Source organism: Colias croceus, chromosome 3, assembly GCF_905220415.1.
Source record: "Colias croceus chromosome 3, ilColCroc2.1".
Taxonomy (NCBI): Eukaryota; Metazoa; Arthropoda; class Insecta; order Lepidoptera; family Pieridae; genus Colias; species Colias croceus.
In genome coordinates this window covers 6,281,001-6,569,358 of record NC_059539.1, presented here as the reverse complement: position 1 = coordinate 6,569,358, position 288,358 = coordinate 6,281,001, and the positions used below count along the sequence as shown (strand labels likewise).

General features: G+C 33.5%; 25 protein-coding genes and 1 long non-coding RNA gene across 42 annotated transcripts; 14 read left to right on the top strand and 12 right to left on the bottom strand.

The window, feature by feature from the left end:
* Window positions 1-19,679: 19,679 nt before the first annotated feature.
* LOC123706247 (trissin receptor-like) lies at window positions 19,680-36,442 on the bottom strand. The gene is made up of 6 exons (XM_045655428.1): window positions 36,202-36,442; window positions 32,281-32,425; window positions 31,139-31,298; window positions 30,465-30,662; window positions 21,529-21,690; window positions 19,680-20,418 (listed from the first exon to the last, which is right to left on the bottom strand). The coding sequence occupies exons 1-6, from the start codon at window positions 36,431-36,433 to the stop codon at window positions 19,939-19,941; spliced, it is 1,377 nt and encodes a 458-aa protein (XP_045511384.1). The 5' UTR covers window positions 36,434-36,442; the 3' UTR covers window positions 19,680-19,938.
* Window positions 36,443-75,190: 38,748 nt separating this feature from the next.
* Window positions 75,191-76,242, top strand: LOC123705892. 2 transcript variants are annotated; one of them, XM_045654975.1, is made up of 4 exons: window positions 75,191-75,426; window positions 75,588-75,691; window positions 75,768-75,950; window positions 76,129-76,242. In XM_045654975.1, the coding sequence occupies exons 1-4, from the start codon at window positions 75,345-75,347 to the stop codon at window positions 76,150-76,152; spliced, it is 393 nt and encodes a 130-aa protein (XP_045510931.1). In that variant the 5' UTR covers window positions 75,191-75,344; the 3' UTR covers window positions 76,153-76,242. The 2 variants fall into 2 exon arrangements, with proteins under 2 accessions (XP_045510931.1, XP_045510932.1); XM_045654976.1 differs by lacking the exon at window positions 76,129-76,242 and having other exon boundaries at window positions 75,768-75,956.
* On the top strand, window positions 75,999-76,307 carry LOC123705893. The gene has a single exon (XM_045654979.1). It carries the CDS (start codon window positions 75,999-76,001, stop codon window positions 76,305-76,307), a length of 309 nt encoding a protein of 102 aa, XP_045510935.1.
* Window positions 76,308-76,356: 49 nt separating this feature from the next.
* LOC123705891 (ankyrin repeat domain-containing protein 39) lies at window positions 76,357-79,811 on the top strand. The gene is made up of 4 exons (XM_045654974.1): window positions 76,357-76,497; window positions 76,590-76,811; window positions 77,496-77,700; window positions 78,046-79,811. The coding sequence occupies exons 1-3, from the start codon at window positions 76,389-76,391 to the stop codon at window positions 77,678-77,680; spliced, it is 516 nt and encodes a 171-aa protein (XP_045510930.1). The 5' UTR covers window positions 76,357-76,388; the 3' UTR covers window positions 77,681-77,700; window positions 78,046-79,811.
* LOC123705890 (ankyrin repeat domain-containing protein 50-like) lies at window positions 78,791-83,473 on the bottom strand. Its single transcript, XM_045654973.1, has 9 exons — window positions 83,211-83,473; window positions 82,640-83,132; window positions 82,329-82,486; window positions 81,922-82,097; window positions 81,592-81,742; window positions 81,137-81,261; window positions 80,667-80,796; window positions 80,328-80,511; window positions 78,791-80,258 (listed from the first exon to the last, which is right to left on the bottom strand). The coding sequence occupies exons 1-9, from the start codon at window positions 83,290-83,292 to the stop codon at window positions 79,874-79,876; spliced, it is 1,884 nt and encodes a 627-aa protein (XP_045510929.1). The 5' UTR covers window positions 83,293-83,473; the 3' UTR covers window positions 78,791-79,873.
* Window positions 83,474-85,962: 2,489 nt separating this feature from the next.
* Window positions 85,963-102,134, top strand: LOC123705834 (rho guanine nucleotide exchange factor 6). 4 transcript variants are annotated; one of them, XM_045654872.1, is made up of 11 exons: window positions 85,963-86,057; window positions 86,427-86,637; window positions 86,807-86,969; window positions 88,686-88,904; window positions 89,105-89,303; window positions 89,461-89,682; window positions 90,067-90,279; window positions 92,946-93,210; window positions 94,513-94,713; window positions 95,863-96,571; window positions 101,827-101,942. In XM_045654872.1, the coding sequence occupies exons 2-10, from the start codon at window positions 86,454-86,456 to the stop codon at window positions 96,324-96,326; spliced, it is 2,130 nt and encodes a 709-aa protein (XP_045510828.1). In that variant the 5' UTR covers window positions 85,963-86,057; window positions 86,427-86,453; the 3' UTR covers window positions 96,327-96,571; window positions 101,827-101,942. The 4 variants fall into 4 exon arrangements, with proteins under 4 accessions (XP_045510828.1, XP_045510830.1, XP_045510831.1 ...); XM_045654873.1 differs by having other exon boundaries at window positions 86,043-86,156; XM_045654874.1 differs by lacking the exon at window positions 95,863-96,571 and having other exon boundaries at window positions 101,827-102,134.
* Window positions 102,135-104,314: 2,180 nt separating this feature from the next.
* LOC123706329 (homocysteine S-methyltransferase-like) lies at window positions 104,315-119,858 on the bottom strand. Its single transcript, XM_045655535.1, has 7 exons — window positions 119,595-119,858; window positions 112,194-112,392; window positions 109,716-109,886; window positions 109,281-109,381; window positions 105,714-105,875; window positions 104,924-105,138; window positions 104,315-104,675 (listed from the first exon to the last, which is right to left on the bottom strand). The coding sequence occupies exons 2-7, from the start codon at window positions 112,372-112,374 to the stop codon at window positions 104,471-104,473; spliced, it is 1,035 nt and encodes a 344-aa protein (XP_045511491.1). The 5' UTR covers window positions 112,375-112,392; window positions 119,595-119,858; the 3' UTR covers window positions 104,315-104,470.
* Window positions 119,859-125,560: 5,702 nt separating this feature from the next.
* On the top strand, window positions 125,561-127,853 carry LOC123706342. The gene is made up of 3 exons (XM_045655554.1): window positions 125,561-125,785; window positions 125,936-126,107; window positions 127,122-127,853. The coding sequence occupies exons 1-3, from the start codon at window positions 125,561-125,563 to the stop codon at window positions 127,352-127,354; spliced, it is 630 nt and encodes a 209-aa protein (XP_045511510.1). The 3' UTR covers window positions 127,355-127,853.
* A 5,947-nt stretch (window positions 127,854-133,800) lies between these two features.
* On the top strand, window positions 133,801-146,648 carry LOC123706140. Its single transcript, XM_045655304.1, has 10 exons — window positions 133,801-134,022; window positions 136,138-137,432; window positions 137,893-138,040; window positions 139,209-139,437; window positions 139,802-139,898; window positions 141,378-141,510; window positions 142,484-142,701; window positions 145,340-145,601; window positions 145,683-145,758; window positions 146,193-146,648. Exons 2-10 carry the CDS (start codon window positions 136,173-136,175, stop codon window positions 146,422-146,424), a joined length of 2,655 nt encoding a protein of 884 aa, XP_045511260.1. The 5' UTR covers window positions 133,801-134,022; window positions 136,138-136,172; the 3' UTR covers window positions 146,425-146,648.
* A 5,337-nt stretch (window positions 146,649-151,985) lies between these two features.
* On the top strand, window positions 151,986-167,315 carry LOC123705786 (transcription initiation factor TFIID subunit 5). Its single transcript, XM_045654800.1, has 13 exons — window positions 151,986-152,013; window positions 152,101-152,194; window positions 152,268-152,453; window positions 152,580-152,782; window positions 152,947-153,146; window positions 153,259-153,460; window positions 153,634-153,823; window positions 153,940-154,015; window positions 154,158-154,295; window positions 155,709-155,902; window positions 156,053-156,166; window positions 164,416-164,596; window positions 167,090-167,315. The coding sequence occupies exons 2-13, from the start codon at window positions 152,132-152,134 to the stop codon at window positions 167,296-167,298; spliced, it is 1,956 nt and encodes a 651-aa protein (XP_045510756.1). The 5' UTR covers window positions 151,986-152,013; window positions 152,101-152,131; the 3' UTR covers window positions 167,299-167,315.
* Window positions 167,316-167,387: 72 nt separating this feature from the next.
* On the bottom strand, window positions 167,388-169,253 carry LOC123705785 (integrator complex subunit 10). The gene has a single exon (XM_045654799.1). The coding sequence runs from the start codon at window positions 169,160-169,162 to the stop codon at window positions 167,417-167,419; it is 1,746 nt and encodes a 581-aa protein (XP_045510755.1). The 5' UTR covers window positions 169,163-169,253; the 3' UTR covers window positions 167,388-167,416.
* A 1,923-nt stretch (window positions 169,254-171,176) lies between these two features.
* Window positions 171,177-173,198, top strand: LOC123706386 (F-box/SPRY domain-containing protein 1). 2 transcript variants are annotated; one of them, XM_045655641.1, is made up of 5 exons: window positions 171,177-171,318; window positions 171,434-171,859; window positions 172,001-172,274; window positions 172,531-172,621; window positions 172,746-173,198. In XM_045655641.1, coding segments are annotated over exons 1-5 (891 nt in total). In that variant the 5' UTR covers window positions 171,177-171,316; the 3' UTR covers window positions 172,844-173,198. The 2 variants fall into 2 exon arrangements, with proteins under 2 accessions (XP_045511597.1, XP_045511598.1); XM_045655642.1 differs by having other exon boundaries at window positions 171,177-171,859.
* Window positions 173,199-174,595: 1,397 nt separating this feature from the next.
* Window positions 174,596-176,979, bottom strand: LOC123706194 (transmembrane protein 164). The gene is made up of 6 exons (XM_045655361.1): window positions 176,701-176,979; window positions 176,371-176,553; window positions 175,770-175,886; window positions 175,503-175,581; window positions 175,199-175,299; window positions 174,596-175,049 (listed from the first exon to the last, which is right to left on the bottom strand). Exons 1-6 carry the CDS (start codon window positions 176,833-176,835, stop codon window positions 174,813-174,815), a joined length of 852 nt encoding a protein of 283 aa, XP_045511317.1. The 5' UTR covers window positions 176,836-176,979; the 3' UTR covers window positions 174,596-174,812.
* A 7,664-nt stretch (window positions 176,980-184,643) lies between these two features.
* LOC123706273 (collagen alpha-1(IV) chain) lies at window positions 184,644-196,039 on the bottom strand. The gene is made up of 12 exons (XM_045655458.1): window positions 195,936-196,039; window positions 195,735-195,774; window positions 192,858-193,160; window positions 192,427-192,669; window positions 192,110-192,331; window positions 191,635-191,940; window positions 191,077-191,544; window positions 190,224-190,607; window positions 189,386-189,842; window positions 187,197-188,714; window positions 185,390-186,621; window positions 184,644-185,309 (listed from the first exon to the last, which is right to left on the bottom strand). Exons 1-12 carry the CDS (start codon window positions 195,953-195,955, stop codon window positions 185,031-185,033), a joined length of 5,472 nt encoding a protein of 1,823 aa, XP_045511414.1. The 5' UTR covers window positions 195,956-196,039; the 3' UTR covers window positions 184,644-185,030.
* Window positions 196,040-196,122: 83 nt separating this feature from the next.
* LOC123706272 (collagen alpha-1(IV) chain) lies at window positions 196,123-229,278 on the top strand. The gene is made up of 15 exons (XM_045655457.1): window positions 196,123-196,223; window positions 216,307-216,492; window positions 216,593-216,637; window positions 219,144-219,428; window positions 220,524-220,775; window positions 220,874-221,657; window positions 221,887-222,147; window positions 222,275-222,497; window positions 223,488-223,603; window positions 223,948-224,348; window positions 225,249-227,319; window positions 227,400-227,577; window positions 227,805-227,919; window positions 228,200-228,420; window positions 228,910-229,278. Exons 1-15 carry the CDS (start codon window positions 196,131-196,133, stop codon window positions 229,070-229,072), a joined length of 5,394 nt encoding a protein of 1,797 aa, XP_045511413.1. The 5' UTR covers window positions 196,123-196,130; the 3' UTR covers window positions 229,073-229,278.
* Window positions 229,279-230,991: 1,713 nt separating this feature from the next.
* Window positions 230,992-234,672, bottom strand: LOC123705803 (PITH domain-containing protein GA19395). Its single transcript, XM_045654828.1, has 5 exons — window positions 234,558-234,672; window positions 234,242-234,442; window positions 233,887-234,008; window positions 233,520-233,624; window positions 230,992-231,276 (listed from the first exon to the last, which is right to left on the bottom strand). Exons 2-5 carry the CDS (start codon window positions 234,422-234,424, stop codon window positions 231,066-231,068), a joined length of 621 nt encoding a protein of 206 aa, XP_045510784.1. The 5' UTR covers window positions 234,425-234,442; window positions 234,558-234,672; the 3' UTR covers window positions 230,992-231,065.
* Window positions 234,673-235,729: 1,057 nt separating this feature from the next.
* Window positions 235,730-237,386, top strand: LOC123705804 (thioredoxin reductase-like selenoprotein T homolog CG3887). 2 transcript variants are annotated; one of them, XM_045654829.1, is made up of 3 exons: window positions 235,730-236,048; window positions 236,245-236,374; window positions 236,472-237,386. In XM_045654829.1, exons 1-3 carry the CDS (start codon window positions 235,888-235,890, stop codon window positions 236,790-236,792), a joined length of 612 nt encoding a protein of 203 aa, XP_045510785.1. In that variant the 5' UTR covers window positions 235,730-235,887; the 3' UTR covers window positions 236,793-237,386. The 2 variants fall into 2 exon arrangements, with proteins under 2 accessions (XP_045510785.1, XP_045510786.1); XM_045654830.1 differs by having other exon boundaries at window positions 236,003-236,142.
* Window positions 237,378-261,754, bottom strand: LOC123705802 (WD repeat-containing protein 35). 4 transcript variants are annotated; one of them, XM_045654823.1, is made up of 22 exons: window positions 261,685-261,754; window positions 245,875-245,986; window positions 245,542-245,681; window positions 245,281-245,383; window positions 244,774-244,934; window positions 244,327-244,474; window positions 243,960-244,090; window positions 243,447-243,650; window positions 243,142-243,256; window positions 242,912-243,025; window positions 242,388-242,610; window positions 241,826-242,051; window positions 241,181-241,350; window positions 240,744-240,959; window positions 240,531-240,674; window positions 240,340-240,463; window positions 239,990-240,124; window positions 239,806-239,899; window positions 238,889-239,064; window positions 238,016-238,102; window positions 237,823-237,932; window positions 237,378-237,572 (listed from the first exon to the last, which is right to left on the bottom strand). In XM_045654823.1, exons 1-22 carry the CDS (start codon window positions 261,742-261,744, stop codon window positions 237,401-237,403), a joined length of 3,165 nt encoding a protein of 1,054 aa, XP_045510779.1. In that variant the 5' UTR covers window positions 261,745-261,754; the 3' UTR covers window positions 237,378-237,400. The 4 variants fall into 4 exon arrangements, with proteins under 4 accessions (XP_045510779.1, XP_045510780.1, XP_045510781.1 ...); XM_045654824.1 differs by having other exon boundaries at window positions 239,990-240,121; XM_045654825.1 differs by lacking the exon at window positions 261,685-261,754 and adding an exon at window positions 246,102-246,233.
* LOC123705800 (sodium leak channel non-selective protein) lies at window positions 246,599-263,138 on the top strand. The gene is made up of 36 exons (XM_045654822.1): window positions 246,599-246,941; window positions 247,316-247,501; window positions 247,621-247,844; window positions 247,926-248,054; window positions 248,645-248,790; window positions 248,869-248,977; window positions 249,271-249,470; window positions 249,624-249,784; window positions 250,251-250,418; window positions 250,509-250,700; window positions 250,790-250,927; window positions 251,004-251,210; window positions 251,286-251,536; window positions 251,787-251,912; window positions 252,194-252,382; window positions 252,726-252,905; window positions 253,091-253,211; window positions 253,296-253,427; window positions 255,049-255,216; window positions 255,615-255,682; window positions 255,775-255,915; window positions 256,010-256,130; window positions 256,440-256,573; window positions 256,721-256,886; window positions 257,566-257,760; window positions 258,096-258,313; window positions 258,575-258,798; window positions 259,072-259,208; window positions 259,282-259,418; window positions 259,983-260,142; window positions 260,316-260,420; window positions 260,549-260,612; window positions 260,728-260,818; window positions 260,907-260,983; window positions 261,705-262,241; window positions 262,818-263,138. Exons 1-35 carry the CDS (start codon window positions 246,840-246,842, stop codon window positions 261,881-261,883), a joined length of 5,346 nt encoding a protein of 1,781 aa, XP_045510778.1. The 5' UTR covers window positions 246,599-246,839; the 3' UTR covers window positions 261,884-262,241; window positions 262,818-263,138.
* A 1,795-nt stretch (window positions 263,139-264,933) lies between these two features.
* On the bottom strand, window positions 264,934-268,190 carry LOC123705792. 4 transcript variants are annotated; one of them, XM_045654811.1, is made up of 9 exons: window positions 267,939-268,190; window positions 267,657-267,805; window positions 267,347-267,421; window positions 266,840-267,003; window positions 266,286-266,484; window positions 266,008-266,183; window positions 265,748-265,928; window positions 265,436-265,651; window positions 264,934-265,227 (listed from the first exon to the last, which is right to left on the bottom strand). In XM_045654811.1, the coding sequence occupies exons 1-9, from the start codon at window positions 267,967-267,969 to the stop codon at window positions 264,985-264,987; spliced, it is 1,434 nt and encodes a 477-aa protein (XP_045510767.1). In that variant the 5' UTR covers window positions 267,970-268,190; the 3' UTR covers window positions 264,934-264,984. The 4 variants fall into 4 exon arrangements, with proteins under 4 accessions (XP_045510767.1, XP_045510768.1, XP_045510769.1 ...); XM_045654812.1 differs by having other exon boundaries at window positions 267,657-267,766; window positions 267,939-268,175; XM_045654813.1 differs by having other exon boundaries at window positions 267,657-267,757; window positions 267,939-268,170.
* Window positions 268,015-278,084, top strand: LOC123705794. Its single transcript, XR_006753341.1, has 3 exons — window positions 268,015-268,112; window positions 276,964-277,155; window positions 277,684-278,084. It is a non-coding gene; the product is annotated as an uncharacterized LOC123705794 (long non-coding RNA).
* On the bottom strand, window positions 269,073-273,065 carry LOC123705790 (nucleolar protein 10). Of its 2 annotated transcripts, none has more exons than XM_045654809.1 (10): window positions 272,859-273,065; window positions 272,486-272,746; window positions 271,893-272,033; window positions 271,450-271,658; window positions 271,075-271,303; window positions 270,809-270,935; window positions 270,476-270,644; window positions 270,064-270,301; window positions 269,694-269,819; window positions 269,073-269,525 (listed from the first exon to the last, which is right to left on the bottom strand). In XM_045654809.1, the coding sequence occupies exons 1-10, from the start codon at window positions 272,922-272,924 to the stop codon at window positions 269,100-269,102; spliced, it is 1,992 nt and encodes a 663-aa protein (XP_045510765.1). In that variant the 5' UTR covers window positions 272,925-273,065; the 3' UTR covers window positions 269,073-269,099. The 2 variants fall into 2 exon arrangements, with proteins under 2 accessions (XP_045510765.1, XP_045510766.1); XM_045654810.1 differs by having other exon boundaries at window positions 272,923-273,065.
* On the top strand, window positions 274,045-275,517 carry LOC123705793 (M-phase phosphoprotein 6). Its single transcript, XM_045654816.1, has one exon. The coding sequence runs from the start codon at window positions 274,209-274,211 to the stop codon at window positions 274,608-274,610; it is 402 nt and encodes a 133-aa protein (XP_045510772.1). The 5' UTR covers window positions 274,045-274,208; the 3' UTR covers window positions 274,611-275,517.
* LOC123705789 (katanin p80 WD40 repeat-containing subunit B1) lies at window positions 274,757-281,903 on the bottom strand. 3 transcript variants are annotated; one of them, XM_045654806.1, is made up of 16 exons: window positions 281,642-281,903; window positions 281,420-281,550; window positions 280,912-281,245; window positions 280,600-280,798; window positions 280,349-280,499; window positions 279,880-280,054; window positions 279,561-279,695; window positions 279,400-279,456; window positions 278,686-278,865; window positions 278,136-278,279; window positions 277,951-278,053; window positions 277,682-277,823; window positions 276,976-277,113; window positions 276,595-276,707; window positions 276,438-276,512; window positions 274,757-276,360 (listed from the first exon to the last, which is right to left on the bottom strand). In XM_045654806.1, the coding sequence occupies exons 1-16, from the start codon at window positions 281,670-281,672 to the stop codon at window positions 276,105-276,107; spliced, it is 2,364 nt and encodes a 787-aa protein (XP_045510762.1). In that variant the 5' UTR covers window positions 281,673-281,903; the 3' UTR covers window positions 274,757-276,104. The 3 variants fall into 3 exon arrangements, with proteins under 3 accessions (XP_045510762.1, XP_045510763.1, XP_045510764.1); XM_045654807.1 differs by having other exon boundaries at window positions 279,618-279,695; XM_045654808.1 differs by lacking the exon at window positions 278,136-278,279.
* A 1,803-nt stretch (window positions 281,904-283,706) lies between these two features.
* Window positions 283,707-284,716, top strand: LOC123706268 (UPF0598 protein CG30010). Its single transcript, XM_045655450.1, has 2 exons — window positions 283,707-283,985; window positions 284,058-284,716. The coding sequence occupies exons 1-2, from the start codon at window positions 283,812-283,814 to the stop codon at window positions 284,574-284,576; spliced, it is 693 nt and encodes a 230-aa protein (XP_045511406.1). The 5' UTR covers window positions 283,707-283,811; the 3' UTR covers window positions 284,577-284,716.
* On the bottom strand, window positions 284,570-286,551 carry LOC123706269 (protein crossbronx homolog). Of its 2 annotated transcripts, none has more exons than XM_045655451.1 (5): window positions 286,337-286,551; window positions 286,015-286,079; window positions 285,677-285,777; window positions 285,341-285,528; window positions 284,570-285,259 (listed from the first exon to the last, which is right to left on the bottom strand). In XM_045655451.1, exons 1-5 carry the CDS (start codon window positions 286,411-286,413, stop codon window positions 285,010-285,012), a joined length of 681 nt encoding a protein of 226 aa, XP_045511407.1. In that variant the 5' UTR covers window positions 286,414-286,551; the 3' UTR covers window positions 284,570-285,009. The 2 variants fall into 2 exon arrangements, with proteins under 2 accessions (XP_045511407.1, XP_045511408.1); XM_045655452.1 differs by lacking the exon at window positions 286,337-286,551 and adding an exon at window positions 286,193-286,318.
* Between the last annotated feature and the right edge of the window lie 1,807 nt (window positions 286,552-288,358).

Here is a 288,358-nt window from a genome sequence, read left to right as displayed (position 1 = left end):
CGCAAACTAAAGTAAATTTATTATTTAATGTATGTAGGTACATCTAGACACGCGGCAGCGTGTCAAGCCGAGTTCAAGCGAAGATATAATAATATCTTGTTCATACTCCATGCATGTATCATGATATAAAATGATCATGATAATATCATGATAGATTGATAGACATCACTAATAAAAGTCTATGGTACGAGTACGACATTTATTGAATACTAGCGGTCCGCCCCGGCTTCGCCCGTGTTACATATTTCGCAATAAAAAGTAGTCTATGTTCTTTCTCAGGGTCTAAAGATTGTCTGTGCCAATTTCATCAAAATCGGTCCAGTAGTTTATGAGCCTATTCGTAACAATCATACAAACAAACAAAGTTTTCCTCTTTATAATATTAGTGTAGAGGAATCAATCATGTATAAATCAATGAAACGAAACGAATATCAAAATCAGTCAAGTGTGAGTCAGATTCGTGACACTCAGGGTTCCGTACATCCGTTCTGCAAAAAAAAAACATCCTACCAATTATTGATGACTGCAGTGCCAAGTGACATCTAGTTAACTTAAGTATTTAATCACAGTTCATACAGTCAGAAGTCTGATGACAAACGGACAGACCGTCACTCGTCAACAAAGTCTAAGTCACAGGGTCCCATTTCACTTTTGGGTATGTAACCCATAATAACCACAAAAATGAGAATATCACATCTTCAGTGTTAGTAGTAAATCATTATTATTGTCAACGGTACCGTATTATATTAAGTTGATAACTACTTCAGAGGGTTCTAGTTCCTGGGATTCATATAAATTTAATGAATGATGTTTCATGCTTATAATATTATATGCCTATAAATATTATCTAATTCCCATACTCCAAGCTTTGTTTAGATTTTCATTGTTCGACACGAAGGTGGCATTGTCGGAAATGGTTGTGATAATAAAATTATTCATGTAAATTATTCCTGTTTATATTTTCGTATTCATTATTTACTTTAACTTGGACGAGCCGCTTAGCTTATTACACATTATAAGCCTTATTTATAGTCATGTTAAAAATTGGCTTACCGCTTATGTTCGTTATTTTTTAAGCTATTATGTTGTAGTGTGCGAGCTAAGCTTTGAAATATTAATTTATGAGATTTATGAGCATACTAACCATAATTTTTATCCAACACTGCCCTGTTTTAAAATTTGTAATATTTGCAAATTTTTCTGTATAAGGAAAAATCCCGTCCACTTGAAGTTTGTATCGAAAGCGAAAATCACGATATTTCTGCAAATCTTATGGAATATTATATGTTTATTAAAACCGATATAAATTTTCATTTTTGAAACTATGCTTTGTGAATTTATCTAAGGATTTTTGTGGTCCCATTTGTTTAGACGGTGTCTCTTTGACGAAATGAAACACGTTCGAAAGGGTTGCGGGCGTCCGGCTCCAGTTGGGTACAAAGCCTAGCATCTTGAAATATTTATAGCTGTTCAAAATTTATACATTTTTATTTATTAGGTACTTACGAATCTTGTCACATAGAACTAAGAGAAAACTGAAGAATGTTGATTATTCAATGAATACTCGAGTTCATACGATCATGAGAATTAAAAAAAGATTAAAATGCTACAAGGAGCTTGTCTCCGTACTTGACCGCATTTATCAGTATTTGCTTATGAGCTTCGACTTGGAATGCTTGAGAGCATTTAGTTTGATATCTATAGTAATGAATTAAATCTTTTCCTTGATACGCAATTATGAAATAATGTATGTCTGTTTGTTCCTCTTTCTTGGCATAATTACGGAAAGCATTTTATAATACTTTGCTGTGATGTAGCTATAATATACTAGAATAACATATAATATGCTATAGAATAGCTTGCATTTGCCCGCGGGTTCTTCCGGGGGTAAAACTGCGCGGTACAGCTGGTAAAATGTAGGTATTTACTTATTCTAAAAAATGAAACAAGATTTCAAGATTGAATTAGGTAAGTAATGAAAAAGTATATTCGTGACATTTCTTAATTAATACAAGCACTATCTGGATATTTATTAATACTCTGTCCTTTATTATTTTAAAGTGCTTACATTTAACACAAATTAGGTGCTGAAGAGTCGACGAGATGACGAGGTATGCCTAGTAGGTACCTAACTGCTAGAGCTGCGAAGTCGAGCGAGATTATATATTTTAGGGTCTAATAAAACTTTATTAAATCTTCAGTACTTACTGAATTAACATAAATTTATAAAAAAATATTGAACTCAATGCTTATGCCACTAATGCTTTCGTTATCATTCAGTTCCAAACGATAGTCGTTTAATTCATCTGTTATTTATTTGTTTTTCACCTTTGTCCTTAGAAACTTTTTTTTATTCTATGATACACAATTGAAATCTAATCTAAATATCCTTTTGATAAATTAAGGACCTAAAACAATTATTTATTCTGCGCTTAAGCCTTACAAATTGTTCACGCTGTCAACCATTTGTATATTGATAGTCATTAGTGACATGGACGCCTATATTATATTTGAAAATAATAAGTTTATTTTAAGGTAACTTAATAAAATTTAATAATGTTACAAGCTTGTTACAAGCAATAAAAATTCTGTAATTGCGAAGAAAACCAAACAGTAGACAAACACTAATAAAATACTTTTTATTACAAGAAAATAAAAGAGAGCTCAAATATATACCTAATACAAGAAGTTTAAATGAAACAAGATTTGTTTTCCAATATAAGTGAGTACTTACAGGGTGTAAGAGGCAAAAAGAAGACATTAACTATGATATGAATGAATATGATATTCTTAAATCAAAAATCTTCTCGTTTTGGCGGTATGATACACACTAAATATTCTCTCTTCCAAATCCTTTAAGAATTCCATTGTTCACTTTGCTGTGATCTTGTCATCACTCGTATGTATATGTAGGTCCGTTTTAGGTACCTATTCTAAACACAACAGTATCTAAGAGGTTTATCATGTTTCCGGGGAAACTATATGCACTTTACTTACTATTATTTATAGAGCCTCTACGGGCTACGACAGCAGACAAATCGATGATCTGATTAATAGATCTGAGACATTTCGGATAGTAGTCTTTAAAATTATGGCTCATATAGAATATCAATTAGCCATAGTATAAATAATTTTATTAGTGGGCGTACCCTGTAGTTAGCTTCGCACATCGTCTACAGATTCAGAAGATAAAATGAAGATAATCTTCAGAATGGATTAATGGTTATAAAATTATTGTTTTATTGTAAAAAGAAGACAAGGAAACATTACTAAATTTGGGTTAAGACTTAAGATTAAGCATCTTACTTCTTACTTAAAGAATTTCTGAAATTATTTATTGCGATATTGTAGGTAATATCGCATTTATGGCTGTTCATAACATTATTAGCGTCATACCTAGATTTTGTTTTACGTTATTTTTTCTTTTTGTCTTATTAAAACACTTTTTATTACACGTTTATTATGTGTAGACGTCAGTGACAACTTTAAATACCTAACTACTATTTCTTTTAGGAACTACTAATATGTAATTATTTTCAAGGACAAGGACATGTTCAAATCCTACTAATATTATAAATGCGAAAGTTTGTATGGATGTATGGATGTTTGTTACTCTTTCACGTAAAAACTACTGAACCGATTACAATGAAATTTAGCACACATATAGAGGGTAACTTGGATTAAGACATAGGATAGTTTTTATCCCGGAAATCCCACGGGAACGGGAACTATGCGGGTTTTCCTTTGCAAACGCGGGCGAAGCTGCGGGCGGAAATTTAGTTATGTTTATAATTTACATATATGAACAAAAACGTCTGGAGCCCGAAGGCCTCAATTAAAAGTTTATTTACATATCGTATGAACATTATATACAGACTCGTTAAGTATAATTCATTAAAATCTACCGAAGTAGATTTCAGATTATATTTTATAGCCGTCGTAATAATTGCTTATGAAGCTCTTTATATTATGCCTAATTGTATGACAAAGAAGCCGATAGATTTAGAAAAGTAGTGTAGTAAGACATAGTAGTGCAATAACTTTCACTTAAAAAACAGTAATTGTAAATGCAAAGCTTGGAGCATGTACTATAGATACTAAGGCTGGACGTGAACTAGGTATACAAATGACATGCATGCTTGCCTTACCGTACTACTTAAGTATAACATTTCTAAGAGCGGTTAATTCATCAAACATTTGTCTTCAAACAGTGACCAAGAGTGAAAAAGATTAAGAGAAGTGAGAACAGTGCATGCATATGTGTTAAAACTAGTAACACAAGTTAAATCTTAAAAGGCTCTATATGATATGTACCGTATAATAAATATAGCTTTTTTTTTGTGTGGTGTCTCTCAATGTTAGCCAGAAGCGCTTCTACATTTTAACGCGGACGTGGGGGTGAACTGAAGGTTCACCCTGGTAGCGACATGCGCAAGGGCGTACCCCTTGACGGGGATCTCGAACCTCGGCTTGGGCTGTCGCTTGAGTGGAGGAGGCCGGAAGGGCCCCAGTCGGACGGGTATAAATATAGCACGCAGATAATAAAATACTGCACTAGTAGTAGCAAGTAGCAACTAAGTCTGCACCCGAAAGCTTTATAAATAAACAGCTTTCAAAAATCTGTTTTGGAGACTAATATCTAGACTAATATTCACATATAAAATACATTTATTTTTAATCTTTACATCGTTCGCCATTAATACTTCAAAGATTGTCTCGAATGGCAAATGACATTATGGCCTTTGGGCTGTTATTTTGCGAGTCTCTGATTTATGTTCATAAAATAACAGATTATGGCAAAAAGTTTAATAATAGGTACCTTAATAATTAGATTATTGTGCCACTTTACGTAACTTGGCATGTATATGGCTTGAGAATTAATAATAATTGAAGAATTTTATCTCAGTGGCCTTAATTGAATGGAAAGTTAATAAGCTTTTGCAAACTTGAGAGTGAAATTCCCAAGTGTGATTTAGCTTCTCATGAGTTTCAACAAGGCTGCCACGGATAATCATATTATTATTGTAATGAAATTAATGTATCGGTATCGGGCAAATGCTTTAAATATGTAATGTACATAACGAATCTGCTTAACATAAAACTGATGAATCGATGATGGAGCTATAAGTTTTAATATAAAGGAGAAAGACCACAGAGAAAGACAGTACAACGTAGTAATAGAAAAAATAGTGGGTAATAGCGATAACAGTATGCACCTATGTGGTAACAATGTATCACTTAACTTGATTTATTTTCTTTATATATAAATATAAAATTTTATTATCTTTATATATAAAAATTAAAAATGAATCGCAAAATGTGTTGGTAAGCGCATAACTCGAGAACGGCTGAACCGATTTCGATAATTCTTTTTTTATTATATTTCTTGAAGTACGAGGATGGATCTTATGTAGAGAAAACGTAAACATGTACCACGGGCGAAGCCGGGGCGGACCGCTAGTCCCAAATATAATTCTTGATAAATCATGTTTTTCCTGTTGTCATAGATTTTGTTCAGTGAATAAGCCACAGCTTCTTGGTTTCTAAACAATAGCAATTTTACAAGATGAACATATTGGTACATTGTCTTATAAAGAAGTAAGAAAGATAATATTCGGATTATACAACGGATAAATCTCACTTATTAGAAAATGAATAATTTTATAGCAATTTTTCAAGTTTCAAAATGTCACAGATGAAATTAAGCGCCTGTGAAAAGGGATTAGCTGAAGCAATTATGACAGATTTTCTTAAAAACAAGTTTAATAACGAAGAAATTTATAAAAGATACTGTGTAGTCTGTGGAAGTATCATAATCTCGAACTATCTTGCTACTAAATTTCATATATAATGGGTTCAGTGGCTTAAGGTTGAAGAAGATACAGTCAGAGTAACTGTCGCCTTATAAAATAAAATTTAAAAGTAGACATTTTTTAAAAAGCACACGTGTCAGAAGTGAAACATCTTTGGCAAGATTCAAAGATACCAAAATGGCCTCTTTACTCCATGACGTGACGGTATTGCCATGGCACGATCTTGAAAGTTTACTCTCAACGCGCCTAAAGAAGTTTAACTTAAAAAAATACTACTTACGTATATCTACGTAAGGGAACACTTTAAATTAGAAATTATCTTTATATTTTTATGAATGAAGAATGAATGCCGAATGGGATATCCAAACACTATAGTGATAGATATATATTTTAAATGACACATACTTTGGACTTATATGTTACTACAGGTCCGCCCCGGCTTCGCCTGTGTACATATTATTTCGTAATAAAAGGTAGCCTATGTCCTTTCTCGGGTATCAAAATATCTCCATACCAAATTTCATGCAAATTGGTTCAGTAGTTTCGGCGTGATTGAGTAACAGACATACAGACAGAGTTAGTTTCGCATTTATAATATTAGTATGGATGAGTTTACCTTTCTTTACAGGTAAGCTGAATTACATCGAATAAAATCCAATTGATAATACAACAATAATTGTATGATTGATTCATAAAGTTAATTATACAAAGAAAGAAACTGAATCAGATCCCAATACATGAAATGTCTACCTATTTAGAACATGTAAAGCCGACAGACACATTTTTAACAGTTTTTAATTATTATTATTCATTCCGATGCGTCTGAATACTAAAGCGAACGTCGTCACGGGGAGATTGCTTTAAAAGTATTTGAATTCTTCATCTTTTTGATGAAATTTTATTCTTGTTAGCTCTAGTTCCATATAGATTCAACTGAGTCCTGAGACAAATTGTGTCGTATAACCTAGGTCTCCCTAATCTTATCTTAATCTATTCTCCGGTTGAAATTACCCAATTTAGGACCTCTTTGACCTTAAGGGACCTGGTCGGTGTAGCAGTTATTTCCTCTGCCTATTACGGGATAATTTCTATTACTGAGAAAAATGGCCTCTGCTGAATGTCGATGAAATGACCAGAATGCCAATTTATAAGGTATACATAATACATATATACGTATAGACTGTCCTTTTTGCAATCTTTCATAGGTCTAAACATTTTTCATATTTTTCATAGGTGTACCTACACCTATCAGAAAAAAATAATATTGGGTATTTGATTTTTTTTATTAATTGTATATTATTAACTAGATTTCCGCCCGCGGCTTTGCCCGCGTTTGCAAAGGAAAACCCGCATAGTTCCCGTTCCCGTGGAATTTCCGGGATAAAAACTATCCTATGTGTCAATCCAAGTTACCCTCTTATATGTGTGCTAAATTTCATTGTAATCGGTTCAGTAGTTTTTACGTGAAAGAGTAACAAACGTCCATACATCCATACTTACAAACTTTCGCCTTTATTAGGGTTCCGTAGCCAAAATGGCAAAAACGGAACCCTTATAGTTTCGTCATGTCCGTCTGTCCGTCTGTCCGTCTGTCCGTCTGTCACAGCCGATTTACTCGGAAACTATAAGTACTACAGTGATGAAATTTGATGGGAATATGTGTTGTATGAACCGCTACAAAAATATGACACTAAATAGTAAAAAAAAGAATTGGGGGTGGGGCCCCCCATACATGTAACTGAGGGATGAAATTTTTTTTTTCGATGTACATACCCGTGTGGGGTATCAATGGAAAGGTCTTTTAAAATGATATAAAGTTTTCTAAAAAACATTTTTCTTAAAGTGAACGGTTTTTGAGATATCAGCTCTCAAAGTCGTAAAAAGTATGTCCCCCCCCCTCTAATTTTATAACTACGGGGTATAAAATTCTAAAAAAAATAGAGGTGATGCATGCTAATTAACTCTTTCAACGATTTTTGGTTTGATCAAAGTATCTCTTATAGTTTTTGAGATAGGTTGATTTAACTGTAATTTATTATATTTGCTGCTACGGAACCCTTTGTGCGCGAGCCCGACTCGCACTTGGCCGGTTTTTTTAATATACTAGATTTCCGCCCGCGGCTTCGCCCGCGTTTGCAAAGGAAAACCCGCATAGTTCCCGTTCCCGTGGGATTTCCGGGATAAAAACTATCCTTTGTGTTAATCCAAGTTACCCTCTATATGTGTGCTAAATTTCATTGTAATTGGTTCAGTAGTTTTTACGTGAAAGAGTAACAAATTTTTATTTTATTTTATTTTATGTCTCACACATTATCAAAGGAAAGATGATCTTAATGATTATTTTGTTTATAATTTATACTAGTGCTGCGTGCCAATTTGGGTGTATAGTAATAAAGGGTCGCTTGTAGCTAACGTTGTCTTGTCTCAGTACTAATTCTACAAATATAATAATGAAAGTAACAGAAATGTCCGCCCAAAATAAGTCTGTTTTTCGTAATAAATTCTTATTCGTTTTGTTTAATTTTATAATTCTGTCTCCAGAAGAAAATATATTCGTAGCATACAGCTACGAATATTTTCGATTTTTAGAATTAAGTATTATTTTTTTACATAAAATAATAATTAATCAGATAGTATCGAACTTGGAACTATGTAAATATTTGAGGCAGGAAGAGGAAAGGAGAATCAAACAGCTAATAAACTCAATTTATTTATTCAATTAGACTTCTTCTAGAAGCACTTTCGAATCGTCAATACAGTTTTTAACAATTACCACGGGTAATAACGTAACTAAATAATATTAGTTGGTACCTCTTACTACTCAGGCCAAATGAATGAGGAAATATTATTTATTTATTTATTTATAATCTTTATTGCATACAAAACAAATACAAATTTCACACACACAGACAGGACATTTGATGCAAAGGGCGGCTTTATTGCTCCAAGCAATTTCTTCCAAGCAACCCGAGCAACCAATGTTTATAGATTACTAGCTGCTCCGCGCGGCTTCACCCCCGTGGCTCCACTCCTGTTGGTCGTAGCGTGATGGTATAATATAGCCTATAGCCTTCCTCGATAAATGAGCTATCTAACACCGAAAGAATTTTTCAAATCGGACCGGTATTTCCAGAGATTAGCGCGTTCAAACAAACAAACAAACTCTTCAGCTTTATAATATTTGTATAGATATAAAATACCACAAATACCTTTCATAGATCTCTTTTATGCTTCATTCGTTTTTATGGCACTGGAAGGCAATATATATTATGGCATACATAGAAACCAAATAATAAAAAAATATAAGCAGGGACGGCTTTTGGTGAGTGAGATATTAGAATCGCTTTGGGCGCCGGCAGCCGAACGGCTCCAAAATATAAAACGTACAATAGAATATGAATAATTGTATCACAAAACAGCAAGATACAGCATAAAACAATGTACCTAATTACTAACTGCAATGTAAGAAACATTACACACACGCACACAAAAAAATGTTATCATAAAACAGAATTTTGACCGCGGACTAGCGCTTGTTCAGTACTTAAAAAAACTAGATACCAATCACTTACTAGATTTTTATTTTATTTTATTTATTATTTAGATGTTATTACATGAATTTGTATTTGGTAGTGTATGTAGATGGAAGAATAAAACATTAAAATTTAAAATACCATGATTATTTAATAACAAATATCTAGCTCATTTCTATGATGTGGGTTTATATTTACATACACCAATACAAAATATCTATCTGTCTAACTGGAGGCTTGTTTCTTAACTACTATGTTAGTTTGCAATTATTTTAAAAGACGACTGGTACTTTCGTCTTGCTATAGTACTTTGTTCTCACAACTTTATTTTAGGCACCCTTTCTTCCATTAAAGAGATTTACAGGCAGTTGAAGAACTATACTTTTGGTATTCACACATTTGTGAGCGCTGTAGTCTGTAAGATAATATATTTAAACTTTTACCACCTTGGAAACTTTACGCCACATAACCTGTAATAAACGTAATAATTCATACATATTATTATGAAAATGGTTTAAAATTATAATATAATATATCATAATAATCATAAAATAAACTACATATATTTGTCAAATATAAAACCAATAATACCATTAAATCGAACTTTCAATAATTATTGGAAATACCTATAATTAAAGAACTGACTTAGTACTTACAAGTTTACATTTAAAAGACAAGTTATGCAAAGATATTGAAAAGACGTTGAAAGCTCTCGAGTGCTCGCTCTATGAATTAAGAAATAAATAACTATAAAGCAACTTGTTACTCAAATTCTTATCTTTTTCGATTATAATAAAGGAAACAGGATGGTAGGAGCTTGTTTTGCTTTTGTTTAATGCGAGTACATATTTAACTTAGACGTTTAATGGGTTTCAGGCGCTGTATTTCAATATTATTATAAATTTTGACGTTGTCTGGACGTAACTAAACTTCAGAACGTTCAGAACATAGATCGATTAAAATATTATTATATCGTTTTTTTCCGAGTACCTGCTGAAAGTTTGAAACTATTAATATTTGTGCGTTTTATAATTTTAAAAATAACTTTCCTTACCTTTTTCCAGTTTGAAATAGCTTTATAAGCTCTTCGTTTTCACTCTAACCATTAATATAAAAGCTCTTCAAGGAGACCTTTATGAAAGTAGGTACGTAAATAACTTTCTTCACAGGAGGACAATTTCATAATTAAGAATTACACTAATTGTTACGAGAAATTTATTTTCAGAATCAATTACATAATTTTTAACTCAAAAATAGTCGTCTGAACTACGAACCTATCCTTTTTTATAGTTTTAAGCTTAGATTATGGATTGGTCTCCGCGCGACCAATCCTTAATGTATCTCGAGCGATAATAGGATGCCGTAACGAAAAGGTAAAAACGGGACCTTACTGATACTTCGCTGAACTGACAGACAGACATGTCTGTCAGTTTATCCTTCCGTCTGTCAACAGAACATAAACAGTTGAGATAGAAAATTGTAAATAATCAAAGATAATGTATTTCTGTTGCTCGTATAACAACAAATAATGAAGAAGCAACGGTTGGTACGGTCATAAATAGGATGGGTGACCAAAGTTTTTATATTGCGGTTTCAGAGACTACTAAAACTTACTACATCCGCAACTTCATTGCAGAACCTATACAATAGTATGGAAACAGATTTCAAATATATAATATATGGGGACGGTATTAAGTATATAAAAATAAAATACCTCTTATAAAATAGGAAAATAAATATTATTAAACTCGGTGATGGTTGTACGTTTATTGACATTATAGACGTAGTTCTTTTAACACAAATAATTATAAATGTAGGTGAACTATTAAATTTATAAAATTAATGAAAGTAGAAATTTATCTTAATGATATTTCTAATATCTTCTAATATTTTTTAAATAGTTATTTGCTGCCTACTTAATAAACTCCTTTTGTTAAAACGCTGTCTGCTATTCATTTTCTTATATATATTAAAATCCTAAGATTATAGTCGAATTAATTATTTTGAATTACATCATATAATATTATGAAGCAAATTACCTGATGCTTCTTCACATTATTCTACTTATTTGTTATTCGTTACGTTGAACGTTGTTGGAACCTTTTTACGTAGTCAATGATTATTAAAACCTATTTAGACCTTAATAAATTTTATTTTATTGGCTATTGCCTAATATAAAAATATATTACACTAGGGTTCCTTTTCACAATATTTGAGATATATAATTTTATGGATTAAGTACCTGCTTATTATTTATTACTAGCAGCTATGCTCCGCGGTTTCACCCGCATTGCTCCGCTCATGGGCGTAGCTAGCCATGGGCTCAAGGTGGGTCAACAATAAAAAATAATATGTAACTAGCAACTGTATGTACCAGTATGTACCCAAAGTTATATCCAGGTCTTCAAATGCCGGCGGCTGTACCGCCGGCATTTCCGAAGGCACTCGCGAAGGCATTCGCGAAGGCATTTGCGATGGCATTCGCGAAGGCATTTGCGATGACATTCGCGAAGGCATTTGCGATGGCATTCGCGAAGGCATTCGCGAAGGCATTCGCGAAGGCATTCGCGAAGGCATTCGCGAAGGCATTTGCGATGGAGAATAAGTGTAAAGTAAAAAGTATCAGTGAGTTGTAGAACGTGTAAAACAACAAAAGTGAAATTGGATAAGTTAGTGGGATAACTAATTGGGGTACTATACTCATTTTTCTTACAGTTCATGTAACATAGAAACCTCAGCTATTTTCTTTTTTCGTGTGTAATTCGTTATTCGAATTATTCTTATTCAAAACATCTAATAAGTTGTTTTGAATAATTTTTGAACAATAGTTCACCTACCACACCACGAAATAGATCCAAAAATCTTCAGCCGTTTGGTCGCTGGGCGTATGACACTTGGTTATGACACTTGTAAGAGTTAGTAGGTACTTACTTCAATTTTTGGATTTGGTTGGTATCTACCTACCTTCCAGGTTAAAGCTAGAGTTGGGCAAGTGCCCCACCCTGCCCCACCGTGGCTACGCCCATGGCTCCGCTCCTGTTGGTCTTAGCGTGATGATAATAATATATTATAGCCTCGATAAATGGGCTATCGAAAGAATTTAATCTGAATTTTACGTCAAATCGGACCAGTAGTTCCTGAGATTAGCGCGTTCAAACAAACACACTCTTCAGCTTTATAATTATAAAATATAATATTAGTATAGGTTATAAAAAATATGCTTAGAGGTAACGTTAAGTATTTATCCTTTTTAGTATTGCAACTAGAGTTAAAGTAGAAAATATTATTATTATGTCAATAATTATAGGCGGGTCCCCACATATTCGGCCCAGTTCGGCCCGGTCAGTGTGGACAATGAGGAAATCGCGTACCTATGCCGGCATTTTCCACAGCGGAAAATACTTTGCAAGGAAAAGATTTGTGTGGAACCGCCTAACGAAGAGAATGATCGACGACGACGATTGTGAATGATTGATTAATTAGAATGTTACCATCATTTGAATAACTACTATTTATAATTTATTTATCAAGAATTTAAAATATGTAATACTATACGTATTTGTAATATAGTAAATAATACGTAATCATCACAAATAGATACCTACCGTCAACCATTTTAGGTTAATAATGTCGCTCTTAATCTGTAATCTTGGTTCTAAATATTTCTGATTTCAATAGCCGTGGATACCGACTGTAAATAACTTCCATTTCATTTCCCTCCAAAATTAAATTCCTTACAACTTTGAAATTGTATACTATCTTATTTTAATTTGAGTGCCTATGTAATTTCGCTTTGTGTTTTGTTCTAACGACCTGTATAGGAAGAAAAGACATACCAAATATCTGTGGCATTCACGTGCGCCTCAAAGAATAAACAAATATTTCCCATAGACGTTGTTTGAAAGCTGGAAAAATTGATCAAAACAAATTATACCAAGATTCTAGTCTGAGAGAAAATGTTAACAATGTTACTTACAAAAAGGGAGAACGTAATGTACATATTTGATTATTTCGTAGCTCGTAGAGATTAGAACAAAAAACTATACACAAAATATGATTCAAACAATATTTTAATAACTCCATACAACCAATGCACGTGGACACCTTGTTTGTTAGACCACTTTATATAAGTTCTCTACTATAATATCTACATAATATTATCTACACTCTACAGTGTAGAGTTAGATTCTTACATTTTGCTTGGACACATATTATTTTCTTATGTAGGTAAACTAGGTATTAATAGATGCGAGCGGAGATCCTGGATAAATGAATAATTTATACAATTCTCATACACATGAGTTCGCTTCAAAATAAATTTAATAACACTGTATAGGAATCCGAACCATTTCCTATTTCTTTTTTTTTCATAAATATCTTAATCAAATTTCACTAATTACATAGAGTTCAGATTACAGGCAACTCAAGCACACACTTCATCAGGAACGTTTCGACCGTCGGGCATATTTAGATTACAAAGTTAGTTGTTTAATTACAGACTACGAAATACAGACGGTAACCTTATTTAACTTAACTCGCAAAGATTTCGTAGAATTATTGTACCTATTACTTCAAATTTAATGTGTATTCATCATTTATGTAATATAAAAATATGTATTTTAGATTTTACTGCAGAAACAATACGAACACAAATGTTTCTCTTCTTAGAATGAAAATATTGTATTGTACTAGCGTTCTGCTCCGACTTCACACTCTTCATGGTTTGGGTAATTTCTTGTTTTAGTTTACTATAATTACAAAATAGCTATAACTATCATATAAAAATGCTTAAGATTAATGATATAAGTACTTATAAAGATGATTGAGATTTTATTTAATTATGTCATACTCGATACCGAAATACACACGATTAATAAATTAATATTAAAGTATACCTACCTACCTTTCTTCATTGCTTTCCAATTACCATATTCTGTAGTAACGTTTTATGTGAACATTTATACTAATATTATAAATGCGAAAGTAACTCTGTTTGTCTGTCTGTTACTCAATCACGCCTAAACTAGAACCAATTTTCATGAAAGACATAGGCTAATTTTTATCCCGGGAAAATGACGCAATCCTGGAAATTCCACGGGAACGGGAAATATGCGGGTTTTTCTAATTTCTTTGACTGCGCGGGCGAAGCCGCGGGCGGTAACCTAGTGCTCTATATTTCATTCGATCCTTAGACCTTAAAGTATTTTCCTAAATGGCACCTCGTTGGTTGTAAATATAGATATTTTATGGACGAAGTCCTTTACCTTAATCATGATTAAACTTTACTTACGGGTACGGTTCGTTAAATCATTTGCATTAATTGTTAAAGGTAGTTTGAACGTTGTGTCGAATATGATCCACGTACCCTTTAATAAAAACTTTTTCGGTCACTGATAATAATTAAAGGTATTAAAATAATTAAAAGATAACATTTATTTCGCTAATGAGTTCTTTTATTACCTACAAAGCAGTCGTTATGCAAATATTCGTAATATAAATTTTATGGTTGAAAAGTTAGGTTGCTATACTAATATTACGTATATCATACTTCACAAACTTAATAATTGTAAATCAACATTTACCTGGCTATCTAACAAACCACAACAAGCCAGTTTGCGTAATAAGCTTAATCGAAGTTGAAGTAATAGACTAGATGCCAACTTTGAACCCAAAAGTTTCGCAACAGACGCTGTCTACTTCTCTATAAGATTCCATTAGATTTAACACAAGCGTGGATTGCTGGAAGTTTCAGAAATGGCTATTTACAATTTATACGTTTGAATTGCGAGTTTCGACTACAAGAACGGTCAGAACAATCTTGGCAGAAAAGCTGATTGCTGCTCTTTCAAAATTTTTGGAATGTCCAATGTTACAAAGAGCAATTTTTGTTTTTGTGGAAGTTTATTTGTTAGTTGTTGTGTAATGGATTCCGTTAAAAGTAATACGCCGGTTTCCGAAAAAACAATCAATTTTTATTTTTATGTTTATTTTCAATCAATTTCAAGTAGCCTTTTAATTATTATGCTGGTATTTTTACATGTAACCACTTACAACCTGATAAAATATATAAAAAAAATTCCATTATAGGTACGAACATTATAATTGAATATATTTTTACACATCACTTCAACGTGACAATGGTTTATTTACACTCAATTTACACTACATAGTAAGAAGATATAGGTAGTAGAATAAAGATTTTTCTCTTGAAATGAATTCCGAATATCTTTGATCATAATGAATGCTCTTTTTGTAGTCGTAACAAATGAGCGACCCGATTGTTCGAATTGCCTTTTTCAGTCCTATAATGGAAAAAGTGTAAAGGCGAATATTTGTTTTAAAAAAGAAAACCTGCACGTTTCACTTTTTACTTTCGTTTAAAATTTTCGTTTTTAAATGGTAAAAATAAAATAAACACGAGTTGGGATACTTGTAATTCAATCCTATATAATACTTATTATAATAATTCCATAATTATTATTATTATAGGTATACTTTATATACTGATAGGCAATTCAACCAAGAATATCTATATGACCCATCGATTTGTGAGACAGATGTCTTCTCATCTGCTTTGTAACGAAAACCCGTGATTTCTATTAGGTACATTTGCTTATACTTCAGTGAAGGTTAATTTACATGCTCATTAATTTCCATCTGTTTATTTTTTATGAGCAGAGTAAGCTTTAAATAATTTTAAAAATATTAAAGAAAATTCTTTTGAAAATCTAAACAAGTTACAGCGAAATAAAACAAATCAGTCCTGAAACGGGAGTCCTGCCTTGCTTTTTTATGACAGAGTATGCTGTATGTATAGTGTTGATATATTGTAAAGTCTTCTCTGCTGTAGGCTGCCCATTGCTTGGAGCTCCAGAAATGGAGCAGGTGGCTTGCTGGCCTTTTAGGACCTATGTGCCTTATTTTTGAAAGCCTCAATTGATTCGGGAATATCGCAGTTAGTAATTCGCTACAAAACTTAAGTTTTTCTAATCCAGCTACGTATATTTGATCCATTATTATCTACAGACCAACGCAGCAAGTTAATTAAAAAGCTTATGAAAAAACCATTCTAAAATTTAATCGCTCGGACTACAATGAGACTATATTGATACAATGGAATTAATTAAGTCAGCTCACATAGTCTTGATAAGATCGTTATTAAATTAATTAAACAGTATTTGTAATTATGCAGTGATTAAATCCATTAAAATTAAATTTCTTTATTAAAAGTTAAAGCTTAATTGTTTAACCTGACATTTATATTGCATAACATCAAGTCCATTAAGTGAGACAGACGTGTTACGTTCTTCTCGCAAGACGACGATAAGGAACGTAGAGCTATCATTTTACTAAATCATAAATGTTTATTAAAATGATTATTTATATTTAATAAATACGTTCAGAGTATAATAATTAAGATAATAATTGATATCCTATCTTATGAAGCACACTTCATACATAAATCTATTTATATTAGATCAGATAGAAATTATATAATTTTATGGCGTTGACCCTTTGAAAAGTGATTGAACATGCCTACGCAATTAAAAAGTTCTTTGTTTTAATAACATCATTTATAAACTTAGTTATTAATTTCAATTACGTTATTCTGTTTTTCAGACAAAATGAATTGGTATTCAGCAGGTATATTGTAGTCACTGTTTCTCAGATTGTAAATGTATTGACATCAATGTTGGCTGTTGTGTTTTAAAGTTATCAATAAATTATTTACTCGAATAAACTTACCTAAATTAACATTTGACATATTATTATAAATGGGTGTAAAGTATTATACAAACAAAAATTCTCACAAAGTGTACCTAGTTTGGAAAGTCATTTTAACTTTAACTGGGTCTGTAACTTTTTGACTACAATAGTATGTTGTAGATTTTGGCCACAATAGCAAACTTTATAAATAATTTAAAGTTTTGGACCGTCGTTGCCGGGCCATTGAAAAATAGTGCTTATTAATTGTTTGAAGCTTGTGATGTAAGCCGATTAAGTCTGTGTACACTACTCCGTTTTAATGAAAGTCGGTTCATCAACTCGCTCATAAAATCCTGTTGTGTCGCTTACCGTAAATCCGTAGCCAAGAGCAGGATTAAAGACTCAAGTGTACATAGATAACGCCAATGTTTCACGAAGACATGTCTGTTTTTATGATTTGTTGTAATGAAAGCAAAGCCTACTTACGCTTTTTATTGTGCTATGTTGTTGGGGAAATTTGTAAGGCATGACCATTTTCATAAATTGCGTGTTTTGTGTCTTTAACTTAATAAGAACAAAATAGAACTTATGAATAACAAATTTAAATAAACGTGTGCAAAGCCCGATCATTGTAAGCAAAAGTTAGGGCTAAAAATAAAGTGTGAAGAAAATAGGGGCATTCAACTAGAATTATGTACATCTTAAATAGTAATAACAATAAAGCCTGTAGGAAGCGAGTACAATACCGCTACGACCGCATTTACATTCTTCTCGTGTAGGCATCTACTCATTTTGTATTCTTGCTGTTATTATAGACCACTGTTTGTTATAAATGGATAGTTGTGGAATATTTGCAAAGATCCATATTTCAGCGGCTATCTGCGCTTAAGGAATTCTCCCAGTAATTGAATGCTATTTGGCCCAGTTTCAAAAAGTATTCACGGCTTTGGAATGGCAGCTAAGTGACTGTTAAACTGGATTACCCACAAACAGTTTCTATATACTGAAAACAATGAACGGTTAAATTGAGTGTGGAAAACCATGTAGGTATCTATCAATGAGCTTAACAAACTCAATGAGTTTATTTATTCATGTGAATTGTCTTAGAAGGGCTTATAATTCGGTAGAATACACACATGAATATAAACCACTAAAAATAAAGCGCAATTATTTGCTGTTCTTTTTTAATATTTTATTTATTAAAAACATCATCACCTACATTTAGCCACAATAATAGAAAACAGTTTTTACATTTCTAGGAATAAAAATATTCACATGATGTACTTACTTACCTACATTTTGTACATTTAATAAGTTAGGTTCGTTGTTATTTACATTTAAGATCAATAAAGATTGTAGCTATGTAAGTTACAAAATACGTAATCTATATAATAATTAATATATATATATAAATCTCGTGTCACAATGTTTGTCCTCAATGGACGCCTAAACCACTTAACCGATTATAATAAAATTCGCACACCATGTGCAGTTCGATCCAACTTGAGAGATAGGATAGTTTTTATGAAAAACGTAAACATGTAGGTACCACGGGCGAAGCCGGGGCGGACCGCTAGTCAATTATATAAATCTACCTAATATTTACATGCTACGAACAGTCAAATGAACTTTCAAACGTTTACGTACCTTAGATATTAGGTACGTGTTTTGTCAATTTCAATTTCACGAATTTTATAAAAATATATTTCAAAGTAAAACTAGCAAATTAATTCGCGATAGTATCACAGGAATCAAATTGAATCGTCCACGGAGTCAGAACGTAGAAATGTAATTTTCTTCGAGTGTAAACGGGTTTCTCTAGTGTAATATTGAAAAGGTAAAACCTAGTTTATAGATACATTTAAATAAATTTTCGATACTTTCTACGTTCCCGATCCCCAAACCGTGTTTATAGAAAAGGTTTTATTTGACTATAAAAATATACTTGAAATAAATAATAATGTTAATTTAGGTAACATTATAATTAATTTCACATCCGGAAGCCATTGCCGTGCAATGCGGAAGGCAGTTCATATTTTACTGATATTTATTGTTATGTGCCTTATATTATGTCCGCAATAGGCTTTAATTTTATGTTATTTCAGTTAGATCTCAACTATCGCAATGACGGAATTAATTTAAATTCCTAATTCAGAGTGCTAATTAAACAAATTTTGTTACAGTAACTCAGCCTATAATAATTATAATGATAATGATATTTATATCATAGAGCTCAAATGTTTCGCTCGCTAATTAATATTTCTACGATAATATCTACTACTATAATTATTATATTAAATTTTAATAATTAAAATAATTAAGTATAATGTACGTATATGAAATATGTAATTTAAGTAAGTACTTAATAGTTAATACATCTAGGTACATAGAATTTATAATGAAAAAATATAACATTCAATAAGTTTCATAAATTATATTTACATTATTTTATTTTCTTCATTTTTCTCTAAAATACTTTACTTCTTAAGTTCTTATATATAATGATATATACATGCAGGCAAACGTTGATGACTAGTTATTTACTTTAGGTACCTATATTTTTCTATTCATGCTACATCCTTCGATATGCTGTCTATAAGTATATTAAACTTACAAACTTCTGCAACATATTTAATCTAAACGATTTCAATCACATTATTCACTTTATTTGGTAAGCTCTTGAGATCACTAAGTTCAGAGAGTCAATAAAATGTAAAGCAGCGAAACTACGCAAATATTCACAACACTCAATCATACAGGTCTTTTTTCGATATAGTGGATATCGTGTACAGTCCGCTGCTATCGGTCACCTCATCGGTGCTCGACGTTAATCAGGAAACATCTGCATTCTCCATCCGATACAGAAACCTCCTGCGATACAACCCTCATGATTCCCCGTTGGGCGCTATGGTGACCGTGCTGCAGTTGGCGCGGGTGGAGCGCGTCGAGCTCCGTCGCAAGCCGGTGCCGCCGACACGGTTTAATAAAATTAAATTTTCATTCTTCCTCTTTCCGTGAAAATTACAGAAAAGTAATTCCCTCATGCCCTTTCTGAAATTCTTAGACAGGAATGCGTATAGCAAAGGGTTGATTCCGGAATTAAAGTATGTTATGAGAAATGTTAGAGGCGTTAAGAGCGCACTGAAATCACTCGTCCCTTCGTATCCGGTAGACCAATATTGCCACATTTTACGTGCATGGAAGGGCAAGTTGCAGATCGCGAAAGTGAGCACCACGACAATCAGCATCCGCACTACGCCGCGTCGCGCGCGTAGCACGTTGCGTGACAAATGGCTGAGGTGATGACAGCTGCGACCCTCGTGGGTGGATTTCTTCTTTTTCACCGCTTTCGGGCTTGAGATACCCTGTTAAAATAAGAGTAAATATGTACATATTTATTTATTATTAACTAGCCGACATTTTCCATCACAAATCAAACAGACAAATCAGGAAATTTATGCGACCTTTTATGAAACTCTACCTTCTGAGGCTCTATATGATACGTTTTCAACAAAATATTGCAGACGTATGTTATTACTTCACGCACCGGATGCTTTTTACAATTACATAAAATGGAAATATGAAATAAAAGCTCCGCTCTTAAATTATTTCAATTGAAACGCAGTGCCATGTTTTGAAGATAACGCAGGCTGCGCTTTTGCATTTACAATTGGCCCGACACAAATGGAATTGTAAATTCTAAAACAATTCGTGGAGTTTTTATGAATACAATTTTTGGATATCGATTTTAAAATGAACATTTATTAATACCAAAAATACAAAGTCGGTAGAAAAGATACCTATGTTTTATTTACTAAAAAAACTATATTAATTTAATTATTTATTTTATTAGCTACATTTTCAATGTAAAATATTAAAAATCTCTTCCGGTACTATCACACGGATGAAGCGAAAAAAGATTAGGTACCTGTTTCTGTGAGATTCGAAAATGTTTTTATACATATTGTTCGCTGCTTTATATAATAATCCCTGTCATGGTACCATATACCTTCAAGGACAGCCGCCTACACCTTCGTTCTTACACAAAACCTGACATATAGAATTATGTTTGTTATTTCTCTCAATGTTTCGTCGTACAAATGAAATGAAAGCTTATTACGTCTCACCAATGCTGTATTAAACGTCGAATATCATCGAAACGAAAGGAATTACGCCGCGGCGGGGATTTCATGCGTTACAACAGAATATTTTGAAACAAAAGGATTTTTAACGTGTTTTCTGTTTATATCAATAAAGTAACGTAAATGTTAAGTAGAATTTACACGATGTCAAAATTTACAAAGGCTTTTACGGATACTTTAACAATATCTCTTTAGTATATGAATATATGAATCGCGTTGTTTTATAACTTTGCACGGAAGATTACAAAATACACCCGTGGGAACTAGTGTATTTTTTCTCGTGTTGTTTGTATGTATGTATTTAACGTTTACATATTACATCGTCATTCTTACCTTTGTTTCAGTGGTTCCTACAAAAGTACGTTGAGGTTCATAACCCCCTGAAGTCGGCTTCTCTATTCTGGGGCACTGTGTGGCACAACATTGTGCGTGTCCCATGTGCCTCAGACCGTTTGAACTTTGCCATAGACCTACCGCAATCCTCGTGTATAGAACCTAAAACAAACAATGCCAATGGTTATAATGAATGCGAAAGCACGTCTTCTCTCATGTTGATATTTATAATCCCGTTTGAAAGTCTATTTAGAGCTCCTCTACACAAGCGCAGCGTCATTTAACAATTTCTTTGTGCAATTATGCTAATTTGTAATTATATTAAAATGGTATAAAGAAATCATATATTATAGTAGGTTTATTCTTAAGTAAAGGATTAATTTAAAAAAAAATTGTCGTTTGTATTAATGCAAAAATGAGGAAACACGACATAAAAATTATTTATAAAATAAATATGAAACTCGATATAATTGAGTAGTATCGCTTTCAACACCATATTTTACATTAAAATGGCATGGATAAGTAGGTACTTAAATTCCGATAATTAAATTCAGAACACAGAGCAAAGACCGTACACCTTCATTTAAATTTTAAACATTTATTTATTTGAGTAAGCAGATTAATTATAGTACAATTATATTTATTTGGTTATATTAATTGAATAATTGTTGAGGAAAAGTGGGAACGTTGTATGGTTGATTGGTTGTTTTTTCAGGGTTTAATTTATTTAAGCTTTTAATTAATAATAAATTACAAATGACGTTCATTGTAATTTTATATTACTAACTAGAAGAGTAAGTATACTTTTTAACTGGTTTCAGAGTTAGATTAATCGCATTAAAATCAATATTTTGCGCAGGAGATCGATAACATATCTCAGGTTCTTAACACGGATCGATACGCAAACGCAAGCAAATATACTGTGATTTCTCTCTGAGACTGACGTATAATTGGTCTCAGCGGTTGTAGCTTCAGCAGAATTAAGTTTTTAATATCCATGCAACAATTTCAACCTACTTATAATGCCACATAGAAAACGTTCATTAACGATTTAAAAAGTGATAGATAAAAGAATATTTCGCAAAGAAAAGTAAAATGGTAAAATGTCTTGTAATATGATTTTTATTTTAAGCATAAACATATTTTATTTGTTAATTTATTAATATAACTTATCTTAATTATATCCATAATAATAGAAAACTAATAGATAAAGAGAAAAATATAGATATTATGTATGCCTAGTGAAAAGCTTGATTTCGTATACTACTCAATAAAGTCAAAAAGTAATTATAAACACTTAGAAACTTTAAAAAATGCAAACTCACTTAATACAAATTACCAGCTGCTGAAAACATGTACCTTTCTACAGAAATGATTTTCTGACTGAAGAGTTTTCAAATAAAATGGTAGATTTATGCCTCTAACAAACATTTATTTGAATATCATCCCGCATATACTAGTTGAATTTAAAAGATATCTGTTTTATTTGATTGGCATTTTGTATCTACTTGCTCGGTAATTTAAACATGTGTAAAATTATAAAATTAATACCTATTTCATAAAATAATTACAATAAGTGTGTGTAATTATTTCATTTTTGGTACGAGTTTGAAAGACTGTTTTTTTGTAAAACCGCAGATGTTAAGCCAACAAGACCTATATAGTTAACCGACATTAAGATTGTCTGAGGCCCTCATTAGCAAAATAAGCCAAGTGATAAATAGAGTTGCGCTTCAATTAGCCACTGCTCCATTTTAACACGCGATGAAAACTTAATCATCTTGCTCAAGACCTATCTGTTTTCAACATGTTTACGTTCCTATCGCTACTGAACACTTATTAATAAGAGCGAGTTCAACCGTGGAGTTATATGATCACAAACCTACAACGTGTTTCAAATATGTATCACAATGTTCTTTATCATTTAATTATTTTCTTGGACATTCTCGTTCAAAGGCGTTGACGTCTTTAAAATGCCAAGAAATTAATAGTTAGTGAAAGACCTTATAAACTTTGTTTTACCTCAAAATAACATGAACACAACTTTTAAATGCTGTTGTTTATAGATTCCTTATTTACAGTATATTTAGCAACTTTTTCACACGAAAACTACCGATCTATTTGTTAATGATATAGAATATTGTCTGATCTGATCTTTCGAGACCATTTTCGTACCTATCGATTAAAGTCCGGAGTACCATATTAAGTATATGCAACTTATATTCCGGGTACCTAAGAAGAGATAAGCCGTGGGCTCAAGCTGGTAGGTATCTGATATTATGATCTCTATAATCTAGATCTCAATAAAGTGAAATAATGCAAAAATTTTAAGATCATGATCTATTCATGAGCGATTTTTACAGTCCTTACTTCGACATAGATATATTATAGGGTTAAAGATAAATTCCATTGCAAATAAAGTATCTGTTTAATTACATTTTATCAGTAAATTAAAATTGAAATGAAAGCAATTTTCAGAACCATCCGTCAGCGAGCAGTATAATAAATTGTTTCTGTACAAAAACAATTGCAAAAAAAGTTTAAGACTTTCAAAATTAACGCTTTATAAAACCTTCTGCAGAGAATTTAACGTGGAGATTATTCATTGAATTCATTAATTAGTAGCAGTCATTAGAAGATATAATACCATTAAAAAAAAAAACAAAAAATACATATAGAAAATAATTTTATTTATTACTTCATCATCCCCTTTGTGTTGTGTACAGAGGTTAGAGTTCTTGGATTGGTTTTTTGTAGTCAGCACCCATAAATTATGTTACGGACGTCTATCATGGGCGACCCACTTTACTATCGGGCATTGCTTTTGCTCGTTTGCCTACCAATAATATAAAAAAATCCAGTCGATATCCATACTTCTGCCATTCGAGACTAAACTTCACTTTATTACAGAATATACACTGATTACTATTAACCATGAGTCGTGGCTCCCTCAGTCTATTTGTCAATAGTCCATTCGATGCATAATTATTGGCTTACCGCCAACCTTACCTCTATTTATTTATTACTAGATTTCCGCCCGCGGTTTCGCCTGCCTTCTCCTGTGTTTTCTGGGATAAAAAGTAGCCTATGTCTTATTCTGGGTTTTCAGCTACCTGTATACTAAATTTCATTGTTATCGGTTCAGTATTATTTGCGTGAAAGAGTAACATCAATCCATCCATCCATCCTCACAAACTTTGGCATTTATAATCACACTGCTACTATAATATTATCACCTGCTTATTTTTTTGAAAAAGGATATCCTTCAAATTTTTTTTTAATTAACCCTGGCAAAACTTATTATGTTTTAAAATGATTAAAATTAGATTATTTTTAATATGTAAATTACGCGTTGGGTGCGAAGTATGAAAATATATTCAAAAGTGTCACTATGAATTTTAGAGCAAAAATTGATCCTCTAAATTCTAAAAGAAAATACTTCAAATTTGAGACATATCAAAAAGAAATATTATATGACGTCCTTACATCATATTATATTAATATTGATAAACCTAATATTATGTACCTTTCTATCCTTAACTAGTAGATATAAGTAGTCAAATAACATTCTCTAATAATACTTCTAAAATACAGACCAATGGTTATGTTATATTTTATATAGTAAATTTCTCCGTGTATTTAATAAGGAAAACTTTCAACACATTTAGAAGGAAAATGTTTCTACAGATAATCGTTGAACTGAAAAATTAAGCAAATCCGAAGGAGTTTGACGGCCCACGAACCTAAAACTTTATATTAATGTATTTTCATTTCCAATTACCATTCCTTCTAACTTGTAACTTAACGTATGTTCAGTACCTATATAAACAACTCTTATTAAAAAACTTTATTTAATGAACGCAATGATATTTTTTATGGTGATTTATTAACTATGATTAATTAAATTTGTGTTTGAGTGCTTGTGTGTTTATCTGTAGGTATAGCTATATTAATATCGTTGATATGGTGAGGTACATGTAATAGAATTTTGAGATTTTAGCCGGTTCTTTCCCATAGATACTGCTTTCCGAATCGGTGGTACATAAATTGTAAAACTGTTATGATGATTCAAAAGAGTGCTTCTACAAGAAGTCTTATTGAATAAATAAATGTTTGAGTTTGAGTCGTCCGCGTCGGCCAGAAAAAAGAAGTAGTTTTACACTGGTAGTTGGTATTTATATAATTTTAGTTAAATTTAAATACAATCGTATTGTAAAATATTTGCAGATGCAAATGAGTAATTAATAATCTCACAATATAACCTGTGGTTTACGTGACAAACGAGCAAACGCCTCATCTGACGGTAAGCGGATACACTATGCACCAACTATGCACACAATAATTACATTATATTGTATTATCATAATCGATAACGACTGAGAGTGATGAATAGGATTATTCTAAAGATGAAAAATATGGATACAAATTCAAACCCACCATTTCCATTACCATTTATTATAATTTATTCTGTGATTTATATCTATTTCTAATCAAACTCAAAGCTCAGGGTAACCTTATGCTTTGTGTCACCCTTAAGTAATGGAAAATTTATACCCTGGTATTTCAATCATTATTATGTCCCCACGAAAAATGTTATTACAAGTTTCCTCATCATTATGCTTTATTGAAATTTCTTTTTCATTTAAATAATATAAAAAGACTTGATGACGAATGATTATTATTTGAAGAAATATGGACAATAATAAATTTGGGTCCGATTTTACTTGATATGCTAGTGATATGTATGAACCATAGTATGAACTCTTCATCATCGTTTTAGTTTTGAAAATCAAGAGCTACCAGGAAACTACTAAATTTATTAGTAGCATGTGCTGCATTTTATCCTTGGTCATCTGGGTTGGCTAGGTTGGAATGTTCCTAGATTTGAATTAAATTATATAAAAGATAGACGAAGTGGTGTAAATATAATCCTCCCATTTCATGTCATGGGCGGTATTCGCGTACATTTTGCCTAATATACATAATGCACTCAAGTGAAATAAGAACTCTTTCTGATATTCAGTTGAGCGTTAGATAAGTATGCTAACATTTCTGGATACGTGTACACTGTACGTCCATTTTATAATACGATTTTGCTTGTTTAGAGATATCCAGTTTAGTATCAGTTTACAGATTTCGTGTGATTCATTGAGGTGATTTATCTTATTCTGGTAGTCGTTATGCGAGTGTTACAAATCAGTTCTAATTTATATTAATATAATATCAAGAATTTATGTTATAACTATCTGTCCTGGCCTTAGGTCCTGGCAGATATTGTTTTGCCCCATTGCCCATATTTTGTCGTGTTTAATCTCCATAAGAACCTTAATCCTTGTACCTCAAAAACGTTATAATACTGAATTATTTATATCGTTCAAAATTTGTCATGGGTAAATTTTGACGAAGTTAATAGTTTTTACATATTTTGTAATAACTTACACTAGCTACCGCTCCAGCTCCGTACGTATGCAATTTTGATACTAAACATACTGCAATTATGGATGATAATTATTGTAAACGTTTGCCTTTATCTAAATCCGTATCCAAATCTGTTGAATAACTAAAGATCTAAGCATACCTACAATCTACATAGGGACAGACAGCGGGCTTTGCTCATAAATGAACTTGAACTAATATATGTAGTGATGACTGATGATACAGATTAGGCTAGCCAATCTAATCTGAAGAGATTGAGGGATTATCTTAATCATGTTCAAGTAAATTGTAAGGCTTAAAAGGTTTACATACAACGCGATAACAGAATATATTATATATCTTGCAATTTGCAAAGTATCTGGCAAATAACTTGTAGAGTCTAACCTAAATAGCATATAACGAAGAATAATATCTTATATCATTTTAATTAAGTAACATTCATTTGTGGAAAGTTTTGGAAAGATATAAACAAAGACAAAGAAGAAAGTCAATATATGTAAATATGAAGTAAGTAAATATCTACTTAATATTTTCTTGAAAAACATCTTCGTTATTTTCTTTGCTTGTAATTTTCAAGCGGGAGAAGATGAAATATATTTTATATTCTGTTCTGTAATAATACATACTTATGTTATATATGTACGTACCTACTATGTATAGAAGTATATATACAATAGAAGTTTATTCATTTAATTGCTATTTCAATTTACTATTCGTGAATTATGAGATTTTAATTTTCTAGTAGTTGGATAATAATTTACTATGACGTAAACTAAAGCTCTGTAATTGAATTATATTTTAACGTACTTAACTAGAGAAATAATTCAATGTTTTGTTATTAATTACAGTTTTGGCAAACAGAACATAATAATGAACCAATTAATAACTGGACAATTGAAATATATAATGATCACAGTTTAAATAAATTTCCGTTCCGTTCAATTAATTAGGTAAAGTTAAAACAACAGTAATAATTTACCCATTTCTGGCTTATTACTTCTGGTCTATAGAAATAAAAAAATTAAGCAAAAACTTCAACAAAAGCTTTCTTTTCGTCTGTGAATAATGTAGAGCGATATTTTATACGCTAAGTTTTCATCCAACTAATATTATAAATGCGCAAGTTTTTGAGGATGGATATATGTGTATGTATGTTTTTTACTCTTTCGCGCAAATACTACTGAACCGACTACTATGAAATTTAGCACACATCCCGGAAATCCCACGGGAACGGGAACTACGCGGGTTTTTCTTCGAAAACGCGGGCGAAGCCGCTGGCGGAAAGACGGATGACTTTCCTTCTTCAATATGATTTATTAGGGTTAATTGGCGGTAGCTGTTTATAAAATTTATAGGGATATACATAAATATAATAATATTATTGTTTATAGAAGGCGCAGTCGAGGCATGCTTGAAGAAGGTATAACATCACACACGTATGTAATATTATCGAAATAAATCTATAAAGCTTATCTTCTTTAAGGAATTGGAGACATAAAGTAGCGCGTTGTCATGGAAAACTCGACTTTTACACTTTTCTTTTACTTTGCTGGAATGGAATAAATTTCAAATACATAGAACCATAAAACTGTATGGGATTTTTATAAATACGTTCACAGTTGTATATTAATAATATGTATGTTATATGTAACATATTACTAGTATGCAACTGAAAATTATAGATCCGAGAATATTTATTATATAAGATTACGGAAAAATATCTATAATCGAATTAGCGAGTGCCTCTTCGATTTTACTCACTCTACGGGGCCCCGGCGCCGGCGTTGAAAGATTCAATTCAACTCTTATTAATAGGTATTCATAAGAGTACCTAATGTAGGATTTTATGTTCAAGTGAACAAAAATACATAATGTAGCATTTTATGTTCAAGTGAACAAAAATTAAATGACACTGGTATCGTTTAAAATACTTACTTCGTGTTTACTCGTACAGTGTCATTCTCAAAACAAATAATGGTTTTAGATAAGTGTGAAATTTAAAAGGCACGCTTCGGGTATGTAACTTCCTAATTAAATTTGCATAAATTTATTAATGAATGTGCAGAAAAGATGCAATTTAGATTGTTGGAATTATAATCAAACAGTTAAAAAATAGAGAAGGTTAAGCTTTTGTTCCGTCAATATTCCTTTTTTTTAGATATCAATTTTAAATGATATTAAAGTTTCGACCTAGGTACTGGTCTGGTTTACTTATTTATGGTCGACGATGAAAATTTACTTTTTATAAAGGCTTAAGTATATGAATGAACACATATACAAATAATAATCAAATATTATTATTTGTATGAAGTAAAAAAAATCGACGGAGGTATGTAAGTTCAAAAAAAAATTGAACACTATCGATGGAATTCCGTTTCAGCATTAGGTATATTAACAAAATATATGTATATGAAACATTATTCAAAAACATTTCTATATATTTACTGCTATTTATTGAAGCTTGGATAATTTTGTACGTGTACATTTCATTTCTGTATTACGTACATTGTAAGTAGTAGCTATATTAGTTATTGTTGCAACATATTTTGAACTAAAATGTTGACTGGTTTCTTGAGTGGCAAGCCGTTGCATCGTATACAATAAGGCTTCAGCTAAGTTTCGAAAACTTTACCTTTAACGTTAGTTGTCTTATATCTTTTGAAGACTTTTCAAATAGCTTTTACTAAGACTATATAAAAGCTTATACTAAAGTATTGTTTGTATGTTAATATTTGCCCTCATCCCACGAGGATAAAATACTTGAATGAATTACAGTAGTTAAAAACTATAGGTAGTGCTTCTATCCTCCGATATAGGATAGGTATTACGCATACCGCATTAATCGATCATAGCAGGCAGAACACGGCAGTGGAATTTTGTCTACAAACTTAATTAAACTACTAATAAAATTTAACAAAGTTATTTGCAGCGCAGCTCTATTCGGTCACATAATTTACGATACAAGTACTGCACAATTGCTACTGCATTCTGCCGAAAGTTACCTAAAAAACCACGATTTTTTTGTTTGCTGAAAACATAAATTCAGATTTCATGGTATATTTTACACTTACCACTCAATTTCATCATAAAATATTAACGGCATAATGTTCAGTTAGATACAAGTAAATTTCATTTTGCCATGAAGGTTGTTAAATTCGTTTGCATAACTTTGAGGAAATATGTGAATAAGTAAAATGAAGCCTATGTATCAAAACTCAGAAGTTTGCCAAACTCACTCTACGCTGTTGTATTCAAATTAATTGAATGATTAACTAAGATCGTTAATTATTATTACGATGCTATGAGCCTATGAACGTTCCCAAAACATACTTGGGCTTTTTAATGTGAGGTTTAATCTGTTAACCATTATTGTGGATTTTTATGACAACAACGTGTGTAGTTTTGAATTATAATAAGGTTTGAACATACTGATTTTGTCGTAAAAATCGAACACATAATAAAGAAAATAAACTATTATTTCATGACCTATAAGTACTTACCGTCATAACGCAAAGAGGTGTAACATATAAAAGACCGAAGTTGACCATGTCAAATATTTCCGAGTTATATTTCATACGATGCTGGATGCATATAGTTTCCAAGTGGCCGTCTCCAAGATCATTTGTAATCGTTTCTACCCAAATAAATTTCGGAGCACTATACGCAGCGCTTGTTATCCAAACACCAAGAATCACCAACTAAAAATAAAACAAAGTTTTCGTTTAAATTTGTAATATGTAGGCAAATATAGCCTCAGTTTTAATTTATACAACAAGGATTTATAATATGTTATCATAGCTGTAGCTTTCACATACTATATGAAGCGGAAAGATAATAATATTCATGTATTAGGTATCTCCAATAAAATCAAGTCTTCGTCCTAAGTACAGAAGCGGTTATTCATACAAACAAACAGACAAATATATTATTACCGTTTTGTGACTCCATACGATCAATATTAGTATTGCGAATCGCTGCCGTCAAAATTGAATACGTGAGTAGAAGTCATTTCATAGTTCATACCTACTACTTGGTGTTGACCGAGGGTCTCATTGTTATGAAATGTGTAGGCATCAGAAAAGCACTTGATATTTTTTTTAGATTTATTTATATCCCATAAATATGTTCAAGTAAATTTGTCTTTCAAATAACCAATAAATCGAGTAAAACTTACCCTAAGTCTTGTCGATGTTAGTATCTGCTTACACGTGATTGGATGAATAATAGCGAAGTATCTTTCCGTGCATATTACCACGAGGATAAATATTGAAGCCGTGTAACTCAGTGAATGCACAAACTGATACATTTTGCACAAGAAGTCGCCAAAAACCCAACTGAAAATAGAGACATGTTTCAACTTCGTGTATTATTAAAGTGACAAGCTACATCACATAAAAGCTTTTGGACTATGGTTAGTATGAATACGACGATTTTCCCAGTTAGCAGATATGTATAATGTAATCTCTATTATACTAACAAAGATTTCAGATTAAGTATTATATTTTTATATGATTCGGTAACAAACATTAATATCTCAATTGAAACTTTATTAATTATAATACGAGTTGTATGTTAAGAAACATTTCTATATTCATAATTATCTCGTCTTCGATCGTCCTCTACGTTCACGTTTCAACTTTATCGAAAGTTCAATATTGATGCCGCAATAGTATCTAATTAGTTTAGTATTTGCTAAGTGCTTGAATTGAATTTCAAAGTTCTAAACACATTACTGTATTCATCCATTTATTAAGGTATACTATAAAATAGTCATAAAACTTTGAAAAACCCCAATTCGTGTTCTAAATGATTTTGTACTGGAAGCGTAAATCACTTTATTGCAGTCGGCTCGTTTCACCGGCTATATAGTATATAATGTTTACGTTTCAGGAAATCGTTCAAAAACATATACAAATTTTATCTACGTTATTATTGCCACTTTCATCAATGATAAATCGTTTGCTTTAACATAGCCCCTTTGTTTAAGGGATTTGTTTAGCTTCACTGATTTAAATAAACACTATAATGCGCACTTCATTTAGACCTTATCTAAAGTCGAGCTAGCCAGCAACAAAACTGAGAATTTTATACATTTCCCACTTTCAACCGTTGCAAAGAATTTACATAAAAGAGTCGTAATAATAACTCTATGCCAAGTGCTGCACTACGAGAGGAAACAAATATGTCTACGTGTTACATTACAATCTCTAAGCGCTCAATGAAGACAATTTAATTTCATGATTTCTGGCATAAAAACACAAAGTAGGAATTAACAATAGAGAAGTGCATCATGTATATTGCTAAATAAAGACTTACCTGGGTATCAGATATATGGTTAAATTTTGGAAGACGCAAAAAACACCCACACATAAGTCCGCGACTGCTAAATTTGCTAAGAAGAAGTTAGTTATAGACCTCAAGCGCCTTGAAAGTGTCACCACGAGAATAACAAGAAGATTACCTGCAATCAAATAAATAAAATATATTTGTATTCTTAATTAAATAAAAAAGAAAAAATTAATGATTGAAGTAGCAAGATATACAGGGTGCCCAAGAAGTAGTGATATACTGAAGCTGGGAGGTAGAGGAACTAGAGGGCTATGTGAATCATATATGTTATGCGATGTTTTTTAGATAGAGCAAGTTATTTTAAAATAAAGTTATATATAAATGGAGGACGTAAACATAAATTAAGCAAAGATTGATCAATTTATGGATTTAAGTTACACCATCCAAATAAAAAAAGTAAAAACAAGGTTAAATTTTTTTAAATATTAAATTATTGAAGTTACATACACAAGTTGTTTTTCGTTTTAATTGAAAACGAAAAATTTATTCGTGTTACATAAAAGTATTATGTTATTGTTTTCATCGAATGATATGGAACGATGGTAAAAACAACGATGGTCACAGCTATTTTCAATTCACTATCCTACTCTAAAGTCTAAACCACTTCTCTTTATCCACATATTATGTAGACTCTATATAGAGTTAGTGAATTCTGAATATTTATACATAATATACTGTATTTCTGTATAATATGATATATAATATACTAGCTTACCGCCCGCGGCTTCGCCCACTTTGTCTAAAACCTAATAAATTATATACTAAAAGTGAACTAAAACCTTCCTCTTGAATCACTCTATCTGTTAAAAAAAACCACATCAAAATCCGTTGCGTAGTTTTAAAGATTTGCATATAAAGGGACATAGGGACAGAGAAAGCGACTTTGTTTTATACTATGTAGGTAGTGATTATGTATAATTAAAACCCATGTTATAATCAACATGTAAATTACAGCTAATAAAAGGTAATGGGGTTAATGTAATTTTATCTATCCCATGTGTTTCTGAACGGATATTGTTTAAAAGACAAAACAAAAGTTCAATTTATACTAAGGGTCAGCGATGTCCTTTGCATTTATTTTTATTACCTTATTTCATTTTGAACACATTTATTTGAATTTAAATATGATTCTGTATTAATTGCATTTTATATCCAATAAAGAAGAATATTATTCGATTCCGAATTTAAAAGTTCTTAGATTCAGTTAAAATAATTACCTGACTTAATTAATAGGGCTAAAAGAATTAGTAGGAGTTTAACTCTTAGCAAAGTTTATATTGAATTTCAAGATAGAATATTGTAACATTTATTTAAACAAAAGTAGCCAATGCTGCCTTATATATTTTGATCCCTGTCATATCCTTTCAGCAGCTTGACATTCTAATGGGATCTTGTCGGATTTGGCCTTTACACCCAACCGTATTTACCATGATCGAAGGATTTAGAATTCCTCGTGTTATGCGAAGCTTCCCCTAATGTAATTCTCATGTAACAATAATAAAAATTCTTCGTCCAAAGTCCAAACATTCTTGCTAAAATGTAAATACCTTGATATTAACTCAGTTTGATTATTGATGAAGTTTATTTGAAAGGACTATATATTAAATAGACTTTGCTTCAGATCAAATCCAGTCACGTGGCAACTTATTAAATATTGTTTAAGTGAAATTGTGTATTGTCTCAATATGGACTAAGAGAGACTTTGATAATTTTATTGTAATAATTTATACATACATAGTTGATGTCTGTCTGTATTGTGTTAATAAATAAATAATAATCTTATTTCGATGATATTTTAATTATTTTGAAATAAAAATTGCGTCTGGCACCTATTTAACAACGAAAAAAACGTCTTGCAATAAAAAATGTATGTCTAATGGATCTATCTAAAGGCAAACGATTAAAAATTACGCGTTAAAAAATGACTTTAAATTAAGGATATTTTCCTGTGCAGATAAGATGCGCACTAATAAACGCAACCACTGGGGCCAGCCAGACAGCCCGGACTGTAACCGAAATAGCAAGAGGAACAGCATATCAAAGAATCAACTATACTAAAATGCTCACTTGTCAACGTTGCTACCTCCTAGAATAACAAATACGGACCATTTTCAGGCTGATCGTGCGGGGTGAGGTAAGTGTTTAATTTTGGCGGGAGGTGGAGAGTGTCCGTTCTGTAGCGTTTAGCTACTATTATGTCCTCTGTGCTATAATAATTAAGAATATATTTATGAAATATACGTTCATAAATATTTTCTTAATTATAGTTTGATAAGATTGACACAATTCTTCTTAAATGTGTCAATGTTAAACTCTCCAGTTACCTGCTTTAATATTTTTCATTAAAAGCGCTCGAACTTTGAAATACAACAATCTCTTTATATTATTTAAAAGAAAATATAAAGATATATAATTTCTGTCGAAAGGCCGTCGTGACTCCACTAAATGAGTTGTATCTAGGCAAACCGATTTTAGACGAAATTTTTACCCAAACGGTTCTACATCTCATAAAAGATGCGTGATCTTTTGGCCTTTAGGGCGGCAACCTTGAGATTTCACGTTGACCCACAGAAAGTAATCGAGTGGTGTAAGATCACACGATCTTGGTTGCCAGATGATGCCTCCACCACGTGAGATAACAAAGCGCTCGAGCATCTCATCCAATAAATTTAATGTTTTCCGTGCAATATTCGTCTTGTCGGAACCACATGTTCTTGGGATCTTTAGCATTGATTATAAGCCAGAAATAATTTAATATCGTCCTCCGATATCCGTCGTCATCGATAGAGAGCGCGGCTCGCACATATTCGAAAACATAAGGGTCATAAGCTACAAGGCCAAAATCCCTACGAATCAGTGCCTACGCATGCAGGACGTACAGGCACTGCTCCATTCAAGATCGGAACATTTTAAGAAATAAAAGAGAAAACTGTTTAGGAAGCTAGTAAAAGTCTGTTTAGTTGGAGTAAATATCAAAAATGTAGGTAGACAGAATGTAAGATGTTGCAGCATTAAACATTGTAGAACAATAATTCGGATCCTACGCGACGACGCGACGGTACCAACTTCATATTATACTCTGTGTGCTTGCTTCTCATTAAGTAGATAAACACTTCTGTATATATATTGGTAGATACCACTCGAAGATTCGAGAATAACAAAATACTTAGGTATATGAACATTTTGATATTACAGAGGAAATATTTATTTTTAACAGATAAAGATATATAAATTTATAACAAATTTTCAGCAAAATTAATTCATTTAATTATTTATGCCGTTACTTAAGACTTTACATCGAGCGTGATCATCGGGGGAACTTACTGAGCATAAAATCAAATATATAAAAAAGGCCTTAATATTATATGAAGTCAATTTATATTCACCTTACCCTTGTTTCAACGACTTGTAGGTAATTTGTATGACTGTAACGGAAGGTAATAGCAATGAGTATTAACCGGAACTTTTCGTTCTTGTATTTGAATATTTTCGGTTCCCAGTACCGTACAGTTACAGTATAACATAAGCATTTAGTAATAACAAACAGACTGCTCTAATGTTCCTTTGACGATATGTCTACAAATATCCAACAAATAAAGAGTAAAATTTTTGTTAAATTAAACTAAAATTTAAATAAATTCTACTAAACTTGTCATTGCAAACGAGCGTCGTTAATGGCAGACCCGTTATCAGGCAACAATTCAATCGATTGTCTAATTGAAAGTCAAAAGCTCGGGTCGATTTTGAACATTACTTTATTGCACAATGAAATTCTTTTTACGATATAATTTAAATTTCTATCTGTAAATAAGACGAATTTTGCAAGTAACCTTATTTTTAACTAGGTATTGCTTATTGCTTAACTTGCTTGAAAATAAATCCACTTACCAAAAAAACAACAACAGAACACAATCGTGTATAATGTGATGAATATTGCTCTCACATCTGTTCTGTCGAATATAAACTCTTCATCTGGTACAAAAAAGTCACTTTCGTTAGCAATACTCGTTGATGAGTTCTCCAGATCCCTGAAGCTTGTTTCTTTCGCTGTTTGATTGACAGCCCCCAACATGCTGAACGACACATCATTCGGTTCGATAAAGCGCTTCATGCTACACATATTCGTAATTCCGTCGAATTTATCGCTTCACTGGACGTATTAACCTGAGCTCGTCCATCTGAAAACAAATGTGGGTATTTGAATAAATGTTTAGTGATTAAATATGTAGTTAATATTCATAAAATAAAAGCTTATTCGCAATTACGCTTCCTTGACAACAATATTGGAGAGACAAGTACAACTCTATACCATGTCTATGAAACCAGTAATTGTACTAAGCAGTTTATCCAGCGAAAAACGTTCAATTGATACTAGATAAACAGAAATACAACCACTTTAAAATATGAAGTGACCCTAGTTTTATCTATATGATACATAAGTGTCAACAAAGCTCTGCATTGCAAAAATTCAATAAAATCTATACTAATTTTATAAAGCTGAAGAGTTTGTTTGTTTGTTTGAACCTGCTAATCTCAGGAACTACTGGTCCGATTTCAAAAATTCAGTGTATGATAGCCCATTTATCGAGGAAGGCTAATTTCATCACGCTAAGTCCAATAGGAGCGGAGCAATGCGGGTGAAACCGCGGAACACATCCAGCCACTTATATTTATACCAAACGACTTATTATACAAAATCTTATGGAATATTTATCCTTTCATGATTTTATCCCTAGGCACAGAAAGAAAAATGTTAAAAGTACTGTTTAAAAGTTAAGTAGACAGTTTTGCAACTTTTACAGCGAGCTTGCAAATATTTCGAGCGCTAAGCCGCAACTTAATTTATTTCTCTTTTTAAATCTATAATCAATAAATGCAATAAGCATTAAATGGGCATGTAATAGGTTAATAAAGAGAAGCTCATCCCAGCTCGTTAATCGTTTTATCTGCCCTAATTGCTTTATCAATAAAGTTCACCAAAATAACGGGCGCGGGGCGACATATCGTTTTTATCGGAGAGAGTATATTTTATTGTTAGTAAAATACAATAACTTATTTCTATCGAACAAATTATTAGCGCCACAATCCACTTAAATATTATTTTTATCAATAGGTATAACTAGTCCAATACAGATTATCAAAACACAGTTATGCATTAAATGAATATTATTAAATTATAAATATATTTTTGTTGGCAGGTAGATTTGAGTAATCTCGTGAACAAAGGTTATTAAAAAGTTTCGTGGGGTAAATTACAATTCTTCTGTATTTCATTTATTTTACTTTGTAAAATATATCCCTTCGTTTTGTCAATACCATAATAACGAAGTCAACGAAACTTCCACAAAGGACGTAAAATTGATAAGGTTAGGCGTTCTCACCAGACCTAACCGTGTAGCCGCATATTTCAATGATTGCTGTGTCAACAGTATGTTAATATCCGGTTACATAATATAAACCCTTTTAAAAATTGATTAAAAAATGTTTAGCACATGATCTTATCGTGTGTTTATTTTTAATTTAATTTTAGGCTTGAGCTTTAATTTGTTTATGCAAATCTCTCGCCATCTCGCGTCGTGATCGAATTTTTTCTATTCTTACAAATTTATATGCAAATATTCTATTTTTTACCAAATTTTTCTTTTGGTAGATATTAAATATCGTTCCTAAAAATAAATTTATAGGTAACTATCTAAAGACTTATAATTACAAACTCTTTCAGGATTTTCGTGTAATCAAGGAATAAGTAAAATATTGCGATACAGATTGGATCTGAAAAGTCATTAACAAGTACAAGAATAAGGGATTTTAAGACGAAAAATAAACGTGCTCAGCTTGCCAAACGTCGTTTGCTAAATTAAATAAGGGTCTACAATATTAGTCATGGAAATGCTGTGCAAATAGAAAATTACTTTCCGGCATCAGTTTGTATTATGATGTTTAATGAAAACCTTCGCTTTACCGTATACAAATCAAAATTTTAGTACGTTTTCACAAGATAGACGTGACAAATGTCGCCTCGATTTGTTTGTCTGATTTCCTTTTTACTGTTATTGATTAAAATTTATTGTTACAATATAAGTAAATACACCAACCTACTAATAATGTTATGGAATTAGTTATTATAGCTATTTTACAAAAATATAAAAGTAGGTTCAACACAATTATTATTGTTACTATCAACTCTAATACACATACATGCTACAAAATCAAAGAAATTTAAGCACATTAATCACTCATTTACCCTTCATACATATCCGTTCAGAGAAGTGAGCCAACTGTTCCAATATGTGAACATTATGTTTTTCCATTCCATCATAGTTCATTGGCCAAGTTTGTGGTCTGGTACCTTTACAAATGAATATGCAGGTCTTTTAAAATGTGACAACCTACTATCCGTTTTTCAAATTCGACTCTTTAAATAATAATATAATTTTATCTGACAAAAAATATAGGAATGTATGTAACAAAATAATAAAAAATGTTAAAATAGCGTATTATAAATCTGAGTTGGAGAAAAACAATGGTAACGCAAAGAAGGTCTGGAACATAATCAAAGAGTCTTGTAACATAAAGCCTTGTAAAGTACCCAATGCTGACCTCTTAAATATTAAACCCAATAAGCATGATGCCTTGGCTGAAATAAATAATTACTTTGTATCTGTAGGAGGTGAACTTGCAAAAACTACCCTAGCATCCCTTAATGAAACAGAAGAGAAATTGGCTTCTAAATCTAAAAATAAGGAGCCACCTCTTGACTCCTTCGTGCTTACTCCAACTAATCACCTCGAAATACAAACCATCCTTGCAAATATTAATACAACGAGTGCTTCCGGTCATGACTTAATACCAACATTTATTTTCAAGAATTTCAGAAATTATTTATCCGCGCCCATATCTCACCTATGCAATAAAAGCTTTTCAACTGGAATCTTTCCGCATATCTTTAAAAAGGCGATAGTCACTCCAATTTATAAATCAGGTAATAAACTCTCACCGACAAATTATAGGCCAATTTCCTTATTATGTACCCTTTCTAAGGTGTTAGAGAAATGCGTTAACAGGAGACTTATGAGCTTTTTGGAAAAGAAAAACCTACTGCATAACCATCAGTTTGGCTTTAGGTGTGGAAAATCCACTGAAGATGCACAACTACGTATATTAGGAGCCTGAGACTCACTACTTTAATTTCTTCATATCTAGATGATGGCTATAAGTGCTTGGGTGTCTTCCTAGACCTAAAGAAGGCGTTTGACACCGTCTCAATCCCGATACTCTTGGCCAGGTTGGAAAATTCGGGAGTAAGAGGTGTTCCTCTTGACTGGTTCGGAGACTATCTATCTAATAGATCTCAAGTTGTTCGTTTGGAAGGCTATTTAAGTACGGAAAAGCATTGCTTGTATGGAGTCCCCCAGGGAAGTACACTAGGACCTACGCTTTTTCTTATCTATGTAAACGAATTATGTAAGCTCAAACTAAACGGCGGCGAAATCACAATGTTTGCCGATGACACAGTCATAATATTTAAGGCCAATACGTGGAAACAACTATTTGAAGGTACTGAATGTGGTCTCGGTGAAGTAACGGCATGGCTTGAAGATAGCCTCTTAAGTCTTAACTGCGCTAAAACTAATTACCTCTGCTTCAGCAAAACTTCCGCTCTAGAACCAGTAAATAAGTCGCTAAAATTACATGTGTTTCCCTGCAATCGTAGTTCTCATAGTTTCCAATCGCAATGCATGTGTCCATCCATAAACAGAGCTACGCAGATTAAGTACCTAGGAATAATTCTCGACGATAAGCTTAATTGGAAGTTCCAAATAGCGCACGTGTCAATGAGAATCCGGCGGTTGCTGTTTGTTTTTAAGACATTGAGGACTTTTGCTAACTTCAACCTAATTTTGCAGATTTATAAGGCCTTAGGTGAATCTCTATTATTCTATTGTTTAACTGCTTGGGGTGGAGCTGCTAAAAGCCATTTCATAGAAATTGAACGAGCTCAGAGGGCTTTGCTGAAAGTAGCCATCAAAGAATCGTTTCGCTACCCAACCGCCCTCTTGTATGAGAGGACTATGGTTCTTAGTGCTAGGAAATTGTTTATTTATAAATGTATTAGACGTTTCCATCGACAATGCTCATTTAACAGCATCAATAAATTCAACAGGAGAATAGTCGTCCCTGTACCGATGGCTAAGAGCAAATTTGGTAACAGACAGTATAAACATTTGGCTCCTAAAATGTACAATGCCCTTAATACTTACCAGAATGTAACTAGGTGTACAAATTACCAAATAAAATCGAAAATTAAAAACTGGCTCTCAACTTTTGATTATGTAAATACTGAACGTTTACTCTCTTAACTAGGACAGTTCTTTTCTCTACTAAAGTCATTCACACACTACACTCTAACACTACACTCTCACACAACACTCTCACACCTACACACCACATCATGTTTTACGTCCACACACTAGGGTTAACCGAGTATATTAACTATTTTTATTTTTTATGTTTATTTTTTATTTTTATTTTATTTTAATGCATGCATAATTATTAAATAGGTAATACAATAATCAATAATAATGTATAATTTGAAATGTAACAAATAATATTATAATAAATTATGACTAATAAGCTGAATAAATTCGTGTATGTATACGCCATTGTAACAGTGATAATAAATTAGTGTGAACACAGGCTCCTGAAAAACAGTTTACAACTATATTCCCTGGCTACTAACTATATAGCCTGGGTCATTAAATTTTTGTAACTCAAAATGGTGCAAATAAATGATTTATTATTATTATTATTAGGTAATAGGTCACCGGTGTATCGTGTATCTAAGCAAAAATTATAAGCCGTTAATACCAAACCAATAAGTCACTAGAATGAGTAGGAATTCGATTATAAAGAGTCTGGGAATTTTTTAGGAATACATAGTACCTACATTTATGGGTGAAGCAGGCGGGTCTTGAATAATAAACTTTTACGAAGGCACAAGTACCTTTTTATTTAACGATTTATTTTTCTTTGCCGTTGTTAAAGATCCGTAAAATGTACAAGAAATATTTGATAGTAAAACATGAAAACAAAAATATATATAAAATTATATAAATAATTAGTCTGATTGTTTCCTGAGAAGTAGGTTAAAGTAAATTCGAAGCGCTCTTATCCCAATCATTTTATGGAAGTGCTTTTCTTAATTGAATACCTACTTCAATCGATGATAGAACAACTGTTGAATGTTTATTTGTAGGTAGGTATATCAACTTTGGGAAATAATTGTTTTTAATAATGTTATGACATCGCAATTATTTAAACGCTTTATTGAAAATTCTTTCAAAGCAATTAAACTCACCAGAGTAATTGATATCAATTAGAAAGTCGATCTATCAGAAATGGATATTAGGTAAAATAAATCTTATTGCTGTTCAGATAAAATTATCGTACACTTTAAAAATATAAAACCTTATTAAATATTTATTTTTACATCGAATAACAATATCATTAATTTAGTATCTATCTATCTATCTACTATCTACTAATGTATAGTCGTAACTTGGTCGTAACATAGCGGAGTGTTAAAAATGTGAAATAAAATATTATTCGGAAACACTCCAAGGCAGGTATAGTAATGGAGGTTAGCGACATATAGATATTATTTTTTCGGAACGGAAATGAAAATGTTTACCTGTTGAGCTCATAATGGCAATTCAGGCACCAGATGTCGGATGTTCAAACCAATTTATAGATTACATTAGTACCCTACCCTTTCCCGAAACTCGTCTGTAAAATACATCAACAAAACTTATGGATTTCTTAATATTCATATCGTTTTCAATTAAATGGGTTTTATTGTAGGCATATTTTAGAATGGATTTCTCAGCACAACGCGAACGGTATTATAAAATACGATAAAAAAAAATTTCCTAACTTTTGTTATTCGGACCGTAATTTTAGATATATTTGTTATTCTTGCTCGTTTGCCTAATATTTCCAAAACAAAACTTTGTAACTAATACCTAATACGTAGGTATGTCATTAAAATATACTTACGTTATAAACGAATTGCCAGTTAATTAAATTTTGTATTATTATAATGGTGGTTACATTGGGTCTGAATTCTGAATTAATTTGTGTTGTCTGTCATTTATTTTCAATGCCTTTCAATATTTTCAGTGTCAGCATAAAACCGATATTGTTTAATTTTCACAATTACTTGCAATTAGGCTCACATTATACAAAAAAAAATAATCTTTACATATGACTATAATTATTAATTTATAACTAATAGAATAGAAAATCTTGTAATTATTAATATACGAATTAAAAATCTTTCATCATAAAGCGCAATTTGCCTTTATCAACCCGATGTATTCACTTAAGCCGACACTCAAATAAAAAGATCGATTCCAGCTAAGCACACCTTTCTAAGTTCAAAATACAAACATGAAGGCTCATTAATTCAGCGAGAAGCTTCACCGAACAAATACGACACACCTCAGTTTTTCTTATATTTACTTTCTTTTGGTACTTGACAGGATTTACCCTCTTCTTTTGGAGTCTAATGGCACAGATAATATAATACTATACTAGTACTATTAGTTATAAACTAAAAAATCTATTCACAATGAATAAAATTAAATATGAATTGTTTTGAAGGTCATAACATAGTAATAATTCTCATGAAAAATGAAAATTCTGGGATGATAATAAGTTTTATTACTTGTTTTCAATGAAGTTACTTTGAAATCGTAGTCTGAGCACTACATTTAGAAAACATCAATATTATATTTTTATTTCTTTTAACTTTTAAACTAAAATAAATAAATAATATCTGTAGACATTTTCAGGCCCTGAATTCATGTACTACCTACAGCTACAATTTCGAAGAGATTATCTAAATAAGCTTACGTTGTATAAGTAATTAATATCTTACAAACTTTATGGTTTATCTAGATTTTAGCTTACAACAATTTTAATTTGTTGAACATTTCTATGTAGGTAATGTTTGATTTATGGCCTGATGAATTATATTTATAGGTAAATAATATATAATTAAACAAACACTCCTTTGTATAGTTCTATACTTTATCTTTAAAGGTTAGCCTGTTAATAAATGATAAAAAACCTATAAAGGTTTTTAATTGCGTCCAAATTTGAAATGTTTATTTTCACATCTTTAACTGTACATTGTCCGTCAACAAGATAATCAGTTATGGTTTAGTTATTTTTATATTAAAACGGATACAACTGCTTCAAAATTAAACAATATATATGTCGCGGTCATCTTGTTAAATCTGCTATTTGATTGAATGACGACATTTTATTGAATCATCATAAAAAATCATCGTAAATATTAGAGTATTGAAGAAGATACCAATATAGAGTAGCTAATGTTCAACTTAACGGTCGATTTTATGTCCTAAGGGATTAACTGTTACTACAAACATTTCAGGCCAGAATTCGAAAGGTTCAATTTAAGTTTCTAGTGAATCATCTATAATTCTCGGCAAATTTTAACAATATTAATTATTATAAAGCTGCGAATAATTCGAAAAGTTGTATTTATAGTATACGAGAAGTTATTTAAATGACTATTTATAGGACGTGCTTTGATTAAATATTACAAGAACAAGGGTTGAAAACGAGAGGTTGTAAAATTTAATGGATACGAACAGTATTTTCGGATCGTTTAATCGAGCTACGACAATGTAAATTAGTATTAACTAATTTATGTTACCCGTACCCTATCGTTGTACGTTATCCAGTATTTGGGAGTATTTCAGCTCTCAAAGGATTTAGGCAAACGCTGCAATCGATCTAACATTACATGTTTAAACAGCGCTATCCGATCCAATCCAATCCAGAACGAATACTGGCCAGTCGTACGGGAACCCACGTTGCTATAAATTGATTCGATTAATAAAATAAATAACTTTTGCCTAGTTGGTTTCAAATAAATAGGAAAAAAATGAAATTAAAAATGTAGAATGAAGAAGCTCTAGAAGCTCTTTATCAGTGGGCTCATATGTAACAATAACCCTTTTATGAAAGTCAGTAGATAGGTAAATTAAGAAACCTGAGGATCCTGTCTAACAATGTTCGGGTAGTACTGGTATCTCATTACCTTCATCTTTGCAAGGGATGGATCTAGGAAATCTGATATTATACAAAGTCAAAAATAAGGAAACTAAGAACATCTTCCGCAGTAAAAGTCTCCTAAAATATTAAATATGTCAAACTATATATTTCTAAAAAGATCAATTAACCTATCACGAATAATTAAAAGTAGTCTTTAGATTAAAAACAACCCAAGTACGTTCCTATTCATACACTTTATCTTAATTTTAGCTACAGCTATAGCCACCTATGTATTTCATCAGACGCAATTAATTAAAAAGTAACAAGATATTTTCTAATATTCACGCACAGAATATTCCAAAATATATAAAGATAGGTACATAATGCGACGGTACTCAATGTTATCGTGCAACATACAATCCAGTCCAGACGGTAAAATTCTTCGAACAAAAGGATAAATTAAGCTTTATATGAGAGTAAGTGGACACCGGCACTCCCTGATACCGTCAATAGGTGGATTTACCGAGCTTTGCCGAGGTCACGAGGACACTTCACCGACATATAAGTAATGTAAAATATAAATCTACTAAATATAGCAACAGCAGGCAGCTTATTCAATAATCGACAAGTTTAACTAATTTTCCTATGATTTTTAACAACATTTACACAAATATAACAACGACAAAACGACTTGGAAGTAAACGAAAGTATGTTATTTCATATTTGTATAGGTAGCATATTTCAGAAGGAACAGCATTTGTATCCATATTCCATACAACCTTCGGGTGTAAATTGCTTATTAATAAAAAAATACCTAAAGAAAAGATGTTCGATTATTGGAAGAACAGAGCTACGATATGAGCCCTTTCTGTATTGCTTGCGACTTATAAATTGCGATACAGCTTCTAAGTGTACGGCTTACATTTTCAGTCCTAATATAACATATCCACCTACACTATCAAGTAAAAATAAGACTATAAACATAGAATCATCAATCATTATAATCAAGATATATAAAATCCATACTAATATTATAAATGCGAAAGTAACTCTGTCTGTCTGTCTGTTACTCAATCACGCCTAAACTACTGAACCAATTTTCATGAAATTTGGTATGGAGATATTTTGATAACCGAGAAAGGACATAGGCTACTTTTTATCCCGGGAAAATGACGCGATCCCGGAAATCCCACGGGAACGGGAACTATGCGGGTTTTTCTTTGACTGCGCGGGCGAAGCCGCGGGCGGAAACCTAGTAATATATATTTCCGAACTTGTCCCGGGTTATCATTATACGAGAAACATCTTTCATTATGACATTTTCAAATAATTGTACACACATCGCATCGTTAGGTAACGGCAAGGAGAATATTAGTTTAATAACCTTAGGAGAAACCACGTAATATTAGGATTACAATAAGAAATCACGTGAAATTGTATGTACCTAGGTAGGTAGTAAATGTTTTCATCGTAGCTAAGATTATTATGTCTATCCAATAAAGATCAATTTTAAATTTCAAAGTTTAAGATTTCAAATATTGCGACACATGTGGGTGAAGTTTTCAGTAAAGTGTAAGTTTCATTAGGAAAATAGTATCTAACCTTTTAAATAATTATTATATTCACATTGTATTGGACACGTTATTATTGAAGACGAAGGTTGTCCTTTACGTGCTTGCATTGACTTTACAAGTATCTGCTATTTACTCATCCTTAAAATGCAAATTCTGTCAGACACGTAAACTACAATAGCCCTCTTCAAGTTGAAAATATACAATACAGTATTATGTCACAAGGCAAATAGTTGTTCATACATTTGAATGAATAAATAGATCATATTATTGTATTATAATTATTATCTATTAATTACATAGTTACCTTAAACCATAAATAGATATATATATAATACGTCAAAGATTAGTTCCTAAAATGTTTTATCCCATGTAGATGATAACATATTATTACATAACGTGGGGAAAGTAAAGAAAAATGTATTCCCTATAATATATTTTCATAACATCAGCTAATCCTTCCAATCCGTTCGTCTTTGATTGATTATTATTTATGTTTATAGTTCTGGATGCGCAATGTGATTAATGGACTATCTGCTTTGACTTATCTTTGTTTATAATTGTTGGCATGTTATTTGGTACAAATGTTATGATACATGTACCTAGGTACATTTTGAAATAAAATTTTGTTATAAAAAAATTAAACTGCTCATTTTGGCAACCATCCTGCTACCAATTCTTATATATTCAATGAGAACTAGGATCTGTATACCTATACTTTTTCCCATAGGAATCCCACGCGATTGATATTTTTAGTAGGTATATCCTATTGATATGCACAATGTACAATGTACATGTACCCAATGTTAATTGTGTTTAAGGTCATATAGATACCTACATCTTTAATTGAAGCAACTATTTATTTGCATACTCAGGAAATAAACCGGTAATTAACTTTCAGTGTAGGGAGGTTCTTACTTCTTACACCACCCTACAATCAACACTGCAGCTGTGCGATAATCTTCACCATTTTGCGTGTCCAACGAAGTAACCCGATAGCAGCTATAGTCATCGTTTCTGTAAATTGCGCCATAAGTTCCGTTGATCTGTGTTTAAAGGGCCTACTTCTTAGATTGTCATTGTTCCATTGCTCCTTTATACCGAGATTGGAGTTGCAACTTCTTCTAAAAGAACCAATGTACTGAGGTATTGAAATCAAATCCACTTGACCCCGTATTCGCTAAATGTACCTTGAAACGGAGATGTATAAATTGCCTCCACAAACACCTAACCTCCCGTTGTGAACTTCAGTTAACCATTTGTGGAGTAAACTTTGTTTTCCCACTACGGATTTAATCGGACCCGAAAACGTAATCTGTGGTTTTAGTATTCAACTCATCAATTTAAATTAAAGGTAGTCAATATAGGGTCATTGCGCCAGTTCGCGTCCACTTAGTGCAGTTGGAAAGTTTGAAGGAGAAAATAAAAATGTTCCAGTACAAATTTCAACGCAAAATTTATGTAACGTGTTCATTACATAGTCTATTTTAAGATTTACTTTCAATTGTGTTGAAAAAATCATGTGGTTTTTATTTATCTAGACAAATAGCAGAATTAGGCGTTTTACCCAGTTCGCGTCCAAAAATTCCAGTTTGCGTCCACCCGTGGACCAGTTCGCGACCACCAGCTTAGAAAAGGAATTAAGAGTGTATTGGGTGATATTTTATCAGATAAATGCAAATAAAAATGAGATTTTAATAAATTATTTATTTGCGAATATAGTTATTTAATAAAAACTGGACAAATGCGAGTGGAACTCGTACACCGAGGGTTCCGTATTAACAGGTTTTTTTTTCATATGTTTTAACTGTAAATGATTCTTTTTTCAATGTTTCCCTTATTTGTGCTATAAGAAGTTGCTTCGTATCGAACTTCAAGTGTCTGTGTTCACGGAAAGTACCCTGTAGGTTTTGATTCCCTTGCGAATGTCGAAATTTGCGAAAATTTGCAGCATAAACGGCTGTATCTTTTGATTGCTTTGGCTTATAAGTTTGATTTTTTTACTGATTCAAGGGACCGTAGACTTGAGTATTCAATATAAATTTCAGCTTTATACCTCCACGCGTTACTGAGAAAAAGGGTCTTGACAGAAAGACAGACCGGCAGACGGACATACATATACGGACGGATATCAAAGTAATCCTACAAGGATTTTTCTTTGAGGTTCGGAACTAAAATCAACATAATTATTATTATAATTCACTGTAAGGAAACTGGAAAAACTTTTTTATAGTTATAGTAGTAATAATTTTAATGAAAATTCAAATTATCAACATGTACTTACTCTTCATCAAAAATTTACTATCAATTTTTAATTACATATTTTAACAAACAATTCATTGCTACGTAATGAAAAACAATGTGGACGCAATATGTTCTATTGTTATGCCCTATAGGTCTAGTTTGCGCCCACCGTGGACGCAAAATGGAAGTTGTACAAATTCGGTGTAGTAATTCGCGTCCACCTTATTTTAGCTATTAATTGTAAAATAAATAAGCTGATTTATAATCCATACTATTCCATGTTTTGTTAGCAAAGTAAAGAAACAGTTACATATTCAAAAATTCACATTTAACAATAAGATACTTACCGTCAAACGCGACGCTGCGCACTATTTTTCTCGCGCGTTTTAGCTCTCTCGTTTTATAGCCAAAATTAAATATTTTATTTAAATAGGATAGGCGGTGCACAGGCATATTTTGAATATGTGTGCATATCTCTTATACATTGAGGTATTATCGGTAATTTTTCTTATTACAATTTAACTTAAAGTATACTTATTTTCGTGAATTTTCTAAAAGATATCCGCAAAATGGACGCGAATAGGCACATGGACGCGAACAGGCACAATGACCCTAGCATACCTATTTCTGTTTTGTATTTAGATAAAAAATAAAAATAGTAGTTAACTACGAATGACAAAATATATCTTATTTAAATTGTATGGTGCGTTTTTCATAAAAAACTGCCGATTTAATATGTGTTTTTAACAAGAATTTAATAAATTTAATGAATTTAATATAGAGCTCAGAAAATTTCCCGAGCTGAAAAACAATGACTAATCCACTTTTATATAAAGCAGGATAATTCACTTTAACCTCTTGGTTGGAGAGCTATGCTAGTATGTCTATTTCATAAAGCTACTTATACAATTTAACACTGATCATAAAAAATATTTTTATAATAATATTTGATAATAATAAATGTGTAGAAAAATGTGGGTTCTGTTAAAGCAACCTTTATATTCGAGTAAATAATTGGAGAAACAAAAATAGACCTTCTTGGAAGAACTAAACTAGGTAGGTACATAAGTGTATCTTTATTACATTTCCACTGACAGAGAAATCAAAAAAGACGACATTATCGTTTCATTGCGGAGTAGAAAATAAATCAAATAGTTTAGGTATTCTTTTCCTCACCCCGGACCTGTTTTAATAAATAAATTTCTTTGATCGATCAAATTCCTACACACGTAAACTAATAGCCTGTCCATTTAGACTGTCGGAAAGTATATAATTCTCAAGGAAGGTGATGAATGATATATTTATAGACATCATGTTACTATTTTTAAAACATGCAAACATCCGGAGCAGTCTGTTATCTGTTTAATGAATTATAACGGCACACCTACGTTTATTTGAATAATTACTGTATTGACAGCATTCATTACGTTCACTCTCGCTCAATATATTTAGCAACTTATGTTTATTTACTTTTCATTATTTGAAATGATTGCTTATTTTATTATCAAAGTATCTATCTGAGTTGTTTTCATAATTCGAGGATATTTAGGTACCGAGGTCAATTAATATTTATATGTACTAGAGATGCACACAGCATAATTAATGTTAAAACTAGAGAACTACAAAAAATTGCCATAACAATAGTTATCTTGATGGCGGGTGGCAAGATGAAAACGTTTAAAGTCTATAACAGAACAACAGAAATGTTACCATTACGGTCCATAAAGACATCAGACATCATCTAAAATCAGCATCACTTCGTGTTGCCATCATAGATTAATAACTGCTACATCGTAAGCATGTTACGGCTATTTAATGTTGTAAATTGGACACCGTGTTCATATCTCATGAATACGAAACCAAATTCAGTATTCATGAAAATGCAATATAGTCTGTTAACTAGTAAGTTGTTAAAGAGTTAATAGGAAGAAGCTACGCAGTACTAGTTTTGTTTTCAGCTTAAAATAGAATTTGATAATGTTAAATAACTTTATGGCCAAATTATTGTGTTCGAAAAACATTCTTGTCGAACGACTCTCTTTGGGCGTTAACAGGCGGAATGAAAACAAGGCGCCACGGCTTCCTCTCTGTTATCTCGTTAAATTAGATAATGTATATGTAAATTTGTAATGGCATTTTAACCTCTTTTTCGTCTAGTAATAAGGTATGTTTTTTACTACAGTATTTTAACAATATTTAGCGATCAATCCATTCGCAACTACCTACATACCTACATTTTGATTCTAGATGTTGATGAATGGACCCATTTTCACCCTAATGTATTTGCAGATTGATATAAAACATTTATATGGGTTCTAGTTAGATCTGCTCCTATTGTATTTTCGATTCAATAAATCACATTAAAGATTTTTCGCAAAAAACAGGAGACCACTTGTATATTTGATGAAATGTAAAACACATAAACAGAATATTGGTTATGTAATCATTCGTTAAAAAAAACGAACGTTTTAATGGGTAACAAAAATAACTCCGGGCCATTAATTTGAAATGTAAACGCACTATTTCATTTGGAAGACAATAGATGATCTCCAGTCGTAGCTTCGTATTTAATGACCAATCTGACGCTTACTCGTAAAAATCAAATTTCAGATAATGGAATTGCTTGGTTCCCTACCACGCATTTAAGTGAATATGAATAAGATAATCATTGCGATAACGCACGCCCTTTAGATTAGAATTAATATTCAGTGACCTTTCAATGTTATTAGTATTTGGATTAATTGTGTTTACTTATGAAATTGCAAACTTTTCCATTTTATTTCTAAAAAAGGTAAAACATCACAACATAGTTATCTACACTGGGCACTTTAAATAGTACTATATTAATATTTTAATCCTATAAATTGTATACGTAGTATATTATTATTATAGATAGGGAGGCGAAGAGGGGAATTTTCTGTAATACTCGAGCGTGGCAGTTTAAGATATGAGAGATACCTTAGACCTAATAGAACAACCTTGTTAACTATTTAGCTCTATATGTAGTGACGCGCGCCTAGGAAAGACGATCAGATTAGTAAAAAAAAACGATAGTCTGAAATATTCGAGCGCGTCAGATTAAGATATTGGGGGTTGATTTTAGTGTTTTAAGACTAAATTTAACTAATCTGACCATAAGTCCTTGACGCCGCCGAGTTATAGGGTCGCGAACTTGTAAAAAAAAAACGTTAATCCGGCATTCTCGAGCGCGATTGTTTTTATTTTTATTTTGAAGAATATAATCTAAAACTTACTAAAAATACAAAATCTGCCGGTTTCCGCATGACCGGAAGTCTGGAGGAGCCATTTCATCTTCCGAAAAACGCGTTGCAGCATATAAGTCGCGAACTTTACTTTTTCCAAAAAAAAAGTTTAAATAAACAAAAAAGGTAATTTTATTTTACAAAAAAAGGTCTCTTTTCATTTTTGTCCAAAGTTAAAACTTTTTTTACTTGAAGCATCGTAAAAAGTTAAACTCCCGGTTTTTTGTGTATATCTCGAAAACTGAGGGAGTTAAGAAAAATTGATATGAAATAACGATGATTAAAAAAAAGAAACCCACAAACCTTTTTCGGTCAGATTAAGAGAACCCACCAACATTTTTGTCAGATTAAGAAAATATGCTTTCAGGATACCGAGATAAACCTCCCCTATGAAAATCTGACGCGCTCGAGTATTTCAAAAGGACTCTTTTTTTCTGCATTTTCATAAATTCATCATAACTTATCGTCATGTCGTAATCGTCAGTTTTTTTAAGGGGAGCTTCCTTGGGGCCTACTTAACACCCCTTCCGAAAATCTGACGCGCTCGAGTAAATTTTTTTTTTTGTGCATTTTTGACGAATTTATATGCCTAGCCCCACCACGCAAACCGGCAGATTAGTATACCGTTGTTATCAGAGGGACTTGGGGCATACGTAGTATGAATATCTGACGCGCTCGAGAATGCCCAAGTAACTGTTTTTTTTTTACATTTTTGAAAATCCGTACACGCCAAACCCACCGCTAAAATGGTTTTTACCATAGAAGCTTTTCTTTTCGAAATTATTTTCTCTTTCGATTTTGATAAGTCTCGACGACGCCGTTGAATTACGTCATTTAGGTGTTTAGCTACCTCGCCTCCCTATCTATTAGTCTGTGCTATAAATTAATTTCTAAAATTAATAAATTATCAATGTTGACGTGTAGTCTCACAAGGGATCGACAAACAACATGATAATAGTGATAATAAAGACGAAACGTGTTACTAGAGATGATGACAGTTTACCTAAATTGATGGAAACTAATTAAATTTCCTTACATTAATTTTCGGTAAGTGGTACCGGACGCAATTAAAAACTAACTAACTATAGACCGTTGGAAATTGGAATTGATTTTACCCAGGGTGAAAACTAATTTCCTCTTGGATTTACGTGATCCTGACTGAATATATGAGATATTCATTTCACATCTGTTTCTCGGGTAAGTTTTATCAAGGGAAGGTTAATGATCTGAACGGAAAACTGAGATTTATTCTATTTCTAAAACATATTCAATTAAACCAATGTAACTTATAGTAATCGTTATTATTTGTTGTTGAAATAGATAGATTTATGTATACTTATTATAAAATTATTATGCGTATTTTCTTTTGTTACGTTTAGTTAAATAGATAGTATAAATACATATAATAAATATCTGACTGATGTTATGTACTTTATAAGAACCGAATACAATAATACAAGTGAAATTATAACAACTATTTTTGGCGTCAATAACAAGGAAAATTAAATGTGTTACTATGTGAAACTAAAATAGAAAGAAAGAAACCTTCCAACATACCTAGGTACAATGTAACATAACATTACAAGAAATAATCTACAGGAAGAAGAAAAAATGTTATAGTGTACGTAGACATAATATGTTAAACAAAAGAAAGTCTTAGTTACTCTAATAATAATTATAACAGCAGCTGAATAGATTGTAATGAATGTATTTAGTCCGATTTTTCTCAAATAAATTTTAAAATATTTCTTTACCATCCTCGAATTTTACTAGATACTAGATAGTTAAACCTAAATGAAAGCAATATTTGAATATTATTACATTTTCAGACCTTCACATACTGAAACATTCAAGCTTTGAATGTAAATACACATAAGACTGCTTGTAGACTAGACTCTCGACGAAGTAAATACCACACTTCAATGAGTCTCTGAATGGTTTATCTTCTATATAATAATTTAATACTATGAACATATAAAATTCACGTCAAATAATAGATATCAAATTTTATCACGTACATTGCTTCTTGGTTCTATTACACCATGGTTCCTTTATGAAGGTATCGCAGCTTCATTTTTATTTTATTACGAAGACGGAAAAGTTTACGAAGAAGAGGAGGATAGAGATAGAATTTTAAAAGTAACAAAAGTTATATAAATACAAACCGACATCATGTTTTTATTTGCTTAAAGTCACTGTAGGTGGTGTTGCGTGTTTATGCTGTACAAATAAATATGCAACTTCAAGTACCTAATTCTAATGAATTATGTTAATTTGATTTAAAATACTAGCTAACTAAATGGCTGCTATAGCTTTGAATAAAAATGATATACCTACCTAGAATCAATCTCAAAATATACTCGCATAATATTATATTCTTTTAAAAGTTATCCAACAACAGTAAAACACAACTACCCAACACTCGTGATAAAAATAAATTAGAATACAAAGTCTTCATCCCAAAGTCAAAAATCTTCGATCATTGAAATTGATCGGACAATCCCATTCCAAGAACAGAGAAATCTGTTTTTATTAAGAAGGTTTTTCATAAAAAAATTCTTGTACAATATTATTATGAACAGCGAGTCAGAGCCAATTGTTATTAAATTTATCTACTGTTTAAAAATAACTACTCTCTTAGGGATTGATTTTCAGTCCTTCTTGGTTAAATCTTATTCGTTGAATAACGTTATAAAATACCATTTCAAAAATGTATCTAATTGCCCGTATTTGGCACTTTACAGGTGACATTCTAATATTATCGTGTATTACTTTATTAGACAGGTTTAACCAAGGATTGAAAAATCAGCCCTAAAATATATTTCATAAAATGCATATTTCTTTCAGAATTAGCATATTTATTTAATAAAAATAATTCTATACGAGAGAGACTCCTAAACTCATATCTTGCAGATGACCTTTTCGTTTACTGGTCGACGCGAACTTTTCCGGTTCACCAGACAGGATATTTTGTCATTTCGTTGGAATCAATCATGTTTTATACCTTCCCTTTACTTTTTTAGTACTTTACTTTTGTAGTAAAACTTGCATGCTTACTCTTAAATCTAAGAAAATTTATATTGTATATCAAATAACTAACACATATACCTACTTGTCAGAAGAAATTTATAAAACTAAAAACTCAAAATGAATAATGATTATAAATTAAGATTGAAATTTTATTAATTAGTTTGCAATTTCTCTCTAGATACACAGCATATCAGATGCTGATGAGATTATGACAACCATATATGGCACATTTGTATTCAAGTGAGTCTTCGGACTAACTTTACCTAGGCTACGTCAATATTCTATGAATCAACATGTAAACCGTTCACTGCGTTGTCTCACAGATCACGGCTAGAATAATGTTTAAACTATAAATATGACAGAGAGAAGTACATAGACATAAGGTATGGTTTGAATTATCATGTAAATCTGGTCTTTATTAAAATCTAGTTTATAATATAATTTATATAAGTTGTGAATTACTTCTGAGATGAAACTACATACTTACATTTAAATAAATCGTAGTAAAAATATATTATGTCTGACTGACTTTATCAATATATCAACGACTTTTGTCAGTCGTTAGATGTTACTATTGTATAAAAAAAGACGGTTTGCACTCCGGGAGTGCCGGCAGAAGTGAAAACTTGATTATTAACGTTCAGCATGTTTGATATTTTGGAATGGTATCAGTCTTAGGCATGGAATATAAGGGCTAAAAAAAATCCGTCTTACGCTTTTTCGATCAGGCCACGTGTCCTGACGCGAGTTTAAGATTTTATACCCAACGCCGCTAAAGAAGTTTTCACTTCAAAAACTGTTTTGGGACAACCATTACTCCTAAGTCCTTACCAAAAGGTTCCAAAATAAGTTCGAGAAATGCAAATTGAATCTTGATTTCATTCGGAAAAATGTTGTACATCAGTATCTTTAAGGCTTGTTCAATGTCAAGCAACTGTAAACAATATTACCACGCATAAATGCCAATATCAATATTTTTGTAACCCGATACTCTTTTTTCACTTGAACTTACATTCTTCATGTTCATTTTGGAAAGTAAAACAAAATGTTAATTTGAAACTAGATTCAATCTCGTAATACAAATCTACATCAGTAGGTAACATGTTGATTAAATAAATAAATACTTATTGTTTACTTATTTTATTTACCAGGCTTTATAACATGAAGCGCCGATTTTTCAAACCTTGGTAAAAAATTATCGGTCCAATAAAGTATTACACGAACATTTTAAAATGTCACCTGTAAACTGTCAAATACGGAAAATTAGATTCGATGAATAATTTTTAACGAACGATTGAAAAATCAGCCCTAAGTAAGTAAATAATAATCTATTTTACGATTTGAAATATGTATAATATTCAAGGGAATGTTTTCCTTTGTTATAAAGAGAAAATAATTCAGTTGGTACAAATATCAATTCACAACATGTATCAGACTGCATGCTTTTTCATTACTCACTCTTTGTTCGTGACAAGTTCAAAAGGCTAGAGGCGTAAGTTGTCGAAGTTCGCACATTCTCTTTGATATTTTATTTAAGAACATTTCTTGAACACATTGTGAAATAAAGTAATAAATAATACTGACCTAAATCAATACAAATTGCTGTTTGAATGAATTAGTTAGGACCTTAGTTAGGACGCTATTAACTAAATATTTACAAATATGATAGGTATCATTGCAACCCTTGCCATTCGTGCGTTATTTGCTAATCGTGCAGCTAATTTGCAGTCATGGTTTTCGACCTTATATGTTTATTTACTCCTTAAGCTTTAATCGTATGTGTTGATAATAAAGAAGAAAAAAATATAAATAGAGTACTTACCAGAGTACCGAATATAAACAATAAATAATTATTATTTTTAGAATAATATAGGATAATAATATGAATATCACGTATTCAAAACAATAACTTATTATAATCTTGTATGTTGTTATGGCATGCTTTAAATATATGTATTGATTAGATAGATTTTTAAAATGAAATTAGAATAAGTACCTACTATTAAATATTACTTTTGAATAGCTTCCAGGAAAAGGACTTATATTGGTTTTAAATTTGTTAAGGAAACTTAATTACCTTTCCTTGAAGTTCGAGAAAATTCCAACTAATTGGATTTGTATTTGCTATTTTAAAGTTTCAACGATGTTTATAATCGAATCGTCAATAACAATCCAAAGTAGTTTAATAGTACAGTATTATACCTTTTATCTGTGGTATAATCTTAGACCTTAAGTAGAACACATGCATGCGATTAAACAACCAACATAACATTACATTAAACTGCAATACTTAAGAGTTATCTTTACGATGACTGCGCTAGTACTAATGACTGGATATTTGGCAAAACGAAGTCTATTTAACATTACTAAATATATTATAATATCAATAATATTCATAATTAAATATAGCTTAGTAGACAAAAAAGTAAAGCTTTTTTTAAATAGTATAGATATCACATTTTACTTATGTCTAGTATAGATTTCTACTTCAAATATATGTATATAAATAAACTTGAAAGATTCCCCTACCGCTCACAAGCTTGGAGAATAAGGAAGTTTTAGAACTCATAATTTTATTGAGTTATATATTGGTTTATAAGGTTTATATTGAAAATAAAATAAGGTTATCTATGGTCGACTACGGCAAACTAAAATGAAAATTTTGATCTTAGGTTGAATATATTTTAAACGCTTATGCCATAAGTATACTATAAATATAAAATGTAAAAAGGTTATTTTATCGACGATCTAATTAATACATAAGTACCTTCCTATCACAGAACATGAAAAATTGGCACTCTATTAAATTATCAAAATGTTAGCGAGATATGGTTCCAAATCGTAAATCACAACCTTTTTTTAAATCTCTCCCCACGTACCGTAATTCTCTCGCAACAATATTACACCTCAAAGTATGAGCTGGGCAATTAAACTTTCTTATACACATATTAATTGTAGAGCATAAATTATTCGTAATTTTCATGCTTCATACCTAGTACGTCTTCGTGCTGTTTCACTTTGTTAAATGACTAGATCTATTAAATTATTAATATATCTTATCTAACTGGTATAATGAAATCTGATAGATTTGCCATAGGTAAAGCACCTTTTGTCTATAAATAGAAACAATAAATATATTGGAATATAGGACTGTCCAAGCCGCTTCAATCTTCTGTAAGTCTATACCAATAGTATAAAAAGTTTCTTGCTTTGTTTAATAAAATAAAGGCGATCACCTACAACGGCTACCCAAAAAGACTAGTCTCCTAAATGTATAATTATATATACGTACTATTAAAAAAGCAACCATAGATAGCTCTACTTTATTTTTTGTAAAAAATTTGGTCATTGTTCTTTTCTCTCCAAATTCCATCATCAATATATACCTACAGGCGTGTAAATGTTACACAAACAAGCAAATAAGTTACTTTTGCACTTGTTATTACGATGAATATACTGTAATAGACCGGACGTTACCAAGAACATCGTGATCTCAATACAACCACGAAACGAAATAAAAGATTGTATTTGCGTGTGTTACGTGCTTAGAACTTCTGTGGCAAATATATTTTCTTAAAATGTCTTGGATTTTGTCACAGAACAAAATTCAATACACTTTTTATATAGGTATATAAAAAATACGGCAGAGCGCGACGCACAATATTAACATTTAAAGTTACCTATAGGTTCTATCTTGGTCCTACATTAGGTATGAAGGTAGAAATTGATATAAAACAATTATATATGTAATCTTATTTACTTAATGTATAATTTACTATAAATATATTATATTTTATTATACAAGCTTCGTGAGAAAATAGCTGTGAATATACATAATAATTTTTAATGATTATAATATTGTTATAGAAAATAGGGTACCCGAATTCAGTGGATACCTTTGTGTTTTATCACCAAATAACAGTTTAGTGACTTGCTCGATGTAAAAAAAATGAAATAAATGAGATTACTTCGACAGAAATGGGGTTTATGGTGTCGTCAAAACTCAATTGCGGTTCGGATCCCTCATTGATATGGGTATCAAGTGACGAACATCAATAACTGAAATTAGATGATTCATATATACCGTTCTAAATCGTTTTCATAACGGGAAAGAAATATAGAAGTATATCGGTTTATTTGAAGTAGGTAGTTAGTATTATTTTAACAAATTTTATCGGCTTACTGCGAGCTCGAGCGTAAACAACGTTACCGATTGTTAAAAAAATCCGATAATCCAGGGAACAACTTTACCCGATTTATATTTTATTCTTCCTGCTTCTTATTCATATTTATAATCTTCGTACGTCTCTACAATTTATATATTAGATGTGCTATCAAGAATCAATGCTTGCTAATGAGTAGGTACTAATTCTTCTAAAACGCATGATGCTAAGGTGTAGGACGTTACATATTTACCAAAGGCCAAAGATAGCGAATCCAAAAAGATTCATATTTGTCTACGAGGTTAAAAGAGAAACAGTAGGTTGCTTATTTCTGATAGACTATCTAGGTAGATATGTACTTAGTTGAAAATCAAAAGAGAACTATTGAACTGTTCGTTATTATTTAGTAATAAGCATTTGAATGCCATAAAAACCAAAAAATATAAATTCATGTAGATGTATTTCAAAATATGTTTATTAAAAAATATCGTAAAAACAAATTGCTGGATAAATTTCCATAAAACTTGAAGAATGAAGAGTGTGAAATACATGTTGGAATGTAACATGGCTATCGCACGATAACAATGTGCACGCAAATGAAATTACTCGCGGAAACATGTTATTAATACTAATTAATAAATTAATATTTTAAGCTCTCGTAATAAGTTCAAACAATATTTTATTTGAAGGTATCAAAACATAATATCATGTGTTAAAGTTAAATATATTATGTATTTTATTCGTGCAATCTATACTTATTAATATTATAAAGCTGAAGAGTTTGTTTGTTTGAACGCGGTAATCTCGGGAACTACTGGCCCGATTTGAAAAATTATTTCGGTGTTAGATAGCCCATTTATCGAGGAAGGCTATAAGCTATATATCATCACGCTAAGACCAACAGGAGTGGAGCAATTCGGGTAAAACCGCGGGGAACAGCTAGTATTAAATATCGCGCCTTCACTCTACCAGTTTTATATTTTCTCTCTACTCTGTGGAACATAGAAGTGACTGTACGGTTTCTAAGCAATCTCATTAAAAGTGTTTAAACTATTAGCAAAGTTTTGTAATAAAAAATTCTTGCTTTTGTAAGTAAGTAGGTACGTAAATAATGTAAGATTATCGTTTGCCATAATGTATGGATATCGGGCGTTCAAGATCAATTCTTAGTCAATAAGGTCTTGTCACTTGATCAATGTTGTCGCAATTTATGTAAATGGCATGCTGCAAGTGTGTAATATTGTACTATGTATTATCAAAATAATAGCTCACAACAGGCAATTTCAATAACAATCGATCTTGGCAGCTCATCATATCTATAACACTGTACACATATGTTTTACTATGTTTTTACAGGTTATTGCTTATATTTATCTATATATATAAAACTCAAAGGTGACTGATATAGTTATCTATCAACGCACAGCCCAAACCACTGGACGTATCGGGCTGAAATTTGGCATGCAGGTAGATGTCATAACGTAGGCGTCCCCTAAGAAAGGATTTCTCGAAATTCTTGCGGGAACGGGGAAAAACGGGGATGCACGTACAAAGTCGTGGGCGGAAGCTAGTAGCTAATATAATTTTATACACATAAACCACGAATAGTTCATAAAATATCCTTAGGCACTACTTCTTTTAAGGTCAAAATATAAAATAGCCAAATAAACCATATCTACGTAATCGGTAGTAACTAGGTATATTGTTGTAAACATAAAAATGAATCCCTATTTCCCTTGGTCATGGCATCACGCATGAACAGCTGGACCGTGTTTGATAATTCTTTTTTGATGTGTTCGTTATTGTTAGAATGATCTTATGATTGAAGTATTTAAGAAATTTGTGTCAATAAATAAAAAAATGAAAAATACTAAACCGCCACATTTAATCATTATTGGCTAATTTATAGACATTATGCCCTGTAGTAAAGGATCGCGCAAAACAGAATGACTGTCGGTAGCAAGCACAGGTCGGTAGTGTGATATTTGGGATATTTGTGTCTAGAAGTCCAGAAACAACCTAACAAAAGTCAAAGAGTGAGTGATTAACGTGAAAAGCTAAAAGCAAAATCCATTACTATAAACTTGTGAGCTATTCGAAAACCATGTGCTAGAAACATATTCCATAATATTTACGAGTCAAGGAGAAAAAGTGTTATCAGGTATTCTGGGTAAAAATGTTTACATTGCAAACTTTACATACATGAAATATATCGTTTTAGTTATACCTATATGCGTAATTGGTATATGTTTTATTTCAAAGTAATTTATAGAACGAGAACGTAGAGAATTTTTTATGGTTTCAGTTCAATTTTATTAGCATGATGAATAACGAAATCATACTTTTAACTGCACTTCTACGGAACTTTTTTTATGAACTATCAACTTAACACTCCGAAAGCTCCGACTCATACCACTCATACTAAACTTCATTTCTAATAGATTTTGAGGTGAACCTTCTTTAGGTTGAGAGTAAAATTTCAAGGTCGCGTCATGGCAATACCGTCACGTCACGGAGAAATGCGACGATTTTGGTATCTTTGAATCTTGCCCTAGAAGTTTCACTTCTGACACGGGTGCTCGGTACATACGCCCTTTTCATCCATTCTAATTATAATAATTAATAATAATTAATAATTATAAGACGCTTACTTTGTTTTGTTTTTAGAAATGCTAAAAACAATTGAGCTTTTATTAACAATGCCCACTTCTAACTACGAATAAAAATATATAAAGCAATATTGAGGTGAAGAGGTTTGTTTTTGAGTTCTAACGATTTTAATATCCCGATTTACAAAACACGGTAGGAACTCAGCTTTTATCAGTGAAAGAGAAAATAATATTAATAACGTTAAGGATCCAAAAATACAGGTGAAATTCATGTAGGAAAAGCACATGTTACAATTTATGTAGCGCAGTTGAAATTGTTTTAAAAGAATATATGAAATGTGTTAGTCTATATTTTTTTGCAAGATAAGAATAATTTATTTTATGTATTATTTAAGTGTATGATAAGATATTTTTAACATTATAAAGCTGAAGAGTTTGTTTGTTTCTTTGAACGCACTTATCTCAGAAACTACTGGTATGATTTTTTTAAGTTACCTTAGCTTATAAATGAAGTACTTAATTGAATTGACTTATTGATTTTAGGTTAAAAAATTAAATTGTACGTTTTCCGTAAATTTCTTTAATGTGGTCATATAAAATATTTAAACTTAGTATGCTGACTGAAAATTATTCCTTGTATTATTTAATAATAAACAAATAATATAATTCAAATACCAATTAGTGACATTACCTTTAATGTATAGGACACTTAAATTGTAATGTTTCCTAGTATATGTTTTTCAGTACTTTTCACTCACTTCGAAAATAACAAAATATTATATTTTATTCACTCATTGTATTTTATAATCAAATAATTAAGGAAGATTTGAAACTTTTAGCTCACAAGCTTTCGTGACGCGAAAACGTTTCACGCGCGACGCCGTAACGACTACCGCTTTGAAGCTAGGCCGCACAAACACTGAAGCTAAACAACAATGAAATTACATCTGTAAAAAAAATGGATTACATGTATTTTCAGAATTTTAACTAGCTACTGAGTGACAGTAAAAATGCAAATGAAATTCAGTTTCCATCGTAATTCACAACTTTTATACCGTCTTTTTACTCATATATGGTAATTTAAGGAGGATTTATTAGAAGGAAATTAAAATCGTTTAGATGACGCTTAAGTGTCTATTTTGGTATACATTATTTCATATTTGTGTGGGTTGTTAATATTCGTTGAGATATCCCTAATATATCCTAATATATTTTAAGCGTATTTGTATATATTAGATAATATTCCTGGATATACTTATTGATCCATATTCTTTGATTATTACTCTGTAAATGTAGTGTAGCCTAAATATTATATTAAAATATAAAGACGTGAATAAATATTGTGATGCTTATGGTGTCTACAGACCGTAACTGTGACAAAATTAGGGTATAGTTTACGTAGATTAGATAATACATTTACGTTGAGATAGCCTAGTAATTAGTGGCTATTTAGTATAACCGTAATCAATACTTTAGTATCAAAACACTCCTTCTTTATTGGATTAAAATATCATTCGCATACTTCTAAACAAATACGGGCGTGTAGGTATCCTTTTACTCAACTTTCTCAGTCTATTTCTTAATTCCTTTTAAAAGGAAGAGCCTCTACAAATGCTGTGCCCCAGTTGTAGAAGCTCTACCTTCGCAAATGTTCATTAATTGTTGGTGGTCGTTTATAATAATCAAGTGAACCTTACGAAATCGATTTACAAATAAAAACTTAAAAACATGACTCCACTGCAGCTACAGGTTGAATTATTATGCTTGCAGCTTTCTTATATGTGTCAAAAAACTACTTTTGTACTAATATAAACTTTATATATTTATGAATACCTATTGATGATTATATGGGATTTGCATGTACATGTCGCAGGCAAATTATAGAATTTCGCCGTCTACAAACTGCTTCTGTCAGCGTGGCGTCCGTCCGTGTCGCTGTGTAGTTAAAAAAAACACTAACCTAACCCCTTTATCGAAACCAAAAAATTCTGAATACGAATTTTCGACATATTACAAAATGTTTGTAAACGGCGAAAAAATACAATTTGCCTGCGACATATATAATATAATATAACAAGCTAGGTAGAGTTTATAAGATTATTCTACCTACAAACACAAACTCCACCGTATCGGTTGCTTAAGCTTTTGGCACAACCAAGTCATACTTGAGAGAGGAATTACTTTTAAACTTTGTAGAGAGTTGCTTGTTGAGTTGTATACATTTTTCTTTAAACTCTTTATACTTACATAGACGATGATGACAATTTTTTTTTTTCATAATAGAGGGTTTTCAGAAACAGCTGCTATTCAATATTACCCACCCATCATATTTTTAGAAAATAAAGACTAACGGATTTTAAAAGAAATCCTTTTAAAATGGTGGGACCGGAGAATAAGATGACAAAATGTCTTGACGGTCATACAAAATTGTAATTCGTGAACTACCTTCACCTATTTCTCCGCAGTTGGTATGTCATATGTGGATTATTTTTCTGGATGTTGGCACTAAACGTGTAAAATCAAATATGTACAAGAAAATACTAGATAGTAATAATCAAAGTACAAAATTACTAAAAAGTAGGTATCATGAATCGGACATTTAATAAGCTTATTAAATGTCTAATTCATAATACCTACTTTTCTACTGCTTCCTATGGTGTTTGTCTCCTATTAGATACTATACAAGTCAATAACTGCGTTAAAAACAACCGACTTCAAACTTTTACAAACTTTTACTTGGACCAATTTGACACCATCCCGCATCGAACAAAAAAAGAATCACGTAAATCGGTTCAGAAACCTCGGAGTAATCGGTGTACAGTACTCCAAAAGTGATAATGCGCATAGAAATCTTCGTCAAAGTTCGGTAACTGTCATATGCTCGGAGCGTCCGAAGACGATATGTATATAGAGTGGTGAAATGCATTTTCTTCTTGCATAATTTAGTAAAATTTGTATAGCTAAATGAAATACATTTTGGAAATACGACAATTACGAAGATTTGCATGCGCATTATTAGTTTTGGAGTACTGAACATACATAAAAAAAAAACATACCGGCCCAATTGATAACCTCCTCCTTTTTTTGAAGTCGGTTAAAAAATAATATTTGAATGTCAATTTGCACATGCCTTAGCTTTGAAAATATTGCATATCAGCGGGAATCGCCGGCGCGGCGTTGCTGCGCCCGTGCAACATGTCGTTTGAGCTAAAATCGCAATATCGGTAAAATGTCGTACACGATAAGTCGACGTTCTGAGTTCAATTTTAGAACATGCAACTATCTCTACCTTCTCTACAAGTTCTCTACTGATAAAATATTAAAGCTTACTAGGAAATTTTATAACGCCTGTAATCTGTATTTCAAACTCATTAACCTCATTGCACCAAAAATAGCTCTAGAAAACAGAAACACCGTTGTTTATACAAAAGCATTTTATTATAGCAGAAAAACGAAACGCATGATTCAACTTTTTATGAAATTATGTTCTGCTAAATTTTCAATGAAATAAGTACTTGAGTGAGGCCTTAAGGTGATTGCTACGATCTGTTCCCAGCCAATGTCCCGCTAGATGGCGCTGAATTCTACATTTCTAGTTTATTTGAGTTTTTGCGTAATTGGAAAAGATTAAGGTCGTAGGAATAGTCATGGCGATTACTGAATATTATATTTTATTTAAATATGTCATATCATTGCCTTAAAATCCACCCAATTCGGTAAAACCATGCGTTTTAACATCTGTCATTGCATACAGGGTCGTTTACACACACAGACGTATACAAAAATGATAAAGATTGAACTCTAGATGGCGTGAATGTAAAACAAGTTTGGCGTGTATGTATTTGAGTAGTTAGTAGCATATTATATTCTGAATTTCTGATCCATGCCTATTCACTCAAAACTACCTAATAACACTAATGATTTGTAACAGTAAATTATTTCAATAGGTAGGTATTTGAACATTTCCCAACAAGACGTAAGAATAATTATTCGTAGGTATACAAGATACAATAACAAATCTAATACACTATTTATTATTTTATTATTTACTAGCGGTCCGCCCCGGCTTCGCCCGTGGTACATGTTTACGTTTTCTCTCCATAAGAAGTAAGAACCATCCTCGTACTTCAAGGAATATAATAAAAAAAGAATTATCGAAATCGGTTCAGCCGTTCTCGAGTTATGCGCTTACCAACACATTTTGCGATTCATTTTTATATTAGACTAGCGGTCCGCCCCGGCTTCGCCCGTGGTACATGTTTACGTTTTCTCTACATAAGAACCATCCTCGTACTTCAAGGAATATAATAAAAAAAGAATTATCGAAATCGATTCAGCCGTTCTCGAGTTATGCGCTTACCAACACATTTTGCGATTCATTTATATATATATAAGATTATGTGAAAATAACCAGGAAGGTGAAAAACATATTTACGAAAACATAGTAACATATGGCTGTCGCTACAATAATTATATTTCAATTTTATCTTTTTATACCTAGTAGACTGTAGAACTGGCCGACGAATAAAAAAAATCGTATTAGAATACAATATATTACGGAACAAAAAAAGGATTGTAACTGAATTAGGTAGGTATGTTTGTTTCTGGGCGCACCGTTTTCGACGACGCGACGCGACGCGCGACGTAAGCGTATAGGTATAGGTACCTACTTTGCTAAAACAAACTAATAAAATTGTGTGTCTGTCTGAAAATTCGGAAAAGCATATTTTGCAAGTTTGTGATTACTTTGATAGTTTACCGATTTATAATAATTGTAATTGTAATTGTATAATATATAATTTGCAATGTGGTGAAATTTCATAAAAATCACGGGCCAATTTTTTGTTTTGAATCCCACCGAAAATATAATTGCGTTATTAGAATAATTAATTACTATACCTACCCACGATCAATTATTACAATATAGTCTCAAATGCATACTAGAGAAATATTGCAATTTGATTCAATTAAAATGCATAGCATACAAAAATAAATTCACAACACAAGAAATTCCGCGCGCAAATCATAGCGCGTGTCAATGAAATCAAGAATGTTTTATATCAAGCCGACGCGGACGAGCGACGACGCGACGCCGAACAAAAGTACCTACGACGGACGACCACGCTTCGAGTTGCCAAACACACAGCCAAACAACAATAATGAGTAATAAATTGTTTACAAAAAAAACAAGTTTTCCATTTTTCTGTATGAGTAGACAGAACTTCAAAACGCCACCTGCTACGGTTTATATTATGAACGATGGTTATAAAAATAAAAGTTATATTTGTTGGTGTAAACTATTTTATTGATCAATAATTTTGGAATTTAAAACTGTCAACATTGATTACAATAAAACGCAGTTTTATTTTATTACACTATTGTTTTTTTATCAAAACATGTATTTGAAGTACCATATAATATTATGCTGATCCAAGCATTTTCACTCAAAACTAATATCACTAATGATTTGTAAAAGTAAATTATTTCAATATACATTTCATAACCAACAAGTAAGAATAATTATTATTATTCCTACCTACAACAACAAACCTAAAACACTATTTACTATGGGAAAATAACCAGGAAGGTGAAAAACATTATATTATTATTTACGATTTCGACGCACTCGACTTTTAGTAAAATATAGTAGGTAAACATAATATTATGGTTTTGATTTTTGCTACTAGTATAAGAAAACTGCGTGTTCAAACTACTTGTTTGTCTGTCTGAAAATTCGGAAGTACTTTGGTAGTTTACCGATTTATAATAATATTGTATATATCGTTGTTTAAAAAATATTCAAACACAATAAAATATGATATACTGATTTATCACTGGTTTCAGTGATGAACTGATGAGTCAATGTTAGCCACTATACTTTCGTCATACGTGTGTATGATTGATGTGATTTGCAACGTGGTGATATTTCAGAAAAATCACGGGTCAAATTGTCCCACCGAAAATATAACTGCGTTATAAGAATAACTATACCTACGATAAATTATACATAATACAATATAGTCTCAAATGCATACTAGTGAAATATTTTATTTAAATCAATAAAATAAAAAAAAAATAATAATAATAATACAAAAATAAATTCTACTTTTTTATTGGTCTGAGTTCACAACACAAGAAAATCCGCGCGCAAATCATAGCGCGTGACAATGAAATCAAGAACTTTCGAGCCGACGCGACGCGACGCGGACGACGAAGGAGCCTAACAAAAGTACCTACAATCATAGGCGGCTCGTGACAAAATTGTATGGCCGTGTTCACTTGAAATAAAACAACGAAAATAGGTACCTACAATAGCGTTAGCAGTACAAAAAAAATGAGCACCACATTATAAATGTCTATTTAATATTAATTATACACTAAAAATTATAGAGTATTTCAAAACGAATTCAATTATTATTTAGCAATAATTAGAAAATCCCCGAATTTGCATTCGTGATCGTATTCATAGTGTTTGTCTACACTAATATTATAAAGAGGAAAACTTTGTTTGTTTGTTTGATTGTAATGAATAGGCTCATAAACTACTGGACATTTTACCAATGTTTGCAAGTTTGTGATTACTTTGATAGTTTACCGATTTATAATAATTGTATACTTATATCATTGTTTAAAAATATTCAAACACAATATGATATAGGTACTGATTTATCACTGGTTTCAGTGATGAACTGATGAGTCAATGTTAGCCACAATACTAATCACTTTCGTCATACATGTGTATGAACTATGATTGATGTGATTTGCAATGTGGTGAAATTTCATAAAAATCACGGGCCAATTTTTTGTTTTGAATCCCACCGAAAATACATATATTACTAATTGCGTTATTAGAATAATTAATTACTATACCCACGATCAATTATTACAATTTACAATATAGTCTCAAATGCATACTAGAGAAACATTGCAATTTGAATCAATTAAAATGCTTAACATACAAAAATAAATTCACAACACAAGAAATTCCGCGCGCAAATCATAGCGCGTGTCAATGAAATCAAGAATGTAATTTATATCAAGCCGACGACGACGCCGAACTAAAGTACCTACAGTACCATTTACCTTCAGTGTACAATACAGTTTACAGACCTACGACGGACGAACAATAATGAGTAATAAATTGTTTACAAAAAAAAACATAGTTTCTAAGGTCATTAGTTTTATTTTATTTTATTGTTATTTTCTTTGAACGATTGGAAATGAAATTACTCAATTTTTACACAGAACTTTGATTTATTAGAATTATGCTCATTATGTATAAGATAACGAACGCGAATGCACGACATCTAGCGCGTCTTATGTCTAAACATCGCCTTTCGTTTAGACATTGACGCGCTAGATCTGTAATAAGTATATAGTCTATGCGCTAGATGTCGTGCTTTATGTCGTGTTTCGCTTGGCAAAAGTCACGCACACTACTGTAGAAGTGTCAAATTTTTCCGGTATTTTACTGTTGTTTTTCTAAGTAAATATTGTGAATTATTGATTAAAAAGGTCGAACGCGCACACATTTCATTATAGAGAAGTGATAAAATGATTAGTTTTAAAGAAATAGTGTCTGTGTTAAGTGTTTAGAGGTAATCAAAAATGTATGGAGGGACGGTCGGAACATCCACCTTAAGGAATAATAATAATTAATTTCTTGGGAAAATATTATATTGTGGGCAGAAATTAATTATTGTTTAAGTTTATTTTAATGAATTCTTAAGTGTTATTCCCTGTTTTAATAAATTTTCTATAGAGGTACTCCAGATTTTCGATAACTATATTGATCGGCATATCGAAATATAAATAGCTGAATGGAGCAAATTGTGACGCTAAAAGTTCTTCAGTTTCTTCTTTTGGAGAATATGCGTGCAGGCAAAGTATATTAGTATTATTATATAAAGATATTTATTTTTTTAACCGACTTCAAAAAAAGGAGGAGGTTATCAATTCGGCCGGTATGATTTTTTTAATTTGACTACGATTACGTGCAAGGTAAATTATTTTTAAAAAGCTTCAATAAGCATAACTACTTACATAGTTGTTATATCAATAGTAAGTATCTACTTAAATAGGTATGTCATGAATAAATAAATATATCTAATTTCATCATATTTTAAATCGTAGGTACCTATTATACCTAAATATATGATTGAATAAAGTGCCGTATCTAGGGTTATAAAAGTTTAACCATATATTTAACGAGTAGGGTTTTATATGAGAAACTTGGTCATGTCTATTAACGCCAAAGAGTGGGACCTCTGAGACTATACTTTGCTAGAGGCTTATGACTTAGTATTCCCAGAAGACAACACTCTGATCTATTATACTGAAAAAAAAAACAAGTCATATTTCTACCTACAACATACTGAAATGAAATTTTTATTTGAGTATTCTAAAACGGAATTTTAAAAGAGTAGAAGAATGTTTTTAGTTTTTACCCAATAAAAACTAGAATCTACTTTGTTGCTCTACCAAAAGATGGTAGAGATCATAGATAATACCAAAAATATATTATATTACCTGTTTCACGCGGTTTCCCCCTCGTGGCTCCACTCCTGTTGGTCGTAGCGTGATGTTATAATATTATAGCCTATAACCTTTCTCGATAAATGGGCTATCTAACGGCGAAATAATTTTTCAAATCGGACCAGTAGTTCCCGAGACTAGCGCGTTCAAACAAACAAACAAACAAACTCTTCAGCTTTATAATATATAGATAAGTGGAAATTGAGTGTGTAACAATATGATCGCATTATAGTACCGAAACGTGGATACATAAATAAACTAGCTTTTCGACCGCGGATTCGCCCGCTTAATTTAATTTAAAATCGATGCATCCAACATGCTTCCATTTTTTAAAACAGGTACCTAGGTAATATAATTTCACAATGATATGTTACACATTAAAGATTTCGAAAAATTGATGCTTTACCGTGTTTGAAAGAAAGCCTTTATTAAATCGGTAAAATTAATTAATTCGTTGCCTGCGAACGAAATATGGAGATATAGAAAAGCATTGCTTTCGTGCAGGAAACTTTGCGGTTGTTGTTACACGAGTAGAAATTCATAAAGAAGTTCATTGTGTGTGGAGGCAGTTTGAAACTTTTTAATCTTCTACCTTCCGCTTTTAGTGAGCATGTAATTAAATGAAATTTAATTAAAGTTGCAGCCGTAGTATTGCCTACAAATGTAATACCTGCCTCATACACGTATGTTTAAAAAAATCCTTCAACTACTTATGTACCTTTTTAAAACGAGAAGACATGTTAAACATCGTAGGCATCTACGAAACCACTGTAAATTATTAAATAGTACCTTTTCTATTTTATTCTTCAATAAACATAATAATATGATTTTTGTGAAGTGGTGATTTTATGGTAAACTAGGTTTCCGCCCGCGGCTTCGCCCACGCTGTCAAAGAAAAACCCGCATAGTTTCCGTTCCCGTGGGATTTCCGGGATTGCGTCATTTTCCCGGGATAAAAAGTAGCCTATGTCCTTTCTCGGGTATCAAAATATGTCCATACCAAATTTCATGAAAATTGGTTCAGTAGTTTAGGCCTGATTGAGTAACAGACAGACAAAAAGAGTTACTTTCGCATTTATAATATTAAAGTATGGTTGAGGACTTTATTTCTCTCATATTATTAGTAGGTATCTAATTAGATTACAAGTGTTTGGTAAACGTTTTGAAAATATAGTAATTCGTGTTCATTTCTAGAATCTATTATATTACTTTGTTATGACGTGGCACAGCTTTTTTAATAAGGTAGGTTACCTTGATGAAGCGAGCGAAGTAAATAAAGTAAGTGGATGATATTCCATTTCAAATAAAAAAATCTATAGAATACCTATGTTATCTTCTAATAAATCCAACGAGCCAGTTGTCTGATATATCAGGTATGTTGCTGCTGTCTGCTGAATGCGTATTACTTCCAAATATTACACACAAACATTCTGTGCAAGTTATATTCAGGTCGACAGCGATGAGCCGGGGCTACCTACACAGTACACACGTCATGTGAGTCTTGATTCTTAAATAATGTTGGAATTCAGTGAAATGAATTTGCATAATGTGTAAGTATATGAGGTGTATGATGTGTGTTCCAACCAATCATATTTCTAAATGTATCTATGGTAGGGACTGACAATATCTACCTTATGTTTCGGAACAAGGCGAGAAGAAGCATCTCTGCGTTTTCTAATATTATGAACTTAACAAATATTATGCCTACAGAAATCGCCTTCTTTAACCACTCTATTCTACTATTGAAAAAAACGCATCAAAATCCGTTGCGTACCTATAGTTTTGTACACCAAACAAACAGGAAGCGACTTTTTATATTATAATACCTACTTATGTAGTGAACTGATTAAGTTTTCCCGGGAAAGTATTTATAGATAAAAAGATACTTAACTACCTATATTTTTAACCAATCTAACATTATTAGTTATAGATAACAATCTTATTTTCGCACGTATTCCACCTTAACATAATGAATTCATAATATCTCTTTTCATACAAAAAAGGAAATAATCGTCTATAAATGTATAATGAGTTTGTGATCATTCGGTTAGCTGTAGGAACTTTCTGTGGAAATTTTTTCGTATCCGGTATAATAATACTGTGATTATTACCTCTCATCTTTACGAGGGAAATTTTAAACATAATGTTATTTTTAATTGATTGTGAACCTAATTGGCAAAGAGCCACTTTGCCATGTACGTTAAATAAGTATTGCTTGTTGATTTTAATGTCACTTATGTACAGACTTATAGGCTTTTTACCGCAGTACATCTTATTCCCCTGGAAATTCCCATATACTACGCGGCCGAATTACGTGCCACGATGTATGGGGATAAACTCTGAAATTACTTTTTACGTTTTTTTAATAATTTTGTAGCTTCATAACTCAAACTCAAACGTTTGTTTATTATTTAGTTATACACTTTCGAAATATTTATTAGTCTAAAATTACCTATAGGTATATTAAAGCCATGGGACCTATAAAAAAGATGGACGGAATCAAAGAGAATACAAATACTATGGACGGAATATCGCCTGAACATTCAGTGAAGCCTAGTAATGGCGGTGACCGGTGACTCATCCATGTGTGATGCTGCAGATGCAGATGCTGTAAAATTACCCCACACTTTAGTATTTTTATTTTTTAATTATTTATTATAAATTTTATGTGTACTATAACTATTAGAACCTATGCATAAAAGTAATTACTATTTAGCTTGGACGAATCAACCACTGGACGCGAAATTAAAGGAAAATGCTACTTTTCCTGGCCGAAAAGAAAATTTCAAAGATGTTTGGTGCCGCTATAACAACAAATAATAAACGTTTGTAGCTTATGTACACATTTGTACGGAACCCTAAGTGTTGCGAGTCCTATAGGTACCTACCTACTCCTATTCATCTATTTTTGTTTTCCTTATAATTTTAACCGTTTTATATCTCATCGTTGGTGTAGAAACTCGTCGTTTTACCAAAATTAGTAAATAAGTTGTCATTAAACGCGAGGACATGGCTACACGCTTAGGCTACCTACAAGTAAACACGTTATTGGCAGATATTAGAATTCATTAATTAGATAATTGAAAATCGATACCATCATGACTCGTGGCCTAGTAAAATAATGTTCTTTTCTTTGCTCAAGAACTGTGAAGGTATAACTAGGTAATTTAACAATAATTTAATCTTATCTATTGCCTTATAATATTACATTATAGATTTCCGCCAAGGCTTCGCCCGCGTTTTCAAAGGAAAACCCGCAGATTTCCCGTTCCCGTGGGATTTCCGGGATAAAAACTATCCTATGTGTTAATCCAAGTTACTCTCTACATTGTAATCAGTTCAGTAGTATTTGCGTAAAAGAGTAACAAACGCACACACACATCCTCACAAACTTTCGCATAACTTATAATATTAGTAGGATAGGATAGGAATTAGTAGGGCATGGCATGGTATGGCAGCACTTTTTTCCCCCTACTAGAAGTATGGCAAATATAATAATAGTCACATTTTATCAAATACTCTCCAGAACTCCAAATGCAATACTGGTACAAAAAGTTTGGCGGAAAAAAAGTGTTTTGCAGATTTTCGGCGGTATGGCGACCATTTGGAATCGTCCGAAAAGTATGGCGACCATTTGGAATCGTCCGAAAAGTATGGCATAGCGATTTTCGTAAATGGCTGCACGACGATGGTTACCTGTGCAAAAGTTAGCCTGGTACTGTGCCTGGTACAAATGGTTGAATTGTTTTTTTTTTTTTTAATCAACGCATTCACGTTGGTATGGCGGGCTTTAAGTCACACCGGAAAAGTATGGCATGTCACTACCGCCTACATTTTTTTATGGGCTATCGGTAAATTCTAAAATTTTGTTTTACAAATCGTTTGACTTCCGCTATAATATCCGACGAGTTCGACTAACGCCCACGCGACTAGTCCGCCGGTACCAGCGTTCTGACCACCATTTTTCTTTTTGTCATTGCGTACTAAGACCCCTGTGGCCCTGTAGAACCGCCATCCTGTTACAAATGAGCCGAAATATTGTGTCAACTGTCAGTATCTCCCGTCCAAACATTCGTCCCCGAATGCTGATGAAAATGAATAGTAGGTATATATTTTTTTAATAGCTGCGCGCTACATTACCATTCAGGACATTTTTCACACACAGCGCGATTTGATACTTTATTATCCTTTTCGCTTAATAATTTTTAGGTAATACTACTTAATTATTGATCTCGCTGGACATATTATAACAATCTGAAGTTCTTTACATTTTTACGATAATATATACCTCCACCATAATAATATGTTAGTTATTTTTACATCAGTTACAGTTCGTCGTGATTGCTCGTATGATGGATCGTGTCGATACTTTACTATTTTATAGGCAAAGGCGTGGTTTGCATTCAGCCACGACGGTAATCGTGTTTTTACAAATAATAAAAAATGAATTTTTAACGTCTATTATGTAAACGAAACGGTAAGTAAAACGAAAGTTTTCCAAAACATAAAAATGCACCTTATCATTTTCTCGTAATTTTTAACCCGTTTAACACAGTGTTTATTATTTTATCATGAAAATGGAATCCTCCATTTAATTTTTCCAAAAAACTTATATATCATATAATTATATTGTAAATGAACGCGAACGGTAATTAATTAATTAATTATGCTGCGATCTTCTGTTCCATTCAATAGTGAATGAAGCATGGAAAAAATGTGAACTCGTTTCCATTATCGAAATTTGTTTATCGATACTTTCGTACTAAGTAGTCGATAAATGCCAACGATGTAAGTTTTGAAAACGAAAGTCAAATTATTGATATAATTTCTCGTAAATGTTAAGAATTGTTATAATTCCAACGGAATATCATTGTAATGGCATAAAGCTACGTAAAAATTAATAAATGCCATTTTTAGACGCCTCCAATACGTTTCTAATTTAATGGTGACGCCATTACAAGTTTGTCTTTTGAGAATAACTGTCAGTGTCATAGGACTCATAGCCCATGCATAGGGATCATCTTACGCTTGTCTTACGCCGCGCCGGGTTACGGGTAAGACCATAATAACTGTGATAATAACATACAGACCTTCTGTGGTAGGTACCTATAATACGTATATCCACGACTTCTACAGATAATTTATTTAATTCTAAGTATACTTATATTACATACTTATACTACTTATATTATACATACATACTTATATTATGTAAGTTACTATTTGCAAGAAACAAGAAAACGATACATAGGTAGTACTCTTTGAAGTAATCACAGAAGTAATGACTAATGGTATGAAGAGCCATCATAATAATTGACAGGGGACACTGACAAGTGACAACGACAAGTTACAAGAGTCAAAACTAAAAATATTGACAATTGACGTGTTTGACTAATTTTCCAAGTGGTAGTAGGTATAAATCTTAATATATTTTTTGATTTTGCCTTTAAATATTTTTAAATCTATAGGAGTGGTAAACAATTTACAGTCGTTCTTAAATATTTTTGAATTAGTTTATTTTATCCGTAATCAATGCCCTACATTTTGATCCGAGGCAATTTGGCTTCGTATGGACATAAAAACCCTTGGCGTGTTTTGGTATCGGGTTTGAAAGGTAGATCTTACAAATAAGAGTTTAGTTTTGTCCATATAAACCAATAAGGACTTAATTCCGACCCACCCTTCAATAAGCAAATATTATGATACAACGTACCTAGCTAAATTCACATAGGTAGGTACACACTTTAATATCTATTAAAATTTTCAATTTTGTAGCTGGAGATATAGAGCAACTAAAACGTTTTGCCTGTGGAGGGTATTGTGACGATTCAACAATTGTTTATCTGCAACATCCATGCGTCATACTTAGTGCTCTTGAGGTATGATAAGGATTTAATTAAATTATTAATATTGTTTGTTTTGCGGAAAAGAGCTATTAAAGTTTTTTCTTTTCAGGTATTAGGTTACAAAGTTGTTGCTTCTAGTTCAACAGCAGTAAAACAAGACTACAATGAGTATATGTGGACTATGAGAAAAGAATTTTCTGAACCAGAACCCTCTATAATTGTAGAGCAAGACAATATTACAAATATTAGCAAAGAGGCTATGCACTATCATCATTCTAACAAAGACGACGAGGTTTAAGTTTATTGTTTTATATCTAATACTTAATAATATTATTATATAATGGAAACAAAAGGCAGTCAAAATGTGTCGGGAACCAACTTAGCAAACATTCCAATGTCTGAAGATGGTGTAGTATATATTGCAGTTAAAGGTTCACTTCATGCCAATGATTGCTCTGTATTTGGTTTAGGTCAAGAGGAAATCAAAGCATTGACCAAGAAATACCCAGGATCTGGAGATGTAGTTAATGGTGTAACTATGAAAACAAATGTCCTTCAACTGATTAATTCATTGAGCCAGTTGGGATATAAGATTGTCGCAAGCACTGGAGAAGCAGAGATTACTTGGACCTTAGGCCGTGATATTTAAATCATATCAATACACTTCCATCAACATAATTTCATTAACATAATAATTACTTCATAATATTTAATTATTTCAACAATTCAAATGGCTGACAGAGATTGTTGTAATCATCATTGCAATGCTACCAGTGCAAATAAATCAGTTTGTCAAACTTTATCTGAAATGGATTGGGAAAGAGGCATATGGAATGCAGGTGAATATCATTAAAAAAAAAGTCCTTTGAATAAAGATATATTATATTTTATTTATAATGTACAATTCTACTTTCATCTTCTACTATTTCAGCATTTTCTGGAGATAAAGATAAAGTTCTTTATTTGATTGATCGAGCTAAAAATGTTTCTGAAGTTGTTAATGCCCAAGACAATGCAGGCTATACGGCTTTGCACTATGCAGCTAGAAATGGTCATGATGACATTTGCAAACTGTTAATAGCAAAGGGTGCACAGATTGATATTCAAACGAAGAGTGGAAAAGCAACACCTTTACACAGAGCTGCTGCAGCAGGTAATTTGCAGAACTCCAAGTATTCCATGTAACATGAACAGTTACTTGGAATAAATGTCAAATAAATGAGCTACAATAAATGTCATTTAAATAAAATTGATATTTAAATACTTAATAAATATTTAAAGGTTTATGGCGCCGTTTCATTAGTCGATAGGGCCCGCATGCGGGGTGCGAGAGATTTCTGGAACGCGTGCCACAGGGCCAGCATTCGGGGAACCGTTTTCATTAGTCGATAGGGCCCGCATGCGGGGTGTAGGGAGAACCTCCATTTTACGTCGCCAGTTATTAACAAGAGTGGCACTGAAACAGACGTTATTGTCATGGATCAACAATTAATGTTATGTGGAGCAATTTTGAGTGCCTGTGTCTTATTGAAGAAGAAACTATTAGCCTCACTGAAGAAAAAGAAAAAAAGGTTTTGGGTGCGAACTTTACTAAAAAATAGAAAGAGGCATGGCGCGTCAGAAACATTGTGTGACTTAAGACCCGCAAGCTGTATATTGACCGATGAATTTCATTGGTCGATATCACGGTCGGTATTAAGCATGCGGGGCACTTGTTTTCATTGGTTGTTATCTCGCCTGCGGGGACTCCCCGTATGCTGTATACCGAACGAGTTAACGACTTATGAAACGGCGCCATAAGATACATCATAAAACTAAAATTTAATTTCTGTTATAGGAAAATTGTCTACAGTGAAACTTCTCATTGAATCTGGAGCTAAAGTGGATTTGCAAGATGATGATGGCAAAAATTCTCTTCATAAAGCTACAGAATATAAACATTTTCATTTGGTAGATATTTTACTTAACACATGTCCAGATTTACAGAATGTTAAGGATAAAAGAGGTTTAAAGCCCTTATAGAAAAAGACAGGACGTTATTTTTACCCGACTGCCAAAGAAGGAGGGTAATGTTTTTCGAGTGTATGTAAGTATGTATGTATGTCTTTTCCTTTGTGACCACCTGTAGCCTAAACGGCTTGATGGATTTTGATGTATGAGGTATCGTTAGATTTGTCTTGATTACGGGAGTGTCATAGGATACATTTTATCCTAAAAGTCCCACGGGATAAAGACATAATAATATTTTTTCTAAATTTCCCTTTAAAAAAATATGTATGCGGTATCATTAGATTCATTTCAATCACGGGAGTAATTAATATAGGATTTTTACTCTTTTTTTAGTGTGCAGTCGGGTATTTTGTTTTTTTAATAATTATCAACACTTGTTATATGATTAAAATTATATTATCACTCTAGTATGTAGCTTATATTATTTTTTATTTGAAAGATTTATTTAAATTATTTATCGACCATAGTGTTATATTATATAGTCAGCAACAGAAGTTGTATTTTGTTATTATCTACTGCTTTTGAAAGAAAATATGCAATTCCTCAGTTAAAATGTCTGAAATAATGGCATTTAAAAGATACTCTTGTTGACTATACCCACACACTACTAAGAACCAATGATAGTGTAATTTAAAAGGTGTAGATAGGTTATTAACATTCCGGAAGTAGCAAATTAAAATTTGTCTAATTGGCCACAATTTACTTGAGTCTTTTTCTCTCACAACTGTTGAATGATACCATCTTAGTTTGACGTCTACATGTGTTTGTCAGTGTGCCAATGCCAATGTTGTGTTGTAACCTATCTATACTTCTACTTTAATATTATATTAGATTTTATAGATTCATACTTTCCTTTCCAAAACTGCAATTGAATTATTTTGTTTCTATAATCACAAAACACATACCATATCTTTAACTGTTAATCTAGGCCTAAACTTTTATAAGCCTTACCTATGTGTTGTATCCTTTTTATAACTAAGAAAGGGGCTTGTTGATGTGAAAGTAATTCAAGGATAAAGCAAGTTTTCGAATGATAAGTCCTTAAATTTTCTTCTTTAGTCTGAATCGAAAAATATTTAGAGTATTTTTTTTTTGTAATAAAATTAATGTATTACACAATCGTCAGCTTGACTAGTTTATTAGATGTTGTATAATTACATATCACAATCATGTTAATTACACTATTTTTCATCAATATATTTAAAATATTAATAATATTACTCTTTAATTACTTATTGTATACATACTAAAATTATCATTAAATTTAAATAAATTACTAATTGATAACATGCTCTTTTGAATAACAACAATATATGCAAGCCTTTTTATATTATATATTGTTGGTATGAATTGGCGTTTGAAGCAATTATCAAACATACCTAAATCATCTTTTAATCAATATGATCACATAATTAGGTAATGCATAACGATCACATAATATTACCAAAAAAAAAAGTAAATGTCACTAGTTTTACATAAGAATATTTATGTATTATATGGAGCATTTATTTATAAATAAATAATTTAATGTCTTTTAATTTATGTCGATAAGAATAAAGTGTTATACCTTACCAATGTAAGTTTATTCACAATTTAGAAGATTTCTGTCAAGAATTATTTAATACCTATAATAGCCATTGAGCCATAAAAAACTCTAAGATCCACTATGCATTATGTAAGTACTAATGTATTACATTGTAAGGTTTCAGAAATATAGTTTTTTGGAGGTTGCTTTAGATTTATTAAAAAGTAGTCCTACATTCATATTACAATATTTATTGTAACAATTATAAACTGTAACTATTGTAACCAATATGATATTATTGAAACAGCGTAAAGAATAAATAAGACAATATACCTGTCTATTAATATTGAATGAAGTAATAAATTCTATTAGATACCTATTAGTTAGCATTTGTTGGAAAGCATGATTCTTCTAATGCATTTTGGAGACAATTATTACAACATCGTTTTTGATTTATTATTTTAGACAGATTAACCTCCATAAATTGGTACTGTATATCTGAAATGTAACACCACATCCAATTTTTTAAAGAAATTGTAAACACGCCAAGAATCCATATTTCTATTTTACTAATTATGTACCCCACTAGTGTTTCAATAAATAATTGTTGTATGTAAATTAGTTTTTTTATTCTTATACTTTAACTCAACTTTTTAATCATAAAGGATTATTTATTTAAACTAGGTACATGAAAATATATTACACTCATCTCTAAACATTAGGAAGGTTTTTAAGCTCTTTGGTAGAGGTAACAAGTTAATATAACGGTGAAGAGGTTTCTTTTTACAAAGTAACCTTATTCTAATCCTACAAAGGTCTAAAAGACTTAAGGGCTCTCTACAAATGCTATGTAGCCAATGTTCAGTTGTATCTTTAGTTTGTAAAGTACTATTCTCGACCCTACATTCAGAAACTGGTATGAAATGACCAGCTTTTAGGAGTAAACTTGCAATGCTATTTGGTACCCTCCTATTAACTATTGCTAAATTGTCCAACCCACAGGACTGTGAATCACATGCATTTACGTCAGCACCATGTTGTATCAATATCATTGCTGCATTGTCCCTAAAAAAGTAAAAAGTCATAAACATTTAAAAATTAATATGATAATCAATTTAAGAAGATAATTAATACCTTTGTAGTAACAGTGCTCGATTTAAAGCTGTATCGCCTGTAAGTGCTGTTGTATTCATATCTATTTTATAGTCCAATAACCAAATTATTAGCTCCTCAAATTCATTTGGACATTTAACACTCTCTACTGCGACGTGAAGAGCATTCGCACCAGTTATGCTGTTACATATATTTGCATTTGCACCTAGAAGAAAAACATAAACTTATTTATCCTTTTTGAAGTTAATTACAACTTTACATACCTTTAAAACATTAACGATTTTACCTTACTTGATATAGGCAAAGCAAGAATTATTTCAAGCACAACAATCATAATATTATGAAATACTTGAATATTACCTTTTTGTAGAAGTATTTTCACCACTGAAATTTGTGACAGACGCACAGCCAATAACAAAGGAGTGTCTCCAGTATCATTATGTAAATTAATGCCTCCTCCATGGCTTACTAGCATTGTTACTATATCTTCCTATCATAACAATAAAACACATGAATTTTTAGGATAAAAACAATGTCCTATTAATAAAAAGTAACAATACTGTACCCCTAGTGTGAGTTTGATCGAGTACGAAACGTTACTATCGCGTCTGCGTCACATTAGTATGGGAAATCGAACAGCGCCCCTAGCGGACGTATGGGGAAGCTTTGATTCCCCATACAAATTTCGCTGTGACGCAGACGCGATAGTAACGTTTCGTACTCGATCAAACTCACACTAAACCTACTGAATGCAAATTATTCCAACTCATTGTTATTATCATTAAATACTATTTTGTCCAGAATGTACATAGAAAAATTTTAATCAGTACCTGTCCTTGTAAAATTGCATTGTGTAAAAGTTTATGGGAGTGTGTAATCCTTGCTCCAGACTTTAAAAGAAGCTCAACTACTTTTGTGTATCTTTGCCAAACTGATTCACATAGAGGCGTGTAGCCTGTAAAATAAAAACAAATAAATATTTTTTTTAATAAACTAATTTAAACATAACATATTATTATAATTTATAATAATATTTTTAACTAGATTTCCGACCACGGCTTCGCTGGGTTTTTAAAAAAACCTTGCATCAAAAGTAGCCTGGCTTATTCTGGGTCTTTAACTATGTACCTACATACCAAATTTCGTTGTAACCGTTACAGTAGTATTTGCATGAAATAATAACAAACATCCATCATCATAAATTATTGTTATTGTGATTTTTTGCTGAAATAATTATTTTTCATTTTTCTTGATTCTAATATTTATATGGACTATAAAAAATTACCATGTATTTCTTCACCATTAATATTGGCACCAGCTGATATTAAATATTTTATAACATCAACATGTCCTCTTCCAGCTGCTAAATATAATGCAGTGCGTTCATTTGTATCTCTTGCCTCTAAATATGCTCCATTGCTGACAAGGATTTTGACCTAAAATGCATAAATATGTAATTTATTTTTATTTCAATTATTAATACAGATTATTTACAACAAAATTAATTATTTTTATTATATTATCATATTACATAATTATAATTAATTTATATGAATGATGATGATCTAGTTCTTACTATATTTTTTCAAACTTCATTTTAAATAGAGTAACTAACCAAATCTAAATATCCTCTGGATGCAGCAAAATGTAGTGCTGTCATTTTCTCATGAGTTTTATAATTAACATGACTTCCTGCTGACAAAAGTTCCTTAACAGTTTCAATATGATTTTTAATCACAGCTATGTGCAGGGATGTCAGGCCATCCCCTGCTGTTATATCCAATTTGCTTCCTAAAAGTAATTATGCACATGATTTATTATTTCCTTTTCTAATTTGCTAAATACAGTGCATACTACAAAGAAATAATAACAAAAGTATCTCACTATTTTTTCAGTTTGTTTACTTCACAATAATTGAAAAAAAAATTCAAAATGATGTGATAATTGAATCAGCAAATAAAATGATAAAAGCAAAACTAAAAACATACAAATTTCAAATAGATTTAGACTCCAATTATGTACCCGCATCCAATAGTAATTTAACAATATCTGTATGACCCTGTTCAGCTGCATAATGTAACGCTGTTCTCATAAATGCATCTTGCTGATTGATGCCATTTGAAACCATTGTCGCTGCTGCTATAGCGGCACCAGATTTCTCAAGTATAGCAGCATACCACCTATTACATTATTGATATGAGTACTATTCATTCTTCTGTATAATTTAGTTTAGACATATTACAATATTATTTCATGTAGAAATCTATAGGAGTCTACATTACAAAAATATGATTGTGAATATGCATTGATCTTATATTACATTTATTACTTACTTATACATAGATGACCAAGTCTCATCCTCGCTTGTTGTTGGGGCAACACTTCCAATATCTTCATCCCATTCTAATTCGGCTAACGGTGTTGTTGCCAAAGAAGGACTCTTAGGGGATATAACATTGCTAAACCTACTTTCATCACTACTAGAGCCATCACTATTTATAAACACAAAATACCCTTGATTCTTGTCAGTTCTTGTACTAGAATTGGATTTAAGAGTATCTTTTTCATTCTGAAAATCAACATTAACTCTGTGTGATCGATTCTTACATTTACTGACGCTGTCATCATGCTGCCCTGTCCCCTTATATTTTCTTTTATGGGATTTAACACAGTGTTTTTTCTTTGCTACACCATAGGATGAGATTTGACTGGTTCCTTCTGATTTACAGGTTTCAAGTAACAATTTAACAATCGTGATATTACCTAAACTTGAAGCTTCTCCTAGACAAGTTTTGCCTTGACTAGTAATTTTGTTAGGATTGGCACCTAAAAGTATAGAAATTATTGTAAGTATAACTTATCATGATGAAGAAGATCATAGTCCAGTCTGTCTATTAAAATTACCTTTTGAAATGTAAGAAAGGATAGCATCTTGATCTTCTGATATAATTTTGTTGATTAAATTATCCTCCAAAGATTTACTCATTTCTGGGACAAAGCTTTGTCGATATATTACAAAACAAATTTGAACGATAATTATTTGGATATAAATCGATCTATGTACATAAATATTATGATAAAATATATAGAACTAAGTATGTAGTTTTGTATTGAAAATGAAAAACTTTGTTCATTAATAACAAAGGTTCAACTGCTTCAGAGTTCAGACTTCAGAGTTCAGACATCAGTCAAAACCAAGAAGCTTATATCTAATACACTGGAGATTGCACTATGACCATTGACTTGTCACAAGAAAATATAACCTTGAATGACGTCAGTGTTGTTTTTTGTCTCTTTCTGTGGGTGACCACACTGGTTTGTATATTCAGGATTTTTCGAAATAGAAAAAACTAAAAATCATGGTCTATAAATAATAAGGACATATATTTTTAACAGTATTAATTATATTATAATATTACTGGCCATACTTTATAGGTACATACAATTTTAATTGGTATAGAATGATAATTTTAAATAACTCTTGGCTACAAAGCCTGGATATGAACCGATATATAGCATTAACATCCTTTGTAAATAGAGGAAAGATGTGTTTTGCATCAGATGCTGTTCACCAAATTGTAAGCTACTCAGATCTTCTTTTTAAACGCGTTGCTTCGACGGGTCAATTTCAAGCCAAAATCGTCAAAGAAAAACTGTTTATAATAAATGCCTTGCACAAATTTCAGCTAACTTTACAAAGTTTATTTTTCAAAAGGTATTTTTTTCTGGGTCGTAATCCTCAGTAATTTTACCCTTGATGGGCACATATTTTACTTTTTATTTTACTTTTTGGAAAGCTGAAATACCTAAAACAAAAAATATGAGGTAAGTTAAAAAAGTATAAATTTCAATGTAAAAACGAACAATCTTATATCTACATGTGAGTGCAATACCGATGTCGAGTGTTGTTTCATTACTAGTAAAAATCTTGAAAATGGTGTTCTAAATTTCATCATAATATTGTTATTACTTATTACAATATATTCTCTTCACTATCCATAAAAACTCGTCATCATGGTTACCTTACTTGTTAATTTTGTTTATTGAAAACTTGTTGAAAAATGATAAAGTATTAGGAAAATAACAAATTTAACATGACTGCTTTCTAAAATGATGCAAAATTTTACAATTTTTGCCATTGAAATGATTCTAAACAGGTAAATGCAGGAGTATTGAGGAATATTATAAATAACGTAAATATACACTTGCCTGTGAAATTCTATGCCAGAATTTGGTGTCCAAACACTTCTGCAATTTTTCACAATGCAATACATTATTTATATTCGGAAAATATTTATTAAATACGCAACAATATTAACTTAAATATTCGAAGCGACGCAATTTTTTTGACACTTATGCCATATTGTCAAAGTGAGAGTTGCTACAATTTTATTATGGTAACTACCCATAATCAGGGAGTATCGCTTTTTAATAATTGGTCCAGATACTTATTTTATTTAGCATAAATAATAATTGTCTCATCCAACAATGCTTCTGAATGACGTTGTTGGCAATTTATCAACAAACTCATGTACAAAAACTAATCTTTTGCACAGAATATTACGGCATACATAGTAGCCTTGGGAAAACTTCGTATTAACAGTGGCAATACCAAGTTAGGTGTGAAAGTGATAAAACACAACAATTTTCTTGTTACACGTCAAATGTTCATACCGAAATCTCCAGTGTATAAGATATAAGCTTCTTGGTCAAAACTCAAAGTCATAAGCATAGAGTAAAGTAGCCTACTCACGATTCAATTTCAGTTTAAGTAGCCTACTCACGATTCAATTTCAGTAACAATCTGCTGACACAATCTGCAGTGAGCTGACAGATTGTGTCGTGAATAGTATAGTTGAGGGCACGTTGGGGGCGTAACCCAACATGTTGCGTATTGGATCGGCGCGGAAGCAACCCGACAAATTGTCTCAGCAGATTGTGTGCGTGTTGAAACGTGAGTATTGTGATTGCTCCAATCTCGGCTCAATCGCGCTGCCGCGTTAATCGCAAAATGGCGGTTTTGAGATAAACGCGGGAAAGACATTTTTACATATTTGAGGAAGATGTTTATATTTTATAGCCGTTTATACTTTATAGCCCTTGAAATCTATCAATAAAATTGGAAAAAATACAAGCTTTACAAAGATAATTACCTATCTTATATTTCATAAATTAGTATATCCATTAATAATGCGTATTATTGCGTTGAGGTTTAGCATCAGGCCAGGCATCAACGTGACGTGCACACGTTGTGGCAAGCAATCGCGGAATGAAATTGTGTCATCAGATTGAGGGTTGGATGAATCGTGAGTAGAGAACGCTCAATCGCGACTGCAACAAATTGTTTCAGCAGATTGTTGGTTGTGTTGAACCGTGAGTAGGGCCTTTAAGGCGACGATTTTGGTATCTTTGAATAAAATAATTCAACATGGGTGTGTGATCTATAGAAAATTTAACTCAAATGAGATCTTCCATTTTTGTATAGAAGAAAGAAATACTACTCTACTTTTCTACTCTTTTGCGGGAATCTAACTCCACAATTTTTTATTCTGTCAGTCAGTAAACTTTACGTTAAAATTTCTTATCTGTCATTCTTAAAGATGAAACTGTCAACAAATTCTAGACGACATTTTTATGCGTCAGAATCTGTATTGTAGATTGTAGAGGTATTGTAGATTATTTTGTCAGTTGTACTGTGATATTTATTTTTAGAAGTCCGTGAGTGAAGCGGATATAATTAAATACCTTAATGTACGCAAAAATAATCGAGTATATTTCTTGTGAAAACCGAAATCTGTTATATTTCTTTAAATTAGTGTGTTTATTTGTGAATACTTGTAACTTATTATGGTACTGCAACTTCCTGTACACTGCGTTTATATTTAAAACCTTCTACAGCTTTCCTAATAGAAGGAATATATATCACGTACAGGCGTACCTTTTTATTTTATTTTTATTTTATATTCGTCCTTCTTTTTAAATGAATTAGTACCTATTCTAAAGTAAAAATAACATTGACAAAGAAAAATGCTATGTTTCAAGAATGTAGGCGTTGTAAAACATCTTAGGTACGCATCGTATTCTCGTTTTCATTGCGTTGAATGTCACATTTATTTTCAGGAAACATGGTATTTCGCCTAAAACAAAATGTCTTCTGAAAATTGCTTAGTTAAAGCAATATATTCATTCAAGGGTAAAAATAATGATGAGTTATGCTTTAAAAAGGGTGACATTATTACTGTCACCCAAAAAGAAGAAGGAGGATGGTGGGAAGGCACGCTAGGGGAAACTACAGGATGGTTTCCTAGCAACTATGTGACGGAACACAAAGGTACATATTTTATTTTCACTTTTAGCATTTTTGTTTGGCCATTTATGTTAATTTATAAAAATTTGCTTAATTAATATTATTGGTCAGATAAGATAGAGTAATGTTGATATATGCTACGATCTAATTTTGTGTCATTGAATGTAGAATTAATCAATAAAATTAAATGTAGATCCATCCGGTTCACTGACTACATCACCCATACGAGCAGCTTCTGAAATTCAAGCTTTTCGAAATGTTGTTCTCAAGGATATAATTGACTCGGAGAAAGCTCATGTTGCTGAAATGCAAGGTCTTGTCAGAAACTTCCTTCAGCCCCTGGAAAAAAGTGATATGTAAGTAGTTGGGACTATAAAACTAATTCATTAGGGTACATCAATAATATATTTGTTTATTTGAATTGTTTGCAATACTTATTGTCTGGGGTATTAGAAAGTTTGTTTTGTATTAAGATAAAGTATCTTTACTACATGGGTCAATCAATTTTTAAAGGTCCCGATCATAATTTTCTCGTATTTTTTTTTTTTACTTAATTTTCAGCATTTTACTATTTCATTTAGAAGATAATTCTTCGTAGATTAAGATTATATAAGCAGCAGTGATGTTGATTAAATACATTTGTGGATTTAACTTCACGAACCGATCTATTCACGGGAAATAATGTCCTTTGGACAACTTACACAATAGTACTTTTTTAAATGTTAAATTCCCTTAAGAATTAAAACAAATTCTTCTAATATTAAATAATAAATAATATTTTGATATTTGTTCTATTTACACCCAAAATACGAAATATTTTTATTAAAATTGAAACGAATGATGTCTTTTGAACAACCAAATAATGTTTCATATATAAAAAAGTTTCAGTAAAGCGGAAATAGTGATATTTTTTACAAAAAAACTATTAAGGCGAGGTTGTTACGTATCGTATTATTGATTTTACTTAATTAAAATGAACTGATTCTCGATAAAACTGAATGAATGAAGTATAATGTGATTTTCATATGGGGACATCTTAGTTGTAGTAGTAGCGTCTTGATTTTTGAAATGTTAAAATTACAATTAAACTAGACATAAAATCGCGTAATAAAAATGTGTTCCCGAAACAGCCGAGTAATAAACAAAACATGAACTATTTAACTGTTAAAGTATAAGTTTTATATAATTATTGTCCTAGGGACAACCAAATTGTCCATGGTACAACCACTTTGGTTGACCAAGTGACTGGTTGTCCGCGGGACATTTTTTAAATTTTGAGCCGCCAAGCAAATACTATTGTTATTTTATATATTAATCTCAGCTCACACTAAAATATAGACGAAAGCGCATCTCGTGTAGTATAATTGATAACAATGCATCAAGTACTTACGTTTTAATCACAGTTGTCTGACGGACTGACAAAAAAGCCACCCCACACTCACCAACAACGCTCGGACGACTGTTGCCGTGATTTTATACAAATCAAAGTGGCGTTTGAGCCCGACAGTTAATTATTGTGTTTAGCTTGTTGTTTAGGAATCTACCGCGCCATATGTGTTTTGGTATCATAACTAAATTACGGTTGTCTGTGAGACCTGTGTCATGTAGGTGATTTATGGGGACAAAAGTAAAATGCCTGAAAATCGTATTATATCCAATAAAAAAAAATGGTTTGTATGTTTGGATGTCAATAATTATGTACTGAAACAAGGAGTGTATTTGGTATTTATGGTCGTGATAGTATGTGTTCGTGATGCGAAGTTTGTTAATGCATTGTGGCATGGGGACAAATGTGATAGTACTGGAAAATTGCATTTAGTCCCTCGACAACCATGAAACAACGCACAAATTAATAAAACAAGTAAAATATTGTTCGCAATAATGCTAGAAAATATTAAAAGGAATATAATTAAAACGAATTTAACTCTTTATGATTTCATGTTTATTAATTATCCTTCAGGGACATGATCCGTACACGTCGGACCAATAAAAGTTGATCGACCCACATGTACAACAATTTCAACAACAAAAAAAATATTACATAACCTTGAACAACTTCCATTATTTTTTAGGTTGACAAAAGATGAGTTTAAGCAACTGACTGGAAACATAACTGAAGTTCTCCAAATACATGAACAGTTCCTCGCACTGTTAGAAGAATGTGCCACCAAAACAGGACCAGATCAAAGAGTTGGAGGGCTGTTTCTACATTGGGCACCTAAAATAAAAGCTGTTCATCAAACATACTGTGCAGGTCATCCAAAGGCTGTGTGTATTCTTGATAAATATAAGTAAGTTCACTTGAAGAGACCATTATAATATTTGTCAGCATTGTGTATTATTTAAATACTATAACAGTTTAGGTATTAGTTAAGACAGTACCTTCATATTAACATTTGAAAGTTTATAAAACACTATAACTATATTTTTTTCAAATGTTTTTCACAACTTTAAGCCAGAGAACAATAAGTTATTCTAAATAAATTTTCAGAGAAGATTTGAATACTTGGATGGAAAATGCTGGAGCAGTGTGTCCTGGTGTGCTTGTATTGACCGCTGGTCTCTCAAAACCTTTTCGACGGCTGGGGAAATACCCAGCGATGTTACAAGAACTTGCAAGGCATGTGCATGAAGCACATCCCGATAGAGGTGACACTCATCGAGCTTCTGTTGTTTATAAGGATATTGCTGTGAGTATCAAAATAATTATGCCGTCTTAAACATATAATAAATTTCAATAGAGAATAAATTGACATATTTATTATCTAATTATATAAACAAACAAGAAATAATACATTATTATATTATTGAGTGACCATTTGATTTATGAGATTTGATTGTTTACAGAGTGGATGTGCAGCTTTAAGAAGACAAAAAGAATTAGAGTTACAAGTAGTGACTGGTGAGGTGCGAGGATGGCCTGGCGGTGAGTTGGCCTCATTGGGAGATGTACTGCATATGGGAAGTGTAGCAGTCGGACCATCACATCAGGATAGATATCTTGTTCTATTTCCTTCTGCTTTACTGTTGCTGTCTGTTAGTAAGAGAGTTTCTGCATTTGTATATGAGGTAAGATTTATTCTGTCTATAATTTCATAGTATGTTATATTACACATTTTTTTTATCCTAATTTAAATAAACATTATTTTATTTTATTTATTTGCTTGTCATAGTCATTTGACTGACCGGTTGGCTTGGTTGGTAGTGGCCCTGTTTTCCAAGCCAGAGGTTGTGGGTTCGATTCCCACCCGGGGCAAATATTTGTGTGATGAACATAGATGTTTGCTCTGTGTCTGGGTGTTAATTATCTATATAAGTATATATTTAAAATTATATATATGTATGTTTATCAGCCATCTGGTTTCCAAGCAACACAAGCGAAAGCTTAGTATGGGATCAGATCGTGCTGTGTGTGAAAATTGTCCTCAAATATTTATTTATTTATATTTATAGGGATGTCTTCCGTTGACTGGTATTACAGTGTGTAAGCTAGATGATACTGATATCAGAAAGAATGCATTTGAAATAAGTGGACCAATGATTGACACAATAGTTGCTGTATGTCAAACAAAAGCTGAGTCTGATAACTGGGTTAGCCTGTTGCAAAAACACTCCAATATAAACAGCCCTACTCATGAACCAAACCAGCCTCAATCCCTACCACATGTAAGTATTTTCAGTATTATTTGTAATTCATAATTTATGATAATTTATAATAATAGTATGGTATTATTCTTGTGTAAACTACAATAAGATCAATTATTTTTATGGTTTTTACGTAGCTGGCCCGCTCTCCTTCAGAGGGGGCATTGTCTAGCATCAACACTAGTCGTCGCAGTCTTTACCACGTGACCTTGCCGCCCCCTAGTTATCCATCTGCGTCACCATATTATTCACTTACAAAATACTTTGCTAGACTTGTAAGAAAAAAAGTAATTACTAGGCAAATGTTGCGAAAACTTTTACATGAGAGAACCTGGGCTAAAGCTTTCGAGTTGTCGGGATTGCCGGTTAAAAGAAGACATAGAAATCATATAAAATTAAAAATTGAAAATGATGGTACAGTCGTGTCTGAGACGGAATGCTCTGATAGTGATAGAAATTCTGATGATAGTGATCATGAGACAGAGGTTACAGAAACCTGTACAAGTTCTAGCAGTACAGATGCTGACGCCAATAGTTCCTCTAAAATATTACGACAAAATGCCATCGACAGTATTGGACCGAGGACGATATCGTCATCCTGCAGTAGTTGGGGTAGTAACTTCGGTTACGTTAAGTATTTTGATGACTCTACTGACATGCAGTTTGACTTACCGCAATTGAGTATAAAAGGAGACTGTACCAAAGAAATTTTCAACTCAAATAGTAGTATAGATAACGACGTTGGTAAACCGAGGTTGCAGAGATCATCTCGAAGTAATAAATTAAATATACAACCCATTGTTCAACATTCCGATAGTGCTGAGAATTCTAGTTTTGAAGCTAGAAACTACATGGCGTGTGAAGACTTGGTGAATATGGATCAAAATATTCAAATCGACACTTTGGGCAGAGACGATTCAGATTTTCTGACGACGCGACGTAGTTTTCCCAATCTTAGTTCTAGAACTGACACCTTACCAAAACTATGGAAATCCACTGAAGAGGATACATACACAGGACAACTTGAATACGATACAATAATGGCTGACCTTTTAAAAGTTTTAGAGCCACCTCCTTCACCTAAATCTAGCCGCGACTTTAATGTCGAGACGGTTATACTTGATCCGCCAGTTATGTTTAGAAATAAAGATGAGGATCTAAAAATTATTAATGTTAGTTTAAACGCTGACGTTCCTTTTCGTAAACATTCACTTAATTCAGACAAGAAAATTAGACGATCAATATCGAGATCAATGGTGGAAGCAGAAAAGAAAAGCAACGAATCCCATTTACAGAGGATGAGTTCGCAGTCTGATAGCCGAAAAAATTTGAAGAAATGTGAATGCTGTAATAGATCCCTTTGTCCTAGTCCACGATCTTCCGACTCTGGAGTTGCAGGAAGTTGCAATTTAGCGTCACCTGAGTTAAACTTGCATGAGTATTCAAGTTCAGGTAATACAGGTAATGATTCAGACTGCCAAGAAAAACATTCTGATCATAAAGACTTTTCGCAAGAAGCTATTGATAATCAAAAATTGTCCATATCTGACATTGAGGCGGCTACGTTTGAAGATCAATGCCGGTGTACTTCACCGTTTGGATCTACTGCCAGAACATCCTGTGTTACAAGTGTTACATCGGAAAATAGTTTGGATGTAAAAGATTTATCTAAAACGGTAGTTGTGTCTACATTTGTCGCAAGCCCACCTCTGTCGTCACCAAACATAAAGCGCACTTCTATTAGACGTAACATAGAAAAATATGTACCAGAAATAAAATTAAAGCCGGAAGTCCCTCCGCGTATATATCGAAAGCCGAGTACTCATTTGGAGGTTCCCAAAAATGTTAGACAACCCTTTCCATGCCAATGGAGTACTCTTAACATAACTGAAAGAACAAAGCCCAGTTTACACTACCACATGCGAATATACAGAGAAAATCCAGGAGAAAATTATGAAAAAAGACCCTCACGAAAAGACCTTATTCGTAATCGTGACAATATATTGAAAGAAAACAGAAATAGTGACAACAGGATGTACAAGGCAAGATCGCGTAGCGAAGACTTATTGAAAAAGAAAGATTTGACTGTAGCAGACACAGGATTTATGGTGTATCGTTCCGATTTGTACGCTCACTGGTGGATGAAAGCCAAATTACCCATTACTGTGGTCACCGACTCAGGCAAGGATCATTTTATTTGTAAAGAACTACTGTTTTGTGTACCATTTGTTTGAACATAATTGTTATGAAGTTTTGTAACCATTAGATTATTTTATTAATAATATCATTTGTTACCCCAGTGCTTTACTCGATCATCCTTGCCTGTGTTTATTCATCTTACTAACTGGAAAACGTCATTGCCAATAGATCATAATATACTAACTAAGAAAAGAGCTATGCATGAATAGGCTTAAAACACGTGTTTTCTGTGATCTTTCAAATAATTGACTAGAGTACGACCGATATGTTAGCGGATTTTTACGTGGTTGAAAATAAACGTCATATTTTCTTTTAGCAGTTCGTAAACAGTAATATAACGCTACTATACGAAAATGTGTTTGAAATAATTATTGTACTCAACTCGTTCTGTTTGTACTGTAATATGCTTAATTTTAGCGTAAGATTAAATCTCTGCTTTCAATATTCGTTTGTTAGTATCCACGTATGTAAGCAATATTTGTTTTCAGATGGCCTTGAGCGACAGCAGTAATGAGTTATCGTCCGGTCTTACGAACCATAAAAGATCACATTCATTTAACAATCATCAAAGCTACACGCAACACACGCAGCAAACGCAGAAGAGTAAACAAAAAAATCAATCGGCGCGCTGGCTTTTAAATTCCTGCGATTCGCTTGATCAGTCACCTGCTAAATCAAATAAAGTGCCCATTGGAAAGAAGTTCTCCTCTGTCGATTTCATCGACACAACTGGCTCAAGTTATAGCAGTAAAGGTAATTGTTGTGATTATAGTTGGGACTAGTTTAACATTTGAGTTTCGCCTATTTATAGTAACTCAGACGACACTTCAAGGTATCCGCCATATGTTTGGTCAGCGGCGTGACCGACGATTTGCTCTCTATACATTATTAGAATGATGGATTCGAATAAACTTCGCGTACGTTTTATTGTGTCTGGGACTTTTTTTATGACTCATTTGTAACTGTTGGTATGCAAAAACAAACACTATTTTGGAACTATTCCTATGTCATCATGGTTGAGTTATTTTAAAATCTAAATATTAACATAGACTTTAAAAATATAATTATAGAATTTTGGGAGATTGACAAGTTTTTTATACACGTTCGTAACCATTCGTTTTATTATTTAGTCACAGAAATAAAAGGGACTATCGTCGACCTCCCATATTTTATAATTTAATTTACAAAGAAAGGTATTCCTATTTAAATATAACATACGACATTAGTCGTTTCATTGTTGCTCTTAAACATTTATACAATCGCCATACTTGGTTTACGAATCATAAATAAGTTGAATACCAATCTACGAAGATTAATTGTACGTCAATGTAGATGTATAAGTCTTTTTAGGGACACTCAAAGACATTAAAAGTTTTATCTATATATTGAACTGTCACAATTTATTTTATATAAACTTGAAATTGAATGTGATGAGTGTACTGTGGGATCATTGATGATTGATAATTGGCAAACATAAATAATAAAAAGAGATAAGAGAACCCTTTCCTTTCATTCCATAGCATTAAAATGCCAACTGTCTCGGACGAAACTTTTTAGCCTTTAATCCCCAAAAATATCTAAGCAAAGTGCTTTTCGAGATGTAGATACTCTTTTCTAACCAAATCCACATAAATTCTTACTATAATCAATTTCTCAGACACAATGCGTACCTAGCTTGATTTTATTTGAATTGTTCCTAATTCGGGTATATAACTTACCCTCTCAATTATATTTTGTATAGGTACTAGGTTCCAGCTTGAACATTTCTCACTTAATATGAAAAATAATGCATTTTTCAACAAAATCGTATCCTTTAATGAGGACTGACACTCATCCTATGTATAGAATCTTATGAATAATTATATATTAATATAAGTGACATGTAGTCAAATATTAGCATCAGTATGGTCGATAACGATCACCCATCTAGTGAGTTGCTCTTTTGCAATAAACTAATGACAAGTTTAACTATAGTATAAGGGTCTTATACTGTGTGTTATTTGCAATACAATTATACGTATTATAGTCAAGTACTAATATGGGATGTTTTTGAAGGATGGAGTGTAACGTGCCTGCGGCCGGCGCCCCCGCTGCGGCCGCAGTCGTTCTCGGTGGGCTCGGACGAGAACATCGGCCCCACGCACCCGTACGCTCCGCACCAGAGGAAGTCCAACTCGTATGAAGAAGACGCGCTTATCCTAAAAGTCATCGAAGCGTATTGCACTTCGGCACGGTGCAGGAACGCTGTCAGTTCCGGTAAGGTATCTTTACTGCAGATCCATTCTCACATTGGTGGCTGAGTTAGGTATAGAACTAATGTTAACGATGAAAAAAAAATGTCTGATTCTGCGTACAGTCAATTTTAGCCTGATAACCTATCTCATGTTTAGAGATAACTTCGATAAGTTTTTCATTTTGAACGGTGAACGATTATCAGTAATCACGCAATATTCAAACTTGTTAACGTTATATCAGTGAAACATATTAAAATTCTCTTTATTATGTTTGCATATAACATTCACGTTTGACCTTTAAAATGCCTTAATAACCTTATAATTTAAGCGTGTAGTCTAGTACTAACATAGCTTTAATTATTATTATGCAGTACCCAATATACCTCTGGAGTTATTCGAGTCAACAAGGAGGCGACACGCAAAATCAAGAAACCGTATAATCAGTTGGTTATTAGAATAAAAGATCCGTTTCTAACTCCTATCTTACCTAGTAACTGGTTCTTGCTTGCAATTTGTACATCGTCCTTAGCATAGTGTATAACTAACGATTCACTTTCGTAACCTTTAATACTCAATACTAATATTTATTGTATGTTGTTATAATGATATCAATATATTTAGCTACTACTAACTTAGAGGTAATGCAGTTGCATGACATGCTTTATATATTCTATTTTTATAAAGTTGGTTCCAAATTAATTGGCGAGTAGATCTGCGTAGATCTGTATATCAACAAAGTCGAAACATGATACTTAAACATGTTTAGTCACTAAGTTTTTGGTACAAAGTAGCTAGTCATCGTAGTTACGTGAGGTGCAGTATTATTTTTAATTTTTACTATCGAGGCTATTTATTTATTTAATTTTATTTCAAAAGGGTATTGAAATTAATGAACAGAGCCTTTTAAAGGCGTAATAAATTATATGAATATATTTTACATCACGATATAATATTCTTTTCATCGTATGTATTTATTTTAGTAATAATAACGCCATGCCAAAACTAACAAGTCACTATTTATTGCTATTTTAACGTTAATTTTACTTATTTGATGGTATCTAATAATACGAAGACAAGATATCTTAACGCTATCTATGGCTTTGATCGTCGTCTCCGTGGTCTCAATCTTTCTATTTTGTTACATGCGGCTGCCTTTATATCGCACCTGCAGTGGACTGCGGCCACTTTTCTCTCGGTAAAGTACAATATCACGCACACGCCACTAACAAACCGCATAACTATACTAAATCGGCCGTCGGCGCGAGGAGCGTAACGCCGGAATACGCCGGCTGCAGTAAACCGTCGAAGGTGAAGCGCAACAAGAGCTCGTCCGCGGCGGACACGTATCTGTACCGGCCGCCGGAGACGCGGCGCCTGCTGGCCGAGCGCAAGTTCCACCTCAACCGCTCCAACCCGAACCTGCGGGACTGCGCGCAGGAGCGCGGGCACAGGCTGCGGGCGGGCGAGCGCCGCAGCGGCTCGCACCCCAGCCTGGCCCCGCTCCGGCACCCCCCCGCGCCCGCGCCCCCCTCCCCGCCCGCGCCCCCCTCCCCGCCCGCGCGCTCCACCCGCTCCTCCACGTGGTGCTGCGGCTCCTTCGTCAAGCAGCTCACCAAGTCGCACCACTTCGACTGACAGTGACCCGCCGTGTGCTCGCTCACGTGATCCCGAGACTCGGCTTTCCGCTCCCGTCGCTAACTTCGCCCTCCCGCGAGCCAAGCGTGCGTGGTTGACCAATCGTGGTGCTCCGCTTTTTATTTCATCTCGTTCACTAACAGCATCTCACTTCATCGCTCATTGTGTATTTCGTTTCATGGGGTGTGTTTGACGTGCATGTTTCTTTCGAGTGCCATTATACGAAATTCCTATGTATATTGAAGGTATGTTATCTATGTGAACATAGATTTTTGTCAAACTAGTGTTGTGTAGTGCATGTGTGCATTATAAATAGTTGTAATTTATTAAGAGGAGAATATGGTGCATTATTATTATATTCTGTTTTCAAATATGCAATGCAAATATATTATATTACGCATAGTTATATGTATGTATAAATATATTTAACGTGTTAATTTGTTCAATCAAATGTACATTGTACATGTATTGTATAATTCCGATATCTGAAGACTTAATGGATGTATTTATATGTATTCAGAAAATTTTATTATTCGATTGCATGTATATTGGAACTAGATATGAAAATATAATATACCTATAGTATCGGCTTATATGTATGATTTATTTTTTATAATAATTACTATTGAAAATATATTTTACACTGAAATTTACGTGGTACAGTCGACAGAAAATTGTTAACCGAAAGGCCACCTCTTCTACCTAGACGTTATAACTTGACAAAGCGATTAATGTATAATAAACAACTTAATGTGCACAACATTCTTAATTTCCAAAAAATATGCCAAAAGATATTTTTTTTTATTTGTTAAATCAAATAAATGCGTTTAGACACGCGTCCCTCTTCGACTATAAGCGATCGCTGATATATCAGTTTTTGTGTCTATAATCTCACAGATATGCATCTATAATATACAGGCGTTGTATTCTGTCCCTATTTTGATTACTGTAAATTTAGTTACAACGTGTCATTAAAGTGCTTTTTAGCCACTTTCAATTTTAACTGTTACATGACATAAGGGTATTTCAAATGCTCTAAGTTAGATAGTACGTAGTCTCAATCGACACAGTATAAATATTGAACAGTGTGCCTAGTGCGAGTTTTCATCGAGTACGAAACGTAAATTCGCGTCTGCGTCACAGCGAAATTTGTATGGGGAATCAAAGCTTCCCCATACGTCCGCTAGGGGCGCTGTTCGATTTCCCATACTAATTCGGCTGTGACGCAAACGCGATAGCAACGTTTCGTACTCGATGAAAACTCGCACTAGGCACACAGTATGGAAACTGGCTACTAACGTTCGTAACGACTCACACAAACGAGCATCTCGATGAGACTCCTAAGCAGACGTCGCAGTACGTACTTTCAGTTGTGAGCCCTGTCGCCGGGGTGACTTATAATATTACACTATCGCAAAATAGTTGTATACATTTTACATTTATTTGTAAACAACACTGTTCAATTCGAATTATTGATCATTGCAGACCCAATAAACTAAAAATATCAAGGAAGTTACAACCCTATTGCTTCAATGCACCGTAGGTAATTAGGCTGCAGTTAGACGACGCGCGCGGTGGCCGCGTACTAACTGTTCAGTTATAGCAAATTTACTTAGCGTTGTCTTATAAATTTAAAGGATACATTTTTAACCATATATGTAGCTTAATAAATTAACTCAAAACATTAGATCCAAAATATAAAACCTAAAAGTTCTTACTTCTTTTCCTTCGCACATTATTCATAACAAAGTAAGGCGCATTCTTAAAAATTGCTGCGGAAATCCGGGCGAAAGCAACCAACCGGTAGTAATAGGGTTGACGGCGCTAATATAGACGGGCGAGTTAAGTGTTCTGTTTTAGATGCACGTTGTATAATCAGTACTCGTCGCGTCGCATGCATTCGTTTAATATTGAACAGTAAGAGAGCGCACTGCAACCACGAAACTCCGCAATTGAGGCTATTGACCTAACCCACAGCCCACATCTGATATTAGTCGAAACAAAACTATAACGTGCAGTTTTTACTAATAATATACTACTTCAATAAAAGCCTTAAAGATGTTTGGTTCCTGCTTACTTTTATATTTAATATAATATTTCATAAACATTATTCTTAACTTAGATAGACATACTTGATACTACGTTATTATATAAACTGTTATTGCACAAAAAAAAAAACTGTTTGATGTTCCTTAATAAATAAAAGTAAACAAGTAAATAAAAGTTATAACAGTTCTTGCCGGCTGTTTTAATTTGTTTGTTGTTTTAGAGCTTTCACAGAAATAGGCCGGCTGTACAAACTAAAATCCGTAGTTTAAAACACGTCGTGGCTCGTCGCACCTAAAATTCGCTTTTCTATTGTACCCATATTTAGCTTGTATTTTCAAGTGCCGAAACAAAACAAAATTTGAAACTTTATAAGTATTTAACGTTGTGAGAATATTGCATTATGTTATTAGTATCGTGAAATATTTTAAAGCCTCACACAAAGGACTATTTTATACTTTCAAATACACACACAAAGTTAATATGATATATTATGTAGAGGCGGTTTTTCATCGCTCTCCCCATATATGTTTTAATGACGTCGTAACTGTATCATAAATCTATACAGGATAACAGCTGCGTCTCTAGCGTCTTTGTGTTCATATTGGGCTTGAAATAGTTATTTATTGATTCTAAATATGATTTGTTGTTGCGAGATGCAAATTTATATAAACATTTTTGCTTTTTATGTATGTAATGGAACCCGGATCGTTATTAATGACTAAAGTTTTCACCGCAACACGGCTCGCTCTAATGACGTGAAAGTAAAAAAATGATTTAAAATTGTAATTCAGTCAATTTAATGTATGTAAACGAATAAGATTTCGCGCTTTAGGTATAAAAAAATACATATAATGACAAGCGTATCGCTTCTAATTTATAGAGACTTGCATTTTTTTTTTTTTTTTTTTTGTATGGTGTTTCTCAATGTTAGCCAGAAGGGCTTTTACATTTTAACGCGGACGCGGGGGTGAACTGAAGGTTCACCCTGGTGGAGACTTGCATTGCGGCATGTTGTTTATAAGGGAATATTTGTCTTATGAGATATAAGTTGTTCAAATTTTACTTAGCGTCCGAACTCCGAATGCACAATATTGTACGGGAAAAAGCGTACTCCACAATTTTGTGTTTCCAACGTTGATCAATGTGTACATTCCACATTGCTGAGAATCATTCATAACTTGCTTCGGTAAACTTTGTTCAAAATGTGGTTGAACCGAACAAAACAAACTGTCTCAAGAAATACAAATAGCGTGATTTGCTGCACTTTATTCTCATACAATATGTCGTAGATATATATTAAACATTTACTAATTATTTTATCCGGGCTACATGAAACATATGCATGTTATTGATGAAACTCGTTTCACGAAAAATGATTTACAGGAAAATGTTATTAGAAGTTTGCTCTCGTCGCTATATAAATGAATAGGTAGGGAGATACGAACACGGCTACATTATCCGGGGGCGCTACGCAGTTTTGTTCGTTTTTCGTTACCGCTTTCGCTCGTCCCGTTTCCATCGATCCAATTTTAATATTATGAAATGTGTGTAATCTTTTAATGTTTATCTCTCGCTCATCGTGTCATAAACAAAAAGACTACACACCATATTAGGCTTTTTGTGCCATGTACCATTTTAAGTGTAAATAACGCAATATAAAATACGCGGTTCGACTAGAAAGTTACTGTTGTCTAGTCAATAAAGTGTCATTTTAATAAATATTCCTATTCACTTAGATTACAAAATAAAAGACAGATGGAGCGTTGCCGAACTAAACCGAAAAAATTATCGTCATTTTCAAAAAAGCTATGTGTGCTGTCATTTCGCCGCTGCACTGTATGTACACGGTGCTTCTGTGTGCGTGTAATGTTGCCAGATATTGAAAAATTTCCCAAATTTTTCCCCGACTACGGAAAAAAGAGGGTTATGTTTTTCGAGTTTACGGATGTATGTATAATATTTCTTTGACACGCCCTGCAGTATAAACCGATTTTGAGTTGTGAGGTTTCATTGCAATGATCTGAATTATTATGTTAGTGGCGGTAGTGACGTAGGCTATATAGGTACATAAATGAGAAGTCAAGTTTTAATTTTTATTTAAATTCTTTTATTACATAAAGTACCTGCCTACTAAAGTTATATATGGACAAAATAATTGTATTCAATTTTTTATTAAATAAATTACATAAAAAAAGTTTCAATATTAACTATAATAATTATATTATTTTTTATTTTTCATATTATATGAATACGAATAGCGGTAGTTTTTAGTCGAGAATACGGGACATTTTATTTTCATCATATTTTATCCATCATGGAGTTCACATAAATTAAATCGCTAGCGAAAACGACTATGACGTTTTTAAGCTTTATAAAAGTAACAAAATAATGTATTATGCTTATTAAAATAATCTAATAATTATCATGAACCTTTAGTGTACTATACAAATAATCACATCCACGATCGAAAAATCCAACAGCATTACTCTGAAGATCTTTTAACCATTTTACCGTTTTACCAATAAAAATGGCAAATTCATTTTCAAAATACTGGCAACATACGTTGAAGTTTTGTATTCCTTCATATCTGTAAAATTATTATTCGTATTAAAGAAATAAATCAGCCAAATAATCTAAAGAAAACCTGTGAAACGATGTTTTACCTTTTTTTTTTGTTTTCGGGAACAAATTTTACAGCGTTTTATTATCACAAGACGGCATTTTTTTACTAAAATTGCAAACCCTTTTTGACGTATTGCATGACACTTTATGCGCTATAGCACTGGTGCAGCGACGTATTTGTTTTTGATTTCGTATTTTCTTTGACAAGGGCGACGGGCGGTTGTCATGCTCCATCTGTACTTTATTTTGTAATCTGAGCCTATTCATAAATGTAATCTAATTTGAAACAGTATTATTTGAAAAGAATATGAAGCAATTAATATCAAAGAATTAGAAACCTATTTAGCGTAGTTAGAATTATTGTTATTAGGTGTTGTGAACAATGTGTTTTGCGTTTAACATTTTATAACATTGTCATTCATTATTGTATCCTAGAGAACTAAATATATATATTATAACTTGTTTTAATAAGTAAACTACCACCTTGATGTAAACCTAGTACATAATGTGATTAATTGTTATTTCGATTCAGAAAAATATAACGATACTGTGTGTTACATAATGTTATTCATATTTATTTTTATAACAAATTATTATTGTAGGTTACCTACTCGTTTAAGTATCAATAAATTTTATTGAAATTGACTAATTTTTTATTCATGCTTTTTACTCGTAATATTTAATTTACTTGTAATATTTTAAGCGCGCTCACAAAAAGGGTTTTAGAGTAACCGCCTTACATACAAAAAGGTGGGTAGTATACGACGTATTATGCTCCAATTACGCTGAATATGCGGCAGTTTATTTTCTTATGCAATTTTGTTTTCAGAATGCGACGACGAGTCCCCAGTGTCGATAGAAGCTTTAGTAAGATCGCCGTCATTGCCCATTCACTCCACATCCAATCACGGCTCCCCGAGTTTGTGGACTATTGTTATGAGATTACAGAATGAAATAAAAACTTTAAGATTGGATGTCAAAAACTTACAATTGCAATTGAATGAAGAAAAACAAGAACGAAATCTTGCCATTGCTGCTATGCAGTCGAGAAATATATTTAAAGACGCTAAAGAGAGCAAATGTTGACTGAATTTTGTGATTATACTATGAAATAAATGTTGTATTATGTACTATGTATTTATGTGTTTCATTTACAATGAGTATATCCATTATCCATACTTAATATTATTATAAATGCGAAAGTAACTCTGTCTGTCTGTCTGTTACTCAATCACGCTTAAACTACTGAATCAATTTGCATGAAATTTGGTATGGAGATATTTTGATACCCGAGAAAGGACATAGGCTACCTTTTATTGCGAAATATGTACCACGGGCGAAGCCGGGGCGGACCGCTAGTAGTATATAACGTTAATATTTTGCAGAATCTGTTATCAACTGTAACACAGAAACCGATGTAAGGTTCATTATTGACACATGATTAATTCAAAATGGAATCAATACCCAGTAGTATATTGAATTGAATGCAAAGCTGCTATTTCCATCTTTGGACAATTTATAAAGTGAGGTAGTAGGTAGCAGGCAATATTTAACTGAAACTATTCTAAACCACGGTGGGTTCTGGCGGCTGGCTCGATTCACTGGCTGCTCATTGAGGCGAATAGCCACTGCACTATAATACATACGTGTACGGCAAAGGGTAACAGTGCAATGTGGGCGAGATAAAAATGCCTGCGATTTCCTTTGGTTCACTGCCTTCCATCAACCGTGCTATTTGTACGATGTACAGCAGCTTTTAAAGGCAAAAATACCATTATTCAATATTCCGTTTAATACCTTATCGGAAGCGTAAGCTCAAGCCTTGGAGGTACATTTTTGAATAATAAATCATGACCACCATTATGTTTGTGAGGATTTATATAAAAGTGAGACGCCGGCTGGCTTTCAGCAATAACTTCTGTACATTACAGTTGGCTATTAACCATTTATCATAAAATTATAATTTAATTATACATACGTTTAATGCGATGATTTAAAAATGTTAAATTAATTATTTGTTATTATTCATTAACCATGATATGGATTATTATATTGGATATGCAAAAATGTGTGCAGTACCTATAAAGTCGCGAAAATAAAACTTGACTTCCTTGCAACTGCTGCTGAAGCTGTAGACGTTATACACCTTATTCGTTTAATGACGGGTTGAGATTGAATCGTTCAATGGGTATAGGAAGCTAGCTATACATAGATAGGAATCCCTGTGATATCCATTCATCCTCCTAACGCATTGTTGTAACTATGCTACTAGGGCGGCAATAATTGTAATCTACACGATAGTTTGTTCTCGATGAAGTATTTACAAGAAATCTTAATCATGTGTCGTATTATAACCACTTAAATATAACAGAGTAATTAACAGTAAGCAGCTATTTATAATCAACCGCATGTACACAAACAACACCGAGGTAGGTTTCACAGGTAATTTAACGTAAAAAAGTCGACCCGAGATAAAGGAATTCAATTACTCGCTTTCATCAATGTTATGCTTGGAAATTGTAGGTACACAGGGATTCGTTCTTTTTATCACGATGGAAATTTTGAAGCGATATAGACGGCCGATACCACGGTGAGATTCGAACGACCGCATTTTGGTATGTAGTTTAAATTCATTTTCAATTTACGGACGACGCGGGTGGCGGCCAGTTTCCCGTCGAACTATTTCTGGCGTCTGGGAAAAAATTGCCTCGAATACATTTCGCCTTTTAAAACTTTTATAAATGTAGCAGAAACCAGCGAAGTGAGATTAATATTTTTAAAACTTTAATAACTTAGATTTTACGAAGTAGTATTACCACATAGTTTAAATGTACCTAGAGACTATTTACATTATGAGTCCAATACTGTTGCTATTCTGGAGACAACATATGACTATATCGGGGATGTTTATTGAATGGCCTAAATTATATTGTAATGTTTGACGAGATTTAATTAATTGAAATCAGCAGTTATAATCCGTGTATACGTATTTAAACCACAAGCGAAAAATATTTGAGAATATTTGAGGAATGTATGAAAGGTGAAAACAGAAACAAGTTCCACATAAGTAGTGAGATTTTCTTCAAAACATTTGAACGGAGTGCGATGAAAGATACGACATCCGTTAACGTCGACCGTCTTCGCATGTCACTAGATTTCCAACGCTACTGTGTTTCAATCTTATCGCAGTGTTTGAATCGCATTTATTTCTTTTTGTAAAAATTATTTGTTACTTCAACATTTTCCTTATACACAGGCACTTATCAGTATGTTTTAAGAATTTATGTGGGTAGTCAGAAGAAAATGAAATGCCATACTTAACTTTAAATTAAACATTTAATGACTTTAAATACACAATATAAAATTCATACCATCGCGTTTTGCTTACAATATTTTACGGAACCACGAACAGAGGTATCTCAACTTAATGTAACAATGCAACTTAATGTATATTTATGACTATAAGAGATCATTTAGTTAGCGCTTTGGTTTTTCCGTACTTCGTCTTGGTATTTATGCTGGAAGCGCCAGCGGTCGCGCCAGCAGTGTACTTGATTACGTATTCTGGAGACATCTGCAGCGTAGGTCCGACAGCAGCCGCCCACGTACCGAACTCCTAGATCCAGCCATTCTTGTATATACACCTCCACTGGCTCACATTTATCTCTATCAATCCAGCTGAAAAAAAAGAAATCATTCAATTTCTGGAACTACATAATTGTCCTGAATCAATGTTATTATTTGTGATGGAACCTGTAAAGAAAATTATTTTACGGACAACAAATGAACCTTTGTCAACAAAGTGCTTTAATATTTAATACAAGAGATAAGTAGGTACTAGAGATAAAAAAGAAAATGTTACTTTTTCTCGTTTCAATATAAATCTATTGTGAGAAAATTCGTGGAATATTAATAATTTACTTTACCCAATTTTAGGATTGTAGGTTTCACCGGAGTTCGGATAAACGATTAATGGTATAGGATCTTGTGCCCGATCGTCGTTAATTCCTTTTAACAAATTAGAAACCAATGAAGGAGCACAACAGTTTACGCCGATCGCTACGAGTTGTTCAGGATTCAGACTCCAACATTTCTTTGCGACTTTCTGAAAACTCTCGCCGTGGGCGATACTTTGATTGTCCTGAAAATTAAAAATGGTTCATTTAAATATCTCGGTGAAGTTCGTATTTAAAGAAGTAATCTTATTGACCTTTGACATAATATTATGTTAGTCATCGATAATACGGGTCAGAGTGTCGAGATATGTCGGTACATAATTTATCAGAACACTGTATTTAGTTACAATATCATTATTCAAAGGAATCAAAGTTCAATTTCTTTTTTATTTATTTAGTATAAAACTCATCATTAAAACGAAACGATTGATATAAAAGTTAATGATGTACCTCACCGTTTATTATGTCGGAAATAAACGCTGTAATAGTTATTTAAATACCTCCGCCGGGACAAGTTTTACGAGCTGAGAATATTTCAATTTGAGACGATCTACGAAGGTTCTCACATTATATTAGTAGATAAAGTTAATCTGTCGATTAAATCGGTTTTGGTAATTTAGATTTATGAATACACGAACCTCATAGGCTAGCTAATAAATAATTTTAAAGAATCTTATATATATCGGGTTTTATATGAGTGTTTGTCAAAAATAGAATACAGGTACCTCTCATATAATATATAAATGATTATGTTACACACCTTACAGCTAAATGCAATCCACGCTTTAATGCCAGGAAATTCCCGCAACAGGTCGCAGAGCATTTCAGCCTCTTCTTGACACGGAATTGTTTCAAGCGCCAATAAATCCACTCCACCTTCAACGAGAGCCTGGATACGCGGCCGGTGCCATTCACGCATAGTCTACAAAATAAACAAAAATATTCACAACCTTGATCATGACTATTAATGAACCCCAAATATTGTTTACATGAACCAACGCTATACAAAGCGAACGATTTTACATAGTCAAAAGGTGTATTCAAGAATCGCTTTTTTGTGTATTCATACTATATTGACACAGATGCGATATTATTGAAAATCACGTTAATAGCTTGCTTCATACTTTTGTTTAACTATTTTAGTCTCTCGATTAATTTGGACAAAAAAATTTGAAACTAGGTAGTTACCAAAAAAACTAAATGTGTATAAAAAATATTTTGTGAAAAATTCATATGACTAAGGCCTTGCCTGTAGGCTGTTTATACTCCAATATACCTTTATACTTATTTGATTTTTGAAGTAAGTACATACATTTTTACGTCCATTTGACCTAAATTGAATGAATTCGTATTGTGAGGTGTACGCTCGATCGATTACATGTGGTCCCTTCCGTTCTGACGCATGAATTTTTTCAACTTTTTACGCAAAATATTGTACAACCTTTGATGGTGTTGAAATCATAATACACAACATCTATAGCCGAAGGTAGTCGTCGTATAGGTACATTATTTATACGTTTATACTTGATATACAACTAAGTTGGTATATCATTTTATAGTAGGTAGGTATATAACGTAACTACGTAAATACTAATGAGTCTGAAATAAACTTTGAATTTGTCAACTTTGTTTAAAAAAATTTAATAGAAATAAACAAATTCCAAATCGTATATGGTTTTATAATACATAACCAATGTGCTAATTGTAAATAAAGGATTACAAGCAAATTCTTAGCAAGCATTTTGCTGCTTCACGTTTGCTCCTGATATTCCATTTGTTCTTGTCTCCATTAATTAACTGTCCACCCCAGTCAAATACCGTTGGTTCCGAAAAAAAAGACGAGAAATGGAAAGAGAGTTTTTCATATTGCCGATGTAAATTTTAATTTGCCGGCAACTTTACGACCCTCTTTACGATTTAGCCAACGCTTTCAACTTTTACTTCGCCGTTAGTATTCATGGAGCGCTGAGTCCGTTCAAATAATATAAATTACCCAACAAACCTTGTGTTATTATGTTCAATGGTATCGAATATTGACCAGCACGCATACGGTGCTAATGTACATATTGTGATATGATTGTTAATGCCCTTGTTTACTCGAACCGGCATAAGAGTTGTGATAGGCTGATAGGTATAGCAAACTTGTGCACATAAAACATTCATTTTAAGATAAATGTACATTAATGAGACAAGTAAACAAATGTTATTAAAATGCAATGGTGATTATAATAATTATAGGACACTTTAGTTATGTACCTATACTGATAATTATGAATTAAATGGCTTTTTAATAATATAAACGAGGCGGAGCTTTATAGGCTTATCTGAACTGTATTAAACCTTCATTTATTTTTTCAATTAGCAAACATTGGGTGGATTCGTTTACAGATTAAGTTGTAGAGTTAGGTACTTAGAGCTCATTTTGAACGGGTATCTTTTTATATTAGATATTCATACTACATTTTACAAACTGAAACTAAGAAATATAATTATTTTGCTTTTCCAGTAACACATGACATAGTTAAGAGTGCAAATCTTTTTAAACCATTGAGCCCCGAGCGGCCCGATCGGTCCACGACACAATAGATTTTCTATTGTGTCTGTGATTCCGTGGCCTGAGTTATTAATTTAATACAATACAACGACCAGGCTGTTCGAACAATATATAGATATTGTTCGAACACATGCGCTAATCCTATAAACGCTTAGATAATTTTAATTCATTCAGTAATTAAAATCACGTTTGATAATAACTATTTCTACGTAGAAATGGATTGCCTGGTATATATACGGCCAATAAAACTCCCATTAGCTATGCCTTCTCATTTAAAAGTAATTACTCGTACCTACCAAAACCTTGGATTAACGAATACAAAAATTACCCCCTTTAGTAGATAGATACCTTATTGATCAATAATACGTTTTTATTTTATATTCTAAATCCAAGGCCTGGGTACGAAATCTATTTCAAAGCTGTACCTAATTAAATTTCAAAATGTAACATAAGAAACTTCATATGAATCTATTTTATCGTCTAAAATGTTTAAAATACCGCGTACATTTAATTTATCTTTTTAACAGCCTTCATCGAGGCTACCGCCACAAGGTAAAGGTTCAAATGTTCCTTGGGGAAAACAGACGTTGCCTTAAAAAGGTCTTGTTTCCTTCATACATTTTCAGAAACTGTTTTTTTAACTGTATCTCTGATTTATTTCTAGAAATATGGAACAGAAATATATTTTACTAGAATACGCTTATTTAAAGAAATCTGCTGTATAGGTACGTTTCCCACGTTTAAAGAAAATGAGATTGTAGGGTAGAATGAGCAAAGGAAAGAATTTAGGCCTCAGCTTGACACACTTGCCGATAAAACAAAATCGAACTTTTTGCTTTACATTGTTCTTATTCAACACTCTTCTCTGCTGACTAGTGCTGAAATTATATACTAACATATTATAGTAATAATTGTCAATGATATATGTAAAATAATTTATGATCTATTTTTTCTGCGCTTCCAGCTTATAGGTATTTTTGTGAATAAATAAGATGAACTTACATAAACTCAATTAAAATTAACATACTACTCTGTATAAAGTAAAGTATTAGATAAAAATTCAATTAGATAAAAATAGATAAACTGTAAGAGATTTAGTTTGGAAATGTAAAACTTGAAATGTAGGTAATAAATAAAAAACAGCTAGCAAAATGTTCCTAACCGCCAACATACCTATAGGTACCTACGCCAAGTACAACCGTACTTAAATATGATTTGAGAACTGTATGCACATACTAGATTAAAATTAAAAGATATGATTCAATGTTTTTACAAACGACCATGTAGGTACTTTTTAAGTAATTCTAGGTCAATCGATCGCGGTGGCTAAAAGCATAAGGCACATTTGAAATAGAAATAGGCAAAGACCTGATTAGCATCGAGGTTATTGGGATGATGCTTTTATTTGTTGCGGGTCTATTTTGGCGACATTTATTCTACAGAGACAGCTCTCATACCTAAATTAATGATTTAAAAATGCAACCTCTTCCTCAGAGCATTATGGCAGATGACTACATTTTAAGTACGTACCTAGTTAATAAGAAATATTATTGTCAATCTAAAATAAGACATGGGAATCGGAAAATATCCCATGGAACGAAAAATCCTTAATTTTAAAATGTGCGGCGGCGCCGGCGTAACTATCTATAAATACTCAATACCTACCTGTCTTATTAATCTGGAACGTAGTCGCAGTCGCACAGCGCATAATATCTAATAGATCACACGTGTTTCTATAATAAGTTTATAAGGATAAGAATAAGCTATTATTACCTGTACGGGTGTCGTGTCCGCATAACTGCCGTCGTATTCAGATCCATCGTGGAGATGAGCACCGTACGGTCCTACGGATCCCACCACTAACGGAGAGTGATCTAAAGAAACATATGGGGTGATAACTCATCATTACATACACATTATAACTTGCAGTAACTTAGAAACCGCAACTACGGTATGACAATATCATAACAAATACTTTGAACCCGCGCAAAGTGTAATTAATGCGTGCTAGCACCCGTCCCTTGTGGGACTACGAACCCGAGCTTTGTTCGTAAAATGTAAACATTCTTGAAATTTTCATGAGAAGATTTATTAATACTTTTTTCGCTCCGCATAAATATATATAACTCATGTTGGGCGGTTCTTACATTTTCATTGTTTCGTAAAAGTATAATTTCATTCAAATTTATAATAAAACACATAAATTACCAGTTTGTATGTAATCTTCATATTCTTCTAGATATAAATCTCTCGCTTTTTTTGCTAATTGTACAGCACGCTTGATTAATTCATATCCCAGCTCAGGCGTGACTCCCAGATGTTCCACAAAGCCGTCGACTGAAGCCTGATATGTATTTGTGATAATCAAATGAGCCCCAGCTGCAATTACAATAATATACTAAAATCAATTAGGATTGCATTTAGCCATAAATTATGGAAGTGATTAAGCTTCTCGGTAATAGTTAATAATATGATGCTCAACAATAGTATTCCAATTTATTCGCAAATGTATGTAACAATTTATGAACCATAAATTGTAGCGTTTCTAGAATTCGACACATTTACTTCGAGGGTAAATATTAAGAAACTAACACCATAAATATTGTTTGTATTTCGGTTCTACGTCGCTTCGGTACTATTATTAACGAAGTACAGGGTGTGGCTAAGAGACTGTAAACAATTAATGTTATTAAAACTTAGTAATGCAATACGATCCCGAGAGCTCAGTAAGAAACTTACTCAACATAAGCAATACTTGTTAGGTTGAAGAAATTAATTATGTAATAAATAGACGCTGCTCGAATGGAAACGTATTAAAGAGACAAGGTGATTAATGGCAATAGCGTCTTGTATCCGGAGCAAAGTGGTAACCATGCTTCACTCCTAGATATAAGATACGTATTATAATATCTTTACATTGAACTGCGGTCAAATGAAAGTTTATTATTGAGTGTTCTATTTTCAGTATAAATGAACAGGCAGGTTTATATCGCATATAAATAATCGTATGATCCAAATTCTACATTTGTCAAGATACTGTGAAAACTAAGGGTTTATAAAAAATGTTTCAACAGCAATATTTAAATGTTGCCTATTTTACATATCAGGAGGGCGGTAAAGCAAGGCAGTAGGTTTTTTGCCTCCTGGGAGTTATTTGCTTGTAGTCACTTTTCAGTTTCTCCCTATGAAAAGAAACGGTCCGTTTTGTGGTGAAGAAAGGCGCTTTCAGAGGACGATGACATGAGACGAGGTCGTACTTGCGCCGACAGATGCAAGGAAATGACATGCTAAAAGCGACCTAAAGTATAATTTGTCAAACACGCGTGTAAACGATGTATTTTAATATCGTAATATAGCCCCAATTCTGCAAATTATCTGTGACGTACATTTGATTGTGTCTAGAAATTAATTCCCCGTGAATCTTTGTTACGAAGAGCGACGCAATTACTTCGCACCTCCCTTCTACGGAGAACTTATTGAATTTAGGAAGGTATATATATGTATAGGTAGGCGTCTAATACCTACGTGAGCTTCGAGATATTAAACCTAGATAGTGACTTTATGTTCCAAACTGGAATTGGGAAAATAATTAAACAAGACGTAGATTACAATTAAATGTGTCGATTAAGACAAAGGTATTAAAAACATTGTTATATACCTCTATAACCTGTTTGTAACAACAATTCTACTAAATATATAAGTAAGTGGAAACAATGATTAATGCATCATTAGGTATAAGGTAGGAAGGTGGGAGGGGGGTTTTGATACTCGTATCGTAACAATTTTCGCAGTCAAACCCTCGATGTGCAAATTTTTCTCAGAAAAATCTAGTACGTTATCATTTAAAACACTTTAAAAGCTAATTATTTATTTAAAACTTCAACATCTGTTCTAGATTTTACTGCCAAGAATTTAATTAAATTCTCCATATTTTGTAGTTTTTATTTTCACTGATGTTATCAAACTTTTGTTACCAGCGTATGAAACTATTTATATTTGGTGTTACAGTAGCATCTTGGTTTATACTTTATAACATCGACAAACTTTATTTATTAATTAAATTCAACACGGCTCTCAAACAAAATAAAAAGCGACATTCTGGAGAGGAAAGCGTTAGTTTGTTTCAGTTTTTTAGAGTTTCCTGATACTTCTAACTATATTTCACGGAAACATCACATAGGGCTTTCAGATAGGTATGTGTAAATAAAACAGCATAAATTCACTGTACGGTGAATTGCATTTTTTTATTCTTTGTATTCAGAGTGGAGATTTATTCGTAAAACAATAATTATCAAATATTTTCATGTTTCATGTTTTTTTTTTTAATTATTTATACGGATTAATTTTAAACAGTTGCCGTTATTGTTCATAGAAAATTAAAAGAATTAGTAAAAACGGGAAACAAAAAGAAACAGCGATGGAAATAATGTTTAGGTAAGTACCTACCTAATACAATTAGTAAAAAACTATTATTAGACAACAATATAATAATTGAAATTAATATTTCATTTTGGCTTCTCTATAAATATGAAGGTATCAATCAAAGACCACACGTCTTGTTGAAAATAAGCCCGCATCTTTCGCTTCACTGCAGCGGTCAGTATTAAGCAAACTTAACAGTAGTTCTTAATATTAAGTTAAAACATGTATGTAATGAATACTATACATATACGTATTTCCACCTACCTCGAAGAAAATCAAGATGAGCGTTAACCACTTCATCAGGGTGTGTGTGCAGGAATCGGGCGCTCCACAGGGGGTCGCCATCTATTACATGGCCCACATGACATGATAACTGAGTAGAAAAACCACCATCTAGTACTACAATACGTGGAGGCTCCGAACCCTCCTCACTAATTGGTGTCATATTTGCAGACCTGAGTATCTGTAAGAAAATATAACTAATGAGCTGCTTGTAAAGCAAAGCTATTTCACCTAAATGCACACAGAGCGCAATCTCGTACCAAAATATACATTATGTTAAGCCCTTCTATCTATATGAAGACATTTTCCCTCGCAAAGATTTTTTGAACTCCCAAAGGAGATCCTTACCCCCTCGCGTTCATGCGTAAAAGTAGTAGATATGATAAAAATTTCAAGTTGTTTTATCTTCCGCCATAATATTATTTCATGTGGCTAAACAGTCTATTTTCATATTTGCATGTTATCTAAATTTGAATTGATCAGTAGGTATGTGTTAATAATTTATTCATCCCTATTTTTAAACTGATTTATTGCATTCATTTTTAATAGAAATCTGCAGTACCTAACGAGCATTTAAAATCTAACCAAGATTTGCCAACCAATTAAATATAGCGTAGGTACATGTGAAAGCACGCAAAATTTATGGTTTTTAATTTAATAATTTACGTCGGCACTTGCATGTTAAACTGACGAACAAGCTGCTTAAACTTACTTTAGTACTTATTAAGAGTCTCACGAGAGTCGTAGAATTTTTCATCATTTTCGCAAGTACGACGTCGAGCAAAAGAATCGCAATTACACGTGTAGCGCAAAATAAATTAAACGTTAAAATATCTTTCTTATTTAGTAGAAAAAATTGTTCTCGTGTTTTCTTGAATGTCGGTACCGTTTTCACGATATTAGCAAAGTGCGAGTTGGAATAGAGGCAGTTTCTCATTTTATATGGATTTTTAAATATTTTTTTTTCATAGTTAACATTATACGGTAGACATTTAGATTTATAAGATCTCTATACATACCCACACTTATGCTTCTTGTAAATTACATTAAAAAAATATATCGTACTTAGGTATTTGTTAAAATTGCATTAGAAATATAGAATAGAAAAGATAGAGATACCTACAAATTGAATAATTTAAAAAAGTGATCTGGATTAAGACCACTACTACTATCGAAGTAAACAAAATGTAAGTACAAAGTAAACTCTTTTTACTATAACGTAGTAGTATTTATTATCATTACATAAAATAACACTTCGAAATTTAAGGTCCGTCAAAATGGATGTTTCATTATTGCTATTGAAATCTGTCAAAAGGGGTCACGCCTGCTGACGTTTGGCTTCTAAAGTGAGGGAAATATTGATACGTAAACAGCTGGGAGCACCTAAGCTATAAATCATAGATTTTTAATTACGAAGTTTTTTATTGGTATACATGCAACGTATGAAATACCTACCGTGAAAGCACAAAATATGAATGTGTAAATGGACTGGCATTTATAATTGGAAAAAATGCGAATTTATCAAAAACTAATTTATGTATTACGAAGGGCTTATGAATGCTTTCAGAAATGAATACTGTGATCGTTATAATGTTTATTAAATGTATCGCCAAGGTAAGCTATATAATTGACATTTGGGATATGTTCCTACCAACTTATTTAATTACTCGTAAAATTACTTGATTGTTTTTGTGTTACAAACTGACAAACTGTAAATGTTATTTAGGGTCCTTCGTCTGTAAATGTTTTATTATTTTTATCGCTTTCCCTAAGAAATTGCAATTGTAAATTTTCAAAAAAAGTTAGAATGTCAAAAACTTATTTCTGAAACTACTAAATTAAGTTTGGGCTAGGTAATGGATATTTTTTTTACTCCAAAAAAAACTATATTCGCCCCTTTAAAATTATTACACCTCAAGTCACCCATTATATTGATTACAATAATTATGCTTAGATGTTTTGCATTTCTTTAACTATTAACTAGGTATAGGTAAGGTAAGAGTTGACCATACTTTGTCCAAGCCATTTAAATTTGAAAAGGGAGTGAGGCAGGGATGCATTCTTTCACCCATTTTATTTAACATTTATGGTGAATACATCATGAGAAGAGTTTGTGAAGATTGGGATGGTGGAGTTAATATCGGCGGCACCAAAATCACCAATCTGCGTTATGCTGATGACACCACGCTTATAGCAAATGATAAAGTCGAAATGGCTTCATTCCTAGACAGATTGGAAAGCATCAGCAATGAATTGGGGCTAACTATCAACAAAGCAAAGACCAAACTAATGGTTGTCGATCGCACAAACAAGATGGATGCGACAAACACGACCAACTTGGATACCGTTGATAGTTTTGTCTACTTAGGCTCCATTATTACTAACAATGGCTCATGTGAACCCGATATCCGAAGAAGAACAGGAATCGCCAAAAATGCAATGTCTCAACTGCACAGAGTGTGGGCAGATAGAAATATTTCTCTTATAACCAAACGGAAACTTGTCAATTCTTTAATCTTCTCCATCTTTCTATATGGCTCCGAAACCTGGACATTGCGCAAGGCAGACTACTCTCGGATAAATGCTTTTGAAATGTGGTGTTGGCGACGCATGCTTCGCATCCCATGGACGGCACGTAGAACGAATAAATCAATTCTCAAGGAGCTTGGCATTACCAAAAGACTGTCCTCCACATGCTTGCGACGAATTTTAGAATTCTTCGGTCATATTGCAAGGAAGAGGGGAGACAACCTGGAGAAAGTCCTTCTAACTGGCAGGGTAGAAGGAAAAAGGCCCCGAGGCCGCAGCCCAATGCGCTGGTCAGACCAAATTAAAACGACCGTAGAAACTAGCGTACCTGAAGCTATCCACATCGCAGAAGATCGAGACAAATGGCGTAAAATAACTAGGAAATCACAATTCCAAAATGATCACGACCCTCAGCAGTGAGGATTTCGACTTAAGGAGGAGGAGGAGGAGGTATAGGTAGGTAGATACTAACTTAAGATTTTCTGTTTGATCATACATCATGCTCATCAGGCGTCAAGATTGAGTTGAAAACAAGTTGAAAAAAATAATGTTATATGGAGTGCTTAGACAAAAGTAATGACGGGTCGAAGTACCTACTTCTGTATATAAAAATGATTTTTATATAGGTACATATTATATTGTGGAAGGTCATTAGCGACGCGTGCGACTGTCACACGTGTATATCCTCGAATCTGCGCAGTTCATATTATGATAAATCATATTATACCACATTATGTTTATCATAGAACAATTGTTACACGAACTTCCATAAATGCTAGTATAATGTCAGGAGATTAAATATTTTACAATTTTCTAAAATAATATTCTGCAATACCAAATCATAGCTATATTATGCATATTTTGTTTCACATACCTACGTACAGTACTCCCAAACTGATAATGCGCATAGAAAAATTCGTCACTGTTCGGCAACTGTCATATTCCCCGAGCCTCCGAAGACGATATGTATATAGAGTGGTTAAATGTATTTTCTTCATGCATAGTTTATTAGAATAATGAGTTTTATTGTGATTTTATGGTAAAAGAGATAAGTAACGAAATTTGTTTCGATAATTCAATGTAAGTTAATTGCGAGGATAAGCCACACGATTCCGAATATATATTTGATGTATTGATTTACTTGGAAAATTCTATAATTAGAACTATTAAAGTGTCTCACTAAAGCTGGCGTAATGATGGATGTATGCAAGGTTAAAATAAGACAAAGTTTATATTTAAAAAAATGATTTTCAAATACTGGTTTACATTTAAATTTTAGAAATCTAATCATTAAAATCTCAGTCCAAGGGATTTACAGAATCAGGGATTATCTCTATTTCTGATATCGTAGAATAAACAGAACGTTCATTATGCTCTTATTAATTTTCACTTTCCCCTTCATGATTTTATCGGAAAATTCAACTTTGAAACAAAACTTAGAAGGGTATAACGTAACAGCAGCTCTATATAATTCCATACAGAGATAATACGTGCGGTCACCACCAATATATAAAGACGACTGACGGATTTTTGAATTTTTTGACTGACAGGCTACCGTCACCTATCGCCCGAATTATTTTCGATTGTGTATGACTCTGAATTGAATCCTATTTCTTTCGGACAAGGTGCAAGATGCAAGTGCATTGTTCAGGGCACTTACAATTCAATGATTCGGGGTGATTCGGGTGTTTCTGGAAATACGATAATTATAGCGAAGATCTGCATGCTCATTATTAATTTTGGAGTACTGTACTTGTACCTACGTATACTGAACTATAAAGTGTCTAGGATTTTATTATTTTATGGAATATAGTGATGAATCCTACCTACCTAAGTAGGATAGATTAATTAAATATTTAAATGCATGAGCTACATCTAAGTATATTGTGAACATTTTTTAACGAACTACGGCCACTCGTATAGTACCTAATAACTTTATAATAAATGCTTTGATCCTTTCTTTCATGCATCAAAATATAAAATTTTAAAGTTCATAACAGTTGAAATATGCAAATAGTACGAAACTTGTAATAGTAAAGAATGTCTATTCTTCCCATTCCGAAACAAATGAGAACAACTTTTCACAGATATTTTACGACCTTACCCGCCACCGCCTGTACCTACATTATAATTAATAACTACGGCCTTTGTCATGCGAAGCGCACCCTCCATCTTCCGTTCCGTTTCTGAACCCTAATGATACTGATCGCATTATTCTGAGCGAAGAAACGCGAATTCATTTCATGTGACTAATTAACGAATGTAACAGCTCCGAACAACCTTTGGCAGCTAGATCAAAACAGCTCCATTTTGTTTTGTTCATTTGATATAGAAACCGTACAAAAGCTTATATTGTTGTATGTACAATATTGAAATATAACGAATACTATTTATAAGTTTTTTTCTATAAATAAGAGTGGGCAACCGAGCCGTAGCTTCACCTCACATGGCAAGCGATCAAACCGCCCATGAAACTTTACAGAGGTAGAGAAACTGAGAATACGATGCCTGCTTTACAAGCAAGTTAAAACTTTTACAAATAAGTTAAAGTAAACATGAAAAAATATTAATTTCCTTTTAGTTCGGCAGAGGACTACAAAAACAAACACAAAAAAGTTTGCAAAATTGTATGTCGCTCGTCGAAAATCGAAATATATTAATATTTATTTGCCGATTCTAATTAAACAAAAAATTTAGTTAACTGCGTCTAAGCAATTTATAACGCAAATAACATTCGCAATACCTACTCGAATTATTTATGTGTACCACGTGCACTGTAACTATAGTCGCTGAGTATAAGGAATAAATAAAAAAGTTACGCTATAGAACTTTATTTAAAATTCAATTGGAAAAAATTTATTCCAATACGCTTTACGCTTACCATTACGTAGTAACGCTATTTCCATGGACAGTAACAAACTATCATATTACATTAATTGATATCAAATAAAACGACAAACTCGTTACTGCGAGTTCATTGTCATCACTATCTGACTTATATTGGTAATTATAGTACAGTAAGAGCGTGTATGGAAATGATCTGGAAAATGATGAAATATACAATGATATTGCTCTATCATCTTCTTTTATACCAATATCGATTTATTTACGAAACAATTTTAATGCATAATCTATACTATATGGCAATTTAATAGTTCTTGGCGAAAGTATATCTACTATACTTTCGCCAAGAACTATTAAATTGCCACCAAGTGTGTCTCATAAATTGTTTTCAAATTATATATTTTCATCGTGAAATTATATTACGAGAGTGACAAAAATGTTAAGAACGCTGTAATTGAACATAAATCAAACAGGCGAAAAACTTGGAAGCTTAATATTGAAATGGTAGAGACTTTTAAGCAGAAGAAATATTGTTTCGCTGACAACAATATTTTAAGCGCTCAGTAACCACCTGAGCCTATGAAGCACAAACTTTTGCAATAGGTAGGTAATCAAAATATTTTAGTATCAAATACACAAACTACAATGATCACTATCACCATCTCAGCAGTATATAGTGGGTTATTTCTATTTGTTATCTTAGAAAAAGGATATAACTAGTGTGATAGAGTCACAGAATAAATAGCTACTTAGGAGTGAAAAAGCATAAGAGTTGTAAACGTTCTTTAAAATTAATTATAATGTAATAAATTGTATACTTTTTAGATTATAGCTGCAGTTCAAATTAAAAAAAATTAATAAAACTAAACTCGAATAATGAGTTATAGGTAACTTCTATACAATTGTGTCTTTAATAAATCAATGAAAATAATGATGAATTCACGCTAGGAGAATTTATACCCCTGCAATGCTCTGACTCTGATCAGTCATTAGGTACTTACATAAAAATATTAAAAATAAATGAACGAGTAAACATGCGTGAGTCAAATATTTATTTAATTGCGTACTAAAAAAAGCTGAAACGTATTTTTATTGCCGCTAATTGACAATGACACTGTGATATTGGAATCGTGCCAAAAAACGAGGTTATGGGTTCAAATACATAACCAAAAAAGTTGGGAACTTTAAAATACGTAATAACTATATGCTTGTAAATGTCCAAAAATAGTTACGACTACCTATAAATTTTTATCCATAAATTGTATCAATAAAAGTACAAGGATCGTAATTGTATAAAAATGTGACTGACCCATTGCATTATAAATTATAGTATAATTTGGTACTTTTCATAAAATGGCTATGATATATTATATTGTAATTTTAAGTTATTATATTGGGCTACGGCTAGATTTTAAGTAGGCTCCTAGGCTATACGAATTTATTAGCTTATGTATGAATTTATTTATTTTCAAATACCTAATTGAAACATCCCACTTAAATTGACATCTAGGTAACAACACAAACATTTACTTTAATATTATGATCATGAATAAAAAATACCTATACGGGACCTTTTATGTATTTTGGAGAACTCACAGCACTAGCAGTAGGTACCTACCTATCTAATGGGTGTAAAGTTACAACACAAACAAAGGCACTTCCTTCCCATATATTTATAAGAAAGTATTTGACAATTATTTATTAAATATATATATTTAGTAGGTAATATAGTATGTGCTTGAATACAATTAATATAAGTCAATAAACTATCTAATTTTATATACCTACTACTATTATTTCGAATTAACTATTAAAAAATATAATTACCTACAATATCCTTAATATGTTACGTCTAGTTTGCAATTTTCCATCATTAAATTTTATTATTATTTTTTGTATTCTATACAATGTTACATGCGTGGGCGGTGAAGGTCATCTATCTCAACAATACACACAAGTTTTAATAAAAAATATGTAATAATACACGGAAATAAAGAACAAATAACTTACATTATAGGATAGGAGACCGATTGGAATTCTTATAAAAAATAATGCTTCTTAAAAGTTTAGTATCATGATAATATGCAACAGGCACAAAAAACACGCGTATCGCACGTTGTCAGTACAACAACACCACACTAACACTGAGATTAAACGTCCACTCTCGGATAAAATAATTGTTATCGTTGTTTTCACATTCCCCCTGTTTACAGTATCATTACTTAATCGTTTATTTGTCTATAATTTGTGAGTCCAGCTCGCTTACACAAGACAAACCGACTGAATATAGCGCGTTGATGTGAAACACGTGCGGCATATTAATGAATTTATTGTCATACTTTGAAATATTTCCAGCAGTGTTAAAAATTTTAAACCTGTTATGGTACACAACTAAACTTGAATCAAGCAATTTCTGGTACAGTCACGGCTTATAAAAATAAAGTGATGATGGATTACTGATTTTTTTTATGATAAATAGTAATTGTATGTAGTATGTAGTTGGATCTCTTTTTATTTAATTTAAATTTTATATTTAACATGTGGGAATGAGTTATGATTGAGTTTATTATTCTTGTATTTTAGTTCAACCGAGCAAGATATAGCTACGGGTAATAATAGATTTATCAGTTTGGAGCAATGTACTCGTGAACATTCACAAAATGCTACCCAGTGTAACAACAGCAATAATGTACACAAGATAACGACTTCAACCGAACTAGGTATTACAATAAAAATAATAATAACATCTTATTATTAGAATGTAAATGTTATCAAGTCCATTATTATCCATTTTTAAATTCATTGTAATTGAAATTTAATAAGCATTATTTTTATGGAACATTCCTATTAAATCGCAATGCCTAAAAATGTTTTATAGATATTTTAATTTCTATGCAATAAAAAATATTTAGCTCGTCGCCGAAGCGTTGAAATAGAATAACCAATGGACAAGAAAACTGAGTAAACAGTGGAATTTTCCTTCAGTTCAGTTCAGGGAGGGAATGGAGTTGTTAAATTAACTTCCTTGGTTGTATTTTTTATACTCTTTTGTTCTGATTTTCAAATATAAACGTCATAATCTAAAAATTTTCTATGATTTATTAATAATTACCTAAGTAGATTCTACTACATACGATTGATATAAATAAATGTCAGTGAGAGTTTAACCTTTTAGCTCTACGAGAGAAGTTTAAATATAGAGGTCTAAATATAAATTGAAAAGCAGGTGCAAATTACGACGTTAATGTTATTTACAAGGAAATGCATTCATATAGGTCATAAAATTATGTCTGTAAAATATAGATACTTATTGCTCGTAGCAGTATTTAGAATGTATAGCAAAACAAAAATAAAAACGCCATCATTATTAGTGATAAAGAAAATCTAGATTTCATTCAAAGTAATGTAATGTGTCGGTAATAATATTAAACGCATTTCTATTTAAGTTGCTATCGGTCATTCACTGGTGCTACTCCAAACGTAATGTTCGTTTCAAAAACCTCGTTTCGAATAGTAGAGTTGTAATAATAACAGCTTGGCACGTTCTCAACAATCACATATTTTGAGCATCCCACGTCCTGCCACCTCGATATGTTCTATTATAGCGTTGCCATTCCTCGACCAATTTTTAATTTTAATACAATAATTTTCATTGATTTTTGTCTTAACTTTTTTACATGACTCAACTCTTGTTGCTGATGTTTTCTACAGACTGTTTTAAGGTGTGCTGTTAGTGCTTTATTTCAACATTTTATGTTTAACGACGACACCTTTGCCTTTGTAGTAATCAAGTGTTTAAAGCTTTAGGTAAATCGTTCTAGATAGGTTCCTGGAAATATTCATTATCATTAACAAAACGCTACACAAAGTAAGTCTAGGCTAACGAGCATAAGTTAATCATTTCAAGTTACATTTTAATGTCAATAACATTAACTAACAAATAGTATACTGTATAGGTACATAATATAAATCCAAGTTATCAGGCATAGTAAATATTCAAAACTATATTATCATAATCTATTGTTACAGCCAAAAATAATTAAACCACATTTGAACTTAATCGTCGTAATGACAGTCATATTATTATTTATCACATTCAACAAAGAGTGTGGAATATGTAGAATGTAGGATAGATTGTATAGTAGTTATATTTCCAGGACAGAAATCACAATAGCTGTCTCATGCAAGTCAATTACGTCTATCTGCCGCCTGGTTAGCTATCTCGCAGAACTTACAGTACAACACTAATTAAGGCTGGTAACTATTTAACATGGTTATGACAATTCATAGGTAAAATTGAGCTGAACCCTGTTCTATATATACCTACGTATTAATAATTATAACAACTCCATATCTCATTGTTCAATTACGAAGAGATAGTTCACCAGACAAAAGCAATCAGTTAGTTTATCTATCGAATTAAATAATGGTCAGATAAGATTTGTAATGACGGCACGGGTTGTATGAACTACGAGATAAAGTATATTAACATACACTTAATAAATGAAAATAGATATTAATGAAGGATGGAAATTTTTACTCATTATATTATGTACTTACATTGTGATAGAAGCATAGAGTAAGTGTAGAAGTACATACAATATTATTACGTAAGGTACTAATATAAATAATAGTAAATTTATTGGTAATTTTTTTAGGTAAGTGTAGAGGTGCGCTGGTGTGATACACATAAATATCAATTATCAACGTTAAGAAAAAATTAAAAGCCGTGTAAATTTCCAATAAAGCACCAACAAACATACGCTATAAATCTTTTAATATATATATAGTGAACGTTCCTAGATTCTTTATAAATGTAATAAAAATGCATAAACGTTATAAAGATTTATATTTATTAACATGTTATTACTTTCTTGGGCAAATAATTTCCAATGCTATAACATTTTCAACCATTTAAACTGGGTATTTTTTACTTATATAGATACGATAGCATATCAGCACTTTTGCAATCCAATTTCTTTTGTTTAAACAGTTAAGTGAAATATTGGAAGCCTCTGTAAAAATCTATTTGGTACACGTGTAATCTAAAGATTTCTCCATTTAGGTTATTGAATAATACATACTTTTTATGGTTATTATTGCAGGTTATGTAACCCCAGTGCGGTGTGGGCTGCACTACGGCATGTTATAATTCTCTCCGTAGGAATACATTTGTATTTTAGATAGAGAATGTTATTTAATACAAAAACTTTATTTATATTTTTCATTTGGTTTACTTGTTTGATTTTAGGCATCAGTGAATAAAACTGAAATGAGGTAGATAGTATGCACTATGCACTTACTTCTTGCATTTTCTACAAATGTACTGGGAAAATTATTTCAGACAAATAAAATATTGTCTAACTCTCTTATGTTTTAATTACGTACAGTAAAGGTTAATAATAGAGTCGTTCAAGTGTATTTATCATAACAATATAGTACACAATTGCGGAAATGTTATCGTGCTTTGTAACGTTTGTTAAATGGGACCTAGAGTTCTTGCCCAGATGTGTTGTTTTTGCAAGTTTAAACACAAATTGGGTCACGCTCACACCGAGTTAGTAACCCCACTCCATAGTCATTGAATCAGTGGCTGGATCAAAGTGAAATCTTGAGTTCCATTATGGGTTTTAACCTACAATAGGACATGTAACGTCTAAAATATGTGTTAACATTATTTGTCACTGTTGTTTTGTGATAATTACAGTACAGATAATAGATGTAGGTATATAATGATCATCGATCGATTGTTCTCTATAAAATTCAAAAGTTACGGAAAGAAAAATTTAACTTCACGATCACCAACTGAAAGATTTGCGGTTACTTTCCGACTCGACAAGATATATAGAGTATATGAAACCATAATATTGCATTGTCATCTGACTGACATATAGAGGCTAAATTTCAGCTCAGTTGAACATCGGGAAGTGGGTCAAATTCAACTTGTAACATTTTGATTAACCACAGATACCGGTTCGGGTGAACCCTACCATCACTCGAAATTATAATAAGGGCGCTATCCTAAATTATTTTCTACATAATTATTTTAGAAAGCCTTTCTTGCAAATATTAGATATTAAATTATATTACTTACCCGTAGCCTGTAGGTATCAAATAATGCATTCTATTTTTCCTTTGACAAGCAGCATTTTATAGTACCTACCTGTGGTTGATAATAATTTATGATGCAAGATACCTAGTAAAACTTACTACCAATTTTGCCATAAAAGTCTCTGATTCAATTAATTAATACATAAAGATATATATGTCTATCAATATATAAATATTCGGTAGGTTTAAAAATGTTCGGCTGGACCGATTTTCATTTAGGAATGAAATTATTTCTCGAATGATAATTAAGTATTATTAATTATTGTAATATTTCAAAATTTTAAATTTAATTATTATATTTAGAATGTTGAATACATAACGAAATATAGATACTAATAGTTAAATTTATTTGCACGTTATGCATACGCGCGGATTCTGTAAAATGTTAATTCGGATTATATTGTAATAACTATTGTTTACGTTCAAACCGCTAAAGTTAATTTGAATTTTAAATGACATTGTACCGTGTACGTAAGGATAATTAATGAGATTTTACAATATTACATTTTTGTGAGTTTTAAGTGTGCGTGCGATAAAATGTGGTCTTAGTTAATATTATGAATAAGGAAACATAATATTCTAAGAGAGGCAGATAGAGTATCCAATATTAGACCTTTGTACCCGATACGCACGAACTTTGTAAATATTTATATTTATTTGTTATTAGGAAAGGAAAACCTTGTTGTATTTTGATCAAATGTAGCTCTATTTGTAGTAATGATAAGAGAATAACATAAGTCTAGATATCTGGCGCGGTGGGTGACATGATATAGAGCTTGCAGTCGGCCAGGAGCCTCCGTTGAGGATTACACTCAATCCATTCTCCCGGTTTGGTTATAAATATAACTCTCAAAGGAATCTTATATTCACTTTCAATTCTCTTTCAGAGTACTCTGCCCACGTACAGTATTATTCTCCATTTGCAACTTCGCTTATTTGATTTATTTGTCATTTTTAAAACCCATATGACCGACACATGGTCGTATTTTTGTGTTTTCAGTTATCAATAATAATTTAAACTTTCACAATGATTGTTGAATATTTTGACCGGAATATATTGTTAGTAAATACGCACGAAATATCATTATGAAATGAATTCTGTGTTCAAAGAGTATAAACTCCCTAATTAGAATTCGATAAATAATTGATTAAGTTTTAACATATATAGGTTTCATTTCCTATAATTATTATTTTTTTACATTCTTATATGGGCACTGTACGTCCACTGTTCAGCTATTATCTCCATTGAATATATAAAGGTAGACCAACTTAGTTAGTTTTAATTACCTTCCTATATTGAGACATTTCTAGAATAAATTTTATTTATTAACCGACTTCAAAAAAAAGGAGGAGGTTATCAATTCGGCCGGTATATTTTTTTTTTTTTTTATGTATGTACACCGATTACTCCGAGGTTTCTGAACCGAACCTTTCTTTTTTTGTTCGATGCGGGATGGTGTCGAATTGGTCCCATAAAAATTTTATTCGGATAGGCCTAGTAGTTTTTATTTTATGAGCATTTTTGTCTGTAGGTATTTGTAAATTTTGCAAGTGCAAGTTTGAAGTCGGTTGTTTTTAACGCAGTTATCACTTGTTTTTATTTAAAAATTAAAAAAAAAATTAAATACTTAGTTACCCCAATTTATAATAAAAGTATTTATGTAAACCAAACTAGAACGAATACAGATTTATCTATATAAATATACATTTATTAAAACACAATAATGTTCAAAACATCTCTTCTAATACTTTAACATATTTAATCATGCCATGTCTGAAATAATCGAATCTTTGAAATGAAACGCGAATATAAACCCACGTAAGTAAACAACGAAATGAAATAACAAAGGGAACAGTAACAAGAAATGTTTTCACGAATCGGTATATTTGTAATAGTCTTGTTCCACGCGTTGTCAGGGTTTGGGGATGTTTTGGCTATAAGCCTATTTAATATCACCACCTGCGAGATATTTGAACGAGGGGCCCGATTCGATCCGTATGCAGTCGTCGATTCTCAATGGAAAATTATATATTTTTGGTCAGACAACACAGAAATAAATCCAATTATATTCTCCTTGTTATCCAAGAAGGTATCTGAACTATCTTACCTTAATATAAAGATAATCACCAAAGTACTTACATGTTTTATATAATTTCTATTGCACGTATAATATAGCTTCAATATACCTAATTGAATTATAATGTAACTTTTGACATTCTCCTTTCACCTTTTTCTGTAGAAGTTGGGTAAATTTAGAGCAGTAGTAGAAGCTATAGACCCCTACATAACTGTTGAGTGGCACAAGGCGACCCTGTTGATGGAACCGCGGCCCGGCGTTCAAGTACTACTCCTTTACGCAGGGACGCCGGGTGCCTTCCGAGGGCTTGTGAAAATGGAACAACGACGGAAAGGTGACTTTTATTTATAGTATTTTATTTTGTCTTTCACGTAGAAATTTTTCAGAAGACTTTTAAAATGTAGTATCTTAGCGTAGTATATCTTTCCTCGTTTAATATTGAATTGTTTCTTTAAATACATGACACATGGTTAAAGCTTACAGCACTATTAATACGTAAGTAAAATCGTCTTTGTGGTGAAATTAGCATTTTAAAGTTTTATCTGCGTTTTCTCTAAATACCTAACACAAAAGATCCCTTAGAACACTTACACTAGTAGCTGTGGCACAAGAGTTTTCCTTCAATCAATTCTTTCAAGCACTCATCAAGATGGAACATCGCAGTAAAGGTACGGCAGTAATATTCGCAGTAAGTACTTACCGCGCGCCATTTCCGCTCCTAACTTCCACGACTTGACTCATAATGATAATAAACCGACGGTTTTTAAACGGTTTTTTTCTCATGATGGTTGCTAATGAACATAACAGGGACGGTCGCTAGTCGTTTGCAGAATATCAAAAATAAACAAGCTACAGAATTTGATAAGAAAACAGACAACAATAAGTTAATTTACTATTCGCAGACAATCACGACGCTAGTAATTACAAAAAGATGTGCAATAATTCGATAACTACCATAACAAATACATATTTTACTTTACAGGTAGTAAATTAAACTTTATAATTATTTTATAAAAAATATTCATTTAAAATTATTGTATTGTACCTACCTATTAGATTATTTTGTTTCATACCATAGTACATATATAACGGCCGAATAATTAAATTATTAATAAGATAACATAATTAACTATTATTATGTAGTTAATCATAAACAAATTAATATTTAATGCAAACGCGTAATCTGCGTTGGGATAAATTATGTGACAATGCGGTGGCTATGTAGTCTTTCCATACATAATGCATAATTATATTCATAACACAAAGCTACTCGAATACAATAAAATCTTTATTCGAAAGAGACCTGGTATAAACTTTCGATTCTGACAATCATTACTTTTTATTTCAGTGCGCCCACACCCAGAGCCCTTAATAAAGTTCGCAGATCTTCGAATAAAAATGGAGGGTCAATATATTGGCATGATGTGTTGTGAAGATATGACAGCATTTGTAATGGCTCGAGTCGATGAGGTGCCCTCTACAGAAAGAGATTGTGTAATCGCTGCAGCAACATTAGGTCTCGAAGGACCCGGTGGAAGATCTTATTTATACCTTCGAAACATCACACGCACTGACCTTTAATAATTATTTTATCGAAGCTGTATAGATGAATTTAACAATGTTGATAAAGCCTAATCGTATTTTCTAGATTTATACAAATAATGACCTCCGTAGCGGTCAAACATAGCAACGCGGTTAGCCTCAAAGTGGTTACGACAAATCCACGTACCACTGAACTAGGTTTTAGTCGGTATTCACCTCATACTGTATGCCTACGAGCCCATATGTGATTAATGCGGTTTACCAGTGAAGTGTGTCTTTGGCTCTTGCGCTTAGAATAATCTATTCTAATCTAACAACGAAGCATAACCAAACAAGTTATCTAAGAGCGTATATTGTACGAAGTAAGTATTAAAATTGTTGTTTGCTTATGTACGTCTAGCGCCGTAATTACCTTTTGTTTCACGTTCCCTCGTTTATTATACTTATCAATTTTCTGTTCAGCTTAGAGTTAAATTTTCTACATCACTAGGTAAGTGGTGATATATTTATGTTTAAGACACAATATTATGAGCTAGAATTTTTGCGAATTTTTGCTTTTGAGCGAGGATTTATCCAACCTTAAAATAAACTGAAACCCTATTAGAGTTATAAAGGATTAATTCATTGCCTGTACATCTGACCGTACGTTCGTCTGTCTATTCATCTATCGAAACCATTTTCTCAGAAACCTTGATAAATTTTTAGTAGATTACTTATACAGAATACCTTTATACCACAATCTACATTATACATTAAAATCGTGAAATCTTTCCCATGAGAAAGGAATTTGAAACGCAAGTCTTGGTATAAATAAGGGTACTGTAAAACGATCATTTAACGACATGAATTTTATCTTTGAAAACAATTCTTTTCGACTAACATCCACAATCAGCCCACATTTAGATAAAAAAAATACGTGTTGCACTCGAGGACTGCCGCGGTAAAGCTATTGCATAGCATCGCTTTGCCGGTTGGAGTGGGGGGTGTTAGGTTTTTTCGTTACGCAATTTTTACATTCGGTCGCCGCGCTCAAGGCCCGCGATAAAAGCTATGCAATAGCTTAAAAAATTGAACCCTCTGTAGATACATATTCTTTGGCATCTTTTTCATTTCTAAGCTTATCTACTTTTGTATTCCAATATACCTATATGTTCAAGATACTTGGTTTCTTCACAATAAATAGATTAAGGTTTTCTCTGAACACTTGTAAATAAGTTCTTCAGTTGTACATTCACGTTATCACAAATAACAAACAACATTTTCAGGCTCGCTTGGTTTCGAACCCTCGACCAACTATAATTACAAAGGTGCTTAAGGCGGCGGCACTTAAAATCACTGTGCGGCCATTGCTCCCTTAATTTATATATATAATTAATTGATCGGCAAAGTGTGGTAACAATAACCGTATTAATCGTTTCGCAGGTAATTTACCGTAATAAATTATGATCAAGAACAGCAAATACAATTTCATGTATTAGAACTCGCTTGCTGTATTTCAATTAGCTTCATATTCATATTTATTCATTCTTGCCGCTGTGCTTGCTATATAACAATTATCTTGCAAATTTTATGCAACAAAGACGATATTTATTGAAACCACCTCCCAAGATTTAATACATAATCTCCATAGAAAGCATTTTTAATTTTCCCAGAACGATGCGACACAAGCGATATTTGATATTATAAGCCTCAAGGCCAATAACGGTCTGACTGCTATCTCGAATTTTCCTATATTCAACAGAATAAATTTATTTCTCTCCGAAGTACACTAGACGTCAACAAATAAGGTTATTTTTCAATAGAAGGATTTTATTCTTTCATTTAGGTAAAGTAAGTAAGAAAAATATTCCTTTATACAGAAAGCAGAAACTCAATTAAATTATAGTTTTTATCTGAAACTGAATAGGTACAGTCTAGATATCTAATTTTAAAATCACGGGGCATATATACTTATTTCTCTCCAAATATCGCTTTTGTAATAGAGATAGAGATAATCCCTGATTCTGGACAGAGATTTTAATGATTAGATTTCACAATTTAAATGTAAATCAGTGTTTGAAAATATTTTTTTTAAATATAAACTTTGTCTTATTTTAACCTTCCATACATCCGTCATTACGCCAGCTTCAGAAAGACACTTTAATAGTTCTAAGTATAGAATTTTCCAAGTAAATCGTATTGATTTACTTGGAAACAAATATATAGTAATATTCGCAATCGTGTGGCTTATCCTCGCTATTAACTTACATTGATTATCGAAACAAATTTAATTAATTATCTCTTTTACCATAAAATCGCAATAAAACTCATAATTCTAATAAACTCTGCATGAAGAAAATACATTTAACCACTATACATTTAACCACTATACGTATACATATCATCTTCGGAGGCTCGCGGAATATGACAGTTGCCGAACAATGACGAATTTTTCTATGCGCATTATTAGTTTGGTAGTACTGTACACAGGTACATTCTGATGTACCCTATTCTCATTTCCTTTGGAAATAATCTGAAACATTCACACTTCGACAGTCCCTCGAATCCTCTGAGTTTTTGTCAACAGTAGTTAACTACTAAACTTTATTTTAGAATTTTTTAAAGATTAAAATGTTAAAAATGTTTTAATTTCAAACTAGGTATCAAGTACCTAATGGGGAAGAAGAAGATGAAAGTGTATTTCTTTTTTTTCAACTTTTTTACGCTTACTGCTTAGAATGGAATAGCTTTTCCAACTAATAACATACACACGTGAATAGCGTAAATAAAACTTTGCAGTAGTCTACAGGGAAACATATAAAAAGTAAATATTTTACTTAAGTTTAGCGAGCTTGCATTTCCTAAAATAAATTATATGGATAAAACTATTTAAGACCTCTACCATTATTCATGAAGTTTTAGGTTAATCTACCTGGTACGGATTAGTATGGAAATATTTCTTTCAGTTGCAAACCTATGCATGTATGTACATTGTACAACAAAGTAAAATTTCGAGCTTTGGTTGGTTCTAGAATATATTTTGTATCAATAACACTTAATAGTTTTAACATACTACCGTTCTCGCCCGATAGTTCTCAGTCGTAGAGACAAAACTGGGTAACTGCTTGGTACCAAAACTGTTAGGTGTATTTCCGTAAATTAGACAAAACACTAGAATTTATTTAGTAGTCATCCCGATAAAAGACCGCCTCCTTGGTGCAGTGGTTAACGCGTGAGCGTAGAACCAAGGGGTCCTGGGTTCGATTCCCGGTGGAGACGAAGAAAAAAAAATGTCTCGGTCTGGCAGGACACAGAAGGCTGATCACCTACTTGTCCTTAAAGAAAATCGATCAGTGAAACAGATGTATAATGCATCTGCCCCTTAGCCCACTAGGGGACATGGGACTTCACATCCCGATAAAAAGCTTATAATATGAAATATATTTCTTACAAATAATATACGTAGTTTGTTGGAAGAGATATAGTCAGCCATGAATTTTAATTAAAGTTACTGAGAAAGCTAACATATCAGATTCATTTTATACATACGAAAATATGTTGTGGCCAAAGAACTGGTATAAGCATTTATAATTAAAACTTACCGGATATTGTACCGCCTTAGTGCATAATAATGCTAACCTCCATCGCTCATTCGCTCAGCGGGAGGCCTCTTTGAAGCTTTGTGTTTATTAAACTTGGTTATAGGCAGTAGACCAATCGATCAATATGAGTTATGTATGAATTTCAGTAAGCTGAATAATTTCAAAATTAAGCAAATTTCGATATTACGTTATAAGGCAATTTGGGCGTACCCGAGTATAGTTGACATTGAAATTGCTGATTTATAATGTATTTAGTTTAAAACCTAACTTATATGGTTTACTGTATACTTATAAGGTATTCAGTATACTAAGTATACAGTATACCATATAAGTTAAGTTTTATACGTATACTTTCTTTCCACTTATTAGTGTAGAAGTGGAATTGTCAAATCCAAATTATTTATGTGTGATGGTAAATCAACGTCGAATAACAAAATAGCTCCTGTTTAATCAAAAACTTATATTTTATGTAACAAATTAAAATATTTTTACAAATTATCAAAACACAAGTTTTAATTTTAAAAATTTATTTGTATGCCAGCACAATAAAGTGTTAATAAATAAATAAATAATACATGGAAATACATAGCATGAACGGAAATACAAGCTAATAAATAATTTCATACGTTGTCACGTCAATTTCTTTGTGTATTATATAAGAAACAAAATTCAATAACAAAACACATAACCCTAAGCCAACTTTGTACCTTTTTCCCTCATATAATCTCGATAACATATCTCCATCAAGTCGGTTTTCACCTAAGTCTGTGCAGTCCAAGTCAATCCCAAACATAATACGGATTCAAACAGTAGTGTCCTCATCACGTCTTCCCATTTACAGTATTTCGAAGGAATTCCTATTAGCACTTGGCTCTCTGAAGGAGCTATAAAAAGTTCTCTACTAAATGAATGTTTTCTGAACCCTCCAAAATACAACGCTTAACTTACAATGTTGAAAAGGACCATAAAGCAAACGTAGCTTTATTGTTATGGCCGTCATTCGACCTCACATTGAAAAATATTAATTAAATTTTTACCGTTGATATACGAACATGCCAAATTATAAACACCTGAGTCTAATATGAAGTCGAAAACATTGTACGTTTCATTTTAAAACATTACCTTCTCTAGAATCATAAATTTAATTGTTCTTTTTTCGAGGAACTCAGTGTATATTTAATATTTTATAGAATATTTATGATTTGTGTCCGCATTTTGAATGTGTCGGAGTCATACATCCCACAATTTTGATAAGGCCTTAAAATTCGTCTTTTGTATATTTCGGTAAACAAGCACGCATTGACAACGCTTGGTTATGCTTGCAGAGGAAGTACTTACCTTGGGAAGTACCATACCCCCCACGGAATATCGGTGAAATAAATTAACACGTGAATGCTAGGTACTGTGTTTTGTATATGATAAATGGGAGAGCCGGAGACCTGTATCCCTTTCCTTAACAATACTTTCTTTAGGGCGATGGTTATCGCCCACCATCAGACCACGCACTCGGTTTCCCACTCTGATATAAAAATATAACTTTACCATTGCCGTAAGGTTTTGGTAGGTATAATGTCATTTTATCCATAAGTTACTTTAAAGAACTCTAGAACAGTATCGCATTTAATTTCCGATAGAGAAGAGCTTATGAAGTGAAATAACAACTTTGTAGTTGATCGCTATCTGTTTTGATACCTGCTGAAGAAACACAATCAATATATTTTATCTACTAATAAACCGTTCATAAAATTTATCAAAATTGAAAAAAAAAACATTGAGAGTTATTTATTAGTTAATTATTTATTCGCAAATATTTGTCTTGAATATATCTTAAATCTCTATAAACTCCATCTAATTATCTTAATAGCTACCTACTCAATATTATGTATTAAGAAACCGTAAATAGTTAATTATATAGAGTAAAATACTTTTATTATGTTCCAAATCTTTAGGAATATGTAATTTGAAGATAGGTACAATTTTACAGAAATACAAATGCTAATAAATCTGTTTTTAGTTTAACATAAGTTGAATTGTAATTTGTATAGCTTATAATTAATACTTTAGCCACCCTCTGCAATAAAGAGTACGAGTCTGAATTTTAAATCTTCATTTTTCTCGTCTATGGACCCACCTACCTAATGCAGCTACTAATAATCCAAGCACGTTTGCTTAATTTATTGTGATAGAAGTTAAAAAGAAAAATCTTATTCTTCACAATTTTTATGTTCTGTTTTTCTTTTATATGCAGCGTCTTAAACATTATTTTATTTATATTGTTAACGTATGATATTAGATTATAATTTCGGCGTCATTCAATTTTTTTATAGCACCCAAAGTAGGTACCAACTTAAGTATGTTAATTTCTTTGTGTTGGCGTGGCGAAAGTTGAAATAAGCAATCAGGAATCTAATTAATTCTTTGCGATTGCTCTTGATCTTCAAGATAGTCCGTTGTCTCTTACACTAGCAGTGATTAATGAATTGAAAAAACTTTGCAGACATCTTTATCTATATTATCCCCCAAAACAGTACAAACAACTAATCCTTTTTTTTAAGAACGTTACGTACTACGATTTACCTTTTTTGTATTCTGTAAAAATATTTACACAATACTAGCGTTTAGCTACTATTATGTATTCTGTGACAATACACTCTTGCTGAAAATCCTAGCATCACCTTTTTGACATTATTTCAAATTGTGTCAACACGCCGCTGCCGCCGGCGGGAACAAGCCGCGGTGACGGCTAACGTAGCGGTTGCGGGAGGCAGCAGTCGGTGCTGGTCGGCCGGCCGCCCTCCTGTCCGGTGACTACAGCCTCCTCGCCTCTCGGGTATGGATTATTCGCAGGGAGCCGGCAGCGGAACCAGTGCGACCTGCGAACTCCCCGCGGCCGCTCGCCTCTCTCGTAGCCTTTCGTAGCTTAAGATTTCGCGTAACTCGTCCGTAGATAGCGGCAAAAGCTACCCTGTAGCTACTCCTTGGGCTCGCTTACACCGATACTTTTAAACTCTTGCTCATTATTATTTCCGATGTGTTTTTATGATGACACTGTTTTAACATGCCAAAAAAATGCACCTGTGGAAACAATGATTTTTGTATAATATTGCAAAGGGATAAATTATTGGAGTAAGTATAATTTTATTAAGATTTGTATATTTATCGTTAACGATTTGTATTTTTTATAGGTTTACGAAATAAGATACTTTTCAAAATAATATTATGTATTTGCTTAAGGCTTTTAGTTAGAATAACTCTCTAATAACAAACAAAATTAGATACAAAAAAAAATAATCATGTTTATTATTGGTACTACGAACCTAATTATTTCTATGAAGAGAAACTCTTTACATCTGAAAAGAGAATTAAATAATAAATATCTTTTTATTAATAAGATTTTATGATTTTAAAGGAATCATTATGTAAAACATGTTACGTTTTCAAACAATAACTTAATTACTACGTACCTACTTTAATAAATTCCATCAAAATAAAAAAAATAAAACATTGTAACCTAAAACAAAAATTAAAGTTATTTGGCTAAGTTCTTTTACAAGTATTGTAGACTTTAGCCTAATGAGCATACTCCTCAGGCATGAATTATCTTTCTTGATTAACTATTATTGTATTGAAATATAACATTTCTCACCCTATTTTAATACAATCTATATATTTTACTCTAATAATACGACGATATTATAAATAGATATGTACTCATAATTTTATGTAGGTATTCGTATACTACCTATATACAATTATGAAGTTGTTATTAAAAATCGGATCGTTGTTTTCAAACAAATGAGATAGATTTATATATTATTATTTTGGTCTCCGAATATATATATTCTTATTCTTATCTATTATTATGTTTCATATATTTTAATTTTACGTCACAACACAATTATTTATTTATTTATCCTATAGCTATCTATAGCCTATAAGCCTGGCCTATAAATGGGTATAGTAAATACATTCTGAATACATATTAGAAGGATATTAAAAATAATATTGATATTAGAAATATTTCCTTACCGTCTTTGATTAAAATATAACCTTCTCAAAGAAAAGAGAATATTTGTTTGGTGGAAATGTTTACACATTTCTTGAGAACACGTTTATTTGAACAAGCACTTAAATTCAGATTCGGCATGATGACAAAGGGAGTGTAATAATCTCTGCTTTATGTAATCTTATACATAATATTATTAGTTATTTTTATTCTAAATAACTATTTATAAAATAAAATAGTAAAAATAAATATATTAACAATACTCCGATATAGTATTTACTATTTTATTTAAATTATTATCTTACAAAATATAGGTAAGCAACAATTAACGAACATTAGAAAAGTGTCTACTGATTTAGAAATCTTGGCAGAACTAAATACGAAACAAAAAGACACGAGAAAATCAAGGATGTATTAGGATTGTTCGTATTTAATTCTAAGAAACCGCAATTAAGTGGGTAATGGCACAAAAAAATTAAGCACCGCACAATCGCCCGCACTATTATTCGTAGAGCTTAGGAAAGCCTCACTTAGTGGGGTTGAAATATTGTGTTCTCTTATTTCTTGTAGGGATATTTTACTAATGATTATTTTATTTCTGGAAAATAAACGTGATTTACAGTTACTATTTTAAAAGATGATCATAAAAGTAATGCAAGCATATTTTAACGATGTAGACTTTACCTATGTGAAATGCTAATAGGTTCTTATTGAAAATTATACTACGTACAAATACCGTTTCATAAAATATGAATAAAAGGAAGTTTTCCAAGAAATAATCTCGGAAAATACGTGATTGGTTGGCTACGCAGAACAATAAAGACTCATTCTTGACCGGCGCGCGTGTAATCTCATGATAATGAACGCTAAAATGAACACTCTAAATAAAAGCTGTATTGTCATTTGAAAGTTGTAAAACAAACATAAACCAAAAATGACTTATTGTCGTCCGGTAACGATGCGCCGGGATGTCTCTCCATCGTGTATACATTTTTATTCAAGTTGTTGTCACAGTTCCCGCTAAGACGATATGTTTCATTCAAAATTTAAACAATAACGTTATGTTTTAAAAGGAATTATGCAATGCTCCCATTTGTACATACTTTAAAACGGTATTGTTTAAGATTTTGTTCACTTTTTAGGTATACAAAAATAATATCTTCTTTATATTATGTACACAGTAATGCTCTTCGATGTTTGTGTTTGGTAAATATTTATTCCAATATTTCTTACAGGTATTTCGATTGGTAATGCAAAATTATAAAAAATCATGATTCAAATAGACGACTTTAAACGACCTTCACCATCACCGTCTCGATGCTCTGTACGCAGCGATAGTCGGGTGTTTAGGCAGCCAAGAGTAATTCATGTGAATCGTGATGTTGCTACAATGATGGACGATGAAACAAATTGTGTTCCTCGAAGTGGAAGTACTAATGAACCGACACTGATATCTGATTTTGAACCTGTACAAACGGCACACGCTTCACATTTTCGCTCGCGTACGTTTAGTGATGGTTTTATCAGAAATACCAGTCTTGAACTTCTGCTAGGCGTAGACTGTGATGCGTGCCTCGCGCTAGCCGCCCAAAGACAATGCTATAACCAGCACTTGTCAGACCATGAATTTGATTTAGTTTGCAACTGTAATGTTCAACAAAACAACTACCTTAATTGCCACCGAGATTCTGTGAAACAACGAGGTCACACGCTTAATATTTATGATATGGACAGAATTAAACGAGAAACGGGGCGTAATAATTTGATTAATGGAACACATCGCAGTCTGGACAGGAAACATATTAAAAGTAAAAATGTTTCAAATTACATTTCTAAACAATTTATATCGTACGACCAAACAAATACTCTCGTCCAAAAAATTAAAAAAAAATTATCAAATTTAAAACGAATTGGAGGAGAAACAATGTCGAAAAAACCACAAAACGCCGTTCAGTTAGCGGAGATAAGTGCGAGCTCAACAAGCTCGCTGCGGAAGCTGTCGATGTTATCACTCGTAGATAAGTCACAGAGGAAAACGAATAGCCAAAGTTGCATCTTTTCTGCTACAAGCTTACAATCTAAAAATGATTTTAAAGAAAATATAAATACTTATGCAAACTTTTCATCAAACGTTGATCAATGTTTCGATCGTATAAGAGATTGCAACGCAGAATTATATAAATCGCAGAAAAAACCTAAAATAAGAACTTTAGATAGAAATGATGACGTTGTTTTACGCAGCTCTTCCTCGATTAAATTTTCCACCTTAGATAACAGAAGTCGATGTAGAGGTATAAGAAGACAGATGTCATACAACGACTTTCCCTCGGAGAGATTTGCGAGCGGGTTATCAGAAACATGGTCACCTGATGATTCGACTAAAACGCGAAATAATGTGTCATCCGAAGACAGCCACCAGTTTGTGGATGCTGAAAGAAGTGCAGGAAGCGATCATAGAGTTCTACATGCACAATGTACATGTAATACGGGCCAAAATCAAAAAATTCCATCTATTTTCTTCGATCCGCATGTAAGTTCTATGTTTCTTTTTGAAAATATTGCTTTCATTTACTCTATATGTTATTTGCTTGAATAAGTTTCACATAGAGTTTAGTATTTTCAAACCAAAACATGATCCAGACGGAAAACTTATAACTTAAGTTAAATCTAATAACGCTTTGAGTTCTAAACTTATCTAAAGTTTCTGAAAGAAAATTCAAATCTTCTGCGATAAAATTTGCAAGTTAAACATTTCTACCTGCGTAATTTTTGGCGTGTGAGGTTTAAGAATTTGTGAAACCGTTATTCAAAAATAAGATTTTGCACGCTGTTAAATAACGGCTAAACATGCTGTAATATTATATTGTAAGTTATAACACCTTAAAATACCATGTTTAAATGCAAATAAAGGATTTATTATAATATTATTATTATTAAGAAAAGGTTAAACTTTTTTTATTTCGGATTATAAGACTTTTTTTATAATTAAGGGAAAGAAACGGTCAGCTCCCGCACCCGATGTGACGGACAGGGCACAAGATAGAATCTCTTGCAGTGCCTGTAAATCCAGCCAGTGGCTTCCAAACACTACTACTTCTACAACTAGCCATAGTTCTACCACAACTGCTGCCTCATCACGTAAGTAATACCATGCCTTGCGAAGATATTTAAAATTCATAATTAAGTAACTAAAAGTGTGTACCTACATAGTTAAATAATAATAAAAATTAAAAACATTAACTCACAGCTAATTATGACATTAATTGTTACAACCTTGTTACAACATTTTTAGTTTCGAACTGTATGATAACGTCAATGCACGTTTATCAGTCGGCTGCATTCATTTATTAGATAACTATTATATATGGAAGCAATCAAGGCTGTAATAATACTCGACTATATACCGACTAACGTGTCTAATATGGGATAATAACAGTTCCAGCCCGCCACTTCGTTCGGGTAGCATTGTTACAAATACACATTTAATTCTCTAAAGATGAGTATTATTTAGTTACAGGGGTATATTGGACAAAAGTATTTTACCTTGTTGTACAGGATTTCGGACGTAAATATAACAGATGGATAGTAAGACTTACCTTTCCCATATCCATTAAGCCTATTCGGTTCGTTGACGTAGGTATACTTAGTGACCTCCAAATTATTATTAAACATAAATAATATATTTCTATCCGTAGATAGCAATGATCCTTTGAAGCGGAATCTAGGGAACAGGTGTCTTTAAAAAACTATTTATTCAAATTTTCATAAAGAAAGCGAATATTTGCCTTTGTTTGGGTTAGGTATTGTAAAAGTTTTACGGTAGGCATCGGAAATAAATTATTTTCAAATTTTGCGCTTTGAGACCAGCCTTTGTGTTAAAAATTCTAGGTCAACTGAAAGTTTGTTTATAAGAGCGTAAGTTTTAAAGAATTGGTCTGAAATTAATTACTTTATTAGTTTTGTACATAATATATTCGTATCGTACTTTTAACAATGGATGGATAGATAATTAGTTAAGTAATATTAGTTAGTACCCATATAATTATGAGGTAGGTATTATTTATTTATTTTATTCAATTCAAAGATTATTTAACTGCTTCTTACTGCCCTTTATATCATGCGTATATTATCCTTTTTTTAAGTGGGGAAATCTTCCAAAGATACCCACGGCCCCCAGGGAAGGAGCCGTGGGTTATGTCGGATTCTTACCAACCAAAACCCCACTGTCTTCCGTCGAGCCGCTTTAATGATGGGGCCGCGGGTATTGGTGGAAATTCTTCCGCAACCCATGCGTTTATTATCCTAGGTTTGTCAGGATGGCAGCGACGTTGGTGCTGCGTGGCAGTGTTGGTGCTAGTGGCTGGTACAGCTTGCGTGGCGGGGCCTCTGGCACTGCGGGCGCCCCCCGGAGCCCCGCTGCATGAGCGGCTTCGCCTTGCAGAACGTTTGCTACACGACACACCACTTATAGATGGCCATAACGACTTACCTTGGAATATACGAAAATTTTTACACAACAAAATAAAGGACTTCCGGTAAGCGAATTACTTACTTACCTGAAAGCTAACAGCAATTTCTAGCGGGTTCATTTATTCAATATATGTAAACAGAAAAAAAGGGTTATCAAATGTTTGCTATTTATTTTTTATTGATAGAAACGGTAAACAACACGAGAAAGAAACAAACAACTCAATACTTATATTATAAATGGCACTAACTCAAATATTATCATGTAGGTACAATTATCAATATGTGGTTGCAGATCAATATTTGGCATCATTTTATGTGTTCCGCTGTGAATGGTTTACGAAATTAATTAATAACTTCGTCCTAATTGCAACCACGAAATATATTGTCTATGTAATATCATTTCCAATACATAAGTGATAAATGAAACAGGTTTAATGAAGATTTGAGAACGATTTCTCCCTGGGCCACTAGCTCTTGGAGTCACACTGATTTGCCTAGACTGAAGCAAGGTCGAGTTGCTGCCCAAGTAAGTCTTTGTTTTATAAATGTAAACATATTCAGAACTTTATTTTATTAGATTTCTGTACAAAAAACTTTTTCTTTAACATAAATCCTAAGCCTGAACAAATTTCGATGGCATGGATAAAATTATTTTACTTGTAGAAAGCACACAGTCCAAGTTAAATTGCAGTCGTGTCCGTACCTAATAGCGTTCTGCACTTTGTAGAGTCTGCAATAGAATAAATCAATAAAAAAATATCATTCCTCTCTGTAAGTATATCACGTTTCTTATTACATGTCACTGCATACGATACTCTGCTATATCACATTCAGTAAGCGTGCATAAGTCGTGCTTGATATCGAGGTAATCAGTTCCATATTCACTTTACAGTTCACATATAAAAGTGCGGTACATTAATGCACACATGACCTAAAATACATTTAGGCGATCATTAGCCACGTATTATTCTGGTTGGTTATAAGAACTTTTAATGCAGGGTGTAATTTATCTTCGTGCTAGTTACTATTTCTTGTCATATTCACCGGACTTTAGCGTATCCATCGTGGGACGACATGGACAATGAAAAATTATGATAAATGTTGCAATGTAGATCCTGCATGTATTTGAACGTTTTTACCTAGGTACCTTTTGATCTAATGGTTATATTTCAGTAAGTGTTTAAAATAACCTAAAAGTTAAAAAAAATACTTATGTTTCCTGTAAAAATAATACCTTTATATGTATATTGTTAAACTAAAAAATTCGCTTATTATTATTTAAGTGTAGGTAACATCACATCATATCACAAGGGATTGCCAAATCCATAAAACTGTTTGATCTTAACAAGTCGAGAGTAGAGCACTACCTGAATTACTCCACGAGGCTGGCTATTACCCAAATGTCTATACATAATACGTAGATAACAACAGTACCAAATAGGTATATACTTATAAGCAAACTAATTATTTTGAAGACTGAATATTGAATGCTTTAAGACTCAATATTGAAACCGGCCACCGCACTGAGATGGACGTTTCAGTCAATATGTAATTGAGTATCGGGGTAGTTGCGACATTTAAATGATAGCAGACTATTGCTGGATGTTACATAGAGAAGAAGAAATATACAAAGACAGCTTTGAATGCAATTTAAAATATTTTTTATCATTTTTATATATACTTTAGGTACTGTATTGTTTCTTTTTATTTATATATTTAGTTTTGTTATCATAAAGTAAGGTTGATAAGGCAATGGAATTGCTGATATTATACACAATATAAAAGTAAGGTTGATAATATAGTACACGATCACTTCATTAAAGTCGTGTTTTATAAGTTGTGTCAACTCTATCTTTTGAAAATCGATTGATTAACACAAATCAAATAAAAACTAAATCGATTGATGAACATTTTTATTTATAAAATATTTCAGATCAAGTTAGTGTTATTTTCAATTTAAATATTTAAATTTTGTGAAAGGCTTAAAAAGGTTTTCCTCATATAGTTTTGGGCAGCATACGTCCCTTGTGACTCTCAACACAAAGATGCGGTACAGCTTACCTTCGAACAAATAGACCTGATACAGCGTTTAACTGACAAGTACCACCCGGAGCTCACGTTCTGCACTTCAGCTGAAGGTTAGTAGTTTAAATTAAGACTTTGCCTATTTTTAAAATATCACAAATATTTTTGTATCTACGGATGTGTGTCATAACACAAAATACGAAGAGATCACCAATTTTCCGCTTTTTATTTATTTTCTATTCACGATTAATTTTATTTGCCTGATTCTGTTGTGTGATATACGGATTGTTCGTAAAGTGAAATAAAAACCACGAAACTTTGGTTAAACTCATTATAATTTATCACCTGCTCTGAACATAGAGCTCCGTAATTACTCTAATGCGCTATAGTAGGTACGTTTCGCTGGCATTTTATCTCGAATTTTCATATGAAAAATAATGGCATTTCGACATCACAAATATCCTTTGTTGTAATATACAAATAACTAAACAAATTAGCTGCCAGAAACCTTCTACTTTACTTAATGGCGCTCGTAATAGATATTCGCTCGTTATTCATTCTGTTTCCCTTTCTAAGAAGATTTAATGACTGAAATATTAATGGCCCTTTCTTTCTACTAATGTGAAAAATCATTTATGCAGAATAACAATGCAATTTATTCATGAATTTTTCAAATATATAATTAATTGATTTCAATGTCTTCGTGGGTATCTATGCAAGATTTCCCCACTAAAAAAAAAAAAAAAAAAAAAAAGGTAATTATACCCTATACACAATCAACTTTTCATAATACCACCATATAAAATTATAAAGTACATAAACATTTCGTTTTTAAGTTAAAATATATCAGTCTTCCCGTCATCACGCTCTCTACAAAGGGTGCGAAACGTCGGGATAAATACATATAATGAACAAATCATTATGACCAAAGCAATTTTTTACAAAGCAGTAGCACGCCTTTTACAAAATATTACTACCTATACCTAAAGATTAAATTTCCTAACACATTTGATGCCAATGTAGGCATGTTGGCATTATACAAGATATGTAGGGTGTATAAGAAGTACATATTTAATTTGTTTTCAGATATTTTAACAGCACACGCTAACCACCGCCTGTGTTCGCTGGTAGGTGTTGAGGGTGGGCACGCTATAGGAGGATCCCTCGGAGTGTTGAGAACGTTATATCAAGTCGGAGTTCGCTACTTAACCTTGACGTCATCGTGTGACACTCCATGGGCAGAGTGCGCTTCCACCGACCGTCCAGAACCAAGTCTACGAGGTGGTCTTACGCCATTTGGAAAGGTAATTTAATGAACACTTCCAGAAAGTTTTTCAATTTATTTAAAAACTAGCTTCCGCCCGAGGCTTCGCCCGCATGGTGTTTTTTCGCAATAAGGTAGCCTATGTTCTTTCTCAGGGTGTAAAGATTGTCTGTGCCAAATTTCATCAAAGTCGGTTGAGAGGTTTAAGCGGGAAAGCGTAACAGACAGACAGACAGACAGACAGAGTTACTTTCGCATTTATAATATTAGTAGTGATAATTTAAAAATAATCCTAATAATGTAAATGTTATACTGTATCGCTGTATATAATATGATTCTTCTTAGCCATTGTTTTTAAAAAATCGAAGAAACTATAATCTAGGCACTAATAAGAAAAGAAAGCGGAACTACAAAAGTAGGTACTGTGTATTTGTATAAACATTAAAAGTTTATCATTTTAACTAAGTAACTTTAAATATTGCATCTTGACTCTTGTATTTCTGGATCATGCACAGTGTCATAAAAAATATTACGAAAACAGAGTTAAAACACTTAGGAATTTTCAATGGTGTGTTTGCCGGAGGCCGGCACCGGCCCGGGGCGGCAAGTTATGAGGGGTTGCACGACCGCTTTCCGTTTTTTCTAAAGTTTGTTGCGAAGCAAAATGTTTTCTTCCGTAATATTCTCCGCGGATAATAGGGTGGCAAATTATGCTAAAGACGTTACATTTTAGAAAACTTCGCTAAGCACAGGCACTGTAGGTATTTTATTTTTATTAAAACCATAACTAGACATTCATTTCTAGCAATTTGCTATTTTATTTTGTTCCAGTTATTTAAGAGCGTACGCTTATCACTCCTCTTTTTCGCTATACACCCATCCATCTTGTGAAAATAACCCGTATATTTATAGAAAGTGCACAGTGCGATCGATGTATTGAAGGAAAAGTAATTTTACTTTTTTTACCATGCAATATGCATGTTTTCTATATTATATGTATACATTTTGCTTAAAAGTGTTTCGACCGCTTTCAAGTTGCGACGCTATTTTCTTTGATTTGTTTTTTGTACCTACAGCGATTCTTTCCGTAATAATCCCTTTTGTTGTAAGCACTCGCTGCGCGTAACGCAGAGCTCAAGCACTAAACATTAAGTACACTATTGTTTTGTAAAATATTACCAAAATGGGGTTACGAAAAACAAGGTTAATTGTTGTGATCCTATTTTCTTTTAGCGATATTTTTTTCTGCAAATAATTTGATAGTGCATATTATGAATTTCAACGTTCAAGACAAAGAAGATTCTTAACTAATGAAAATTGATCCATTTTTCGAAATGTATATTCATTGCTTGAAGTTGTTTCACACCATGCGACACAACTTCTTAGCCGACTATACGTACCTAGTTAGCGTTTTTTTTTTGTTCAACAATTTCTCAACCGATCCTTTTTTGTCTCATAGATAGGTATCTAATTCGTAACCTAATAGTCTCATTCGGAATTGGATTTAAGGGCATCTTCTATTAAATTAGAGAAGGGAGTAGAGTCGAATAAGTTGAAAATTAGTTTATACCTTAAATCCAAGCAACTACTAAATGGATAAGATTTTTTAATAAGTATTTGGTGTTTTTCAAAAATATTGGAGGAAATTCTACTTTTAAACTGTACGTTGAGACTTGAGACATACCCACTTACTATTTGTTACTTAGGCAGGTATAATAGCATCTGCTACTTTATAATTTATATTCTGTCGTAAATACTTTAATCAGCCACCTATAAAAATAATGACATAAAAACGGAGTTTTTAATAGATATAACACATATTCAAGAGCGAGAGGATACTAACAAGTGTAGGTAATAACAATGCATACCTTTGGCCTTTAACCAATGTTATGTTTAAACAGTCCATATATTATGTGACAATTCATAGTGATGACATTCCGTTCACATACCATAAACTTTTATGTTTGGGATATCTCGGCGATATTGCTAAAATCGATTGAAATCTTAATCTTGCGAAATTTAGATCCTATCGTAAGGACGAACGCAATTAGGTAAAAATATACACATTTCTAACGATTTGAGCTACATAAAAATAAAAGCAGAATTACAGTTTTCAGTTCGGCCCAAATTTCATGAAAAAATGCAAAGTGTAAAACTTCTAGGTCTAGAGAAACTTTTCTGAACACTAATTGGACTATAGGACAATAGAATAAAAAAGAATTCTGTAATTTTAGTAAGGTATACTCAATAAAGAAAAGACGAAAATTGATAAACACTTTATGCGTATTTTTATTGATATTTTTAAGATATAAAAAGTAAGTAAGTATAAGCTACATTGCAATAGGTCAATTTTATTCCTATATAGTTAACAACCATATAAGTAGTTAGGCTACCTACTTAAATTTCTAAGGATTAACTACAATGTGTGTAAAATAAAATGTCTAGATTTATCTTGCAAATCTAATAACTTGTATAAGTACTTTATCAAACTCATGAATAGATGTTGATACAACCACGAAGTTTTTCAACTCTCTGGAGAGCTTTCACGTTGTTAAAGCGTTGGACAGAATTTTTAGTATCTGCTTATTACTAGGACTATTCGGCTAGAGCCAATGTTAAATTATTACTACTTACCTACTACGAATTATGTGGCTCGTCATATTTAATGCATTTTACAGGTTGTTATCATGGAAATGAACAGACTTGGAATGCTGGTGGATTTATCACATGTATCAGAGCGCACTATGCGTGATGCGTTGGCAATATCGCGAGCACCTGTTCTCTTCTCCCATTCATCTGCGAGATCATTGTGCAATGTAACACGCAATGTTCCGGATGGAGTTCTTCGTCTTGTTGCAGCTAACAAAGGCCTTGTAATGGTCAACTTCTATACATCTTTTTTAACATGCCGAACAACAGCCACCGTGCAAGATGCTATAGGTATTTATTGTATTATTATTGATGGTTTTATACACTTCAAAATAACCCGACCGTTGTGGTGATATAAAAAACTTTTTGCAGCTCATATAAATCACATACGCGATGTGGCTGGCGTGGACTTCGTCGGTTTAGGCGCTGGATATGATGGAATTAATTAGTACGTATATTATTTATTCATGTTCCAAAATACAAATGTGTTTTAATTGTATAGTTTCAATAGCAAAATATGTCTTAATTAAATAACATTTGCACTCGATCACACGTAATACTTAGTACTTAGATGATTTTTTAAGTTTATATTTTCCTAATAATTATTAATGTATGTAGGTACTAAGATGTAAAGCAATAATATCTCCTCTTTTCATCCATCATCGTTTAGAACAGTGGTGATGAGAACAAATTAATAAAAAATTTAATGTCATAATGACCAAAAATAAATTTTACGAAATTTGATTAAATATTATGGAAGCTTCGCCTTGTATGATTTATACATCATATTTACTTATATTAAAGTTTAAATAGATATCTCGAACACTGTCACGTTATATCTGTAGTGGAACCGTAATAATTCATCGTTTATCATGTCAACAGCACTCCCCAAGGACTGGAGGACGTATCCTCGTACCCTTTACTATTTGCGGAACTGATGGAAGCTGGGTGGACTATGGAAGATTTGAAAAAACTCGCAGGACTAAACTTATTGCGCGTATTGAGTGCTGCTGAACGAGTATCACGCGACCTTGCCTCAGCAAACGTCACACCTTACGAAGATGTAGCTCCACGCACGATAGAATCGTACAACTGTTCTAGCCAAGATGTATAAATTACTCACATATCTCTTTTCATCATAAGCAATAATAGGTACTTATTCGACTGCAATGTGCAGCTAGTGTAGGAAATAAGACTCGTCAGCGATCGCATTTGTGCATGCTCGCAGTACTGAAAAATAATATTTCAAGTATGTTTTTTGACTTTAGGTCTATATTATATTAATAGAATCTTAGATGTATAAATCCCAAGCTTTAATAACATAATGTATCTTAGAAATGATATACCTTTATCCCCGTTCATAAGGGATAAGTTAATACATATTATTCAATATTTATAGTGAATTTTTTTTATTGACAAAAATAATACCTATCCATTAAATAGGTACCTAGTTACTATGTGAATATTGAATATATATTGTTGTTTTTCTGTTTCGCCAGAAAGGTACTTTATGTGTACAATCAAATCAAAACTAGGTACACTACACAATTATTGTTGTATAGACAAGGATACCTACAACCTACTCAGATTAATAGGTAATTGTAAAAATTTTGAATTTTTAACGCTAAGAAAGTAATTTGTTAACTTATAAAAAGCATAATGGGCTATATTGTTTCCCACTTGTTTCCGAATCTTTCTTGTGTATATAAAATGCTATGTAGGTATATTAATTGTCAACTCTCGCTGCACTCGATAATTAACTTTGTTGAAAACAAAAATATAACTAAGTAGGTATTTATTTATCTAGAATATTAAAAAAGAGAGAAATATGAGTATCTATCTAATTATTTAGAAATATTAAATGTAATCCATACACGCATGTGACAAATAAGGTGATAGTTATTTAAATTATCTAATATATAAAAATAAGTCGGGTTTTCCTTCCTGACGCTATAACTCCAGAACGCACCAACCGATTTCCACGGTTTTGCCTTCGTTGGAAAGGTCTCGGGCTCCGTGAGGTTTATAGCAAAGGAAAGGTGTCTCTGGTGGCGAAACGGAGTTCGCCTGGTTTGCTATATTATGTTCTTTATTATGTTATATATAGGTTGTGTCAAAATTAGTCTACTCTAGTCGGAAATTAGCTGAAAGTCGAATAGACGGATATTAATTTATCCTTACATTTAAGTACTTATGTCCATTTTTTGTTTTTGTTTGTCTTAAATTTTAGTCGAAAGATTGTATTGTTATTATCATATTTCATATAATTGCTTTTATTTGGAATATTTTATTTTAACCCTTATTAAAACGCTGGGAGCTATACTTCCCACGTCTCAGATTGAAGTAAATCGTGTTTTATTTTTATATGCTTAAACCTAATGCAGTGTAATATTTATCTACGCAATCTTAACATTTCAGAGAACTTTTTTTCATGGAAACACTTTTCAGAGAATTATTACATGTCATGGTAAACACACGTCAAAGTCAGGTGACGTGATTTTGCCACCGAAAACGACCGTTATTTTTTAGTTTTTTGTGTAGTGCCGAAAAAAAATTAGATAAGTAGATTTGAGTTTTAGCTATGCAAACTAGACTATATTACGGTTGCGTGAAACGTAAAAATATGCCCAGAATCTTTCGTTTATACCTTGGTAGAGTCGATTGAAATTAAGTCTATAAGTGGGAAGATATCGTCCCAGTGTTCTTCACTGCACACGACATTCGTAAATTCTATATATAAAATCCGTGTGTCTCAAAAATCTTTTTAGTTGGTTTAAGCAACTTATTTATTATTATTCATTATTTCCTGATCAGTTAACTCAATACATTAGTATTTACCTTTTGCTTTTATTTTGTTTTAGAAAAATGCCTTGTTTATGTTGAAGTCATTCATTTTTCAATTCCCGAATTCTTCCCTTAGTAAAAGAAACTTGCATTGAGGAGTGCTTTCACCTGCTTTATTAAAAAATATGATCTTTATTATTTTTAACGATAAAATTTAATTCACAAGTGGAGTCAGGGCAACTAGCTAGTGTTTGAAAATATTGGTGTCATACTGGGACACTGGGTGCTATAGTTCCCACCTTTCCAACCTTTTTACAAGAGAGAACAGATGACGGGATCTATACTTCCCACCAAAAAAAAGGTTACTTCCCCCCCACTAACCCCTCTTTTGTGTGTATTTTTGAAATCTACGACCTAAAATTACCTAGGAACGTATCTTACTTTTTTGTTAACTCCTCCACAGGCTCGCGTTTGAATAAGGGTTAAGGATAATAATTGTAGTAGATATCTGGGTTTAGGTACTTTAATCACAAATGTGTAAAATCATCATATTATTTATTTCTAACAAATACCATAGGCGTAAGTAGGCTTGCTTAATAGATCAGACCATTTATACATCCTACTAATGGTTAATCAATTTTTACAGTTATTACAGTTTTTGCATTTTAATATAATAAAGCTTTATAGATAAAACATATAATATTATGACGACCAAATAAATTACTCTGTAGGTAATTTGTAGATAAAACTTACCGTTAATATTTTACTACCCATTCAAAAGACTCCCAAAATTTTTAAAATTTTATAAAGCATAGTACTTAACTAAATATAATATGTTTAATTATAGTAGGCTCTTTGGCCATTGGACTTTGGAATTTTGCGTAATGAGTGATTATTATATGATATATTTTGTATTTGTTACTGAAATCTATTAATATAGATTATAGACGAATATTTCACGTTTCTAGTTGGATTGTTATTCAAATAATGTCTGATTAGCCGCTCCGCGCGGTTTCACCCCCGTGGCTCCTCTCCTGTTGGTCGTAGCGTGATGATATATATAGCCTATATATAGCCTTCCTCGATAAATGAGCTATCTAACACTGGAATTTTTTTTCAAATCGGACCAGTAGTTCTCGAGATTAGCGCGTTCAAACAAACAAACAAACTCTTCAGCTTTATAATATTAGTATAGATTACCACTAAAGTTAAATGCGTTTTTAATCAAACACAATGTTAAATAGAAATTACGATTCTAGTGCTGTCTGATATGACTGGTTATATATATCTAGATAAAGAAAGAAAATGATTTTTCTTCAACTCGTATCATACATTTTTCAGGGAGCTTAGAGTCTTATACTAAAATCTTGGAAATCCTAAACGAAACCTAAAATCCATTGATGTTGTGCCCGCACAGTGCCTTGAGTGCCTTTGATAGTAATCTCATTGGCTTATCTGAGGATATTTTGGATATGTTGAATTTCGAATTTTTGTCGAATCTAGAATCTATACTCCAGTCAGCCAAGACAATGAATTCACAATAATTCCAAAAGTTTTCAAACTTCGGTCAAGTAAATGGTACATTGGGACGACAATAAATCTCATTTTGCAACCTTGTCCGCAGTCCGGAACATTGTTAAAATTGCAATTAAATTATTTTTTGCTGTATGGTCGTGAAAAAATTCCAAAAGTTCTGCAAACTTGGGGAAGTTTTCGATATAATATTTAATATCACGTATTAAATTTGCAACCAATCTCAGTGTACGGAACATCTTTTAATATTGAATATTAATGTTTTTTTTTATTAAACTGAATGAGGTTGCAAATTTGTAAATGCATCAGAACAGATTTCGATTTTCGAAGTTTGCAACCAAGTTCCAAAACTTTTGTAATTATTCCGAGACCACCTTACTCGAAAAAATGACCACGAATTAAAAATAATTATAAATAAACATGTTCCGGTCAACGAAAAATGTTGCAAATTTATACAACCGTTCGGTATATATTTCCGATATCTGTGTCAAGTTTGCAGAACTTTTGGAATTTTTTTCACGACCATACAGCAAAAAATAATTTAATTGCAATTTTAACAATGTTCCGTACACATAAATTGGTTGCAAATTTAATATGTGATAGGAAATATTATATCGAAAACTTCCCCAAGTTTGCAGAACTTCCGGAATTTTTTTCGCGACCATACAGCAAAATAATTATTTAATTGCAATTTTAACAATGTTCCGGACTGCGGACAAGGTTGCAAAATGAGATTTATAGTCGTCCCAATGTACCATTCACTTGACCGAAGTTTGAAAACTTTTGGATTGTTAAATTTTCGATTTCGAATGTCGATTCTGACTGATACTACTTAGAGGATATAAGCTTCTTGGATACTACTAAAATAAAGGAAGGATCCCACAAAAAAAGTGTCATATTGGTCCTATATTATCTATTGTTTATTTCATATGAATTTACCAACTAATTTCTCAACTTTATGAGTTTATCGAACTCATTGTCGATCCAACAGCTCTAGAAAAGGTGTACTACAATAATTTATTCATCACAAAAATGTATGTATGGTCTAATACAAAAATAATTGATATATTGTGTAGAATAAACCACGCCTTATACGTAGATATATTATATATAAAAAAATAACTGTTCATAATGTTGTAGAAAGAGTGAGAACAAATGCACATATCTTAATTAAATAGACAAAATAAAACGATACTTTAAGAGATTGTAATCTCTCTTATAGAATAAAACGCATTATATTATGCTTTTTTTTCTGAATAAAACTACAAAAATAAATTACTGCTTTATGTATTAATGAGTTTCTTTTTCATATTATATTTCCTTTTATTAACTGCTTTTTTGTATAACATAAAATGAACATATTTATTTGCACGGTCTACTTTACATGATATAGTTTAATCCGCGCAACATGGGGGGGCGGGAGTCTGTGATTCGCTTGACTCCCAAACTGAGACGAATCTTGCATATATCATTATTTTTAGAAAAAATAAATCGTCTCATCAAAACTCAGTATAAGGTAAGTACCTAACATTTGATTTGAGTTATTTACCACAAATTATGACTACTTACATGCTTAAGAGTCCAATTGGATGTCCAGATTCACTACTTTTTTCAAAATCCCTACAAGTATTATAAATCTGAGGGATTAAAAGTCAACATACATGAATACTACTAACTACTCTACATATTATTATAGTACTCAAATTATGGTTACGTATCGGCAATCTTAATTAAGACATAATATGTACCCATTATGTACCTAATCTTAAACTACCTAATATGTAAATGCGAAAGTAACTTTGTCTGTCTTGTCTCTTCTTCACATCTCAATACTGATTACTGAACCGATTTGGATAAAATATATTACAGAGATAGCTTGAGACATGAGAAAAGACAAAATTTAGTGTTATCCTGGAAATCTGCGGGTTTTTCTTTGACTACGATTAAGGCTTGGTCACCTTATTAGAAAGAGTGAAGTAGGAATTAGGAAACAAAAACGCTTTCCCTCGAACCGTTTTTTGCGCCTAGATTGCGACGAGAAGTAGACGTTATAACTTATATACTACATACAACTAGACTCTAGTTAAGAGCTAGCGCGCACGAGCAACTTTGTCCCCGCAACTATTTTGTCTCTCCCATCAATTTGTATGGGGAGTTGCGTCGCTACGTGCGCGCACTTTCATAATAGCCCATGCCCCATGGGTGGAGAGACAAAATAGTTGCGGAGACAAAGTTGCTCGTTGCTGCTAGCTCTTAGGCATGTAATTGCCTCTAATCTGTGTGTATTACTATAATCTATGAATTCTTATGACAGCTGACAGCTCCCACTTCACAGCAATGATTTGACATTCGGTGGTGAAAATTGAAATGTTTGTTTGTGTCATGTGTGTGTAGTTTAAATGTGTTTTTCTTGTTCCTAATAATGACGAAAAATTATTATCTTATTTAAAAAAACTGTTTATACATATTTCAGGCAACAGGCAACAACGAATAAGTAATAAAAAATGGGAGACAAATCTACACCACTACTTGCTGTGCTCCACTTATTGAAAAAATACAATCTAAAGGTAATACATATACTATATTATACTCAGATAGCAGTGTAAATATAGAATCAATATTACTTTTATTACTATTCAGGGCACTGAAGAAATTCTAAGAAAGGAAGCCAACTTAGGTGATACTCAATTTGACAATTTAGACTTGCCAGAGGTTGAACTAGCAAGTATCCTCACAGCTCATCATACCGAAAGTGATCCATTTACTTACGAACTTGCATACGATGGTCTCAAGAAATATATTGAAAACTCCTTAGATATTTATAAGGTAAATAATAAATATATATCTTAATCACACTTTAATTAATTAAAGTTAATTATTTCCGATTGTTTAAAAACAATCGGAAATAATTACTAAAATATAATAAACTAAAATTTGCATATTTACTTACAGTATGAATTATCAACACTTCTCTATCCAGTTTTTGTTCACATGTATTTAGTTCTTATATTATATGACCACAATGAACATGCTGAAAAGTTTTTGGAAAGATTTGGTCCGGAACAAGAGGATTATTATCAGGATGATTTGAAACGTCTGTCTATAGTGAAAACAAAAGAACAGATAAAAGGGAATGAAATTGCTGAGATATACAGGTATGAAATTACTTGTAGATTCTGATAATATAATTATTGAAATATTTTCATTGTTATGATTATTAGATCTGCGTTTAACCTGTTTTTAACGAAGTATGGGTTATTCCTTTTTTAAGATATTCCATCCATATACCTGTATTCTATGCTATAATTATTTGTTTTAGTTCAAATAAATTTGAGGTGCAACTATCAAGGGATGCATCTTCCCAATTAAAGCGATTTCTACATGAACAGAAAAGTTCACCAGTTATTATTAATATTATAAATAATCACATACAAATTGATGTACACGATGGACCTGGGAGAACTCAAGCTCAAGTAAGAGCAACTGCTGGAGGAATTCTTGGTGAAGCCACAAGAAATGGTATGTTATACATAATTTCCTTATGAATGCAATAACAGACTAATATAACAGTCTAAACTCAAAATTTATATTATTCTAAATAATACTCTTGATTCATTCATTTTATCTACAGAGAACCGGGCCAAAGTATACTATGGCCTACTCAAAGAACCCTATATAGAAGTTCTTCCAACACCAGTAGAAGATGAAGAGGAAGTAGAAGAAGCAGCTGATAAACCCAAAAAGAAAAAAGCTAAAAAGGATAATATTTTTATGAAAAAGCCAAAATTGGACCCCAATGCTCCTCCGAATGACAGAATTCCTTTACCAGAATTGTAAGTTAGGAAAATCAAGTAAAATGCTATATCATTTCATTGTAATGCACATGTATAAGTTATAAAATTAAAATTAGAATTTTTTTTTCAATTCTTCAACTTAGCCATATGTTTATGTAAACAATAATGTAATATGGTCTCTGATTTTCAACCGTAAATATTTGCAATTGAAGGAAAGAAACTGACAAGATAGAAAAAGGGAAAGCTCTAAGAGAAGCATCCAAGCGTGTTCAACTGGGACCAGAGACAATGCCTTCTATATGTTTCTATACACTGCTCAACAGCGGTAATAATGCATTGTGCGCTGACATTTGTGACGATTCCACATTACTCTCAGTGGGCTTTAACAATTCCACTATTAAGGTTAGTTTAATAAAACAATGATAAAAATTTGTCACGATTACAATGTTATTTTAGTTTGACATACATGGTTATTGCATCAAATAATGTACAGATTTTTTTTTTTTCAATTATTGTAGGTATGGACGCTTACAACTGTAAGACTACGGGGAATGAAATCTGTTGACAAATTGCAAGATATTGATAGAGAAGCAGGTATTATTTCTACTATATATAGAATTCTGTTATTCTAATTAATGACAAAATTAAGATGATTTTCTTAGTTATTTTCATTACAAGTAAAGTAAGTCAATGTAAGGTAGCAGGATTTTGTAATTTCAAGTGTTAATTTTTGCAGGTGATGTCCTTGTGCGAATGATGGAGGAAAAAGATAGAGATACATGTCGTACACTATATGGTCATTCTGGACCTGTCTACAAAGTGGGATTTGATCCATTTAAAACAATGCTCCTGTCTTGTTCGGAAGATTCCACAGGTAATAAATAAATTGAATCATGTCGAAGTAGTACTTTTTTCAATCTTGTGAAACATTTTAATTTCAATAAGTATTTTGAGAATTATAAGGATATTACCATGCGGGTGTCCCAATAAAAAAATTGTTACTAAACGCAGAAAAAAAGTGTTAAGTATATAAATATAGTGGTTCATAAATTCATAATTCATATTATTTTCTAAGGAACAATTACAAGATATTGAATTCAAGTTATTAAATGAAAAACTTAAACATACAGTTTTATTTTTATTAACCGACTTCAAAAAAAGAAGGAGGTTATCAATTCGGTCGGTATGTTTTTTTTTTATGTATGTGTCGTGGTCATATCGTAGATTTGATCATTTCATGATATGAGTGGCCATTTCACGAAATGGTCGCATATCGTGAAATGGCCAACATAGTTTGATCAGATCGTTAAATCGTCAACGTTTCACGATTTGGTCATCCACATTTCCAGCCCAGATCGTATAAAATATAAAGAGTCCATAAAATATTAAAAAATTTCAGAATAACTATATTCTAAAAACTTGTTTAATGTCATTTAAGTTAGTGCCGCGGCAGCGGCCGGCGACTGCCAGAATCGAATCGTTTTTGCAATAGAAAACAATTAGGTTAGGTTAGGTTAGACTTTGATAAACAACGCACGAGCCGAGCGAGCAAAGCGAGCGTGCCGCGGTAGCGGCCGGCGAGTGCCAAAAGCGGATCGCTTTTTAAAAAACAAACAATAATAATAATATAGTAGTAGTTTCTTAAATAATTTTATTTAAGTCGCATTTTTTCTAAAATACATATAAGATATCCACATTTTTCATAGTACCTACTCGTACCTCTTCGTCGTAAATTCTTTGCTATGACTTTCTTCATAATATTGTTATTAAACGAATTATGAAGTTTTTAACTGCGAATAATTTAATTTTCGCCAGCGGCCGCCATCTTATCACATAAACACAGAGCTTGCAGCGCCTCTACCAACGATTAATGTAACTATTTTACGATATGATCAAATAATTTTGGTCATTTCATGAAAAAACCGTGCGTTAATTGGCCATATCGTGAAACGATTTCTTATCATTGATCTGCCCAAACCACATCATGATGTGGCCAAACTAAATTGGCCATTTCACGATATGCGACCATTTCGTGAAATGGCCACTCATATCATGAAATGATCAAATCTACGATATGACCACGACATATGTACACCGATTACTCCGAGGTTTCTGAACCGATTTACGTGATTCTTTTTTGTTCGATGCAGGATGGTGTCGAATTGGTCCCTTAAAAAATTTATTCGGATAGCCAGTAGTTTTTATTTTATGAGCATTTTTGTCTGTATTTGTAAATGTTTGAAGTCGGTTGTTTTTAATGCAGTTATCACTTGTTTTATTTTTTCAGTCAGATTATGGTCATTGCAATGCTGGACATGTCTAGTGGTATATAGAGGTCATGTGTGGCCAGTTTGGGATGTGAAATGGTCTCCACATGGTCACTACTTTGTGTCCAGTGGCCATGACCACACAGTACGTATGTGGGCCACTGACCATCATCAACCGTTGAGGATCTTTGCTGGACATTTGTCTGATGTTGATGTAAGCAGAAATTGATATGATGTTTATAACTAACATATTAATAACTACGAGTACATAAATGTATTTTTTTTAGTAATAAGACAGTAGTTTACTCTCATATTTTTTTTGAAATAGTATTTTCTTTAAAATATATACATTTTTCTCCGCCAGTGCGTTCAATTCCATCCCAACTCGAACTATATTGCAACGGGGTCGAGCGACCGAACTGTGCGTCTTTGGGACTGTCTGACTGGCCAACAAGTTCGCATTATGACTGGTCACAAAGTAAGTGGTACCTATTGTTTTTATTAAAAACTAGCTGCTCCACGCGGTTTCACCCCCGTGGCTCCACTCCTGTTGGTTGTATCGTGATGATATTATAGCATTTAACCTTCCTCGATAAATGGGCTATGTAACACCGAAAGAATTTTTCAAATCGGACCAGTAGTTCTCGAGATAGTAAGAGTAGTTCTCGCGCGTTCAAACAAACAAACAAACTCTTCAGCTTTATAATATTAGTATAGAAATAAATAATTATAATAAATTATTTTACTGACCAGAAATGTTTCATTATAATCTTTAAGATTTCCGAGTTTTAAAACAAGTGTGCACGACGAAACGTAAATGTAAAGTACACAACTCATTTAATTAGTATAGAATAAGATAACGTATAAACTCCTGAAGGCTTACGCCTGAAGGCTTATTTTTAGTATGAATAAATGTATGTCTTATTTGAGTTCTTAAATGTAAAGTTTTATATGTTTGGAAAGTAAAGTATTTAATCTGTCCAGTATTAACGTAGAGTAAGCTCCTGAAGGCTTATGCCTGAAGGATTATTTTATAACTAAGAATAGAATAGCGAATTTATATGTAAAGATGTTTGTTAAATTGTTATTACGTAGTCATAATTAGATAGGAAAATTCATGAAAGATTATGACTGAAGACTTATTTACTTGGAATTTAAAATATTTATGTCTTGTTTAATGATAGTAAATGTTTATGTTTGTTTATTGAATATTGAAAATGTCTTTGTTTATGTGTTGCCTTAAGTATACGATAATGTTTTGTCTTTCTTTGAATTTACTATTGTAGATGTTAATATTTAATGATTATGTAATGATTAGGATATGTAAATTTAATGTTTCTTTTCCCGACAGCATCACGTCCGCGACTGCGCGCACAAACCGTTCCCCGCAGTATATTTATACACCTGAAGCGGGGGACGGGGTAGTATAAAAGTAAATTTCGGGAAAATCGTGCGCGCAGTCTAAACGGGGCGTTGGCGGGATATGTTATGGATGTAGAATTAATTAGTAATATAATAATGAATGTAATGAAAACGTAGAAAATGTAAAATTGTGTAAAAATAAAGAGAATGAAAATAAAGGGTGAGGAAAGGGGCGTGGCCAGCCGGAGTGGAGGGGATAACACGTAGAGTATAAATATCGACGCAAAACCGGTTGCGTCATGGCATTCCAATTGCTCCCGCGCTACAAGAAGAAACTAAGGAAATAACTCCGCTCCGGCTTGGCACCCTGGCCCTCTGCGTATGAAGAAATAATTGTTTGTATTATTTACAAACCCCCCCGCCACTACAGTCCACTTGAGAGGGCCTGCCGCCAACATTGGTCCTTCGAGCCGGATCAGAAGAAAAATGAACACGAGAAGCCGGAGCGGAAGAGGAGCCACGCCATCGGTATCCGAGACGACCGCCACCGCCACAGGAACGTCATCAACGAACACATCGGAAGAAACGAGCGGCACGACGGAGACATCGGAGACCTGCACGACCGCGACGAGAACGACGAGGACAGAAGAAAAGAGCAGCTCGACGCCACCTACGCCGAGCACCATGCCCGCCGACAAGTTGCAGCCAGCGCCGTCACCCGTCGTAGGATACACAAACGCCGCTTTCGCGGCGCCAGCCGACAACGCCGACGACCGCCGCTTTCGCGGCGCCAATAAGCAACGTCAACTTAAATACAAACGCCGCTCTCGCGGCGCCATCGAACGTCGCCGTCGGGTCGCCAGCACGCCGCTCGAAGACGCTCCGCCAGGCATCAGAGGTGCGGTCGCGGCGCTCCGTAGCCTCCCGCAAGAGACTCCTCGCGGAGTTGGAGGCGAAGGAACGCCTAGCCGAACTAAAGCTGGAACAAGCGAAGGCCGCAGCAGAACTAGAAAAGGCGCGGTTAGAAAGAATCCGCGCTGAAGAAGAATCAACAACGGAAGAGGAAGAAGAGGACTACGAACCGGAACGACGGGTCGAGTCGTGGTTGAAACAGCATTCAAGCCAGCCACTGCCACCCGCCGCCAACCCGACTCGCGAGCTCTCACCGCCACGCTACATAGCGAAGAACACCGACAACAAGGAAGACCGAGGATGGGGGGCCCGCCAGGAACAGGACGACGGGCAACGGGAACCGAAGAAAGACCCGCCCACGCGGTCACCAGAAGTTGCGGCAATTGTAACCGCCTTCAACGAAGTCGCAAGAAGCCAAAGGAAAGTAATAAGATACGGCGGTGAACTACCGACGTTCACCGGCTCCAGCAACGAGTGGCTATCGTTCAAGGCATCGTATGAAGAAACTGAAGAGGGATTCACCGACGGGGAAAACGTCGCACGATTGAGGAAGGCGCTGAAAGGAGCAGCCCTAGAAGCCGTCACCGCCCTACTCATATCACACACCGGACCCGAGAAGATCATCGAAGCCCTGCAGAGAAGGTTCGGCCGCCCAGACACGCTCGTTTTGGGTGAAATGGAAAAAATTAAATCGCTACCACGAGTGTCGGACAACCCCCGGGATGTTTGCATATTCGCAAACAAAATAGCGAATATCGTCGCCACCGTCGAAATACTAGGAAAACCAGAATACCTGCACAGCCCGGAAATGCTGCGGCAGGTGCTCGAGAAGCTCACACCGATCATGAAGAATAAGTGGTACGACTTCGCCGCCGACGAACGAGACAAGACACCGCTACTGAAAAAGCTCGCAGAGTTCCTGAATAAAGAAGCAGACAAGTGCTCCAGTTACGCTCCGTTAGACACAGAGACGGAGAGGATAACAAGGAAAAGGACGGAGCGCGCCTACGCAGCAAGCAACGCGAGCGAGCGAGAAACAAGATGCCCGGTGTGCGAGCGAGAACACAAGCTTATCGAGTGCCGACAATTTACGAACAGCGACGTAAATACACGATGGGAAATAGCGAAGAAACATCGAGTGTGCTTCCGCTGTCTGCGAAGCAAACATCAACGAGCAACATGCCGCGCTCGTCCATGCGGCCTCAACGGGTGCACCATGAAGCACCACAAGATGCTCCATCATACAAAGACAGCGGAAAAGAAAAATGAAGAAACGACTCAACCGCAAGCCGAAACGAAGAACGACGAAAAAGTCCTCGTGTCGGCGATAAACATCAACAGCGCTACGTCGGAGCAACCTACGCGCCGCCGCGCGTATCTGAAGATCGCCCCCATCACCATCACGGGGCCGAAAGGAAAATGCGACACGTACGCGCTGCTCGACGAGGGAAGCACGGTGACCATCATAGAAACGGCGCTTGCAGAACAGCTGGGTCTCGACGGGCCACGCGAGTCCATCACAATTCAAGGTGTGAATGGACACGAGAACGAGCACGAGTACAGCAAGAGAGTGAAGGCACGAGTACGAGGACGGCATGAAGAAAAAGATTACGTATTAGACAACGCCCGCACCGTGCACCAACTCCACGCGTTCACGCAGTCCATCCGCGAAAGTGACATCGCCCGCTGCAACCATCTGCACGACCTGCAAGACGACCTGCTGTACGAGAATGCAACACCGAAGCTGCTGATCGGACAAGACAACTGGGAGCTCATTATAACACGTAAACTACGGCACGGCAAGAGGAGTCAGCCCGTCGCATCGAAGACACTGTTAGGATGGGTACTGCACGGCTGCCGTTCATCGAACAAGCACCCAGTTTTGTTCTGTTCTCATCTCTCGGAAGCGGAGAAGTCACCCGACACACTCGAAAATATGATGAAGAAATACTTCGAATTAGAATCCATCGGCATCGAACCTAAGCGACAACGCAGCGACCCGGAGCAGCAGGCACTCAACATACTGGAAAAGAAAAGTCAACGCCTGCCGTCCGGCCGATATGAAACCGGACTCCTATGGAGAGACGAGTCCGCAGATACACCGAACAACTACGGCGACACACTGAAAAGACTGAAGACATTGGAAAAGAAATTGGACAAAGACGGAGAGCTGAAGAGACAATATGAGGAAAGAATCGAAAATCTACTCTCGTCCGGCTATGCAGAGAAGGCGCAGACTCCGCCCACCGGCGGGAGAGTGTGGTACCTCCCACACTTTCCAGTGATCAACCCGGACAAAGCGAAGATTCGTCTGGTGCACGACGCGGCCGCTAAGTCACACGGCCGCTCTCTCAACGACATGCTGCTGCCCGGGCCCGACCTACTGCAATCTCTGCCCGCCGTCATCATGAAGTTCCGTCAACATCCAATCGCCGTGTCCGCCGACATCAAGGAAATGTTCATGCAGATAAAAATTATAGAAGAAGACCGCGACGCGCTGCGCTTCCTCTGGCGTGGCGACCGACGCGACGACGGGCCGCCCGATGAATATCGTATGACATCGCTCATCTTCGGCGCCTCTTCATCACCGTGCACCGCGCTCTACATCAAGAATAGAAACGCGCAAGAACACGCGAACGAGAGTCCGGCAGCCGCACGCGCGATTCAAGAGAACCATTATATGGACGACTATATACATAGCTACGCGACCGAAGATGAAGCAAAGGAGATAACGGCGCACGTCGATCGCATACATCGATACGCCGGCTTCGAGCTACGTGGGTGGGCGTCGAACAAAGAAAACGCGATAAGAAACTTTACGAACACCGGGGCGACCACCGTCGAGATCGGCGGGAGCGAGACAGAGCGAACATTAGGGCTACTTTGGCATGTGAAGCAGGACTACATAGGCTTTCGTGTCAACACGAAACGTGTACCACAAGAAATAATCGAAAATAAGCGAACACCTACGAAGAGAGAAGCCCTCAGTCTCATCATGTCGGTCTTCGACCCACTCGGCCTCATCGCGCCCATCCTCACACCGGCGAAAAGGATAATGCAGGATACGTGGAAGTACAACACCGGCTGGGACGACCCCATTCCCGACGCGCTACAACACCGCTGGGAAAACTGGGTGGCGAATATACAGCATCTCGACGCGCTCCGCATCCCGCGCTGCTATGACTACGAACCCGCTGCTGAGAGAGAGGTACACACGTTTGTGGACGCCAGCGAAGAGGCATACGCAGCAGTCGTGTATATCAGAGCGACGCGCGCCGACGGATCAATACACATCGCGATCGCCGCCGCGAAAAGCAGAGTCACGCCCACGAAACCGGTATCGATTCCACGTCTGGAGCTGCAAGCCGCCCTGCTCGGAGCACGCCTCACACGAACAGTCGAGGAAGGCCACGACTTTGTCTTCAAGAGAAAAGTGTATTGGAGCGACTCGAGAACAGCACTCGCATGGATACGCGGCGAGCCCCGCACATACAAGACGTTTGTAGCGCACAGACTAGCCGAAATAGAAGATCTCACGAAGAAGGATGAATGGCGCTGGGTTCCCACGGCGCACAATACGGCGGACGACGCTACACGCAACACCCCCGCTGACTTCGACCCGCAACACCGTTGGTTCACCGGTCCAGACTTCCTCCGCTATGAAGAATGCGACTGGCCGGTTGAGAAGAAGGAAAACATCACCGACACGGGCGAAGAAAAAGAAAAATGCGGCGCGTTGAACTCGTCGGACCCCGCCCCCGCGTTCATCGACCTCGAACGCTTCTCAACATGGACTCGGCTAGTGCGCACAACGGCCCGCGTACTGCAATTCATCGAACTCTGTCGTCGCCCCAAACAACTCGTCAACGCAACACGTCGAAAACGTACAAGAAAAAACGAAGAAAAGGACGCGACGTGGAAAAGAAATACGAAAAAGAACAAAGAGAAAATCGTCTCGCGTCCGAACAACGAAGAAAGAAAATATATAATACTGAGTGCGCGCCACCTACGCGCCGCGGAAAACGTGCTTGTGAAATTAGCACAACAAGCAACGTACGGAAAAGAGATAGCGATACTACAGCGAGGAGACCCGCTCACTGAAAAATGTCAAGGTCCACTAGCGGGATTAAGTGTCGCATTGAACGAGGAAGGAATACTGAAACTACGAGGAAGGGTGAATGAAGCCAGCGCGATCGAGGCAGAGGCCGCAAACCCGACAGTGCTCGACGGAAAACACAAGTATACGCAGCTCTACATACAGCATGTACACGAAAAGTTACATCACGGCGGCGTCGAAATTGTAGTAAATGAACTAAGGCAAAGACTGTGGATAACAAGAATACGACCCGCGACAAAGGAGGTGCTAAAGAGCTGCCCGCGCTGCCGCCTGCTGCGCGCCAAACCCGCGCGCCCATCCACCGGCGACCTGCCTGCCGCACGCCTCGCGCATCACGCGCGCCCATTTACATTCACCGGACTCGACTACTTCGGCCCGCAAGAAGTAACCGTCGGCCGCCATCGAGAGAAGCGCTACGTGGCCCTCTTCACGTGCTTAACATCGCGCGCAGTACATCTAGAAGTCGTCGCCTCGCTCAGCACCGACTCAGCGATCAACGCGCTGCGCCGCTTCATAGCGCGGCGCGGCTGCCCGGCCGAAATATGGAGTGACAACGCGACGTGCTTCCGCGCGGCCAACCGAGAGCTCACGGACGCGTGGGCCGCACTTGAAGAAGAAGCAGCAGCCCGCCGCATCAGCTGGCGCTTCCTTCCGCCGGCCGCCCCATTCATGGCCGGCGCGTGGGAGCGCATGGTACGCACCGTGAAAGAAGCCCTACGCCACACGCTTCACGAGCAGCACCCCAGTGACGAGACGCTCGTCACACTCCTCGCCGAAGTAGAAGCCACCGTAAACTCACGCCCACTCACTCATGTGGCCGTGACCCCCGACGTGCCGCCCGCCATCACACCGAATATGATCCTGCTGGGCTCCAACTGTTACGTGCCGCCACCCTGCACCATCGAAGAAGACCAAACAACAGCGCGCACACACTGGAAGCGCGCGCAACAGCTCGCCGACACCTTCTGGCGACGCTGGGTGCGAGAGTACCTGCCCGTACTCCAACAGCGGCGGGAGCCCCACGCAAGCGGCGCGGCCCCCAAGATCGGCGACCTGGTCATCGTGTGCGACTCCAATCATCCGAGGAACACGTGGCCCCGAGGACGAGTCATCGCCACGTATCCCGGCAAGGACGGCGAGGTACGAGTGGTCGACGTGGAGACCAGCGGCGGCAGAATCCTCCGGCGGCCCACCAAGAAGATCGCCGTGCTACCAGTTCGAATCGCAGAGTGCGACGGCGGGAGAAATGTGCACGACGAAACGTAAATGTAAAGTACACAACTCATTTAATTAGTATAGAATAAGATAACGTATAAACTCCTGAAGGCTTACGCCTGAAGGCTTATTTTTAGTATGAATAAATGTATGTCTTATTTGAGTTCTTAAATGTAAAGTTTTATATGTTTGGAAAGTAAAGTATTTAATCTGTCCAGTATTAACGTAGAGTAAGCTCCTGAAGGCTTATGCCTGAAGGATTATTTTATAACTAAGAATAGAATAGCGAATTTATATGTAAAGATGTTTGTTAAATTGTTATTACGTAGTCATAATTAGATAGGAAAATTCATGAAAGATTATGACTGAAGACTTATTTACTTGGAATTTAAAATATTTATGTCTTGTTTAATGATAGTAAATGTTTATGTTTGTTTATTGAATATTGAAAATGTCTTTGTTTATGTGTTGCCTTAAGTATACGATAATGTTTTGTCTTTCTTTGAATTTACTATTGTAGATGTTAATATTTAATGATTATGTAATGATTAGGATATGTAAATTTAATGTTTCTTTTCCCGACAGCATCACGTCCGCGACTGCGCGCACAAACCGTTCCCCGCAGTATATTTATACACCTGAAGCGGGGGACGGGGTAGTATAAAAGTAAATTTCGGGAAAATCGTGCGCGCAGTCTAAACGGGGCGTTGGCGGGATATGTTATGGATGTAGAATTAATTAGTAATATAATAATGAATGTAATGAAAACGTAGAAAATGTAAAATTGTGTAAAAATAAAGAGAATGAAAATAAAGGGTGAGGAAAGGGGCGTGGCCAGCCGGAGTGGAGGGGATAACACGTAGAGTATAAATATCGACGCAAAACCGGTTGCGTCATGGCATTCCAATTGCTCCCGCGCTACAAGAAGAAACTAAGGAAATAACTCCGCTCCGGCTTGGCACCCTGGCCCTCTGCGTATGAAGAAATAATTGTTTGTATTATTTACAAACCCCCCCGCCACTACAGTCCACTTGAGAGGGCCTGCCGCCAACAACAAGTAACTACCTTGGTTAACTGTATATATTCTTAATATGATAGTAACACAAACAACCTTTTTTCAGCGCACAATATTTACGCTGTCATTCTCAGTATGCGGGCGCTGGATCGCGTCCGGTGGTGGAGGCGGTGAGATCATCGTTTGGGACATCTCAACCGGCTCCCCTACAGCCGCTCTTCCGCTTTTCCACACTGCGCCCATAACCACGTTAGCTTTCAGCCGTGATGGCGCAATATTATCGTCAGGTTAGTTTTCGCAATTTGTATCTCATATTATAGAGATTAATAACTCAGGCCCCGGAACCACAGACACAATAGAAAATCTATTGTGTCTGGGACCGATCGGGCCGCTTGGGGCTCAATCGGTTAAAAATAACTACAACAAGTTATTATTGCTGCCACAAACGCTACAGAGGACCTAACAGGTTCACCTATACAGTTATACCTAATACCTGCGCTTGTAGACCGTAATTGTACATGTCGGGAATAGAGCCTACCAACAGACCGGTTGATCTGCGCAGGTATACCTCTACGATAGACCGTTGCGTGTATGGCTTACATTAGATAGGACTTGCACTTCAAGATCTAAGGCCCGAATTCCTCGCGTACGAATATACGTTGTGTTCTATGAAGCACCACACTGTAACGCTGACATCAGAGGCGCGCGTCGGTCTCGCTCGTCAGCGCCGCTTTCGTCGGTTGTCTGACGCGCTATAGAACAATATGAGCGTCCTCACTCTGTTCCCGATCGCCGGCACGCGCCCGTACAGTCGTTACATACAGTTCATCAAAAGTTTCTACTTTCATTCTAAAATAATTTAAAAAAACTTTTCATCGTCCTGACGTAGCTTTTCAAATAAAGTAGAAAATTCACCATTCGTCACCCTAGCAGCAACAATTGGGTGAATGTGATTTTTGTTTTTTTTTTCTATATTGACGCCGTCTCCGCTTGCGTATGCTGCAGCACTAAACAATTTATAAACGGGTTTATAATAGTATCCCAAATTCAAACTCCGCTTCACAAATCCACAACAAATCCACTTGTAGACAACTGTACTGTGGATCGGTCAGTATCGCACTACGAATGTTTTCATTGGCGCTGATCACAGAACAGTAAAAACTAATAGAAGTGCTATAATGTCATAATTAGTATGAAAACCAGTGTCGCCAAACCCACACATTTAAATCGATAGTTATACAGTACACTACAAGTAAACTATGCCTTTGATTGGACAGCTTAATTTGAGTCAAAACTGACTTAGGTTATAAATTCAGCATTTCAATATGTAACCTAACGCACCCTGTTACGGTTTATTTTAATATAACATCTCTAGGCATATTAGCTGTTTTGTTTCTCTTTGCTCAGAAATTCCAAATCCGAAAACATTCAGCTACTCCACAACAGAGGGCGTTAGTTTTCGATACATATAACTTTGAACCTCAACACATAAAGATAAGGTTGAAATTTGTATCACTCTACATTAATGACATTAACTTGATGCTATGGTCTAAGGGATGTCAGCCTTGTTATCGATAATTCACAAATAAATATTTTTTTGTGAATTTTTTTGCTTTCTATTATATGAGTATAGTATAATGTGTCACATTTTGGAGTATGTTTATTACTACTAAGTACGTCTTTTCATATTATTATATTTTAATAAAAAACGGAATAGAATAGTATAAATCTATATTTACAAAATACAAACAGAAATTATGCATTATTTTAAATTGGAACTGCCGTAGGTTTGATGTATCGGTGGCCTTTGTTAGACTGCTTAGTGCTGTACGGCATCCAGTTAACTCGTCACGTTGCATTTATCCATTTCTCTTTTAAATTAGCCTCTTTGGAAAATCTATAATAAAATAGGACTAATGAAAGCTAAGGAAAAATAAAATAAAATTTAATATTTTATAGTGATTGTCTTTTCTAAAGTATCGATACTTTAGTGTAGATATCACGTCGGGGTCACCAATTTAGTGTAGCTGTGTGTAGGGAGATGAAATTAAAGATAGCAGCCAATTAAATTTTATATTTCTTCTAAATTACACAAAAATATACTATTTATATTCACTAACTACAAAACGTGGGTCGGTGGCGCGAGCTATGGGACAACTGAGGGGCGACGCTATGTGACTGTGCGACGCGGCCGAAAATCCTGCGTCAGCACAGCACCTACAATACTATCGATATGCGCCACATGCATCACTAATCCGACATTCGTTTGTTTATTGCAATAATATTCCAGAAAGTCTTGTTTGCTGTTCAATCTATATTAGTACTAATTTCTTATGGATTAAGGTTCATTTTGACTTAATATTTTTATAAATTTTTTACAAATTACGACGAGCGAAGTTATAACATAAAATATATTTAAAATAAATTAAAATAAGACTTACCGATGGTATGAAATACCTCCATTGCTGATATTATTGTGTCTGCTATCATTTTTGGTCTCTAATACAAAACAACACGTCCTTATTAATGAATAAATATGGAAAAAAGGTTTGACAGCGGACAACCGACTCGAATATTTTTCTGCGCACAACTGAGAGCAAGTTAGGTGATCTTACCTTACTAGTGACACGTGGGCAACGCCCACATCACACTTCTATTAGTTTTTACTGTTCTGTGGCGCTGATGGTCAGCGCGCTACGCGACTGACGGTACGCGACCGACGTCAGTGACAGATGAATCCGAGCCTTATATCTATTTTTATTCAAACATTTTTGTTACAGGTTCTTTGGATTGTACTATCAAATTGTGGGACTTTGCGGCTATTACAGATGAAAGTACAAATGATGATAACACCGGAAATAACTCAGCACCAAAAGAAGAAAAATTTCTATTGCGCTCCTTTGCAACTAAAAACTCACCACTTAAAAATTTACATTTTACTAGGCGCAATCTTTTATTGGCTGTTGGTTCATATGAAGGAAGTTCTTAATAATCCAATATAATTATCCAATATCATTACGTTTTTCATTAAATATAATGTAAGGGAATTTTTCAATAAAACAATTTAAAGACCTTATAATATGTTTTTATTCAAAAAACTTTTGAGACTAAAGAATTTGAAGTAAATAAGATCGCTCAGAATTAATAAACTGAATCATTAAATTTAACATTGATTCATTACATCTGGCAACCTGAGTTTTCATTGCCTGTTTGAAATCTTCCTTAACACCTTTATCGGCTCCTCTAGTCCCAATTCTTCTCTGTCCTAAATGCTGTTGAGAGTTAGGAAGAATATCTAATACAATACTCTTTCCTTGCTCATTCCAAATATAACTTAATTCTTCTAATATATCTATATGAATAATATATGCTGAAAATAAATGATAATGAAATACACCTGTTTGCCTTATAACATCTAAGATGTGTAGGAATATACTCTCTTCTTGTGGCCATCCTAATTGCATAAGTACTAACATATGTCCATAAGTAAGATCAGCAGTATTTCCAGTATTCAGTAAAATTCTGATAAGCAATGAACAGAAATAGTGCATTATGGCAGCTTTAGTTGGTGGTAGGAAATGGAGATGTCTGTGTTTTCCACCAACAATCAAATCTGATTCTAATGTACCTTCAACAGAAGGCAATTGTGGAAGAGCAGCTAAAATATTTTCTACACACGTTGTATAATTCTTCTGAAAATAGTTGATTGATATTCTTATTATATTTGCAGAGAGGGTTGTCACACTAGTTGGAGGTATAGCCTCATCATATTTGCCTCTGTAAAGTGCTAATTCTTCCGTAAATCCTTCTAACCACGGTTTAGTTTGCAGTTGGGATGTCAATTTCATAAATTCCCTAGAAATAATATCATTACTATGAAGGAGTTCCCAACAATTTGCAGCTGCTTGAAACTGATGAGCAGATACTCCAGTTACTTCTATATCCCCCTTCCTTCTCTTTGATGGTGGTAAATCTGGATCTGATAATGATTCAATTAATAAATGATTGCCTTTGAGTGATTTGTGTTCATACAGAGATCTTAGGAAATAAGCCAAGCCACAGTATAGTAATTGCCGACAATCCTCAACATTTCTCAATGTTAAAAGCTTTTGAAAATATGATTCTTTGTTAAGACTATTAGCATAATTTACTAAGTAAGGATCCCATCCTAGTTGCCTTCCTAACAAATCTAAGACTCCGAAAAGCCTTTGCCATGGATCAGTGATATCATGTTCATTATCATCGTAAACATATGTATTATAAAAATCTATTGCTTTTACTAAGAGTCGTTGAAGCAATCTAGGGGATTCAAGTGAGCTAAGAAGAGGTAATGTTTCCACTACAAGTAATCGTGCATATCTATTATCACAAAAAAATTTTTCAGCATTAATTAAAGTCTTAACAAGACTATCTACTCCAAGTTGTGGAAATTTTTTAAGCAAAAGTACTAATAACCGACAGTGTTCCATTGTATCATCACTGTTTTCAACACTTGTTTTTAAAATAGTTAACTGTATGTCTGGTGATATATTATCGAACATTTGACTTAAGAAACTAGGTTCGTATGATTTTAAAGCATTTGCAATTGCAGATATTTCTGGAAGTAATTCGGGTAAATTTTGTCCAGAAGTCATTAGGGAGCTGAAGCATTCCGCTGCTTCGTGTACATTTCCAGATTGTTTTTCCATTAAATACGCTTCGAATTGTATCTTAAAATTTGTTGGAAATAAAGTTTTTGCTGTCAGCATCCATGCTTTAGCAGAATGGATGTTTTGTTTTTGGGCTTCTTTGGCTCTTGATATTATGTAATCTTCATCGTCTTCATTATAATTATTAACGTCGATTGCGGGCATATTATTATTAGTAATAGGTAGTTAATAAATAAACAAAAATACAATCCTGACTTTATTCGATACCTAGTCGATTGGATAGGTACTTTCCTATTGGCTATTACCTACTCAGGTGACAGGTCTCAGGTGACAGCCGAATGCCTGATTGTGAGTGGCGCTGCTTTCCATACAAAATCAAGTGCATCGGTCGCAGCAAGCAGATGTTGTGCGACAGCGGCGCAACAGCTTACGTAGGTATGTAATACGAAATTTTTTGACGTTTCGCGACCAGTCGCAAACCTGTCGCGTTGCTGTTGCGCGGCGGTTGCTATCTGCTTATTTTTAGCTAATAAGGCTGCCGATAGGTCAACTACTCAGTCTGTCAAACTGTGCTGTCAAACAGCTATTTACTAGTCAAACAGCTACCACCCACCTCAGTATTCGTTATTCAGAGCCACCCACTTATTACCACATTATTACAATATTATTTCCTACATTAAGGAAACGCCTTTGATGTCGCGCGATGCCGCCGCCAGCGTAGGTACTTACTCTGCCACACGAAAATACGCAAGGGTTGCAACAAATGGGAAATAAAACAATTGTGATTATTAATATTAATGCTGATGCATTATCATATATATTTTCAATAAATATATCACTTGATAAGGAACTGATTGATTGATTTAAACTCGGAGTACCTACTCGATAAATAGTCATCATCACTATCATCTGAGTAAGATGATTCAATTAAAAAGTATATACCTAATTCTTTTAGAACTCATTAAAAAAAAATACTTAAAACAAAAAAATGTTAATGAAATAATCGAAATCCAAATTACTTAAAATAACCGTAAATAGTTTTCAACCAATTATTATGTATACCACTATTTATTTTACACATTAATGAGGTCATTGCTCATATGAATATATATTTTTTCAACACTGAACTTAGCGCAACCTGCTGGTGCATTTGAAAACTAATTCACGTTCCAATTAAGCATCAGCTAAGGCATCAGCATAATTCGGCATTGTGCGCCACTGAGTCGCATTATGCTCTGCAATTGGAAAACTACCAATAACTGTGACCATTTTTTTTTGTGTGGTGTCTCTCAATGTTAGCCAGAAGGGCTTCTACATTTTAACGCGGACGCGGGGGCGAACTGAAGGTTCACCCTGGTAGCGACATGCACAAGGGCGTCCCCCCTTGACGGGGATCTCGAACCTCGGCTTGGGCTGTCGCTTGAGTGGAGGAAAGGGCCCTAATCCACAGAACAGTAAGAACCCTAATCGGACGGGTAACTGTGACCAATAAAGTAGCCTACTCACGATGCAATTTCAGTAACAATCTGTTGACACAATCTGCAGTGAGCTGACAGATTGTGTCGTCAATAGTATAGTTGAGGGCACGTTGGGGGCGCAACCCAACATGTTGCGAATTGGATCGGCGCGGAAGCAACCCGACAAATTGTCTCAGCAGATTGTGTGCGTGTTGAAACGTGAGTATTGTGATTGCTCCAATCTCGGCTCAATCGCGCTGCCGCGTTAACTAAGAATGCAGTAATCGCAAAATGGCGGTTTTGAGATAAACGCGGGAAAGACATTTTTACATATTTGAGGAAGATGTTTATATTTTATAGCCGTTTATACTTTATAGCCCTTGAAATCTATCAATAAAATTGGAAAAAATACAAGCTTTACAAAGATAATTATTATCTTATATTTCATAAATTAGTATATCCATTAATAATGCGTATTATTGCGTTGAGGTTTAGCATCAGGCCAGGCATCAACGTGACGTGCACACGTTGTGGCAAGCAATCGCGGAATGAAATTGTGTCATCAGATTGAGGGTTGGATGAATCGTGAGTAGAGAACGCTCAATCGCGACTGCAACAAATTGTTTCAGCAGATTGTTGGTTATGTTGAACCGTGAGTAGGGCCTTTGATATTGGTAATAATCTGTGATAAATAGTGGTAAGTTTTCTGTGTGTTGTCAGTTGTGTTTTCTGTCAGTGTCAAGTAAAAATTTGCCTGTGCATAGAAAATTGAATTTTAAGTACAAATTCAAAATTAATGTTTATATTGTTTAACCAATAAACAAAAAGAAATATAATTTATCACCTTAGTAAATTAATATAAGCAATGCATAATTAATCGTAATAATAAGAGTTTTAACGCATGTAAAGTCACTATTTAAAATATTAAAAATAATGTTACGTGTCTGCGCAAACTGAATTTCTGTATTATTAATCTGGTTGCATGAGTGTGTCTATAAAAATAATGCATTATTAACAGGACCGCTGGCGTTAGCCGATTTGTTTGTTTACAACATAATCTGAATAAAGATACTATGTATATCAAAAGAGCTGTCCGTAATTGTAACATCAATGTGATCAATGGATACCAATCCCACAATCATTATCTTATTGCAGTGCTCGTTAAAGATCATCTTTTAGAACATATTTTTTCGTATCTGAATTTAAGAGATTTAAAAAATTGTATGTTGGTATGTAAAACATGGTTTAGAATACTTAATGACGAAAACAATGATGTGTGGAGATACCATTGCATGAGAAGACTAGCAGAAGAAGTTCTAAGATCTGATTTACTTTCAAGCCTTCCAACCTACAAAACTAAATTAAGAGCATATCTCCATGCATGGAACCCATATGATTGTTCAAGAAACATATACATCAAACCGAATGGATTTACTTTACATCGGTAAGTTAATGCTTTAATTTTATAAGTAATCTTTAATTAATTGTATTTCTTCACTACTTTACCATTTGCATTAAAAAATGTTTCAATAGTCTTGAAAACTGCAAAGACAGTAGCACCATTATGTTTTTAATACCATTTTAGAAATCCTGTTGCACAAAGTACAGATGCTTGTAGAGGCAAAGTGGGATTTAGTAGAGGCAGACATGCATGGGAAGTTGTATGGGAAGGACCCTTAGGAACAGTTGCTGTAATAGGGGTTTCTACAAGAGAGGCACCATTGCAGTGCCAGGGGTATGTGGGTTTACTGGGCTATGATGAGCACAGTTGGGGATGGAATTTGGTTGATAACATTTTACTGCATAATGGAGAAACTCATGGAGAATATCCCCTATTAAACAATAGCCCCAAATATCAAGTAAGTCAACTTTTTGATATACTTTGAATAACATAAATATTTTGAGGGTTCATGGTAAAATGAAAATTCATTTTATACAGAACTAGCTGGTCACCTCAGCTTCCCCTTGGGAGGCTTTATGTTTGGAGGTTATCACTTAATCCAAGCAGAGATAAATCCAATATACCATTACAATCTATTTAGCCATTTTTACAATACAAGTAATTAATGTAATATGACTTTTTTTATATATATTTGGCATGTTTCTTGTTCACAGGTTGGAGAGCGTGTGAGAGTTATATTGGATTGTGACTCTGGAACTCTGTGTTTTGAAAAAAAATATGAATTTTTGGGTGTTGCTTTCAGAAGTAAGTAATTTTGTTACATGATGAACTAAATTTTTTTATTATCAATCGAATCTACTCAAATAATTGATTAAACTTACAGCAAATTTATAATTATTATACATAATATTTGAACATAATTTTACAGATCTGCCATTCAAAACGAAGTTGTATCCAACAGTGTCTGCAGTGTATGGTAATACAGAAGTGTCAATGGTGTATGTTGGTTTACCCCTTGATGGTTGATTGCTACTGTACAAATTATGGGTGCAACTAGTCAATGTGTGTGATAAATATCATATCCTTATGTCTATGCATTAAAAAAGACTAAGGGTACATGAATAAATATTCTAAAGCCACAGCAATAAATAGCATCAATCACAAATTTTTTCAACTTATAGTCAGTCTTAACTCTAAGTAATTATAGTCAAAACAATAAGTCTTTATGATTCTAGTCATAATATAGGCATATTTCCTTAACTTAGTCTAGTTACTAGTCATAATATGATATTTATTTTGATTTTGAGTGATTTGTTATATAAATAGTTCCTAAGAGCTAGCGCGCAAGATCAACTTTTGTATCTGCAACTATTTTGTCACTCCCATCAACTCTATGGGGAGTTGCGTCGCTACGTGCGCGCACTTTCTTAGTAGCCCATAGAGTTGATGGGAGAGACAAAATAGTTGCGGAGACAAAAGGTGCTCTTGCGTGCTAGCTCTAATATGTTGATTATGTGTATCCAGACGAGTTTTTTTTTTTATTTTTTATTATGAGCTTGACTTGACATATTATGTACTTATTGTTTTATTATTTCATACTTTCATAAATTCATTGATTGTGTTTCAATATTTAACACTTTCAAAATTTCGTGAAAATTAATAATCATTGTATTAATTGTGCATTTCTTTATTGACAGTTGTCATGCAAATATAAGAGAGGTCATTGGGCATAATTGATAATTTCAGGGAGATTATATTTCAAATTCAATGTTCTTAACCAGTGGCAGCTACGCCAGGCAGGGGCTGTGCATCAGGGCCCTCGAACTCGGGAGGGCCTTGATACTTGGGAAAATCCTAGATCGAACATAATCGAAAATAAATGCACCAGGTAGGTAGCGACTTACATGGTGTAGCTAGACGCCCCTGCTCTTAACATTGTTTTTTACATTCCCTTGGTCTATAAGAATGAGATTATTACAATTATTTTTGCAAAGATAAGATAAATGTACAAAAAGCCGTGCAATAATAAAATGCCCAATAACCATTATAATTAACCTGTGTTGATTAGTTTAAAATATTTGGGTCTGAAATATTCAACTTTTACTAATGAGTATTTTTTGTAATGTTTTTAATTAGGCAACACTGAATTAAACAGCTATTTTTAAAGTAAATAAATGAAGTTTTACTTTCGTAGCCTGTACAAACGACAGAATAATCCTGGTTATAGATCAATAATGCTATAATATACACAAGTTATTCGATATTTTATTTAGTTTTCTTGTTTTATTTTCATTTATTGGTCTTTTACCATGTTTTAACACGTATATTTTAATATTTTTGTTGGGATTAGGGATGTTTAAGTGTATAGAACATTTTTTTTTTAGTTTGAATGGACTATACTCTAGGACTACTGACCCAATTTAAAAAAAATACTTCACCCTATGATATGTGCGCGATCCCAAAGTGTTAGAGGCTATATTATATGTACAACGGGCGACGCCCGGACAGTCTGGATGTACATAATATGTTATTTTCGACAATGTGAGGGTTCGTTTGTATGAAGTAATCATCATATTCACTAGAAACTTTCCATCTTGAAAAAATGTTAAACTACCTATTTGTTATGAAGTCACTTAAAACCCCTTTATGGTGGATTGATCTTTCTAATTAGCGAGCATTTATTTCACAACGCTGTGAGAAAATTGAAAATTTACTTCATTTTTATGGCTCCTACCGAAAAAAAAGGTAAAGAACTGGGATTACAACAGAAACTACATGTTATAGCTCAACATTTTTATTTGTGAATTATGTACTCAAATAACTCAATGTGCGAAAATTAAAGCGAACTCGAGCGTAATACTTATGGTAACTTTAGCGCATTTTCTACATATTCAATCTACTTGGTGCTTATTTCAGGCTTTGCTGAATAAATCACATGGCTATTTCCGCATGGTGGAAGTAGCGTAAACGATCTTTTAGAATAAGCATTAAAAAGCTACTGAGCATGTTCTCTTTGCTCTAGAATATTGTCTAATAGATTATCTTTCATCTTTGGTTTTACTTTTGTAGGCGGAAACTTAGTAAGGCAAAATTCTGCGACAAGGCAGAAAAGTTTACATAACATAGGACAGAGAATAGCCTGATGTAATACTGCAGCTATACGGTACCATGGACCGTCAAACGGATCCAATATAGCTGGACAGAGCATATGATTTAAGTTGACTTGTGCTGGCTGAAAAAAGAAAACTTTATTAATGAACTGAAAAACTGTAACAAATAATACTATATAAATGACTATTTAAATTATACTTGTTAGCAAACAAAAATTTTTATCTACATACATAAATAAACTAGGTAAAATATTGAGAAGGTTTAACTTACTATGGCAATAATTTGTAAAATAATGAAGTGATATAACAAATTGAGACAGTAACTGAAGATAGCCCAATTAAAGTCCCAAAAAGGTTCAATGTTATAAACACCTAAAAATTAAAATAATTACACATAAGGATAATAGGATTTTATAACTCAATAATTATTAGGGCTTGAGGTGAGCCATATGCAAGGTTTAAAATTAACAAGTCTTGACTCAAGTATAATGATTTTTTACCAATTACAATTTAAACCTTTGGATATGGTTCCACTTAAGTATAAAAATTACAAATTTTGAGTTCATTACACATACCACCAATTCTGAGCAAATAGTATGGTATGACAAACATCATACCATGTTGAATCCAATACAATGCAGCTTCTACTAATATCTAAAAATAAAATAAAAATTTTAGTAGTCTCCTGAACTATCCTTTAATATTTTCAATCAACATCTCAAAGCCTGGCGAGTTGAAAAATGTTACCATAAATTAAAAGTTTTGCAAATTAATTATTTGAATTTATAGTTTTTCAATGGATACCAATCCTTAACAATTTAGTTAAAATATTTAATACTTACAGTTCTAGAAGCTGTCTCTGGAAACAAAAAAGCTAAAAGTGGTCCATTTAGTAGATTTAAATGAATTCTAAAGAGAGCTGTTACTGTTTTGCTAGGAGGTGCAGCCAATAAATAAATCTGAAATATTTATAAAAAAATAATTTAGGATAATAAAAGAGTAGGAATTTTGTGTGTTGCAATTTGCAATTAAGTATGGAAAATGTAGATTGTATGTATGTTACAAATAATTAGTGTTACTTATTAGGATCTTAAATAATTTGAATCCTTAAAGGTAACTTTTATAATATTAATGTTTTTCACATAGGCTCTAATATTCAATATTTGGTATAGCCTTACTTATTTTGCCTCTTATGGTTATTACATGAATACATGAATAATAATTTATGTGACCTAGTTACAAATTATTTTCAAATGAATGATGTCTTCTAAGAAGTAAAAAAAAATTGTTATTAAGGTAACGAAAAAAAACACTTATTTAAAGAAATAACTAAGTACATATAAGTTCATTTATAAATAAAATATTAATGCCTTTATTTTGTAGCAAACAAGGATACCAACGGATTAGTTTTATTTTCTAATATCATAAATTTAAAATACTCACTTGAATTAAAGTTGTCACATGGCATGGATTTAATAAATATATAACAGTGCGAGATGCAAATTTGAAACCAATTTCCATCCCCCATAATAAGGCCAATAGTATCACAAGTAACCTTTTACCTCCTCTGTCACTCTTAACATACAATGCTTCATTTGGAATGTGTAATTTTGGGTATGTTTTTACCTTTCAAATACAAAAAAGATATTAATTAAATTACATCTACAAGACTCACATACATCGTGAACAATGGCATAGATTTTTAATTAAATTATGTCTTTGAGCATGACGTAAAATTAAATATAAGCTAAAACACAAAAAATACATACTTACAATAACATAAATACAAACTGCAACTACTAGAATGGTTTCAATTATTTGTCTTTGAGTGGATAGAAAATATGCACACTCGGGACCCACATTTCTAGGTACAGCTTTATTCGCACCACTGTACGCCCATTCAAACATTATGATATTTTTTTTACAGTTTGGACATTATAAATCAATTTGCATTACAGTCAAAAATTTGTATATTTTCAATAAAAAAATACATTAGGTATGTTCAATTTTCATCCAGTGCCCTGAGACTTTTCCCGCTTAATGACACGACGGTGTAGGGTTGCCAACTCTCGTTAAGTTTAGGTCTCGGTTGACGGTTACGTGAGCTGTGTGGCCGTATCTCGAGCATCGAGTAATATTAAGGGTTTGGTCTAGTAGTGCAAACAAATGCATCCTGTCATCCTATATGTAAATAATACAAATGTACTAAGGGAAAGTTGCTCCACTTAATTTTTAAAAATTAAATCATTCGTATGCATAATTTAATATTCGTAATAAGTACCTAATATGACAATTTGAAACAATTTTCGTGAAAATTACACCGGGTGATTCTTTTTATCAGTACACAAAATTTGGGAATACGTTCTATCAAATTTTGTATATCATAAAAAAAAATGTAATGTTTGTGTAAAAAATTATAAAATAGAAAAATGCGCAAATGAAAACAAAAGATATTTATTTTTGACTAGCTTCCGCCCGCGACTCCGTCCGCGTGGATGTCGGTGTTCGCGTGGATGGTTTATTTCTCCATTTTGAACTGGGAAGACGTTTCTCACTAAATTAATATTAGACGATTATGATTCACTCCAGTCCAAACAGCAAATAAGCAGGCTTCTGCTTCTGCAACGTTTAGTTGTCCCTGAATTTGGAAAAAATAGTCATGTTTCTTATCTATGACAAAAGTGTTATTTTTTTGCATTGTATTTCAAATATTAAATTTTTTATTTTTAACCGCATCTTCCGCATTCATGTATTTGGCCGGAATTAGACATTTAACTTCTACTTACTAGTCCCATTTTCCCTTCTTGATATGGGAATGTATAAAGTAATTTTTTTAGATATTTCTCGTTATACTTTTAAAAAGTTATAATTGTCATTTTGCTCATTAGGTAAAGTAATTTCGATATCAGTTTTAAGTTTTTTGATACCTGCAATAATAACGTCATAATCGCCTGCATATACTTATCGATTACACCCTGTATACAATCCACCATCCACATTCATAATGTTTTCCTGTCCTCCTCTCCTTTACATTTTAAATGAGTAAATCTGCTACCACTGAAGGATGTTTCATTGTGATCAGCAAATTTTCACCACTGTTGTCGATTATTTGTTTTTCATTTTTAATCAGCAATTGGGAATCATCAGTTTTATTTTTTGTAGATTGGTGATGTACCCTAACAATACGTCGAAAAGGGAAAGCATCAACGAATTATCGTTTTCGTCCTCTTTTTTTATTCTTCGCGTCTCTGTTACTTGTGTTTGTTTAGTTCTCAACACCTATTGAATTTTCTATGTTATTGTGATCTTCCATTACATCTGAGTTTTGATGATGTGATGATAATCCATTCGTTTTAATATTGGTACTTAGAGGTCTAAACTAGAAATGGTAGACTAAATTTGTCAGCGCGTCTGTAAGATCAGAATATAAAACCAACATCCTGTATTTAAGTTACAAAATTAATAATCAAATAACATGCCGCTACGTTCAAAATGACTAGAAGAAAAAATTAAAACACCTCGACATATTTGGAATTTTGGAGTAAACAAATCATTTTTCCCGTATGTCCCAAGTTCAAGTTCTCAATACAAGTTTATATTATGTTTCGTATTTCTCAAACGAAAAATAAACATTTTTGGAACTTCAAAAAAAAATTATATTATAAGAAAATTTATGAGCTTACTTTAGTTTTAAAGAAATATACATCCCTTTACTGACACCCCGTAAAATAACGAAATTTTTGCCAATCACCTTTGGTTTCATTAACTTTATGTTCGAAGATAATTTTTTTTCTAGTAGTTACACGCATATTTTTTTCGTTTATTTTCCATATCGAAATCAAATGTTTAAAAATACGAATATTTGCACAAAACTAAGATAAAAATAATCAATTAACAAAAATATTAAATTTAATGAAGTAGAGCAACTTTCACTTCGGTATGAAGGAAAATCGAGCGTAGAGCACACGTCAGAACGCTCCGGCCCAAGGAGCGCGACTAAAGAAATTCGCTAGGATTTTTCCTACTTATTTTAAATATTTTTTTTAATATTTAAAGAATTATCAAAATTCAAAAAAAATTTTTTTAAAGGTTTAATACTCATTCAACTCGAATAAATTAATGGAAAAAATAACTTTTAGCAGTATTTATCAATAGTTTTTGTAAGGCAAAAAATGGGAAATTTAATGAATTTATAACGTTCTAATTAGGAAAATCATAAGTTTTTCGGCAATTGTATTCAGCAGATTTTAATAACGACTATATAAGGATAATAATGCGCTGATCAAATTGTATAAATTGTAATCGGTTGCAACGTAGTGAGTGCACAAACTTAGCTCGAAATGTCTTTGGGGGAAAGAGACTTATCTTGAAGGCCTGATTAAGGTAACATAAAGTAACTTTATAAAAAATTCATGCGCATTGCGTATATAACACTAATTGATAAACAAGAAAAAAAAATTCAGTTTATCATTTCAATAGCCGGGAAAAAATTGTCAAATAACTTGTTGAAAACGCAATTTTGCTAGACTGCAGCCTTAATGGATATAATATAAGCTTCTTGGATATAATCAAGAAGCTTATATCTTATGATATAATTCGTTAGAAAGGATAAAACAAAAATATTTAGAGCCGACTTTTCTGAACAAATGATTACGAGACTGTGAAATAATTATAAGACTAACTAAAATGTACTGGACATATTAACTATATATATTATTATAATATAATTAAAAAATAATTTATGTAAACTTTCTGAGCCTTGTAAGTATCTTATTCACACTCAACTTATAACTCACTCAATAATGGCATCGTATTTTTTCACTCGTTTTTTCCGTGAAAATGACAAAATTGACTGCTTGTTTCGATTTTTGCTAAGGATTTTTGCTATAATTTTGCCCTTCAATCCGAGCCATTTGAATCGTAGTACAGTAATCCAAAATTAATAATGCACATGCAAATCTTCGCTAATTGTCGTATTTCCGAAGACACTCGAATCATTGAATCGTAAGAGCCCTAAACAATGAACTTGCATTTTCCACCTTGTTCAAAAGAAATAGAAGTCAATTCATGGTCATACACAATCAAAAACAAATCGGGCGGTAGGTGACGGTAGCCTGTCAGTCAAAAAACTCAAAAATCCGTCAGTTGTCTTTAAATATTGGTGATGACTGCACGTGTTCTCTCTGTGTGGAATTATATAGAGCTGCTATTACGTACCTTTCTTGGTTTTGTTTTTAAAGGTGAATTGAATTAATCGATGAAATGATTTACACAGGTGATGGCACTAGGGAAAGTGAAAATGAAGAAGAGTTCCGATGTATCTAAAATGTCAGAAATAAAGATAATCCCTGATTTTGATTGTTTTTATTTTTTTTGTAATTGTCATAATATTGAAGAATGATCAGTACTGTAAATACTTTTGAACTGAGATTTTAATGATAAGATTTACATATATGGTTTAAATATAAACCTGTGTTTGAAAACCATACTTTATCTACACTAATATTATAAAGAGGAAAACTTTGTTTGTTTGTTTGATTGTGATGAATAGGCTCATAAACTACTGGACTGATTTTAAAAATTCTTTCACCATTCGAAAGCTACATTATCCACGAGTAACATAGGCTAGGTTTTATCCCGGAAATCCCACGGGAACGGGAACTATGCGGGTTTTTCTTTGAAAACGCGGGCGAAGCCGCAGGTGGAAAGCTATTTCAATATAAATTTTGTATTATTTTAACCTTCTTTTCTTCCATCATTACACCAGCTTCAGTAAGACACTTTTAAAAGTACTATAAATTTTCCAAGTAAATCAATCCAACAAAGATAATATATTCGCAATCGTGGGGTTATACTCGCTATTTACTTACAAGGAATTATCGAAACAAAATCGTTACTTACCTACAAATACATATTAATCTCTTTTAGCACAAAACATATAATTTGACTAAATTATGCATGAAGAAAATTCATTTAACCGCTCTATATAGATATCATCTTCGGACTCTCCGAGAATATGACAGTTGCCGAACAGTGACGAAGATTTCTATGCGCATTATTACTTTTGGATTACTGTACTTACTAGATAATTAGATATGTAGCGTGAGGGATGAACTGATGATCTTATAGAATCGAGAGTGAAGGCGCCAAAGTTTGAAATCGTTGGTATAAAGGTATTAATTATGATAACATGCTCTTAAGTAGCCTACTCACGATTCAATTTCAGTAACAATCTGTTGACACAATCTGCAGTGAGCTGACAGATTGTGTCGTGAATAGTGCTCTTAGTGAATAGTATAGTTGAGGGCACGTTGGGGGCGTAACCCAACATGTTGCGTATTGGATCGGCGCGGAAGCAACCCGACAAATTGTCTCAGCAGATTGTGTGCGTGTTGAAACGTGAGTATTGTGATTGCTCCAATCTCGGCTCAATCGCGCTGCCGCGTTAATCGCAAAATGGCGGTTTTGAGATAAACGCGGGAAAGACATTTTTACATATTTGAGGAAGATGTTTATATTTTATAGCCGTTTATACTTTATAGCCCTTGAAATCTATCAATAAAATTGGAAAAAATACAAGCTTTACAAAGATAATTATTATTAATAATGCGTATTATTGCGTTGAGGTTTAGCATCAGGCCAGGCATCAACGTGACGTGCACACGTTGTGGCAAGCAATCGCGGAATGAAATTGTGTCATCAGATTGAGGGTTGGATGAATCGTGAGTAGAGAACGCTCAATCGCGACTGCAACAAATTGTTTCAGCAGATTGTTGGTTGTGTTGAACCGTGAGTTAGGGCCTTTTAAGGCTCTATAAAGGCTCTATAAATGTTAAATGTATTGCTTGAAGGATAAAGGTACCTAGTTAGGATACCTACTGGATGTAGCTAAAAATTTTAACTTAATATTTAATAGGTTTGTATTTTTATTATCTATGTTTAAAGAAGGTCTAAAGCATGAAATAAGAGAATGTATTTTAACCTTTTGAAGTGATAACTTCTTTAGCGGCGTTAGGTATAAAATCTTAAACTCGCGTCAGGACACGTGGCCTGATCGAAAAAGCGTAAGACGGATTTTTTTTAGCCCTTAGATTCCATGCGTAAGACTGATACCATTCCAAAATATCAAACATGCTGAACGTTAATAATCAAGTTTTCACTTCTGCCGGCACTCCCGGAGTGCAACCCGTCTTTTTTTTAAAGGTATTTAAGCATTTAAGCTTAGATTAAGGATTGGTCTCCGCGCGCGCGCTACGACTAGATACCGCTCCACCTAAAAACAATAGCTCCGTGAGTGCGGCAACTCAGTTCTGTAGTGTGTGTAAGGCAATTTGTAAGGACGCTAGTGTGTGTGAAGAATTGTACTGCCAGCTACATAAATTTTACCCCATAAATGGGAAATGGGTTATCTTGGAAAGAAGTTTGAAAAATATATTTCTTTCATTTTGGCCTTGCCGGGAATCGAACCCATGAACATGTGACTCAAATCCACTTGCGATGCCACTATACTATCACAAAGGTTTTTTAAAAGTAAAAAAGCGGTAATAAAAAAAAACATATATATATGAGTCAGTTAAACAAGGTTAAACAGAAATAAATTATTGTTATTATCATTTTTTTTATAATATGCGTTAGTAATAGTATTGAAAAAAAAAAACATTATGAATAAAATAAGTTCAAATTAAAAATGTGGTTTTGGGATATGCAGTACGGCAACACTAAATGGCGTCGTATTTTCGTAAACAACATTTTCAAAGTACAGGTGAAATATTGAATAATACGATTATTCCTGATGGTACATGATCCCAGTGTCTTTCTTATTATTTGTTGTATTTTTTTTAAACAGTTTTATGGCACAAACAGGCATTTTACTTCAGGTTTTGTCCAAAATCTTTAGAAACTATCGGTACGCCCTCTCCACACAATGCTTGTGACACGACTGGCTCGGGTACGCCGATTTCGGCGTACTTTTAGTTGCCGCATTTTTCGAGTACGCCGGCGGTATCTAGTCGTAGCGCGCGCGGAGACCAATCCTTAATCTAAGCATTTAAGATTATAGCACAGAATACATAATAGTAGCTAAACGCTACAGAACGGACACTCTCCGCCTCCCGCCAAAATTAAACACTTACCTCACCCCGCACGATCAGACATGTTATGGTACCCATTTCCCCGCAAGGACGATACCAACGACGTCGAAACGCAACGAAGATTGACAACATTAATCAAATTGACTTAAAGTAATTTTATTATTTTGGATTTGTGATTATCGTTTTTCGTAGAAAATGGTTAAATATTGTGCTGTTTACGGATGTATTTCATCAGAAAAACGCGAATTTTTTTTTACGCTAGTCACAAATGTGCCAACCATAAAGCGTTAACACACACATTTGCAGTCTCTACAGTGTGACTGTCAAAACAATGATTTTGTATGGAGTGTCCGGGGTGTGATTATAGTTTATTTTTCAAAGTTTGCGAAACGCAAACTTTGATTTTTTGTACCTTTGTTGTTGTACATTAATATCGTTTTCATATTATGTATTTTCCATTTATCGTGTGCGCAAGTGTTGGGCGCGCTTTGGTATGCATTAATATTCAAAGAATAAAAATACAATACAAAATAGTCTCTCCTATAGTTTTTGTTCTGAAACGAACAAGAAAAAATTAGGTATTCGTAATCAAGAATAGGGCTAAGCGCAATCCGAGTAATTACAAATCTTGAGAGTTCTGTTGACTGTTTGCGAATAATTAGACAGCTCTTCTCTTCATCCCTACTAACTTTACTAATATTATAAATGCGAAAGTAACTCTGTCTGTCTGTCTTTCTGTTACATTTTCCCGCTTAAACCTCTCAACCGATTTTGATGAGATTTGGCACAGACAATTTTTAGACCCTGAGAAAGAACATAGCCTTTTATTGCGAAATATGTACCACATGCGATGCCGCGTACCGCTAGTAGGAAGGTAATATTCGTAGAGGAAACAATTATACACAAAAATTTTGTACATTGTTCGAATATTTGCACTTTAAATGATATAGTACTAGCAGAAGAAATTTTTATACTGGTCAAGTACCTTTGAGTACCTAAAATCGTAACAAATAAACAAATTCATTCTATGTGAAAATTATATATATATAGCTAGTGCAAATTGGGGAAATTACTGATGACGGGATATTTAAGAAATTTGTGGATACCGCTCTATAGGATCGATCCATTGTAAACCGCCATCATCCCCATATTATCGCCATCAGGCGCGGTTTGAAGGGTCACAGGGGACATAACCCATCACCACCTCAAATTATACCTACTCGTCAAATATAGAAGGTTAAAAATAGATATTCAGACACGGAGTAATATTTTTTGGAATTATTTTATTAAAATGAAAACTTATCATACTCAATATCTATATAACATTATTAATTTATCTACAATGGCAGTGTTTATGTACTTATTTTTATTACATACCATAGATAAAAGACATTTCAAATATATTATGTGGATCATTATTAGGATTTCTTTACATTTTTTTTTTCGTAAACTATTAAACATTTAAGTATTGTAAGCAATTAAGTTAAGTATACACAAAAGCTCCCTATACTTAAATTGTTACATAGGAAATTCATATATGTAAATAAAAATAAAAATTAAATCTAAAATCAAAATTGTACCCCTTTAATGTTTCGAATCGATGACACGTAGGTACCTAAGCCAGAGCTTCATCTCATCAATACGTTAACTGTGCTGATTTAAATTATTATTTTTTTTTGTTTGTATGGAACAATCTTATAAGTGACTAGTCAATATATAAAAGTGATTCTACTTAAATACAGTACCTATTTGCAGTTTCACACTTCTATGCCACATATTATTTCGTTGTGTGATTGATAAATATTTTGTAACTAAAACTAATCTTAAGATTAAATAGCTTTGGTGTATTTTTGTATAAATGCAAATAATATTTAAAATATAAGTGTAATTTCCATCTATCTATCATAATTTCCTTTATTTGCAATTACATATAAAACAGTATTTTTTCAAAGTTGCACTATCGAGAAGATTCTATTTCGTAACATTCTTATTTTAATCTATTAAATTACACACTTAATATGGTACAGGCTGACTTGCTGTGTTTTTAATGCAAACAGTGCATCTCGATACTCGTGTGAGTAACCGTCCTGCTTTTATTGTTTCACGTTCTGGCATAGCAAATTGCTTATTCTCATCGATTGTCGCCATCCAAAAACTGAGCTTATTAGCGAAATGATGACAAGTACCACCTTCACCGTTACATTCTATAAATGGAGTCGCTCGGAAATCTTCAAGACATGAGCCAGGGCTTGCCAGAGCCTGTCCACCTCCGTTTCCTCCAGCGCCAGTGTGCTATAACAATAATGTTAAATTAGTTTAATGCTTAGGTTCGGTTAGAAAAATAAAACCTAATTAAATCAGATTTTACTTACCATAACAAAACTGTAGCCTATCCATAACGAGTTCCATCCAGCTGGACAGTTTGGTATATCTTGAGTTTGACTGTGTACTGCAATAACGTTAGCAGGAACTTCACAAACCACGCATCTTGATATATGTTTTGCAATTTCATAATTTTCTACAGGCATCATAGGTATAGGATTGTTAGTAGACAACCAATAACTTCGATCGTTTCGACTGGCATAGTTGCATACATCGTTGAGATCACAAAATAGGAATGGCATTGTGCTGAATTTACGTACACAGGAGCCCGCGTATCCTAGATCTTGATTGTGAGCTTTTTCGTTGCCATCGATGTATAACAAGGAATATCCATCCCAAAGTTTAATGTGGCCAGGTTCGCACTGTGGCACTTTTTCAGTTTGACTATGTTTAACTAAAAGGAATCCAGTAAGGTAGTCTTTGTATTCACAAGGCGCTCCTGGAGGACCTGGTACACCAGGCATACCAGTGCGGCCTATTTCTCCCCTTTCACCTTGGAATCCTTGTAAGCCTTGTGGGCCAGGGGGACCAGTAAGACCTCTGGGACCTGGGAAACCACGTTCTCCTTTTTCACCCGGGCTGCCATCTAATCCTCTCGACCCAGGTATTCCATCACGACCAGGCGGACCATCCAGTCCAGGAGGTCCTCTAGGACCTGGTTCACCTTTGGCTCCGTAAACAATTTGTGCCGCCTCTCCTTTATCACCTTTAACTCCTTCAACTCCAGATAAACCAAGTCTTCCTTGAACTCCTTTATTGCCTTTATCACCTTGGAAACCCATTGGGCCTTGTTGCCCATCAAGACCATCAAGTCCACGTTCCCCTTTGTCGCCCTTTTCGCCTTGTAATCCAGGTAAACCTGGAGGACCTGGTTCACCTCTCATACCCGGCCGACCGAAACCAATAGCACCCTTATCACCTTTAGATCCCTTTTCACCTGCGACACCAGGCGGGCCAGGTGCACCTGGTTTACCATCGAAACCTGGAGGACCCGCAACACCTTCACGACCCTGATCTCCTTTTTCGCCTTGTAGTCCTGGTTGGCCAGGAGTTCCTGGAACTCCAACCTGTCCCGGCAGTCCTGGAAGACCTTGTTCACCCTTTTCACCTGGTGCACCTGGTAAACCTGGACGTCCATGTTTTCCAGGGACACCCGGTAAACCCTTTTCACCTTTAATTGTAAGACCGGGTATTCCCTCGGGTCCAGCTGGGCCTCTATCACCTGAAAATTGTAAAGATATAAAATTATCATAAGAAAAAATATCTGCGATTTACTGCTAGTAAACATATAAATGTATTAAATAAGTCGGTCGTTATATCATTGTATGCTTTCTTGTTTTTACTACCGCAAAGAACAATGTCTGAATAATACTTGATACAAATCCTAGTCTAAAAATTTGTAATACTTAAATATAAAATTCGTTTAGTTATTACTATAAGCGTATAAAAATAATTCTATCTGTTTATTCATTATTGGGAATATCAAACGACTTCATTTTCGACCCTTGTTAATAAATAGATAATTTGCAATGCCACATAGTGATTCATAACACTGGAGAATTTAAGATATTTTTCACGCATAGACGCTTCCGAAAGGGAACTTCCATTTATTACTAATTCATTTAATTTATGATAGATGATAAATAAGCTCTGATGTATTTTTTTATCTTTGGGAAACAATCAATACAGTGTTTCTTAAAATTAAAAAAAATATAATACTGTACATATATCAGCAAAGTTTCCACTGAATACTAATAAAATAAAATATAATATAATTCATAAGAAAGTGAATATTACCTTTTTCGCCACTGAGTCCGGTGCGACCCATTTCTCCTTTTTGTCCATTGTATCCACGTTCTCCTTTTTCCCCTTGCATGCCTTGTAACCCTTCTCTGCCTCTATCACCCTTTTCTCCTGGAATTCCAGGTAATCCTGGTTGTCCTATGTCTCCCTTTTCTCCTTTCACATTAATTGAAAGACCTGGAAGCCCTCTATCTCCTTTCGGTCCTGGATAACCTCTTTGACCTTCTAATCCAGGAGGTCCAAGTGGACCTCTATCACCTTTAGGACCATCAAGTCCATCTCTACCGTCAAATCCTCTGTCACCTTTATCTCCTTTATCGCCTTCAAGACCAGGAAGACCTATATCTCCTTGCGGACCTGGTGCTCCATCTAAACCAGGCTGTCCAGGACGTCCAGGCTCTCCTGTTAATCCTCTGTCACCTTTCATTCCAGATAATCCCATTAAACCGCGATCTCCTTTATCTCCCCGCTGACCTGGAGTTCCATTCAACCCAGGTAGACCCATGTCACCTTTTTCGCCTGCGTTTCCAGGAATTCCATAACCTGGAAGGCCATCGTCTCCCTTACTTCCTTTTTGACCATCTTGTCCAGGCTGTCCATCTAATCCTCTTAAACCTGGTAAACCAGCATCACCTTTTTCGCCTTTACTTGCTGCTAAACCTGCATCACCTTTAGGACCCATGGGACCTGGGAATCCTCGATCTCCCTTATCTCCAGGAGCGCCTGTTCGTCCAGGAGGACCAGGGGGCCCATGAAAACCTTGATCTCCTTTCAAACCCATGATACCAGCAGGTCCCATCGGACCATCTGCTCCTGGATTACCTGGAAGACCCGCTATACCAATTTCTCCTTTGTCTCCCTTTTCTCCCGGACTACCATCAACCCCTGTGATACCGCGGACTCCTGGACGACCTCGAGGGCCTGGAAAACCTTTAGGACCATCAGGGCCTTGCATACCTATTTCACCCTTTTGACCTGGTAACCCAATCATACCGGGTTGTCCTGTTTTACCAGGGAAACCTTGTTGACCTTTTGGCCCATTTCGCCCTGGTATACCAGGTATACCAGGAATTCCAGGAGGTCCTAATGGACCTGCATCACCTTTTAAGCCCATAGGACCAGGTAAACCAGGTCGACCTGAGAATCCCTTATCACCTTTTTCGCCTTGTAATCCAATTTGACCAGTTGGGCCATCTGTACCAGGTATTCCAGATAAACCTCTTGGCCCAGAGTCACCTTTGTTTCCTTTTAAGCCAGGCGGACCTGGAGGACCCGGCATCGATGGTCCAATTTCACCCTTGTCGCCCTTTAAACCTGGAAGGCCAGGGAATCCTCTTGGTCCAGTTTCTCCAGCAGTTCCCGGGAATCCCATAGATCCCATGTCTCCCTTATCTCCTTTGAATCCAGGTAGACCTCGTGGTCCAACAGGGCCGGCTCGTCCAGCTAATCCTTTTTGACCTTTATCTCCCGTTCTACCCGTGAAGCCTCTATCACCCTTATCACCAGGTAAACCTGTGGAAAATTAAATATTTATTAATATAAACTGCATGATGCCTTTTACTAATACCATAAACTGTAACCTGTTAATGTCGATTTTGCTAAATTGCAGTTCGCATTTTAGCAAAATCGAAAAATATAAGTGAATGTCTAAGAATAAAAAAGGAACCACAATACACGACTCACTTTTTATTCGTCAGTAATAACTAATAACACAGATCTACACACACAGATATTTAAAAAATTATATCTAAATAAGTGCGCGAGAATCGCATAATTTTAATTTACGAAATGAAGGAAGAATTGTTTTTTTTTATTTAAATAAAATTAAAAAGATTGGATTTGCTTTTTTTTTCGTAAGGTAAAGATAAAATACATTTAATAATACATAGTATTTGTCTAAATATTTATCGAGAATTGCGTTTTTTCTCCTGTTTTCCTATTAAATTCAAAAATGTATTCAATACATAATATGCGAAGACACTTTAATTTATTGTTATTGATGAAATCCAGTTACTTAAGCCATTTGAGAGAATAAGAACATTTATTTTATAATCTACAGGTCCTAAAATCCTTCCTCACACGTTAATAAAAAATGATCCAAATATGTAAATTAAAGCAACAAAATTATTAATAATTAAATAAAAAATATAACATTATATTATACGTATTTATAAATTGTTTACCTTGTGGACCTTGGGGTCCAGGAGCGCCTTGATTTCCTTTGTCACCTTTGGTTAGTAATTTCAAATAGTTCGGGCATTGACCAGGTTCACCCTTTTGTCCACCGCGACCTGAATATCCTTTATCACCTTTAAGACCTTGTTCTCCAATTTCTCCCTTCTCTCCTTTAACTGATTCTCCTTTTGTACCAGGGGTACCCGGAATTCCATCACTTCCTGAGATTCCATCAACTCCGGGAGGACCCATCCTTCCCTGGTCACCCTTTTGACCTGGCATACCATTTAGACCTCGATCTCCTTTAGGGCCGGTTAGACCTCTTTCTCCTTTGGGGCCCATAGGTCCTCTGTCACCTCTTGCACCTTTCTCCCCAGGGGGACCTTTTACCAAATTCGATGGAATAATTGCATCTGCTCCGTTGATTCCTGGTGGACCTGCCGGGCCTTCCTCTCCTCGCTCACCCTACATGTATGAAAAAAGTTTTATTAGGGTTGTTTAGTATATTTCGCGGTTAATCAATGCATATAGTTACATGTGTTAGTTAGTTACATTATGTTAAAACCCGTTTTTTCGTCAAAACGTGTTTTCTTGTGTTAAAAGAAAAAAGATCGTGTGATCTGAGCTCACGTGTCAGAAGTGAAACCTCTTTGGCAAGATTCAAAGAAACGAAAATCGTCGCCTTACGTGACGGTATTGCGATGACGCGATCTTGAAATTTTACTCTTAACGCGCCTAAAGAAGTTTCACTTAAAATACTATATTTTGTGGTGCGAACGAAGCGACGAGCGTCTTAGGTTGAATTAGAAGAATATGTATTGTAAATGTATTATAAGTTGAACTTACCGTTGCTCCCGGTGACCCAGGTAATCCGTTGACTCCATCTGAACCTCGTTCGCCAGGCAAACCAGTAGGCCCTGGCGGACCTCTGTCACCTCGTTCACCAGGGATACCATCAGAACCGCGATCTCCTTTTGCACCGGGCCCACCTGGCCAACACTCATTGCAACGACCTCCAATGTCACCCTTTTGACCTGGATTTCCGGGTATACCATCATATCCTGGACTTCCTTTCTCACCCTTTTCTCCAGGTGGTCCCATTTCTCCTGGACTTCCCGGAGTTCCCAAAGTAGAATTACCCGGGGAACCTCTCAAACCTTGATATCCACGTTCACCTTTTTGACCCTTTTCGCCCGGTAACCCAGCTTGCCCAGGATTTCCCGGTTCACCCTACGAATCAATAATATTATTATATTAAATTATAACAAGAAACCAATTATTTAAGATCAATTATACACAATTGTTATTAAAATATCTCCTGTACGTCATAACGAGTCAACAGATTTTTCCTCGTTGTGTAACTAATGACTGATTCATGAAGAAGATTCAGGTATCCGATATAATATTTATATTTTTTATTGAATATAAATAAAATAATATTTATTTTCCAACTTTATTACCGTATAATTTAAATTTAATTGAAAAGTTAAATATGGTAATGTATAGAACAATGAATAAAATTCTAAAGTTAACCTTCAAATTAAATATTAAAAATTAACAAATTATGCAATTAAAGCAAAAACAGTTCTACAGCTGATATAAATTTTACCAATTTAAGTAACGCTTTTCATATGATTTTTAATTATTTTAAGGCAATAAATATCGTATAAGAATAAAATATATGGTATAAATAACTTACAGGAATTGAAAAACCATCGTCGCCCTTCGGACCACGTGGTCCTGTAGGTCCAGTAGGACCATCATAACCTCTTGGTCCTATTTCACCCGGTGAACCATTCAAACCAGGTTCTCCTTTTTCACCTTTATGACCTGCTGGACCTTCGATACCCGGTGTACCAGGTTCACCTTGCCCTCCGGGAGGACCCATAGGGCCAGGTGATCCTCTATCACCTGGTCTTCCATCAGTTCCAGGTGCACCAGCCGGTCCCATATAACCTCTTGGACCAGGCGGACCAGGAGGTCCTCGTGATCCAGTTCTTCCACCAGGTGGACCAGGTATACCCTTTAATCCTCTTAATCCCGGTGCTCCATCTTTTCCAGGTTCTCCTTTTGTACCCGGTCGTCCGGGAAGTCCTGGTAGGCCATCATAACCACGGTCTCCTTTTTGTCCCATAGGACCAGATGGACCGTACATACCATCACGACCCTTAAAAATAAATTAGTTTAATTAATGATTACATATTTGAAATTTTTTAAAGTAATAAAAACGTTACAATTTTTATAATTAGGTACTTACTCTTTCTCCTGGATTCCCTCGTATACCCTTTTCTCCTTTAATACCCATTTGACCAGCTATACCAGGCTCTCCCATAAGCCCCGTGTCTCCTTTTTCACCCATTCTTCCAGGCTCACCCTTATCTCCTTTAGGTCCTGGGTCTCCTTGGACACCTTTGATTGCACCCTTATTTTCAAATGAACGTAAAGGAGCTGGAGGACAGCTAGGGCCTTTGTCACCGCGATCACCTCTATCTCCTTTATCACCTTGTATAGATTGACCTTTGGTTCCTTTAGAGCCTTTATCACCTTTAGAACCTGGTTGACCCTAAATAAAAATATTTAGTCATTGAATATTATTTATTAAATTTATTGTGAATCTCAATTAATTTTAAAGTATATTATGTCTCAAATGGTGTATGTTTTTCTTTATATAAATAAAAACATTGGAAATGCAAATAGAGACATTATAATATAAACAATAATGTATATCTTACCATAGGGCCGGAATTTCCTTTTGGTCCTTGTAACCCAGTTGGACCCGTAGGACCAACAGGACCTTGAGGTCCTTGCATTCCATCTGCTCCAGGTTCTCCTTTTTGTCCTTTCGGATACCTTCCAATGTGTGCAGCCTCACCCTTGTCTCCCTTGTCTCCTTTAGGTCCAGGAATACCACGGGGTCCAGGAGATCCTTTAGGTCCCATTAGACCCGGTTCACCCTATCAATTTAATACGAGTGTAAATAAATAATTAAAAATAAGTTATTGTCTATTCCAAAATTACCAATGTACCATACAACCAAAGAGTTACTTACATCTGTACCATTACAACCATCTCGACCATGAATACCAGGTAAACCGGGTTCACCTTGTGGTCCAGGTGGCCCAATTAATCCGATGAATCCTTGAGCACCGGGTTTTCCCCTGTCACCCTTAGGTCCTCTCGGCCCTTGAGGGCCAACTTGCCCCTTCTGCCCCTTGGGACCTTGTGGACCTTCAGCTCCTTCATGTCCCGGAAGTCCCCTCAATCCTGGTTGACCTTGCATTCCCGGAAATCCCTAAAAGTATGTTATTAAGTAATAATAGTTACACATAGAAGCTTGTACATTACAAGTGTTCATTTTTAAGTAATAATTTGAAAATCTTAAATTTAAATTAAGCTACATTAGATATTAGTTCGATTATATTTTTAATTATTTTACTCTTTTAAATATAAGGATTATATAAATGAACTTAGCACACTTACCCTATTTCCCTTTTCAGCGAAACATTTTGGAACACAACAACCAGGAGCAGTACAATTTCGGTCAAAAGCCGTCGTTCGCTGTCGAGTAACGGGGTCGTAAACTGCGAAATTTTGACCAAATGACCGTGGCGCTGCCTGTGTTGGTGGCACCGGTTGTGAAACTGGAAAATCGGGTCGCCTAGACAATCCATACGTGTTCACAGACGGAGCTTGGTAGACATCTCTCGTGGTCCACTCTGTTGGTGGCCACCGACTTGCATAAATATTATTCTCCTCAACATCCCCCCTTCTGTAGTCATCTTGCTGCAAATAAATTATTACTTATGTATTTTATCGTACTTTTTATTTGTCTTCCTCACTCCAAACAAACTGACCTCTCTGACGAAATACAACCAAGTCAATTCAATGTGAATTTCAGATCTAACAATTTACAGAGGTCAGAGTTATTTCCGTAATAATTTCTTACTTTTTGAAACTGACTTATTAGTTAACTGTTTAAATTTTTTATACGTTACAAACGTACAAATCGCGTTTGCAATTGAAAAATTAAAAATTTTCACCAAAAAGTAGCGGGCAGACTGAAAAATTGAAAATAAGCGTTGTTCCGACTACGGTTGTGGAAAGCTCGATGGCATGGCTGAGTCTTTTGCGATTGTTACGAACATTTTTATATTTTTAATTCAATGTTCCATTGTTTTAGTTTGTATGTAGGCTATAAAGCTATATTCATTTACAAATAACATTTTTTGTGAACTATAATAATTTATTTATTTATTTATTTATCCGGAATTATGTAGAGAGTACCTACCTACCATCGATAGTAGGAAATATCAAAAGAAAATAGTCACGTCTATATTTTTTTTTCTATTTAATTTAATCTATTTATTTAATAACTCCATAATAACGTTGTGTTAGTAATACCACATATTATTTTGGTGTGTCGAATTTGTCGCCGCCTGGATGAGGACTTCTAACATACAAGAAACAGTTTTAAAAATTTACAAAAAAGTTTTTTAGTTGTAAATTTGAACTATAAATTTTAATAAAGAATTGGACCGATCAGCACATTTCAGTGAAATCCATACAGTTCTTTTATATCTTAGATTTCATTTAGAAATTACTTTAAATTACTACTAGATACTTTTTAACGGATTTTAAACGCAAACAATTATTTAGAACACTTTATAGTGAGCGTAGTTACGGGGAAACCATCACTGACGGTCCCCCTACTCGCTCAAAAATTATTAATTCCCTTTAAAAATCGGTAAAAAATATCTTTAATTTATATAAAGGTATGTTTTGAAATACTTACTACTTATGACTTCAATACCTATGCCGAATTAATAAATATTCGACTTCAAAAATTAAGTGGCTATAAAATAGCATGTTATATTTGTAAGTAGGTAGATATTATTATTGATCCGATTTTTATTAAAGATAAGAAGGTGATTTCATAAAAAAACGACTTCCATTGTTATCAACTTGAACTACTTATTTTGTAATAAAATCCAAGAGATAAGTGTTGTCTGTCAGAAACATCTTACTTACTCTTACTTCTTTATTCCGCTAGTATTATCTAAAGTTATAAAATATTCTACAATTTATATTATATATAACTATATTCATTTTTTTATCAGCTGGCATTTTTTGGTGTGTATTATTATCATATCATAGATAAACGTATATATAATATACATTCCAGAAACCTAATGTTATATCCATGTTTTATATTTATTCTATTTTAGAAAACATACTTCAATTAATCATTTTTTACAAAACTTTGAGATGTATTAAAATCCAAAGTCTGTTAATGATGTCGAATTACTCTCTACAATCTATATCTCTAATTATTATTTACATTTTCAAATAATATTGATACCATCACGTCTCGAAGTATAATAATTATTAAAATAAATAAAAATAAAAATAGAATGATAAAATTAGACTAAATTTAGGTAATATAATTATTAATTTGCAATTATTCCACTTAGCTCCTAGTTGTTACACGATATTTAGCAGAGATCGCATTTTTGTAGTAAACTGATACTGTCTGACTCTACATGTTACGTATCGCATTTTTTTATTCAACTTTATATAACATTTCATAACAATTTTAAACAACTAATAGAATAAATAATTACCCCATATAAAACAACAAATAATTTTGGTTCGATTTTATTATAGATAAATTCATCGTATAATGTAAAATGATTTTTTATTTTATTTTATGTACCTATTTAATTTATTTTAGATATAATTAATCAAAATATAATAAATTGAAGATAAAATAAACTGTTATGTACCTATATACTTTTTAATTTAATCATATTAGCTACCAACATCGAATGTTTGATTTTTTTAAGTTATAAAATTTATCGAGACAGCTTTAAACGAGTAAATTCTCAAAATCTTTTATAAGAATGTACAAAATTTTAATATCTTCATTATGCATTACTGCTCTATAATTAATTTTATTGTTTGCGCAATGCCGACGCTTTACATCCGAGAAATAATGATAAACTTTGTCGGTTCTGGCCTGAGTACTGGAAGTACGTTGTTCAATAATAGATATGTATTATATTTTACACGAGCAAAATTTGCAACAGTAGGTACCCAATATTTTTTTAACTATCTAATGCATTTAAAATATATGTTAAGCAAGAAAAAGCTTCCCGAAAATAAATTAGATAACTTTGCAAATTAAGTTTGCGTTTTGAAGAAATTGCAAAAGGACGAAATAAGCGGACGGGCGAGTCGTCCCGCTCTCCTTCGCGTCGTCGCGTAACATTCCCGAATTCTTATAGGTACGGCTTATATTTATTATACATATAATGTAACTTTAAATCACTTTCTTTAAAGTAAATTTATATTACTTACCGAGTTTACTCCAGTTAAAAGCACCAGAGCAGCCACCAACCTATAGCAAAATATTTCTCATTGATGAAATATATTTATGAAATAAAAAAATATACGCTTGAAATATTAAGAAAAATTATTTTTAGAAATTATTTTATCAACATAGATTTCATAATTTTTTTCATTATAATTTTTTACACGAAAAAATGATAGCAATCTTACCATAATACGTGGACCGCCATGGCCCGGAGCGCGCAGCGCTAATGTCCCGTGCGCGCGCGCCGTTTGAGCCGGGATACTAAGGAAAAGAGAAGCAGAAGCTCAGGCGGCGGCCTGCCACCCCCGCCCCGCGGCGAGGCGCGCGGGCGCGACGCCCGGCCCGCGGCCAGGGCGCGCGTCCAGTAGTGCGGCGCAGCCATGTCGGGCCCGGCGCGTGCGCGCCTTCTCGTGGTCCACATCGTTTTCGCCACCCTTCTAGTACTTCAATGGATTCCAACTCCTGCTTCAGCTGTAAGTACTAAAGTTTCTTTGATTCGCACTGTAAAAACGACATCAACGCGTTCGGCGCTAATTTTATGTATGGCACATGGTACACTTAAGTTTTCGCATCACAATAACAAAGTCGATATACTTAGTAATTGTTTCACAAAGTATGACTGAATTAAGGCTTGTAAATGTTTCGATGAATGACGATTTATATCAGATCTAAAATGATCATAAATGAAATGTCAAATGAGACATGTATTTTATTGTAATATAAAAACTACAGTCACAGAATACATAATAGTGATAAGTAGCTAAACTCTACTACAGTCTTGGATTTTCTCCATGCTATACTATGTTTTCATTTATAGTCTTACATGAAACGTAAAAATGCAGACAAGAGACTTTTGAAAACAATAGAAACTGACATTATTGGCTGATGTTTTTGCTCACTCATTGGGAAAAATGCATCACAATTTAGTGGCTGGTGGTTTTTTTGAAGCTAAGGAGTAGACCTGGATCTGTAAAATAATGATTTTTACTTAACGTTATTTTCAGGATATTTATTTAAATAATAAAAGGCTGAAAGATCCTCCTATCTCCTATCTCCGTATAATACCTATTATGTCTATGTTATATTCTATCAGATTTCCAGAGAATTTACATTGCATGTTGTTTAACATAATATATGTATATATACCCAGACTTACCGGCCGAATTGAAAACCTCCTCCTTTTTTTTGAAGTCGGTTAATAAAATATACGAAAGTATGTATAATAACAATATAACTTGGAATTGTATCTATTAATTTTAAAATTTTACTGTTATTATAGTCTATTTTAAGGGAGGTATTTAACTTTTAAGTCTTTTGAAATCCCTCATATTTATTTAACAGTCAAACAATTTTCTAAAATTTCATTAATACTTTATTTTTTTTACTATCATAGCATTAAAACATTAAGCTTGGAACCGCTCAGATTTTCCCGAAATAAATTCAAATTCAAATTCAAATTATTTATTTCTTCCTTTTAATCCTTAACTAATTTGTGATTGGAACACTCCTAGTAAGCAAATAAATGCTTGTGTCAGGAGGTTCCGCTCTTTATTAACACTATTAGACACAGAAAGGTCTCTTATAATTTCTCTTATAGTTAATTAATGTATACCGAATAATACTAATAACACTTTGTTTGTTTGCCTGGTTGAACGATAATCACAGGAACTACTGGTTGATTGTTGAAAAAAAATATTTTTGTGTTTGATAGTCCAATCATTGAAGATTGGCTGTTGGCTTACATCGTACTACGACCGTTGATCATAGGAGCGGAGCATCAATGAAAAATGTTGCAAGAGCGGTCAAAATATTCCTTTTAGAACAGAAAAAGTTGCTTAGGTTGGGACAACTTAGATCACAGATAATAATATATGCAATATTAAAACATAATCTATGTCTCTCATGAATTTAGGTTTCTGCCTGTAAAACAATTTTCCAAATTTGTTTAGCAGCTACTTCCTAGGATAACTTTCTACAAACAAAATTAATAACTCTTCTTTTTTTTTGTTTTACTCGTTGTATATAAATTTGATATACTTGTATCAAATGCATTTACAGAATAAACTTTAGATGTATTAAAAATGTTAGAATTACAAGCCTACCTGTTATAGTTAATCTAATAATGTAGAGGCTTTTTTCTTTAAGTTTGTTTTTAATCTAATCAGTTTACCACTTCATGTTGGGTTAGAGAAATGAGATCCTAAAGCGGTTTCCAAAGCAACATCTACAACTTATAAATAATTCAAAAGAAAAACGTACTAATTCATAAAGTATAAAATACGTTTATATCTATTAGAACAATTTAATAAAAAGATAGTAGCTAAGAATATAGAGTCAATGCCAAATACAATATGAAAAATAACAGTATGTTTTGTATGTATGTATTTAAGCTTCTTTAGTCTCTATATACTTCCCAAACACGTAATTTATTATTGTGCTTGGGGATGTAGAGTTTACGTAGTAACTTAATTAATCTATGGTAGGCAAGAGAGTCAGAGCCTCATATCAATTCAACAACCAAAGGTCAAATAAAGATTTTTTTTTTTATGGTAGAGTCTGAGATGACTAGGAACAACGTTTACTACTGTAACTGTATAACGCCTTTTCTTAAGAAATATGACTGAAAGAATTTAACCGAGGCTCAGTTTAGCACCTTTGCTTGCTTCAGGAAAATAAAAGTTAACCAAGTTTTGTTATAACATATAATATTTGTTTTATTCCTGATCATAAGCTTGATTATTTTTCTAGAAGGGTTGTTATAGCGTCTTAATTTTAAATGCAAAATATTATCTACTAACATTTGTTTATTCGATCTTAGAAATATATCCCTAACAAATTAAACTATTGAAGGAAAGATTTATTACAACATTTGATTGTTTATATTTAAAACTAGCTGTGCCATGCGGTTTTACCCGCATTCATCCGTTTCCTATTGGTGATGATGTAATACATATATATATCGCATTCCTCGATAATGGGCTATCTAACACCGAAATAATTTTTAAATCGGACTAATAGTTCTTGAGATTAGCGCGTTCAAACAAACAAACTCTTCAGCTTTATTATGTTAGTATAGATAAATATTTTGAAATAAGAAAGCGATAACTATGATATGAAGCGGGACAAAACAAAAAGAAAGTTAATAAAAATACAATACATTGGTTGCTCGGGTTGCTTGGAAGAAATTGCTTGAAGCAATAAAGCCGCCCTTTGCATCAAATGTCCTGTCTGTGTGTGTGAAATTTGTATTTATGTTTTGTATGCAATAAAGATTATAAATAAATAAATAAATAAGTTGAATTGCATTTAAACTTTAATGATTAAAATTCATGAAGAAGTTTTGGGTTGGAAATACATTTTACTATGTATTTCTATAAGTGCTATATTCTACAATGTGTAATATTCTTAGAGGTTCTATTAGTTATAAATAGACATCGGATTATATGCACTAACAAAATGCCCAAATATGCATGCAAATATGCACTAAAAAAAGCCGAAATATGCACTAAAAACGACTGATATGCCTAAGATATGCACGATACAAAATCAAAAATCTTTTATTAAATAAATAAATAAATAAAAATCGTTTATTTAGTACTAAAATTTTTCTTAAAATTAAGTAACTATTAGGTTTTGTGGCAATATACAATTAAGCATTTTTACCAAATTTTCGAGTGCAAATTTGTGACGTTTGTCACCCGCGAGCCCAGTGTTGCCACCATTTCGGGCTAAATCTAGCCCTTTTTTGGAATTCAACCCGTGTTTTAAGTTTTTAGCCCCAAAAGGGTAATCTAGCCCTATTTTGAATGGCTCAAAATTTACTTAAAATGGAGCCCATTTTGTAATTTTTTGCCATTTTACCATGCCAAAATAGGGTTTGTTTACTTGCTGAGCGTTCTGATTGGCTAATGAAGGTTAGTCAACCAATCAAAACTCCCGCTACTTAACGAAATATGCACGATTGGGGAAAAAGGCTTAAATATGCACTAACGCCGTAATTAGACAGTTTTATGCATTTGCATATGCAAACATGCAAATGCATATAATCCGATGTCTAGTTATAAAACATACATCTTACAAATATTTTCAATAATAATTAAGCTGGTTATAAGCGGGGTAGTTTAAAAAGTAGAAAACTGATATGAACGTGAGCTTCTTCAAAATCATTTTTTTCTATTCCATTTACTATTAGAACTAAAAACAGTAAGATACATACTGTAGTTCTAATTTAAAAATATAGTTTTCCAAGAATATTATTGCGATTATTTTGATAAAGTGATATTTGTAGAACAACCATGGTCTACAATTAATATACCTATCTATTTAATCATTCCTACCTTTGATCATGTTATTTTTACTTTATATTTTATTTTTTATTTTTATCATGAACTAGCGGTCCGCCCCGGCTTCGCCCGTGGTACATTTTTACGTTTTATCTCCATAAGAACCATCCTCGTACTTCAAGAAATGTAATAAAAAAGAATTAACGAAATCGGTTCAGTTGTTCTCGAGTTATGCGCTTACCAATATATTTTGCGATTCATTTTTATTATCATGAATATACCTTCAAAATCTACAGAAAATATAATTACCTACCCTAACGTGTATACCTATAGAGACCTATAGTATATTCCTTCTCTTTCGGGATGTAAATTTGTATATAAGCTTTATCTTAAAAGTCATTCTTCACTAAGTAAATGTTGTCTGACAATAAAATTACATATTTTCGTTTCTAATGTCAAATCTATCTCTTTTCTGAAATTTAAGAAAAAAATCATTAATTGTTATCCTGAAAACGCTGAATATAATAGGCTGTACGCTAGATATAAATAAACACAACCACTAACTAAGGTATCCTATTCATTCGTTTCTCAAAAGCTTTATATAACTCCCAGGTATCATTAAAAACCCTTCAGTGGTTTTCACGTAAAAGCGTTACAAACATACAATAACATAATTCATATAACCACTCTTACAAACTTTCATATTTATATAAATCTCATAATATATTTTGGTTTGTTTAATGTAGATATATTAATAATATCAATATCCTATTAGTATTATCTTATTTAAAATAAAATAAAATAAATAACTTTGAATTTAATAGAAAGATAAGACATACATTAGGTTAACTAAATATAAATCATAATATGACTAAACTAAGTATACTCTATGTTATCTATAAATTCTCTGAAGTCTATAAGAAATTTTGCATTATAGTGTGTGTCAAAAATTACATTCTATGTATCAGTTTTTAGATTACATTATGTTTAAATTTATATTTATATACATGATAATTTTCAGTGCAAAATACTTGTTTTTTCTAAATAATAATACTATGCGACAAATTTACCTACAAAGCATAAATTAACTAACTGTATTATGCAAAGTAGGTACACTTAATTCGAGGAAATACAAAAGATAAATATATTTTTAGACCATGATCTCCGACATTTTTGTATTGGTTATACTGTATACACGCGCATTGTTTTAACACAAAAAAAACATTGAGAACATGGTATAGATATAGATCCTCTATGTGCTCGTTAGTTTGTCAATCTGGTGTTACGGTAACCTTTGCTCCATTATCACTAACGTTTTTATTCGGTATATATCAACTAGCAACAACAATTCTTTATCGTATTATAGCCTCCTGACCTAAAAAAACAGTTAAGTATTCTTTTTAAGTGTTATTATAAAAGTGAATGAATGAACGTCAATAATAAACTATATGGGGTAGAAATATAATATGTATAATGACATAGTTTTTAATGATTACTATCAAAACTTTTTTAAAAATAGATTCACCAAGTCACGTCGACAGGTCCATAAGTATAGTATTTATGATATCTAAATTTAAAAATGAATCGCAAAATGTGTTGGTAAGCGCATAACTCGAGAACGGCTGAACCGATTTCGATAATTCTTTTTTATTAAATTCCTTGAAGTACTTGATGGTTTTTATATTGTAGAGAAAACGTAAATATGTACCACGGGTGAAGCCGGGGCGGACCGCTAGTTACTAATATAATTAACTTAAGGCATTATATATTGTTGTTTCTTAACGAGTATAACGATAATTAATTTTCTACAACGCGAACGTTATAAAATTCTGCTTAACTAAATAAATATAGCATTAGAAATTATTGTAGAGTTAAAACTCTAAAATGATGTTTAAATTATATTCTTATAACTACTTACAAAAAATATCCATCATATAAATATATAACAAGGGAAGTTGATTCCTACGAACATTGTGTTATGATTTTAGAACTTAATTAAATCCGCGTCTCTGATGATATCTCTACCTTATTACAGCACGCTGAACTGATAAATAAACTCTGCATTAAAAATATATCTTATCATTTACATTAAACTAATTTTCGACATTTTGGGTTATAACCTTTGATAATTTAGCGGACAAAATGTACGTTTATAATGATATATTTTACATATCATGTGCGTAATAATTTATGCCGAATTTCATCCTCCTTAGATGCATAAATGTATCTAATATTCGAAAACGCAGGTAATTTTGCTCATCTTTGGATCGGAAATCAATAAGAGAAAAATAAATAAACCTACATGAACAATAATTTATTTACACATTTCATTTCCTTAAATGTAAAAACAGAAGAACACGGGCAATCTCTTCTTCTATCTGTACTAGCAATAGGTATGACGTATTATTAAGAGGAAAGGTTTGTAATTATGTATGTATGTATGGTTTTCACGCATAAACTACTGCACCGATTACAAAAATTATTTCACCATTAAAAAGCTGCATCTTCACTGAACAACATAGGCTAGGTTTTATCGCGGAAATCCCACGGGAACGGGAACTATGCGGGTTTTTCTTTGAAAACACGGGCGAGGCCGCAGGCGGAAAGCTAGTATAAAATAAAACCGTAATGAAAGAACACAAAGTACCTACTTATTTTTCTAATATAGATTGTTGACTACGTGCAATGTTCTTGAAAAAAAGGGAATTTAATAAAAAAATACCCAGTTATTCAATAGTGATAATATCTTGAAATTAATATTACATAATATAATATTTCGAGTAATATAACAGTTATATTGGTGATATTAATGATAAGTATTTCTCCTAATGGAAAAGCTTTTTACGACACCATACTATAAAATGACTCTAAATTGCAATGTACTTATGTGGTTCCAAAAATTGGAACGTCTAATATATTAAATACCTAAATCGCCTTTGATCTTGATTAATATTGAGGATTCTGTAGATAGTTGATGTTATCGCTATGACGGTGGGTTTGTAACTTTTGTGAATCAGGTCTTCCATCGAGGAAATAAATTAAATAAATATTATAATTTAGAGTAGGCTATCAGAGTTATACAAAATAGGTCAAAATCAGCTTCCATTAACAAAGCTGTCGTAACGAGGTCGCGACATAAGCGGCAGGATCTGTTATCGAGCCGACAGGAAGCTTTTATCAACTTGTCGCTTAGTATAACACAATTTTTGCAATTGTTGCCGAAATAATTATATTTCTACTCCCACGATGCGATATCAAATAAATGATACGAATTTTTGTGGTTATTTAGCCGATTACAGACAAAGTTTAATGTTACCTTATTGGTATAAATATAACTTCTTATAGAAACAAATTACGGGAAGTAAACTTGAGTAGATAAGCGAGACCATCTATGATTAAAAAATTACACTTACCTATCGTAAAATTTTATGGATAAAAAAATAAGGCAATGGAGTTTAATTTATTTCCAAATAATACTTAGATATATGTACAGTATTAAAAAGTAATTCAAGTAAAATTCACATTAAACGGACCTCTATTTTATCTTCTCTATTTTCCTATAATGTATCTTACAAACGAAGATTTATTCAGGAGCTTTATTTTATTATTTTATAAAATTCCTAAATGAGATCCACGGCTGCTTATTAGATCTTTTAATAACTTTACGTCTTATTTTTAAGTTGGTTATAAAATATATTTGTTTTGATGTTGTCGCTGCTAAACGTTCAGTAACTTTATTCCGGGGTGAGTCGTCCTGTCAATGCTCGGGCTCAATTCATGAGTCTGTTGTTTTATCGCCGTGACGTACATCATACTAGAACATTGAACCCTAGAGGAAGTATGCAACGTTCCTCATTTTTAATCGATTTTTTAAATATACTTATAACTTAGTTTTAGGTAAATGATCGTGCTCCAGAAGTGAAAACTTGTTAAGGACCCATTCGACATAGATCTTGATTTACAATTCAATAATGTCATTAGATTGAAACCTAATAAATTTCCATAAATAAGTAGGACAATAAATAGTGTATGAACTGTTTAATTTTACAGAATCATAGCTGTGCTACCAGCTAAAACTGTGCAATAGGTACGCTGAAGCTTTTAGTAACTCGCAAGTTGATTTTATTGCCTCGACTCTCGAGCATTGCACTGAAAGTTATTGCTTACTTCCAGTAATGTGAAATAGGTCAATAGTTTCAGCGCGGCAACAAAAGCCAGTTGAATAGACTGCTATTTTCTTGAACTATTTTTAGTTTAATAAGTCACTGCTCACTGACTGAATAAACAGTCCATACCTATGAAAAATTACTACACAACTTATGCAATGGAACACGTTATTACTTATTTCATCAATTGATGCGAAGATTACAGGTCAACGTTTTACGTCGTTATCGATATAAAAGAGAAGGAAATAATTAATTTAATCTCTTCTTATTGTTTTTGGCATAAACAGCATCTAAAATGAAACTTTTATAGTGTGAGACACAATTAATTAAAATTAAAAGAGACTTTTTCATGAGATATCATGAATTCATGAGGTCGTTGGTACGAATAATATTATTTTCAATCTTGATAGTAGATATTGTTCACTAAAAGCTTTTGTTTACAGTTTCGATTAGTTAAATAATGACATACAAATTAATTACGTATTTATATAGGTGATTAATTCATCAAACCATAAAAATAAGGTTATTACGCTAGGTAACATCTATTTTTGCAGTATGATTTAGTCATATTGCAACTACAAGCAATGTAAATCGGGAACACGTTTACGAGTTACCGGGGTCACTAGATTCCAGTAAACTGATCGTAAATCCCAGTTGCTCTGGATTTTTTGACATAGTTATATTAATGGATGATAATAAAACATAGATATGACAAAGACACTAATAATAATACATGGTTGATTACACTAAAGTGCAAAAGTCATCGCTAGTACCTACTCATTATCTTCGGTAAAAGTCGCGGATATAATTTTTAAATACCTATGTATGTACATAATAATAGATAAATATAATTTGTTTTCCTTATATATTGTAAACATCTTTCCTATAATATATAAATTATTGGCATGTGTGGCTTTCTATTATTCCAATAAGTCAATAAAAGCTACAAGTTTTTATTAAATTCCATTCCTACATTTACGTATAAAAATCAAATCAATTACAAACTTCAATTTCGAAGTACCTAATTGCTTTTAAATTGCTGAATTACTAACAAAATGGCACGTGGTGGCCGGGAGGGGTGAGGGACGGAAACTGCGGGATGTGCGAATGGCCGTTATCGCTTGGACACTGCAATGATTGTTTATCCAGCCTGTTCCATGAATTGCAACTAATGAATCATTCGTTCTATAATCGCTGTTGCTGTAATACCTACCATATGTCATCATCATCAGTTCATGACATATGCTTGTAAAAATTCGGCAAACTAATGATCTTACCTTCTGCCTCCGCTAATCGGAACACCAAGTTTTAATTGTAATTACTTTTGCAGAGGGAATAATGTATTGTTTGTTTGTGCAATACAATTGTATTGTATGTTTTTCCTTCTCTGCTATAAATATGACAAAATTTTGCCTCATGCACAAGTGTCGTATTTGCATAATGACCCTAATTCAATTTATGAATTAGTTTGAACGTCATAATATGATAATATTGAATGAATATTACTTTAAATTGTTATGTTAATTTGTCTAGTTGTTACTAGTTAGGTACTGCAAAGAATATTGCTGACGTCTTTCGAGTCTCGCGGCTTGCGCATTCTCGGAATCAGATAGCTTCGGGTAGATCTATGTTGATGAAATCGAAGTGCTTAGCTATATTTAAGTAGCACATTGAAAAACATTTAAATGCAGAATGCAGATCCAATGTATTATTATGTATTACTAGATCTATAGAGCTTTTAAAAATGATGGAAATCAACTTGATTGACATCAATCAGGAATATCAATTCCGCTTTTAGTGAATAATAATCGTTTATAACGAATAAGTAATTTCTTTTATATAGAAAATAACTTACTATCTTAACGGCTGATTTTTCAATCCTTGGTTAAAGCTTATTCATCGAATAACGTACCTATTAAACTACCATTTCAAAAATGTATTCTAATAATTATTGTCCGTAGACAGTTTATAGGTAAACCAGAATCTGATGGCAATTAGGGAAATCAAAATTTTGAGTGTGCAACCCTAGGGAAAATGGACTGAACGATCTTGATACTGCTTATTTTTTATTTTGTCCTCAATATCATTAGTTACATTACATAAGTGGACAATACTGTACTTAATAATGAGATATCCACTATATTATGTAGGTACATACTTACATGTTTACCTAATATACCTACAATTGTACATATTACTTTTATACAGGTAATACATATTAGTATTTACACATACCTATATTTGTATATTCATTACCAGTATGCCATGTGATATAATGATAATGTAGATCAAAACTGCTTATAATTTTTTTATAAAATAAAATAAAAATAAAATAAAACTTTGTTTATTTTCGTAAGTATTAACCAAGAAGCTTATATGTATTAACAGATACACACATTATAAAATTGACTTGGACAGCTTGGACTTGACGAATAGCCGTATTGGAAACTCCTGTAATAAGTTTTCATAAAATTATATTCTAATCAACAAACAATATTATAGTTACCTACATATAATATTTTTTAATTTAAAGTATCAAAACGGGTAAGTCCAATTTACCAATAAAATCTTCAAAATTGAAAATTGTGATGTGTTTGACCCTTCTTCATCGAATGTTTTTCTATACACATTATAAACAACACCTCTTGCTTGTGATCGCAGCGGCTTTTTCGACATTTTCGAAGATTTTTTAGACAAAATCCTAAAAATTATTCATCAACTGCAAAAAAGACAAATAATTTGACAACCAATTTGATAGTTGTCAACTAAGTTGCCACATGAAAATCTTTTATTTCTTAAATATAAATATGCCATCAGATTCTGGTAGACCTTTACAGGTGACATTTTAAAATGTTCGTGTAATACTTTATTGGACGGATAAATTTTAACCAAAGATTGAAAAATCGGCCCTAAATAAAATAGCTATCTCCATGCTAAGAAGGGACATAATTCTTAGTGAAGATTAAAATAATAATATAAATATTAATATTACGTATAATACACATTACAACATATAAAACTATTTTGCTACGCATTCGCTTGTCCGAGGACACGCATGTCAACCGGACGCACCGCGAGCGGTCCATATCGCCTACGCAGCAGGAAGTACGGTGCTGGGACCTCGCCGTTTGCAAGTTCGTGCGCTGAAAATTAAGCTTCGAGCTTATTAAATATCGTTACTCTAGTTTTATCGCAAATTTATGAACCTGAATAAAATCGGTTGCCAGGATTCATCGCTATATAAATGGATGTATTAAATATAAAGTAAATTAAATATGTATATGAATGTTTTATGTATTATAAAATATTAATATATATATGAATTAATATAGTTTTAAATTTAAATAATGTATTATAAATTAATATAGTTTTAAACGTAGCTTATATTAGGTACATTTAGTGTTTTGTAACCAACAAATAGGTCACAAACGAGCAGACGCAAAACAATAAACTAATTTAAGATAACGTCAAGAGAATACGTTTCGGTGATATAGTGCTTTGCTTTGATTGAAATGGTCCGTCAATTAGCAGTCAAGTATTATGAATGAGACGTTCCTGGGAATAAGAGACAAATTGACCAAAAATACCCACATTTTATATTCATTTATATTGTTGCAACCAATACGCCTAATAACATTTTGGCGCATGCATTTTCATTCGCAAGAGACGCACGTTGAAAATTGAAAATTACTGAAACCCACTATCTATATTTTCACACAAAAGTCAATATGAATTGATTATTATATAATGTTTGAAATATAATGCTACAATAGCTATTAAGCTAAGACAGCTGAGTCAATCTATACATAGGTATAATAAATCTGTAGAAGGGTCAATTCTGTACATTGAAAATATTGAAAAAATAATGGTCTAAGATCCGAATATGAAACGAAACCTAACGGTTTGATAAGAGAATCAAATTTATTTTATAATTAATTTCATATATTATAAAATAAATTAAAAATGGGTAGACAACAGAAATCCTGGACAGAATATTTTTAATTATTTTTTGAAAAATGATTTTTCATAAAATGTTGCAAAATGAAGATAATAATAAAATTTTATACTGGACTTAAAGTATAGAGCATATAGAATGTGCAATCGTAGGGTAGACTTTTATTTACCTGGACGAACTACTGGGTAGACAGGTATAAACAGGTATGTCAATACTAGTTACTTTCACTAGATTTGATAATAGAAAAAAAATTATATCAGCCTAAGCGCTGTTTTATTCTGAACACGATGATATAGGGTAGACTGCAAAAAAATTGGTCCTAATAGGGGTATACAAAATTTAAAAATTTCAATTTCAACGCGTCCGGAAATGAGTGACATATAGATCTGAGGTAAGTATACTGTGTGATAATAAAGGACCGAACATTGCTGTTGTGTCTCATGGGATCGTGAATATAAGAAAGTGCACATGCTCGGTATGTGAACTTTATAGAGAGTAGAGGTACCTCTGCTATCCTCCATATTGTAAATAGCCCCTTTAGCCAAACGTCAAAACGCAAATGAAAAGGAATAAAAAGGAATAGAATCCGCTAGCGATACTTATTGTCATAAGCGTACGATATTTCGCTAAGGATTTGTTCACCCTACCAACGACGAAGACGACCACTAACAAAATTTTCATCCAGTCACAATTTAACAAAATTGTGAAAAACACACTTAAAAATAAAATATTATAATTTCCTGTCGTTCTGGTGATTGGAATTTTTTTTTTGGAATAATAAATGAAGATTTTTCGTAGAAACGGTGGCTCCTAGAAAAAAATGTATTGGAAGTTTTTTATAGATAATTTTATGATCTACAATTTTGGTCCCATACGATTAACTTACCATCTCGGCGAAAATCGCAAAAAACCTATTTTTTATTTATTGACCTCGAAATTTTTTTCTTTTCGAGTACCAGTATAAAAAAAGACATAAAATATGTAAAAGTCTACCTGCTTATCATGCATTCACAGGTTGTGACTACACTGCGGCATTTTTTAATACAGGAAAGGTCAAACCATTCAAAATATTTTCAAAAAATGAGACGTATCAAAATATTTTTGCGCCATTAACTGATGAAGCTGATATTTTTATCGATGAAAAAATTAATGCTGTTCAAGAGTTTACAGCACAAATGTATGGTATAAAGCACTGTCAATCAGTTAATGATGCGAGAATTCGTATTTTTATGAAGAAGTACGGGGCAAAAGAAGACAACGAACAATTTTTAAACAAAATTAAAAGTTTTGACTCCAACTTTATACCGCCTTGTTGGATTTCCCTACTACATAAAAATTTTAAGAACAATATATGTAAATTCTATGTGGCTTAATGCAACTGATTATAAAAAAAAACCTTTTATCAGCGTACATATACATATACTTATATATATTTATTTGTTTAATTTGTGTTATATTATTTAACTAGATTTCCGCCCGCGGCTTCGCCCGCGTTTGCAAAGGAAAACCCGCATAGTTCCCGTTCCCGTGGGATTTCCGGGATAAAAACTATCCTTTGTGTTAATCCAAGTTACCCTCTATATGTGAGCTAAATTTCATTGTAATCGGTTCAGTAGTTTTTACGTGAAAGAGTAACAAACATCCATACATCCATACTAACAAACTTTCGCCTTTATAATATAACTAGCTGGTGCGTTGTGCGCGGGCTGCAAGCAGCCCGCGAGTCCCTTTTGCCCCTGGGTTGAAGCAATAGGGCAGTCATTAGAAAATGTGTTAGAATTCCCAGTCCATTTGTAATTTTCTGCTAACAGCGATTCCACAGTCAATCGGAAGTGCTTATAAATTACCAATTCAAATATTTTCTATTCTGGAATGCCGTCGACCTTCGAGGGCGCGTGGTGCGCGGGCTGCAAGCAGCCCGCGAGCTCCTTTTGCCCCTGGGTTGAAGCAATAGGGCAGTCATTTGAAAATATATTCGAATTTTCTGTCCATTTGTTACATCTGCTAACAGCGATTCTACAGTCAGTCGTTAATGCTTATAAATTCCCCATTCAAGTATTTTCCACTCCGGGAGGCTGTCCACCTTCGAGGGAGCGTAGTGCGCGGGCTGCAAGCAGCCCGCGAAGCATCCCAGGGCAGAAATATTCAGTCATTTGAAAATGCATTCGAATTTCCTATCCATTTGTTACATCTCCTAACAGCGATTCTACAGTCAGTCGGTAATGCTTATAAATTCCCCATTCAAATATTTTCTATTCCGGGGGGCTGTCCACCTTCGAGGTTGCGTGGTGCGCGAGCTGCAAGCAGCTCGCGGCTCATCCCAGGGCAGAAATCTTCAGTCATTTGAAAATGCATTCGAATTTCCTTTCCATTTGTAACATCTGCTAACAGCGATTCTACAGTCAGTCGAAACTGCTTATAAATTACTTATTCAAATATTGTTAAATTTTTGAAACGTCTTATCGATAGCGGGCAGTGACTTTTCATAATAAACTGTTCAAGAGTTAACCTCACGCTCGTCGCTTCGCTCCTCGCTACCTATTAGAATATTTAGGCCGGCCGCTGCCAAGACTCGCTCGCTTCGCTCGCTTGGCTCGTGCGATAGGTAGTTCAAAAGTTAACCTAACACGCTCGTCGCTTCGCTCCTCGCTACCTATTTGAATATTTAGGCCGGCCGCTGCCGTGACTCGCTCGCTCGCTTCGCTCGCATGGCTCGTTTGGTAGTTCAAAAGTTAACCTTACACGCTCGTCGCTTCGCTCCTCGCTACCTAAACTGCTTATATATTACTTATTCAAATATTGGTAAAATTTTTGAAACGTCTTATCGATAGCGGGCAGTGACTTTTCATAATAAACTGTTCAAGAGTTAACCTAACACGCTCGTCGCTTCGCTCCTCGCTACCTATTTGAATATTTAGGCCGGCCGTTGACGCGACTCGCTCGCTTCGCTCGCTTGGCTCGTGCGGTAAGTAGTTCAAAAGTTAACCTAACACGCTCGTCGCTTCGCTCCTCGCTACCTATTTGAATATTTATGCTGGCCGCTGCCGTGACTCGCTCGCTTCGCTCGCTTGGCTCGTGTGGTAGGTAGTTCAAAAGTTAATAAATATTTTCTACTCCGGGAGGCTGTCAACCCTCGAAGTTGCGCGGTGCGCGGGCAGCAAGCAGCCCGCGGTGCCGTCTTTTGCCGATGGTATTCAATTACCCTTCCTACTATGGAAATTTCCATACAAAATTTTCGAAAAAAAAAATTTCGCTTTTTAGCAAAAATTTTTATGTGCCTGGAAGCGGACCAAGTTTTTGAACATTTTTTACTTCGGCAACCCCGACCTAAGTGCCACCAGTTCAGAGAGCCGTTGAATTTCGTGATGTATGGAAAATGGAAACCGGGGGTCGGAGAGATATTCTGAGTATGCAGTTTTGTAAAATCTGGCCGATTAGAGCACAGAAGTCAATTTTCAGACCGATCGTGAAGTAACCGGCGCCACCATCTTGCTTTGAAAAATTGGCCATTTTTGAAAAAAAAATGGCGTCCAATTTGAAATTTCTCGATTGCCCTGGGAGCGCCCCATCTTCCTGATCAATTTTTAGTTCTACACCCCCCGGCTATCTAGTGCCGTTTCGGAGAGCCGTCGAATTTCGCGTTGTATGAAACTCGGAAACCAGCGGTGGAAACTCAATTATGAGTATCCCACCTTAATGTGCGGCTTGATTAAAGCCCCTGTGCCAAGTTTCAGCGCGATCGGACCAGCGACGGCCATTTTAGAATTTGTATGGCGGCGGCCATTTTTTCCGCCATTTTGAATATTTTTCACACTCTGTGGTAATTGCTCGAGGTCTACTACAAGTTTAGTTTGAGCACCCCAGATGCAGCTGCTACCGTTTGCGCGGGCCGTTGACCGTCTTCGCGAGATGTGGGAAAGTTTAAGATTTCGGATTTTTCTGGATATCCTGGGAGCTGGGCGAGTACGAACATGGTGTGAGTGTATTTCCGCGATGCGCCACCTCGTCTAAATTTACGTTTTTATGTTTGCGCCAAAAATGGAAAAATTCCAAAATCAAGCGTCCCACTGTGGCTCCCTGGTAGCGTCCCAGGGTGGTGATCATTTTTAGTTCCGGGACCCCCCACCCAACTCGCACCGTTTCCGCGGGCCGTTGGAGTTAACGTTGTATGGAAGTTGGAAACGGGGGCCCGGAGCCACTCGAACGGGGCACCGATCGATTCGCCGGCTCGCACAGAGCACGTGTGCCAAATTTGAGACGTAAGGATTCATAAACGGCGATTTTGGCAAAGTACGGCGGCCACCTTGTTTTCGCGAAAATCCCCATTTTTCCACCACCCCTGGTAATCGCCACCAGTTCCGAGCATTTTTTGTTCAGACATCCCCCCTCCAGGTATCACCGTTTTTGCGCACCTCCAGGGGTCCACTCTCTTGTCCAGGGTGTTGGAGATGTCAATATTTTTCCGGTGGTCACTCGCCGCACCTCTATACGATCACGTCAAAATCCCCCCAACTTTCCCCGTAGTTTCCGAGAAACCCGATGTCAGTCAGTCAGTGAGTGAGTGGTAGTGTAGCTTTATATATATATGATATGATATTATATTAGAATAGAATAGAATATATTAGATTAGATACTTTTGTATGATATTAAATATATTAAATTCTTATGTATATAATTAATTAATTTGTTAGCAACATTTTTTCAGTTGCTCCAAAATAACATGTACTGTTTACAATATCGTACGCTTATGACAATAAGTATCGCTAGCGGATTCTATTCCTTTTTATACCTTTTCATTTGCGTTTTGAAGTTTGGCTAAAGGGGCTATTTACAATATGGAAGATAGCAGAGGTACCTCTACTCTCTATAAAGTTCACATACCGAGCATGTGCACTTTCTTATATTCACGATCCCATGAGACACAACAGCAATGTTCGGTCCTTTATTATCACACAGTATACTTACCTCAGATCTATATGTCACTCATTTCCGGACGCGTTGAAATTGAAATTTTTAAATTTTGTATACCCCTATTAGGACCAATTTTTTTGCAGTCTACCCTATATCATCGTGTTCAGAATAAAACAGCGCTTATGCTGATATAATTTTTTTTCTATTATCAAATCTAGTGAAAGTAACTAGTATTGACATACCTGTTTATACCTGTCTACCCAGTAGTTCGTCCAGGTAAATAAAAGTCTACCCTACGATTGCACATTCTATATGCTCTATACTTTAAGTCCAGTATAAAATTTTATTATTATCTTCATTTTGCAACATTTTATAAAAATCATTTTTCAAAAAATAATTAAAAATATTCTGTCCAGGATTTCTGTTGTCTACCCATTTTTAATTTATTTTATAATATATGAAATTAATTATAAAATAAATTTGATTCTCTTATCAAACCGTTAGGTTTCGTTTCATATTCGGATCTTAGACCATAAATACCAGGGGGTGTTACTGGATCGATACCAAACCCAAATATGTGATTAAAAAATTTTTTGTCTGTCTGTCTGTCTGTCTGTCTGTCTGTCTGTATGTGAAGGCATCACGTGAAAACTAGCGGTTCGATTTCGATGAAACTTGGTATAATTATACCTTATTATCCTGGGCGTAAAATAGGATACTTGTTATCCTGGAAAAATACCTAGAAAAAAATTAATCTTCATTTTTCAGTTTTATCCATAGACGTTGTTCCGTAGAACCGCGAACACACGTTGCGCATTATTATAGGCCTAGCCGTATTTGGGAATTGGGTCCAATAGATATTTATAAGATGTTATTGTCAGAGGTACTCAAAATGGAGAAATAAACCATCCACGCGAAGACCGATATCCGCGCGGACGGAGTCGCGGGCGGAAGCTAGTATACATAATATAGGCCAGCCAGTTGCAAAGGATTTCTCCCAATAAAATAAAAAGTTAAAAGTACATAGAATGGTTATAGAGGTAGTTAGGACAACTTCAGAGTGCAGTACTGGCACTTGGTACTAGAAAAGTATTATTTTATCTGTGACTGTAGTTACTATGCAAGATATCATACGGAAAATAATATCTCTACTTTCATATGACCACGCAAATAGCCAAAGAACAGACATAAAAAGATGTATAAATTGATATCGTTTGAAATATCTTAATAATCATTAAGATGACACTTCGTCTCTTATTAAGAGTTCGGATCAGCAAATACCTACCTACAAGCGTAAAGCACGTGTAATAAATAAAAAGGCAATTTTAAGAAAGCAAAAGAAAACAATATTATAATTATTTGAATGAATACATTGCATTACTTTTTTAGCTTTGCTTGATTTAGGCTATATTTGAAAATTAGTCTCCGAAAGCTCCATTTTCAGTACCTACAATTTCAATTTACAATAATATAAAAAAATATTATTTGAAATTAATCAAATATCATGTGAAAAATGCATCTGTTCTGTAAATAATGGGTACATTTGAGTTTCTCTTATGAGAATAAAATTAAAATTGAATAATAAATATAATATTTTTTTTATAATAAATATAATAAATTAAAATTAATATAAAATTGAATTTATGAGAGTTTATACTCTCATAAATTCAATTTCGAGTCACTAAACTGATATACCCGCATATTTATTTGCGAAGCGTTTCTTTAACGAAAACTGATGACAAGACCGGTTATAAAATCACTTCTGTGACGCAAAACAATAGAAATTCCAAAGGATAGTATATCTTTACTAAACAGAATTTAAACTAAAATTTTACAAGAAAGATTAGATTTAAATTTAAATAAAACGTTCGGATTTCCTTTAAGGTTTTATATGACGCATGTTATTATTGTGCATTATGCATTCTACATGCAGCTAATCAAAACATAGAAAATTATTGAGCCAAGGCCAGCCCTGAAATTAATTGAAATTTCATTACTTTTGTAGTAACATAATATGCGAGATAAATAAATAATTACCTGTTATGTACTTATTTGAATAAATTTAAACTGACACAGTACATATTTTTAAAAGTTCAGTCTACTGGTACATCATAATATTTAACGTTACATAAAATACCTAGAACACAATATTGAATAAAATTTGCATGTTAGGTTGACTTTATACCTACCCTTGCACTTCATTTACTTTATGATTCCATAATAATTTGAGCTTGGAATATAATAAATTTCAATTATCATCATGACATCATAACATCATGACCCAATTAGTTGTCTTCTGCTAAACCTATTGAGTTTATGGCTGGATCGCTATGATTGGACTTAGCTCATAGGTCAATGTTAACACAGAATATACTTGAAAGTTAAAAGAGTTAAGGGAGAAAATGCCGTCAAACTCCAATAAATAATACCTAGCTGTTTGCTCTCCCTGAGGGGTCTCCTATGAAGTATTAAATTGCAGCAAATAAATATAAATCGCGAATACAGTTACATATTTATTTGACTGAAATGTAGTCAAGAAAAAATACAGAAATAGTTGTTTAAAGATCGTTCCAATCATTCCCTCTTTTGTACCTACTGATATTGATAGCTCTACATTATTTCAGTAAACATAGCAGTGTTATACTAAATAATGTATTTGAATATGTAATATTATGTGTAATAACTAATAAGTTTTGAATAGTTCATTTTAATGGCATACAAAATGTGTGCGGTATTTTCTCTTTAGTGTGTAATCAAAATAAAATATTTATTATAGATAAAAATATATTTAACTTATTTCCTTAAAGCTTCCTTCTGTAAAAATAACATAAAAATATAAACTTATATAAAAACTATAATCAAAGTAATTTATATGCTCTACTAAGTGGTAGGAAGTGCAACGGTCTTACACTTGCTCTGGCAATATGTATGTCAGAGGTCCCGACGATAAGGCACGTTCGTTGTTTTACTTACAGTAATATTCCCGATTAATCGTTATTTATGAATTCATCGACAACATAAACTGTTGAACTTCTTAATTAAAACTACCTAACTACTAGATTACAACCAATAACACTGTTTTAAAGCTAAGACTTTTAAGGCTTTTTTGTTTCCTTTTTTAAGAGATAATCTTGCAAAGCTTACATAGTATGCACTTTACATTTTTAAGTACCTATACTGCTCAGATACTGTCAGTTGGTAAATTGTGTTACTATTATATTTTCTATATCAAACTTTATAGGTGGTGTGCAATCAAACACGATGCAACTGCGCCGGCCTAAAAGGGGATCGAGGAGACATTGGACCTCCAGGAATAATGGGAATACAAGGCGATTACGGAGATGACGGTCCTGAAGGTCGCATAGGCATAACAGGAGAGCCAGGCGAATGGGGAGAACGAGGTGATATGGGAGACAAAGGCGAAAGAGTACGTATAAAATATCATCCAGTTTTTTATACCAATGAACATTTAAATATTTATGATAAACTGAAGCTTTCAGAGATAATAATACATAGCTTATTTTCAGGGAGTGGACGGGCCGTATGGACTTCGGGGTGAAACTGGTCCACAGGTATAAACTTATTATTTTTACCTGCTCATTCTCATTATTATTAATACGCGAGAGCCTCTTCAGTTATGGCTAAAGAGAGGAAAATAGTTTGGAAAATCCAAAAGTGCACGCCTCATAATCTCATCCTTTACAATAAAATTGATTATTTATAAAGAGTACACTATAAATATAAAAAAGAAATAAAATAAAACAGTTGGAAAAGTAAAGAAAGTGGTACCGTAATAATTGAGCTATTTTTCTTGTGGCCCCACCTAGATGTGAAACTGCGCAGGTTTAAGGGACTGACTATACCAACTTATTTTTTTAAACCTTGGCTTATAGTATAAAGAACTATAAATATAAAAAAAAAAATATAAAAAAATAAAGAATATATATAAATATACTAAAATTATGGAGAACAGTCGATATTTTTTTTTGTTTATTTAATAACAATTAAACCACATCGAATCAGACCCTGAAAAATGAAAGGTTTCTATTCCTGAGCATACTCAAGCGTAAGAGAAAAAAAAAGACTCGATTAGTAAAGTATTTCGGTCGCTATCGTGTTAACAAGAAAATCCTCCGCACATACAGACACACGGACGCCCAAGACAGAACTTTTTTAAACTGTTTTTTAACTAGTTTAAATAACAAAAATGACATCAAAAATATCATGAATGTTAAAAATAGTGTTTTTTCTTAATATGTGTGTGTATGTATTATCTTACAAGTGCAATGTATGATCAAGAAGCTTATATCTCATACACTGGAGATTGCACTATGACCATTGACTTGTCACAAGAAAATATAACCTTGAATGACGTCAGTGTTGTTTTTTGTCTCTTTCTGTGGGTGACCACACTGGTTTGTATATTCAGGATTTTTCGAAATAGAAAAAACTAAAAATCATGGTCTATAAATAATAATGACATATATTTTTAACAGTATTAATTATATTATAATATTACTGGCCATACTTTATAGGTACATACAATTTTAATTGGTATAGAATGATAGTTTTAAATAACTCTTGGCTACAAAGCCTGGATATGAACCGATATATAGCATTACCATCCTTTGTAATTAGAGGAAAGTTGTGTTTTGCATCAGATGCTGTTTACCAAATTGTAAGCTACTCAGATCTTCTTTTTAAACGCGTTGCTTCGACGGGTCAATTTCAAGCCAAAATCATCAAAGAAAAACTGTTTATAATAAACGCCTTGCACAAATTTCAGCTAACTTTACAAAGTTTATTTTTCAAAAAGGTATTTTTTTCTGGGTCGTAATCCTCAGTAATTTTACCCTTGATGGGCACATATATTTCTTTTTATTTTACTTTTTGGAAAGCTGAAATACCTAAAACAAAAAATATGAGGTAAGTTAAAAAAGTATAAATTTCAATGTAAAAACGAACAATCTTATAACTACATGTGAGTGTAATACCGATGTCGAGTGTTGTTTCATTACTAGTAAAAATCTTGAAAATGGTGTTCTAAATTTCATCATAATATTGTTATTACAATATATTCTCTTCACTATCCATAAAAACTCGTCATCATGGTTACCTTACTTGTTAATTTTGTTTATTGAAAACTTGTTGAAAAATGATAAAGTATTAGGAAAATAACAAATTTAACATGACTGCTTTCTAAAATGATTCAAAATTTTACAATTTTTGCCATTGAAATTATTCTAAACAGGTAAATGCAGGAGTATTGAGGAATATTGTAAATAACGTAAATATACACTTGCCTGTGAAATTCTATGCCAGAATTTGGTGTCCAAACACTTCTGCAATTTTTCACAATGCAATACATTATTTATATTCGGAAAATATTTATTAAATACGCAACAATATTAACTTAAATATTCGAAGCGACGCAATTTTCTTGACACTTATGCCATATTGTCAAAGTGAGAGTTGCTACAATTTTATTATGGTAACTACCCATAATCAGGGAGTATCGCTTTTTAATAATTGGTCCAGATACTTATTTTATTTAGCATAAATAATAATTGTCTCATCCAACAATGCTTCTGAATGACGTTGATGGCAATTTATCAACAAACTCATGTACAAAAACTAACCTTTTGCACAGAATATTACGGCATACATAGTAGCCTTGGGAAAACTTCGTATTAACAGTGGCAATACCAAGTTAGGTGTGAAAGTGATAAAACACAACAATTTTCTTGTTACACGTCAAATGTTCATACCGAAATCTCCAGTGTATAAGATATAAGCTTCTTGTGTATGATACATAAATCAGATGTTTTGCGCGAAGTGACAGTAGTACCCACCTCAACGCTTCGCTTATGAGGCGTGCAATAGACATACAAAATTACGATTTTCACAATTTTATTACTTTTTCAACTTAAACATTTCATTAAAAATTATATATGTAGCTACGTATTTATTTAAAAGATAATAAAAGTATTCGTATGTTAATTTTATATTGATTTATTTTATTAAATATACGATTTCTCGAATCTAGTGTATTTTATTCATGGCACTTTAACTTTGTAGGGTCCTTCGGGTTTGTCAGGCGTCAGGGGTTTAGCTGGTTTAGACGGTTGCAGTGGGATTGACGGTGAAATAGGTCAACCTGGTCCGCAAGGTATCCCGGGAGACAGAGGGTTGCCTGGTCCATACGGTGAAAAAGGATCACAAGGTTTGGCTGGTGAGGGAGGAGTTAACTCCCGTGGCGCCAAGGGTGACCAAGGTGAATTCGGTCGCCGCGGTACCCCTGGATCACCTGGACCAATGGGTTGGATAGGCGATGGTGGATTACCAGGAGAAACTGGCGATCAGGTATGTTATAAATAATTGTGTTTGTTTTAAACTAATGAACATTTTTCAACAGTTTTTTTTCGAAAAGGTACTTTTTCATTCTATAAAAAATAATTTATATTTCAATATAAACTACCGTAAAAATATGTATAACTAGCGGTCCACCCCGGCTTCGCCCGTGGTACATGTTTATGTTTACTTTTCATAAGAACAATCCTCGTACTTTAAGGAATATTATAAATCGAAAACGGTCCAGCCGTTCACGCGTGATGCCGTGACCAAGGAAAACGGGTTTCATTTTTATATACAGGGTGTCCCAGAAGTCGAAGTCAAGCCGAAATTTTCTGACAGGTAATGCCACACCAGTTACTAGAAAAATTAAAAAAAAAAATTAAGTCGGCTTAACGTCGACTTCTGGAACATCCTGTATATAATAAATAGATATGCTGTAAAAATTTTCTATTGAAAAATGACCGATAAGATCAATGATATTATATATATTATATATAGAAACAAGAGGTAGATACGTCACCAACGCACCAAAACTGATTCCGTGAATTGGTCCTATTTGGGACCAATGCAATCAGTCAGATTGTGACCGGTCCCAGTGAGCGCATGTGCCGATAGGCACTTTATAGTTGTCGAAAACAGATTCATTAAAAATGTCCTGTCCAGGATTTTCCCAGTCAACCCATTTTTAATACATTTTTTAATACACTTAAAATTGTAATGTAATGTAATTGTAATATATTATTATAAAATTCTATTATCACGCCGTTGCATTTCGACTTATATTTGGATCTTAGACCATCATAATTCATCTTTGGAGTTGATGTCGAAATTTAAAAATTAATAACAATAAATAATAAATAATTCGGCAATAATTATTATTTCCAAATTTTTCAGTTTAAAGCTTTTCCTGTAATAAATAAAAACATGAATTAATTCATCTATGTAGCTTTTAAGGTTTTGTTTTATATAAATTAATAATAGCATTTCATATCCGATCAGAAACCTATGTTAAAAATAATTCAATTGAAATGAATACAATATTTAAGCAATGTAAAACTTAGAATTAACATGAAGTGAATAAAAGCAATATTTTTTATTTTCAAGGGGCCTGCAGGTTTTCCTGGTCCTCCAGGATATAGAGGAGATCCTGGCGAAGATGTAGTTGGACCGCCTGGTGAGAAAGGAGACCAGGGAGAAATTGGAGAACCAGGAAGACCAGCACAAACTATTTATATTATCGACGAACTTCAACAAAACGTCACAGTTTTAGCGAAAGGAAATCGAGGCGACAAAGGCTTACGAGGTACGCAGGGGGTAAAAGGTGTCAAAGGAGAACTCGGTACAACTGGAGCACCGGTTAGTATGATATAATGTTTGAAATATTTTTTACGTACTTACTTTTTACCTAACTATATACAATTATATGTAATGTGTTGTTATGATTGTTTTTATAGGGACCATACGGTACACACGGGCCACAAGGTTTTAAGGGTGATCAAGGTGATAATGGCCCCAGAGGAAAACCAGGTCATCGAGGTAAAGAAGGTCCTCCAGGTTTTAAAGGAGACAAAGGTGCACCAGGTTATGCAGGTTTAGATGGTGAAGACGGATTACCCGGTGAACTAGGAGAAGATGGAAGGCCCGGAACTCCTGGTGAACAAGGATTTATGGGAGAGCCAGGAATATACGATGATAGATTGAGTGAACCATTAAGGCCGGGCTCAATGGGTCCTCAAGGTCCAATTGGTCCACCGGGACCGCAAGGCAATCCAGGTCTTGATGGTTCTAAGGGGCTACCCGGAATTATGGGTTCTCCCGGCTTACCAGGAACTAAAGGTTTTCCTGGACGTCCTGGTGTAATAGGTATATCTCCTAAAGGTGAACCGGGAAACGATGGCTTTAAAGGTTTACCTGGTAATTACGGACCCCCTGGATATCCGGGTCTTCAAGGAAAAATGGGACCAAAAGGTTTCAAAGGAACCACAGTCGTAGGCCCTGATGGAGAAGAGGGAACACCAGGAACTGATGGTGTTCCTGGTTTACGCGGTGACAGAGGAGATGCAGGTTACCAGGGTCCACCAGGTTATCCAGGCCGAGGTGTACATGGCGTAGGACCACCGGGTGAGACAGGACCACCTGGTAGACCTGGTACTGCGGGCGACGGTGGACAGCCAGGTCGTCCAGGTTATCATGGACCTAAAGGAGAGCGTGGAGATGACTGTCCAATCTGTAGATCAGGTGTGTATTTACAATATTGTGCCAGTTTATAATTATAACAAGTATTTCATTTTATTAATTTATATTTTTTCTTCAAATTATACTAAAAATGTTATCGAAATGTGTCAAATACAATAAAACATTCTATATTTTTGTGTAACTTACTTATTAAAAAATATTATCTATCTAAAATATAGTGAGAACTCAAATTATAATTTTGTCATTTATTGTTTACATTTTTCTTTTATAGGTCTACCAGGACCAAAGGGGCAAAGAGGTGATGACGGCTTTCCTGGACAAAAAGGTTTTATGGGATTTGAGGGCTTACCAGGCCCTCGCGGTCAAAAAGGTTATGCCGGAATTGCAGGAATGCCAGGCCCTAAAGGGCCTAAAGGAAATAAAGGCCCGTCAGGAATGGCAGGACCTCCTGGTCAAAAAGGACGCAAAGGTCGTTTACAACATCCAGCTTACGCTCTAACTATTGCGGAATCTGGAACGAAAGGAGAGCAAGGTATAAAATACATTTAATACTCATATTATTTTCTAAATAATATAAAGTAAAGACTATATAGTCAAATAGGTAAAAGCTGAATAAATTAGGACAACAATTGCGTTAAAATAAAGTTGTTTTTGTTTAGGTTTTATTGGAGAACCAGGTCTTTCTGGTGATGCCGGTTGGCCGGGTTTGCCTGGCGATTACGGTATGGCAGGGCTCAAAGGCCGTACAGGTGATGACGGTCTTCCTGGTTTACCTGGAAGAAACGGAACACGAGGACGCGACGGAGCACCGGGTTGGCCGGGAATGCGAGCCGATATTCCATATGCATTCCTTACTGGACAAAAAGGAGACCGCGGAATAAAGTAAGTAAAGCGAAACAATATGCTAACTTAATAAAAGAGAAACCCAACTGTGATAAATGTAAATGATTACGCTGACTGTTCATGTCTATAATAAATAAATATTAAAAAAAAAAACATATTATAGATGTTGAGTATCGAATTTAAGTAAGTATAAGATTATATATTAAATAAAATATTCTTACCTTATACTTATATTCAAATTTAAAATTAACGTATGTATTTAACAAAAACTTCGTAAACGTTCGAGAACATTTCACAAAAAAAGATTCAGTTAATGAAATTTAATTAATAATACTGTAATATGTTTATATATAACTTTCGTTATCTTAAACTTAAAAATATGAATCATGGTGGAATTATATTCACATTATCACATAACTTCAATTAAGTAACTATATAATATGTGTAAATAAGAACTAAATATTACATTACATGCTTAAAAAAATGCTGGTATGCATCATTTGGGATTCTTGGTAAGGGGCCATCCATAAAGTACGTCACACGTAAAGAGGGGGGAGGGGGTCGACAAAGTGTGACATGGTGTGACAAGGGGTGGGAGGGGTCCTAAGTTTCGTGACATCACATTTCAAAATCTAGAGGTACTAATCGCGTAATTTGAAATATAAATTAAACTAAAAAATATTAAAATATGTCCAACTCTATCTTTAGGGCAATACGGTTTAAATTGTTTTGTTGACAATTTATATTTCTTCATTAGTTTATTTTTTTTTGTTATTGTTTCAAATATTTGATATTATGTTGATTTCATAAAAAAAAACTAATTTCGGAACTGCTGTTTTAATTTAAAAAATTTTCGATGTTAAATTGCAAAACATGACGTGACGTCACACTAGGGAGGGGGGGGTCTTAGAAATGTGACCACCTGTGACAAGGACGGGGGGGTACTCAAAAACTCATGATATTAGTGTGACGTACTTTATGGATGGCCCCTAATTTTGTTTTATGTTATTAATAATGTAATTATTTTAGGGGTGCAATAGGCGAGCCTGGAGATGACGGCTTAAAAGGAGAAAGCGGTGAAGCAATTGGGTCCGAAATAAACTCCAAAGGTTCTAAAGGAGACATTGGTCCTGTCGGGCCTATAGGTAAGATCGTGATTAAATTAAATACAACATAAATTAAAAAAAAAAATATTTACATCGATTTTTATGTAGTTATTAGACCTACATTGAAAAATTTACAATATTTAAATACGTAGATATACAACCAAGTATACAACATAAATTTGACATCATTAAATTATCAGTAAAGTACTTATCTTAGTTCATTCATAAAGTATCATGATAGACCTTATATTAACAATTTATTTAGTTTAACCTAGGTTTTTGTTTACCTTGTAAAAGTATTTATTTTTATTTATCTTTTTAACGCATACTTGCATACAGATCATTTCGAAAACACAAATTATAAATAAAATATATTATTGCAGGTTTAAAAGGACGAAAAGGAGAATTAGGTGAAATGGGTTATGATGGAATACCAGGGCAAAGGGGAGACGAAGGTGATGTTGGTGTTACAGTCGAGGGTCCAATTGGAACCAGAGGCTTCCCTGGTGAGAAGGGTGATATTGGTCCGTATGGAGAACCAGGAAGTCAAGGAGCTAGAGGACCTACAGGATTTCCAGCGCCAAGTGGCAAAAAGGGTTCAAGAGGAGATGTTGGCCTAGCAACGATCTATGGTGAAAGAGGATTCAACGGTTACCCTGGTGACACGGGAGATATGGGCGAACAAGGTTACCCTGGAACTCCAGGAGGAGCAGGCCCAATGGGACCTAAAGGTGAAACAGGATTGCCAGGTGATGAGGGATCACCTGGACCTATGGGACCCCCAGTAAGTTAAAAATTTAGAATTAGTTTGTAGTTGTCTCTGTTAATGATACATAAAAAAAAATCCATTGCAATAATTAATGAAAATGATTATTTTTAACAAAAACTAAACCGCTTGAAAATTATATGAACTGGGAAAAATTTTAATGGGATAAACCAGAAGGTTTAAAAAAAAGATAATCAATCAGTCTCAAATCAGTTCTCCCAGTCGAAAGTTCTGAGGAGAGATGTGAACGAATTGTACGCAACGATAAAATAATAATCAGAAAAACACAGGGCTCCCTCCCCGGGAGGGCGTGTGAGGGCGTTCAATATTTTTTCATTTTTGTTAGTTCAATTCCCGGTCGGAGCAAATGAATTTTCAAAAATCTTTGAATGCAGTTCTATTTCAATTTTAAAATAAAGGAATGTTTCCTTTCAGCCAAATTTGCTATTTTCAATATTTCAAGTACTTTTCCACCAGGGCCCATAGAAAATTTCCACTCTGTATATGCAAGACTAGCTGCTCCGCGCGGTTTCACCCCCGTGGCTCCACTCCTTTTGTAGTGATGATATATAGCCTATAACCTTCCTCGATAATTGGGCTATCTAAGACCGAAAGAATTTTCAAATCGGACCAGTAGTTCCCGAGATTAGCGCGTTTAAACAAACAAACTCTTCATCTTTATAATATTATAGATTTAGCACATTTAAGAAGAAAAAAATCTCCTTTGGATAACTTTCCTTTTTTTTTGAAAAAAGTTAAAAAAAAGATTCCTCGATTCAAAGTCAAATTGAATTCAACGTGCAAACTAAGAAGCGGGAACAGCTAGTTTTTTTATTGATTTTTTAGGTTTTTATGCTCGTATTATGCTCGTGTGTATCAAATTCTTTATGTATCGTGGATGTTTTATTATATTTACAGGGCCGTAAAGGTTTTCCCGGAATAGAAAGGCAAGGAGCTCAGGGCATGCCAGGTCAACCTGGTGCAATGGGTGCTATTGGACCCATTGGACTTCCTGGTCTCCCGGGTTACCCTGGGTTGCAAGGAGATGTTGGGCAAAAAGGCATGAAAGGTGAAACTGGACGTATCGGTTCAAGAGGAACAACTGGCGAGCGCGGTCAAATAGGTTTTCCTGGTTTCCCAGGATTGATTGGCAGACCTGGAAGTCCAGGTGAATTAGGAGACCGTGGAGAACCTGGAAGTCCCGGTTCTGTTGGTACGCCAGGGAGAATTGGATCACCAGGTTTACCAGGGCTTAAAGGAATGATGGGTACTGTTGGTATGCCCGGACAAGTTGGTTTAGATGGATGGTCTGGTGTAAAAGGAGAAATTGGAGATATCGGACTAATTGGATTGAAAGGTATAAGAGGAGATGATGCTTTTGCTGCTGCGAAAGGTGATTCAGGAGATCGTGGCCGTGATGGTATACCCGGGAGACCAGGCTTACCAGGCTTAAGTGGTGAAAAAGGTGAACAAGGTAAAAGAGGTTTGGACATAAAGGGCTACGACGGTGTAAAAGGACAGAGAGGCGATCAAGGTATATATGGATTACCCGGACTCAAAGGTATTAAAGGAGAAATTGGTGATTATGGCGAGGACGGAATGGCTGGCGAAATGGGAGATAAAGGATACCCAGGCTATCCAGGTATTCCTGGAAGATATGGATCTAACGGCCCTAAAGGAATATTGGGACCCATAGGAGTTCCGGGTAAAACTGGTATTAAAGGTGAAAGAGGAATGGATGGTGAACCTGGAAGAATGGGTTTCCCCGGCTTACCAGGAGACATTGGTTTCCCTGGTCCTGTAGGAATTATTGGCGAATCTGGTATTAAAGGAGTACAAGGAGATATTGGCCCATCTTCGTATTCTCCTGCAACCAAGGGCGATATGGGAGATATGGGTTTTGAGGGTGATGCAGGTATACGTGGACAAGTAGGTGATGATGGATATTTCGGTCTAAAAGGTCTTAAAGGTGAACGTGGCGAAGAAGGGCTACAAGGTGAATTTGGAGACGATGGTTTACCAGGCCAAAAAGGTTATAGTGGTGATGTTGGTCCACCTGGATTGCCAGGTTTAGATGGATTTAATGCTGAATGGGGGCAAAAAGGAAAAGCAGGCATAGATGGGTTACCGGGATGGCCAGGAAACATGGGACAGAAAGGTGCACCTGGAGAATACGGAATTGATGGCCCTATAGGTTTACCTGGTCAGCCTGGACTAAGTTTCCAAGGGCCAAAGGGTATGACAGGAATGGATGGATGGCCAGGACGTCGCGGAAATACTGGAATTCCCGGACCACGCGGAATAGAAGGTTTGCCTGGTTACACTGGCATAAAAGGAGACTTGGGAGAACCTGGATTTGCAGTCAGTCCTAAAGGTGAAACTGGACCAAGTGGTTTACCAGGTCTTTATGGTAGAAAAGGTGAAAGCGGAGATACTGGAGACTTTGGGAGGAATGGTGTTCCTGGGCAACAGGGTGAAAAAGGCATTAAAGGAGAATGGGGTGATGAAGGTGAACCAGGGCTACCAGGTTATCCTGGACTTAAAGGGAAGAAGGGTGATAGAGGTGATACTGTTCTTCCATCAGATGTAGAGCCTGGCCCACAGGGTGACCTTGGTCCAGTTGGTTTTGATGGTCGTCCGGGTAATCCAGGTTTGCCAGGTGATTTTGGAATAAATGGATTACCAGGATTAAAGGGAGAAATGGGAGATACTGGCAGTGCTGGTGTTGTTGGATATCCAGGCCCTCAAGGTGAACAGGGTGCAATTGGTATAAAAGGAATGTCTGGATTAGAAGGAGCACGTGGTACACCTGGTTCTCGTGGTCAACCCGCTCCGCCGCCACCAATACCAAGATCACGCGGTTATTATTTCACAGTTCATTCTCAGTCTAGAATGATACCGCAGTGCCCGTCGGGTACTTCACCTTTATGGGATGGATTTTCATTACTTCACATTGTAGCTAACGCCAAAGCTCATGGGCAAGATTTAGGTATGGTTAATAAATATTCTAAAACAAATTTACGAAAAATAACATAACGCATAATAAATCATATTGATATATATTTCCAGGTGCTCCCGGCAGCTGTCTCCGTAAATTCTCTACGATGCCGTTTATGTTCTGTAATATTAATAATGTTTGCGACTTTGCTCAAAGGGAAGACTACAGTTTTTGGTTATCTACACCAGAACCAATGCCGATGGCTATGACACCAATCATGGCCCGGGATGTGGGATCATATATTTCTAGGTACGATTTTAAATTAAACGCAACAATTATGCATTGCATACACTATTTAATTAATAATTTACTAATATAATATATTTTTTCTTTAATTTCATTGACCTCGCAATCGTTTTAGCGAAGCTTACAGAATTATACTTATCAAACATCGCACACACACACACCAATAACAATTTAAAAATTACCTAGTTATAATGATTATGAACGAAAAAATTACCTGTTCCATTTTTTAGATGTCAAGTTTGTGAATCGTCCACAAGAACGATCGCCTTACATAGTCAAAGCAATACACCTCCTAGTTGTCCAGACGAGTGGGAAGAGCTTTGGGTTGGATACAGCTTTTTAATGGTAAGATTTCAACCAGTTACTACTAATAATAATTGACGAGTATTCAATTAATAAATTTATCCCTTATTCGGATAAGGAATTTTATTCCGCATACACGGTTGATACACATCGATATTAAAGAGTTCAATATGTAAAAGATTTTCAATTATGAAAATCACCATCAAGTAAAGTAAGTACACAAATAAAGAAAAAATGGGATATACTTATTGAAAATATTTTGATAACCTATAAGTATTAAATACTTACGATATCATTACTTATTATATTTTTTGTTTAACAGCATACAGCAGGACCAGATGCAGCGGGACAAAGCTTAATATCCCCCGGATCATGTCTTCGTGAATTTAGGACGCGACCTTTTATAGAGTGCAATGGCCTGGGTAGATGCAATTATTTCGCTACAGCAGTCTCGTATTGGTTATCAACCATAGACGACAACAGAATGTTCTTACGTCCAGAACAACAAACTCTTAAATTCGACCAAGTATCTAAAGTTAGCAGGTGAGAACCTAATAAATATAATATGCGTATGAAATACGGGTAGGTAGTGGTTGAAATATATTTTACTGAAATAGGTACTTTGAAGTTTGAACCTACTCGATGTTAAGCTAAAATAGTAAAATAAATACACTGTACAAAATAGATAGGTAATTTATTTTAGATGTATTCAGGCTTGACTAGTTTTACCTACATATAAAAAATTATAACATCTGATTGCTCATGCTTTCACATAAAGTAATTATTTGTAGGTATGTATTATTGCGTGCCTATCGTCTGTTTTTATTAAATAATATATAAATATAAGAATAAGAAGCAGAAGATAAAAAAAAAAAAAATAATAATAACTAATCCACATAGCTTTACTCAGACGATCTAAGAATTATCACTTTAACTTTGCAACACAGCAACACTAGAATTTTAAATATGTACCACCAACACTTGATTTCCTTATATATTTCAAGCTATACGAATTAAATATCGTTTTTTCAGATGTGCTGTATGTATGAGGCGAAGACCAGGGGTGGCGACAGGCTATGCGCACCCAACGAGCAGCGTTGAAGCTGTACCCAATGCTGTAGTGCGAAGGACACAATATCCACTGAGAAATCGACCCAACTTTAGAAGGAACATACGCGGTAGACGTCGACATTAAATAGTGAATATTTTTCGTGGTGATTTTGTAAAGCAAGAACAACTTGCAGTTTAGATACACTGTATAATAAAAATAGATAGATGTATTCTATGAATAGAATTTTTTGTTGCCATAGAGCTTGAGACAATCAGGTTTAGGAGGACGTAAAAATATAATGATCATATTATTATCACTGCCACTAAAACAATTGTAGTAGGTAGGTTAAATATAGAAACACATAGTTGAGAAGATTCTCAATTCTTACTATTTAGTTATATTCTGGCTTGGCTACTTTAATTTATAAGAAGTTTAATAATTATAATTTGCATTTAAATAATACCAATATTAATAAAAGCTACAAGATATGTTATTATACTTAAAATGTGTAGTTTCAAGATTTATTAATATCTATATTATTATATACATTTAAATAATACTTACAATTGTAAATATTTCTTTATGTCAATCCTTTGTTCATAAAATGTATTTAATAAACGAGTCAAAACCTATTGCTAGTTTAATAAATATTTATCAAAACTACCTAGCTTAATTTTTATTTATCCGTTTCCCTATTTCAAACAAACGCTAATCGCCCTTCGCTCATAGAGGGCTACATAACCGACGTACTGTATATACCAAGTATATACCTATGTACCTATATAAGGTTACAAGTGTGTGATCAAGAAATGCTGACCAATACTACCGATATGCCTTTTTTCATTGATCTCTATTAAATTTACAAAGTAATGGTACCTAACTAATAAAATTTACCAACTTTTATGAAATAATACGAAAAACTATCGGTAGCAGTAATTTTATTATCTACTAGCTTCCGCCCGCGACTCCGTCCGCGCGGAGTCTTCACGTGGATGGTTTATTTCTCCATTTTGAGTATATAACTCTGACAATGACATCTTATAAATATCTATTGGACCCAAATACGGCTAGGCCTATAATAATACGCAACGTATGTTTGCGGTTCTACAGAACAACGTCTATGGATAAAACTGAAAAATTAAGATTAATTTTTTTCTACGTATTTTTCCAGGATAAAAAGTATCCTATTTTACGCCCAGGATAATAAGGTATAATTATACCAAGTTTCATCGAAATCGAACCGTTAGTTTTCACGTGATGCCTTCACATACAGACAGACAGACAGACAGACAGACAGACAAAAATTTTTTTAATCACATATTTGGGTTTGGTATCGATCCAGTAACACCCCCTGGTATTTATTTTTTCAATATTTTCTATGTACAGAATTGACCCTTCTACAGATTTATTATATGTATAGACTAGATTTCCGCCCTCGGCTTCGCCCGCGTTTGCAAAGGAAAACCCGCATAGTTCCCGTTCCCGTGGGATTTCCGGGATAAAAACTATCCTATGTGTTAATCCAAGTTACCCTCTATATGTGTGCTAAATTTCATTGTAATCGGTTCAGTAGTTTTTACGTGAAAGAGTAACAAACATCCATACATCCATACAAACTTTCGGCTTTATAATATATATTAGAATATTAGATAGCACAACGTAAGGTTTATGTGGGTATATTATTATTTATTATAGCAATACAGGGTAAGAAATTAAGTATTAAAAAGAGCGTGTATTTTAGTACCTATATTTGAGGATATTAAAATAGTCGGCTTACTACATGACGTGACGGTATTGCCATGACGCAAACTTGAAATTTTATTCTCAACCTACATAATATCATTGCGAACGTGAAAGCTTATAGGGATAGATGTATGTTGGTCACGCAATAATTACTGGAAGAATTTTGATGATACTTGGCAATGCTGTACTTGTTACTTATGTATTTACCAGAATAGTAAAACAAATGCTAAAGTTATGCTACTTTTTGTCCTCACGAAACCGTGCGGCAAAGTTAGTATTTTAAAATATTTTAAATAAAAGGTTAAAATAAAAATACCCAATTACAAAATTTATTTTAATAATTTTTTTAAACTTAAAGAATGCAAATAAAAATTTTATGATGTCACAAAAAGCACTATTCAATGTGCCTGCTCACTGAGTCCAAATGTTTCAATTTATGATCATCTAGGTTTGGTCTTGCTTCATAAGTACAAATAGTAACTCCATGTTTATGACCTGGTGTCCATTCCCCTTTTAGTCCAATGTAAAATATTTTCGTATTATCTGCCCCGAAATTACTAGGAAAATGCATTGTCAAATGTGACACTGATGAAAATATCACAATCCTGAAATACAAATAACAGCCTATGACAGTTCGTCTTAGTGATTGCTCGTATGATGGATCGTGTCGATACTTTACTATTTTATAGGCAAAGGCGTGGTTTGCATTCAGCCACGTCGGTAAACATGTTTTTACAAATATTATAAAATGAATTTTTAACGTCTATTATGTAAACGAAACGGTAAGTAAAACGAAAGTTTTCCAAGACATAAAAATGCACCTTATCATTTTCTCGTAATTTTTAACCCGTTTAACACAGTGTATATTATTTTATCATGAAAATGGAATCCCCCATTTAATTTTTCTAAAAAACTTATATTATCCCAGGTAAGTAAATTAACGCGAACGGTAATTAATTAATTAATTATGCTGCTAATATAGCTTAAGCATGGAAAAAATGTAAACTCGTTTCCATTATCGAAATTTGTTTATCGATACTTTCGCACTAGTCGATAAATGCCAACGATGTAAGTTTTGAAGGACGTAAACGTAAAGTCAGATTGATATAATTTCTCGTAAATGTTAAGAATTGTTATAATTCCAACGGAATATCATTGTAATGGCATAAAGCTACGTAAAAATTAATAAATGCCACTTTTAGACGCCTCCAATACGTTTCTAATTTAATGGTGACGCCATTACAAGTTTGTCTCTTGAGAATAACTGTCAGTGTCATAGGGATCATCTTAGGCCGCGCCGGGTATAATAATATTGATATTTAATGCAGAAAACTCCAAAAAAATTTTTTTCAATTAATTATAAGCAATTATGTGACTATAAACGCGCCATGACTGGTCACCATAGATGTGACGTCGTCAAAATGTTATAGTTGTGTGTATATTGTTGTAATGTTAGGTATGTTTTTCTATGAACTGCAATGAGTGAAAACTAAAGCGTCTTATTCACGGTCCATCTTGACGTACGTCCCGCCAAGGTCATACACGATGCACGACGCATATTCACGGTCCATCCCCGCTGTACGTCAGCTCAAGGCTGCCAGTGTTGCCACCGAAGTATCAAGCTACCCACCAGAAGAGACCTCTGAAACCACCAGAAATCCACTGTGCTGGATGTATAAAGAGTAAATAAATATTTTTAAAAATGTGTTTTTTAGTACTTTTTGCAGTACCTAAGAATTTTTCATTATTTTTAAATGAATTATATGAATCCAAACATTCCAAATCTAAATTTATTTCAAGAGCTCATTTTTAATTAATTTTTAATGAAGCTCGGTTTCTCTCTTCCCGCCACTTCACATTCATGACCGAAAAGACTCTTTCAGTAAATGCTGAAGTGGCGGGAACAGAGAGTATAATATAGCTAATCATTTTTTTTAAACAAACAAATTCATTAGGACATTTTTTTAAAATAAATTGCCATTTTTCTGCAGTGGACTTTTGCATAAAATCTTTGTTATTCAACAATTCGCCTTGGAGTTCTTTTAAAATAATAACTTCTGAATATAAACTGTCCATGTGTACTAGGTTGATCCAAAAGTAATGATAATTGGGTATTTCCTGTGTACATAAAAATATAAAATAACTGTTTCTTGCTTGCTCATGTACTCACTACGTTATCACAAAACTAAACTAACTACTAAGTTATCACAAAAAAATCATATCAATAGGCCACGTTTCCAAGTATTTACATTAATTTCTGTTGGCAACACTGATCTGCTGTACAGCAAGCCTATTCACGATCAAGCATGCACGATGCACGATGCGTTTGCACGACGTTCGCGGTGGTGGGGATGCTCGCTGGACGAAAAATTCGTCGTGCACATCCAGCAACGTAATAATAATAATTATTGACGTACGTCAAGACTATTCACGGTCGTTTTGCGTCGTGCATCGTGTATGACCTTGGCGGGACGTACGTCAAGATGGACCGTGAATACGACGTTTAACATTATGACGTCACACGCGTCCGGGTGACGCTTCGGGAGTTGTCGGTGTGTCTTCGGTATCGGATTCAAAGACTAATTTTTATTTTGAAATAACTTTGAATTATTGCAAAAAAAAAATTAAAAAAAATAGTTTTGTTATAAAACTAATACTTATATTATAATCTTTCCATTTAGCACAAAAACATTTTTTATCCAAATACCCAATTAATACATATTGAAATTCCTAAATAATCTTATTTGAATGGTCTGTAAGTTCCAGTTCCAATTGACCATAGTAAATGCAGGCCATTCTGTAGAATATTTAACTTTCGCAAATTTGCAATTTAATAAATACTACTTACTTTGGAGCATACTCAAGAATTCCTTCACTATCTTTTTGTAATTCAAATACCTGGTCTGGTTCCATTGAAACATCATCAAAAGTCATATTTGGCTTATTTTTATACCTGCAATATATATAAATAAACATTCAAACATGAAAACAGTGAAATATATATATATATATATATATATATATATTATTTTGCGAGAAAAACGAGTATACATACATTCTAGTAGTATCTGAATAACAAAACTCATTTATTTAGCATTATTGTAAACTAATTCCACCATTTGGCAGCAGGAATAGCAGCGTCTTTCTTAATTCTTTACATTCTTGAAAAGCATATCATAACATTTTAAGATATAAGATTTTTTTTTCAAACTTACAATCTCAATTTTGAAGGATGGGCATTTGAATCTTCTGAAGAAATTATAATACCCTTTAATTTAATATTTCCTGTGAAAGGAATGTTAAACAATAATTCTTCATCAGCATCACTTTCTACAAACTAAAAGCAGAAAAGAAAACATTGTTACATTTATTTGGTCTATAAAATTATAATACATATTTTTAATGCACAACAATAAATTTATTGTATATCAAAGCATGTAATTCCAATACAACAACAATTTTGTATACTTGGTAGGTGTACAATTTAAAAATGTTTGCTTAAACATTGTAAACTACAAATGCAGAACTTACAAAATTGCATTTACAAAGTTTATCACATAAGATGCTTACCTCAGTCCTGTCCAATCGGTTTTCCCATGGTTTGAATACAGTTTTACCCGACCCATCAACTGTTTCATTCAAACATTGCAAGTTATCCTTATCAATTTTAGCATAAAGATTGTATTGAAATCCCAACTCTGCAGGATTCCCATGATCATGATCATGTTCGCCATGGCAGTGACTATGCGGCATTTCGAAATCAAGTAAAACCTATGTGATAACACTTCCTTTTGATAAGAATACTAAATATTACGAGTAGGATTGTATTTTTTTTCTAGATAAATTTGTAGTTGTTAAATAAGCTGTGTCACAAATCAATATTTACCTATAATTATACGTTCATATATTATATAAATTACAAGTTTATTAACAAGTTAGTTTTGTGTTTTCACAGAATTAATGATTTTTATATTTTGAATTTGATTTTGACACTTGACAGAAATATCCTTTGGCAGTTGACAGGAATGCATTGATGATTGTTGCCAATATCAAAATCATCGAGCGAAGTGACTTTCATACGAACGGCAAGTTGTGAACGGCAGAGGCTACTTCAGCCGTCGACAGCCAAATACGGATGCCGTCAAACGTCAAATACTGGCAGTTTGTCCCTTGCCCCAATGACTAAGGAATCCGTTTGCCCCAGCAACGTTAGAACCTGTTAGAACTTAAACAAGAACGATTTCATAAGTCATTTTGGGAGACCTCTCACTCAGACCGTTTTTGGTTAGCTTCCGCTTTTATGGAAAAGGAAACTTTAAGTATTTATCAATCACAGAACAGTAAAAACAAAGTAGTCGCGACTGTAAGCCGCATTCGTAGTTTGTTTGGTTTCTAACTAAGTTTTAAAAATTATTATCTAGTTAGGTACTTACCGATGAAAAGTTATTCCTTTGCACTTTTCCGTATTATTTGTATTATTATTTTGTGCAATATCGTAACACTTAAAAACAAATAAAAAATGAGCGTGCAGTTAAGCCATATGGCTTATGGTGAGCGGAATATAAGTGATGTAGGCGGTGTCGTCTCCATATAATGTACATATATCTCAATTATGATAATACTTATATTGTAATTTTTCTTATAATTTTTTTTTTAACTTTCGTGTGAATTTTTATATGATCATCGAAAATTGTTTAAGTAAGAGTGTACCTACTTAAAAGGTTGTTTGTATTTTTTAAGAAAATAACCTACGCAAAACTAAAGATTCTTTCATTTATAAACAATTTTTCCAAATCTTCACTCATCTATAAAAAGTGCACATTTTGCGAAGTGCACCAGTTGCGAAGTGTACAAGTTGCTAAGTTTACCATTTGAGCCTGGTGTACAAGTTAAGAAGTGCACCAATTATTATTAGTGCGTCAAACCCGTTTGTTTGCAAAGGTTTGCATTGCATCCAAGTTTGCATCTATCGTCTTTGCCTGTCTCATGTCTCTGTCTGACACAGTGACAGACTTGCTCTGTGGTGACATGACAGACTGTCAGAGACAAAAGTTTCGTAGATGCAGTTGTCTCGAAATGTCAGCTTCAGTCGTCAATTTTGTCATTTAATAATTATCGTAACGTTGTACATTATTGAGAGTTTTTCAGAGTTCTAGAATAAATAAGCGACATTTAGAATTCTTTAGTATTAAAATTTATCGAACAACGATAACACTATGTCTGCATCTAATAACGGCTGCTTTATCTTTTTTGTTACAAGTTTAATTTTGTGTGTGTTAATATCAACTGATAACTTCGTCCTAGCAAATGAGAATGACGCTGAAAGTATTTCTAAAATAGGCCAAGGAATGGGTCATATAATGAATATTTATTATTGGTTTGTTTACTTATTTGTGTTCCTATAACCTGCACCCAATGTATTATTTACAGTATGCACTCTTATGTTCTCATTGTTACAACTCCTCTAAAAGGTTAAATTGTATATACATAATAATTATTTAAAGAGACAATACGCATGTTTGAAGATAACTGAGGTTGTCAATTAAGACACTAATTTTTCATCTTTTTTCCAGTTATTCATGTGGCTACAGAAAAGTATTTGAAGATTATGCAGGAATAATACAACAAAAATATCCCGAAATATCAGTTCTTGGAGCTAATTATGACCCTCCCGGCTTAAATATGTACTTATCACGATTGATTGTAAGTTTTTATTTGGTATGCTTTTAGTTTATTGCAATATTCATAGAAATCACTACAATGTATGAACTACTTACTAGATACACATTTTTTATTTCAGGGGTTTGCTAAGATGATTGTGATAATGTGTATTTTAAGTGGTGTCAACATATTCGCATGGTTAAACAAACCACAGCCATCGTGGTGGAGCTGGTGCCTTGAAAACAAGCTATATGCCTGTATGATGATGTTTTTCATGGCTAACATGATTGAAGGACAATTGGTATCATCTGGTGCATTTGAAATCTCCCTTAATAACATTCCACTGTGGTCAAAATTGGAGACAGGAAGAATTCCACAGCCACCAGAACTATTCCAAATCATTGACAATACATTGCAATTTTCCAAAATGGAAATGCCTGCTAATAATTTTGGTCAGTAACTCAGTAATATTATTAATATAAACTCTTCTTTTATGTAATTTTGTTTTAGTGAACATTACTGTCAGATATTTCACTCTATAATATAAACAAGTGTAAAATATAATTGTTGCCAATGATACCTGGCTCCTTCCTTATTCACAAAAATATTTCTGATTATAAATGAAAAAATATTTTTATATTAATTGGGTTAAAAACTTAATGTTTCAACATTTTAAACACTAGTAGAATTTACTTAATATTATATAGAATAACCATGTGTATGTTTGGTACTGTAATTAATGTAAGTATTTTTAAATGAGAAAGTTATTTTGTGAATAAGAGTTCAATAATTGATATTGCATGAGTGATCATAATTGTTTTACTCTGTTTGCAACAGGGCATTCTGTTTAATTCAATTATTGTAATACATTTTTGAGATTGTATTTTGAGTATCTTATCTGTTCCTATGGATAACTGTTTACTTTATTCTTAAAGCATTTGTCCTTGTTATATATCTTAGAGAAATTATCTAGTCAGGTGATATAATATGATTCATGCAGCAATATCAGAGATAAACAGTGGTGGGAAATATTTAATAAATGATGTTTTGCTTATTTTATTTGTTTATTTATGTTAATTGAGTATGGCATGTTGGACAAGAATGCCTGAGTACAAGTTCATGTTGCTGGGCCTTAGCATCACATTTTGCACATGTCCATACAGTATGCGGCGCAAGTAACGTGCGCCCTGTTACAGCACATCCTGGAAACTCGGTAGCACATCCAGGACACACAACCATCCTTTGAAATAGATAGAAAAAGGATTTTTTACAGTAAATGTTTTAGTCAAAACGATGATGATGCACAGACATTAATTTAATACTTTATAAATATTTTTGAGCAGTGATTATGAAAAAACATATAGGCAACATTTATTTGCCATGCATCAATATTCCTTTTTAATTAATTATTTGTTTGTAAGTACATTAAATATTAGACTGATTATTAAGAAAAATAATAATTTCGGTAAGATAAGCTTCAGGATCCTTACCAATCTTGCATGCCAAATTGGCAATTGGGACACTCCACTTTATTGCCTTTAGCGTCCTTAGGCCTCGACCTCGTAAAAATTTCAATTGCTAAGTTTTCAAATGTCTGAGGCTACAATAATAAATGTTGTTGTTAAATGCTAATATTGTCTCAAACATAAATTTAATTGGTTAGTCAAATAAAGATATACTAACTTCAAGAGCTTCCAATTTTATAAATGCCTTTGAGCACAAATCAAATGCTCTAGCTTGTAGAGCTATCGCTGCAATAGTGCACCATGCCTGTAACATAATTAATTTTGTATATTATGTCCACCCTTTATCAATAATTATTTTTATCATCATACTAAACCACCTTAGAATTGCCAAAAATATTAGGAAATTTGATGTCAACGAAAGAATCTTTTCCTAAATTCACCGCCAAAGCGCTACTAAACTTAGTAAATTCGACAGAGTTATATTATGTATATAAACTTAATTTTTCAGTTATAAGAAAATGAAAGTATCAAAAATTAAATATTGAAGGCCAATGAATCATGTATTAATGTCGGAAATTAACATTTTACCCGAAAACGGAAATGCTGGAAGACTACGCTTACTTCCTCATACTACTCAAAATAAAAAAATCTGTTATTATTAAACATTGCAGTGCAGGTTCTTTTAATTGACGCGGTCATGAGAAATCAAAGCTAAACTTGTAGAGTAGCTTTTAGACATCGATATTTTAATTATATATTTATTAATTATTAATATATCCTACTAGTTTACATTTAATAACGAAATTAACGATGTATTTTTTTAAAATATGAGATGTATCACATTCATCATACATCTAGTAGTAGTAGGTACATATTACCCGTCGAAAAAAGAAGGATAATATTTTACGCTACACCTTCGCGGCCGGGCCGTTCCCCAAACATAATTGTATAGGTACTTTTTGTATGAAGCGATTCCTGCACGGCACAGCGTTTAAATGTTAGATATTGTTTCGACATTTGATTCCCAGCCCAGGCATTGTATATCATGAATCATGCTTAACGCTCTGTAGCACGCTATAACAACTATGACCTGCAAGTGCTGCGCTTCGTGCAAGTCGTGCAGCACAGCGGCGAGCCGTGCGGCTGCACGCAAGGCCGCGTCCGCACGGAACGGCTGGCCGCGCGCGCGCGACACCGCGAGACACGCCCAGTGCTGCGCGCTCGCTAGACGGTAGCTGCGGATTGCGTCGCGGCTCTTGGCGCCCTCTGTGTATATGTTAAACTATTGACTTGTTGAACCGATATTGTTAAACCTACAATATTGCAACTTAACAATTTTTGTAATTGAACAATTAATCGATTGTGAAGTCATAGTTTATTCAAACACTAGCTTTCCGCCTGCGGCTTCGCCCGCGTTTTCAAAGAAAAACCCGCATAGTTCCCGTTCCCGTGGGATTTCCGGGATAAAACCTAGCCTATGTTACTCGTGGATAATGTAGCTTTCGAATGGTGAAAGAATTTTTAAAATCGGTCCAGTAGCTTATGAGCCTATTCATTACAATCAAACAAACAAACAAACAAAGTTTTCCTCTTTATAATATTAGTGTAGATTAACTATCTTAGTTAAGAAATAACGTTTATATTTAAATTGGATGTACGGGTCAGGCAAAATAAAAAAGGCTATGGTACCACAATTATTATCACAACCATTACCTTCCTTTTGATGTAATGTTCGTTCGTTTTTTTAACTATTACGAAATAAATTGAATTAAACTACACTGAGGCCGCAAAGATATAATTATTATATGCATTATAACAGTTAAAACAATACAGAAGTAAATGTACCTAATTCCCAAGTGACCTTGTCATAGATAGTTTGAATCATGCAATAATGTGGTATAGATAGCACTCGACTACATAGAGAACCATTGATAAATCATTAGATGGATATGTTTTCAATTCAATTCAGCACTAGAATGACAGATTTTTTCTATGTTTTTATCTTACCCACGGAACTATGGCTATACATATGTCCAGCAAGAACATAGAGCTTCTTAATCTTCCATGGTGAGCTATTTCTAGAAGCTTCAATATTGGCCAACTGAAAAAGACGTAACATTTAATTTTAAAAGTTAATTTATAGGCAAAATCTATTGCTCAAACTTTAAGAAATAAATCTATATAGCGTTACCTGGAAGGCCATAGCCGCAGCCTGTAACATTCTGCCACTCTCTTTTAATTGTGTGATACGTAATATAGATGGCTCGTGATTTATATCTATTCTTTCCTCTAAAATATTTTGTTTTGCTATGCTGGGGTCAGTCTGCTAAAATGAAAAAAATACTGGGGTGTCGTTCTTTTATGAATTTGGATCAATATAAATAATTCATATAAAAAATCAAATGCGTAGATACCTACTACAAAAGTATAATATTGTACATTGCAGAATATTTTTTAAAAGAAATAAATCGACATTGAAACCTTTTCTTGAAATAGTCCATGCTGTAATTTTTTAATGTTAAACCAATTAAGGTTTCTTACCTTCGCCGATCTAGGTGATGTTATGCAAAGCTTAGCCAATGATGCACTGTCCTCCATTGCCATATAACACTTTTTTAGCCCCTCCGTATTATTCGACATATTGTAATATTCAATCGCTCCAGCCCTGTATTTTAGAAAAATATTTTTATAACGAATTTTTGTCGACATTTTTCTATAAAAAAAAATCTTACCAGTTTTGTCGATCAATATAGTAATCCCCTATATTATTGTACACTTGCTTCACTTGAGACTCAGTCGTAGTAACGGACATTTTCAATAATTCGACAACGCGAAACCAATGTCCTAGTCGTTTTCGTAACGCAATCGCTAAATCTCTGCAAATTATTATTGATATAACATTCTAATCAGCTTTATAATTTTATTAATTAATGCTAAATATTTACCGCCTGTCCTCATTGTGATATATTTTCTCGGCTCCATCAAAATCTTTGAAATACGCGAGAATTTCGGCTCTCTTAAGCGCGTTAGAATGCAATGCGTTCAGCCTAGACACGAATCGAATACCAGCATAATCATTCCTCCTTACAAAAGCTGCTTCTGCAGTCTCTAATGCGGATTCTGCTTCAAAATTTTTAAGTGCAGCTTCTGCTAATAAGAGCCTGAAATATTGTTCAAAACGTGATTTTTGAATATACCTTTGTATAACAGAGAAACAACATTTGAACTTCCATTGTTTTTATTGCTGCGTTGTTGTCGAAAGCGTATTTTTAGTAAGCTTTGTGGATTGCTACGTCTTTTTTAAATTCAATACAAGTTCTATAGTTAACATTAATAAATGTAATAAAAACATCAGTTAATAGATACTTGGGACCACATTTACCATAATTTAGGATGGGGATTATCCTTGATAAAATTTTCTGCTTCCTTCAACCCAACTTTTTCAATCAATTGTCGGGTATCTCTCAATGATTTTACTTCAACACGAACTATATGTTGGGGTGTACATTTATCTGTTATGTTATCCAGTAATGCCGTAGTAATTTCTAATTCCTTAAAAAAGAACGAGATTTTGCTTCACTTTCTTGCTGAAGAAGAGTATTTTGTTTATTTAATGACAACTATTTATTTTTCGTCTGGCTACTCCCATTTGCAACGCAATAAAACTTATACAACTGATTTTCCGATCTCATCATAAAACAAGATACACTTGATGTGTCAAACATTACCCTATGTGCCACTAGATGTCGTTGCCCGAATCCATCCATTTTCACAATACCCAGTACCCACAGCTATTGTGGAGGAAGGAAGGGCGAATTCCTTCATCGAAAAAGGGAGGATCCTCGACCAGTCTACTCGACTGGCCGACCGTTAAGGCCCCGATGACTGATGTAAAATGTGATGTGTCGGAAAGTTGTTTAGTATGTGTTTTGTAGCGAAAACATTTCGCTTGTGCGATTCAGAGCGAGGTATCGCTACATCTATGATCAGTAGGTAATAACCACATGTAACTGCAGTTAGAGCTTACTTTAAAAGCGCACAAATATCCCTGCATAGTGAGCGGTTCCTCAGGCTCCAAATCCCGCATCACATACAACCTTGCCTTCTCCGCGACAGCCAACATTTGCGCGTTATCGGCCGCCCAGATCGCGCTCCACACGTCCTTACGTATCGACTGGCCTATACTGATGTTGTTCGACATGTCCGTGTCGAGGATGTAGAGGCAACCAGCCTGGTCGATTATGAAGAACTTGCTGGAAGATTTTAAATTATTTTAGAAGCAAATAGTAATCAACCCTTTTATCTAAAACTAGCTTCCGCCCACGACTTTGTACGTGCATCCCCGATTTTCCCCGTTCCCGCAAGAATTTCGGGAAATCCTTTCTTAACGGATGCCTACGTCCTAACATCTAACTGCATGCCAAATTTCTGCCCGATACGTCCAGTGGTTTGGGCTGTGCGTTGATAGATCACTATATCAGTCACCTTTGAGTTTTATATATACATTGAATCTAGCACAAAATATTAACTTTAAATTACGTATTGACGCAAAACTAAAATAGGTATATAAAAATATGTTTAATATGTACCTTGAATTAGAATTCAAACCCAATTTGTAAGGTTTAGTGTTCATATTGATCTGTGTAATTTTTTTAAAGTTAACCAATGAGAAGAGCAGGATTGTACCAGAATCCCTTCCAATAAGTAAATGACTGTCTGAGCATGATATACAACAAATAGTGTCGTCATGGAAACCGGCTTCTCCAGATGTTACTGGTGACCCATCTGGATGATAAAACTGTTCTGTGATACCTGAAAAAAAGATAAATAAAAAAATGTGTCTTCACGTACTTTTTAGGGTTCTGTACCGAAACGGTATGTCTGTCTCCAGGTTGTATCTCATAATGTGTGATAGGGTGATAGTGATAGCTAGAAAGCTGAAATTTTCACAAATGATGTATTTCCGTTGCCGCTATAACAACAAACACTATATACCTATTTATATATTAAGGGGGGTTCCCATAGTACGGAACCCTTCGTGCACGAGTCCGACTCGCACTTGGCCGGTTTTATACTTTTTACTAACAAAAAATGCATCAAATAATATACTCACGGGGTCGAGTAGGTGTTGAGAACCTCCATATTAAAAATGTTTCCTTGGAAGCAGCTACGGCAATAGCTTTGCTGTTTATTGCAACGTAAGATATGGGAATGGAGATTGTTTTGGCTGCAATAAGTACATAATATTTATAAGTATATTTATAGATGACTTTTTCCGGCATTTATTTACTAATTTCTTTTACTTGAAGTTAAAACGATAGTTCGATATATTGAACAACTCACCATCACACTGGATGCCTTGTTGATTCAAAATTATCAATGAATCCGAGGTGGCTATAATACAATATTCGTCCACACCACACATGTCATTGACATCAGGAATATGATTTATCCAAGACTAAAATTATAATAAAATAAATAACCTAAATATCCAAATCTTAATATACACTGTGTAGAGTAAAGTTGAAAATCACAATGACAATTTACTAGCTGAATTGGGCAAACCAACAAAAAATTCAAATGGGTATTTTTATTTAAGGTCAAGTCCTAACTTACAAGTAACAGAAAAAACTGAAGTACATAACCACCTGGTGTGTAATTGTATCCCAAAAGGTCACAGTCTCCGTCCCCGACACAATGGCAAGGGTATTTCCATAGAAAGCATACTTATGATCCGGCTTCACATTGGCAAAGTAAATAAACGAGTCAACAGCAATCGCAAGTCTTAGCGAATGATGTTCCCAAGACAATGATCGCATTGCACCTCCTGGCACCCTGAGCGTTCTGACATGCTAAAAAAAATATTTTTTCAAGTATTATAATGTTTTGACTTCAGATTTGAGTAGTTTTTGTTTTCTTCTAATGAGCCTGATTCTGATGAATGAAAGATTTAGTGTTTTATGAAAAATTTTACTTTGATGTGCTAAATGCTAATCCTAATTAACTAGTAGGTACTACCTACTACAGTAATGAGTAAAAACTTGAGCCAAATTTGGAAAAAAAAACCTTTTGATTTTTTTATATATTTACTATTCAGGCTTTCCTTTCCTATTCTAAAGTTTCAACCATTAAATAACGTTATTTCGTATATGCATAACTACCTCTCCATAAGCACTGAAGAATTGTACAACATTAGCTTGATCTTGCGTGCACCCAGCTACAGCAATGACTGTTCCATTATGATTCCAGTGACAGTCTATTATCTTCATATTCGTTTCAACCATAACACTTTCTAAAGAAGGAATAGGTAATTCATTTATTATCACAATGTTTGAAAGAGTAAAAAGTCTTACAGTCGTCATTCTATGAAAGGACAAAAAATTATAAGTATTATGAACTATACCATAGTAAATTCAGCTGTAGAAATTTTTAATAAATCCTAGCAACTATACTTTGTACATGAGCTTAAGCAGCACTCAAACACTGCCACATCAGCATTACAGTAAAACATTAAAAAAACACACATACCCTCTTCTGTGCAAGTTTTCATTAACAACATCAAGCCACTTTTGTAGCAAATCAGAAGTACAGGTCTATTAATTGGTGCCTTTCCGGAAAACCAGTCCATTGCCACTATATCCATTCCATTAGAAGCACTACTAGAAGCAATTGGCATCTAAAAAAATAACATAAAACATTAGTTTTATGTTTGGGAACATTTTGTAGTTAACAGTCAAACATACATAGCTATATATGTGTGGTGTAATAATGGATAGTATGACTAAACTTGTCCTATTATAAGATCTCTGCTAGTTTATTACTACTAGGATTATGGATTTTACCAGTATTATTTAAATTTTTACTGGGAAATCATTGAAGTGAATTAAAAATTAATTACATTGAGAATTAAACAATTATAGTAACTACAATAGCCTTTTTTATTGTTATCTTGATGTGTTTTATTACTGAACTTACAATGAAGTTTCCTTGATCATCATATAAATGCAATTCTCCATTAGATAATGCAAATAATAATGTCAAGTTATCTGGTGACCATTGTACGGCATTGAGACCAGGTCCTTTTATATCTTTACCCCACACTCTTGACCCATCAACTGAGCCTACAATAACAGCTCCTGAAACAAAAGAATTTAATAATAATTCATTATCTTTTTCTCAACTAAGTATCGATTTTCTATACATATTATAAAATCGTAGGAAAATCAAAACTGTACATTAAATATTTTTAGTATTGTCATTATACTTGGAGCATGGATCTACAAATGAAGCCTATATGTCAGTCTGTATGTAAAGTACTGCATGGATTTACTTCAAATTTGGTAGAGAGGATAGCTTGAGACTGAGAAAGGACATGGGATAGGTGAATGGGTACTATGGGTACTACTGTGGGTTTTTTCTTTGCACAAAGCGGGTGAAACCACTGCAGGAAAGCTAGTATCACAATAAATTATGATTGCTTACCATCTTCATAGGCTATACATATTTTTTGGCCATCTGATCCCCAAGCCATTCCACTCACAGTTGATTTATTCCTATTATTTATCATTTCTTCATACCAGGAACCCTAAAAATAAGATAATTGTGTAATTAATTAATATGTTGGATTTGTATCTACTTTGATTAGTATAATACCAATATACCAAGAAATTAAAATAATAGGTACAAGAAAATGGGGCAAGTAATTCCTTTAGAATTTAGATGGTAAGTACATAGTTAATTTACCTTATATAACATCCAAACAATAATGACACCATGTTCATCGCTGGTTGTGAGTTTTTGAAAAATTTCATTCCATATAGCAACACAAACGCGACCAGAGTGTCCGTCTAGACTTAAGTTCATGGATAAGTTCCCTCCGCCACCTGAATTTTTTTATTTTGATTGTTGTTATCATTTCTCTCAAGATTTAGGTATTATTTCCTAAGTACACTAAATTACTTAAAATTAATTTTATTATTCAGTTGAATACTACTTAAAATTAATTTAAGTAGTACAAAAATATATATTTCTAATTGGAATTAATGACATTGGTGTGATAAAGATTGACCAGCTCACCTGATTCTAACTTTAAAACTTTTAACATTCCATCTTCTCCACCTACAGCAATGTATCCAGAAGATTGATTCCATGATAAACATGTTACATTTGACTGTTTTGGGATGGCTATCTGGAAAAAGTTATAAATTTCTTTACATACTACATAATATACCTATTTATTTACAACACAGTTAAATATTAAGAAGTGAAAAGTGTGATTTTAATAATCATTTCACATCTTCTACCTTTTTACTCATGTAAATAAACATTTTGTTGAATTATGTATTTCAAATTCTTAGAAATTATCCTTAATCCTATTAAAACAAAGATCTGTCTTAGATTATTTCTATAAACAGTTAAAATTTATATTTTGAACATTGTTGATAATCCCCTCAGCTAATCCCAAAGTTGGGACTGGTTGGGACTTCAAAGCCCGGATGTAAACAAATCGTTGCCTGGTAACCACGACCACCACAGAGTAAATTAATATTTATGGACTGTAGGTAAGTCGTTGTTGAAATAATTAACCATTTAAATCTTATTTTTCACACCTGAAAAACAGTAATGTAACGTTGCATAATAATAAAATAATTAAATTATCCTGATCAATTGTTGCAATTTTAAATTCGAGAATAATACAGTGACAGCTAAGTTTATGAACGCAGATTTATGAAAATCAATAACATGTCAAGTCAATTGATTTTTTGTGATTTTTACCATCAGCTGTTTTCAATTTGATTCAAATTTCAAATATCAATAATCAAAAATAAAGGCTGCTCAGAAGCAATAAATTACATTTTTCCATCACATCACAACCAACTTTAAATGTCCCTTTACACACCATAGCTCAAAAATTAAAATTATGCACCGTTGGAAATATAATTGTGTCTGTAGTGATAACTATTATACTTCCCTAAGGGAAGTGGATTTTTGATATAAAAAGTGAATTATAAACCACAAAAATTATTTTCAAAAATATAAAAATGTTAGGAAGAAAACAAAGCCTCAAGGGCGAGCCAGTTTTGGCAGACTATGGCCCAGAAGAATCATTAAATGAAAGTGCTGATATAGAGTGGGTGAACAAGGTAAACAAAACTAATATTGTGATTTTTATATGATTTCTCGCTCTACATTTTTTATAAAAAAATAAATAATGCATAAATTTGAGATGGCATTTTATATATAAGTATAAGAATAGGTAATAATTTGATCATAAAGTATAAATTTTAATCCATCAATCCCTAGAATCTCAGACACAATAGAAATCTATTGTTGTCGTGCCCCGATCGGGGCGCTCGGTGGTCAATGGGTGTTATAACTACATAATTAAAATATTTACAACAACAAGATTGAAACTTTATATAATACCTATGTTTAAAGATTATAATAAAAATCCATTATATTTTTTCAATAATAGTTTAAATAGTAATTAATATTTATGTGCTTGAATATTTTCCAGTTATGGGTTCGAAGGATATTAAGATTTTGTGCTCTTTTGAGCTTAATGTCAGTATCCCTCAATACACCAAAAACATTTGAAAAATATCCGTACTTGCAGACAGTCACATTTGCAGTGGATTGTTCAGTAACACTGTTATTTACTGCTGAAATGATTGCTAAAATGCATATACGGGGAATTTTAAGGGTTTGTACCTTTTCTATTACCTTACCCTTTATTATAAATAATATTTAATTAAACTTCTTGTTCAAATACAAGATGTGGAATATTATGTATTTTTTTCTAATATCATTGTAATATTTTAGGGAGATGTTGCTTATTTAAAGGATCATTGGTGCCAATTTGATGCTTCTATGGTATTTTTTCTGTGGGTATCAGTTTTACTTCAAATGTTTGAGCTGACTGGAATTGTGCCAAGATATAGTTATTTAAGTATTTTGAGAGCACCAAGACCTCTTATAATGATAAGATTTTTGAGGGTTTTCTTAAAATTCTCCATGCCAAAGTCTAGAATTAATCAAATTTTCAAGTAAGTGCATGATACTATATTTGATAATACACCTTTTCAACCTTTTGTACTAGGCTAACACATATCATTTCTGGTTTGCAGGAGATCAAGTCAACAGATATATAATGTTACTCTATTCTTCTTATTCTTTATGTCATTATATAGTTTATTGGGTGTTCAATTTTTTGGTGAACTAACTCATCACTGTGTAAGGAATGATACTAATCCAAAGTGAGTAAACTTAAAAAGGTCTTATTATGTTTGGGTAGTGTGCATAATAAATATAGTAGAGCCATTTTAATAGGCAACATATGACAGTTCAACAAAATTCAACAACGTAACCTAGTAACGACGACATAGAATAACATGATATTTCGTTTTGTTAGAACTGCACATTTGCTTAACTTTTTTCAATTACGATTACATATTTATAATAATAATGACCGATAGAAGTTATTTTAAGATTTCATTTTACTGATAAACCATCCTAAACATAATAAACAATTTCTGAATTGAAGAACTGACGTCGCTACAATTTTGTGTCAATAAACCTTTTTTCTTTTTAAATACTAGAGACGTTACTCTAAAAATCGAAATCTGACATCTAGAATCGAATGAATTGATTACTTGTGAATAAAAATCATCATAAATTAATAAATTCGATTGACAAATGTTTCAAATCTGTATCGATTAATACACTTTAATCGATGTTTTTAAGCAGGTTACCTCTCTTCGAAGATAAAATTGATAGACGTCAAATGTTGCCTATTAAAATGGCTCTACTATAATAATAATATGTATCAAATTTTTATTTATTTCAGTGAGATAACAATTAACTCTCTTGCAATACCTGATACCTTTTGTTCTCCTGAACCAAACTCTGGGTATCAGTGTTCAAAAGGGATGAAGTGCATAAAATTACACTTGTCAAAATACATTATGGGATTCAATGGTTTTGAAGAATTTGGTAATTGCAACTATCTTTTTAATTTTAAATGCTGTTGCATGTGTCAAGTCATATTTATCTGATATTTATATTTTTCAGCCACCAGTTTGTTCACTGTCTACCAAGCATCTTCTCAGGAAGGCTGGGTGTTTATAATGTACAGGGCAATAGATTCTTTACCAACATGGAGATCAGCACTTTACTTCAGGTTTGTATATTAACCCATTGAGCCCCGAGCGGCTCGATCTGACCACAACACAATAGATTTTCTATTGTGTCTGTGATTCCGGGGGCTGAGTTATTAATTTGAATAGCTCTTCATTATCATAATTCCTTTAATTATTTCCTAAACAAAATTTCCTGTTGAAATTAGTATAGTGGTAGATTTAGTGTCTTGTTGATAAAAATGCAAAATTTTATATAAGTACACAAAAATATTTAATGCAGCACTTATAATCCTTAAAACTGAATAGTTATTATAATTCTTATTTTTCTTTACAGCACTATGATATTCTTCCTAGCCTGGCTAGTCAAAAACGTGTTCATTGCAGTTATTACGGAAACATTCAATGAGATAAGAGTTCAATTCCAACAAATGTGGGGTGTAAGAAACCCTATTACTAAAGGCAGCACTACACAGTTCTTTACTGGCGATGATAATGGCTGGAAATTGGTTACAATTGATGAGAATAAACATTCAGGTAATACTGTCCAATATTAAAAAAAAAAATCTCTCAAGTACCCACATTTAAAACACTGTGATTCCTACTTAATTTGTTAATAAATCAGGATAACAGGCATTTTTCTAATAATTTTGTTATTTTGTAAATAAAATTGAGATATTGTTATTCCAGGAACTGCACCAGAAATGTTGCACAAATTGCTTCAATCCGCATATTTTCGTCTCTTAGTCATGGGGGTTGTATTAGCCAATGGCATCATAACAGCTACAATGGACTTCAAGCATGATGACAATCCGCGTGAATTCTTTTACGAAAAATATTATTATATAGAAGTATGTATTCTGATGAAAATAGGACGAATGTGTTTTTCCACCACCACAAAGAAAGTTGGAGTCACGAAGCCGATTTTGTTAAATTAACAAACTGCATCTTTAGATTTTTTCGAATTGCGATCTCTACCCATGTTGTATGCTCTCGCAGCGTCAAGCCTTTTCTCATTTTAAATGTTCATATTAATTTGAGGCCAAAGTTCATATGCAGCACAAGAAAAAAAAAATTAAAGCATTTAAAATTAGAACATACGTTTAAGCGCCAATAAAGTTCTCAAGATATTCGGATTCAGTTCATGGCTAGGTTTATTATTTTTTCAAAAATCGTGGTAAAAAATATATTACGTTATTAGCGAAAAGCCGAGTTGAAAAACTATTAAATTAGTATTCAATTTTAATTTTAATAAAAAATAAATTACGTGCATTTCGGTTATACTATTAAGGCTTGTTATCCCCATCGTTTCTACAGATTGCGTTCACAATATTTCTCGACTTCGAAGCATTGATGAAGATATGGTGTCTTGGATGGAAGGGATATTTCAAACATTCAGTACACAAGTTTGAATTGCTTTTGGCAATTGGAACTACGATTCACATAATACCGCAACTGTATATGTCTGGATTCACATATTTTCAAGTAAGCTATTTGTTGTTAACCAGTTCCAGTAGAATATTATATTATTAATAATTACACATATCCTTTTTCAAATTATTTATTCTTACTCAGGTTCTCCGCATTGTCAGGCTCATAAAGGCTTCCCCGCTTTTAGAAGGCTTTGTGTACAAAATATTCGGACCTGGAAAGAAACTCGGAAGTCTAATTATATTCACCATGTGCTTGCTGATCATAAGTTCATCGATATCTATGCAACTATTTTGCTTTCTTTGCGAGTTCACTAAATTCGAAACGTTTCCTGAGGTAAGAAAAATTCTCAAAATGACTTAAAACATCGAAATAATTATGTCGAAAAAAGTAAAAAAATCTTATGAATATTTATATTTTTACAGGCATTTATGTCTATGTTCCAAATCCTTACTCAAGAAGCCTGGGTGGAAGTAATGGACGAGACAATGGTGCGGACGAGCCAAACACTTACTCCATTGGTTGCCATATATTTTATATTGTACCACTTATTTGTTACACTGGTAAGATAAAATTATTGGACATGAAAATAGATCAATGCACATATTGACAATATTTGACCTGAATATTTAATTACAGATCGTGCTCTCGCTTTTCGTAGCTGTTATTCTTGACAACTTAGAACTAGATGAAGATATTAAAAAACTTAAACAGCTACGTTATAGACAGCAAAGTGCCGAGATTAAAGAAACCTTACCCTTTAGATTGCGAATATTTGAAAAGTTCCCTGATAGTCCTCAAATGACCAAATTGCATAAAGTTCCTGGAGACTTCAATTTGCCAAAGGTATGTGTTGGTAAGGACTTTTTTCTATATGCCCGAGGAATTTCTTTTTACTAATTGTTGGCTATTATTTCCTAGGTTCGAGAGTCATTTATGCGTCAGTTCGTATGTGAAGTAGAGGGCGATGAAGAAGGTGGAATGGTAGGAGGGCCAATAGGGGGTAGAACTATTGCTGGCGATTTGTCAAGACGTGCTTTTGAGTACATTGGTGTTGATAAAATTGCGTTTCCGTACCGAAAACGTTGTCTTGTCAAGACCCTTGTGGTGGCGCCACCGTCGCAACGTCCGAGTTCTGCGCTTAGAAGACACGTGGTCGCTTCTATTATCAAGTAAGACATATTTAGAAGATGATATTATCGGTGCTATTTACCAGACGATTTTTCTTTTTTGCATATTTTTTTATTATTTCGTAGTATTATGTTTTTTTATTTTTTTACAGATGTTTTCCCACGTAGTTGTTAATGACTAGGTGGGTGTTTTAATTTTGTTTTCGTTATTGTTTTTTTAGTCGCTTGTTCAAATGTTTGAAATGGAGAATTCATTTGTTAATTAATTGATAATAACGCATATAAATTTCAGTGACTCCAACAATCACAGACGTCTCGTTCTGGGTGATTCGGCACTTTTGGCTACCGGTGGTAAATCTGGTCTGAAATCACAAGGGACTGTTTCCAGTGCTAAGCAATTGAGAGTCGATCAAAAAAAGTAAGGTTTCATTTTTAAATAAAGTATAATTACTTACATATCATTATGTTTATGCTAAAAGTTAGGTACCTATGTTTAATACCAATTTTTTTTTCAAAATATCCGATATGTATAATGTATAATATCGAATATCGGATGTAGAAAATCTACAGAAATTAACAATTTTAATGGTAAGGGCAGTTTTGTCTCCTCATTGATCATTTGTTTTAATGTTCGAGCACATATCCATATTAAATAAAATCACATAAAATTACTTTAGCTGCAACTTTATTTAACAACAGATTCGGTTCACGCTCGATCCGGCGTTCAGTACGTAGCGGTTCGATAAAGCTGAAACAGACATACGAGCACTTGCTAGAAAATGGCGATATTGGTGCCGCGTCCCGCGTGGTTCCGTCCTCTCGTGCGAGACCGCCCTACCTTGATATAAGATTGCTGCAAGCGAAACGGCAACAGGCTGAAATGAGACGGTGAGATGTGTTTATTTGTTATTATAATTACAAAGCAGATTAAATTAAAAAGTAGCTTAAAATTTGTCCACAATTTGCAGCCTTATGGCTCAGTAAACAGAAGGTTATTCACTATTACGAATTCTTTGTGAAAGTTTCCAGAACATCTCAATCATTCATCATATCATTTTAAACCAAAAAATTTAAACTAAAGTTAAAAAGTCTTTATTTCATAGTTTTTGCATATTAACTTTGTATCTAAAAAAATAGAATCAATTTACAATAATTTTAATAAAATATTGCATTTTTTGAACTGATTTGAATAATGCATACTTATTGATTCTTTTTTTGTGTACCTATACAGAAACCAGCGGGAAGAAGATTTGAGAGAAAACCATCCTCTATTTGACACTCCACTTTTGATAGTACCCAGAGAATCACGTTTCCGCAAAATATGTCGGGCGATTGTCGACGCTCGGTACGATGCGCGTCTGCGAGATCCAGTCACTGGCAACGAACGAAAAGTGCATTATAAGAGCTTCCAGTAAGATTTATTTTTACTATTTTCTTTAGATGAGGACGTTTGATGGAAAAGCGTAGTCAAGCTTGCATACCTAAAATAGTTTTCCTCCATTCCCGTCCACCCTTTGCATAAAGTAGGTACGTTAGGTAGGTAGTAAATAAAAAAAATCTATATAATTATACTGATATTATTTGTATCGTTTTTAGTAATTTCTTGGGTCTCGTCACTTATTTGGATTGGGTTATGATAATGGTAACTACGCTTTCGTGTGTGTCGATGATGTTTGAGACACCTACATATAGAGTTATGGACAACTTCGTACTTCAGGTAAGATCCGTGATTCTTGAGTAACTACATACTGATTTTACATACAAATAAAATATTAATTATTTTAATGGAAAACCTTTTCAGATTGCAGAGTATGGTTTTGTGATCTTTATGAGTTTCGAACTAGCTCTGAAAATTCTGGCCGATGGATTATTCTTTACACCTAAAGCGTACCTCAAAGACGCTGCTGCAGTATTGGATGTATTCATTTATATCGTACGTATGAGCATTTTATTATTTCCAGTTTTTTAAAAAAACTTTATAACTAATCATCTCATAAATTCAATAGTTTTGATTTCAAATATATAAAGAGACGGAATAAACAGATATTTGATATTCTTGGAAATAAATATAAAATGATATGAATGTGTAATCTAATTGGTAACAGGATTTATAATGCCTTTGTCCACTATTTTTAAACACTAAACCTAAACTACATTAAACTACGTGGGCCACACTGAAAGTTTTGCGTAACTAATAAACAAAACAATTTATTTGTCCAATATTATATTTACTACTTTTTAAAGTATTCTCCGTTACATTTAAAACACTTTTTCATCCGTTCAAAACATTTCTGGAAACATGAGGACCATTGGTCTGAGGGTATGTTTTCTGCGTGCTGTTTGAAAGCAACCACGGCCTCTTCTGGCCTCGTAAATGTCGAACCACTCATTGAATCATAGATTTTTGGGAAAAGGAAGAAATCGCAAGGTTCTAGGTTAGGACTGCGTGCGGCATGAGTCACGTGCTCTATGTTTTCAGTAGCCAAAAATGACTTTGTTTTGTTCGCGGTGTGCGCCGAAGCACTGTCATGGTGCAACAAGATGCGACTTCTAGGTCGCTTTTCTCTTATTTTTTCTAAGACATTGGGCAAAAAATAGTGGTGTACCACTCGGCATTAACAGTCTTTTGTTACTCAAGTGGGATAGTGCAGACAGGATTCGTCTAAGAGAAAAATAATGCAATCATTTGTTTGCCAACCCTTCTCGCCTGCCTCAATTTGGTTGGTTTGCTGTCACTTTCAAACACCCACAAAGAATATTGGTGTTTTCTTTCTGGAATATAACCATATATACATATTTCATGTCCTGTCACGATATTATACACGGCATTAGAATGTCCGTAATTGTACTTTAATTGCATTTCTTAACACCAATCTACTCGATGTCGTTTTTGTTCTGGAGTGAGTTTGGGAGCAATTCACCGGCAACCAAGCTTCCTAACTTTGAAATGTTCATGTAAAATTTTCTGAATTTGTCTCATACCAATCCCCAGATATCCTCGAATCTCCTAATAAGTGATATGGCAATTTTCTTAAATTAGTCGTCTGATGGTAGCCATATTTTCCTCCGTGATCGCAGTTGAGGGTCGACCTTCACGACTTTCATCATGAAGAGAAACACGGCCGCGATGAAATTCAGCATATCAATGCCTTACAGTGCTCAAATAAGGTGCTTCCCTCCCAAAAGTATTTTGAAGGCGTGCAGTGCAAGCTTTCGGAGAAAACGAACTTTTAAAATCATCAAAAATCATCGCCCTAAAATTGTTTCGTGTTAGTTCCGTTTTTGCTACGGACAACGGACTTCAACTTGAGATAAAAAAAAATTGACACGAGCTTCCAGCCAAATTTTTTTTTCCTCAACTTATGAGACTTCATAGGTTAAAAAAATATAACATTCAAAATTCAAACATTTATGGGTGGCTAGAAACGCAAAACTTTTAGTGTGCACTAGGTATTTCAATATACATAATTAGGCCACTGTTATTTTAACACATTTTGAACTTAATCAATTAAGTATGTCAATCCATGTAATAATACCCATAATATAACACACAGGTATCATTAACATTCCTATGCTGGATGCCCGCTCGAGTACGGGCTGGTTCTACGGCTCAAATGTTGTTGATACTGCGGTGTGTACGTCCGTTACGGATATTCACGCTCGTGCCGCACATGCGCAAGGTCGTGTACGAACTGTGCCGCGGGTTTAAGGAGATTTTACTCGTATGTATTGATTTAACTAATTTGTACTTGATTTAATATTTAGTTTTCTAGCCATTTATAAAGCTAGAAAACTAAATTTTTAACCCATTGAGCCCCGAGCAGCCCGATCGGTCCACGACGCAATCGATGTGATTCCGGGGGCTGAGTTATTAAATAATAGAAAAAAAAAATCGATCACGAGGCGAGATTCGAATCCGCGTCTTTCGCCTAACTGCTTCTTGATTTTATTTAATTGTAGATCGTAAGATATCTTAAGTAAATATCTTGCCAAAAGTTGCTGTTCATTAAGGCTTGCATAATTTCGTTTTACTTTATCCGGGAAGTTATTATTGCATGGTTCCAATTATTGTGTGTAAAACGATTAAGACGTTAGTTACAACAGCATTATATTATTTCAGGTATCGACGTTACTTATATTGCTCATGTTTGTGTTTGCGAGCTATGGGGTTCAACTGTATGGTGGGAGGTATGTTAAAGTATTAAAGTCGTACATAATATGCATTATAAAAATTGGCATTTTTTCCCCTTATTACGTTTTAACAAAAATTCATTTTTAAGGTTGGCGCGATGCAATGATCCTACCATAACCCGACGTGAAGATTGTGTAGGAGTGTTCATGCGCAGAGTTTTCGTAACCAAAATGAAAATTCGACCTGGACCTAATGAGACGTTTCCTTCCATGCTGGTCCCTCGAGTCTGGTATGATGTTTTCTTGTGTATTTATAGTAATTTTTATTTGTTTTAATTTACTTGAGTACTTTAAATGATCATAATATATTGTGTTTTCTAACAGGGCTAATCCAAAACGGTTCAACTTTGATAATATCGGCGACGCTTTGCTAACATTGTTTGAAGTGCTCTCTTTTAAAGGATGGCTGGATGTTCGAGACGTATTAATTAAAGCTTTGGGACCGGTTAGTTATTTTATTTACAAATCTTGCTTCAAGTTAATATTTCTCGTTAACTCCTTTACAATAAGTTCGTCAATAAAAATAATAATATACGGTTTACGGTTTAAGACATTTATTTCTCAAAAAGATTACATTTGAATCACTTAAAAAGAAATTATAATAAAAATTATGAACATGTTTGCTCGCTTATCGTCGTACGTACGACATACGTTTATTTACGTAGTAAGTAGTTTGTTAACACAAATAGAATACAACAAGAAATTACAAAAAAAAAATGATTTTTTATATGAATTTAAATTTTCCTTATTTTAGGTGCACGCAATCTATATCCACGTGTATATTTTCCTTGGATGTATGATTGGACTGACACTATTTGTTGGTGTGGTGATTGCCAATTATTCTGAGAACAAGGGAACTGCTCTGTTGACGGTCGATCAAAGACGCTGGTAAGCTTTTCAGTACTTTATTTTCAAATTATAATTCACGATTTACAAAGTTGATATAAGTTTGCTTCTGATTTTTATTATTTCTATTTATATCATTCAATGATCTTCGACACTTTTCTCGTCTTATGCACTAATTCTATATTTCAGGTGTGATTTGAAAAAGAGATTGAAAATCGCTCAACCCCTTCACTTGCCTCCTCGGCCCGATGGTAGAAAAGTGCGCGCTTTTGCCTATGACGTCACCCAGAATCTCACCTTTAAACGGATTATTGCCATCGTCGTGCTAATTAACAGTGGTCTGTTAGCTGTGACGGTAAGTTATAGTGACTTTACAATTTTCTTCATTTTTAAAATGCTATTATGTTGTCATATTTAAACATATTTTGGCGAATTTGTAAATATATACGACAATTCTAATATAATGCCTTATTGTCCACGTAATACGCTCATCATGTACACGCTTTCGTCTGCTTTCGAACTGCAGATTGCAAGACATGCTTTCATTTTGTGTAATCAGTCATACAAAACAGACATTGAACAAAACTTTGTTTACGGATCGGCAACGTCGCATCAATCGCTCGTCATGCGTAAGTCATATAGTCAGCTTTAATACATAACGTGTAGCGCTAACCTCAACGCTGTTAACACTTTAGTTTGCAGTGGAAGTGCTACTGAAGACGTAGAAATTATAATATTTGTTTATTAGCACCTGAGCGTACTAATAAACTATTATTATCATCTCAATAGATGGCGCGTGGTGTGTCCCTTAGACACATAAAACTGAAAAAATAGAATTAATTCGATCGCTCTGGCGGGTCACGAGTGGCTGAATTGGTCAGGCATCATCCGCGCCGGAATGGCACGAAAGGATGCGGATTAGAGTCCCGCCTCGTGATCGAATTTTTTCTATTCTTTATAAATTTATATTGTTTGACTTCCTAATCCTATCTATTTCTAAACTATACATAATAATAAATACATAATTCCCTCAGTGGTCCCGTCACTCAGCGAACACAGAGCGTCTAGCGCTAACCTCAGCGCTGCTAACGCTAGTGTTCGTGGTGGAAGTGCTATTGAAGACGATAGCTTTCACGCCTCGCGGGTACTGGCAGAGTCGACGGAATCGATACGACTTATTGGTTACTGTGGCTGGTTGTATCTGGATCTTTATGCATTTCACTCTAAAGGTATTTTTTATATATGTACTAGTACCTACATAATGTAACTTATAACATTAGAAATGGGACGGCAGTTTTAAAATATCGATACTAAGAAATATCCCACATTTTACTAAAATAATGAGAGAAAAAAAGTTTAAATAAAATTTAAGAACATATGGAATTCCCACAAAATCGAGGTTACGTTAACTAAAACTTCTTTCCCATAATTTATTTACTTGAGATATTTACAAAAAAATACCCAGTGAAGTGTACTTAATATTATGAACGAATGTTGAGTATTTTTTAAGATTTATGTACTAACTATTTATCTATTAACTATTAATTGATATTTCTATTTTCAGAATGACCTATCATATTTCGTGGGTTTCATGGTAGTGATATTACGTTTCTTTACAATAACGGGAAAACACACGACACTCAAGATGTTAATGCTAACCGTGGGTGTGAGTGTGTGCAAGAGTTTCTTCATTATATTTGGAATGTTCTTGTTGGTGTTCTTCTATGCGCTTGCTGGAACTATTGTCTTCGGTAACGTCAAATACGGTGAAGGAATTGGAAGGTCAGTTTGAGCTAATAATTTTCTTAATAATTTATTAAATCATACTTACATCTCGCTCAATTTTATTTGAGTCAGATATATAAAGGATATATAAAGGTTTTATTTTATTACGTTCAATGTTAAGAAGGCTTCATCGTTGGCACGAACTTCAATATGTTCACGGTGAGTGATAAAGTTATCACTCAAATTGTACAGCGATTTATCCGCTGCTTCAGCATGACGACTAAAAACAATTGTCAAATTTTATTATTTCTGTTACAGGCGCGCAAACTTCAATTCCCCCATCCACAGTGTGGCCATGTTATTCCGCATAGTGACCGGCGAGGACTGGAACAAGATAATGCACGACTGTATGGTCGCGCCGCCATACTGCACGCCCGCGGATAACTACTGGGAAACAGATTGTGGCAATTTTACAGCCTCGCTTGCGTACTTCTGCACGTTTTATGTGATCATCACGTATATTGTGCTCAATTTGCTTGTCGGTTTGTGCATTTTTATTGTTAAGGGGATATAGTAAGGGATACTTGGGATGATAAAGTAGTATGACCCGCAATAATTCGCTAGTGATTGATTAGGGAGTAATAAAATATTATTTGATAAATTTAAATAAACATGGAGATATTTTAAAATCTTAATGTATTTAATCCTCTTTGGAATACATGTTCTTAATAAATTAAGAAAAATAAACTTTATTAAGTAAAAAAATAAATTTCAATAGAACCATCAAACATTTACAAAGTTTTATTTCCTTTCAGCTATCATCATGGAGAACTTTTCGTTGTTCTATTCAAACGAAGAAGACGCACTACTCTCCTACGCGGATATAAGGAACTTTCAAAATACTTGGAATATAGTAGACGTTCATCAAAAAGGAGTTATACCGGTTAAAAAAGTAAGCTATAGTCTATAAGCAATTAAGCCACAGTGTATTAAATATTTTATTTCAATACTGTAATTAATTTTAGGTGAAATTTATCCTGCGTCTTCTAAAAGGTAGACTCGAATGCGACACACACAAAGAGCGTCTTTTATTCAAGTACATGTGCTACGAGCTTGAACGCCTGCACAATGGTGAAGATGTCACATTCCATGACGTCATCAAGTGAGAACTCAGTACACTATTAATACTATACAATAATATACTATACTATACAACGAATAATTGACGTAATATTAGGGGTTAAAATAATTATTTAATGATTATGTAAATACACTAGGACGACATAATCATTATTTTTTTATTATTTATTTTTACTGTCTTCGCTCAAGATGAATTGAATGCAATTTGCGTAGAAACAATCAATACTGTGTGCACGGAGCGGCAACGTCGCATCAGCCGTTATGCGTTTGTCGTGCGGCGTGCGCGCCTACATGTCATACTCCGACATACTCCGATAGTTGAAAGAAAACAGAAATTTCATAGCGCGATTGACGTTTACATAATAAATGGACGAAATACGCCTCTGTTATATTTTGTAGGTTGCATGTATTGGTCATATGACGCGTCCGTGTTCTGGAGTATAATGGACAAATTAAAAAATTTTACCCTCTTTAAACACGTTTAAAAAAAAATAAACAGGATACTTATTACCTACATTTTACGGGGCCGTTGTAGAATATAATTTTGCATATATTAATTTCTCCTGAATTCTCATTCAATTTCCAGTATGCTATCATACCGAACAGTGGATATTCGTAAGTCCCTACAAATGGAAGAACTATTAGCACGCGAGGAGTTTGAGTTCCTCATAGAGGAGGAAGTTGCTAAACAAACAATTCGCACGTGGCTAGAGGGATGTTTGAAGAAAATACGTGCCAACAGTAGCGTAAGTATGATTTAACTTATAAGTTAGCTGAATACCGCGGCTTCACTAACGTAATACTCGCATTAAAGTCTATGTGCGTATCTATCTCTAAACCAAATAATTTTCAACAGAGCATTGTTCCATATACATAAATGTTAATTGAAATAATTTCTATTCATACTAATCAATTTTAGAAACAACAAACGAGTCTCATAGCGGGCTTGCGGAAAACTAATGAACAGCCCCTGGAACTGCCTAATGAAAAAACTGAGAAGGAGAAAGCAGAAGCTGAAATTCAAGTAAGTTTTTACTTTCTAGTCATCAATTTATTATGTTAATAAACAGTTCAATTCATAAATTAAAATACTTTGAAATATTTGAAAATTAAAAAATTTTACGGTCAACTTTATTGGATTTGTTTTTTTAGCAAACAACAGCGAACGCTGGTCGCACAGAGATAACTGAATCGACATCTCAACCCATTATCTCAAGTGAGTATTGTATTTTCATATTTTAATTTGTGAAGTAAAACTTGATGATAATTTCACATTAGCTACAATTTTTTTCCTTTTATATATTAATAAAATTATTAAAATCTGTTCACAGATATATCAACTTCTTTGGATTCACAACCAAAGCGAGGGTCTACTAAAACTCCATTCAAGCGCTCAGGATTGCCGTCAGTTACTATACCAAGGTATAAATCTATTCTACTGTTTCATAAATGGTACATACAAGCTAGTTAGTTGTGTTTAAACATATTAATGATGTTTATTTATTTGTAGGCCTGAGAGTCCAGTTAAGAAATATCTACAGCCTACTTTGAGCGATCCACATCCATCTCTCAACAAAAAGCCCGCACGTGAGTGTTTACAAAACCGTTATGTTTAACTTTATTTAAAGACGCGTCACGCGTACGTGTAAATACGTGTTGTGTATATCTATAGGTTGTTTCAAAAAATTAGTCGCGTGATTTATAGTAATCTAAGTTGCTAAAATCTATATTGTTATAATAACTCATTAATTCAATAATTTTAAATTTCTTAGTTACGTTATAGATAGTTCCGTTACGTTTAACATGTAAAACGTGTGTGTACGCGTATTCATAAATATTTAATACAATCTTTGTACTTTTTCATCCAATTCCAAAAAAATCAGGAAGTACTTGACTGTTTTTTGTTTTTTTTTTTTGTTTTGCTAAAGCTTTACAAACTAGTGCCCTCCTATTTACCCCATTTAAATTATGTGCAGTTTTTTGTAGTACGGACCTTTGGATGGCTTTTTAGTTTTTTGAAGTTATACTTCTTTTGGCGTGATAGATAAAAATGATGAGAGTGAATTTTTACGATGCGCGCGCACACCGACACCTAAATTTAACAGCATGAAGTTAGTTCTAGGTGGTATGAAAATTGATAGCTATGTTCAAGTTGTATACTCTAGTATTTTTTCCATACGCCAAAGAAGTATAACTTCTAACGCGTGTACATAAGTACACACACTGTACTTTTTGTTCAAAAGGAATAATTAATCTATAATATAAAAATTATGGAATATATGTATTACAATTAAAGTAAATCCTGCAGTGTGTGGCCTAGCAGCGGTGATGAAGATCAACAGCCGCATGAGCACCGCTACGAGCGCGGGTGGGGCGGGCGGGGCGGGCGGGGCGCGCGAGGCGGCCGCGCTGACGCAGGTGGTGGCGTGGTGGCGCGGCGCGGTGGCGGAGCGCGGCGCGGCGGGCGCACTACTAACTACTGACTAGCAGGCATGGCGTTGAATCAACGGACTAGTTAAATTAACCGTCTATGTACACTCAACGATTCGACTAGTCCATCGCTCACCAACGCACTAGTTGAATTCAACGACTAAACAATAGAGTCGAAACGCTCGTCAACGCGTCCGCGACGGTTAACTCTTCGACGTGGCCATATAAATATTCCACTGTAGACGGCTAAACGACTCGTCGTAGACGGCTCGTCAGTCGACACGTTTGTATCAACTATCAACTTGCGACGCCGCTCCAGCGCCCCCCGCGCGCCCCGCGCCCGCCGCCCGCGCGCACCCGCTCGCCCGACGCCCGCCTCGCTCGCGCCCAGCTTCAGAGCATTCTAGAATGTTTCGTGAGTTCTTTTGTTTTATATGTACGATAATATACAGGGTGTAATCGTTAAGTGTGCACAGGCGATTTTTCCGTAAGTATAACAGATAACAAAAAACTTTAAACTGATATCGAAAGTACTTAACCCATTGAGCCCCAAGCGGCCCGATCGATCCACGACCACTACACAATAGATTTCCTATTGTGTCTGTGATTCCAGGGCCTGGAGTTATTAACCTAAGTAAAGTGCCAATAATAAATTTTTAAAAATAAAACGAGAAATATCAATAACGATTACACCCTGTATACACAGACGCGCTATTGCTAAAGATCGCGTTTAAACCACCCATATAATACATTTACTTGATAACGCACAATTGCTAAAGTAAGTTTATCAGAACGCGTCCAAACAACGACATGTATATCGAATATGAACGCAAATAATGCTTGAAAATCAGTCAACCAAAATTAAGCCATTGCTTTATTAAAATCAGGATCAACATCAATTGTTCGACTGAAGTCAGTTTTTATAAATATCATAAAACTTACGGCAAACAAAATTAAGTCTTAGTTTTATTCAAATATTGTTCAATTTCAGATGTACAACTGAAGTCAAATTTAACGCACCATCACGTGATGATGCGTAAGTTTTGAAAGCATTTGTGACTCGTAAGTTCATTTGTTTATATGAGGTCAATGGTACATGGGCTTAGGCGCGTGGTAAAGTACGGGACTCGGAAGTCCCATAACGTTTTAATAAATAAATAAATAAAATAAATAAATAAAACGTACATGAACGGGTTCGAAGTAAAGATTTATTAAATAATTCGTTTGTTGACATTTGTTTTTTTTATGACATAAAAAAACTACTCGCGGAAATAGTGACAACAATCCTGATATTTTATTTTATTGTAAGAATAAACTATAGTCCTTTCCACTTAAGATGATTTCTGTGACACATCGATTTTTGACACGTGTAGAGATGTCTGTACTGAAATCGTATCAATTGTTTCCGATAATCGATAATATTTTATATGGAAACAAAATCGATTTGAATAAAGTACCAAAATTAGTTTTTTCGGCATTTCGCCAACAATTAACTAAGGCAACTTAGCAAACAACAGCAACAAAAAGTCAACAATAACAATTAGTAACAATAACAGAATACCACGTAAAGTATCAATATAAAAATGCAACTTGTATACAAGGCTGACGCACTCGTACAGACGATTGACTCGATTGACAAACGATCACAAGATGGGCGCCGATTATATGATTTTCCAACTCTATGATTTTTCAACGATCCATTTCATGTACACGAGTTGCGTAGGTATTATATTTTTGTGTTATTTTATTTTATTTTTCATTATATTTAACTAAACAATACTGTTTTTGATTTATAAGCTTAGGATGTTTCATTTTTATATTTTTGGCAATAATGCCGCCATAAAAGAAAAATATTATGCACTAAAATTATTTTGGCGTTTTAAACATAAAATACGTAATTCGGAACACGATGAAGTGTCACAGGAATCATCATAGCTGAAAAGGACTATAAATAATGCCTTGACGGTTAGCTGTGTTTTTTTTTTGTTAAACTCACAATACATGTTGCAGCCATGAAAACACGATAATTACTCAATTATTAATGAAATAAAGCTTCCTTTATTCACGTGCGTCTGACTTACGGCCTATTTAATATATTTTGTGATGATTATGTAGTACTCAATATTTTAAATGAATTGTCTATTTAGAGCCAGCGCGCACGAGCAACTTTGTCAGTTGTCTCCGCAACTATTTTTCTCTCCCATCAATTTGTATTGTATATTTGTATGGGGAGTTGCGTCGCTACGTGCGCGCACTTTCATACTAGCCCATGGGTGGGAGAGACACTGAGACATAATAGTTGCGGAGACAAAGTTGCTCGTGCGCGCTGGCTCTTATTGTAACTTACCTAATTAAAAAAAAGTAATAACAACGTCGTCATAACTGAAATACAGTAATAATCATAAAACTCGTAAAAAAATGCAAAAGCCAATACATACATCTTTAAAAAAATTATTTTGTATGCATCGGATGTAAGTCTATAGATTCTTATTAGAAACAATAAATGGACTAAAACTTGGTTGGAAAAATTATTGTAATAATAAAAATTATTAACGTAGGTTTGTTGTTTATAATTATTATCTATTAGACTTAATTTAAATTATAATTTGAAAATAGAAATCCATGTCTCACAAGTCGGTAATTGTCGATATTTTAGTATAAGAATGTTTTAAACGTAACACTTGTAATATATTGTAGGGAATATGAAAATATTGTATGATTGAAATATTTCTTTTTTATAGTTTTAATTGTAATACATTTTTTATTTATATTATAGAAGAGTTATTAGCGGATTACGAATCATTGTCGTTATGTATAGTTAATACGTGTTAATTGTTGTAACCTTTCATATTGTTTATAAATTTTCTTACGCAAATTATTATTATTAATTATATTGTGTGTGCTGTGCGATTGTTTGATGATCAATTTTTATATTTTCAGTTAAGTAATTAAATGTTGTTTGCTGGTTTCGTAAATATTTATTGTAGTGGATGTTTATAGAAAATTTTATATTACATATTGTTAGTGTTATTCCTAGAATGGATGTGCTGTGAAATAAAACGATTTTAAACAAATTCATGCTATTTATTTTATAATAATAATTTCAATAAATTTCATCTTTAATTTTAACTAAATCAAAATTTTCGATCCAAAAACAATTATTGTAAATAATGACACATTCCTAATGCGAATAAAATTATTAAGGTCAAGGTCAATAATAAGCAGATATATCGGCCTGCGACTGGGAAACAAAATAGTTTAGCTCTTAGTTTTAGAGAAGTGGAATACGCAAGTACTGTACTGATATCTTCCTGTGACGTATCTTGGTGTAAGAACGGGCGGACGCATAACTCGTGACCGATTGATTGCGTGCGACGACATTCCGCTGATAGTCGCGCCGCCTGAAAAGATACACAAACGTAATTTAAAAAAAAGCTTTTATAATCCCATTAAAAATATACAACTCGGTTCAAATGGGAACTTTGTGTTGTTCTTGTAAAACAAGCGTAGCCAAGAAAGCAACAGATTCATGGATACATGTATATTTGGTATCTATATGTAATATCTAATGAAAATAGTTATTACACTAGGTAATGTTCAAATGGTTACCTGTATGAACGGTACGACGACAGCTGATACCCATAATAATTGATTTAGTATGCTGATTCCAGCAATAGGCTCCGTTCCTGTATCCACTTTATCTAAATCCAGGAGCCACATTATACCGGACACTGCCCATGATGCATTTACTATTGTAAACAAACATACAGCGGGCGCTAAATCATCGTTCAAGTACTTAAGAAGTTTTCTAAATTCAGATATTTCCTAAAAAATAAAAATATTATGTCACAGATAATAAAAGTCTTTACTCTATGTCAATATAATGTCATGTATTCGGTGAATGAAGAAATTGAACCATACCCTCATCCAATTTAATGGTGATATTGTTCTATTCAGAAGACGTTCTTTCAGAAACATCAAATGAGCTTGTAATAGCTGTGCTTGTAAACAATAACTTGTAATGACTGTCGCTTGAACCATGTCGTGGATTAATGTGCATATGATCAATAGAATTTTAAGCACGAGTAGAATGTCATTTGAACTGAAAAAAAATTGGGATCAGTATACAGCGTAGCGTTAAGCATACAAACAAATGAAATTGAATGATATATATTACATACCAATCCTCCATCCACCGAAACATAATGGTTCCTCTGGCCAACATTAAATTCACAGAACATAGTGATATACACATCCAAAGCACACTCAAAATAATAAAAAACCAGAGCATACGTAATAGACGCTTTGGTTTTGTAGTGGGTGTACCTTGCGGGGCGTAGGAAGATAGAAGGAAGACCTAAAAATATTCCTGATATTTTATTATTTTGTCTAAGGTTATACATTTAACTGGAAAATCTTAATAATTGTATTTTTAATACTATAAAAATTAAGAACTTACTCTTTCCATCAGATTTTGTAATTGTTCATTGTCTGATATCCTAAATAGATAAAGGGCATAAATAAATCCCAGAAAATGCAATAAACTAGGTCCAAAGTATGTAAATGTGACATTCCCGTAACACACTTGTTTGTATGTATCGTATTCTATCGAAGTAAGTGTTAGGGGCACAAGTTTATAACAGAAGCCGCGATCTCTTCTGCAACAAAAGAAAAAAATTGGTTATAATCATATTGTTAAAGTTGTATGTATCTCGAATTCAATTATGACTTTGGATAAAGTTTGATAAATGTTGTTTCTTTTTATTTATTTTATTCTACTCATGTTTAGATGTGTTTTCTGGGCCTACAATCGCCAGTTCTACTTACTGCCTTCTGAATGGAGATGCATAGTAACATAATGTTACGATTAATATCGATCTTTAAGTTCTGATAGGTTCCCGCGACCTAGTTTAAACTCAGACGCAGGCTTGTGTTATAAGGAACTTCTGTCTGTCTTATAAGAACTTTTTCAGATTTGTGCTATAGTGTTATTATTTATGCATTATTTCTTACCTGAAACATGCCATATATTGTAGAATATATCCCAGGCACATAAATACTGCTACTTGTGCAGAGTGGAAATGAGACAAGCAATTTGTATAGCAGGAAGAATTTGACGCATCTGCACCAGGACGTAGACCCATTACAGATAACAGTTTTAAATATGGCAGTAATATCTAGAATAAAATAAATGTTTGTAAACAATGTGCTTTATTGTTATTATAACATAAAATCCTTAAGTGTAATATGGAAATTTTTCAAACGTAGGTATAATTTAAGTTGACATCATTTGTGCATAGTTCCTACAACATGCAAAATTTTATTCTTTTAGAAAATATTTTTTGTTTAATTACAATATCAAGTGGGTAAATTATAAGGATATAAGGTTCCATAATTTTAAAATTCAATAAACTAAAATTTTGAATTTTGTGCAAAATTATTTATTTCAATATCCTAATACCTATCCGTCTTTTTTTATTTTATCAAGTAATGCAATGTAATATATTGTGTTATACTCACTTTGGATTTACAATAGTGTAAAATTGCTGAAGTACTCATATATTCTGTTTCGGGTGTTTCCGTGATTTCCCCTATCTAGAATTATTAAAAAAATAGTTATATTATAAAACAAAAAATAATGGATATTGACATAGGAAAACATTATCGCCATGTTTTATGATATTTTATTTGACTGGAAAAGAAGCATAAATTTCCGATTATTATTGAAGCACACCTAGTCGATACAAGCAAAACTTATTCTGAAAATAGTTACTAGGATTTATGATCACAAAAATATCTTAAACGAACAGACCAAAACGTTTACACTCACATCGACGCTGTTTCCATCTACACTTGATCTCATGGATCGTTCCATAGCTGGCACATCCAATTTCTCGTTGCCCAGTACATGGCTGTCCAGTAGATCGCTAGCTATACGACCGATTAAGTAATTCACATTATCCATTTTATTGCCCATATCTACACATTAATTACTTTGAAAAACATTATTCATACAATAACTTCTTAACGACACTATTAATGTTATTATTTCTATTATTAATTAAAGCAACAATTACAACATGTTGAACTGCAATTTTAGTCATGTACTTACTGCTACTGTAGGAACCATTTTCGTTTTGCATATTATATTCGAATTGTGAATCTTCAAAATCTTCTGTCCGGTATAATTAGCACGAACGAATCATTGCAACCGCTTACCCTCATAATAAAATTATTATTATGACTTATTAAGAATAAATACGTGTTTACAAATTGCTTGTTGATGGTGAGTGCCAATGAACTACATTTTAATGCAACTTTTTAGGTATGTATGATACTCTCATTATAAAATGCAACTTATCAGAAATTATCAACATTAATAGAATATTTAAATATAAACATTTAGATACTCATTTATTTATCCTCGTACGCTTAATTCGTGCTTTCGTTATTAGTCGTAGGACGTTAAATATCGTTCAGAAGGGATTTAGAATTAATCCATTATTCTACTGAATTATAAGATGTATGATTTTAATATCGTGGTTTGATTGCGGTTTGCAATGTTCTTAGCTGCTTAATAATATAAATTCGTAACTAACATTCTATCCGTCTGTCTGTCTCTTCTCATCTTCTTAACACCTAAACCGCTGAATCTATTTGGGAGAAATTTAGTACAAATGTGGTTTGAGGATAGGTTTTCACCCGAAACTACGCAGGTTCTCCTGCGCGGACGGAGCTGCTGGTGGAAAGTTAGTAAGTTTTAGTTTAAGTATTCATCAAATATAATGTAATATGTAGTCAGAAATATAAATACACATTACACATAACATACACTAATTGACATAAATTCTTTTAAGAACCGAAGGTTCGCCACCAATGTTGAACTCTGATGCCCTATGCGTAATTGGTTGATAGTGTGAAGCATTTATTTAGCTTTCTTTTTAATATTTCTTGTTTGCTCATCTCGTAGGTATATTAACAAATGAAGAACAAATATCACCTATTTCAATTATTCCTACACGTCCTTGCTATTCTCTATAGTAGGTAGTGAGTTGGAGAAGATGTTGCGGATTCGATTCGTATAGACTATACATAAATCTAGATTTTATAATGGAAAAAACTCCTGATTTCTTTAAAATTAAGACGGCAAATCATCCTTATGTAATACTAGCATTAAAAGCGTAATACTTATATGTCTAAGTAAATATAAGAAAGTAAAAGGAAAATTTCATAAAAAAGACAATAGTCAAAAATATAATAACATTTATTTTTACTATGATCGATTCTTTTTCTTTAAAAATCCTGTTCTTCTCACCAATTGTTTTCTCTCTTCATAGTGTTTCTTCATTTTCTTTTGATTATCTGAAATATGTTTCTTGCCTCTCATAACGAACTTCATTTCTCTATTACCACCAGTCCCTGATACAACAGTGGAGCCTTCTTTATTTAATCGTTCTCCCAAGCTCTTTTTACTGACTTGCATTACTCTCTTAATATTGACTGTTTTGGGTGCATTGCTAAACTCGTAGACTTTCTCTTTTCTAGTGTCGTCATCTTCTTCGTCGTTGTCGCGTTGTTTTTTATTTCTTATAATTTTATGTTGTTTCTTAACTTCCTTCACCCACGTTCTGTCATCGTCCGAACTTTCGCCACTCGTGTCATAGAACTCTGCGTCTGAATCCTTTTCTTCAGCATCATCCTAAAATATATGAAATAATTATAACTGTGACTTATTAGGAATATGGTTTTAATTCTGCCCAAGATATGTTTTTTTCTATTTAACAGTGTGTAACTAAACATAATTTTTGTAACCTTATTTCCCTGAGATATGTTTCAAATATAACCATAACAAAATTATTATACAAACCTCCATTCGTTCCACTTCAGCTTCAGGCTTGGGTTTACTTTTATCCAATCGAGATAGTACTGGGTTCAATAATCTATATTCTTCAGCACCCTTGTCCACTTCAAAGTCAGGATTTTCAAACAATGCCTAAACACAAAAAAATATTGTCATATTATTGTTGTAAAGACTCTTTATTCGCTTATTCAGTTGAGAACAATTAACACCTGTTTTTTAATAAGATAATGTTATTATTAATTTAATTTAATTAGTAACTAATATTATTATGTAGTCATTTATGTTTCACCTAAGTTGATACAGTTAAATAAATGCATACAGAAATATAATTGCAAAATGTACCTTAACTATTCTTATAACTATTCAACAAACTAACCTTAAATCTGTCATCTTTCAATAGATTGCCAGTCTGTTTCTTTTTAGGTTTATCACCATTCTCCAATAAACGAGATGCAAGCTCTCTGTTGACTTTCGGCAAATTATCGTCCACTTTAAGTCTTGAAGGTCTTTCTTGTTCAATCTTTTCCCTGATTTTGCGTTTCTTATACTCTTCAAATGCAAATGGATCGGCAATTGATTTCGCTCGTTTATACAATCGCACATCGACGAAATATCTAAAAAATTATAAATGAATTATTAAATCATATTTTGTTTAAAAAATGGTGAAAGGTCTTCTAAATGAAAAGGTAGTATGTAACCATACCCATGCATAAATGAATTATTAAATCATATTTTGTTTAAAAAATGGTGAAAGGTCTTCTAAATGAAAAGGTAGTATGTAACCATACCCATGCATATATGCTCTTAAAAGATTTGTTCCTAAAAGATGATCCAAGCCCAAAGTTTCAAGCTCCTGTTTAGTGACAAACTTATAGTCATCATATACAGTTTGTGATGCAGAGCTTTCCATTTCTTCTGTCAAATTATCTAAGAAAGCACACCACTTTGGCGCAGGTCCTGTAAGCAAAGGTGTAGGTTAGTAAATTTGTCTTGTTTATTATATTACAAAGCTCTGTCCATTTTGCATATAAATAATACATATTTATATTTTTTATTCATCCTTAACTATCGGAAATGTGCAATTAAAAGTAACTAATTATAAAAATTTATTCAACACTCACCTAATGAGGGTACATAGTAAACTTGCATTTTCTGATCCTCAACTGCCATCATGCAAAGTCCTGTATTTGGTATTACACAGAGATCATTAAAATCAACAGATGACTCTATATTGGTATACTGTTTGCCCTAAAAAGAAAAACAATTATCAATCAGAATATTAAGGATAAAAAAATCACTCACTTTGCTCAGAAAATTTTGAGGTAAATGCACTACTGCCCAAATAACCTCAAGTAATATAAAGCAATTGCATAATAAAATAACTTACTGTATTCTTATCCCATATCTTAACAACATTAGCATCCATTGAGTAAACATAATTCATTTGTTTGTGGAATTCAATTTTTTTAATAGGAATTTCATTCATATGGTCTTTCACTAATAATGGTTTGCTGGATCTTATATCATAAAGCAAAACATGCCCTGATGAAGTCCCTACACCCATTTGCAATGCACCATTAAATTTTAAAGCTGTTATAGATGGCATGGTAGAGTTTCTGTAAAAAATAAGTCATATAAAGTATAGTAAACTACTTATTGCCTACTTGTATTTTCAAAGGCTTGGTTAATTTTCTTTATTTAAACTCCCGAAAAGCTCTTCCAAATATAACGTAATGTCATAACAATAATGTTTCCAAAATACCTGTAATTAGCATCTGAGCAGTGTAAAGCACAATCTAACACGCCTTGTTTAGATTTAGTGCGAGGGTCCCATGCTTCAACATGACCACTTTCTGAACCAAATACTAATAAGCCATGTTCCTCATTTACACTGCAACAATTAATTTCATTCGCCTTGGTGACATATGGAGCCAAAAATTGTCCTAATTCTAAATTTAATCTGTACACTTCCTGAAAACCAAAACCATCTTTAAATGAATAATGCTTAAAAATCTAAATGTTAGATAGGATGTAATTTAAGCTACTTTATAGGATAGTGACAACATCAAGAAGAATTGAAACTTTCCCTAGTTATAGGTAACTAACAAGCAAAATGACAAATTAATTGTTATGCCATTATTGAGATAGATCTCTATAATCGAAATAATTAAAACTTCAAATAAATATTAATAATATTATACTAACACTTGAAGCCCCAACAACAACAAGATCACAAGAGGGGCGATGATAGGTCATATCTCTACCAAAATGAGGCACTCTCAATCTGTAATGTCTCCCATGTCCCACATGAAACTCCACATAGCGATCACATTGAAGAAACACTATCTGAAAATATGTCCATAACAATCATATTATAATATTAATAATTTTACTTAGTTTATTCCATTCACTTGAAGAATACTCAATATATTTTATTAAATTTAATTGATGAATACATTGTTATATTTGATGAATTAAGTCTAAGTACAGCTATTTGATATAGTTTATGAGTGCTTTGGTGTAGTACTTACACCAAAGTATACATAGATTTTTATTGTAATAATAGGTATAAAATGTACTAGCTGTGCCTCACGGTTTCACCCAAATTGCTCCGCTGCTCTTAGTCTTAGCGTGATGATATTAATTAGCCTATAGCCTTCTTTGATTAATGGGCTATCGAACACCGAATTAATATGTATTTCAAATCGAACCAGTAGTTTCTGAGATTAGCACATTAAAAAAAAACAAACTCTTCGTCTTTAAAATATTAGTGTAGATTAAGAAAAAAAGGTGTTTACCTTTGTATAATCTTCACTAAGTATTTCAAATGTAACAACTTCTGAATCTAAACATCTTTCGAATTTCATAGATAAATTGTTGACATCAAAACATTTCACCCTTGGCTTATAAATACCAGTAGCCATAATATACTGTCCATCTTTTGAAGCTCGTATGCTGGTACTCACACCTGGCATATCAAACTCTTGAATAAGTTCAATTCTTCGTCGGAGATCTACATTCTTTTTCAATATTGCTCGTTTCTTTCTTTCTGTTAACCACTATAAATAAACAACATTTTTTAGATAAAATAATGATTTGAAAATTCAATTTAATTTATTAACTGTTTTGATCAGAATAATTAAAAAGTTATAAAAACAATAGTTATCTTACATCTGGTAATGATTTTCCCGCACTGAGATTATAAATCTTAACATTATCAATTTCTGATACTTGCATTTTGTAAGATTTATGGACTTTTTCTTCAAAACTTTAAAGCACTATATGTTCTATTATAATACAATAATACAAATTAACAAAATATCCATTCAACATTTTCAATTTTCAAACACTTTTCAAGCATGGACCATATCACATGTGTTTTTATGTACTGTGAACTGTCAAGTGTCAACCGTGTGACGTGTGTCAACAATCAACAGTATTTTTTTTTTGATGATTTAATGGCGTGGCTACGAGACCTTTAGGCCAAATCAACAGTCAACAATATTATTATAGTCATTGGTAGTTTTCCAATTACAGAGCATAATGCGACTAAGTGGCGCACAATGCCCAATATCACTGAGTTGGCATCGATTGCACGCATCACGCGCATTACTTTTTAGAGTGCTCGATTGTGCGAAGCATTGCTGTAGTTGAAACATTCAACGTTAAGCATTATGCCGCTGCGCTCTAGTAATTGGAAAACTATAGTTTTCTCTATCAGCTGCAGCGTTTGTTAAAGCGGTTTAGTGGTATTGTGGAAAATATTATATTAATAATAATGAAAGAAAGGAATAAAACGAAATGTTACTTTAAATTTTTATTTAAAGAATAAAACTTAATGTCACCTTAATGTTTTGTTCGAGCAACAATTTTTAAGTTTCGGAAGTGAACTGAATGACGAATAATAAGATGTTGGGGGCTTGTTATGTGCGGGTGTAATAAAAGATGATTAACTACGTGACGGGTGTTAAAAGATGATTAACTACGACAAGCCCGTGACTGTCCGTGCATAGGGCACGAGCTGTTTATATACGAGTTACCACAGACTAATAATAATATACTACGTATACAAGAGTTACCGTGTGAACTTTTTTTGGGCTACACTTAAAATTCGATAACCCGTAAATAATTGGCTTGTCGTCGCTACAAAGATATATAAATTAATTATCTGAATAATCATGTATACCTAGTATTGGGTGATTATTTACTTTAAATCATCTACCAAGAAATCGTGGAGTGATATCATTTTTTTTATAATTAATCTATTTTGACATATTAACGTAGGTAACTTTATTGCTCTGAGTACCTATGTCATTGTAGCTAATAAAATTTCAATTGTCAAATGTCAAAAGTCAAAACAGAATTGAGAATTTAGGACTGTTTGGGTAATAGCACGTTTATTTTACAGAATTCACGTTTCTATCTAAAAAAGAGTGTCGAATTGTCTATATTATAAGTATTTCTTCTAAATTTAGGAAACTTAAATCGGACCGGTCACATTAAATAAGTATTTTTAATAAAATGGCACCAATTAAAAGACCAACATTACCAAAATCTGTATTAGACATGAAATTTATGAAAAAGACTAAGGAGAGATTACAAAAAGAGTTGGAAAACGTTGAAGATCACGAGAGTTTATACGCGAACGTAATTACAAATGAAATGAAGCATGCCTCTGGGAATTATATTGCTGAATCAAGTTTTATATTTTGCGAGGATCTTTTAGAGGGAAGGTTATCCTTTAAAGGTATGAATCCAGAAATAGAAAGACTCATGGAGCTTGAGAAAAAGCCTGATATTAATGATGAGGAGGACATGAAAAAAGATGTATCTGATGAACTTTTGGCTAACAAAATGAATAAATTTAATAGAAAAAGGAATTCAAGTCCCAGTAAATACAGTATCATAAAGAAGAAAAGGTAAACGATAAAATGGTAATTTGAAACCATTTATTACCTATTGGTATAGCTGAATATATTTATGACTAATCTTCATCTTGTTGAATGTGAGGTGTTTTAATTTATTTAGTTAACCCCACAACATGATGGATAAAGAAATAAAATGCCTTATAAGTTATAATTATTTTATTACATCATAATGTTATATACAAAGTATATCAGTCTATTTTAAAATAATTTATAGGAAAAAATCTCATGCATGATTGATAACATAGAAAAAGTTGAGACACTTTAAATAAACTTGAAATTTAAATTTTATGTAATTTACATTAGAACTGAAAAATGATGTATAAAAATCTTAATATTTGTAAATTAAGTACTGATCATGTTTTATCCAGCTGTATAATTGAGTTAGTTATTAATAGTTAGTTAATTTGACTGTTAGATCTAGTATTATAGTTGAGCATCTAGTCTTGTACTCTGTTCAGGAAGCCAGTACAGCAAACTTACTTACACATCATGTTGACCGATAGGTGAATATACAATGTTCACAATGTTAGTAAAATAGGTGGGTTTGTGCAAGTCACACTATTCAGATTCCATTTGCTAGCTTGCCTTCCTGAGCAGAGTATAGGCACATTAAGGTTTTGTTATTACAGCTCTGAGACTATTTTTACTCTACTATAAATTTGATTTCCTTTGACATATAGTTCATATTTGCAATGCAAATTGCTTAAACATTAGTTTTAACTTTTAAGAATAGCTTAACATATTTCCCAAAAAAACTGAGTTACTTGAAAATTTGTAATGCTAGTTACTTGGTATTTAGTAATAAGCTTCTATTGTATGAAACTATTTAATTTTAATACTTTTAAGTTAAAAGTTATTGTAAAAACATATATAAAAGTGTTTAATAAACATTACATTTTAAATACTTCTTTCATTAGGTAACATGAACTAATCCTTTCTTATTTATTCAATCAAATAATATTTACATTGTTTAGTTGAATAGAAGCATAAATTAATACTTCATTGACTATAGTAAAAAAATCCAGAAAATTAATGACAACTGCAAAAGATTAACAATCATACCTATAAAATTGGAAATATCAATTATTGAAAATCAATTTCAATTGTGTAAACAAATTTAAAGTGATGAGATCCTATATTTTAAATGCTTTTAACAATTTCTGTAATAAGGCCTCAAGTTGAATGTTATAAAGATTTTTTCACTCATTTATATAGATAATAAATATATTTCTCACAAATCTTGAAAGTCTATGTACACCACAACATATCTGATGACATGATGATTGTGTATTATATCTCATTTTCATCTTACTGCAAGGAAAGTAATTTAAATATATTAATAAAGTGTAAATTAGAAGAATCTAAAATAATCCTTCTTCATCGTTAGCAATCAACTTTCCATATGTAAAATTAAGGCATGACTAAAATGTCGTGTGCAAAGACTTTTCAGACCGTGTTTATATTACGATACGTATCATACATAGCACTATCAATCGAGACCCTGTTGCATTAAAGTATGCAGATCACGGAAGGCAGCACCTAGTCGACCTTGTAATGTTTGTCTTTTAAGCAAGAATGCTCGAATGTCAAGTAAAAGTTGGTGGATTTGAGCACATTTAGCATAGCGTTCCTCTCGAGGGATGTCAACACCGAGTGTGCGAACTGGTGCACTGACGTTAGCGCGAACTACCGATGAAAAGTTTCGTACTATTAACCGCAAAGCGTTGCATCCACATTGCATGTACCTAAAGAAAAAACACTCATGTTAATTTGAACTTTAATTACGAATATTTTGAAAGTTCTAAGACGTAGTTCTACTTACGATTCATATTTACTTTGCAATAATTCAAAAATCTTAGGCAGCATTAGTAAGCAAATATCTAAATTCCATAATGACCTGTAAAGAAAAAACAAATACAATTTTATTATTCGTGTTATCCGACGGAAAATATTTGGTATTCTATAAAATTAGTACTCACGGTCGATGCGCCATTACATTTAGAATATCAAGTATCACAGATGCGTCTTCTAATGCGATGACGGATTCTAATGCCGATTTCAAACTTTTATTTACTCGAACGGAGTGGAATATCTGAAATTAAAACATTTATATCACATCACATCTACATAACACATAATAAAATATTCATAATTGGTGAAACCAGTTAGCATCAACTGTGATTACACACATCCGAATACTCAATGAATGTTTAGAAGTTGATTAAAAAATTGATAGTGATCTCAACCACAGATATATCTACCTCTATAAAGACCAAGCTATTATTCAACAGATATAGATAGTGAGCATAATAATATGTGCGGCTGAAATAATTTTTCATATTTTGTAGATAGATATTCACCTGCAGCGCCCTCTGGCGGGCAGCGAGCACGGCCATCATAGAGTCGTGTCCGCGCATCATGACGCCGAGCACCTCCTGCTCGCTCGGCTCCGCACCAGCACCCCGACCACCCCGACGCACGCCCGCTGTTAGACCGCGCTATACAAGATCATAAAATATTAAGGACTTTCTTATTACTAGGTAGATACGACTACATTTAAAAAAAACATGAAAATGTTTTTTTTTTTTTCATACATTACATCTCTTATCTCTTACCTCTTATAATATATATATAAATCTCGTGTCACAATGTTTGTCCTCAATGGACTCCTTAACTACTTAACCGATTATAATAAAATTCGCACACCATGTGCAGTTCGATCCAACTTGAGAGATAGGATAGTTTAAATCTCAAATCGTTTTAGAGAAAGTGGGCGAAGCCACGGGCGGTAAGCTAGTGTATGTATATGTATTGTTATGAAAATCTGTGCTGTGTGATTTAGTGTTTGTTTTCGCTGCTGTTAAATTTCTGCTATATTACTTTGTATGACACAAGCCTGATCGCCTTATGGCACATAAAACGATCAGTGAAACAAATGTTAAATCATAAATGCATATTTTGATGAGAGAGTGGAAAGATTGATTTTTATTTTTGTGCATCAAATAAATAACGAAGCTACTGGATTGATTTTTAAAAGTCGTTATATAAATATTTTTTTGTACTTACAGGCACAAAGTCATCGAGATCCAGTCCAACAGGTTTGTCTATGGATAGAGGAACAAACTCTGGTTCGGGATCCCTTTCCACTGCAGTTTCTACACTTCTGTTAATTGTCACACGCTCTCGTGCTACTGCATCAACTCTGGTTCTTGAATAATAGAAAAAAACTTATTAAAACCTACATTAAATTTATGAAAAAATATATTAAATACATATGAAGAGCGAGATAACAGTAGGTATTAGAATTTATATAACTATAAATGCATATTATTTACCTGGAATTTTGAGTAGATGCTCTCGTAAATGACAAGGATCTAGGACCTAAAGAAGTTGGTCCTAGTGATATTTCACTATTACTCTGTCGGAGATTAGTTCCAGCTAAAAATAAATAAATTGCAGTGAAATTTAATTTTTAACATTTTATATTTCAAACGGCAAAAGCAAGCAAATGCTTACTTACATATGTCTGTAGATGATTTTGTTTCTTTATATGAGTTATGCCTGTTTAAAGTGGGCGTTGGTACAGTGTTTACACTAAAGTCATTAATTGTTGTTGTTTGAACACTAGTTAGTAAGCTTTCGTCCTTATTGCTGTCTATTATACCTGCCAACCAAATGAAAGCGTTAGTTAAAGCAGATGATGTTCATATAAATAAAGTAGATTTAATTTTTATAAAAGAAATAATGGTTCGCCATTAAAAGTCACTATTTAGACTAGCGACCACACGGTGATGCAATACATGATAAGTACATAATATAAACCTGCCCCTTGATCAGTAATTAATCTATATAAATTCCCTGCTTCAAAATCCATTGTTTAGTTTTGTTCTGTTCCGTTACAGATCTAAGCATACATAGGGACAGACAGCGGGAAGCGACTTTGCTATTCTATGAAGTAATTTTATCCACCATAAATACAATCAATAAATCGGCATAAATACAAAGCCCATAATTAATATTTACACATAGTTACACTACAAAATATACACTTCACTAGTCACTATACTTACGTGGGAATTCAGTTCTCTTCTCTAATACTACATAGTGTTCCTTAGGGGTAGGTATACGAGAGCAGTGTTCTGGTCTCTGTCTCTGCGGAGGCGAGGGTTGTGGTGGTGGCCGAGGGGGATCGTCCAGCATCAGGTCACGGAGGGATGTACTAACTGAGCCTTCTAGCTTGCAATCGTGTGCTGTAAATGGATATATTCATCATTTTAGTGAGTTTAGATTAGAATACCACCGAAAATGGAGGTTAGTTTTTTAGTTAGTAGTTTAGACGTGCCTGTTTTAATGTTGAAGGAAATGTTTAAGAATTCACTGTCCTATGGACCGCAGACCATCTATTAATAGTTTGCTTTAGAAAAAAAATTGCTTTTAAAAATTAAAGAACAACTATCGAGTTTCTTGCCGGTCCTTCTCTGTAGATACTGCTTTTCCGAATCAGTGGTAAATGTTAAAATATGTAATGACATTTAAAAAGTGCTTCTAGAAGAAGTCTAATTGAATAAATAAATGTTTGAGTTTGAGTTTTGAGTTTGATAATTTTGTATGTCATGACTAATGAGAAATTTATCTTTTTTAATAATATGATATAAATATATACCTATATATAATATTCATCAATGATTTATGGATAAAACAGAAGAATAAAAGACAATTATTTGGCTAGTATACTTATATAGAAAAACTTGAATAATATAATAGTAATCATCATCATTACTTACTTGTGACAGAAAAGTCCTCTGATGATAAGCTTGTAGCAGGAGGTGGGGTACGAGTCACTGAAAAATGTACTCAGTTACGTTTATGCTCTCAATTTTTACAAATACAAATAAATATTGATTGTTTAGGGGACACCGATTCTGATTCATATCAAACTACTCACATGCTCTAGAGGGGCGAAATATTTCAGTGTAGTCATTAATATTTGATATAATGGCACCTGAGTCCTCGTCAGCTTCAGTCCCTGAAGTCGACTCTTCTGCTGTTTTCTCATCAAGGAGTGTTGGTCTATGAAGAACTGAAAATAAGTTATAAGTTATTTTTATTTCATATCAAATATCATAATTTATTCACATTTAAAATGAGATGTTTTATTTATGTAAAGAATAAGAAACCTTATTGTTATTTCACGTCATAATTTTGATAGAAATTGAATTTATTTTTAATGTCAATAAAATCAAGGTCCTTAGCATTGTGGTTACCTTCTTTAGCAGGTTTCTCTTTGGAAAAGCTCTTTCGAACGGTGTGGCCCTTTTGGAATGGAGAGAGATCTCTGACTTCTGTTGGTGCTGCTGGAGGAGGTCCACCAAATGGATGCACTTTGTTGAGATCAACAACTGACAACACCACATATGTAGAATGAAATGAGCCTGCAATCTGTAAGGAATTCATAATAATAAATAAAGACATTATTATTAATAATATTTTTCTTTTGTAAGAGTGGATGCATATCCTTTAATTTACATACAATAATTGATTAGGCTCTCGATCACAACACAATTTTCACAATTTTTGTAATGTCAGTTTTAAGTCTCATGCACAATTAAATTTCATCTCACAGTTTATTGTACGAAATTTGGTATTATATAGCAATTTTTTTTATATAATTTATTAAGTGAAGTTAAAGCAAACAGTTTTGTTTGAAAGTTAAAATATTGTATGTAAGCTTACCAGTTGTGTTTGAGCAACAGTCATGTCATGTATTTGTCCCCAATGACCAGCAACTGTGTCTAAAACCCTTGCTGGTTCCCAACCAATGACATGCAAACCATCATTACCACAGCCCAAGAGTGTTGCACCGTCATCACTAAATGCCATATGCCTAGAAAAATACATATTTTAAAAAAAAGCTTTTTTTTTTTCTTGTAGTTTTAAGAATAAACATTTATATTAAAGTCAAACATTATCATCATTTTACAAACCTTATAGAGGTGTTGTCTCTTTCAAATTTAGACACTAATTGAAATTTTTCCATATCCCAAAAATTAACTGTCCTGTCAGTACCACAACTACCAAGCAGAAACTCGTGTGGGTGGAACTTTACACACGTTACAGCAGATGTGTGTTCCATAAATTCTTGTAATACTTTGCCTATTCTTACATCCCAAACTTTAACCAGACCTAAAAAAGAAATAAAAAAATTAATTCACTCAATAGAATTTTATTTTAAAGTTTAATTATTTAATAATATTTTAACTTTCATGGCATAGTTATTATTTTTAACAAGACCTCACCATCTTCACAAGCTGATGCTATCCACTGTCCATCAGGGCTAAATTGAAGACTATTTACAGCCAGTCGGTGACTTGAGTAAGTGACAATACATCCTCTTTTTCTAGTATCCCATAATTTAATATTACTATCACAAGATCCTGTAGTTAAGTAATCTCCATATGGATGAAAATCCATACACTTTATAGCTCCTTTATGTCCTGTAAATGTTCTTAACAATTTTGCAGCTTCTAAATCCCAAATCTTCAGAGCGCCTGTTTGTGAACCAGCACACACCAAATCTTCTGAATGTCCGAAACAAACACATTCTACAGGAGTGGTATGCCCACTTAAACTCTGGAAAAATAAATAGAAATAAGGAGAACAACCTACATTGTAAATGTAACTTAATTGTTTACATATGATAAAGTATAATCTTAAATGCACATTATTCCATAGCTATTTGAATGATTTCAGACAACAAACAGCTTTGGAACACTTCAAATTAAAGTATAAACACTTATTACACACCATCAAACAGCTTTGTCTTCCTATAGCCCATAAATTAACTTTTTTGTCATCACCTCCAGTAGCCAACACCTGATTGGATTTGTGACCCATGGCCAAGCAGTTGACATTTGCTTTGTGGGCGACAAATTCCTCTAGAAATATAATAAGACATAAATCATATACAGGAGTAAACTATTGTTAATAAAATATTTTAAACATAATTATGTATAGAATAAAACTTACGAAGTTTCCATGATCGTCTTAATGTATCCATTTTTTTTTTCTTATAGCATTCCTTGTACGTGATAGTAACCTTATTTGGATATCACTTTAAATCTTGCTGAAATCAAGTTTCATTCCGTATTCACTCAATCATTTCTCCCAACAAATTACTTATTTGGTCAATTACAATAATCTTATGTGTCTTGTTGTATATAAGTTATAACTAAAAATTTTATATTCCAATCTTCCAAAAGGTAAAATAATTAATGATCAGTATTTTGACAAATAAGTAGTTTGAAACTGAAATGTTTCTTTGTTGTCATTTGTCATTGTCAAACAGTAGGAAAACGTGAGGAAAACCGAGCAATAGGAAAACCGTAGACAGAGTAAGGAAAACGGATTCTGGTTTAGTCACAGATAATAAGAACTATAATAGTACTGTCACTCAGAACCAAAGTATTATAAAAAGCAAGTGTTTAAAACTTAGGCAGATCAATAAGTAATGGATGGAGCACGCTGGCAAATGTTCTAACTAAATTTTCTGCCGATTTTGGTGCGGGGAGGGTAACTCACACTTTGAAACACAATCACACGTTCACAAAAGTAATTTGTGTCTTTACAAACTCAAACTATTACAAAATTGGCAGACTAGCATGTTTTTGCACACATACATCGATTACACAGAAAAATCTCTGTACATGCTGTACATACTACGTAATAATACAATCGCTATAGGGATGTAACCATATCGATATTACGAAAATAATAATTTTGTTGAAATTAGAAATAAAATGAATAGGTATTATATTCATAAAAAATACTACACAGGTCATTTGTAACGTTTTCATCATTATTATATGCATACGAAAAAACAATAAAAAGCCATTTTTTTGTATTTGAATATTTATTTATTCAACACATCACATATTTTATTCAATAAAATAAATATTGGTACAGAAACTTTTATTATTTCTGTACCGAGGTGTCGATACAGATATAATATATTATATGCTTGTGCGTATAAGTACCCATTCTGATTTTCTCCCACAGCATTCAATCCACCTTAGCCTTAAAGCAGGATTTTTTGTAAATCTGAAATATACGCAATATTAATACATAAGTACATAATATGTATAAACAAATTACATAATAGAAAGGTTACAAGATTAACATTACAAAAAACGGCTAAGTGCGAGTCGGACTCGCGCACGAAGGGTTCCGTACCATTAAAATGTTTTGCCAGTTAAAAGTAACCGAGCGTAAATTTTAATAAATATATACAAGACTTACAAAATAAACATTATACTCCTTTTTATGCAGTTGTGTAAAATTTTAATATAATAAAGATTAATTCTCATCTCATTTCAAATTATACTTAAAAAAATATTTTTTTATCGACGTTCAAGTTAAAAGCTCCGTCACTAAGAAAGTCGTAAAAATATACGACCTTTTAAGCGATGAGTTTTTTCAACTCTATCACTAAGTTCATAAAGATTAAATTTGAATTTCTTTTCAAGATAGTCTCGCTAAATTTGTATTTCTTTAAAATATAGTCTCGTGGGGAGTGCGGTTCAATATCGCGTTCTAAATTCAACTTTGTCGCTTAGTTCATAAAGATTAAATTTGTATATTTTCTTTCCATGATAGTCTCGTGAGGCCGCATCAATGATCGAGTCGCATATGATATGTCTCACTCTAGCACATAGATAGATGAAATAGTTGCGTCCTTGTCAGTATTGTTTCGCAAGGAATTGCGAAATGGCCATTACACAGACGCATTGCGAAAAAGTTGCGAAAACATTGCTGTTTACTAACGTTCCGCCTAAGCGTTCCGCAGATATTTCGCTACGCAGTAGTTTCGCAGAGATTTGCTGCCGCACGCGCGCGGCGTACCTACCTAACGGCCTTGCTAACGGCGTTTATGGAAAAAAAGTGTTTGTCAATTGTCAAAGTTTCAAGTGTCAACTGTCAATCACTGTATTCTAGAGGTATTCTATATCTCATATTTTCCAATAGGTACCCACCCAATACCATTTTCATAGGTACCTACATACCAAAGAGTATAATGTATATAAATATAATATTACATACTCTGTGATTACATACATTTCATAGTGTAAAGTGTAAATACGTAAACACTTGAACCTGTGACTTGAACGTTTACTTCTCGCGATTTTTAAATATTTTTATTATGTTCTATAGAAATATGATTGGTAGAATGTTAAATGTTAATAAGTTACAAACAGTGCAAACAAGTAACTTAAAATATTTATTGTCTCAAATAAGGTCATTAAAATATGTTCAAGGGCAAGAACCCGAGCCAAAAATTAGAGAATATTTTTACTACATAGACCATCAAGGTATGGTAAGTATTTAAAATTCAGTTGAATATCAATATATTTGGAACCATTAAAATGATATTTTCCTTTTTTTAAAGTTATTTTTAGATGATTCAAAAATGAAGAATTTTACTTCTTGTTTTAAAGAAAAGAAATTTTTAGAATTCTTCTTCAAAAGGCTTCGTTTAAACAGTATGGGTAAATATGAGGATGATTTTCCTTACATATCACTGTGTGGAAGAGAAAGAAATTACATTAGATGTGACGATGTTCCAATTGTTTTTACACATATTGTATCTAAGGAGTCTCCCAAAATGGAATTCTTGACTTATGCATATGTGGGTGAATCCATGATGTTTAAATTTATGCCTGAGAAAATCTATATGCTCCCAGAGACTGGAAGGGTCTATCATCCAGCTGATGAAAAATATGGTGGGGTTGGTTTAATACGATCAAAACTAGCAATTGAATTAAGTAAAAACTTTACATTTGCAAAAGGGGATTCATGTCCCCCAACCCACTTCAATTGGGGTGATAATACCTATGAATTAGATCAATTTTGGTTTAAAGATAAGGTGAAACAGTACAAATTGAAAATAAGAACAGTCCCTGATTAATATAGTTTATAATTTATATACTTACATTATAACATAATTACATAGAAAAGAGTGTAAATACAATGACAAAGTAAATTTTGATCAAGGTGTAAAAAAATAATTGTGCCTTTTATCTGATGAATTAAAAAAATGGGTTATCACTTGTGTATTTTTTTTAGATATCATTGCGTATCTTTCTTGCAAGGCTACTTGCTAAAATAATACTTTTTATTTTTATAATGTTACAATATCTTAGATACTATAGATTAGTTAATGAATGTATAATTAAGTCAAACTTTAAAATAAGAAAATAATAATTATATTGAAATAAATGTTTTAAAATGAATTTTTTTTAAATATATTATTGTGCTTTTATCAGCATTTTGTTTATACTTTGTTATCACAGGGTTTTTTTATATGGCTATTGATTAATTTGCATATATTTTTAAGTGAATCACAAAGTTTCTTCTTTAGAAAAAGACTGATATGTTCCAGTTTGAACCCAAGAAATCCCATGTGAAGTCTCATCAGTTTCTCTTGGTTTCAGCATTTTATTTCTTGCAGCGTCATGTATTTTGGGGTCATATGGTTTAAATGTTATGTAATGCTTGTCATCTGTAGGAGGATCATCATATAAATGTTCAGTACTTAAAGAAACACACTCCTTGGCCTTTTCCATAAACATCTTTTTATTTGTTTTAAACCTGAAAAATGAGAATAATTAAAATATGTCTATTATACCCAATAAACAAAAAAAAAAAATATTATTATGATTAATTACTGACATCATAGAGGCATCATTATTTGCTGGTGATTTTATGTTCATGTTTGAGAATATATAGTGTAAATATTTTAGTATTTGCCAAATATGATTTTGTTTCTTATCCCAGTGCGGGAAAACTTCATTGAGGTTAAGTTCACCAGTATTTGCATCAACTGCTGGATGGTACAATTGTGAAGTGAATGCTAGTGTCTGGAAATAATATAATAGTTTTAGGTTTTTATTAAATGATTAACTCTTAATGAAATAATAAGTCAGAATATTTTTAAATTTAATTAAACCATTTATATCATATCATTAATATAATTATAAATAAGAACAGTGCCTGATTAACACTTACAGGAACTTTATCTTCTGGAAACTTCTCAGGTAATGTTAAAGTAAATCTGAACACTCCACCATTGTATATGCCTGTTCTTACGAAAATAACTCCAAACCATTCTGAAAAAAACATTATTTCAAGGTGTCTATTTACTTCAAGAGACAAGTTTAAAAAATCTTTCATTGACACTGAATTATCGTAATTAATGCGTGTACACACACTCATTTTGTAGTTTCAAATATTGATGTGGCCAGGTATTTCTATATTATGTAATTTATAGATTAATATTCTACAGCAATTTTTCCAAAGTTTTTTGATAAGAAATTTTATTACTATGTTTAGTTCAAAAATCTTACCAAATGAATTTTCATATGATGGTATTACATAAATCCCTTCTAAGTTTTCCGTTTGTAGCATTCGACTGAAAATATTAATTAGAAATATAAACATGTGATTATTGAATTTACAGGACTCATAAAACCTTAGAATCATGCAGTATGGGTTAGTGCCCAAAGATACTTTTTGTTTATTTACATGACATAGTTGGCAATCACTCTCATTGCTTTCAGACATACAAGGTCTTTTCTCCAGAAAGTGCGACATTGTTTAACTTGTTACGCGTTAATTATTTTCGCCGCTAAATCATACTGCACGCTTGTAAAGAGAATATTATCTTACTATTCGGCCATAATAATATATTCTTGTCGGAAAATTGAATAGAGTTCCTTCATGTTTTCTTGTTCTTTCTCATTCATGAGCGTAATTTTGTCTGAATTGAAATGAAGTAAAATTAAATACTGTTTTATTTTTTAACCATGTTCCATAACAAATATAAGTATTTAATTAATGTGGCGCAAATTATTAATTAATTTTTGAACACTGTACAAAATACATTTAAACAATATAGGTAGGTACATAGTTGGTACATAGCAACGTGAAACGTCATCGAGGCCTGAGTTTGACAGTTGACACTTGACACTGATAAAGGTCAATATAAAGGTCCACTCAGACAGCGTCAACAGCAAATATAAAATATTATAATTTTTTGGGATGAATATAATATAATATTCTATGATTTTTTTTGTGTTGGATTTATGTGGGATTTATCTAAAGCATCTTATTGATTAAAGATCAGTGTTCGTTAGAAATTTAAGGTAATTACTAATTGTACATTTTTATTTCATACCATAACCCATAGATGGCGTTAAAGTAAATAGTATGTGTTAAAGTAAATTTATTTATTATCTGTGTTATTCTAAATTGCGTGCCTTCCATTTACTGGTATAATCTATGGTCTCTCTCTGCTCTGTGACATTATAGCGACTGCATGTGTTCCCGGTATTTTTACTTAGAAATAAAGTTAATATTGAAGTAATCAGTGTTTGTAACTCATTAACCCCATCAGGTTATGGGCCCAGATAGCTCAGAAACAAGGAAAGTGCGAAATCTCGTTGTAAAATCAGTGATCAAAACATTATATGTGAACTTAACCTCAAACCGGCAACGTGACTTTTGCTAATACAAACTTTTGTGTTGAAAGTGAATAAATTCAAACAAAATGGCAACAAACAACCAATTGGCATTAATTGAAAAGCTATCCGGTCGGGAAAACTATGCAACTTGGCGGTTTGCAATGCAAACATATCTACAACATGAGGAGTTGTGGGACTGCATAGAATCTAACATGGAATCAGATCCAAAACGAGATACTAAGGCGAGAACAAAGATAATCCTCTCAGTTGATCCCACGAACTATGTGCATATCCAAGAGGCTCGCACCGCCAAAGAAGTTTGGGATAAATTGTCCTCAACATTTGATGACTCTGGGCTGACACGCAGAGTTGGGCTACTGCGTGACTTATGTAATACGTCACTAACTGAATGTCAAAATGTAGAAGAGTACGTAAGCAGAATAATGAACACAGCTCATAAACTCAGAAACATTGGTTTCAAAGTGGACGACGAGTGGCTAGGTACTATGTTGCTCTCAGGTCTGCCCGAAAGCTACAAACCAATGATAATGGCCATTGAAAGCTCAGGCATAACTATTACTTCAGATTCTGTAAAGGCAAAATTATTACAGGATGTCAGACCATATGAAAATGAATCAAATGCATTCGCAGTTAACAAAAAATTTCAGAAAAATTTCAAGAGGCATTCTAAAGGACCTAGGTGCTACACATGTAATAAATATGGACACAAAAGCCCAGAATGCAAATTGAAAAATAAAGAAGTATCACAAAATTCCAGTAGTTCATCATATGCTGCTGTATTTACTGCGACAACTGCACAGAATGATGCCTGGTATGTTGACTCGGGAGCCTCCATGCACATGACTAAGAACGCTGACTTTTTGTCACATCAACAAGACCCATTAATAAAAACAATCAAAGTTGCTAATGATAAATCCTTGTCTGTGAAATGTTCGGGGGAATTAAATCTAGATGTTTGTGATGAAACCGGTCAGTGCAGAAAAGTATTGCTTCGGAATGTTCTTTATGTGCCAGAGCTGTCTACAAATTTATTATCTGTGAGCCAAATAATTAAAAATGGTGGTCAAGTCAAATTTAATAACAAGGGATGTGTTATTCTGAATAAATATAAAACTATAGTGGCAACAGCAACAGCTGTGAACAATATGTATCGACTAAATATGTATAATGGGCATGCCTACATATCTGATGTTGAAGAAAATGATGC

Bases quoted from the DNA above. Each gene is read 5' to 3' on its own strand.
- LOC123705785 (XM_045654799.1), bottom strand. From the start codon at position 169,162: ATGCCCGCAATCGACGTTAATAATTATAATGAAGACGATGAAGATTAC.
- LOC123706386 (XM_045655641.1), top strand. The intron at 172,275-172,530 runs GTAAGTCAACTT...TCTTGTTCACAG, and splicing joins ACAATAGCCCCAAATATCAA to GTTGGAGAGCGTGTGAGAGT. The intron at 172,622-172,745 runs GTAAGTAATTTT...ATAATTTTACAG, and splicing joins TTTGGGTGTTGCTTTCAGAA to ATCTGCCATTCAAAACGAAG.
- LOC123705793 (XM_045654816.1), top strand. From the start codon at position 274,209: ATGGCACCAATTAAAAGACCAACATTACCAAAATCTGTATTAGACATG.
- LOC123705803 (XM_045654828.1), bottom strand. From the start codon at position 234,424: ATGCCGCATAGTCACTGCCATGGCGAACATGATCATGATCATGGGAAT. The intron at 234,009-234,241 runs GTAAGCATCTTA...TTCTGCTTTTAG, and splicing joins ACCGATTGGACAGGACTGAG to TTTGTAGAAAGTGATGCTGA. The intron at 233,625-233,886 runs GTAAGTTTGAAA...TATATATTGCAG, and splicing joins CATCCTTCAAAATTGAGATT to GTATAAAAATAAGCCAAATA.
- LOC123705892 (XM_045654975.1), top strand. From the start codon at position 75,345: ATGCCCTACATTTTGATCCGAGGCAATTTGGCTTCGTATGGACATAAA. The intron at 75,427-75,587 runs GTAGATCTTACA...TCAATTTTGTAG, and splicing joins TTTGGTATCGGGTTTGAAAG to CTGGAGATATAGAGCAACTA. The intron at 75,692-75,767 runs GTATGATAAGGA...TTTTCTTTTCAG, and splicing joins TCATACTTAGTGCTCTTGAG to GTATTAGGTTACAAAGTTGT.
- LOC123705792 (XM_045654811.1), bottom strand. From the start codon at position 267,969: ATGCAAAACGAAAATGGTTCCTACAGTAGCA. The intron at 267,422-267,656 runs GTGAGTGTAAAC...TAATAATTCTAG, and splicing joins TAGATGGAAACAGCGTCGAT to ATAGGGGAAATCACGGAAAC. The intron at 265,929-266,007 runs GTATGTAATATA...ATTTTTTTTCAG, and splicing joins TTTCGGTGGATGGAGGATTG to TTCAAATGACATTCTACTCG.
- LOC123705802 (XM_045654823.1), bottom strand. From the start codon at position 261,744: ATGCGGCTGTTGATCTTCATCACCGCTGCTAGGCCACACACTGCAGGA. The intron at 243,651-243,959 runs GTAGTTATGCAT...TATTTTTTTTAG, and splicing joins TCTTCAGTGCTTATGGAGAG to CATGTCAGAACGCTCAGGGT. The intron at 242,052-242,387 runs GTACATATTAAA...AAAATCTTCCAG, and splicing joins GGTTTGAATTCTAATTCAAG to CAAGTTCTTCATAATCGACC.
- LOC123706273 (XM_045655458.1), bottom strand. From the start codon at position 195,955: ATGGCGGTCCACGTATTATG. The intron at 190,608-191,076 runs GTAAGTTATTTA...ATTGATTCGTAG, and splicing joins ACGATGGTTTTTCAATTCCT to GGTGAACCGGGAAATCCTGG. The intron at 188,715-189,385 runs GTAAACAATTTA...AATTTTCCACAG, and splicing joins TGGACCCCAAGGTCCACAAG to GTTTACCTGGTGATAAGGGT.
- LOC123706194 (XM_045655361.1), bottom strand. From the start codon at position 176,835: ATGTTTGAATGGGCGTACAGTGGTGCGAATAAAGCTGTACCTAGAAAT. The intron at 176,554-176,700 runs GTAAGTATGTAT...TGTATTTGAAAG, and splicing joins CAGTTTGTATTTATGTTATT to GTAAAAACATACCCAAAATT. The intron at 175,582-175,769 runs GTAAGTATTAAA...TTTTATTTTTAG, and splicing joins CAGAGACAGCTTCTAGAACT to ATATTAGTAGAAGCTGCATT.
- LOC123705893 (XM_045654979.1), top strand. From the start codon at position 75,999: ATGGAAACAAAAGGCAGTCAAAATGTGTCGGGAACCAACTTAGCAAAC.
- LOC123706329 (XM_045655535.1), bottom strand. From the start codon at position 112,374: ATGACACCAATTAGTGAGGAGGGTTCGGAGCCTCCACGTATTGTAGTA. The intron at 109,382-109,715 runs GTAATTTATGTG...ATGTTTCTTTAG, and splicing joins TGAAGATTACATACAAACTG to ATCACTCTCCGTTAGTGGTG. The intron at 105,139-105,713 runs GTGTGTAACATA...TTTAATTTTCAG, and splicing joins GGATTGCATTTAGCTGTAAG to GACAATCAAAGTATCGCCCA.
- LOC123706272 (XM_045655457.1), top strand. From the start codon at position 196,131: ATGTCGGGCCCGGCGCGTGCGCGCCTTCTCGTGGTCCACATCGTTTTC. The intron at 219,429-220,523 runs GTATGTTATAAA...TTTATTTTCAAG, and splicing joins CAGGAGAAACTGGCGATCAG to GGGCCTGCAGGTTTTCCTGG. The intron at 227,578-227,804 runs GTACGATTTTAA...TCCATTTTTTAG, and splicing joins GTGGGATCATATATTTCTAG to ATGTCAAGTTTGTGAATCGT.
- LOC123706268 (XM_045655450.1), top strand. From the start codon at position 283,812: ATGTTCTATAGAAATATGATTGGTAGAATGTTAAATGTTAATAAGTTA. The intron at 283,986-284,057 runs GTAAGTATTTAA...CTTTTTTTAAAG, and splicing joins ACATAGACCATCAAGGTATG to TTATTTTTAGATGATTCAAA.
- LOC123706342 (XM_045655554.1), top strand. From the start codon at position 125,561: ATGTTTTCACGAATCGGTATATTTGTAATAGTCTTGTTCCACGCGTTG. The intron at 125,786-125,935 runs GTATCTGAACTA...CTTTTTCTGTAG, and splicing joins TCTCCTTGTTATCCAAGAAG to AAGTTGGGTAAATTTAGAGC. The intron at 126,108-127,121 runs GTGACTTTTATT...TTTTTATTTCAG, and splicing joins AATGGAACAACGACGGAAAG to TGCGCCCACACCCAGAGCCC.
- LOC123705800 (XM_045654822.1), top strand. From the start codon at position 246,840: ATGTTAGGAAGAAAACAAAGCCTCAAGGGCGAGCCAGTTTTGGCAGAC. The intron at 249,785-250,250 runs GTATGTATTCTG...TCGTTTCTACAG, and splicing joins AAAAATATTATTATATAGAA to ATTGCGTTCACAATATTTCT. The intron at 255,683-255,774 runs GTATGTTAAAGT...TTCATTTTTAAG, and splicing joins GTTCAACTGTATGGTGGGAG to GTTGGCGCGATGCAATGATC.
- LOC123705891 (XM_045654974.1), top strand. From the start codon at position 76,389: ATGGCTGACAGAGATTGTTGTAATCATCATTGCAATGCTACCAGTGCA. The intron at 76,498-76,589 runs GTGAATATCATT...CTACTATTTCAG, and splicing joins AAGAGGCATATGGAATGCAG to CATTTTCTGGAGATAAAGAT. The intron at 76,812-77,495 runs GTAATTTGCAGA...TTTCTGTTATAG, and splicing joins ACACAGAGCTGCTGCAGCAG to GAAAATTGTCTACAGTGAAA.
- LOC123706140 (XM_045655304.1), top strand. From the start codon at position 136,173: ATGATTCAAATAGACGACTTTAAACGACCTTCACCATCACCGTCTCGA. The intron at 142,702-145,339 runs GTAATTTAATGA...TGCATTTTACAG, and splicing joins GTCTTACGCCATTTGGAAAG to GTTGTTATCATGGAAATGAA. The intron at 145,759-146,192 runs GTACGTATATTA...TCATGTCAACAG, and splicing joins GGATATGATGGAATTAATTA to CACTCCCCAAGGACTGGAGG.
- LOC123705789 (XM_045654806.1), bottom strand. From the start codon at position 281,672: ATGGATACATTAAGACGATCATGGAAACTTC. The intron at 280,799-280,911 runs GTGAGGTCTTGT...TTTCTTTTTTAG, and splicing joins AGCATCAGCTTGTGAAGATG to GTCTGGTTAAAGTTTGGGAT. The intron at 278,054-278,135 runs GTAAGTAAGCAT...ATTTATTTTTAG, and splicing joins AAAATCATCTACAGACATAT to CTGGAACTAATCTCCGACAG.
- LOC123705804 (XM_045654829.1), top strand. From the start codon at position 235,888: ATGTCTGCATCTAATAACGGCTGCTTTATCTTTTTTGTTACAAGTTTA. The intron at 236,049-236,244 runs GTTTGTTTACTT...TCTTTTTTCCAG, and splicing joins ATAATGAATATTTATTATTG to TTATTCATGTGGCTACAGAA. The intron at 236,375-236,471 runs GTAAGTTTTTAT...TTTTTATTTCAG, and splicing joins TGTACTTATCACGATTGATT to GGGTTTGCTAAGATGATTGT.
- LOC123705834 (XM_045654872.1), top strand. From the start codon at position 86,454: ATGTCTTCTGAAAATTGCTTAGTTAAAGCAATATATTCATTCAAGGGT. The intron at 93,211-94,512 runs GTAATTGTTGTG...ATGTTTTTGAAG, and splicing joins CTCAAGTTATAGCAGTAAAG to GATGGAGTGTAACGTGCCTG. The intron at 94,714-95,862 runs GTAAGGTATCTT...TCGCACCTGCAG, and splicing joins CAGGAACGCTGTCAGTTCCG to TGGACTGCGGCCACTTTTCT.
- LOC123705790 (XM_045654809.1), bottom strand. From the start codon at position 272,924: ATGCAAGTATCAGAAATTGATAATGTTAAGATTTATAATCTCAGTGCG. The intron at 270,645-270,808 runs GTGAGTGTTGAA...CTTTGCTTACAG, and splicing joins TTACTATGTACCCTCATTAG to GACCTGCGCCAAAGTGGTGT. The intron at 269,526-269,693 runs GTTTGTATAATA...CATATATTTTAG, and splicing joins CTGAAGTGGAACGAATGGAG to GATGATGCTGAAGAAAAGGA.
- LOC123706247 (XM_045655428.1), bottom strand. From the start codon at position 36,433: ATGTGTAGCATGAAGCGCTTTATCGAACCGAATGATGTGTCGTTCAGC. The intron at 30,663-31,138 runs GTAAGTTTTACT...TTTTATTTTTAG, and splicing joins TAACATCGACAAGACTTAGG to TTGGTGATTCTTGGTGTTTG. The intron at 20,419-21,528 runs GTAAGAATGACG...TTATTTTAACAG, and splicing joins TAGGAACCACTGAAACAAAG to GGTATCTCAAGCCCGAAAGC.
- LOC123706269 (XM_045655451.1), bottom strand. From the start codon at position 286,413: ATGAATGAGAAAGAACAAGAAAACATGAAGGAACTCTATTCAATTTTC. The intron at 286,080-286,336 runs GTAAGATAATAT...TAATATTTTCAG, and splicing joins TATATTATTATGGCCGAATA to TCGAATGCTACAAACGGAAA. The intron at 285,778-286,014 runs GTAAGATTTTTG...TGTTTTTTTCAG, and splicing joins ATCATATGAAAATTCATTTG to AATGGTTTGGAGTTATTTTC.
- LOC123705890 (XM_045654973.1), bottom strand. From the start codon at position 83,292: ATGAGTAAATCTTTGGAGGATAATTTAATCAACAAAATTATATCAGAA. The intron at 80,797-81,136 runs GTACTGATTAAA...TTGTTATGATAG, and splicing joins ATGCAATTTTACAAGGACAG to GAAGATATAGTAACAATGCT. The intron at 80,512-80,666 runs GTAATATTCAAG...TTTTTCTTCTAG, and splicing joins GAAAATACTTCTACAAAAAG to GTGCAAATGCAAATATATGT.
- LOC123705786 (XM_045654800.1), top strand. From the start codon at position 152,132: ATGGGAGACAAATCTACACCACTACTTGCTGTGCTCCACTTATTGAAA. The intron at 153,147-153,258 runs GTATGTTATACA...TTTTATCTACAG, and splicing joins TGGTGAAGCCACAAGAAATG to AGAACCGGGCCAAAGTATAC. The intron at 164,597-167,089 runs GTTAGTTTTCGC...TTTTTGTTACAG, and splicing joins TGGCGCAATATTATCGTCAG to GTTCTTTGGATTGTACTATC.